Below are 229,955 nucleotides of genomic sequence, written 5' to 3' on the forward strand. Positions count from 1 at the left end.
CCACGGGGATCTGGATTATACCAATGTCAGTGTCCCAGAGGAACTAGTGGAGAACGATGCTTGAAAGTTTGTTCTGGAGCTGAATGTGAGTAATATACATTCCTTTTTTTCCTCTAGAGATTTTCTTTCAATTATTGTTTGTTTGTTTGTTGTATTCAGGTCCTCGCGATAAAGCAGCGAAACCTATAGGAACAACCAAACTTAAAGTGCAATGGCTCAAACCTAAAAGCATGAAGTCTGTAGATTATTATTTGCTGAAGGTGCGTAAAAGTGTTAAACAAATGAATAGTGTGAGAAAGAAAGATATAGAAGGAGAAAGAAAGAAAGAAAGAAAGAAAGAAAGAAAGGAAGGAAGGAAGGAAGGAAGGAAGGAAGGAAGAAACTGAGAAAGAAAGGAAGAAAAATCAATGACTTTTAAATGTCATGAGAAAATATCTTTCATGTTCAAGTATGGGCATACAGACAAACGAACATGGAAAATAAAAGTGCCAAAGGCGGTCACAACCAAGACTTTAACTGGTTTGAAGAAGTTCACAAACTACCGTGTTACTTTGACTGTGATGTTCTCAAATGGTGAAGAAACGATGGAAACTATGGCAAGGACAGGCGAAGATGGTAAGCGGGGTGCACATTTGTCATTCGTATTTTCATAATTGATTTTCTATTTAAGTATTCTTCTATATTAGATAGTGATGTGGGACAGATTTTTATTTTATTCGGCGAAGTTTATTTCACAAATTAATCCCGTCTTTTTTATACTTACCTCGTACATTGCGCAAGGAATAATTATTGAAGAAATTAAAAACTTGTTTGTTGTGCTGTGTGCAGTTATAAAGCAAGCGGGGATTGGCAGAACACAAGTGTTAGGAGAAGCACGACGCGTAGGAGAGTGCTTCTCGACACTTCTCGAGTGTTCTGTCAAGCTGCAAGTGCTTTAAAACTCCACACAACACATCAAGCAAGTTTTTTTAATACAAGTTATAATAACCTTTATTTTGGATAAGAATGATGCAACTGAAAGTGCGCGCGTGTGCTGTGTGCTCTCATAAAACATGCGCTCCCAATCAATCAGAAAGCGAGATTCACAATAAACATCACAAAGTTTAAAAAGCCGGCTTTTAAAGACTTACTTTTTTCAATCATTATTCAATTGATTAGTTTTCAAAGTTATATTTATTTATATGTATTTCATTTGATTAATAACTATTGATAATCATGGCAATATGTTTTATAGTTGTATTCTTAATACCATTTTAATATATGATTTATTAAAGCATTTTAAACTATTATTTGATATAAGATAGATTTTTAAAGCGCATTAGATCATATATGTATGGATTTTGCGCTATATAAACATCAAATTTATTATTATTGTTATTATTATTATTATTATTATTATTATTTTATAAAATCATTTTTTCAATAAATACAAATGAATATCAAGCAGATATTATAAGCAGGTAAAAGTAAAAATATTATTTTTCAAATTTATTTTCAATTATATTTAAACTTTTACTTGTACTTTTTGTCTTCAGTACCTGACGCAGCACCAATCGTCACGGACATCTCTCCAGGCAGATATGACACCATGAAGGTCACTTGGTCACCCATACCAGAAGATCATCGGAACGGTATCATCAGAGGCTATAAAATCTACTACAAAGAACTGCTGTACCCTAGAAACAAATGGGAAGTGCTTGCCGTTAACGGAAGTGATGCGACCAGTACGATGGTGACTGGACTAAAGTCATACACTGAGTACTGTGTTAAGATGTCTGCCTTTACCAGTAAAGGAGAGTATCCTGACTGGGGAAGGAAACAATGCAAGAACATCAAAAGTAAGAGAGAAAATGTTTAAAAGATTCATAAACCAAGGAAATCTTAAATCAATCTTCACCGATTGGCTCAGTTGGTTGAGCATCGGACTTTCGAGCGGGAGGTCGTGGTTCTAGTCCCGACCGGACCAACACTCAGGTTTTTAAAATAACTGAGGAGAAAGTGATGCCTTTGTAATAATACATCTGCAAATGGTTAAACTTTCAAGTGGATAGCTCGGATGACAAATTTAAATGGCGGTCCCGTCTCTCCAGTAACTAACCGATATCGGAGGGACGTAAGAGAACCTCTGAGTACGTGAAGAAACCCTGGAAGTGACCACCCTCAGTGCCTACACTTGAAACTCACCATCTCTCATGCTAGCTCTCATGCTAGTAAATTACATAAAAAGCAATCTGTCATTCACGACTCAGTGCCCTTGATTATATCCATTTCGAAAGGGCGCTATAGAAATCATAAATTGTTATCATAAATCCCACTCCCGCACTTGGTCAAACTTACTTGACTTAATTTTTTCTCGAAAGTGAGGTGAATAAAATATAGAGATAAACGATTGCATTTAAATTGGGCTCCTCGGAAACAATTGAATATATTTCCAGACTAAATTAATTATTTGACAAGCGAGAGGCAGTTCAAAGCAAGTAAAAACGACTGTTTCGTTGAACAGTGAGCTTACTGATGTAAAACTCCAAATACTTTTCAAATGTCTTCGTGATTGTTTTTGACAGCTCCTTCGCTTCCTATCAAAGTACAAGCAAGAGCCATGAGTATGACAGAAATACTTCTAAAGTTCGTGAAACCAGAGCTCTCTTTTCCATCCAATAAAGTGCAAGTGGATTATGGAAAACTGAAAGACGAGTTGAATATGAAGAAAGCCTGCTATGGTTCTTCTTGTGTGATCTCATAACTGTGTATAAACCTAAAAGAACTCTCCGCTCATCCAAGGAACTGCTTCTTGTTACTTGTCCGTATAATCTTAAATCTTATGGTTATCGTTGTTTTTCTGTGTCTGCTCCTGTTCTATGGAATTCACTACCGTCTCCTCTTAGAAACACTTCATGTCTAAAAACTTTTAAGAAAGACCTTAAGACTCATTTGTTTAAACTAGCTTTTGAATTATAATTTATATATATTTTACAGCGCTTAGAGCCGACTTGTATAGGCGCTATATAAATCATATTATATTATTATTATTATTATTAATAACCTTGAGCCAGACACCATGTACTACTTCAGGGTGATTGGATATGTGTACCAGAGAGGAGAAACGCCAACATTTACTAAGATAAAGACACCAAGAGATGAGGTACTGATGTACTGACTGCCTTTGTTACTGCAATTTTAATTAGACATTAAGAGGGAGAGAAAGGGAAATGATTTTTATCGCTTTGGACTTTGACACTGAAAAAACAAAAAAAAAAGTTATCTTATTCCCAAGAACACAGTTTTAAACTTTACAATATTCTACCGAAGACCCAGGCGAAATGGCAGTTTTGTAGGGGAAATTTGGGAATTAGTTCCATCGGTCTATGTATTCCTGCTACATGTTTTATGACCAAGCAGCAGTAAGGGGGACTCGCGAATCGCCGGCATTGCCAAAAATCACAAATCGAAAAACACCAGGGGGGGGTGGGGTTTTTGGAGCAGTGACGAGGCCCTACAGGGGGTCTTGCGCGATCGGGTGGCAGCGCGAAAAGTCCCTTACTGCTGCTCTGTTGGGTACTGCAAACGGAGGTTAAAATATTCCTTAGATATAGATGGACGCCATCAAGAGCATACGAAACAAAACTGTGCGTAAGCTAAGAACTCAGGTGTTGGATCGCCTGGACGCCGACTTTGCCTTCACAACATTTATGGAGGGAGATACAGATGAGACGATGAACGAAGAAAGAGCAGAAAGAATTATCGACATGATGCCCGAAGGTAACTACCGTTTGGAGTTGACGTTTATAAAGTATTTAGACGGCGAGTGGATAATAGAAAAGGGCCGTAATCCTATTCGGGCGTCAGGTAAGCAAAACCTGTTTGTCTTAAGTGAAAATACGCGCCCGGGAGCGTTAGTAGGCATTGACATGATGTTTTACGAGGTCGCTTACCCAGTTACTGTGGTCATTTACGGTGCGTACGAGATTAAGAAGCCCGACGTTAAGAAGCTCAAACCAATGCGACATCCAGGTAACTGTGTTGCGAAGTTAGTAAGAGAGTTCTTTGAGGACTCCACCCGTGGTAGTAAGTTAACTTTAAAGAGAAGGGAAGCCATCAGGAAATGGGAAAAAGACACACGTAAGGCCGGAGCCACCATAGACAACATCAAGAAGTTAGAGACTGCCTTAGAACGCCGCATACACGTAAAAGATATCACTGACGGGTTCATTTACCCAGGTACGCACAAATACGGAGGTAGAGGTGCCCCCATAATCATCTACCAACACAATGGACACGCTTGGCGAGAACTTAGGTTCCCCAAAAAGAAGGAAACTAAGGTCTATAAAGCTTCTCCGTTGATAGAATTAGTCCACGAAAACTCCGTTTGGTTGATGGATTCGGAAGGAAGTCAGTTTATGACGCAGGATGGTACTCTTTACCGCCCCGAAATTGAACACCAACGCATTCAAAGTGCCTGTGAAACCTTAGGGGAAGACTTCTCAGACGAGGTCCTTAGCTCTCGTAGTTTGGACTTCTTAGCCGCAAAGAAGAGGAACGGATGGAAGTCCACGCCTAAGGAATTCGCCGACATAGCCAAAGCCTGTGTAGAGCATGGTCATGGAGGTCTGTGGAACATGGAGTATGACGAAAACGAATACGTCTCCTTAGACATGAAACACTGTTACCCCGCAAGTTTTAAAGGATTGGGGGATTGTAAGGAGTATTATGACCGCTACGGACATCCAGACTCACAGTTCTTTCGTGTGTCCTTAGACGGCAGCTATGACGCCCCAGCTACGGGGTTTGTAAGATTAACCTCATGGAAGTTAGCAAAGGGCTTACATCCCATAATTTACGCGTGGTATGGGAAGCACCTGCAGGAGAAAGAATGGATACCGGTGCCGTTGTTAAAGTTCTTTGAAGAGCATAAACTTATGACATACACCGCCCACGAAGCCATATTGTGTCACTCCTCCTTCACAAAATGGTTACCTGAGCATAACCCCACCGCGCGGGTCGTCATAGGAAAGTTCACTCAGGGCGCAAAAGAAGGCGAAAAACATATGCAGCGACGCTTAATAACGGACGAAGGAGAGTTAAGCTTCCTCGTAAAGCGCGCACATGATGATGGATCGATGGTATCTGTGGAAAAGTGGAACTACTTCGTAGAAGGTCAAAAAGAACATAAGTGGAATGCACTGTGTTACTACCAAGATCACAGACCGCAATATTACCATTTACGCGCCAGTATGTTAGCATATGCGCACATTAACCTTCTTGCGATGCTGCTACGGTTCGACAAAGAGGACATACCACGTGTAGCCACGGATTCCCTGTACGTAAAGCCCGAAGTGTTAGAAAAGATGCAGGAGTTCTACACCGAAGACGAGTTAGCGGAAAGTGGTCAATGGCGCGTTAAAGACGAAGAGATAAAAGCCTGGAGAGAACGTGTGGAATATCATGGTGGACACACAAAAGGCGCCATTACCCCCACAGAAGAGCCATTACCGTTAGTTACGGACCCCATTTCCTACCAACGCTTCTCTTACCTTTACGGAACGGGTGGTAGTGGTAAGACCACCAGGGTTTTGGAACTCTTTCCAAAAATAAAGGTGTTAACTCCTACGCATCGTTTGGAAAGGGAATTAACGGAGATGGGTTACGACGCGCAAACCTACCACAGCTTCTTTCGCTGGAATGGCCAAAAGTGGGTACCGGAGGCAGTACACGACATACCTCCGGTGATACTTTGGGACGAGATTTGCACCGTTCCCTTGGAAATACTGCAGGAGTTCGTAGACTTCCTAAAAGGGAAATGCCAGGTGATATTTGCTGGGGATCCATGCCAACCTCCTCCAATAGCCGGAGAAATGCCCCACGAATGGTTAAAAGGAATGGTAGACCACTGTGAAGAAATCAACACCGACTACCGCAGTAAAGACCAAGTACGTAAATTAAAGGCGGAATTAAGGGGCCTTAGCGACGCGGAACAAAACAAGATACTACGTAAGCACATACGAGCGAAGAAATACGAGGACTTCCTTTACGCATGGCATCCAAAGGATTTGGTGCTAAGCAGCAAGCGCGCAGCACAGGCCCGCATACAGAAGGACCTGTTCGAAATACACCAGGAGCGCTTTCCTGGTCATTTGGTGCCTGTTTGCTACAAACCCCACGACACCCGCATGCAAAAAAGAGACGTCTGGGTACCTGGTACCGACATCCAACTGCAGAACGCGGTAACGCATGATAAAGCCTGGGTACCCATAGAAAAGGTGGAAAAAATAACCTCCCATCCAGACTGGCGCTTGGGCTATTGCATGACAGTCCACTGCGCGCAAGGGCTTACCATAAGAGAAACCTTATGGATCATAGACCAGCGGCTGTGTTGGAGCAACCTTATTTACACCGCCGTAAGCCGCGTAGAATATGCCAAACAGTTAAAGAGAGCCTGGGGTCCGCAATTGCGTTACGATAAGACGCCAGAGGACGTAGCCAAAGAGAACATTGCTAAGAAACTCCTTCGCTACAAGCGGCACGACGAAGAAAAAAATATGACGTTCGACCTATGCGTGGACGACGTCTATAAGAAAGGCGCCCGCTGCGCAAAGTGTAACATACCTCTACTATGGAGGTTTGACCCAAATGACGATCAGCAGTTCTCCGTGGATCGTACCAACAACAAACGCGGGCATTGCAGAGGCAACGTAAGACTGACATGCCTAGAGTGTAATCGGGCGCGTGGAGCTGCGCTACTCTGATTCTTTGGGGACTATGAGCAGCTCTTCCTTGACGAATCCACGACTTGGGCCATTTAGGTAATACAACACGGGTTGCCCTTCCTTGGTGACGGACTTTGAAATCTCATAGGTTTCCAAAGACCAGTTAGGATCCGTGGCTCTCTTGCTGCCACCTTCGAGTTCCCCCGGCTGATAGAGGTATCTGACCACTATGTCGCGGGGGAGCTTTTTTTCCTTCAGTCCGACCGCCCTTGAACTTCTGACGTAGGACTCGTGTTCCACGTGTTTCTTTTTTATGGCATCCTTGGGTTTTATTCCCGTAGCCCTGGCCGTCTCGTTGTTCAAAGCCGCGACGACCTGGGGGAGCCTCTGAGTCCATTCCCTGTTGCGTTTGGAGGGATCTTCCAGCTCTTTCCGATACTGGTATCCAAAGAGGCGCTCAGCCAGGGTCTTATTAAATCTTTCAACAATGCTCTGACCCCTGTGGTACTCAGCTTCGGCTCTCCTAATCTTAGTGCTGTGGTCTTTCAGGGTTTTGGTAACCACGCCCATGAACTCTGTCCCCGCATCCACTTGCAGCAGCTTAGGCCATTTCAAGACGCGCTTATAAATCCTACCTAGGGCTTCTGCGACTTCCCCAGAATCCTTGCTGGTTATGGGTTCGGCGTCCTTGTATCTGCTTGCGATATCAACTACGGTCAAAGCGTACCTATAGGTCTTTCTTTTCACCTTATCGTGCGGTAAGAAAAGCAAATCTGCCTGATGAACCTCGTTGGGGGCATTTACGGTAAAGCTGGGCCTGGGAATGTACTTAGGCACGGGAAGATAAACCTGCCAGAGGGTTTGTTTTCTTAGCCAGTTCTTAGCCGTTTCTTCTGATACCCTGGCCGCGGTCGCGAGTTTCTTAATAGCTGACGCTCCTTCCCAATAGCCTTCAGGCCCGTAGTAAATCCTTTTAAGTTTGTCCTCTACGCGGCCCATTATATGAATTCCAGGACGAGATTGATCTTGCGTCCGTTAAAATCCACCGTCTTTCCGTCCACTTTAATGGTGATGTTTATGCTTTCTACCAAATGAGACAAGTCATAGCTTAAAGAAATGGGAGTGTATTCTACCAGGTCAAATGGATTACCCTTAGGTAGGAATTTGGACATAAGAGAAGACTTTTCTCCATTGTTGTAACTATGGACCAAGTCGCAATAGACTTCGTAAGAGGATGCAACTTTCCATTTCACAGGTATGGCTGTGTTGGTAATCGTCTTGCCTGAGGCACATAATAAAGATCCCAATGGGTCAGACTTTCCAAAAGTCATTGAATAATTTGACATATTGTGTTTGAGGGTCATTTCGTGCGGCAATCCTGTGGTGAGAGTATAACCGTGTTTTGCTAATTCCTTGGCCAGTGTGATTGGTGTATAATGTCCATCGGGCAGCAATACGGCTTGATAGTTAGATCCTCCTGTATGCTCAGTGACTATGCCCCTAATCAGGTTATACCAAGAATTGTACAAAGAGCAACTTATGAGCCGAACCTTATGGGCTTTAATGGGGGGATTCAAGTAAGTGGTAAAGTCATTCTTGTCGCTTTCCAAAAAGACGATCATTATATTAGATACGCCAAAGCCACGCCTCCCGCCAGCCCTGCGACTCCTACAAAGACCAATTCATTGTCTTTTTGTTTCTTAGAAGGCTGGTAGTAATTCTTGAACTGAGGCTTTCTCATTCTAAAGTCGGGGTGCGCCTGCGCATAGAGCTTAAAGGCGTAGTCTGTGTTTTCGAAGTTCTTATCCGCCTGCATTTTGTCTTGGTAGTTCTTGTCCAACCAATCCCTGTAAGCTCGTCTTTTTTCATTCCAAGCTGCCACGCCTCGCTGATATTTCTCCAGCGCTAAGTCGTGCCTCTTCCTCTCAGCGTTAGATTCTGCGTTTCTATCACCGCTAACTAATTTATCCAGATATCTACCACCATAATTAGCCCCTGTAAATGCTAAAGCTGCAATAACTCCACCGGCGACTAAGCTAACCATTTATATATTACGCCGTAGGCAGGTACTTTTCCTTTCGTAGGTAATCCTTTAGCATGATAGCCCCGCCTACGGCAGCGGTCATCTTAGCAAAATTAGCGAAGCTCTTGCTTGGGTCTTCAGTAAAGCCTTCTTTTAGCACTTTCTTACCTACCCAACCAATACCCGCAACGATGGAAGTAATAATAGCTGCTTCTTCAACAGTTTTCAATAACGCGGTCGACATTATATTACAAAGCGAGAAGGTTATTCCATTACGGGTATTTTGCTTCTAGGCGGCTCCTGCACAGGTGCGTGATATGTTGGTGGTTTTACCTTTTTTGCTGCCCGCCATTGTAAGTAAAGGCTGCCTGCTGCTATAGCGACTCCTAACGCGCCAATGACGTAGCCGGGATTCCAAAAGGATTCCTCTTCTTCTACCTTTTCCTCCTTTTTTGCCTTGTTCTTTTTATTCATCTCTGCGAGCTTCTTTCCAGCGGCAACTCTGCCTGGAGATTTAGCCTTGGTAATCTTGGTATCTTCTACGGGTGGTTGTTCTTCGGTGCCACTCATCTTATATCTAAGGACTTGAAGGACTTGACAATGACTTAAGGACGACTTGACTAAGTACTTGACAACGACTTAAGGACGACTTGACTAAGTACTTGACAACGACTTAAGTAAGTACTTGAGGCGACTTGACTAAGTACTTAAGGACGACTTGACTAAGTACTTGAGGCGACTTGATCAGGTACCTCAGTAAGTGCTGCCTGGAAGACCTTTTCGACTTCTCTGTCCTTCTTGAAGTCCTTCCAAGATGTTCCGAAGGAACCTAGTACCTCCTTCAAGTCGACATGCTGAGCTACGTGCAAAGCCACAGAGGCGACTGCCATTAACTTACCGCACTTCAAAGACAACCACCCGCAGGTTATCTTAAGTTCTTGGGATATGACATAGTCCTCGCTTATGTCCTTCCGCAGTTGCTCCACGTCGTCTATAGGCAGCGCAAGTCCAAGCAATTTAGTTGCAAGTCGGATAGCGGAGTCTGCGACGGCGTCCGTGGTCTTACTTGCAAGGGCGGCCTCATACCTCTTATGGAACTTCTTGACTTCATCTTCTGACAACTTGTTAACTTGCTCATGGGTAAGTTCCTTACCTATCATTTCTTTACACTTCCCAGAAGACACAAGGATGTTGAGTTGTTCCTTGAGGTTACTTTCATCTAACTGCGTGGGGACTTCATCTAAGAGCTGCTCAATGTCCATATATGTTAATGGAATACGGAAACCTCAAAGAGAAGATCATCTTGGAATGTTGGTGCGTCTTTAAATGCCGCATGTATTCGTGTAACTGTTCCTTGGATATCTCACCGCCGTAGTCGCTTAAGATGGTTTCCAGGTCACTCCGGCTCGGAGTATAAAATACGACAAGTGAACCTATGTTTTCCCTAAAAGGCTTAGAGACGCTGGTAAGCTGCTGGGAAAGCAACCAAACGCTGATATTGTCATGCCTACCGCTGAAGGCGAGTTTAACGAGCTCGGAAGTGCGTCTTTTTACGTCGTCCCCGCAGGCAATGTCATCCAATATGAGGAGTGTCTGTGTATCTTTAGGGAATTGCTTGTGCCAAAACTTCAAATGGCTGGATAACTCATTAGGGTCTAAGATATCCACAAAGAAGTCGTCGTCTTTCACTCCTATGCCCGTCCAGGTGCGGTTATTCACGTATGTGGGGCATAATAACACTATGTAGTCGAAACGGTATCTAAAGGGTCCTAATAGCTGCTCCACGATGAATTGGGTCTTTCCGCAGCCGGTGGGTCCTACTATCAGAGCATTGCAGGGAATATGGTTCGGATCCATTATATATACGATGGACCCAGTGGAAGCAGTAAGAAGGATTGCCGCCGACGCAAAAGATAAAAGAGACACCATAGAAATGCAAAGGGAGGAGATCGATCGGCTGCGGGAGCGTGTGCAGGAATTGTACGATGAAATGTGCGGTCTGAAGCGCGCAGAACGGTTTGGTGCGCTTTTGACGATGGTCGGTTGGGCAAAAGAAAGCGTTAAGGACTTTATGCGATATCCGCTGTAGAGCTGTTTAAAAGACACTTCAGAATGTTAAGTGTATGGTTGTTAAATTGTTAAAGATATACTGCATGAGTCATTTAAAAGACACTTCAGAATGTTGAGTATAAGGTTGTTAAAGATATACTGCATGAGTCATTTAAAAGATGTCTTAGGATGTTGAGTATAAGGTTATCATATTGTTAAGGATATCTTATATGAGTCATTTAAAAGACACCTAAGAATGTTAAAGATAAGGTTATCATATTGTTAAGTATGTCTTGCATGTTACTTCTAAAAGACACCTAAGAATGTTGAGTGTATGGTTGTTAAATTGTTAAAGATGTCTGCGTGTGTCGTTTAAAAGATGTCTTAGAATGTTAAAGATATATACGCGTGCTGTTTAAAAGACACTTCAGAATGTTAAGTATGAGGTTGTTAAATTGTTAAAGATACTACTTTCCTTAAAGAAAGAAATATCCTTACTCTTGGGTATATTTTCTTAAAAAAAGATAATAGTCCTTAACAATTTAACAACCTTATCTTTAACATTCTGAAGTGTCTTTTAAATGACTCATGCAAGACATCCTTAACAATTTAACAACCTTATCTTTAACATTCTGAAGTGTCTTTTAAATGACTCATGCAAGACATCCTTAACAATTTAACAACCTTATCTTTAACATTCTGAAGTGTCTTTTAAACGCAGTAGACCTGTTTTAAAAGATGTCTTAGAATGTTAACAATAAAGTTAAAAATACGTTATATTGTGGTTAAGGTACACTTAAGTATAAATGAACTGTTCAATGTGTAAAAAGGTGTTCAGCACCAAGCAAAGACTACAATACCACGTTCGTCGTGGCGTTTGCACAAAGAAACCAATTAGTAAAGTTTGTAAGGATTGTGGTAAAGAATTCAGCACCGTTCAAAAGATGCGACAACATCAAGACAAACGCATTTGTGGGCTTTGTAAGGGCTGTAATAAGGAATTCCCTAACACCTCCGAGCACCTGAAAAGGGGCGTCTGTGAACAAAGCAGACAGTGTAGTTTCTGTAATAAGATACTTAGTAGTCGTCAACGTTTACAGACGCATCGGAAAACACATGAAGTCAACTATCGATTTCTCTTTGGGAGCTACGACTTAGAAGGCGTGGATTGCTACCAATGTGCGGATTTGATGTGTCGCTGCCCGCATAAAGAGGATTACTTAAGGAATCGCATAGATTACCATAAGAAGATAGTCCGTACTTTCCCCTCTTTTGAACGCGCCGAAGGCGTTCCGTGGACTAAAAGGGAGTATTGGAGGCAAGAGTGCGACCGCTGTGGTTGCATCAGAGAAGAGGAACATATCTTCAACTGCCTTAACAAATAAACGTCCTTAACAATATAACAACCTTATACTCAACATTCTGAGACCCTTTTAGAATGGGGTTTGCGCAAAGAGTCTCAAACCCCATTCTTATTTTTATTTATTATTATTAAGAAAAATAAGGACCCCTTTAAAGGTATATGCTAGCCTACTTTGTGGCAGGATTCCTAATCGCCCTTTCAATATATGGACTGTATTACGTGCGAACTACCAGCCGATTGCATTACGCCCACTCCTGCACCGCGTAAAAAATACACCTGCCTTCATTGCGGCAAGGTATTTCTTGAAGGATCCTTTGTGGGGCATTGGTGCTCCGCGGAGCAGCGGACTTTAGCAGACGTCCTTATGAATGCAGAGGACTCTCAGGCTCCCAATTAACCACGTCAAATACCCACCTGCCATCCTTTTTACCATGACTCATAACATGGGTAACATCCTGCCCTTCGATGGCGTACCTTATCCTATCGGGCGCCCAAAGGGTGTATGTTCTTTTTTTATTCTTTAAGACCAAACGCAGGCGGTCCAAGTCTTCAAAGACCACATAATTCTTTATCTCGTAAATCTCCCCCACCACCAAATCCCTCCAGTGCGTTTGTATGAACTTTAACTCGTTAAATTTATCCTTGTCCATATATTCTATGAAATATCTTTAAGTGTGTTGCCAAAGTCTCCGAGGTTTTAAAGACCTTACAACACCACCTGCAGGGAATTCGTAGGTGTTCAGCATACGCAGTGATCTCCCTGCAAATGACATCGTAGTCGCTGCTTATGAGCACCTTATAGCCGTTTTCTTCATACCTCTGTAAGAGCAGTTGCTGATCCTCAGATAACCTGCCATTGCCTTTTGGGGTCTTCAGCTCTATGCAGAATCCACAGTAATGCGTATGCGCGTTTAAAATCATCAAGTCGGGTTGACCGCGTTGATATCCTTTCTGCCAGCACTTTATACGTTTGCCGTCCGAATCCTGCAGTTCACCTAGACCAGGGGCTATGAGCATTTGGGGGTAAAACCTGCGGATGTAGTCCACTACCTTTTTATGCAGGTCAAACTCATTTTCTATTTTGAATACCAACTTGTTTGGACCGTCAAACCGCCTTTCATACTTACCTGTTTTCCTTAGCGCGGGTAGGACTTCTTCGAAGACCCAATCGCGAAACTTAACGGCTTGGGGTAACTTAGAGCTAAATATCAGTTCATACAAACCTGGCTCAGATATGAACACAGAATGTGGGTGCATAGAAGCGCCCTGTTTTAGGGCCCTTCCTAACTCACTCGACCTTTTCTGGTACTTTTCAGAAACGTGCTCCCTGATTGCGTTTCTCGTTTTTTCATATCCTAATGCAGCTGCCACCTCTTTTCCCTTAAAGTACAAAGTTTCGCCTTGCACTATGCATTGCAGTTTGGTGTCGTTGTTTTCGAATACGCGAAGCATTGTATATCTAAGGAATATTTTAACCTTAATTGTGCAACACTTTTAAGTTGGTTCATTTCCACGCTCAGTTGCGCGTCTGAGACGACGAAGATGTAGCAGTTTATCTTGTCGCTGTCGCCGGCACTGGTGTTCTTGGTGCGTTTGATCTCCAATGTTATGCCATCCTGCGTATTTACCAACCGCAGACCCTGGCCATGTAGGTCTTCGTCGTTAATGGTGCGCATGTCAATCCATAACGCATATTTGTCCTTAAAGAATTCCTCAGGGCTAATTTGGTCGCCAAACTTACGCTTTGCCTCTCTGTAGACGTCTGCGGGCTTTATCCCCTGCGAGTAGACCTTGTTTGGGACTCCGTTTATGTTTACCCCCACGTTAGTAATGTTGGGGTTGTGAAAGGCCTCGGAGTCGCGCTTACCGGCTTCGTAGGGTTTGGCAAACACCAACATCAGCCCCGTGAGACTTCTTCGGGGGAGGTTAATGCTTTGGTTGATAACCTCATCCGTCTTATCCAGGAAGCTAAATGTCTTATACATCACTACGTGGTCGTAAAGGAATGCCTTCCCGGCGCTGTATTCCATGCCAGCGCTACGTGCCAGATCTTCGCTGTACACGGTCTCGTACTGCAGTTCTAAGTTGGTGATAGAATAAGGATCAACAGCCCCGCTAATTGCGCTGTGCATTCCTCCTATGACGTTCGTAGTGTCCGCCAAGGTTACTTCAAACTGTAACTCGGATAACTGTCTGGGGTAATACACGCCATGGTTCGTAATTACTTCAAAGTCCAAAGGGATAACGTACTTGCTACCATAGGCGGTCTTTACCCTCGTTGCGTCTTCTACTGCGGTTGCTCCGCTGGAGTCCGTAGGCGCGGGGTTAGTATCGCTGCGAAGCTTACGAAGAATAACGCTTCCAATTCCCTGCTCTATCTTTTGTGCACGTTCAAAGGCTGTTAGCCACAGATCCTTATACGTGGTGTACAGGTCGTACCTATTTAAGTCTAAGAGGGATTCCCCGGCGAACTTGATTCTCATCTTAGAGACGAGGTTCCTACCCACGTTATTGACGGTATAGCGCTTGTCCTTGGTGCTTGGTTGTATTGCTAGGTCAAACCTTAACGCCAGGGTGCCAGGAACCAATACTAGGTTATCCGTTAGGCGGGGAACGCCCACATACAGCGTTTCTCCAGGCTTTGCGCTGGATGGCGTGAATGTGACCCGATGAAAGGTGCGTTCTGCTTTCAGTCCGCCAACCTGCTTAGGTAATACGTTGGGATTTAACTTTGAGCTTATCATATATAATGGAAGTAGAAGGAACGGATTTTGATCCCCTTACCGAAGAAGGTCAAGTTGATATTAATGACGAAGAATATGAAACCCTGCTTCCTGATGACAATGTAGACCCCCGAGGCCTTTTTGATAAATTGCTGAGCAAGTATGGCAGCAGGGCCCGCGATGCTATGCGTTCCTTAAGAGATAAATTCAAGTCTAAGAACCCCCACACGCCCATTCCAGAATACTTACAAATGGAATCCCTTGGCGTGCGGTCGGACTTAATAGCGGACCTCATCAAGGACCTAAGGGAGCGATACCCAAGCCTAAACCTGGCTCTTTTGGACTTCCAAATAGGAGACAAAGGGCAGGTTCAAGTTAGAGAATCGGGTAGGGAAAAATGGTATAACCTGTATCAAAGGAAGAATTCCCACCTGCTTAACAACCAGCTTCCAAAAGGAGTCACAAATGCGCTGGGAACGCCCAACTTGACGATGCTAAGCACTTTGACTCAAGAGGAAACAAAAGTTGCTCAAAGGGCCTTTATTAGAGGTATTTCGAACCCTGGCTACAAAGATGCCCTCAGATCCGCAATCAGACTGCAAGAGGAGCGCCAGGAAAAACTCAACCAATTAGAGACCGTCAAAGAGGAAAAAAGCAAACAACTTGAAGAACTTCCAAAAGATAGCGACGCGACTGGAGGCTTAATGAGATACTTAGAGAAAATAAGGGCTGAAAGGGAAGCACTTAAGAATGAAATACAGGAAAATAACATAACCATCGATGACCTTACGCGACAACTTGATGACGTAACCAAGGAAGAAGGCGGTCTTACTAGTCGCTTCGAAGCCGTCCAAGAGGAAAACCAAGCATTGCAGGAACGTATAAGAGAATTGGAAGACGAATTCATTAAACAAAATAAACTAACTACTAAGAGCCATGCCGACGAAATCGTAGACTTTAGGAATAGACTTTCTAAGGCGTTGGACGAAAAAAGCGACGCAAGGAATCAGCTAAGGGCTGCTTTGAATGAAGCGGCGGGAAAAGACACGGAACTACAGCGCTTAGGACAAGAATTAATGGAGTCTGTTGACAGAGAAAGGCAATTGATGGTGGACAAGGCAGTGGCGGAGGAACAAATACGGCAACTTCGACAGGCCGTCGAAGACTTGGAGTACGAAATAGATCGACAGCGAGTAATAATCGAAGATCAAACTCGCCCTGAAGAAGAAAGGGAGGCAGCCCAAAAGGAAGTAGAAACCCTTCAGGAAAGACTGGCGGAATTACAAACGCAAATAGAAGGTAAGGAAAAGGAGCTGGGGCTTACCACCAAGGAAAAGATAAAAAGAGCCCTTTTGAAATATGGCGTTCCGCTGGCGTTTGCGGTCGCTATTTCGAGCGTAGTAGGAGTCATCCTATCCACGCTTAAGGCTACGGGCGCGGGCGTAAAGAAATTAGGCAATGGGCTGACGGACTTGGGAAAAAAGATGGCAGCCGGTCTTCCTGGGCTGCTGGGTTCAGTTGTTTCCTTGGCGCTTAGGGCCGGCGGAGAACTGTTGAAGTTCGTGGGGAATAACATTTGGATCCTCGTAGTAGCTATTGGAGTGGTACTCCTGAAGAAGATGAAGGGTTAATCTTATCCTCGTGTATTACTGGTGGCTTATCGTCGTCGGGCGCCCGAGGCATCCTCGACTGGGGATAAGTAAAGATAGTATTCGCACCGCCTTGATAATGCGGAACTAGCGGCAGCACACTCATGGTGCTAATGGGCTTATGATTCCAAGTAGCATCCGTCGAAGGGTTAACAGTCGGGGCGGCATTTATTCGTATGCGGCCGGCATCGCTGGGGCGAACTTGAAGCTTTGCATATTGACAATTAGCTATCATATGGAAAGTTACCGGAGTCATGTCTTCCGTTTGCGGAGGAACGGGCTCCGACGAAAAATGAACTGGATGTCTGGTATTACTTTTTACCCTGTATGGCGGTAATGGGTGGTTATTCTCATCAACGATCCTAAAACCGGCATTGCATGAGTACCCCGCCGAAATACAAATAGTGCACATGATCAATCCCAGGCCTCCAACCTCCACCCACAATCCGGCGTCTTGCCACTTGTCGCCCACGTACTCCTTTTCCTCCAGGTAATGGAGAAACCAATCTTCCTTCGCGTGTGGATTCATATATTTCAGCAAATAAATTTGCTTCTAAAGGCTAAGCACCGTAAGAGTGCTAATGGTAGCGTGATTATAAGGTCGATCTCTTTGGTCATGTATGCTATTTATCGTTACTACGCCCGTGTCGTCTACTCTCATTTGCAGCTTTACCTTCCCATGGCAATCAGCAACCATGTGGAAAGTCCAAACCGATAGATTTTCGGCGCTGCCGGGGTTGGGCTCTACGGAGAAATGCGTAGGCTCCCTGTTGTTTGTCTTATTTCTCATAGGCTGCAGTACGCCATTCTCATCCAGGAACCTAAAGCCCACGTTGGCGTGGCTACTCGTGCCAATGCAAATACTACAAAGGATTAACTTCTTTCCCGAGTAGTTCAAATTCACGGACATCCCCGTGACATCAACCCAAGACGCCTGGGTGTATTTTTTCTCGCCTGTATAAGTCGTATAGACACAATCTACTCCAGCTACGTAGGGGTTGTTCATCGCCATATATAATAGCTCAGACCAATGCTTGCAGCTGCTAAGCCGGCCTTTAGTAGGTTATGGTCATATTCCTCGGTAACCTTCTTTACTGGTTTCTTTGGTGGCTTTTCTACATGCGCCTTCTTTGATGGTTTTTCTACGTGCTCCTTCTTTGGCTTCTCCACGAAATGGGGAATGTTCCTAAGAGTGTCAGAGTTCACGTCATTCACCCCAAACTTCATATCCTTAGTAGCTCGTTGAAGTTTGTTGTTGTAACCCACGACGGAATCGGCGTTGATGACCAAATTACTTGGCATTAACCAACAACCAGGACTCAAGGCATAATCCAGTCTAACCTTTGATTGCTGCACCGCAAGTTGATATCTTTGAACTGACTTAGAAATCTCATTCTCGATAACAGCACTTTCGAAGGGGACAAGGAATACTTGTTGCGTTTCCTGTGACGCACCACTGGCATCTACGATGGGGCTGCGAGTGCTAACCTGTGCTCCTAGAATGCAGTAAACAAAGGCTTCGATGCTTCGATTAATCCTTGCTAGGTTTTTCAGTCCAATGCCCTTTGCGGCAAAGAAAGGCGCCCAAGGATACTTTTCTTTGCTTTCTATGAAGTAAATCAAGTCACCTTTTGACGCTTTACCCCCTAAGTCGGAGAATTCCCATCTGCTAGGATACCCCATACCCGGAGTTTCTATGCTGGCGCCAACATACGAAGCATAGGTGTAAGTCTCTCCTAAACCATGGGCGGCACCCTCTTTGTTGCGAAAATCAGGGTTGGTAAGCTTAAACTCATTCCTTAATCGCTCCCATGCGACTTTGTCATATTTGTTATCCTTCGGCTTAAAGATAGTGTCACTAGGAAGCGGCGCTCCTAACTCAAACAATATCCTACGAATAGTAAAAGCAACATGAAATCGCAGGAAAGGAATATGGAACATGTCCGCGGCTATACCGCATCCTTTAGTAGCAGCCCAGACAGCAAAGTTTAACTGCTGCGGCCAATACCGCATGTTGGGACCTGATAACCATTCTCTGGATTCTTTCCCTGAGGTATGTTTCATGGCAGTTTCTCTAAAGATGTCTCTGACTTTTATTTTGAAAGTCGTAGGGCCCACGGGGATTTCTAAGGAGGTAACCATCTTAGCAAAGTCATTTGCGCCGCCTTTGTTATCGTAAAATGGGTAATCCTCCGTTGCCGGTAATAAATTCTCTGGAAAATTAGGCTGCCTTTCTTTATGCTCGGGTTTTGGGTTCTTTGGCTCCAAGTCCGCATTGCTGTACATCCTGGAGCCTTCATAGTAAATCCCATCGGGTCTTCTTTCAAACTTACTAGGGTCTGCATGCGGAAACATCTTCCTAAATGCTCTCCAGTTGGCATAATCCCGGTTGTCGTGATGTGGCTGCTCCTCTATGTTATTCCCAAAAGCGTCGTACATTAGTATATAATGGATGTTATACCTTCAGCACCGCAGTTGTACCCAGATGTTCCCAACGAATTAAACGCCGAGAACTTTCGTCTGAATAAAGCGAACTTAATACTGGCTTACTTGGAAGGGCAAGCGAAACACTACGAAGAGGTCAGGAAAAAGTACGCCAGAGCCCGAAGCATACTACATAAAATCGCGATAACTTCCGGCTCCATGTCCGTGGCGTTAACAGGCACTGGCGTTGCTACTTCGCTTACCGGGCCTGGAATAGTCGTTGGCGTTCCTTTGGCCAGCGTTGGAGCCGTCTGCGGCATTGTTTCCGCTGTTACGACAGGCATTATGAAGCAATTGTCCGGTAAGATATCCAAGCACGACACTCATATAGCCCTAGCAAGAGCAAAGGCTAACACCATCGCCGACTTGGTGTCTCAGGCTCTGCGGGACCGCCGCATAGACGACACGGAGTTTTCTTTGATCCTCGCGGAGGAAAAGAAATACGGGGAGCTAAAGTCGGGTAATAAAAAAACCATCGTGAAAGATCTTTCCGAGGAATCTCGCAAAAAGATCTACCAGGAGGCAAAAGAGGAGCTCCAAAGAAAACTCGCTCAGTAGACATCTGCTTTGAAAAGAACGTAGGGGGATTTCGACTGCACATTTCATCTTCTCGGAATCCATTCTAATAGGGGGTGGTTGGGGTCTATTTTGTAAAATATTTTGTAAATTACGTCGGGGTAATAAGGAATATCCTTATCCAGCCGACAGAATAACCACTCGGCCCTTTGCATATCTGGGACATGAGGAATACGCCTACCGGTAATTTCAGACAAAAGATAGGGAATAGCTTTGTAATATTTCCCTAGTTTTAATTTTTTCAATGTCTTTCGTAGACTTTGTGGGGTTGGCTCTTCTAAGTGGTCTATGATTTTCTGCCTTATTTCATCGTCTAAATATACCGGATGTAAACCTTGGATATGACTCATCCAGTCTCGGAAGTATCTTATTCTCTTATATGGGGTCTTCTTACGACCTCCATTGGCGTAATACTGCTCTCTGGTAGCATTTGGTACGGCATTACGAATATTCTTACCACACTCGTAACACTGTGCTGACGTGTCGTCTTCTATTTGCATTTTTTTACCACAACACCAAAAGGGTTCTGGCTTAGGTACGATAACTTTAGGTCTTAGACAAATCACACAGAAGTCATTGGTGAACTTCTTACATTCATGCATCGTATATCCGACAAATATTTTAACCTCCGTTTGCAGTACCCAACAGAGCAGCAGTAAGGGACTTTTCGCGCTGCCACCCGATCGCGCAAGACCCCCTGTAGGGCCTCGTCACTGCTCCAAAAACCCCACCCCCCCCCCTGGTGTTTTTCGATTTGTGATTTTTGGCAATGCCGGCGATTCGCGAGTCCCCCTTACTGCTGCTGACCATCATAATATAATGATACATAGTCACTTTATTCTTTGCGTGAGCTTTTTTCAAAAAGGGGCAATGAATCTATCAGGTCAAAGGTAGATTTTGAAAGCTGCGATGGCTATCAGTTGGAAGACTGAGAAATTTGGGAACTGAGCTTCGAAGACCGTTTAAGAACGATAAAAGGCAACGAGGCAAACAATAGTATGGGCACGCAGAGCATTGTGGTTGAATAGAATTCCTTAATCGTGTGGGAGAACAAATACATCGATAAAGTATTTGGGTTTTCTGTGTTGAGATTTGAAACAAGGCGCCGTTGAATTTCTGGTAAACCAGTAACTCGAAAGCAGATTAACTTAAACATATAACGCAAAGCAATTTGAATCTAACGTACTAGAGTCTTTTTTAATATATCAACACAGGAAACCCAGAGTTCATTATCGATTTATTTGTTCATGTACAGGCGGGCTTCCTGTGCTGTAACTAGATGTTACGAACCAATAAATTAATGATAATTCAGCTGACCAAAATTCATTAAAACTCTCAATGTATTCTTTTTATTCTTTTTCAGGTCCCCAAATTCAAGCGTCAAATGAAGTAAAGGAAGAAAAGACTTCGATTTATGCTTTTCTGTGTGTGCATGTGTGTAATCTTGCATGCTAGCGTCATCTTATTGGGAATTGAATAGAATTGTGCATGATAGAGTAGCTGTTTCGACGTTAGATGCGATATACATTATATACTTTGTAACTTCAGTATTTCGTTCGTCACAGGGTTCGAATTAAAACTTATATTCACCATTGCATGTATAAGAAATATAAAATAAAAGTATAAATGTCAAGGACTACAGCGAATGAATAAAACTAAATGAACCACAGGCAGCCCAATCTCTTGTTCTGTTGTGTGTAGTATTTGAATGTTAACAGTAATATTTCGTAGCGTGTAAAATTAGTACTTTTAATAACAAAAACGACTTTCCTCGATAGCTTGTTGTATGTTTTGATGTTTTGCTGATTTTGAAGCCAGTTTGGTGCGTTTTTACGAAGTTATAGTTTTTAACTAACTAGAACGATTTTACGTAACGGGGTTAAAAATGCTAATGAGACCATCTTTATTGAAATATACCTCATAACGAACGAGGTCAGAATTTCAACGAACAACAAACGACACAGCTTTTTCGTCCATGCCTTAATTTATTTCGATTTTGTTGATTTCTTTTTTTACCATTCTTATCGCTTTTTGAGCGTGAATGAACAAAAAAAATTAATTAAGCGGCACACACTGGATGAGATATAAGGATTTTTCTTCAGATGTTTTTGAACTTTTGCTCGGAGAGTATTCACCACATCCATCGTATCCATTGCCTTTTCGCACATCTTTTGGTGCACTTCTTGTGCGTCTGACGCTTTCCTCGTCTTACTCGTCTTGGTTGGTTGAGTGAGCTCTTGTTCAGATTGATCAGATTCTCGAGAGTCTGATGAGGACATAACTAAAAATTAACACTCAATCTTGTTTTTGACAGCATCTCTTCTTCTCTCTTTAGGCGTCTTCTAACTGGCGTACTAGTTCATCTATACCTTTGCTAAATATTCTCCTTTTCTATTGCCTTAGATTGAGGCTTTGTGTCAGGATCAGCTGTGGCCTGTCTGAACCGTTTTCTTGACTGTGCCCTTCATTCTTGTCATGAGCTGCTTCTCTCCGCTTTCCAAATATATATAGAGCTGACCAACTCGCTCGATAAGTCCTGTGTCCGCTATTCTGGATTTACACATTGAACCAACGCCTCTGTCCCAGTCCTTTCCCATACACTGCTGATAGCATTCAACTACAAATTCGCTCTGGTATTAACTCTTTGCAAAAAAAAAATGATGCGAATAGGATGAATTGCTTTATGTTCGTAACGCAAGAGTAATCGTTTTGTTTTTTTTAGTGAAAAAAATTCATAAAGCAGCATTTTTAACCCCGTTATGGGAAATCGTTCTAATAACATAATATTCAAATACTACAACACAACAGAACAAGAGATTGGGCTGCCTGTGAGTAGACGATCCTATTCGTGCAGCAGTTTTATAAATTCTGCGTCTTGATTAAACATAATCGGTAACATTCTGCCGAGGGGAAGCTACGTTAGTGCAATTAACCCCCAAATTGACCTAAATTGATATTTCCTGGCATTCGACAATGATATCTGTGATATGATCGTGAGTCATCAAACTTGAGAGAGCAGAATAATCTAAATTTATGAAACATAGGATATCAAACTCTTACTTATATTTGGCACACTTCACCTTTTCGGCGCTAGATTGGATTGTGTTACGGTCACCAAAAAGTTCGGACATCGTTCTCGGATTTCCATACAAATTGACTGACTTTAAAGAGAAAATTTAGGTTCTTTATTTTTCTATAGTAACAGCAGTAAGAACAGCTTCAATCAAACTAGAAAAATGATTATTTACTTGTATTTAGAGAACTAATTAAACACTACCAAGTAAATAGTTCATTTAGAATCAGTAAATTTGTACGGAAATTCGAGAACAATGTCCGAACTTTTTGGTGACCGTAACACAATCTAAAGCTATTTATACCCCGCGGGCTAGCGCCGAAAAGGTGAATTAGAAAAACTAAGTGAAATTCTTGTTTTATGGCTCAAGAAAGGGAAATAGAATGATCACCGAGTGTGTTCTTTAAATATTTGAAGTTTAAGAATTCTTCGATTTACAGAAATTACCAATGCATGCACTTAAGCATATTTTGTCATGTGAGATATTTTGATTGAGATAAGGGCCGTTATAAACAACATTGATCATTGACCATTTGCCAATTCTTCTCAGATGACCATTACCACATTTCATATTTCGAATATATGCTAAGCACGGAGCATTTGCTTCTTTGATCATTGATCATTTGCCAATTCTGCTCAGATGACCATTACCGCATTTCATACTTCAAATAATTTCTAAACGCGACTTACTAAGCACTGCTCAGATGACCATTACCACATTTCATATACTTCGAATATATGCTAAGCACGGAGCATTTGCTTCTTTGATCATTGATCATTTGCCAATTCTGCTCAGATGACCATAACCGCATTTCATACTTCAAATAATTTCTAAACGCGACTTACTAAGCACTGCTCAGATGACCATTACCACATTTCATATACTTCGAATATATGCTAAGCACGGAGCATTTGCTTCTTTGATCATTGATCATTTGCCAATTCTGCTCAGATGACCATAACCGCATTTCATACTTCAAATAATTTTTAAACGCGACTTACTAAGCACAGAGCATTTGCCTCTTCATACTACATTTAGAGCTGTTCTCTCCATTCGATCCGTATAGGTAAGTCCCCTTCGCCCCTTTTTACCTCTTCTATAATAGTGATAATTTCATAAGCATGATTAACTTATTCCTTTATTTTTCCTGATTTCTCGTCATATAGCTTTTTGGATATTCCTTCTCCGCTTAAAAAAAACTTCGTTTAATTCATTTATTGTGGTACTATTAGTTGCCGGCAGTTTTTAGACAATTTTCACATATGATTGTAAGAAGTGCATGTCAAGTTCGATATGAACTTCTACTTCACTCTACGTTTTCAGGATGAGTTCGGCTTGTTGAGACTTTCTTCTCACTAGCCATGGGCATTCTATCCTGCGAGCAGAGTCTCCTTATGGGCATTATAAGGGAAAAATGAAATTGCATCCACATATCGATGAAATATTCCTCATCACCAAGGGAAAGATAAATTATGACTACATGCCCTGAGCGTTCAAGAATAAGATTTCTCCAATTCGCCCGAGAGGAATTCAATTGGGAAAGGTTTTTTTGCCCAGAGGGTTCATAAGTCAGTATAAGATTTGGCCAATTCGTCTACCGCAGTTTGGGTAAGTTTAATTGTTTTGTCAAACTTCTATTATGTTCACAGCGGCTTAATTTCAATGGGTTGTGTGAGATAAAATTTCATGTCCAGAGGGTGCCATTTTGGTGTACGTTGCTCACTTATTTTTAGCTGGGCATGAGAATTGATTGCCTTTCCACCCCTGATTTACGGATTGATCAAAGCATTAAGAATGCACTAAATGACATGACGGCATTTTTCAATAAATTCGAATTTACAATCTAACTCTGCTCTCCTAAATTTAGTTACTCAAAGCAGGATATCCTTGAAAGCATTCAGCTATTTTTTGTATTTTTATAAGGTCATGAGCCTAGAAAGAAGATGACTAAATCTTCTGGTATTTCGTTCTTCTTATTGGTTTAGTCTTTCTACTTTTAACTGAATAAATTGGTTGTTGATATAATTATCCTGAAATTCGCACATGCCGTTAAAAGTATTTTAACAAGTGGCCCATTGCCCCAGGACCACGTTCAAATATTTCAATTCAAAAGAGCATTGCAAAAGGAAAAAAAAAGAAAAGAAGAAGAAGAAGAAAAAAGAAAAAAGAAAGAACAAAAAGAAAAAGAAATACAAGAAAGAAAGAAGGAAAAGTTGCTTTTCATGACCTGTTAAGCTTCAAAAGACTTATTTCACAGGGGAATTTCCTCTTTCTAGGGACTAGAAGATCTTCATGTCCAATCAATAGACATGAATCACAAGTGCATCGTTCGGACATTGGCTACAGTTGCTATTTTACTCTTGGTTGTGAAAGAGAGCAGAGAAAGTGACCTAGACCCCTCTGGGTAAGTTTCTTCATAGTATCTTTTGTACTGAAAGTGAAATGAAGAGAAACATAACGAAAAATATTTATATTAGCATTTAAAGAAGAAATGTCAGCAAAAATGTGCGAACAAACAAACCGGGACCAGTTAAACAAAATATAAGATAATAAAATTAAAAAGACTTACGCCAGTCGTCGGAAGAGAGCAATTTAAATCAGTTATTAAATTACTAAATACTATTGACCTCAGCTCAGCTCAGCCCATCACAATCACTCATTCCATGATTGTTTGTAACATATAAGCTTATCTTTTTTTCAATATATGCTTTATCTAGGCTTCATTTAGTGATGCTCCTGATTGGTTCCAGTATGACTTAAATTTGATTTCTTTGTATCCCCACAGTAAACATTCCTTATTAAAATGTCGTGGCAACGAATGTAAATAAATTTCGCTCATGAATATTTTCAGTTTGGGTAGGCCCTAACCTTAAAACTAGAACCACTGCTTGTATTTCGTTTGGAAAAATATATTCAAGGCAAATATATTTTCCAAGGAAAGGCCAAAAAATATGTTTAATTTGGAATTTGGGATCTTTGACGGGCAAAAGAAAAATCGATAACTTCAGTCTCTTACACATTAAAACGTTTAGATGAAACTTGGGTTACGGCGTTGGAAGCAAAGTTTCAATAGATCGTTGCACGGAGCCTGAAACTTGTCGTGAAACTTGGCTCGTAACAAAGTTGTACACAAGTTCTAGAAAATCCTAGATTTTCTCCTGAAACTATTATAAATATGACCAAAGCATATTTAGGCTGTAATGCTGATTAAATGAAACAAGTCTTGTCAGTAAGATGTAGCAGGCGACATTTCAAACCAGAAAAGAGGGACAGAAATTTCAAAAATATTATATTATCAATCTCATGTAATCTTACTTCCTAAAATTTATTATCTTATGATCAATTCACGAATAGAATATTTAAAAACATGATTCGGCCACTTTGCCATACTCCCGAGACATCGGCAGAGCTGAGGCGTCGTATGGATTTCGGACCTGACGGCAATTAATCCTTCTGCCCTTGGGTGTATAAATCAAGCAAGAAAAAGTTCTAGACCGAAGGCATCAGGGGAGAGACTAGCCGGGAACAACGAAACAAGCACCACGAAAAATATAAATTTAGTGACTTTTGAAAATTCGATAGCAATGTTGAATATTTTTGGAAGTTTATCTAACCTTTTGAAAATAACGATTTTAGGAAATAAAACCATATCACCTTTTTTCCTTTCACTTCTTATAGAGATAATGTGTGTTATGGAACTACAACAAGCTTTCAAGCAGACTGTGACTTCGGCTTGTGTGACGAAAACAGGTAAAATAGTGACGGACCTGTTTCTCTGTCAAATCATCAAGTTAATTTTGGCATTTACTTAAATAATAACCTTATGATACCTTAAGCTTCAATTTTTCATTATTTTATTATCGATACACATATACATAATTAACATTATTTTTTAACATTCCTCCCCCGCTTAACGCTAGCGGCAGCGGTGACAGTGATTCTGAATCATGGAGGGACGACACTGATACTTACTCCTGTTGTCCAGGATGGCTACAAAGTGGACGTCACTGCTCAATACGTAATGTGTTATTATGATGTTGAATAGGGGAGTAGGCAGGGGGATGAAATGGGGGGAAAGGGGGTCAATGGGGGCGGGGGGTCAAGGCAACAACATAGGGTGCCACATATCTAAAAGCTAAAATTAAGCCGGCACCTCTTAGAGTTTTTGAACGGAAATAAGACACCTGAAATAATACGATGGAACAGAATGGCAGTTGCTATTCAGGAAATTTATTTTCGGTTCGTTTCATCCCTGATGTATTACGTTATTGCTGGTGATCATGAATGGAGAGCATAAGAACAATAAGAAAAGCCCGTGGAAAAATTCGATTTGCTTGCTTTGACTTTGATAAATGACGGACAGAACTAGAGAAGAGGCCAAGATGATACATAACATTAATAATAATAATAATAATAATAATAATAATAATAATAATATTAATATTAATAATAATACAAAGCAAGAAGGATTCAAGACCAATTCAATAAACCAAGAAGAATTGAACACTTACGATATATCGGTTTTTGTGACAAGAGCAACGGCTTATTCTACCTATGACAAGGCAAAGATAACTGAGCTGGAGGGACTAAATGCAGCCAAATTTGTACCGCATCAATGAAGTCTATAGGAATATAGCATCAGTTGAAGAAAAATGTAAAGCAAGTAGAGAGTAATGGCAATAATTCATCATAATTGTATTGATTAATTAAGTGCAATAAAATAAACCTTAAATATTCTGTAAGACCAAATGAAAATTTATTATTTATGGATTTATTAACACGATTAAATTCAACTTAAAGACCAAGAAACCAGCAAAACATTGGTGTTTAATCCTGTATAAGTGCGCAGATTAAAGGTCGTTAAACCTAGATTTACATTGATTTAAGTGAATTTAAGAAACCTCACCAAACACTTAACTAAAGAGATTTAAATAGGACATTAAATCTCAGGAAAGTTAAATTTATTAAATTTAATTAAAAAATTAAAGTTAACTTTAATACCTCATTAAGTTTATTTTCATGTAGCTTTTTAAAGCTACCGATTGTACATTAAGAGCTGACTTCTGTCGCTTAGATCATAGCCAATCGGTACCTTTTGGGTAAATATTATTACTGAGTTTCCACGCTCAACTGCACAGGCCTCGGGTACCTTTAAGGGATCATTTTCAAAATTTCCGACGAGCATCCCTGCCCTTCCATTCTATATAGGAGTGGCCGGCACTGACACATCAAAATATAAAATATATTTGCAAACATATGCAAATAATTATGCATTATATACTTTAAACTGTAAATGTATCTTTCTTTTTGCCATTTATATATGTATATGTATGTATTTATAGGTGACCCTTGTCCAAGAGGAAGAAAAAATTGCACCGGTAACCGCAAATAATATAGCAACTATTTTGAAGCTTTACAAACAAACAAACAAGCAAACACTACTTAACCCAACCCAACCCAACCCAACCCAACCCAATCCAACCCCACCCCACCACACCCCACCCCACCCTACCCAACCCCATCCCACCCCACCCCACCCAACCCCACTCCACCCCACCCCACCCCACCCAACCCAACCCAATCCAACCCAATCCAATCCAATCCAACCCTACCCCACCCCACCCAACCCCACCCAACCCAACCCAACCCAATCCAATCCAATCCAACCCCACCCCACCCAACCCCACCCAACCCCACCCAACCCAACCCAACCCAACCCAACCCAATCCAATTCAATCCAACCTCACCCCACCCCACCCCACCCCACCCAACCCCACCCCACCCCACCCCACCCCACCCCACCCAACCCAACCCAACCCAACCCAACCCAATCCAATCCAATCCAACCCCACCCCACCCAACCCAACCCCACCCCACACAACCCCACCCCACACAACCCAACCCAACCCAACCCAACCCAACAAATAATATTCCTTAAAATATTCATTCATATTTCGAAAATGTCAATAAAATGCTAAAAATTCTAGTAACGATTTTGAACGATACGATTTTGAACGATACGACAATGCAAAAGGCTGACTTATTTGATTTTTATTGTTTCTAAAAATATCGCATGACTTTAGATTTTCCAAACATCTACGTTCCTAAGCCATCTGTGTCATACCGTAATGACTCTGCTGTGCCCAAGATGGAGATGGTTTGCAGTTTTGACTTTCCTGTGTGGAGGAACGTCTCATACCTGGTTGAATGGTATGGGAGATCAACTAAACCTGTCATGAAGGACATGTGGTGTGTTCCAGACCAGCCAGCAGATGCTCAGAATGATTGTACACGAAGGCAAAGTTCCATTGTACTTCCAGATCACTTTGCATTAGGCGACACGGTAAGTTGCAAGATATATGCCAAATCATATACAGTCACTGTATGTTGATAGACTCATTCAGCTTGGGTATAATGGTCTTCCCATTTCAGAGAACGCGCAATTCCCTAGAGTTTTTTTTACGTTGTGAGATGATACATTTTAATATGGATGTACATTTGATACGAAGAATCTTGTTCTCAAGAGATTGACACGTAGGCTGGAATAGAAAACCTCAAATTGTCTATTGGTGATGATATTAGAGGAATTCTGAAAGGAAGGAAGATAAGTAAGATCGAAAACGAATAAGCCTTGCGCGAAGAAAACGATGTAGTGCATTTTGGATTTTTTTTACTTAACGATTCTTTTAAAAAGGATAACATCTTGATCTCGAATAAAAATTAAACGATTGGAATTCTTTTACCGATTTTATTTCCATCTTTCAATTTTGTGTAGTCTTGGTTCCCTTTGCCTATTGGGAGCTCCGCTTTTACGCAATGTCTAAATTTATGTTAATAAAATTAAATAAACAGGTGTGGTGCAAAATTTTCATGAAGTTCTCTACAAAAAAGACAAATAAATGGACAGCAAAAGGAAAAGACAGTAATCATTATTACGTAGGAATCGAGGTAGGTTCCAGCCTGTAGTTTCTTTTGCTGTTGCTACTAGCGCTTTTGTTGTTGTTGTTTACTTGCGTCCTAATTTGTCTCCTTTTTAGATTAGATTTTCTGATTTTTTACTAAATTCATTTGGCCTAGAACTGTCTGTCTCTTTGATATTCGGACTTTTTGACTTGATAAGTAACATTAAGTGACAAAAATGTGCATTCATGATTTGATAGAATCTGTAAATGTTTCCAGGTTTCTCCACGTCACGTGATTGTCAAAGAATGCAACGTAGCAGAGAACATAACAGTTACCTTAAGACCAACTGTTCCTATTTTACCCACCATGAATGTCCCTGGATCTGACAGTGTAGTAGTGTCTGTGTTGATACCCCAAAAGTACAAAGCACAAAGAAGACAAGCGGCAGTTGACAAATGCCAAGTTGAACTGAAAACACAAGACATAACTCGTGGTAAAACAATCACAATTAGAGGAATCTGTGACAACCAACAAGACCAAAGACAAAGCTTTTCCTTTCGTTTCAAACCGCAAACCATTAGCAGCAATTGGAAAGATGTGGATAACTATCAACCGCCAGCCGTCAAGGTACAAAATAAAAGAGCTATTCCACACAAGAGCTTTAAAAATGCAACGTACACTTTTAGAACTTAGGTTTGCAAATGATCAAGAACACCAGGCACTGCGTTGATCTGTATTGTATAGCAATTCATCACTGATCCGATAATTTTACCATTTTCTATTAACGCCTTTACAAAACACTTAACACGCCTTTTGAAAGCGAACATCTCCGATTGTAAAATGTTAAAGTTTCTTCTCAATACAGATTGATCGGGTGCTTGAGGCCGAAAAACCGGGACATACACACTCGATGACTTACCGCTATTTAAAAAGCATTTTTAGAAGCTATTTCATTCCTTCCTTCCTTCCTTCCTTCCTTCCTTCCTTCCTTCCTTTCTTCCTTCATTCCTTCCTTCCTTCATTCCTTCATTCCTTCATTCCTTCATTCCTTCATTCCTTCATTCCTTCCTTCCTTCCTTCCTTCCTTCCTTCCTTCGTCCTTCCTTCATTCCTTCATTCCTTCATTCCTCATTCCTTCATTCCTTCATTCCTTCATTCCTTCATTCCTTCATTCCTTCATTCCTTCATTCCTTCATTCCTCGAAAAAGAGAGAGGAACTGCAGTCCTTACATTCTTCATTCCTTCATTCCTTCAATTCCTTCAATCCTTCATATCCTTCATTCCGTCATATCCTTCATTCCCTTCATTCTTCATTCCTTCAATTCACTTCATTCCTTCATTCCTTCATTCCTACATTCTTATCCGATCATTGTCCTTCATTCCTTCATGTCGTCTCTTCATTCCTTCATATTCCTTACATTCTTCATTCCTTCATATATTTCATTCTTCATTCCTATCATTCCTTCATTCCTTCATTCCTTCAATTCCTTCATTCCTTCATTCCTTCAATGTCCTTCATCTTCATTCCTTCATTTCCTTCATTCCTTCATTCCGCATTCCTTCATTCCTTCATTCCTTCATTCCTTCAGTCCTTCATTCCTTCATTCATTCACTCACTCACTCACTCACTCATTCACTCACTCACTCACTCACTCCCTCACTCACTCACTCACTCACTCACTCATCCACTTAAAAAAAGGGATTCATTTTTATGACACCTGAAACGACATTTATGTAGTATTAGAATTTTCAATTAATCTTCAAATTAACTCTTTGTGTTAGTGGACTTATTTTGATATCTTTTCTTGGATGTAACAAGTCTTTACTAATTTTATTACATTAAGTTTTTCTTCGCTTGCAGTATATAGTCTGGACTTCGCAGTGCAAGGATCTTCCTTCATCAGTTACTTGACACAATTTCTCAGGGTCTGGAAGGAGGGGTCCGGATCCCTAAATCCCGCGTCCCGCGAAAATAAAAAAATCAAAAACAATACTAGGCAAAATACCACATCCAGGACATTGAATTTGGCAATACCCGGGTCACGGCCGATGCCAATGTCTCGAATCCCGTAGATTGTTTTCTAGTTTCGCGGATCGCGGTATAGTATAATTACAGAAGGACAGATCTTTGTTTTCTCTATTGGTTTTGGTTGCTGATAATACCACTCAAGGCATTGAAAGCAGGTAGCTTCTTTGGAAACAAGGTAGCTTCTCTGGAAAAGGAACTCCCATGACACACCCCTTGATCAACCTCTGGTCCTTATTTAAAAAGAAACAAGTTATGATGATAACTTGGCAAAAGAAACCTTTCAAAAAATCGTTTTTGAAAGCTAGTTAAAATGAATTATGAAATTTGCCTTTACTTCATGGGAAAATCAAACTTTTTCCGATCAAGTTCAAAAATTTAAAATGCAAATGCAATGAACATTAATTACTAATATGAGTTTAAATAATAGAAAGAAACAAGAGATTTTTTGGTCATTTTTATTAAGAGCCTCGTTTCCATGCTAGAAGTCACGTGATCAAACTCTCCTCCTTAAAGTGCATGGAAAGTTTATAAATAGCTATTCATGCATTTTGACTTCATTTTATGGCAATACGTTGAAATACAATCGGAATAAAGGTGATTTTATGATGTAGCCTCGTTTCCATGCTGGGATACTACGGGACGTTTTTCAGCCCTCCCTAAAACAAATTTTCCACAAATTTTGTTCACGTTCCTTAAGGTCCCCTTTACACTTCTAGATTAGTGGCTTGCTTTCAGCACAAAATTCTGACAGGAGTACACATGCTCCTTGGCTAGCTAGCGTGAATACCATTCCAGACAATGAATACTCCATTTTACAGTTCCTTTCAGTGACCACGAATAATTAATAGTTCCAAGTCGAAGTTGGAGTTTCCGCGTATGATAAAAAGTACAGTTTTGCTATGCGCGAAAACCCCAGCCTTGACTTGGAACTATTATTTGTGGTCACTGAATGGAAACTGTAAAATGGAGTATTCCAGGACAAGCTCAATATGCGTTTCAGCAACGGTCCATTTTAAGGTGACTGCCTACTTTTGGAAATTGATTTAAGCTTTTTTTAAAACTTCGATTTTCCGAATTGAAATTTAATGCTGATTCCAAATCTGGAAAGAAAAATAGGGTGTCCCGAGCTCGTTTTCGAGATAATCAGCATTTAATGGAAGCCTACGCACGAGCTTTTGGAGTAAAAATTGCGCCACCGGAAGTGATTAGAAAAAAATTAAGATGAATAAGATAATAGTTATTTGCAGACTATATAATTGCATGAATGAAGGCTAGTCAATCATTCTACAATAATACATGGATATTTTCGACAAAAAAACAGAGAGATACATTGATTTGTCATATTTTGTAGTTTCGGTGCTTTTAAAAAATCTCATAAAGTCGAACAAAAATCCCTACAAAAATCTATTTTTTCACGTGTTCCTGATTTAAACTTTTCCTAAAATGTTGATATAACCTAGATTTTTAGGAGTTTTTTCGAATGAGCTATCAAAAAATATAGAGTCCCGTGCAAAATTTGAGGGTTTTGCCTTGTTGAAGCTCAAAACGCGTATGGTTCTTCAATAAAGTCTTGGAGATTTTTCAGCGGTTTTTGAGCGCGCGCTCATCGTGGGCTCAATTCGAACGTTCAAAAGTAGGCAGCCACCTTAATCTTCTATATTACTATATTGTATAAAACGCCCAGTATCAAAGATCTAAAACTACAAAGGGATAAGCTGCGGGATGAAGCACGTTTAACAAATTCAGCAGAATCATGGTGTTCCTACAGATCCGTCAGAAATAAGCTAAAATTAGAAATACGATCTGCTCGTAAGGCATTTATGGAAAAAGCATTATCCTCAAATAAACCACGTGACATTTGGAAAATCATTCATCGTATTCTAAAACAAAACCCCAAGCCTTTACAACTAAACTTGGAAAGCCTTAATGAATACTTCGTAACAACAGCTCGCAGAACTACTGGTTCCCGTGCCACGCCCACAGACGAACTTATGGACATGATAGATAGCCTGCCTGAAAGGGATAATAACCCTAAGCTCTTTAAACTTAGGCAGGTAACAATAAAGAAAGTTACTTGCATTATAAAAACACTCCGTGACGATTGTTCTACTGGAGATGACCAAATACCCATCAAGTATGCGAATATGGTAAGCGACTACATAGCTGTTCCCCTCACGAGCATTATAAATAAATGTATCCAGAATTCCTATTTTCCTAAAGAATGGAAAATTGCACGGCTATCACCAATTCCTAAAGGGGAAAATCCAGTATCCAATTACCAGCTGAGGCCTATTTCAATCCTACCAGCCCTATCAAAAGTCTTCGAAGAAGTGGTTGCCCTCCAGATGGTAGAGTACATCGAACAACATGATATACTAAACTACAAAGTAACCGTAAAGGTCAATCTACCGCCACGACGTTATCAAGAATAAAGAATGACATTATTAATGCAATGAAGAAACGTGAAATGAACTTAATGGTGTTGGCAGACTTTTCCAAGGCTTTCGATACAGTTTGCTTTAAATCAGTTATCCAAAAAATGCATAACTTAGATTTCTCCAAGAACTTCCTGAAGTGGGTTCTCAATTATTTGACAAATCGAACACAGTTTGTTCAAGTCGATGATGGAACGTCAACAAAAGTTACCATGGAATTTGGCATTCCGCAAGGTTCTATACTTGGCCCATGATATTCAATTTTTAGCGGAACTTCAGGATAACTTTGATCACCGAACAACTTGTTATCAATATGCAGATGATACCACTGTCTATAAACACTGTAAGTATAATGATCTACAACAATGTGAAGCAGAAATGAACGCTACCTTAAATCAACTTACAGAGTGGTCTAGTGATTCGAACCTAGCTCTTAATGCGGACAAGACGAAGTGCATGATCTTTTCAATCCAACAGTTGTCGAAAAGATACTCCATGGCTTCATACAAGACCAACCTTATGGTGAATAATAAACAGTTGGAACGTATACAAACAACAAAATTGCTTGGCTTGTACATTAATGAAAATCTAACTTGGAACGATGACATAAAATCTTTCAGTTAAAAGGGCAGCTGTTTATTTACTTGCTCGATATTTGTTTAAAGAAATGCAGCTGTTAGTCTTTTTAAATCAATATTAATTTTATTGAATATAGTTATACAACTGATCTGGCTATCAGTGAAGTGACCCCGTTGGTTCTCAACTCACAAATTTCTTTTTTTCATGTAGGTAAAGTCGAAAAGAGGACCTAGTCATTCAGCTTCAAGCTCTTTTAAGTATAATTTTACTTTCCTCCCGCAGAGAATTGTTATTAAAAAAGTTAACAAGTAAGTAAATTATAATATCATATCAATCATTTTCTATCTAACAATAAAAGAGAAATACAGATTTCATTAAAAGATTTGCATATGATCCATAGCACTGAATAAAGCTGTCAAAGTATACGTAAAGAGAAAAGGTATTTTTAACGACAAATTCAAGATTCATAGACTTTTGAGCCAATTGCATTTTAGAATAAAGCTTGGATGACCTTGTGCCTCGTACAAGTGAAAGAATTATCTCATGGAGAACGGTGTTGTTGGGGAAGTTGAGTTGGACTCGGCAAAACAACAAATTACCGATGGCTTCTTTTTTCAAGGTAATATTTTACATTTTTATTTATTATATTGTGAAGTTAACGTACTTTATTATGCACCATATAAAAGAATCATTTCAGTACTACGAAAAAAGTCCACAATAGTGTTCCTCATAATGATATTGTTCAATAACATTTACAAACTGAATTTGGATTTTGCTATATTCCTTCATTCCTTCGTTTCTTCGTTTGCTTGTTCGTTCGTTCGTTCGTTCTTTCGTTCGTTCCTCCCTTAGTTTTATTAATGAGATGGTTTAAAGATTGAAATCTTTCCTTAGGGTTAATGCATCCAAAGGGGTTTTTTTTCGATGTTATATCATGGTAGAAAGTTCATAGCGACCATGAAAAATAATTATGATTATGATATTCATAAAGATTTTATTATTTTGAAACTATGTCCAGGTTTTGATTGCTGCAGCAACAGTTCTTTTAGTTTTTTCTTCAAAAGTTGGAGGTTTTAATTGGACTGCCTGCGAAGCATGTGACTCCATGGCTTGTACCTGTGCAAGTGCATCCTTGATCAACGTCGTCGCAAGATGTCAGTTTCGTCGCGTGACAGACCTGAAGTTTATCATCATTTCTCCCAAAGATGTTGCTCGATTGTAAGGAGTTTCTTTTATGCTTCAATGCTTCGCTGTAGCGTTACCGAATACGTTTCTTATTATTGTGAAATATTATATTCATTATTCATTATTCTTATAATTCAGTGCAATAATGAATATTGTTGATTTTTCTTCATTTAAGAAATGTTTCTAGGAACAATATTCAGTTTATCCCCCAACACTCGTTCAAAAACTATTCAAATCTAATTTACCTGTGAGTATTGATAAGCCTTGTTTCTATTTCTTAATTCTCTCTTTATGGAGCTTCCATTTTGAGCTTACCTTATGAATATGCATCCATGTCTAAATGTTTTGATTTGAGATTTGCGTGAATGAGCACATATGCTATTGATTTTACCTATAGTCAGCACCTTAGGTGCTGCAGTGGCACGTGTGTTTATGTATGTGTTTTTCTTGTCACGAGCCTTTTTGAAGGCAATAGTATATTTTATCTTAGTAGATTTAAACTTGTATTTGCATTTATATTTAACTTTTATATCATATTGTAATTTGTATTTGTCAATGCTTCTGAAAAGCCCTGTAAAGGGATAAAGTAATAAAGTATGTATGTATGTATATCTGTACAGATCATTATCTTCTAACAACATTAACGCCATTAGTGAAAGGAGCATTTGCAGGACTTGCAAAACTACGGGAATTGTAAGTGACACTAATAATGCGTTGTTGATGGGGTACCTGATTGTCGGTTAACTAATTTCTTTAGTGGTGTCACAACCTTTTATAAATACTGCTTTTGTTTTGATCCACTGAATAATAACTTTCATTGTAACATTTTTTGAAACAGGAATCTCCAAGACAACATTATCAAACAGTGGGAAACAACGTTGATTCACCAAGAGCTACCAAATCTCGTCATGTTGAACATTGCACAAAATGTTTATTGGAAGCCAGATCAACAAATTCTGTCTCTACCAAACTTAACGATTATCGATTTATTATTAATGCACAAGCCAAAGGGTTATTACTGGCGGCTATTCAAATGCTATTTAGTTAGAAGAAATATCATAAAAACATTAGAAAATACATCTATCTTTGTGGAAACAATTTCACCGTCTATTAAAGAAAACATTCATCCAAATGTCCTATTATTAAGACCGAATGACTGTTGGCAGAATAAGCTCTTTTTCCGTGATGTCAGCTACTGGAATATCATCGATGAAAGTGGCTTTTATTTTCATTGCAGGAGGCTTGAACCTTATCGTGTAGCTATAGAATCAATCCCTAAACGTCATTTTTCTCATATAAAGGAACAAAACTCATGGTATTTCGTTAGAAATTTGGAAACATCGTATTGCTGGAACGCGATCGGACGAATTCATATCATGACTTTGGTAGAAGGGATTTTTGCTTTGGTTTTAAATCTGTTTGTTATTATGACAACTTTAAGAAGCAGAGTTCTGTGAGAGTCTGTACCGCATGTTCTTGTGGCTAATATTGCTGTAGGAGACCTTTTCATCAGCATTTATATGATCATTATTGCCTGGACAAGACAAATCATGGATGCTACTCAATACTCTGCTTTCACACAGTACTGCAAAGTCGTTGGTCTTTTCTTCCTTGTTGGACAAATTTCAAGCCCTTTAATGTCGTTCATAATGACATTAGAAAGGTACTTAGCTGTTGTATACTGCATGAGACCACACATCAGAATCACTAAGGGAATGTGTTGTATTGCCATGGTAATTGTCTGGGGTTTGTCAATTTCACTGGCGGTCAGTTTCATGATTTCCCCGAAATTCTCGAATAAAACAGACAGCATGTGCATCCCGTTACAAAACACTAACAATATAGATGTACTTAAATATGTTGGAGGTATTGGAGTCGTGCTGTATATCCTTGCAATGTCCTCATATGCTTATTTGTATTTGGATTTCCGAAAGACTAACCAGAAGACCGTACAACTACAAAGAGAAAACCGCGTAGCACGTAGGATTGCACTCATTATGTTCACTAATGTTCTATTTTTTATTCTTCCTTTAGTCTTAATTGTAATTGTCACAAGTCTTAGGGACAACATACCGTACGTCAATCGATATATCTTTTCCAAAACTTTCGGAATCATTTTTCTCGGGTTTAATTCTTGTTTAAATCCCATTTTATTCTCTTTTAGAAATGAATCATTTCGTACTGAGTTGAGAAGGAATTGTTTTGTCTGTCGAAAATCTAGATCTGTTGGTCCTCAACCTTAGCTCAATAGCACAAGACTGATCACATCCCGCATGTTACAGCCAAACTAAAAAGAACCATGAACCAAATTTGTCTGGAATATGCTAAACATCGTATTCCGACCAATCACATGCGACAGTTAATTAGGAATGATTTCATTCTCGCATGCGATTGGTCAAAACACGATACTTACCATGCATTCCAGACATCTTTTAGGTGTTCACGGTTTTCCTAGTATGACTGTAAAATAAAGGAAGTATTAGGATTTGGGTGATTTAAGTGAGAAGTCGTAGCTCAAGGCATAGAATACTTTTTTTGCTGATCCTGAGGTTATTGATTTAAGTAAATGCAATCATAAAGAAATTACCAGCAGTAAACTTATAGATATTTTTAGAAACGAGACATGTATTGCTTCAAAGTTGAAAATAATAATAAATAATAAAGAACCAAAACACAGCATGAGAAATATCATGACATGATTTCCTCATCAAGGTTCTTATTGTAAAGAAGGAATCAACGATAATTAATTCATAAATAGAGGAAAAAACCTTTTTGTGGCTCAGTGAACGCCAGAGAGTCTTGCAAAAGGACATCTGGATTGGATGGCCGAAAAGAGAGCATAGGAACAAGATGGGAATCGGAAAACAACAAGAAGATGTTTTTAATTAAATCAAGTTTGGGAAACCGAAATGTCAATGATAATGTAAAATCGCGGTAGATGCTGATTGACATTTCGGTAGATAGAAAGAAGCAGCGAAAGGATTTGCGACTATATTTCTAAGATTAGAATTAGTTATTTTTAAGTAGCGATTGGGAGGTGATTGTCCCAATCCTACTGAATATTAAATTACTGGGAACCCCACTTTGTAGCAGACAAATATCTGTTTATTTCGAATAACCTCCAAATCTTATTTCAATAGCTGCTAGAAAATTATGTAGTCTAGCGACTGTTAAGTTGCGAGACGTTTTCTTATAAGATAAATATTGTAAATTTATACTAGTTCAAATTTCTCCTAGGGGATTGGGAACTAGATTATTATTATGCTTACATTTAGCAACACCGCGGTCAAACGTCTGCGTATGCGTGAAGGTCTAGAATCAAAATGGCGGATAATCTTACATGTTTTTCTGGATGAGTAAACTGTTTTCTTCGATCTTTTCGGATTGCAGCCCTGTTGCATACGTTGTTTTGTGATTTTCTTCCCTTTTATGTCGTGGAAGATAAGTGAATTACACAAAATGTCCGCAGCAGAGGATATTCCTATTGATTTTTTGAAGGAAACCAGAAAATCCGAAGGAAAATGATCTTATATAAGATTGCCGAAGGTGAGTTGATGCTTTATTTTATAGGATTGATCGATCGTACTACAGTGCAGATATGTACCGCTGGGACATGATATACTATCTTAAGCCTTTATGTGCTAAGAAGCGTCAGTCAATGAAAATACTTGTCAAAAATTTTTAAATTGAAGTCAAATACATATGATTGTTTACTTGACTTTTTAAAGGCTGCAGAGCCAGCACTGAATCCATAGAAAGTATTCTTAATTAAGCACTCCACGAAGCAATAAATTTACAATTACAAACAAGAACTTTACTAAAACTGTAAAGATATCAAAACTTTATCAAACCTTTTCCATGGCAATGAGTGTAGGTATAACCTTAGAAATTCAGATGACTTCTCAATACCAAGATTTAACACTATAACACATGGGAAGCACAGTATAAGGCATATATAGGTCGTTTCATTTGGTCAAAGCTTGATAAATCGCTCAAAATGGCTGAATCAATTAATATATTAGAAATCAAGAAAGGAAGTTGGACTTGGCCATGACTATATCTCTGCTCAGGAGTGTAAAGACTGCTTTTTGTGTCTAAATTAATTCATGTCTCTACTTGTTCTATTGAATAATTCAATTTTTATGGGTAATGCAGTGTGCTGCAGTTTTCCATTCCAGTGAACTCAAATGTCCTGATAGTAGTTTCAGTGTCTGGATAGACGTGGGGCATCTGATTTGGCTGGGGTGCAAACCTGTGGTACACAGCTATTATTTTATTATCTACACATATAATTCATGTATAACATACCAGTTGTACTAGGGATATTGGAGGGGAGAGGGTAGAGTGGGGGGGGAGGGGGGTGGAATAGATGGTGTTGGGGTGGGAATGTAAATAGGAAATAACTAACAATTAACTATGGATTTTAAGGGTTTTTATTAGGGTTAGATAGGTGTCTCCAATGAGTTTCTTAATTGTAAGCTAGAAAGAAAGACACGTTAATAAAGTTATTATTATTATTATTATGTAATATCAATGTCGATGGATTTTGTATGGATATGATTATTTCTTAAAAAAAAGTTTATGTACACATGTAATATATCGTTTATATATTGCTTATAAATTGTTTTGCATTTATCAAAAATCCATCTAAATCTTGCAGGGTGGTCTTACCAACCAATGCTCCATAAATTAGTTGCCATGAAGATGACTGTCCATGAGAAGAATGTTATTTGCCTTGCCAATTAAACACACAGACACTTAGCCATTGATGATAATGATGGCTGCTATATTGGGTTCTTGACAAGTCTTTGCAAAAAGAATGACAGTGAAGACTGTGGGACAGCTGGATTTGTATTAATAAAATCCACATCAAAAGAATCATCAACAGTAATTCCTTGAAATGAATGATTAGACAGATGTATATCACTGCCTCAGATACAGAAAAGTGAATTGGGCGCCCACCAGTAACTTGATCATGTATGTTGTTGCCCTGTCCGATACAGGATGTGATTACCATTTGCCACAATATTGACATTGTTTGGTCAGGGATTGGTAAAACCATTCTGTTTGCTATATAACACTTTGAAAGAATGATATTGATGAAAGTGCATGCTGTTAAGCCATTCCTTCCATTAAGTGTGGACTGTGATATCTGCTTTTCAAATAACCAGAACTTTCCATATTGAGTTGAAATAGATAATACATGGGCATGATGAGTTCCTTGGCCAGATAGAGAGCCAGAAGAGTTTGCACTTGAATTTGAGCTTCTTGAAGGTTGAGGGACAGAAAATGTATTTAAAATTGTTTCAACATGGTTCTTCCAATCTGTGGATTCATAATAGTCAGGGCCATGACTGTTTATATCTGGAACTTTATCTGGACTGTTTCATTTTCCTCATTATTACTTATATTATTGATACTGTTAGATGTACTTGTAGGCAATGGAAGAGATGTGTTAAAAGAATTTGTCAGTTTATCCAATTTGTTCATGAGTGGCTGAGAGCAGTGAGGACAATGTTTCTTTAAAGTTTGCTCAAAACAGTCCCTATGATACATGTGCAAACACATTTTCTAGATATACCATTTATGACTATATTAGGTGTAGACATAGGCAAATAGCTGGAATAGTAGGTTGGATTTCTAAAAGAGAGGAGACCATGTGGGTGGCAAGAGACAGTTTGAGGCTGGTGTCTGGTAATCTAATGGTATAGATATTGTGAAAATCATCAAGTAAGAGCATCATAAAGGAATGTTTCTGTAAACAGACAAATAGAAAAAAAACTAGGACTGATAAAATTAATATAAGATTAATATATTTAAAAAAAAAAAAAAAAAAGAAAAAAAAAATTAAAATAAAATCTATTAAAATAATAGTAAAATTGAAATTGAACACTTCATTGTAAAAGGAATATTTTAGACATGAAAAAAATGTAAAGTAATATTTACTACCTGAAGTAAGCAATGATATGGAGAAAAACAACAGTTCTGTGTTCTTGAAGGTACCATCTTTCTTTGCTGGTTTCAGGTTTTATTATAGAATTTGGGATCATGTCAAATAGTCCAGGAGAATGTTCATCGACAAAGTCTTTCATCAAAGTAGGGTTGTACAGTGTGTAATCTTCTTCATCATTGTGGTGGTACAATGGAAGTTGAAATGCTTCCACAAGATTCTCAAAAGAATTTTCTTTTTAAAGAAAATTGAACACCAGTAAAAACCATAGTTAATAAAAAACAGTAGTGAAATCAGATCATTTCTGATGGCCATGCTTGTCATTTTTGAATGAGAGTACCCTGCTATGATGCATCATTTATAAGACATTGTAACAATTACCACCAGGGTACTCTGCTTCAAAAATGACAAGCATGGCCATCAGACTGCCTCCTTCATATAACAGCATTGGAATATTCTAAACAAAAAGAACACTTCACTACAAGGTCCTTACAAATATAGAATTTACTAATTTTTTGTTCCATCCACGTTTTTTAGTTTTATATTCCTGCTCCGAGCTTTCGGGTTACAAATCCATCGTCAGGGAAAACTGAATCAGTTAACTATTAACTACGACTTTTCTACACTTCGTACACCACATAGTTCCTGGTTTATTTTTTCCTTTCCCATGCTCATCAATTGCAGAAAAATTCTTTAAGGTATCGGGACTAAAGTTGTAGAATGCTGGTCGCAAGGAAAAGAGCAGCGATTGTCTTCCTTTTCTATCTCATTTTTGTGCCTTCGTCAGACTAGAATTTTCTGGAATTTGTCCAGCCCTTGCTAACTTCGAGTTTACCTTATTAAGGCTTTCTGTAGAACAGTTATCTTTATGGGACCGACTTTTTGGTGCTTTTTCACAACCGTAGCTACACACAAAGCTGACACTCGTAGTGATTACTACTATAACCACGAAAGAGGAAACTTTCATTGCGTTTTTCTCAAAATGTAAAACGAATAAAAAAGTGTAAACCGAGAATAGTTTGAGGATATGACAGAGAGTATATACGGAAAATATTGAGCTTAAATATCCAGGGAATTTCTTATAAATCGACTTTGAACTCATCCGTCCTACAATATACTAATGTTTACAAATAAAAATATGGCGCGCCTTAGCATGGTGCTACGCATGCGCAGACATTTGACCGCGGTGTTACATTTAGCTAGCCAATGGAAACGACTGTGGGAGATGCCAATCGAGCTTCTGCTTGACGTCATCTCCTCAATCTGACCAACACTTATTTAAGTGCATGAAGCACAGTGTTTAGTTAGTCTTAGTCTTAGTTCAGAGCTATAAGCAGAAGAAGCAGAAGAAGCCTAAACAAACATTGTACAAAAAAGCCGAATAAAACCTTAACAGAAGACAGACCGACTCGGGAGGAAATCTATGTGTCCGTAGGGAAGTATCACTCCCCACTTCTCTCTCGTGACATTATGTTTCCCCTCCCCCTTTTCCATGAGCGCTAGCTCTCATAAGTACTTTCTATACTGCGTATCTATAGTGATTAGCTCTCAGGAATATGTTCTATGAAGACAGTTAAGCTAAGAGGAAATTTATTCATGTGGTTTGACTTTTTATTTTGGAATTGAAATATTTGAATAAAAATGCAGATTATATACTCTAATGTGATGTAAACACACATCTACTCCTTCTGCCTATATAGATTTCCTTCTGGAGTTCTTGCTCACCATTAACTAGATATATAAAAATACATTAGACTTACATTAGGATTATAGTTTAAATAACTGGAGCACTCATATTGTAATGGAATTCACAATTAGCTGTTTGCCTCTCTGGCTGCAGGGTCTTTCATTGGTTGATCTTGTTATCACGATCGGGTCTCCGATATCAAGCTTTGGGGATTTGATTAATAAAGAAAGCGTTTGGAGGCCGGCTTATAGCCTAGATATGATTAAATGACTAGTACTTTTTTCTGTATGGAAAGGCGTCCCACTGCATAACTATGAAGACGGTAGTACCTAGATGGCTAATTAATCACTCATTTCTTCATTGACGGTAGGAACGTTGACGTAGAGTCGTTGGTCGTATTCCTTTAGATTTAGGTATTTCTGTTAAACAAGATAAATAAAACAGTTCCATAGAAATTTTATAATTACTGAAATTAATCCTATAAAACAATTTTTGTCAGAGTTCCAAGAGACAAACCATACGTACCTGATGATCTTTGGCTAATGCTCCTAAAAGCTCACATAACGTTGGAAAATCCGGACGATTGCAAGGATCTTTTGCCCAACACTGTAGCATCAGGGAATATCTGATAATAATCGATTTAAAACAGCCCAAGATTATCAAAAAGAATTTTCCAAGGGCAACTCGCTCTTAGGCCTCTTACATGTGATCCAAATATTTGAGCAGCATGTTATTAAATACGAAAGAGAAAATAAAAATATTTAAATATTTTTGATTGTACTTTTGCTGTTATATTACGTTATAATTACCACGCCAATCTCAGTCGCGTTTAGGCAGGAATACGTATTACGTTTTCTTGTGCTTAGTTTTACAATAAAAAAAGCAGATATGATTAATATTATTGCTAATTGACGTTATGCAACATATGCGTACATATCCTTTTACAGGAATGATAACCAAGGGAAACGATCTGAAGTGCACGGGAAAGCAGTACAGCCCAGAACAGACCCCTTGAATATGACATTATTTGAAGGACAACCCAAACTAATTTTAATCTTCTGAGAATTGAAAACCTATTGTTATGTCTTCCGATTTGAGCTACATTCCGACGTACTGCAAGGGGTCTAGAAGATTCTATAAACAAAACCGTGAACCCATTTTTGCACCTGTATGGTTCCAGTATAGACCCTTTTCGGGTTCCAAATTACCGCTGTGTTTCTTGATTACAGACTCATTTGCTCAGGCTAAGCCTCGAATCAGTGTCTAATTACTCGCAAATACCAACAGTAAAGTAAAGAATGCACAACTTAAACAATACGAACACTTTGAAACTCGACGGACCTTGCCTGGAACACCGGAATATTCTTTACAAAATCCAGGCTTAGCCTGATCAAATGAGTCTGTAATCAAGAAACACAGCGGTAATTTGGAACTCGAAAAGGGTCTATTGAACGTAGCAGCCAAGAAAGGTACTCACAGTTTGGTATAAACGTGTGGAGGCTTTGGTAGTCGTTTTCCACCTTTGACCATTTCTATGACTTCTATTCCAGCCATTCCAGAGTATGGCTGACCACCTGCAATGATCAAGGTCACATACATGCATGTCATTAATAGTCTTCTTTGTCAAAATTAAATCAAATCATTAGAGTTTTAATAATGAAATTAAAACCGTTTACCTAATGTAAATATTTCGTACAAAACTATTCCATAGCTCCAGCTAAAAAAGAAGAAAAATACTAAAAGTATCATTACGCTTCATTTTAACTTTAAATCAACAAAGACCAAAAAGACTGGTGTCTTTAGTATGCATAAGGTGCTGTTAGTTGACATTGAACTTATTGATCCTTATCCGCATTATAGATTATGTATTACATTGCTATGTGTTTTGTTGGAAAACGCTTTGGCACCCCACTCTTTTTCGGCCAATTTAGGCGTGCGAAACCAGTAACCTTCGCCATATGTTAGCGCATTCTAAATTATGCATTATATACAGTATACTGATATGTGTTTTGTGGGGAAATGTGTTTTGTGGAGAATGCTGTCGTCACCGTAGTCACTCTCAGTGTATCCTAAAGTACGGCATCTGATATAAATGATATATTTTAATAATCAATCGTTTTACTCACACATCGCTGTATGTTGTGTACTTTTGGTACAATAGAGATTCAAGAGCCATCCATTTTACAGGAAACAAGCCCTAAAAGTACAAGTAAAAAGACCAATATATATAGCACATACTTTTAATGTAATCTCCCACGATGTAAATGTTTCTTTTTTGTTTTCGTTTTCCTTTACACAATTCAATGTACATCGAAAGAAAACGTGGTCGTACGATTTTGTACCTATATATCGCTAAACGTTCCCTGGTGTACTACAGGACCTTGAACCTTTTTGAAATAGGTACCATAAACGAATGAAAATAAATAAACAAACAAACAAACGAACGAACGAACAGACGAACGAACGAACGAAAGAATGAATAAATGAATAAATTTCTCTTAATAAATAATAAAAATCTCTTTTCTTGCGGAAACATTGCGTGCGAAAATAGATGCCGTAAGGCAAACCATAACTGTAGCATTTTATCAGTACTCACGTTCGATCTTTTTGTATATATGTCGTCATCACTAAGTGCTCTTGCCATGCCAAAATCAGTAATTTTGCACCTCAGTCTGTCACCAATTAAAACGTTCCTTGCAGCAAGATCCCGATGGACAATCTACGAAACAATCAATAGCTAGACGTATCTCTCAAAGCATACAAAGGGGCTAAATGTATGAGGTTCATTGGACTAGCCACGCCAGGTTACCTTGTTCTCTGCTAGAAAAGCCATCCCTTTTGCTACGTCGAGGGCAAAACTAAAAAGATGCTGAGGATCTACTTTCTTAGGGTTCTTCAAGCCTTTATTTACGTAATAGGTGTCGTCTTCACCTCGACTTTTTCGCAGGTAACCCAGAAGGTCTCCATACGTAACCAGCTCGAGGAACACGAGGGGAGGTTCTGTGGTTTTTGAAAAAACAATTAGACAATAATCACCCTCAAACTAGAAGCTCAAACTAGTTTTGCCGGTCTAGTTTTCTTCTAAATCTATATTATCAACTATTTGTTCGGGTTGGATACTTACTGAACGTTTTGCCATTACAGGTGACTGTTCCCTTACTTAAGCAACCTTTGAGTCTTACGACATTTGGGTGTGGTTTTAAAGTCTTCATCACCTCAAGTTCGGATAATAAGTCTTGCTTGTCTGAGGGAGATGCCTTTTCTGTAGATGAGGAAAATGTATATTTTAATAGATCTTGTAGCTACGTTCTCTTCTCATTTTCGAATTGCAAAAATGAATTCGATTCCTAGTGAAGGATAGTTATGACCCCGTTGAGTTGTTGGAAAGACTAGCAGTCTCTTACTTAATTACCATGGGTGTCATTGCATTGATATTGATCATGCTTGACTTATTCATTTGCTCTCTTGTTCTTTCATTTATCCTTTCACTTTTTTCACTCCCGTTTCCTTGCTTAATTATGTGTTTGTATGCCTGCCTGCTGTCTGTCCGTGTGTTGATTAGTTGATAGATAGGTTGGTCGTTTGATGGTTCAATTGGTTGCGTATTTAGCTCGTTATTCTTTTATTGCATATATATCAGTAGAAAAAATTCAGAATAGTTTCTTTACCATTCAGTAATTTCACAGCAACTGCTTTTCCCTTAAGCGATCCCTTCCAAACCTGACCAAACGATCCAGCCCCAATTCTACGGAATAACTTTATATCCTTTGGGCACACTTCCCAATCGGTTTTCGGATTTTCCAAGTTTGAATACATGCATGTATATTCTCCTTCTCTATTGTCTTCGTTATTGTCATAGACAGGGCAGTCATGCCTTTGACTTTCTAATTGCCTTGTGAATAAATATTCTTTCTTGATCTTGCTGGGCTTGCGGTATGGATAACTAGATTCCAAAACGCCTTTGTTGTCACCTGACATTTTGTTTTCTGATGATACGATTCGCTTTAAGTTGTTCGGTGCCGTAAAGTCTGTGCACTCGGAACTGCTTTTTGACCATGACAAAACACTTTCTCTATTATAAGAATCCTTTCTGCGTTTTCCATTGCACGGGCCTTTGGCTCTTATTTTCTCTTCTAAGACGTCCGTCTTGCTGCTACCTACGAGACACAGGCTTTGTTTTCTTTTATTCATTTTACAAGAACTCCTAGTTCTCTTTGTCATTGGAAGACTTCGTGGTGGAAGTTCCGGAGCCTCTTCCCCATCGATGTGTTGGTATTGATGTACATTGCCTTCATCACCAAAAGAAATAACATCAACGTCTTTAGAAACCGTTGACTGTTTATTAGAACTATTCGACTGACAATGAGTCGACACAGAATGAGCTCCAGCATTATGCAATTGATGTCCAAATGTCTGCATGGGAAATACCCGAGTGCTTTTATGAAGAGTACAGGGAAACATTTTGAAGTGTTCTCTTTCGTTATCGATTTCCTCATTTAAAACAATGAAGTTGTTCGAGTCTTGGTCTTCCTAAACATAAAAGTTGAAAATTATATAAGAATCGATCTCTCCGTCTAAAACGTGCGCCGTGCTTTCCCATTTTGAAATTCTCTCTTGGAACAGTTTATTCACAAGAACGTTTCAACTCCCGGTTGCTACATCCATGAGGTACTGCTGTTTTACCTTAACTGAATCAATGACGACATCGTCTACTGACTCGTCATCTTTCCTGCAAAGGAAAAGGTCAACTTTCAGCTATTTTATATAAAATAACAAATCCCAAAGCCATGAATGCAAAGCCAGGCTATAGCGCTACAACAGACTTTACCTGGCCTTTCTTTCATAATATTTTCCTATAAAAAACAAAAGATATATTGAGAACAAGTACAAATTAACTTCTAAATATATAATAATTGGTAATATGATTAAATATTCTCAATAACATAATGCAGGGTACATTTGTTTAGGAAATGGGCGTAACAAAGTTAAGAACAAAAAATATATACAAACAATGCAAGCAGATCTTAAGATTTTACTTAAAAGATGTATAAAAGTTCCTCAGCATTAGCCCCGTACATCTTCTTGAAATGAATAAATATTCTATAATCTTCTTGAAATAAATAAATAAATATGATATTTGGCACAAACCTTTTGTTTTGGATTTGTTATAGACTAGCACGATGGCAAGACAAATTAAAAAGGCGAAGACAAAAGCAACAGCAGTTGAAATTATAATGTATATCATAAACTTTGGCAATATATAGTTCCTTGGGGGACTCCTACTGGGATCACGAGCACCACCTTGTACTGTGACTACTGTGGAATCTGCTGATGAAGCTGGTTGCACTTTAAGAAAAACGTAATAAGAAATGATGTCATTGTTGGTCAGAAAAGCCCTAGGATATAACAAAATTCTAACTAGGTAGATGACTTCCTAGTTCGAAATAATCATTGCAACTGGTCTTAATAATTTACAGTTGATTGTATGATGAAATCAGTTAAGAAGCTGGGCCAACTTTGAAACAACAGGAATCTTTTATCCAAAAATTGACGATTTAGCAACATCGACAACAACAAAGTTGACCGATATTTATTGTAACCATAATTAATATATCTGAGAAGCAGCAGGTGAATGAAGTTTGAGTGCACGAAACTTTAAAGTGAAGATTGTTCCTTTTTACTAAAGATGAACTATTTTTGAACCTTCTCAAGTCTGTGATATTGACGGGGATATTGACATGTTCTAATGGATCCATGCTCCTCTTGCAACACTTAACTCACCTGTGATAATATTTCGTACTTTCTCTGTGCGCGTGGATGTATCTACAACAGCAGTGGTTGGAGTGACGTCTGCTAAAACAGTTGCAGTATGATTTACTTTAAGCATACTCTGACCCCAGCGATTCCAAGCAGTGACTCCGAAATCATATGCCCCCACTCCCCACAGTTGTACAATGTGCTTTGTCGAAGAGGTATTTAGTGTTCTCCACAGTGAATGGTTTTTCCTGATCCATATTGTGTACTGTGTGATTGGATAACGCAGCACTTGCTGTTTTGGGGGTTGCCATAATAAATACAAAGAACCATTGGTAATGTTGTTTTGCAAAATAACTGGATTTAGAGGAAGTGCTGTTGATGGATTAAATTTCGTAATTTGCATTAGCTAACAAAGATAAATCGGTAAATAAATTAAATACATTTGTTAAAGTTAGTTTTTTAACTAAAGCAGGCTCCACGATGAGATGTGAAAGCATCTACAGCATAGTTAGTAGACTCAGGGCTGGTTAGGATACCCAGCAAACTTGAAACCGTACCATCACGTGATCTTGACCCAGCGCCTTGTCTCCCTCTACTATTTATAGTACACACTAATCTCAGGTAGCACGATTCAATTCGTTGGATCCTTCGAATTCCCTAGGAATTATACTTTTAGGGTTAATGCTTCTAAAATATGTAAAAAATAACTTACTGTAAACTACTAATGAGAAATAGTCCTTTAATGGAGAGCAACAAAGTCCAATAAAAATCTCAAACCCAAATTCTTTGTTATCTTGTAGTGTAACGTTATGCATAGTTATGATTGCTGCTCCATTGCTTGACAAGTTGCCTTCAAACTTAATTCTTCCTTTGGTAATCTAATTTATGCCATAAAGGAATAAATAGTAAAAATAGATACAAATTCATGAGTGAATTGTAGTTTACCCTCAAATAATGAAACAAGCAAAGTATTGAAGACTAAATTCTGAAATATCCTACAGAAACACTGATCAGACGACACAACACAACAGATAAACAAGAACAATATGGCGGACTCACTTGGACATAATGTTGAGATTCAGAAGGCATAGCTATAAGTAATTTGGTCTTTATATAACCAGGATCCTCCCACGTGCCAAAGAGAATCTCCATTGGTTTCCTGTTTAGTGACAGCTTATATCGCCACGTTAGACTTATGTCTGACCCCTCTCTTGCAAACATACGCTGATTTGGACTATCTATCCAAAGATTACCTACAATGGGAATAGTAATAAATGAAAGAAGAATTAAAAGAAGCTTAAATCCCTCAACTCATATCCATATCTTCCCATCCAATGATATCATAACATCCCGTCTGCGGAGCAAGAAGCGATCTACAAAGATCAACGGCGATATGATACCTTTTTAAAAAATTCCTTAAAATTCTTCTATCTGTACAGGGTGGTACGGCTATAGGCCCGCCAGTCCCCCCCCCCCCCCCCCCCCCATCCCCCTCCACCTTGCCGCGGTCCTGGTCTCTTTTCATTTTAACCAATCAAAAAGTGAAATACAAAGGTGAAAACAATCATCAAGTTGACTTTCTTTTTGACTGACAGGATTTCTCGATTTCTCTTTCGGCTGATTTAAAATACATTCAAAAGTTTTTAACCTTAAATAACAATATTGGTTCTTTCTTGATGTTGCAAGACACGATGAATACGATAAAGCAATAACCGAGAACAATGACTTTGGAGCTAAACAATACCCTGCAATACAAAAATCCCTAGCCCAGAACACAATACATCTTACAACACCAAGAAAAACCCACAATATTATGTACTGTGTTATTTATTCTGTCACGTGAACATTATAGTTAAATATATAACCTAATTGTTTAAATATATAGTTGAGAGGCGATTGGGAACAAGGAAATAAAGGAAAGTCCATGTCACTAATTCAGGTTCTAATTTAGTATACTGTTAGTACTATTAGTTAATACTATTGGAATGGGAAGATAGCAATATAGTTAATTAAAGAACACATTTAACATTTTATACGATCGCTGATACAAAAACAGATTTGAATAACACTAATTTGCCAGAAAACAATTTAAAGACAAAAGCAAAGTCATCCGCAGTATTTAATCAGCATCCCCTACAACGGTATTCGATCACATGAAAAACTTAAAATTTAGAGTAAATATAAAAGAATTCAGAATATCTAAACCTTACCTGCATAGTGGGTTTGAAACTGTAAAGATAAAAATATGATGAATTGAAAGATTGATGGCCAGCAAGGCGTTTTGGAATTCATGATTGCATCAGTAAATAGCTCAGTCTTACATAGTTCTAGGTAAAACTATTTCGATGATCCTGTGCTGTAATTTGTGATAAATGCAGAGTAACGATCCAATTATTACAGGATGAAATTGCTACATTAAATAACTAATATATGTTACTTATTTTATCCCCGGCACTCAAGATAGCATTGATTTCGAGTTCCTGAAACTGAAAAACATAGGCGTGGAAAAGTTCGAGTTCTTGGAAGCGTTGCCTTTCTTTGGAAATGCGAACGAAGTTCCTAGTACAATATTGTATATATATGGCTTACTCATCAACTAGGGAATGGGGTGGGGATGGGGGAGGCGTGGGAGGGGGGAGGGGGGAGGGGGGTTGGAGTTCAAGATAAGATGGTATCTTACTGCAAAGTAACTTACTAATCTACTTACCCCCCCCCCCCCCCACCCCCAGTGTTATGTTACGCTGATCATCAATGAAAAAGACTACTTTTATTTCATTCCCTATAATATCCATCCATCCATCCATCCATCATTCCACCCATCCATCCATCCATCCATCCATCCATCCTTCCATCCATCCATCCATCCATCCATCCATCTATCCATCTATCCATCCATCCATCCACCCACCCATCTATCCATCCATCCATTCATCCAAACACACACATTGAACGTCCTCCAGTCAAAGTTTATGATGCCTTGGCCTTGAAGTTCGTCTCTTGAAAATGATAAATAAATTGCGTTTGTCTGTTTATGATTCAGCGCTGAAACAAACGCACGAGACAAAATATCTTGCTCACTGGTAAAAACCAAACCTGTTGCCAAAATCAAAATCAGGAACTCATGCACACAGAATTAAGGATTTATGCCATAAACTCATAACTGTCCTGTTTCATTTTTCATTTTTTGATTTCTCATTTTTGATTTTCCAATTCCAATTTATTTCGTTTTTGCTTGATTTTTAAAAAAATTTACCTGGATTTTTCATTTTTTGTCGATCCAAAAACTAGGCCTCGTTTCAAGAATTTCGTGACACTGAGGTAACGCAATGCTATGCGGTTACGTTTGAATGTAAACATATCAGCAGGAATTCTAAGATAATAAGTAGGAGATTATAACTAGTAGGAGGTTTTTCATGATTCACAAGTTGTTCATGTTCATGAGATTTAAAACATTTCACAAACTAGTATCTTTTGCATTAATAATAATATGATCCCTTAGAGTTAAAGTCTGCCTGAATGCTTGCGATCGCACTGAAACATAACTTCTTTCGATCGAAATTTCTTGGAACTGTTTAGTGTCAGCAACACTTCGCTTGGCTGCATGGAGCACTTGATAATATTGAGCTACTATAAAAATCGTACACGATCTTATCATTTATCAAATTTAACAACAACGAACAAATATAAAAATAAATAGAGATTATCACGTGTATCTTTGTATCGTCTTTATTCACGAATTTCCATATGACGCAAACAAGCGAGAACGCAAGTCGGTTTATCCAAGAAAATGCTATTTACATGAGTTCTAGGAAAAGATTATTTACATGAGTTCTAGGAAAAGATGATTCTTCACGAGTTCTAGGAAAAGATTATTTACATGAGTTCTAGGAAAATATTATTTACATGAGTTCTAGGAAAAGATGATTCTTCACGAGTTCTAGGAAAATATTATTTACATGAGTTCTAGGAAAAGATTATTTACATGAGTTCTAGGAAAAGATGATTTACATGAGTTCTAGGAAAAGATGATTCTTCACGAGTTCTAGGAAAAGATTATTTACATGAGTTCTAGGAAAAGATTATTTACATGAGTTCTAGGAAAATATCATTAACATGAGTTCTAGGAAAATATTATTAACATGAGTTCTAGGAAAAGATTATTTACATGAGTTCTAGGAAAAGATGATTCTTCACGAGTTCTAGGAAAAGATGATTATTCATGAGTTCTAGGAACTGAAAAAGACACGTATCAGTTTACATCAAGTTCTAGGAAAAGTTATTTACATATCCATATCTAAGAACTTTCATAGAACTGAGTTTCTTCGAAATATCCTTTTAATCCTGTACTCATGTAGTGATAGTTATAGGTCGAAATTACTTTTCGATGAAAAAGGGATGTCGTCAGTGGTTCTGATTCTTCTCATTTTGGTCGGCAGTTCTTCAGGTATTGTATGGAATGCCGTTAAGCCTGGTTCACACGGTGTCATAATCATAATCATAATCGTAGTCGCAATCATAACGAACAGCGCGTGTGAACCGTAGCGTCATAATCATAAGCATAGTCATAAGCACGATCATAAGGAATGGAAACGTTCCGATTCTCTTACGATTACGATTATGATTATGACCTTATTTCATACGTGTGAACCGTACAAACTGAGTCATAATTATAAGCCGAGTGAGACATGAACGTATATACGGACAATTTGATCAGCGGATATACTGTGGAAAACCAACATTTTGAAAATTATTAAGCAATTCCGCTGTCCGGAGCACTCGCAGGCTGTTCGAAACTCACTACTCCGCATGTTTATTTTTCGTTCCTTATGATTACGATTATGATTATGACGCCGTGTGAACCAAGCCTTACTGCCAAAACGGATCGAAATTTTTTTAGGAGGGTTGAAATTTTTTTTGTTGGTTCAGATTAATTTTTACAGGGTGGAAATATAAAAATTAGGTGTTCAAATTTGTATATTTTAGGCTCAGTAATCGCTAGCGAGTTCCTTGTACCGTCTCACTAGCGAGATTTCTTTACGACAAAAATCTCGCTAGCGAGTTTTTTCACACTTTTAAAATTCTCGCTAGCGAGTTTTTTTTTTCACGCTTACTCTCCCTAGCAGCATGTATATGGTATAGGGTAGGTACTTTAGCCACCCCTAACCATTATTTACCATTTCAAGCCATCCTTTACCATAACTAGCCATCCTTTACCATCCTTTGCCATCATTTACCATCTCTAACCATCCCTTACCATCCCTTACCATCTCTAGCCATCCTAGGCCTAGCCATCATTTACTATCTCTAGTCATTCATTACCATCTTTTGCTATCCATTACCATCTTTTGTCATCCCTTGCCATCCCTTGCCACCCCTTGCCACCCCTTGCCACCTCTTGCCACCCCTTGCCACCCCTAGTAATTTATTTATATATTAACAATACTTATACAGAGGGCCCAGTTCTGCAAAGCTGGTTTGAATCGCTAGCCATCTTTATCCATCCCTAGCCATCCTTTACTATCCTTAGCCATTCTTTACCATCCTTTACCATGGCTAGGGATGGTTAGGGATGGTAAAGTATGGCTAGGGATGGCTAGGGATGGTAAAGGATGGCTAGGGATATATGGTAAGGGATGGTAAGGGATGGTAAAAGATGGCTAGAGATGGCGAAGGATGCCTAGGGATGGTAAAGGATTGCTAGAGGTGGTAAAGGATGGTAAAGGTTGGCTTGAGATAGTAAAGGATGGCTAGAGGTGGAAAAGGATGGTAACGGTTGGCTTGAGATGGTAAAGAATGGCTAGGGGTGGTTACAACACCTATCATATACCATGGACATGCCGGTGCATCCATGGTATTCAGCCATGGAGTATATACCGAAAACTCGCTAGCGAGAATTTTAAAAGTGTGAAAAAACTCGCTGGCGAGAATTTAAAATGTAAAAACTAGAGGTGGTAAAGGATTGTTGTCGTAAAGAAAACTCGCTAGCGAGAATATACAAAGAACTCGCTAGTACTATACTGAGCCTAAAATATTTAAAAAATTTCTAATTTATATATTTCCGCCCTGTAAAAATTAATCTGAACCAACAAAAAATTTCAAATCCTCTAAAAAAAATCGATCCCTTTTGGCAGCAACGGCATTCCATAGTATTGTATATTAATAACACTTTTTGTGCTGGGCCTGGGGCCCCCCAATTATTTCACAATTTTTTTTCTTAAGTAAACGTCGAGCTAAATTTCAAACACTATTATCTTAAAATTGATAGAGGCGACTCATGTTTCCGAAAAAAGTTCACATAGTTGGCATTTGTAAATGATGAAAACTCAAAACAAGACATGCGGAAAAGCACATACTTGAAAGAAACCATTCAAATGCTTCATATAATTTGCCTTTAGGCCCTGGCTAAATGAGGAAACAAGTTTCCAGAAACATGATTCCCGCGCGCATGTTCCCCGATGATTCCAAGTTTAGTCATATGCGAAACATTGCTGCGTCCAACAAATTTTGCTTAGAAGACGCAAAAAATATTTTTGCTGTGCGGCAGGAACATTCATGTTTCCAAGACGCATGGAAACATTGTTTCCCGATGTTTCCTGACAGTTTTGCCACCTTAAGAAACATTTAGGGAAACATGTTTCCTCGCTTAGCTAGGGCCTTAGAAATTCATATTTGAACCTTGTCAATTTCATTCTCGGCTTCTTTTATTAAATCAACTCAGACTTATTAAAGGTAACTGGTTCTTTTTATTTAATGTCAGCTGTGTGCTTCATATACATATGTTGAATTTCTATTTTTTGCTTGTACATACACTGACGTGATATTATTGAATAGCTGTATTCACATGCTCGATGCTGAAGGTCTTTTGCCCATAAATTAAAGAATTTTATTTATTAATTATGCTGTTTTGTAAATTTGATAAAAATTGATACGGTCATGTGGGGCGTGGCAAAACCAGCCCCCCCCCCCCCCCCCAATAATTTTACCCCTGCTACGGGCCTGATGACTGTAAAAAGTGGCTCGCTAAATGGCACGTCTCATCAGTCAAAATACGTAGAGAGAACACTGAGTTACCAAAAAGTCTTACATTTGTAGTTGGCATTTCGAACATGAATGCTTTATTAAGCCACTGGGATGACAGATAATTGATTTGAATCCGAAATCTTTGCAGTCCAAGATTTTTTTTATACTGTCTACACTATGCGAGGAAGCTCTTAGTTGAACACTGCATACGAGGGCTCTAATAGTCTATTCGTACGGCAGTCAATTTCGTTCTGTAGTTCTCAAGTATGTTAAAAAGAGTTGTTCGAATCTTAACTATCCTATCTTCGTTCAGAAATAGAAAGCGAATAGCTTTTATACACTTTAAACTTACGGCTATGAAATATGCTCGATGATCTAAATATAAACTCGATGATCACGATCGACTAGCAAGCTAAAACTGACAAATGATTTTATAAATACAAACCACATACGGTCTTGTATTTCGCTACCAAAAAGCGAGAAGAGTAACAACAGCATTTATATCGGCGTTTTGTCTGTATTTCTTCTCTAGAAAGACTGGGAAATCTCTGTTTTTTTCTTCGAGCTCCATTTGTACTGAAAATTTCAGCAAAATAATGCTCCCGTTTTGTTGTTTGTGATTGGTGCAAAATATCACGGCACCAGCGTTTTTCACAATCTGATCACGTGCATGTGTTTATTTTCACCATTCTTGTCACGTGCAACTTATTTCCCGACCGGGAAATAAGTTACTCACTTCCTGGTCGAGACACATTTAGATTTAACTAGTGTGACGTGGTCGTCTTTCAACCAATGAGAGTGTTCGTTATATTGGGAAAATTCGTAGCTATACTGAACAAGACTTTTTGTCCCCCAAGACTCAGTCGAGTCGGGTTTCCACCCATCTTGGACGCGCTGAGAGCGGCGGAGAAAGAACAAGCTGTACTTTTCCTGCTTCAAACACGCCCCCACTCTCAGCGCGTCCAAGAAGGGGGAAAAACCCCACTCGACTGAGGTTTGGGACAAAGAGGATCTGTTAACAGTTTATTGAACAATGGAACCGTCAGAACGTAAGATAGAAACAACAGGATTGAATCCATAAGTTTTTTTAAAGTCTTTTATAATGCGAAAGTGGTAATCTTAATAAGGTAATTCCCTTGTTTTGCACTGCGCATTTTTCTGCGCATGCAACTAAAAGCATGGAACTAACAAAGTTTTAGGCATTTTTCTTTCGGAAACTAAATTAGAAACATGTTTAAAACCAGTTTTCATTTTTTTCCTCTATTTTTTGAGTAGAGGAACTGCGATTTTTATCTGACTCGCCCCAGTCTCCACTCATAAAATTTCAGTTTTTGACTATTTTGAGATGTTTTTTCAAGATAAATCAAAAAACGAAAATGGTGACCCCCATTTTTTATTTCAGATTTTTGATAAATGCAATGCTCGTCATTATATATCAAAATATGAAGGAAAGATTATTGGATAGATTTTGAAATATTTTGATGGGAATAGAAGACGTTCGTAGAGGCGTACATACCTGCATTTTTCACTAATAGTCCAAGAATCATAGTTATCCAATAATTTTGATGGATTTGATAGTATAGATAATATAGTAAGCTTCGAGTTATAAGTACGTTTTGTTATATGAAAGTACTTTTAACGGTGAACAACGGTTCTTGATTACACTCCTTCCGGTTGCTACCGCATTTCACTATAAAACCCATAAATTGACATATTTGGAGAGCATCTAGCGAAAAAACAAGAATGGTGACCCCATCTTTTTATTGCAGTTTTTAAACGTCCATAACATAATTAATGTCCATGGAAAGTTTCAGGACAAAGTTATTGGCAAAATTTCTTTCAAGGGAATTACCTTTTAAGTCATTAAAAAAAAAGTCTAAAAAAAAAAAAGTCTAGAAAAAAAAAAGTCTAAAAAAAAAAGTTTAAAAAGTTTAAAAAGTCTAAAATTCATCGGATTGGATCGCGAACAATGATACAGCTTGAAAGGTATACTCAGCGCGGTCACGGCACGGCATTTCAGTTTTCAAATTATACGCTTTATAACGTATGCATTTTTGCCTTAGCAAACTCAATTCTAGCTTCATTTAAACTCGACGGATGCAAATCTACCAAATTTGCATTCATTAGATAAGTTATGCCTTTTGTCTGTACGTGATTACTTTGATTTGTATAAAGTTACGATTTAATTGGTTTTATTTCTTTTTTTATTTATTTTAACGTTCACTTTATTTTCATTTATTTATTTTTTATTCTATATTTTTGGCATGAGCATAAAAAAATAACAATTTAGTCATACAAGCACTAAACTAAGGCTCCGTCTACACTTATGCGTTTTGGTTTTTTTTGGCCTTTCGTCCACAATTTAAAACGATTGAAGACAAACACATTTGAAAACGTTATCAAAATTGGAGACATTTGCAAACAGTCACCTATCGTGTTAGTGTGGACAGCAAAAAAGGAGAATTTTGAACACGCTGACTTCATTTCCATTTCCACTTATTTCGTTTCCAGCCATTCAGGAGACCCGTTTCCTCCGCGTTCCGGAATCAATACTCTATGAGGACGAAGGAAAGAACATCACAATGGTTTGGGATTATCATGTGAAGGCCAGACCGCCATCAGGAACCAAAATCAAAGATTTCCTATTTGGCGAGTGGGCCTCTCCTGGATACGTCAAACTTAAGATCCTGTATTTGGATTCACACCACAAAATAAAAACAAGGCCAGGATATGACGAGAAAGTGTACTATAAGGGTAACATCTCTGAGTGTGCAAACTGTTCAGCTATTGTTACCATACGTCATCTCAAACCATGGGACTTCAAGAAATATGGAATGGATATTTTGGTTGGGTTGTACCGAAGTCCACTTATAAACGTCTTTGAACTGCGAGGTAAGAAAATTAGTTAACAAAATCAGTGTCCACAATGATAGGAAGGAATAGAAGCAAGAGGTTTTACAAAAAAAAAAAAAAAAAAAAAAGAGAAAACAACAACAACAACAACAACAAAAAAAACTGAATAAAATGGCATATCCCTAAACCTAGGTAGGCAGGTAGGCAGGTAGGCAGGTAGGCAGGTAGGCAGGTAGGCAGGTAGGCAGGTAGGTAGGTAAAAAAAAAAAAAAAAAAAAAAAAAAGGAAATGCTATTATACCACTCGATTGCAGAAACGTTGTAGTATACATTTATACATATATATATCTAATTTATTAAGTATATTTAATGATATGCAAAACAGAAAAATCGCTTTATTTATTGTTTGTTTCATTCATTGACTGTCAAAATATTTTTTTCTTGTCTATTAGATCGTACAGAACATAAATCAGTTGGTTTTAAGCGTTGAAAATGGTTATTTTGCATTATGCATCTCATTAGATATTTGTATAAATGTATAAATGTATACTACAATGCATTGTGAGCATTAATACTAGATATTTGGCTAACTTTTTGGTGCGAAATCTAACAGTTCAATTACTGCGTAAAAGGGCTTTGTTTCTATGGCGGCAAGCTCATTAAGTTTGTTAAGGGTAGAAAGTTCGGCAAATGATTAAAAAGTTTTCTTTAAGGCATAGGTTGCATCTTTTGTTGGAACTGTTGTATTGCGAGTGTGAAGATAGAATGCGCCAGGAAATAAAGTGTTCGATGTTATTGTCCTTAAGAGTCCAGATGTATTTACTAAGCTCCGTAGAGTTCCTATGTCTAGCGTGGCGAAGTGATGATATAATGAATCTTCGTAGGGTTATTAAAGAAAAGGTGCTCTTTCCAGTGCTGGTCTTGAATTTTTAATCTAACAAATTTCGATTTTCGGCCGCCATTTTGGCAAGGGGTGTATTAAATACATGTCCACATCGATCAGCCTTTGGATATACAATATAGCCATATTATATGTTCAGTTCAGTGATCGCAGTATACTGTTAATCAGACTGCAGCATAGAAAACTTATATAGTCTTGGAAACCCCTCGTATTTGTCTAGGCCATCATGGAACTTCTACTATATAATGTAATGTCTCGGTTTTGGTTATATTTCTACTGGTTCGGCATTGAGCAAAATCAGGGGGAACGCTGTCACTCAGTAACAAACTTTAGTAATGGGTCTGGGATTATGAAAAATATTGTGCTCTTTGGAGGGATCAGAGGATGATCATTCGACCTTACTAGGAGTCGATAAATAAATAATAACCGGTCCATTGTGTCCTTTTTTTTCAATTTTTCTAGCTCCGCCAAGAATAATTATGTTCACCCCGAACCTCGATGTGCAACAAGGCAATAAAACAGCCATTGGATGCAAGGCAAAGGGTATCCCTGCACCAATTGTAAAAATACGGAGAAACAATCAAACCCTCTGTAATGATACACTTTATTGTCATTACTTCATCGAAAACGTTGACACTGAAGACGCGGGAGAGTATGAGTGTATTGCTAAGCAAGGCGAAAGGTCAGACAACAGCTCCATGAAACTCATCGTTCTTCGCAAAGGTAATGAGAACATACAGGTGGAAATTACTAATTATATATAGAGAACTCCGAAAAGGAAGATAAGAAGTTAATAATAAATAAACGAAAGTAATACATAATTATATATCAGTATTAAGACTAAGAATGAATTATGAAAAAGGATAAAAATTACGCGTTTGCGCTCCTTCCTAAGGTCAAAGCAATCAGCATTTGAAAAGACATGCTAACGTTAGTAATGAAGCAAATGAAGAAAGCAGCAATAAAATGTGGCAGCGTTACGTTTTAAGATTAAAACGAAGAATAAAACGAGGATGTATTGGAAACGGAGCCAAAACCCGACCACCAACACTTATGTTAATCGAAGTATTATGATCATCCGGGTGGATGTAACAATTAATTTATCACAAGTTTTAGGATAAAGACATTCCAAAAATGTTTAAATCTTTCATTGTTAAGAATTTATGTACATTTACTAATTCATTCGTGGTAGTTTCAATAGTTCTTTTTACTTATACGGCGGCCATCTAGAATTCTATTGTTTAAAGTTTCAGATCATGGGATGCCGAGGCCGAGTAAATATTCGAAAAATTAAAGATAGCACAGCTGTCAATGTGTCTTTTTTATATAAATAAAAAAATAAATTAACTTTGTTTATAGAGGATAACACTTGACAGTAATTCAACTGATAAACTCGTGGTCCTCTTTTAACGTCTCTAGTTAATTAGGGACGGGACCGCCATTAACGTGATCATCCGAGCCACGTGAAGGTCTAACATTTGTAGATGTAATTACAAAGGCAGCACCTTCTCCTCAGTTATTTTAAGACCCTGAGTGTTGGTCCGGCCGAGGCTTGAACCACGACCTCCCGCACAGCAGACCGACGCTCTTACCAACTGAGCTAACCGGGTGGCGGTTACACCAAAGCGTAAAATCATTTGAAAAAGTATTGAACTTCGCCACTCTCTACGTTTGCTCCCTGGGCATCCCATAATCTAAGATTGCTGCTGTATCAGTAAAAAGGACTATTGGTCACAAACGTGACTTCACGGTTCACGCAAATTAGGAGATTGAGATGTTTTAGATTATTTTGAATTATATATACATTTTTTACTGTTTTCAGATGACTTGCAGTCTACGACAGAGATACCGATCACGTTAATGATGATCATTTTTGCAATAGCTTTTGTTGCTGCAGTATTGGCTGCTGTCTGTTATTGGAAGAGGAAAAATACATACAAGATTGTAAAAGTTGACGCATAACCTATCAAAATTTAGTGTTGAAGGATCGCAAGATCAGTTAGCTTATACCGGGACTGCACGATTAACCGTGCCCGTTAGTATAGGAAACGATAATCACAGTCCAATGAAGCAGCATTCCATTTCGGTTCACATAATCAATTTAGCTGTAAAAGATTCTTGATTTCAAATAGCTCTACAGTTGAGTCGGTAATGCATGCACATGCCTATCTTAATTGCAACCAGGAAAGTCTATCTTACCAAGTAATCTGAGAAAAAAATGAGTAGCCAATCAAATCGCGAATCTTGTTTTGGGAAAAGAATCAATCCTATGCATCTTTGCGCGTTCAATCCTTGATGTGCATGACCAAAATGGCGTACAAGGAAGTAGTATAGGGGATGGGGGTTCCAGCGCAACGACCACCAGAGGATTACCCGTCTAAAGTGTATTCCTCGATTCGTACCGCGATTACCCGCATCCCGTGTTTATGTAGTTAAATATGTTAGTCTATATATGGAGTGCGAAGATTGCAAGAGAATTTTTAAGAAAGAAGTGGACTTGAAGAAGCATTTAAAGATGAAGACGAAATGTATGAGCAGCTATGATTGTGGATGTGGTAAGAAGTTTGAGACTAAGGTTAAATTGTTTTGGCATTGTCAGGATTGTGAGTATGACTACGACGATCTGAAAAGGGTCTGGAATTAGGTATAAGATATCTCCTATTATATAGATGGAATCCCAAAGCAATTTCGAAACGGTGTCAATACCCGGTAACGGTGAGATTGATGTTAGACAGTTTTGGCGTCAGTCAGAAAGGAAGGTCAAGAGAACGCTTCGAAAAGGTATAGAAGAATTAGGAGCCCTGAAAGCGAGTATAATGGTAGAAGTAAGTTTATCAAAAGATGAGGCAACGACGACAGCAATGCTGCGATCAAAGTCGTTAGTGATATTAGAGTCCACGAATCTGGATAGGTCACTCAGCGAAGCCTTAGAAGCAATAATGGAATCGCTGTCTAACTACACGAAAGAAGGATCAGGTTGGACAGTGGAGGAGGTAGAAGGTATGGAGGTTAGCATGGCAAGGTACGTGCCAATACGAGGAGGAAGTTACGTGCCCCTGCCGGTGTGGGTAGAAAGGAAGAAGGCAATCGTTAACGTAAAGAATGACGACAACCGCTGCTTTATGTGGGCAATACGATCCGCACTGTATCAAGTAGATAAGGATCCATGTAGACCAAGCAAGTACCCAACAGATGATTTGGAGTGGGATGGCGTAGAGTTCCCAATGCAGCTGACAGACATACCGATATTCGAGCAGGAAAATGACCTAGCCATTAACGTTTACGGAGTCAGAGACCAAACGATAGTACCACTAGTGTTGTCAAAGAGTAAAAGAGAACGAATACACCTTTTCTATCACGGCGGACATTATTCGTGGGTTAAACATGTTAGCAGACTGTTTTACAGACACACCAAGCACAAAGGTAAGAAATACTTCTGCGACTGTTGTTTGTTATCCTTTACCAGCGTTAAAGCTCTAAAGGATCACGACGAAATATGTCGCGGAGTCGAAGAAGTGGCGCAACGGATCCAGATGCCCACAGATAAGAACCTAGCGTACTCAGACCATCAAAAGCAGATGCAGGTGCCTTACGTGATATATGCAGACTTTGAAGCGTTGATAACTAAGGAAGAGCAGAAAAGTGGTGCTACGAATAAGGTGGGATTACACGAGATCTGCTCCTTTGGTTACATAGTAGTCAGATCAGACGGTAAGGCCGACCCTCCTGTAATTTGCCGAGGTAAGAACGCAGCTAATGAGTTTCTAGAAGCATTGCGAGAAGAGGAGGAAGAGATAAGAGAACAATTAAGACGCCCAAAGAAGATGGTATTTACCAAAGAGAACCAGGAGGCTTTTACCAAGGCAAAGAAATGCCACATTTGCCAACATACGCTTCTCCAGTTTGGAAGACGAGCCAAGAAAGCGTGGGATGAAGATGGAAAGTATTTAGGAGAAGCTCATTTTAAATGCGGGAAGTATGCTAAGAAAGGTGAGAAGCCGGGAAAGCCCTCCACGCATTGCATTCACTGCCACAAAGCATTTGTTGAGGATTTCTATGTGGATAAGGTTAGAGATCACTGCCACATCACGGGTAAATACAGAGGAGCGGCTCATTGGAAATGCAACATAAACTTCAAAGTAGACCCAGAAATGGAAATACCCGTATTCTTTCACAATTTAAGGGGTTACGACTCCCATTTGCTACTACAAGGAACGGACGGCTCCGAAGTAAAGTGCATACCCAACAACAAAGAAAGGTACATGTCCGTAACCGTAGGCAAGCTGAAGTTCTTAGACTCGCAGCAGTTCATGGCGGACTCCTTAGCAAACTTGGTTAAATACAACACGGAGTTCCCCATTTCCAGTCAATACGGCGCGGAAAGGAAAGGAGTCTACCCATACGAATACATGGACTCCTGGGAGCGATTCGAAGAGCCCCTACCACCCAAAGAGAGATTCTACAGCACCCTAAACGAGTCTGGTATAAAGGACGAGGAGTACCAGCATGCGTTAGATGTGTGGGAAAAGTACTCCTGTGAGAATATGGGAGAATACCACGACATCTACCTACGTTCAGACGTAGTGCTGCTCGCAGATGTTTTCCAAAGCTTTCGAAAGATGGCAATGGAATACTACGGGTTGGATCCAGCGAACTTCTACACGGCTCCTGGGCTTAGTTGGAGTGCGCTTCTAAAGAAGACAAACGCGCAACTGGATATCCTAACGGAATACGACATGTACCGCTTTATGGAAGACGGTATCCGCGGCGGTGTTTGCGGACCCAGCAGACGATACGCAAAAGCGAACAATCCCACGGTGGAGTACGACCCGGAGAAGCCAACCACATACATCTTCTACTTAGACGCAAACAACCTCTACGGTTGGGCAATGTCACAGTACTTACCTGTACGCGACTTCGAATGGGACAACATAAAGCCCATAGAGTTTTACCTAAATGTAGGTAAAGAAGACGACAAAGGTTACGTGCTGGAGGTGGACCTGGAATACCCAGAGCACTTGCACGACGCACACAATGAGTTCCCATTAGCACCAGAAGCAATAGAAATACCATTTAAGCAGCTGAGTCCGCTGCAGAGGGAAATGTGTCCTGGCTACAAACCCTACAGGAAGCTAACGATGAACCTGATGGACAAGCGAAAGTACGTGGTGCATTACCGCAACCTGCAGTTCTATGTGCGCCACGGCTTACGCGTGAAGAAGATTCACCGCGTTTTGAAGTTCACGCAGGAACCATGGATGCGCTCCTACATTGACTTTAACACACAAAAGCGTACGCAGGCAAAGAATGACTTCGAAAAGAACCTGTTTAAACTAATGAACAATAGCGTATTTGGTAAGACAATGGAGAACATCCGCAAGCGCGTAAGCATAAAGATAGCCAGCACCAGAGAGGAAGCAGAAGCATACGTGTCACAGCCTGGATTCGTTAGATACGTAGAAATGTTAAACTTCTACGTGATTCACATGAAGAAAGCGAATCTATTCCTGAATAAACCCGTATACACGGGGTTTACAGTGTTAGACCTATCAAAGCTGCTCATGTATGAGTTTTACTACGACAAGCTAAAACCGAAATACGGTGATAAGTGCCGCCTCTTATGCACCGACACCGATTCCTTGATACTAGAGGTGCAGACGGAAGACATTTACGAAGACTGTGTTCCCGATATCGATGAATACGACACCAGCGATTACCCACGCGACCACTTTCTTTACTCCCCTAAAAACAAGAAAGTAATCGGGAAAATGAAGGATGAGATGAAAGGAAAACCCATCGTGGAATACGTGGGCCTGAAACCCAAGATGTACAGCGTGCTAAAGCTGGACGGTGTAGAAAAGAAAGCTAAAGGCATAAAAAAATACGTGGTTAAGAAGGACATAACTCACGATTCCTACTTAAAGGTCCTGCGTACGCGTAAGGAACAGCGACATAAAATGAACAGCCTGCGCAGCTACGGACATCAAATACACAACGTTACACAGGAGAAGGTGTCACTGTCTGCATTTGACGGTAAGAGGTGGATGTGTGATGATGGTATCCATACGATAGCATTCGGACATCACACGATAAGCAGTTCTTCTTTGACGAACCCACGCGTGGGACCATCATGAAGATAATACAAGATGGGCTGACCCTTCTTAGCTATCGCACTTCGGATCTGGTAAGTTTCCAAAGACCAATTGGGATCCGTAGCTCTTTTGGATCCTCCTTCTAATTCACCCGGCTCATAGAGATATCGAACCGTGACATTACCTAATTTCTTTTCATGGGGGAAGACCGCCCTCGAACTTCTGACGAAGGACTTGTGTTCCACGTGTTTCTTTTTTATGGCATCCCTGGGTTTTATTCCCGTAGCCCTGGCCGCCTCGTTGTTCAAAGCCGCGACGACCTGGGGAAGCGTCTGAGTCCATTCCCTGTTACGTTTGGAGGGATCTTCCAGCTCTTTCCAATACTGGTATCCAAAGAGACGCTCGGCCAGGGTCTTATTGAATCTTTCGACGATGCTCTGACCCCTGTGGTACTCTGCTTCGGCTCTTCTAATCTTAGTGTCGTGGTCTTTCAGGGTCTTAGTAACGACGCCCATGAACTCCGTCCCCGCATCCACTTGCAGCAGCTTAGGCCATTTCAAGACGCGCTTATAAATCCTACCTAGGGCTTCTGCGACTTCTCCAGAATCCTTGCTGGTTATGGGTTCGGCGTCCTTGTATCTGCTTGCGATATCAACTACGGTCAAAGCGTACCTATAGGTCTTTTTTCTCACCTTATCGTGCGGCAAGAAAAGCAAGTCCGCCTGATGAACCTCGTTGGGGGCATTTACGGTAAAGCTGGGCCTGGGAATGTACTTGGGCACGGGAAGATAAACCTGCCAGAGGGTTTGTTTTTTCAACCAGTTCTTAGCCGTTTCTTCTGATACCCTGGCCGCGGTCGCGAGTTTCTTGATAGCTGACGCTCCTTTCCAATAGCCTTCCGGCCCATAGTAAATCCTTTTGAGTTTGTCCTCTACGCGGCCCATTATATGAATTCCAAAACAAGATTGATCTTGCGTCCGTTAAAATCCACCGTCTTTCCGTCCACTTTAATGGTGATGTTTATGCTTTCTACCAAATTAGACAAGTCATAACTCAAAGAAATGGGAGTGTATTCTTCTGAGTCAAATGGATTACCTTTGGGTAGAAACTTAGACATAAGAGAAGACTTTTCTCCATTGTTGTAACTATTGACCAAGTCACAATAGATTTCGTAAGAGGATGCGACTTTCCATTTCACGGGTATGGCTGTGTCGGTAATTGTTTTGCCCGAGGCACATAATAATGACCCCAATGGGTCAGACTCTCCAAAAGTCATTGAATAATTTGACATATTATGTTTGAGGGTCATTTCGTGCGGCAATCCTGTGGTGAGAGTATAACCGTGTTTTGCTAATTCCTTGGCCAGTGTGATTGGTGTATAATGTCCATCGGGCAGCAATACGGCTTGATAGTTAGATCCTCCTGTATGCTCAGTGACTATGCCCCTAATCAGGTTATACCAAGAATTGTACAAAGAGCAACTTATGAGCCTAACCTTATGGGCTTTGATGGGAGGATTCAAATAAGTGGTAAAGTTATTCTTGTCGCTTTCCAAAAAGACGATCATTATATTCTAGGCGCCAAAGGCGCCACTAGAGGCTAAGCGCAGCTCAGAGCAGATACGCCAAAGCTACGCCCCCTGCCAGTCCTGCGACTCCTACAAAGACCAATTCGCTATCTTTTTGTTTCTTAGAAGGCTGATAGTAATTCTTAAACTGAGGCTTTCTCAACCCCGTTAATGCCGCGGGGTGTGCTTGCGCATAAAGTTTAAAGGCGTAGTCTGTATTTTCGAAGTTCTTATCCGCCTGCATTTTGTCTTGGTAGTTCTTGTCCAACCAATCCCTGTAAGCTTGTCTTTTTTCATTCCAAGCCGCCACGTCTCGCTGATATTTCTCCAGCGCTAAGTCGTGTCTCTTCCTCTCAGCGGTTAAATCTCCGCTTTTGTCGCCTCTGACTAATCTATCCAAATACTGACCACCATAATTAGCTCCAGTGAATGCTAAAGCTGCAATGACTCCACCTGCGATTAAACTAGCCATATATATTACACCGTAGGCAGGTACTTTTCCTTCCGTAGGTAATCCTTTACCATGATAGCCCCGCCTACGGCAGCGGTCATCTTAGCAAAATTAGCGAAGCTCTTGCTTGGGTCTTCAGTAAAGTCTTCTTTGAGCACTTTCTTACCTACCCAACCAATACCCGCAACGATGGAAGTAATAATAGCTGCTTCTTCAACAGTTTTCAACAACGCGGTTGACATTATATTACAAAGCGAGAAGGTTATTACTCCATTTCAGGGATCTTACTTTTTCTAACAGCTGGTTCCACAGGGTGATATGTTGGTGGTTCTACCTTTTTCGTAGCCCGCCATTGTAAGTAAAGGCTGCCTGCTGCCATAGCAACTCCTAACGCGCCAATGACGTACCCAGGATTAATAAAGGATTCCTCTTCCTCCACCTTTTCTTCTTTTTTGGCTTTGTTCTTCCTATTCATCTCCGCGAACTTCTTTCCCGCGGCAACTCTGCCTGGGGATTTAGCCTTGGTAATCTTGGTATCTTCTACGGGTGGTTGTTCTTCGGTGCCACTCATGTTATATTAAGGGACTTGAAGGACTTGACAAGTAACTTGATGACGACTTGCCGACGACTTACGGACGACTTAATAATGACTTGGTAATGACTTAACGGCGACTTGATAGGTACTTGAGAATGACTTAGGACGACTTGACTAAGTACTTGAGGACGACTTGACTAAGTACTTGAGGCGACTTGATCAGGTACCTCAGCAAGTGCTGCCTGAAAGACCTTTTCGACTTCTCTGTCCTTCTTGAAGTCCTTCCAAGACGTCGTAAGTTCCTTCAAGTCGACGTGCTGAGCTACGTGAAGTGCCGCGGAGGCGACTGCCATTAACTTACCGCACTTCAAAGACAACCACCCACAGGTTATCTTAAGTTCTTGGGCGATGACATAGTCGTCGCTAATGTCCTTCCGCAGTTGCTCCACGTCGTCTATGGGCAGCACAAGTCCAAGCAATTTAGTTGCAAGTCGGATAGCGGAGTCTGCTACGGCGTCCGTGGTCTTACTTGCAAGGGCAGCCTCGTACCTCTTATGGAACTTTTTAACTTCCTCCTCTGACAACTTATTTACCTGCTCATGGGTAAGTTCCTTACCTATCATTTCCTTGCACTTACCAGAAGACACAAGGATGTTAAGTTGTTCCTTGAGGTTACTTTCATCTAACTGCGTGGGGACTTCATCTAAGAGTTGCTCAATGTCCATATACATTAACGTCATAAGGAAACCTCAAAGAGAAGATCATCTTGGAATGTTGGTGCGTTTTTAAATGCCGCATGTATTCAAGCAACTGTTCCTTGCTTATCTCACCACCGTAGTCGCTTAAAATGGTTTCCAAATCAGACTTACTGGGCGTATAAAATACTACGAGAGAGCCTATGTTTTCCCTAAAAGGCTTAGAGACGCTGGTAAGCTGCTGCGAGAGCAACCAAACGCTGATATTGTCGTGTCTACCGCTGAAGGCGAGCTCAACGAGCTCGGAGGTGCGCTTTTTTACGTCGTCCCCGCAGGCAATGTCATCCAGTATGAGCAAGGTTTGCGTATCTTTAGGGAATTGTTTGTGCCAAAACTTAAGATGTCCAGATAACTCGTTAGGGTCTAAGATATCTACAAAGAAGTCGTCATCTTTCACTCCTATGCCTTCCCAGGTGCGGTTATTCACATAGGTGGGGCATAATAGCACGATATAGTCAAAGCGGTATCTAAAGGGTCCTAATAGCTGCTCCACGATGAACTGGGTCTTTCCGCAGCCGGTGGGTCCTACTATCAGAGCGTTACAAGGCATGTGATCTGGGTTCATATATAGATGGAGCCAGTGGAAGCAGTGCAAAGAATTGTCGCCGACGCAAAAGATAAGAGAGACACCATAGAAATGCAAAGGGAGGAGATAGACCGGTTAAAAGAGCGCGTGCAGGAGTTGTACGATGAAATGTGCGGTCTGAAGCGCGCGGAACGGTTTGGCGCGCTGATAACGATGGCAGGCTGGGCTAAAGAGTCCATTCAGGACTTCATTCGGTATCCCTTATAAGGCTTATTAAATTCTTATTATATATGGAGTGTGAGCGGTGTAACAAGAAGTTCAGCAGCAAGCAAATGTTAAAATACCACGTCGAAAAGAAGGTGTGTCACAAGGTACGCGAAAGAAGTTGTAAGGAGTGCAATCGGCTCTTTAGCAGCGCGCAGATGTTGGATTACCACGTGGATAACCGCGTTTGCCTAAAGAATGTCTGTGAGCGCTGCGAGGAGGACAAGAATGACGCCTGGCACCGACATCGATGCCGCGGTAATTACGACCTGCTGGGCGTAGCATGTGAGGAGCACGGCGACGTTGCCGCCAGATGTTGTCCAAAGGAAACCCAAAGGAAGTTAACGCGCCGGAAGAAGGAAATTGACCAGCGCTTTGCGGAGTTTGACTGCGTCGAAGGCGTAAGGTGGGAAGATAGGGAATATTGGGAGGCAACCTGCGAGCGCTGCGGCTGTCAAAGAAGTGACCAGCATATTTGGCAGTGCCTCTACGACGGTCAAGGTGGCTTTAAAGAGTACTTAGATCGCTTCGAGGCTTGGCATGCCGAAAACGTGGCTGTAAGGAAAGCCCGCAAGGATTAAGAAGGGGTCAAGATGGTAAAATAGGGTTCGTGCAAAGAGTCTCAAACCCTATCCTTATTTTTATTTATTATTATTAAGGGTACTTACGGGATAATAGTAAGGGGCAATAATAATAAATAAAAATAAGGACCCCTTTTAAAGGGCACTTGCAGAATTCAATAAGAATAAATAGAAATAAAGTCCCCTTTTAAAGATATATGCTAGCCTACGCAGCTGCCTTTCTGGGAGGCATTCTAATTACCCTTTCAATATATGGACTGTATTACGTGTGAACTACCTGCCGACTGCATTACCCCTCGTAAGCCACCGATACCCAAACCGCGTAAAAAATACACCTGCCTTCATTGCGACAGGGTATTCTCCGAAGGATCCTTTGTGGGGCATTGGTGCTCCGCGGATCCTAAAGCGCAGCGGACTTTAGCAGACGCGCTTAACTACAAAGAGGAGATGGAGTGACTCTTCTTTCAATGTCAAACTTCCATCGGCCATTTACCTTACCATAGCTGCGTAAGTGGGTGAATTCCTCGCCCTGAATTACGTACCGCACGCAATCCGGCGCCCAAAGGGAATATTCCTTGCCTTCTAAGTCTTTGAGGACTAACCGTAAACGGTCGATGTCTTCGAAGACGACGTAATTTTTTATTTCGTATGCTTTACCGCAAATCAGGTCACGCCAGTGTATTTGGTTGACGATCATTATATCTATGAAATATTTTTAAATGCGTTGCCCTTGTCTCCGTAGTCTTGAAGCGTTTGCAGCACCACCGACAGGGAATACGGATGCCTTCCGCGTAGTTGCTAAGGGCACGACAGATGACGTCATAATCGTTGCTAACCATGGTCAGGTAACCATTCGCGTCATACTGCGAAATTATCTTGCGTTGGTCTGCGGAGAGTATGCCATTTCCTTTCGGCGTCTTTAATTCGATGCAAAGCCCTTCATACCTTAAATGCGCGTTCAGTATTAAGAGGTCGGGTTGACCCCTTTGATAACCCTTCTGCCAGCATTTTATGCGTTTGCTGTCAGAATCCTGCAATTCCCCTAAGCCGGGTGCTATGAGCACCTGTGGGTAGAAGCGGCGTATGTAGTCCACGACTTTCTTATGCAGGTCAAACTCATTTTCCATTTTGAAGACTAACTTGTTAGGACTATCAAACCGCATATCATACTTACCCGTTTTCCTTAGCGTAGGCAGCACCTCTTCAAACATCCAGTCACGAAACTCCACGGCTTTGGGTAGCTTAGAGCTAAATATCAGTTCGTACAAACCAGGTTCGGAGATAAACACGGCATTTGGTTGTGAGGAACGATTCGTTCCCCCTTTTAGATCTTCCCACCTTTTCTGGTACTTTTCAGAAACGTGATCTCTAATCGCCTTCCTGGTGTTTTCATATTCTAACGCCAGCGCAACCTCCTTTGCTTTGAAATAAAGTTTATCGCCTTGCACTATGCATTGCAGTTTGGTTTCGTTGTTTTCGAATACGCGAAGCATATTATACGTAAGGGATATTTTTTTTTAATCAATAGGCAACGCTCTTTAGCTGATTCATTTCTACGCTCAGTTGCGCGTCAGACACGACGAAAACGTAGCAGTTTATTTTATCACCGTCGCCCGCGGAGGTATTCTTGGTGCGTTTAATCTCCAATGTTATGCCATCCTGCGTATTTACTAGACGTAAACCCTGACCATGCAGGTCTTCGTCATTAATGGTGCGCATGTCAATCCACAGCGCATACTTATCCTTAAAGAATTCCTCGGGAGATATCTGGTCGCCAAACTTGCGCATGGCCTCTCTGTACGCGTCTGCGGGTTTTATTCCCTGGGAGTAAACTTTGTTGGGAACGCCGTTTATGTTGACCCCCACATTAGTAATGTTGGGGTTGTGAAAGGCTTCGGAGTCGCGCTTACCGGCTTCGTAGGGTTTGGCAAACACCAACATCAACCCCGTGAGACTTCTTCGGGGGAGGTTAATGCTTTGGTTGATAACCTCATCCGTCTTATCCAGGAAGCTAAATGTCTTATACATCACTACGTGGTCGTAAAGGAATGCCTTCCCGGAGCTGTATTCCATGCCAGCGCTACGTGCCAGATCTTCGCTGTACACGGTCTCGTACTGCAGCTCTAAGTTGGTGATAGAATAAGGATCGACAGCCCCGCTAATCGCGCTGTCCATGCCTCCAATAACGTTTGTAGTGTCTGCTAAGGTTACTTCAAACTGTAACTCGGATAACTGCCTGGGGTAGTACGCGCCATGACTCGTAATCACTTCGAAATCCAAAGGGATAACGTACTTGCTACCATAGGCGGTCTTTACCCTTGTTGCATCTGCTACTGCGGTTGCTCCACTGGAGTCCGTAGGCGCTGGGTTGGTTTCACTGCGAAGCTTACGAAGAATAACGCTTCCAATTCCCTGCTCTATCTTTTGTGCACGGTCAAAGGCTGTTAGCCACAGATCCTTATACGTGGTGTACAAATCGTACCTATTCAAATCCAAGAGGGATTCCCCTGCGAACTTGATTCTCATCTTAGAAACGAGGTTCCTACCCACGTTATTGACGGTATAGCGCTTGTCCTTGGTGCTTGGTTGTATTGCTAGGTCAAACCTTAAAGCCAAGGTACCAGGAACCAATACTAGGTTATCCGTTAGGCGGGGTACGCCTACATACAGCGTCTCCCCCGGCTTTGCGCTAGAAGGCGTGAATGTGACCCGGTGAAAGGTGCGTTCTGCTTTCAGTCCGCCAACCTGCTTAGGTAATACGTTGGGGTTTAACTTTGAGCTTATCATATATAATGGAGGTAGAAGGAGCTGATTTTGATCCCACCACCGAAGAAGGTCAAGTAGACATTAACGACGAAGAATACGAGTCTTTGCTTCCCGATGACAACGTAGACTCCCGAGGTCTCTTCGATAAGCTAAGACGCAAATATGGTAGCAGGGCCCGCGATGCTTTGCGCTCTTTAAGAGATAAATTCAAGTCTAAGAATCCCCACGAACCCGTCCCGGAGTATCTACAAATGGAAGAGTTGGACGCAAGAACTGAAATATTAAGAGAAGTCATCGACAACGTAAAGCAGCGATATCCTAGCGCAAATCTGACTCTCTTAGAGTTCGGAGTAGGAGATAAAGGACAAATCCAAGTTCGATACGCAGGTAGAGAAAAATGGTACAACTTTTATCAAAGAAAGGACTCTACCTTACTTAACAGTGGCCTTTCGAAAGAAATAACGACAGCGTTGGGAAATCCTAACATAACGCTGTTGTCTACCTTGACTAAAAAGGAAACTACGAGGCTACAAGAAGAATACCTTAAAAGCGTCAAAATGCCAGGTGTTAAAGCAAGCCTTGAATCTATCAACGCATTACTTAATAAGCAACGAGAAAAACTTCAACAATTAGAAACCACTGAAAAGGAAAAGACCAAAGAACTCGAAGAACTTCCGCCAAATAGTGACGCAACTAAAGGCTTGGTGAGTTACTTGCAAAAGGTAAAAGCTGAAAAGGAAACACGTCAAAAGGAAATGCAGGAAAACCAGGCAACCATCAACGACCTTAGGCGACAACTCGACGAAGCAGCCAAGAAGGGGGGTGGTATCGATAGTCAATTCGAAGCCGTCCAGGAGGAAAACCAAGCATTACAGGGGCGCATAGAAGAATTGGAAGACGAATTCATGAAACAAGGTAGGCTAACTACTGAAAGTCATGCCGCCGAAATTGCAGACCTTAAAGCTAGGCTCTCGAAGCTGCTAGAAGAAAAAAGCGCCGCAAGGAATCAGCTAAAGATTGCTTTGAATGAATCGGCGGGGAAAGACACAGAACTACAGCGCTTAGGAAAAGAATTAATGGAGTCCGTTGACAGAGAAAGGCAAGTAATGGCGGACAAGGCAGTGGCGGATGAACAAATACGACAACTTCAACAGGCCGTCGAAGACTTGGAGGGGCAAATAGAGCGGCAGCAGGAAATAAGCGAGGACCAAAACCGCTCTGAAGAGGAAAGGGAAGCGGCTCGAAGGGAATTAGAAACCCTTAGGGAAAGGGTTGCGGAATTACAGGCGCAAAGGGAAGGCATAGAGCGGGAGCTGGGGCTTACCACCAAGGAAAAGGTAAAAAGAGCTCTGGTGAAGTATGGTATTCCGCTGGCATTTGCGGTTGCTATTAGCACCGTAGTAGGAGTTATCCTATCCGCGCTTAAGGCTACAGGCGCGGGCGTAAAGAAATTAGGCAATGGGCTGACGGACTTGGGAAAAAAGATGGCAGCCGGTCTTCCTGGGCTGCTGGGTTCGGTTGTTTCCTTGGCACTTAGGGCCGGCGGAGAACTGTTGAAGTTCGTGGGTAACAACATTTGGATCTTGGTCGTCGCTATTGGAGTGGTACTCCTGAAGAAGATGAAGGGTTAGCCTTCTCATCGGACGGTGTCCTGCTTTGAGGATAATGAAAGACGGTATTAGCACCGCCCTGGTAATTTGGAGCCAACGGCAACACACTCATGGTAGAAATGGGCTTATGACTCCAGGCTGCATTAGCGGGCCTGCGACCTATGCGATTTATCCCAAACTTGCCGTCATCAGAAGTGACTTGCAACTTAGCATATTTACAATTGGCTAGCATATGAAAAGTCACTGGCGTTAGGTCTTCAGAGGACCTTGTGTAGGGCTCCATCGAAAAATGGGTAACTTTCCTGGTGTTCGTTGAAGTTCGATAAGGAAGCAGGGGCTTATTATTCTCATCGATAAGCCTAAACCCCACATTCGCATGCGTATTTGCATTAATGCTAATAGTGCAAATGACCAATGCAGTGCCCCCAACCTCAACCCACAGTCCAACGTCATGCCAAGCGCCGTTGTCATATCCCTCTTCATCTAAGCGGTGGGTATAACGCGTTTCCCTCACGTATGGATTCATATATTACAGGGAACAAGTTCCCTTCTAGAGGCTCATTACCGTCAAAGTGCTGATGGTCATGTGGTTATAGACAGTATTCCTTTGATTTTCTATGCTATTTATGCAAACACTCCCGGTGTCATCTACTCTTATCTGCAGCTTTACCTTCCCGTGGCAATCAGCAACCATGTGGAAAGTCCAAACGGAAAGATTCTCAGAGCTATTCGTTGGCGGCTCTACTGAGAAATGCGTGGGCTCTCTGTTGTTCGTCTTCGCGCGCATGGGCTGTAATACTCCATTGTCGTCACAGAAACGAAATCCTACATTCGCACTGCTAACGGCCCCCAAAGAAATGCTGCATAATATCAACTTCTTTCCGGAGTAGTTCAAATCCACGGACATCCCCGTGACATCAACCCAAGATGCCTGGGTGTATTTTTTCTCGCCTGTGTAAGTCGTATAAACACAATCTACTCCAGCTACGTAGGGGTTGTTCATCGCCATATATAATAACTTAGACCAATGCTTGCAGCTGCTAGGCCGGCTTTTAATAAGTTATGGTCATATTCCTCAGGTATCGCAGGTAGGACCTTCTTTGATGGTTTCTTAACTGTGGGTAGCTTCGTTTCGTGTGACTTTTTTGGCTTCTCTACGAAGTGAGGAATGTTCCTAAGAGTGTCAAAGTTCACGTCATTCGCCCCAAACTTCATGTCTTTGGTTGCTCGTTGAAGTTTGTTGTTGTATCCTACTACAGAGCCAGTATTTATAGATAAATTACTAGGCATTAACCAACAACCCGGGGCTACTGCGTAGTCCAACCTCGCCTTAGAATTTTGTATAGCTAGTTGGTAACGCTGTACGCCCTTGCTAATGTCGCCCTCCAAGATTGAACTTTCGAATAAGATCAAGGCTTCGGCTCGCGTTTCTTCTGCGGCGCCCGTATTTCCGATTATGCTGGATCGGGTGTTTACCTGAGCTCCCAAATTGGAATACACATAAGCTTCTATGCTGCGATTCAAACGAGCAAGACCAGCTCTAGTTAGTCCTTTACCTTCTGGAGGTATGAAATTAAGATATTGCTTCGTTTGCTCGTCGTTGGTAATCTTAATAATCAGTGGATTGGCCCCTGCATACTTACCACCCTCGTCTTTGAACAGAGGTCCGTCTCTAACTTCCTTAGTGGTCTTAGCATTTGGTTCAAAGAAGGTGCTACTGTCGTGAGTTTCTTTGTGATACCCAGTGTTCCATCGTAGATTCAACGCATGAACTTCTTTATCGCTTAGCACATGTCCACCAATCCCCCAATAAGCCCAAATATGCCCCAAGCCATTGTTAGCACCGGTAGTGCATCTAAAGTCTTTTCCCACAACTCCAAACTCCTTACAAAGCCTGTCATAGGCTGGAACGTCGTATTTGTTATCTCTAGGATAAAACGCAGCATCTCCCGGCAGCGCAATAACACCCATTTCATGTAGTATTCTTCTAACCGTGAAGTGGAAGTGAAACATAAATATCGAATTCTTCATCAAGTTTGCGCTTACCCCACAACCGCTGGTGGTACACCAAACCGCAAAGTTCAGTTGCTGCGGCCAATAACGCATGTTAGGACCGCTTAACCATTCATGAGATTCCTTGGCGGTGGTATGAACAATGGGTACGTCTTTGAAGATATCCCGCACCTTTAACGGAAAGGAATGCTTGTTAAAAATCCGCATGTTCAACGTTAAATCCAAGCTTGGTTGTTCATCAAATGGAACCGCGGGTATCGGATAAGTACTGGTACCAAGCAATAATTCCTTTGACCAACCTTGCACGGGCTTATGTTCAACATATGTTGGCTTAGGCTTATGTTCAACATAACCAGAATTCTTCAGTTGATCGTCTATCTGATTAACCAGCGTAGGTTTCAAATCCTCATTACTGTACATCCTAGAGTCGTTATAGTAAATACCATCGGGCCTTCTTTCGAACTTACTAGGGTCTGCATGCGGAAACATCTTCCTAAATGCTCTCCAATTCCAGTAATCTCGATTATCGTGATGTGGCTGCTCCTCTACGTTATTTCCAAAAGCGTCGTACATTAGTATATATAATGGATGTTATACCATCAGCACCTCCACTCTATCCTGATTTACCTACAAAACCCAATGAATTGAATGCCGAGAACTTCCGCTTGAATAAGGCAAATCTAATCCTCGCTTACTTAGAGGGTCAAACGAAGCACTATGAGGAGGTCAGGAAAAAGTATGCTAGAGCCCGAAGCATATTACATAAAATCGCGATAACTTCCGGCTCCATGTCCGTGGCGTTAACAGGCACCGGTGTTGCTACCTCACTCACCGGACCTGGAATAGTCGTTGGCGTTCCCTTGGCTAGCGTCGGCGCCGTCTGCGGCATCGTTTCCGCTGTTACAACAGGCATTATGAAACAGTTTTCAAGCAAAATATCCAAGCATGACACGACAATAGCTCTGTCAAGGGCTAAAGTAAATACGATCACTGACCTTGTCTCAAAGGCTTTGCGTGACAGAAAGATAGACGACGTAGAATTCTCGCTTATTCTGACCGAAGAGGAAAAGTACGAGAAATTAAAGTCGGACATAAGGAATAAAAAAACAGTCGTAAAAGATCTTTCCGAGGAATCTCGCAAAAAGATCTATCAAGAAGCGAAAGAAGAGCTTCAAAGAAAGCTCGCTCATTGAACATCTGCTTCGAAAAGAGCGTGACGGGATTCTATTTACATATCGAACGTCAGTCTAGAAAATATGCAAATTAGAGTGTAAGACATAAATATAATAATTTTCACATACATAAGCGTCCAGATGTGTCTGGCGTTCGCTTGTGATCGTGGACTTTGGAGCTGGGGAGGCCTAAAGTCCCGAGTTCGAGCCTCGCTGTAGACGCATTTGGACCGGTTGCTGTGAGTGAAAAAAAAAGCCTCCCCCACTCACAGCAAGCGTGGGGGGAGGGGTGGAAAGTGCGATTCAACCCCGCGATGGGGGGTTTCGCGAGGAAAAGTTGGAAAAGTCAGGGGGTGTCTCGGGACGCTGTCCGGAGTTCGCCCTCTGGTGGGTCGTAAGAAAGATATATGTGTATGTACTAGAGGGCCTCTGGCGCGGGATGAAATAAGCCCCGTAAGCCCAAAATGCAAAAAACCCCACTGGGGATAGCTTGGCGTTCTGCGCGATGCATTCCCCAGTGGGGTTTCTGGCAAAATAAACGCCAGTTTTACATTTTTATTTTCTCGGAATCCATCCTAACAGGGGGTGGTTGGGGTCTATTTTGTAAAATATTTCGTAGATTACGTCAGGGTAATAAGGAATATCCTTATTCAACCGACAAAACATCCACTCAGCTCTTGTCATATCAGAAACCTCGGGAATAGACTTACCGGTAATTTCAGACAAAAGATAGGGAATAGCTTTGTAATATTTCCCTAGTTTTAATTTTTTCAATGTCTTCCGTAGCCTTTGCGGGGTTGGCTCTTCTAAATGGTCTATGATTTTCTTCTTTACTTCGTTGTCTAAATATACCGGTCGTAAACCTTGGATATGACTCATCCAGTCCCTAAAGTATTTTATTCTCTTATATGGCGTTTTCTTACGACCTCCATTGGCGTAATATTGCTCTTTGGTAGCATTTGGTACGGCATTACGAATATTCTTACCACACTCGTAACACTGTGCTGACGTGTCGTCTTCTATTTGCATTTTCTTACCACAACAAATATACTTATTTGGCTTAGTAGGTACAAACTTGGGTTTCAAGCACTTTACACAGAAATCATAAGCAAACTCTTTACAATCTTCGCCTCCATATATAGACTAACATATTTAACTACATAAACACGGGATGCGGGTAATCGCGGTACAAATCGAGGAATACACTTTAGACGGGTAATCCTCTGGTGGTCGTTGCGCTGGAACCCCCATCCCCTATACTACTCAAGGATAATGCAAGAAGAAAACATGTCATTTAGCCGAGATCGCATGACAAAAAAGTTTTCTGCGTTAGATAATATGTTATCCAGATTATCCAGGTTGAAGGAGCTGGCAAAAAACTTTCTCGATTTCTTGACTAGTAGAATTAACTACAAACCACATATCAAACTTTGCGTGGGATCTCTGTGTCTTTAGACGTTTTGGGCTTTTTTTTTGTCAAAGACCAGGTTTCTAGGCTAGATTCAAGATGGTGTACATTTTTTCGTATTTATTTGCAGAAATATTTGTAGTTTTGATTCATATTTTCGACATTTTAAAAGCTTTTAATAGCTGAAAATTCACCAAACGGTGAAGTAAGCCTGCCAAATATGGATATAGAGTTGATGGCCACGCGTGTGAATGACAATTTTATTTGGGAGAAACTTTGATATGATTGCTCTTGAGTCCTTGGTAATCTCCAGAATGCTTTAATGCTTAGTAAAGTTTAATATCTGGTATTCAGAGTGTCAAGAAATCGTTTATTTGAGAGAAAGTTGCATATACTTTATTCAAGATGGTCGTCACGAAACTCAAGTAAATTAAGCGTGCGATGGTTGATGGGATTGAGCCTTTTTTGATCACGGAAATCATGCTTTTCGCTCCTAGACAGATCACCTGGTAACCATGAGCATAGGAGAATCTGCACTTAGCTTTATTTGACAAAAGATAATCATAAATTCTAAAGAGCAATTAGCTTTGTCCTGGGGTTTTATTATAAATAGAAGACCGTCTTGCTTTAAATTGCCACCACGATGAAATTTCAACGTCTCCAATCTTTACTAATTAAACACATGTTAAAGTACTTTACAAAAGAAGAACATTAGCGTGTTTCATTTCTTATTAGCACTTTTGGCTCAAGAGATTACAAGTTTCAAGTTTATGCTAATCAGGAGGTTGATGACGTCATATTCTCAACTCACAGTCCTTCAACGTAGATTTCACTATATCTTTTAGAGTATTTGATGAACGTCATCCAAACTTTGCTGTATACTTGTATTCAAAATATAAAACATGAAAGTGCACAAACTGTGGTTGCTATGGCAACACACTGGTGTTCAGGCTACTAACAACGATTTTAATCTTTCAGCGATAGCTTCTTCATTTTTTAACTTGAGCAGTAAATTGTTTGGATAAATTTGTTTCTAATACCATAAAATATAGTCTAACCTAGCCTTATTCGATACCATCTCTCGTAAAGGTAGACATTTCAAAAACCTGAATTTTAGGTAGGAGTGGCGGCCTGGAACCCTGGCTGTTGTATTGGCAAATTTTATGAAACTGCTAGAGTACTATAAGGTTGGTTGATTTTGATTGAAATTGGGCTGAGGTAAAGCTTATCATAAACTTTGGTTACTAAAGGCATACGGGAATATGACGTCATCAAGAAAAATGGCTGCCATTTTTAAAACTTCTATATCTTTTGAAAAAACAAAACAAGATATTTGAAAAAGGAAAGTTAAATTTTACTTCTCTATTAAAGGTCTCAATCCAGGCAAAAAACAGAGCAAGTCAGAAATTTGATCGTGGCGGCACTTTAAACGTAGCTGATCCCGATAAACAATACTTGGGTAAAGCGCTGAGTAGACGCCAGGACTATTACTTAAGGAGCTGACCTGTCTCTAACGAGTCAGAAAGGACAAAGTGCTGAAATGAACTTGAATCAGTGCTTTCAGTTACTTCGAAATGAACTTAGTGATAGCAAATAAGATGACCAGTCAAGGGAAGACGATTATTAGCTCTTCCTTACATAAGTAGGGTCGGACAACTAGTAACCGCTAGTTTTATCAGTTTAAAATAACTACTTAAGCCTCGTTCACACTGGCGTTGTAAGCATCGCAATCGTAATCGTAGTCGCAATCGTAATCTTAAGAAGGTTACGTTCTAGTTTATCGTAAGCCTCGCTTCCTTCATCATCATGATCGTCACTAGTGTAATAAACGATTACGTTTTCTTGGTTCTCACTCGATAGCAAAGTGACTGTAATCCTAATCGTAGTCGTAAGGAAACAAACCCCTCTGATCTTAGCTTCCAATTACGACGCTGTTACCATGCAACTTACGACGGCGCTCAGGCTAGCTACGATTTTTGATTCAAAATGAGTTTTAACGCTGCTTACGATTGATATTACCATTATGAATTACGATTACGACTCTAGTGTGAACAAGGCTTTATAATATCATGGTTATGATCATCACTTGATCAGTCGCTTCCACATACTCTGTTAAGACACTAGCAATAAAAATATAGTAAACCGTTAGATTTCGTTTGCCACTCAGTTATATTGAGCCGCTTTGGGGAGGAATTAACATTAAAAAACAAAAACAAAATAAATTAGTTGTTCAAACATCATCTGGAGAAATGTACACAAGAATGCCATAATACCTTCTTAATGATTCAGAAACTACAATATACGTAGAATTCAGTTATAACTAATCCATAAAGCTACAGACTTTTCTTTTAAATATAGGATATTGTAGGTGAGGTCGATTATTATTAAGCATTAGAGGTTATAGATTACGGAGATTAGGATAGTTTGTTTGCGTGCTTTCGGAATAGTCAAACGCTCTCAGCCATTATTTACATTGCATCTAAAGACATTACAATTCTTTCTCTTCCATACTTGAGCCATTGACAATGTGAGGCTGAGAACTACAAGTCGGACAGAAATGCCGCGTCTTCTTAAGCACGATTAGTGATGTACCATTTTTCATACCAATGTACCTTAAGATCAGCACAGGATAGTTTTCTCATCCCTGGAAGGTTTTTTGGTTCGATTTTAGGAAGCCTAACTCTTGCTCCTTCGGTTAATCCAATACTATTTACTTTTGAATATACGTCGTGTTTCTTTTTGCGCTCTTGTCTTTCTTCTCTGCGCTTCTTTTCGTATATTGCTTTTGCTTTCTGTTGCATCCTTTTATCGAACTCTTCCCGTTTCCAAGCAGACATCTTGTCCCAAGCGATGATTCCACGGCTAGCGTGGTAAGGCGTTTTGTGCTGATATGTCGTTTGGTCATACTCAAGATGTGTCATCCAGTCTGGTCTCTGTGGATACCTTGTCGTTGAATCTCTTTTCACAGTGTTGCTATCATGATCGGGATAGTTATCATAGTACCACTCTGGCATGGGATAAGGCACTGGTCCTTTTGCTTTCGATGGATTATCAGTGAAGGTCAGCAAATTTTTCCTTCCACCAGCCTTTGCTAGACGAATATAATTGGAATCATTTGGATTTGCTGCTCCTCTGACTTGTGTACTACGGTTTTCTGTCCCGCTGGTGGTACTTTTTCGCCCCTGATTCAAGTCAGGGACTTGAGATAGAGGTTTAGCTACAGCACTCGGCTGACCTTGTCCTTTTGGAGGAACAAAATAGCAGAACCATGTATCTTCGCATTCTGGTCGATCTATAGGCTTATAACGGGGCTTCATTACTTGTCTTTACACTAATTAAAAGTAAGTCGATCGACGAATGTTCGATTATTCAGTGTATCCTTAGCTTTCCTTAATTACTGTTCAAGATTTCCAATGAAGTTGTATGATAATACATGATGGCAAAATTTATTTTTTCTAATTCTTTTGTAAACAGACTGTTTGCCGTAATCATAGCAACAAGTGAAGGTGTCAACGATTAACAAACGCAACCATTTAGGTCCATGCTGCTAAATCTTTGATAAGCCACATTTGCATAGCTACTACAACACCTTTGACAGGTGTCTAGCTTCTAGGATCTCTTAAGTCCCTGTGACACAAATAACTGTAGTCGGGATAGGAATAAATATTTCGATCCCTTAGATTTCGTTTTCCGTTAATATTTATGATATTTTAAAAAGCACTGAACTTGTACTAAAATGCTTATTTGATAATCGTGAAACACGCGTTACGATTCAAACTTTAAAATGTATATGTCCATCAAAATGATTTTTTCTAAAATTCTGCTCACGGCACATACGTAAAAACACTTACAATCGTTCAATAAAGGAATAAATATTTCGACATACAAAGTATTTTGTTTTCCTTTGAAGCTTAAACTTCTACTAAAATGCATGTTTTCTTGGCCTGAGAAGTCCGTTATGATTCAAACCTTCAAATCTACTGAGATTAAAATTTGTTTTCCTTCAAAGATGTATAGTAAATTAACAAACTTAAACTTTGATGACCACTTTAAATGGCGTTCCCTTCTCTCCACACTTTGTTATTACTAACTAATATCGGAGGGACATAAAAGAACCACTGAGGAAGTAAATAAAGAAATACTGGTGATGACCACCCTATGTCTGGCCTTTACTAATGATTTATTAACTGGTTTATTGTGGGATGGGTATGGGATTTTACGAGGTTGGCTGGAAATTGGTGCAATTTACATCGGAAGGGACCCTAAGTCCTATTATGTGGCACCAGCCTCTGCTGGCAAAATTTCAAATTGATAAATAGATAAATAAATAAGATAATGTTACGTCCTCGTTGTTTCAACGGTATTTCACAGAACTCTTACAAAATACAATTCTTTAACCATTAAATACTACCTGTCTAAATGTGTTTACTGCGTTTAGGTTGCATTTTATTAATTGATTTATTTTTAGTAGAATCAGTAACATATTTTGTGTTTATAGATGGTTATCATGTTTTGGGCACATCGAGTTGAGGTAGTCTTTAGGTGAAAGCATTGAAGTCCATTTTTTTTGCAACATTGCATTACCAACCAATATTAGAAGTTGGTTAGAATGATCTAGCATAAGACATGTAACTAGAACAACGGCCTTTCTTTACTCCAAAGAGCACATTTCTTCAAAGGATTCATTGGACTGCCTAATCTTGCACTTGAATGCGTTAGCAAACTCGCAAGAGTTAGTTAAGATACCAATCACTCTGTGAATAGTGCAGTTTTCGTATGACTGTGAAAAACTCAGTGACGTATGCATACCTTGCCGTGACCGTGGTGGTTTCGAGAGGTTTGATTGGTTGATTTATTTCTCGCGCAATGTGATTGGTCTGACAGTGCCGTGACCTTGGCGTGACCGTGTCTGCGCCAGTTTTATGTTGTGTTCCGGGTATTTGATTGGATGGAGAGTAAATTTTTGAGTAGCGTGATTGCTCTGGCGTATCACTTGCCGTGTCACGACTGTGTTCGTGTCGTGAGGTTTTCACAGTCATACGAAAACTGCTCTATGATGAGGATTAGGTAATGCACGTAAGAATTCAAATGTTCAGTAGAATTTTACTTGGCTCATAGATATAAGTAAAATTAGTTTTAGTTTACAATGCCTGTCTTACAGATATCGATTATGGAACCACTTGGTCTGAAAACAATTGAAATTCCACAAAGTACGGATCATGAAAAGTCTTATTTTTTATCCCTTTGTTTAAGGTTTATAAATCTTCCTCGTGAAGAACGCAATAATAAATTAGTAAGGAATTCTATCTAAAATACAAGCCTACTAGGGAACGTCTTTCTGGTCGGCTTTACTTTACCCTAGCTTGTAGCTAAACTTTTCGAATAAAGAGTGGTACTCCAGGGAGCTAATCTCCGAGCTATATTTCAGCCTCTTCTTACAAAAATAAACTTACCTCCAATTTTCCGTCGGATAAATAGATCTCAACTTCCATTTGGTGTAATAAAGGTTGTCGTGAAAACACCAGTTATGTCAATAAAACAAAACAAAACAAAACAAAAGAAAACAAAAACAGAAACACACACACAAAAAAAAACACAAAAAAAACACACACACACACACACAAATTAGTACTGATGAATCACGGGCTTTAATTAAGCGCACTATCAAATAACTCACTCTGTTTTCCTAATATACGTTGATTGAATTTGTGAAATACGGCTGAGTTCCTGGACTATAGATCCGGTTAGCCTCATTTCAGTGTCTAAATAGATTCGGCAAATACCAATGGAATAATTGAAAAAAATTGTAAGGGAAACGCGCGTCATAGCACAACATAACTTGACGTTTCGGCTATGTGGGCGATAGCATTCTTCAAGAACGGTGATGAATGTGAATAGGGAGCGGTGACCACGCAGAGAAAACAATGAAAGGGGGGCTGTGAGGCACTTGATTGAAGCGAAGCTGAATGCTTCTATTTTTCTCTATCAGCGGTATCGAGGTATGGCGAATAGAAGAAGATGATGAGGACGTGTAGAATGTTCAATCGGTCCTGGTGCAGATAGAACTAGGGTTGTAGGATTCTTCTCGTTTGAATTGGTATAATTATACATACGAAACTGGAAAGCCACGTCTTTAAGAGCTTTCGAACTTTTGAGCATATTTTACTTGTACACCCGCAACTACGACCTTAAAATCCACCAGAAGGTACATATAATAAAAACGGGACTTACATTGGAAAATATCTAAGACTCAAATGAGCTACAATGAGCTACAATAAGCTACAATGAGCTACAATGAGTTACAATGAATGAGCTACAATGAGCTCCGACAATGAGCTACAATAAGCTACAATGAACTACAATGAGCAACAATGAGCTACAATGAGCTACAATGAACTACAATGAGCTACAATGAGTTACAATGAGCTACAATGAACTACAATGAGCTACAATGAGCTACAATGAGTTACAATGAGCTACAATGAGATACAATGAGCTACAATGAGCTACAATAAGCTACAATGAGCTACAATGAGCTACAATGAGCTACAATGAGCTACAATGAGCTACAATGAGCTACAATGAGCAACAATGAGCTACAATGAGCTACAATGAGCTACAATGAGCTACAATGAGCTACAATGCAATGAGCTACAATGAGCTACAATGAGCTACAATGAGCTACAATGAGCTACAATGAGCTACAATGAGCTACAATGAGCTACAATGAGCAACAATGAGCTACAATGAGCTACAATAAGCTACAATGAGCTCCGTTTTCTGATACGCATTAACGAGTGCATAAAAACCGTACAAGCATTTTCCATTCTGTACTTTATTTTCCTCATAGATACTGAGATTTCAGTACTGAGATACTGTGATTTCAAAACTTCTAACAATAAAACTAATATAGTTGTTGGTCTACAGGCCGGGCGACCATATTGACTGATAAGCTTATTGACTGAAAACGAACAATTAAAAACTTGGACGCCACTGCACTAAAGGGGTTTAGTTAACTGACAATTTGAATAAAAAGATGCATACTATGGCTACTTTAGTGATAGAAATTACTCACCATCAGAGTCACTTTGAATTCTTATTCTTTTCCGCTGCTTTGGAGGGTTTTCGTAGAGCGGAGTAAGTGGTGGTGACTGATTTACAGCGTTTATTGTAACTGAAATTTGTCCTCCACAATTCCGGGTCACTTCCGGTGATTTTGCTCATTTGCATACTATATCACGGAACATCTCATGCTAATTAACCTCAAGGAATTACAGAATGAGGAACTATTCTTATTTTCCACTCTCGTTGGCAATAACGAGGAAGCGTCAAGAAAAAAATGTAGCACCGGAAAATAAGAGTAATACAACGATAGTTTAGTGTGCTTTAATCTTACCTCTTAGCTCTTGGTCGATCCAGCGATTTTCTTTGAGTGAATACTACGACAATGCCTTTAAGAAACGCCATAGTGTGTCTTCGCTAATGCCCTTCTGAAAAATGTGGCACCGGAAATTTGATGTACATTCACTACCTTAAATGAATCCTGCATTTGTTTCTTTCGGCTTTAAATGTGATATGTGATTTTTGAGAAGTCCAGAATCGCTCGAGAATTGCGTCAAATTTACAATCGTTCTTCATTCTTCGTCCGTCATATTGCATGAGTAGCCAGGTTCCTCGTTGGCTTGGAAACAACGCTCTTAGTCCCAGTTACTATTGAAGACGCACTTTTTTAAACCGAGCGAACCCCGTTTTGAGGTTTGGAATCAAGGAAGCAAACCGCGCGAGGCCTGGGACCAAAATTGTTCGCGGGACATCTTGAAAGTTGTTGTTGGCGCGGATAGTCATGGCATATTTAATGGCGGACGAAAAATGATGAAAACGTTTATACAAGCTCAAGGACTAAGGCGGTTCTGGACTTGTAAAACTATAATGCAACTATAAGGCGGTCATGACCTAGTTTTGCGTGCAATTGTACGCGATGATGAATTACGGCGAACTGAGAAGTTCATTCAGCTCGGCAGGAAGAATGTCGGCTATCTCGATGCGTGTTTCACCTTTAGTTTGAAGAAACTTGGTTAACAAAGAAACATCTCTTGTCCTCTTTTTCACAGTATTTGTATTACCTTGTTCTTGAATAAATGACTCTACTGAATTGTCGAGTGACATAAATCTGGAGCTTTCTGCAGCCATTTTCACTCAATCTTCGATCTTGTTTCTGATTGGACGAACGATAATATTTCACTAGTGAAAATACATCGTTCGTCCAATCAAAAATGTGAACGGTATTTTTTCACTAGTGAAAAACATCGTTCGCCTTTCTCATTGGCTAAATTCAGCACACGAACGAGAATTTACTAAACTAGATTTCCGTGTGTAAATCTAAGTATCTATGATATAGAGTAAAATTAGTAACGTTTTTCAGATCAAGTCTAATGTGTTTTGTGTTTGTGAGTGAGTTCAAGCTGGTGTAAGCTTGTCCAATGCAGATGGTGCTACATTGGACAATTCTATTTCTATTTCTATTCTATTTCTACATTGTCCTGAGGGAGGGAGGGAGGGAGGGAGGGAGGGATGGAGGGAGGGAGGGATGGAGGGAGGGGGGATGGAGGGAGGGAGGGATGGAGTGAGGGATGGTTGGAGGGAGGGACGGATGGAGGGAGGGAGGGATGGATTGAGGAATGGAGGGAGGGAGAGAGGGAGAGAGGAAGGCAGGGAGGAATGAATGGAGGGAGGGAGGGATGGACGGAGGGATGGACGGAGGGATGGACGGATGGATGGACGGATAGGTGGATAAATGGATGGATGGATGGACGAGTTGAAGTTCGGTGAAGTTTTCTTGAAGAGACGTATAAGATAAGGTGTTCATTCTAGAGCTTTCAGGTTTACTCCAGCTCAATGCAAGTGGAACTATCAGCACTGCTGACAATCTAGGCTATTTGTTCAATCGATCCATTTCATAGTGTTTTTTTTTTAACGTTTGCTGCGAGGCGTATGTTTACTAGTATTGTTTCCCTATTCTGAAGATTACAGCTGTAATTTAATTTTCAGTATTGTAATCTTCATCTTTGGAACTATCTGTAATTGATAAGAATCTGCTAAAGATGTAAATACATACTTGTCATTTTCTTCAACTTTTATTATACATGTATTTTAATAACTTTTCTTACACAATAATAATACAAGATTTAGAACCCCGGGACCAATGAAACAATCAATATAGTGCATTGGTATCATTATTATATCAAACCTTAATAATAAGCTTAAATGTTTACGCCAACACACTTCAATCGATCCCTATTCATTCAAACCCCAATAAAAAGATAACGTTAACATGCAAGCTTACACACACACATACAAAAAAATCTTGAGGCCATGTCTTGTCTTCAGTTAATCTGACGTCTGGATTTAAGAACCTGAAAAGAGGTTGAATCGATGAAATATCGATCTCTCCGAATTCAAAACTCAGTGATCGTACGTAGGTATACGAATACTGTACACTTTAATGACTGGAGCTGTATATAAGAAGAGTGGCTCACATACTTTTTGTCTTAATAAAGATAAACGTACAGGCAGTAACAAAGACAGTAAAGCATCATTACCTCATCTCTTGGTGTCTTTATCTCAGTAAATGTTGGCGTTTCTCCTCTCTGGTACACATATCCAATCACCCTGAAGTAGTACATGGTGTCTGGCTCAAGGTTATCAATCACACAAGAAGAACCATAGCAGGCTTTCTTCATATTCAACTCGTCTTTCAGTTTTCCGTAATCCACTTGTACTTTATTGGATGAAGGCCAGTGCTCTGGTTTCACGAACTTCAAAAGTACTTCTGTCATACTCATGGCTTTAGCTTGTACTTTGATAGGAAGAGAGGGAGCTGTAGAAAACAAAAATTAAACAATTAAAGACCGGCTTTAAAGAGAACAGCGAGAGAGTAAAATTCCATACCAAGAATGCCGTTCACTTGTACTTGTACTTATTAATAAATATGACATGCGTTTATTTGATTTATCCGTTTCTTTGTCAGACGAGTAATTTAGTTTCGTTAATACTTACCTAATTGAATTTTAATGCGTCAAATGGAAACAATTAGGTTTGACCATATGATTGGAGTTGAGGCTAACACGATTTTCCAAGTTTTATTCACTTTTAAGGACATTTTACTTACTCTTGACTATTTTGCATTGTTTTCGTTCCCAGTCACGATACTCTCCTTTACTGGTAAAGGCAGACATCTTAACACAGTACTCAGTGAATGATTTTAGTCCAGTCACCATCGTACTGAACACATCACCTCCGGTAACAACAAATACTTCCCATTTGTTTCTAGGGTGCAGCAGTTCTTTGTAGTATATTTTGTAACCTCTGATGATACCGTTCCGTTGATCTTCTGGTATGGATGACCACGTGACCTTCATGGTATCATATCTGACTGGAGAGATGTCAGTGACGACTGGTGCTGCGTCAGGTACTGAAGACAAAATGCGCAATAAATGAATATAATCAAATATTCAATCAAAATAGAACTTTTAAAAAGGAGTATCACGCTTGTGAAATTAGATTTTGGATTTAACCAGTTTTAAGGTTCTTTTCCTCCAAGAGTTCACAATGCGAATGGGGTACTACTTTTTAAAAGTCAGCTAAGATGTCTCTACTTTATTTCACATTTTGACGATTTAATTAAGCTTTTAAAAGTATCACCATACATTTTCTTGTAACATGACACCACAGAAACCTAACTTGAGCTACCTGTGTTTTTGTGAATGTGGCTAGTTTCATATCAAGCAGGAACCCTGTGATGTACAGGGCTTACGGGCGGTTATGACGTATTTCCAAGAAATGTGCACCCCGCTTACCATCTTCGCCTGTCCTTGCCATAGCTTCCATCGTTTTTTCACCATTTGAGAACATCACAGTCAAAGTAACACGGTAATTTGTGAACTTCTTCAAACCAGTTAAAGTCTTGGTTGTGACCGTCTTTGGCACTTTTATTTTCCATGTTCGTTTGTCTGTATAACCATACTGAAATAGAAAATACTTATACTTAAAGTCTGTGAAGATCATTTTCTTTACATAAGTATTAGATGGTTGAAATTTAAAACTTGCATTAGTTTTCAAGACAAAAAACCTTTCTTGGTTTAATTTGAAGATTACTTTCTAAGCTTTATTTTTCGAGGATTTTATTTTCAGCGTATAAATATGCTTCCGCTTAGCATCGTAACATTCACACAGAACATTCATGCAGAACAGCGTAATCTGAAGAAAATACGGTAGCTTGTTTTCCGTTCAATGAGGCCATCATTACAACGTTGATTGTGTGAATTAATTTTTTCAGTGGAGAAGCAGCGCGTGCTTTGTGATTTGCCAAAAGATTCTTCGACTTAAGTCAAGTGACTATGATTCCATTTTGATTAAAACATGCATTAAAGTCAGGATCAAGACGAAAAAAATTAATGTTAATTTATACAAGCTTTACGTGTCATCATACAGCGTCTTAGTTGTGGTTTAAGTTGATGCCGACATTTCGAAGCCGACTTGTGTCCAAACTCTAAAGTTTTTCTAACTTTCAATCATCTATGAGATAAAAAATGTGAAAGAAATAACAAAAGGCCAATTCCATTAAACTATAATAGACGTAATTTTGAATCCTCCTTACGACAAGAAAGTGTTTTACTTTGCCGAAACGGTGTAGCAGTGCCACCGAGAAATAAACTCTTTTGTTACAAAGCCTTTTCAGTTCAAAATTTTTAAATCAATGTTTTAAATATCAGCAGCATAGATCATCACTTTTAATAATATGGTGTCTCCTAAAAAGAACCGTTGTTTAGTTTTAAACTTTTAAACGAGTTATCTTTCCTTTCCTTTTCCTGAAGGTCCGAGCATAGATCTTCTCAATGCTTCCCCGGATAAAGCATTCTGCCGAACAGGCTGTGGGACTTGCTCTTCGGATGCTCTATTTGGATAGGCATTGCTTTTTTGCGTCGTTGTTTCTCTGGACTCTTTTTGGGGATTTTTAGCATTGCTTTTTGTTATTTGACAAGATGACTTCTGTATCAAATTGAGCTGATGAGCTCAATGAGCGAGTCTCACTGGTCATATCAAGTGATGTCACTCAAAATGTTCACCCTTATATGACTCAAGGGAGTACAATGCTGTCAATAATTTGCGTTTGACAGGTCTTTGTCTTTGGTCTAGCCAATCAGTGTTAGCGAAAAAAAGTGAATGATGCATATCCTAAAATGTATTCGTTAAATTATACTCTTTGAAAATCACTCAGATCAACTATAAGTAAATGTCGATAAGATCATTAGAAATTTGCCAGATGCACTAAATAAAAAATGTGGTTGGTATAAAATAACAATAAAAAGCATATTCTATTCAGCTTCATTTGATAGTATTCGTGCTACTTTTTGAGAAACTGAAAAGTGTCCTCTCTAAAACTAAGATTCTAGACATCATGTATTTGCAACTAAATCTGGAGACTTGTAAACAAAATGACGTCACAACTTGAGCTAAATTTTCTTGAACTTCTAGAGAAATACGTCGAAACAAATTTAACCATGATATTCTTATTAGTACAAATAAACATTTTCAGCATTAAACATATTTCGTGTCATATGCACCTTTAAATGACTTATATCGATCTTTATCCATTTATTCTCTTCAAAACTCTATATCCCTCTCTTTATTCTTCTCTTTTTTTCTTTTTCTCTCTCACAATGCTCTTTTGTTTAACACTTTAAACTTACCTTTAGCAAATAAAAATCGACAGACTGTAAGTCTTTAGGTTCGTTCCATTTCACTTCAAGTTTGGTTGTTCCTATGGGTTTCACTGTGAGACCACGAGGACCTGAATGCGAACAAGCATGCAAAATTGAATAGAAAATATTTAGGGGAAAATAAGAATTGTATAATTATACTTACATTCAGCTCCAGAACAAACTTTCAGGCACCGTTCTCCACCAGTTCCTCTGGGACACTGACATTGGTATAATCCAGATCCCCGTGGGTGGTAGGGGTGGGGTACACATTTGCCACCATTGAGGCATGGACATTGTACTATACGTACGGTCACATGTATTATATCAAACGCGCCACACTCGTCAGTCACTTGAAAGGTAAACTTTTTATTCTCATTGGATGGCACCTTCCATGTCAATAAACCAGATGCACTGAGTGTATATCCAGTAGCTGTAGAGCTGAGTACAGAGTATGTTAGGGGACGGTTATCAGGGTCTGTTGCTTTCAGTTGGATCACGAGTCTTTCTCCTTGTAAGGCAAAATACGTGGTCTTTGAAGGAAACCTGGGAACTTGATTGTCTGTGCAGTTACAAAGGAAAAAGTATGATGTCAGAGCCCGTGATGTAATAATAGGTAGAGGTTTCTATAATTCAAACATACTTTTTCTACTTGTCCACGTTTTATGGTCAACATCTGGTAAACACTGCTGGCACCAGTCACGTGGGTTGGGTTCATTGGCAGCAAAGCAATGTCCCTTTATTAAACAGGAATTGTTCTAAAATAAGAACACAAACAATTACATTAATTATTACATAAGCAATGGGAAACAATATTTATATCATAATCTTACTTGTATAAATCTCAGCAATTTTCGTTGCTCGCCACACGATGATACAAGGCTATTTCATTCCAAGTGAATTTGAATGGCGTTATTTTTAGAAATGTCTGAAATAGCATATTCAAAGTTTTTGGTACTTCAAAAAGATGATTCTTGTCTTGTTATTCAGGATGTGTATCACACGAAGAATGAATGTGTACCAAAATCACGGCTTTAAATTTCCAGAATAGTAGCTATAGATTACATAAGTATTTTTGATACACGAAGCATAATGGGATACTATTAGTCAATTTTAAGTTGTTATAAATTTTCTTGGTCTATGGTGAAAACTATCTATATTTTGGTCTAACTCTTCCCCACCGAGATACGTACCTTATATGATACACGAGGCATGCATGATGACCAACCCAAAAGGTGAGAACCGAAGATTCTCCTCTAGTCATTTCTTTTACAATTTGGTGTACCTCATTGTCAATTAACTACTTACCTTAACTTCACATCTCCCTGATTTGCTGCAGTTCATGCACTTTGAGTCGTAGGTCACATGTCGCAGTCGTTGAACATTTGTATTGAACCCATCATTAGAAACCGAGATCAAAAGTCCCCCAGCCGGGGTACCCTCGTGTTCGTAGTCACCAAGTCTAGTCGGAGGCTCAGGCAAGTTGCACTGTACACCAAACAGATCCGTCATTTTCCCTTGTGATGTGACAGGAATTCCACGAGGAGACCAGGTACCTTGATAAACCTAAGATAACGATCACACATACGTTTTACCTTCACTTTCAACCACTTGCAAAGGCTTTACAGACTGATACAAAAAACACCATTTGATGAAGCTAAAGCTCATTTCTTCAAAAGTGCACAAAACCACATGGTTCCTGGCCCCACCAGTATACGAGGTTCAATAGTATATCTATATATTTCTATGTTTGTATATGATTTTCAAGTATTACCTTTACTTCATGTATATGGCATGTTAGGTTCTCAGATTTGATAAAATTCTGGCCCAGGATAGTTGTCCTTCTACATGGTCGTTCTCGTATATCACAGAGTCCACCATCGTAAATTCTAAGCAAGCAGTCAAAAGAATCACAAATTTGACTGGATTAAAAAGAAGTTGACCGGCTCCAGCGATCTAGTCTGGGGATCGCCTTAAGCGTAGGGTAATATTAAATTTGTCTACGAAAGACTACTTTGAATGAAACCAAAGGGTAACTAAACGATTACCTAGTTAACAATATATATAAAGGAAAGGGCTCGTTCAAACAAAAAAATTCCTGAACCCATATTTAAAAAACATACTTTGCACCAAATTTGAATCCATTCAACTATATACTTGGAAATACTTTCAGAAAAGGGCTTGTGCAAAAATTGAATTGGTTTTAAACTTTTATACAGGAAATGGAATAAAGCTGAAAGCTAGAACAATGATCAAAAAGACAAAAAATCCTTATTCCATTATTTTCACATTTATACAGTTATACTGTGCACGTACGGTTTGCGATGCATTCTACTTACCCCAGCAACTCAGGAACTGCATTAACCTGCAAAGAACAGTCCAGTGCAGTATAGCCTTCGTCACATATACAGGTTCTGTTCTTACACTTGCCACGTCCACTACAGTCTGCAGGACACAAGTCTTTTACTACCTCTCTGGGAGGCATTAAGTCACCACTTGGTGTGTGAGTATAGAGTGAAAGGTTTTTTAATGTGGCATCTTCACATATGTACTTCATGGTGTCAAATGCCAACACTGCAAATGTCTTGTCTCCTGACAGCTAAGAGTGTCAAAATAGAAGCAAATACTTGAGTTATTTTTAATTTCACATATCTCGTAATAATGCACCCTTTCCTGTTTTAATAGATGTCACATTAATTATCCCTACCAACATTACCTTTAGGTCGTTGACACACTGTATCATGGCATTTTTCAAGTTGGTTTCCGAGATCTCCTTGCATGCCTTTCCTGCTTTTGTTTCTTCAATTTGTGTTTTACAGTACTCGGTTGCCTCATCTTCTGATATGACTTCTCTTGGTGATCTCTTGTTTCGTATGCGGTTTACAGCGAGTTGTACATGAGGATCATCCACATAGTAGCTACGTTCCACGTGATCAATGATGTCATCACTATACCAGTGACTGTCTACAGATCTTTTCATGCCAAACTGTGATTGGTCATTTATTTGAGTGTTAAGTACTTCTATCTGAGTATCGTCGATTCTTGTGAAAAGGTTTGCGTTGTCATCGCATCTTTCATCCTGTGTTGTTTCACCTTCGATGCCACAATAGCAGGATCTCCCTTGTTCAACTTGCTCTTCAAGTTCTTGTTCAGGGAGAACATCAAAAAAGCTCTTCCCTTCTTTAAGACTGTTAAAGCAATATAAACAAAATTGTTGCAATTGTGCTTGCCGATGTGTTATTAGTTCGATTTGTGTCATTGACTTACCGCCAGCTTGCTGCAAATTGTTTTTCATCATCATGAGGTTTACCATCACCTCCTTTGTTCCAATCGTCTTCCGGATCGTCATTAAAGTTACCACAAAGCCCCAAGACTTTTCCCTTGTCAATAGATGGTGCATTGATACGAACATCCAGTGACCTTCCAGAACGTTCCACTGAGACTCTGATACCCGAAGACAGAATTACCTTTACATATGAAAAGCCGAAAATGTTTTTAGTGAAATCAAATAAATAAACACCTAAGCCGGACAGAATAAGTTAGAAACTCGCGAATAAAAGATTTATATAATTTTGAAAAGTGTGAATTTTGTTAGAAGAGTTTTTTTTGGAAGCAAGAGATGCCCGCCTCCAACGCGGAATGTTTTCACACACAAAATGTTTTGAAACTTTTTTTTTTTTTAAGTTTCCAACTTTTAGCTTCTTTAACAAGCTCTTTTAAGGTATGGTAATTATTACTCGCTATTAATTATCGTTTAAGCTAGGGATTTCAGTGATATAAATGTACCTCCTGCTCCAATGATGAACCACTGATCTTCTTAGTGATTTTAATTCCTTTCGATAGACTTCCAGGACTTCGTTTGAAAGTCCTCAGTATTGTAGGAAATGAATCTTTCATTGTGTTACACATAGATATAACTATGACGTCTTTTCCCTCTCGTATTGCTGCACCGCATACACAGGTCATTTGACCAGCACATATCCAAAGACGAACATGAACCTGTTGATAAAGGAATAAGGATCTATTATCAATGATTGATAATTCATTGTTTAATCATAGAATTTATAAAGCAACAAAAATATTCCTCGATGATTTATTGTCACTAAAGTAAAGGCAGGTTTTAGTTAGAAACAGAAATCACGAATCATCCTCTCAGTACTAAAAACCATAAGAGAATTTGAAGTAAGAGAGCAAATCTCAGTGCCCTATAAAGTTTCTTGAAAATCTATTTTTAGCTCCGCTCGCAAGTCTGAGCTATTTTAGCATGCGATTCCTGATTGGTCAGATTGTAGTGACGTCATGGGTACACAAAAGATCGTCAGTAACAAGCATGCTTCATGCAGTTGACAAACTAAACTTTATTCAATTTTAGGCATAAAGGAAAAAAACTGGATCGCAAGTAAAATGCCCTTCAAGCAGGTAAAAAATCTCTTCTGTATTAGTTTGAATCCTCAAATTCTAAATTTGATTATATTTTTGTAATTGGCCGATGACTGTATTTCTAATGTCTCTATGGGGACTTTAGAATTTGGAAAGTTATGGTAAAATACCTGAACATTGAGGCGAAGAGAAAATTCAAGGTGCAAATAATATGGAAGAAATTTCTAGCTTTGATAGCCAAACATTTTAATTAATTCACCTTTTCTCAATAGACAATGTCTTTTGCATAAAGTGACTTGACTTATTTTAGCAAGATAGATATTATAAATAATTGTGAAAAATCATGATGTGCCTTCTGTAGCGGTGATAACACAAGGGAGGATCCAGAAGGGCGAGGGGGGGGGGGGGGGGCAAGGGGGGGCTCAAGCCCCTTCTTCAGCCGAAGAAAAACGATGCTTTTTTATACTGTTTTCCGTTGTGTTGACGGAAGAAACTCAATTAGCCCCCCCCCCCCCCCCTAAAATTTTGGCTGGATTCGCCCTTGTAACAGTAATTTTTCTTCAGTACATTTCGGTGCAAATAATTTGTTCTGATTCCTGCGTGAAACAAAATATACTCGTCTTGCTCCTCATTATCTTAATCACTTGAACTTAAACTTTATTTACTATCGGTCGGAAACGCTACGATAAATCGGATCTTTTTCGCTGTCTTCACTGTAGGTACTTCGCTATTCTTATCGCTATTTTCTAGAAGTTCAATTTACCTGCACTTTCTTGGCTTGGTTGCTGTACATGACGTAGTCACCCAACTCATTGTAGAAAAGAAATCTGACCAAATAACACCCAACATTCAATATATACCTATGTATTTTATCCTGATAAATTGTTAGAGTAAATTTTACCTCTTGTCAAATGTGAACAGATTTGGATCAGTTGTAGTACAACAAACCTCGGATTTTGTGTTATCCACCGTGATCTTCAAAACAAACGAAAATTTAAAATAATAAATGAAAAAATAAATGAATGAATGAATGAATAAATGGATGAATAAATGAATAAATGAAGGAATGAAGGAATGAAGGAATGAAAGAATGAAGGAATGAAGGAAGGAAGGAATGAAGGAATGAAGGAATGAAGGAATGAAGGAATGAAGGAATGAAGGAATGAAGGAATGAAGGAATGAAGGAATGAAGGAATGAAGGAATGAAGGAATGAAGGAATGAAGGAATGAAGGAATGAAGGAATGAAGGAATGAAGGAATGAAGGAATGAAGGAATGAAGGAATGAAGGAATGAAGGAATGAAGGAATGAAGGAATGAAGGAATGAATGAATGAATGAATGAATGAATAAATAAATAAATGAATAAATAAATAAATGAATATAAATAAATAGTTTATTCAAACCTATTGCAGTCTTAACAACTGAATTACAGGTTGAGTGCGCTAGACACTAATACAAATACGTATAATAATAATGATTTATCCAGGCTTAAATTTAATCGTTACGAGTTTGCCAAATCTATCAGTCCTAGTGGGGAGAAGAAGATGCTGACTACCAGATCTAAGCGAGTAATGGGCAGGTATATCTATCAATCTGCTGTTTATTAGGGGGTACAAGGGATGATCAGGCACAATGTTCGCAATGAAAGCAAGAGGACAAAGGTCTGCCCTAGTAAGTGCCACTTAATAACAACCACTAGGCCAGATTACAGACGGCGCCCTTCGCTGGGCATTTTCCAGGGCTGCAGAAAGGTACTGCGGTTTCCTTGGGCGGTTTTGAGTCATGTACGTATGAAGCGTGGCGGCAACGGATTCCAAGAATCTGATTGGTTACTACATTTATTATGTTTCACTTCTGAGAACTGAAATCGTTTGAATTACATAAACATGGAAAAGTGCATATAAGCGCATTCTTTGACCGCTGGGGGTCTTAGAGTCGTGTGTGATGCGTGACTATTACGGATTCCAAGAAACTGCCTAAAATTTAGTCATCATTTTATATTTCTGAGTAAATTGATTCTTCGAATTCGTTACACCTCTTCGATCAATGATTACCATAAGGTCACATAATGGTTTGCAGCATGAGGTTCTTGGAATCAAAGCAATTCCATAAAATAAAATCATTCAATATTACCTTACCAGAGAAGATTCAAGATGGCACCAAGTCAAAAACGCAAGTTTGAAGTATTAATGTACGAGTCAGAATACAGACAGATACAGGCTTGGGTTGATAAATATCAACACCTTGAGACTGGTGGTGATCTGTTTGGTTTATGGAAAGATGATCGCACTGCAGTGGTGCAGTTCGTACTTGGACCTGGAAAACATTGTAGACGAACTGAAGTATCTTTCTATCAAGATATAGACTATCTTGAGCGATTGGGAAACCTATTGACGAACAAGGAAGGTTTGTGTCATATTGGTGAATGGCACTCTCATCACAGAATCGGTTTAACGAGGCCAAGTAGAGGAGACGAGAATACAGTCTGGAACAACATGGATAGATATGGTATCCACCGATTTTTCCTGTTCATTACCACCATTGAAGGCTCTAATTTATGTAATAAAAGAAAAGCCAAAAGTTCGTTTCCTTATGATGTGAAGGTTCGTTGCTTCCTCTTTGAAGTTGATTCAGCAAGCGAGAAAACAAAAGCAGTTCTGGAAGGCAAAATCAATTTTATCTCAGATGAGGTTCGAGAGAGTCCTTTCCGACTAAAAACAGAGCTAGCGAACGTTTTTGAAATCGGAGCTGAAAGTAAAAACTCATTGGAAGATATGAAAACCTTTGAAATAAGAGGAAGAGAGTCAGAAGAAACAACGAGAAACAAGAACGAAAAAAAATCAAACAAAGAAACGAATACTAGCTGTACTGCCCCTCAAAGAACCAACGAGACAACATCTAATAAAGATGTACAAGAATACAAGAAGACATTTAGAAGTACATGTTATATCGTACTCTCATCAAATCAAATAACCACTGTACCTTGTGGGTATACATGGGGTCTAATCTTTTTTGTAGTGGGGGTGCCACGTAGTCAGTGCAGTTAGAGGAAGAACAAAGAGGAAACAGCAATCCAAAAAGAAAAAAAGAAAAGCAAGTGGCATAGACCTAATTCGTATTGGTGCAACTGTTTCTTATATTACTACAGATCACTGGTGGTCATTCCCAAGAATATCGTGTCTTTGTTTAAGGGCTACATGAGGACACACATATCAATTTTAGATACAACAGACTCAAACAAGGAATGAGGAAATGACACTTGATGTGAAATGGGTAAACATTGCGCCAAGACAAATTAGGTCTGTTTATCATTCAAGCACACCCTCAAAGTGATTAAAAAAAATTGAAATTACAATAGACCTAATTTGTCGTGTGCAATGGTGTCCATTACAGACCTGTAGTAAAATTGTGCTGTGTAATCCACACAAGTGAGGTATCAGCGCACTTGTGCTCTTGTGCTCCAAAAAAAAACAGATTTGTAGATTAAACCGGCCAAGGAACATTTTTAGTCATACTATATATATTATCAATGCTGACACTGTAAACTGTGATTTTATTTTGCCAAAAAGTTGTATTAAACCTTTATTAAATGGATCTTTGAGTTGAAAATTACCTAGACTGCAGCTGATATATAATTATATTTATATTCATTTTATTTGCAGAATTTTTGCAAAGCCGCTATATATAAACAATTGATTGCAAAAGTTTTACAAAAATAATAATACCTACTGAGATGCAAGATATTTAATAAGATGCAGAATGTAAAACATGATTAAATACAATTGCTTAACCACATTTTGTGGAAAATACTTTTAACTTGACTTCGTGCAATACTCTTGTCTTTGACACATTAGAAGATAAATGAGTTACTTTTGACGATTTGCATCTTATTAGATATTTCTCTAAATGTATACAACGACCATTCTGCTATCAAATGTATATAATAATATACACACCAATTCAACCCTCTAAAATTCTCATTCTCATTCTCATTCTCATTCTCATTCTCATTCTCATTCTCATTCTCATTCTCATTCTCATTCTCATTCTCATTCTCATTCTCATTCTCATTCTCATATAACTTTATTAATGATTATTTTGCAAATAACTAATCGGGAAAAATGCAAAGAAGTGATTATTTTTAGTTTTCACTTACTAATTTCCCCACTCTTTGATATTGTCTGAATTACTTCTTTCATTTTCCATATAGTTATGCATCAGTAACGCTTAAGAAGGTCTTAAGAACTGCAAATAAGCACATTCTTTGGTTTGTCAGGGCAAATTGCGTGACACGTGACCACTACAGTTTCCGAGAAATTGCAGATTTCTTAGAAAACGCTTTCTTTGAAGAAGGGGAGGCTTTCATTCATGCTAGAAGTTCAATTTTTGGAATCAGTGCCTTCCACAGAAAATTTTTTGATAGGAGATAGGCATCCTCTAGAAGTACGCTAGGCGAATTTCATTCAATTTCACCAGAGAAGATTCAAAATGGCACCAAGTCAAAAACGCAAGTTTGAAGTCTTAATGTACGAGTCAGAATACAGACAGATACAAGCTTGGGTTGATAAATATCAACACCTTGAGACTGGAGGAGATCTGTTTGGTTTATGGAAAGACGATCACACTCCAGTGGTGCAGCTCGTACTTGGACCTGGAAAACAATGTAGACGTACTGGAGTATCTTTCTACCAAGATATAGACTATCTTGAGCGATTGGGAAACGTATTGACGAACAAGGAAGGTTTGTGTCATATTGGAGAATGGCATTCGCATCACAAACTCGGTTTATTGAGGCCAAGTGGAGGAGACGAGAATACAGTCTGGACCAACATGAAGAGATATGGTATCCACCGATTTTTCCTGTTCATTGCTACCATTGGTTCATCATCTTATAATGTGAACACTGGTTGCTTCCTTTTTGAAATCAATCCAAATACAATGAGAAGAGAACCAGTTCTAAAAGGCGAAATTGAACTCATTGGGAATGAGCCTGAAGATTTAAGTCCTTTCCGAAAAAAACTAGAAGACTATCTTGCTAATGGAGCTGAGTCCCAAAACTCACCACAAGCACTCGAGAGATTCAAGTCAACGGGAAAACGATCGTCCGATAGTGATTTTGTACGAGATCACAAGAAGAAAAAAATGAAAGACTCAGAAAATGATGACTTTAGTACAAGAAAGATACCAATTGTTCAAGAAATGGAGGAGTCAAACAATGTCAACAATCAGGAAATCAAATCAGAAAATGTGATTAAGGACGCAGAGAAGTCCAAAGTAAGCCAAGAGATAGAAAGTCAGGAGAACAAACTTGGTAGCGCACAGAGCAAGAATGACAATCTGCAACATGAAGACCAGCAGGCTGACCTTACTGACGAGGATAACAAACCAGAAACCCCAAAGGATCAGCCTCAAACTCCAGTGTCATCCGAAGAGAAAAAAGCGGTATCAAGTTCTAGTGACATGCCGAACATAGAAGTAACCAAGGTACAGGAGAATAACGACGTCCAGGCTGAGAAAAAGAAAGTCTTGCATGGCAAAGAATCTAATGATGTGCAAACAACCGAAGAAAGCAGTTCAAAAGAAATCATACCAAACCATAAAATCATAACTGTTAAACCGATAAACGATAACAGCAACGCTAACCCACCCCAGAATGCCCAAGCTTTGGATCAAAATGAAGGCCCTGGAAAAGAATACACTCCTCCTTGTGGGCCACAACAACGTGCAAGTGAAATAGGCGCTGATGAATTTAAAGATGCTCAGGAAAACGACGAAAGAAAGCAGTCAAGTGCAAAATGTAGCGAAATTGAAGAAGCAAAACTTGAGGGTGAAATGATAAATTTGCTTGAAGATAAAGATTTAGATGAAGAAGATGAAAAGATGGCTTCTTGCAAATATATTTGCATTCCGAAAAAGAAAAAGAGTGGCAGACCAAAGAAAGAAAAGAAAGGAAAAAAGAAAGAAAAATATGAGATGGAAGATATGACAAAAAAAGAAAAGAAGGAGCAGAAAAGGGTAGAGAAGGAAAAGGAAAAGGAAAAGAAAGAAAAGGAAAAGCAAAAGAAAGAAAAGGAAAAGAAGGAAGAGGAAGAGAAGAAAAAACAAAAGGAAAAGAAAGGAAAGGAAAAGAAGAAAGAAAAGGAAAAGAAGAAGAAAGAAAAGAAAGAGAAAAAGAAAAAAATAATGACAAGAAAGTAATAAAGAAGACGGAAGAAAAGAAAGCACAAAAAGCTAATCAATAACATCACCAGCAAAAATTTTCACCTTCCTATAATTGAATAATTTTGAAAGATGGAACAAAAAACAATGCCCATCGTTTTCTCAAAAATAGCGATTTTATCAAAGTAAGTTGCGAATAATAATAAGATATTAGATTCTGTCAGGAACTTGAATTCTAGTAGATAGTTTGGCTGCGATACATATATCTAACGTAAACGTGATTAATAAAAGGCCCACACACACAATGCGGCGATACTCAGCGCTGACATTAATTGCAACAAGAAAATCGTGTTTCCACTGGTGTAAATGATGGACGTCACACACAACAGATGCAATTATCCCGTTACAAGCAATGTCTTTCACAGTTGTGTTCGGGCGTTAACTTATAGCATCTTTATATTTCAATCAACAGCTTTACGCAATACTCCAGTTTCGAGTTCTCTTTGCTCTGCCTTAGTCTCGGTTGTGCGTTATGATATTCAGCTATTCAATTGGCATTTTGATCAACTTGTATTGTTTCGTTTTTTTTATGTACGTTTACATTCCTTACTATACAATGGGCCATAATAAATGAAAAGAACATGTGTGCACAATCGAGGCTAAGACTGAGCAAAGGTTAACTCGAAATGGGAGCATTGGAAACAGTTTCTAAAGGTCGACGTCGTCCGGAGTGCAAGATTACCATCGCTCTCTATATATTGAAACTGCTATCAATATTTGTTTCCTGATCATTTTAGTTTGAATACAATAATTTTCACAACTGTAAAGCATCTTAAAAGCAATTCAATGTATATATAATCATTTGTGTGATGATGAATTACGAATAAATATATATTAAAAGAATTAAGTTGCTTTGTATTACCGATTACTGATGAACGACTACTGTTCATTGAAAATGGTTAATAACAATTGACTGTGCAAGGATCGATTTGCATGTCCAAAGCCATCTAGGCATGAATTCTGAGAAATCGAGTCATTTGTAAAATCTGCTGAAACGCATCTTAAGTTTTTTCTTGGAAATGGCTTCACGTGATGGATTTTCACTGACAAGAGATAAACAAAACAAAGCAGTTGCGAATTGAAACCACTGAATTGCTGAACTTTGCCAAACCTGTACTGACGGGCTCAAGAGACGAAGTAGAAAATGAGTTCACAACGAGAAAAGATTGCGAAATTTATGGAAAGTCCTGATAACAGCGAGACTATGGTGTTCGATCCTGCGACAGGTAAACTTATTGTACAAAATAGATTTACAGCGCAGAGTGAACAAAAAAGAATCGAGCAACATCTGTTGAACCCTGATGAAGAGAATCGAGTTATGGTGCATGATGAATATACAGGAAAGCTCAAAGTTGTTGAGAGAGCAGAATTTGAAAACTTTCGTAAACTTATTGTACAAAATAGATTTACAGCGCAGAGTGAACAAGAAAGAATCGAGCAACATCTGTTGAACCCTGATGAAGAGAATCGAGTTATGGTGCATGATGAATATACAGGAAAGATCAAAGTTGTTGAGAGAGCAGAATTTGAAAGAAATCAAAATCAACCCAGAGGTCGTCGACAAGTGATACTGGGTATGCACGACGAAGAAGGAGGAGGTTTCTTTCTGGTTCGTTAAAAGGCATCACAAGTGGTCACCAAGAACTAAACCGAGCCAAATATATGAAAATGTGACACTTACACAAAAGCATAATCACATCACTCCTGTCCTTATGGATTTACACTGGCTTCCTTTTGCTGAACGTATTAAGTTTAAAATAATTCTTCAATTAGAGATATTTCCAGTTTATCTTTATTCTAAACTCAAGATTCATTTATTTAAGTTAGCTTTTTCTTTATAATCATATTATCCATCTTATTTATTTATTCCTTTAACGTTATGTTACTAAGCGCTTAGAACAGACTTGTATAAGCGCTATATAAGCCATATATATTCTTGGTTAGTTTCACTTACGTCATCATGAATTTCAAAAGCGTAAATTCGCATTATAATGAAATAAAAGTTTCATATTCTTGTAAAGCGGTCCAAACTACATATACTGGCCAAATTTTAAGGCTGTAAAGCATTTCGTTGCGGAACTATAGGCGAGTAAACATGACGCAATTTTTGGTTGAAATGTATGGAGCCGCCATCTTGGTGTTCCAAGTAATAATAATAATAATAAACTTTATTTAACACAGAATCCATAAAGTTAAAACGTATTTACAATGGAGCTGTGTAAAATACACACACACACACACACACACACACACACACACACACACACACACACACACACACAAATAGATTAAAAATATGTAACTATATAAATATAAGAATAAATAAATATGATTATAAAATAAATTAAATAGTACGCACGCTGTGATTGGTTGATAGCCATGTTTGCATGAGGGTATGTAAACACAGTTGTGACGTCACAACTTTCTTGTTTTCCCGGTACAAGTTCAAAAGTTAAAAATTTACAGTTTCTTTCGAGGAAACAAAACGCCCCCCAAAAAGTATTTTGAAGACGAAGTTCCAAATTTTGACTTGGGTCAGGGCCACAGGCATAACCCTATGGTCTCATGCAGGTCTTTCTGATCGTAATATCATGACAATCTCTCGTTGGTCACCGCAAAGAGAATTCCCTCAGGAGCTACAACACACGTCCTCCGTCAGGACAGCTGCGGTTGTTCAGCGACGTGCTTTCACATGATTTAAATGCACCGCACGATAAAGACTACAAGCATTTCAAGGAAACAGTCAGCAGCTTCAAATTTTTCCAGCGATAGCTCTTCAGCTCCACAAAATATCTTCTCGAGGCAAGACGAAACAATCAACTTCGCTGCCATGTTTTCTCGCTGTCAAATTGAGCAAAACCACGTTTCTTTCAACCGAGAATTCCATTCACAGTGACACTTGTTATCCACTTTTGATCACTTTCGTAAAGATAATCAATTCTGAAATCTTTTATTAAGATTTCTATTCAATCTTTGGACATTTCTTTGTATTTGTTTTAAAGTTTTAGAATGATAAATGTTTAAAATAGCTAGCGATTCTTTCTCGCTTCACATTTGCCTCCTTGGCGTTTATTACACAAAATTTGATTGGCTAACGATCGAAGTTCGTGATGTATGGAGAATTTGTATTTTGATATGATAATCAAATTCAAATAAAGATTTATTTTCTTGCAAGTGGTAATGTTTTCCCTTAGTATTTATTTTATAAAAGCAATAGAAAACTTTTTCCTCTGTGTTTACATAGCCTGATAGCAACACTCGGGGGATTGGGAGAATTCTCGACAGTTATGCAAACCCTCGACTACGTCTCGGGTTTGTATAACTGTCTCGAATTCTCCCAACCTCCCCTCGTGTTGCTATCAGGCTATGTAAACACGGAAAAAGTTTTCTATTGCTTAAATATATATACACCTACCCGCAAGTAGGTACACCATCATGGCGGACGAAATTCTAAAGGCTTAAAATGATGGAATATTTAAATATGTTTGACTATTTTTCACTTACACATACTTTAAATAGATATTTTAAACGTGTCTAAGGGAAAATCTTTCAACTAAAGTAAATTATTTTAATATTTTCATCGCTATTTAGATAGACGTGACGGTATTGCGTGACACAAACTCAACCTTCATAACTCGGGAACCAAACATCGAAATGACTCGAGATTTTTTCTTGTGACTTATAAAACTGACTTCTAAAACATACTTGGAAAATGTCTTTAAACGATCTATAGTTTAGATTTTGATGTTACACGAAAATAAATAAATACATTTAAAATGATTTGGGTTGTTTTAATTTTAGCGACAAGCAACTGTTCAAATTGCTAACAGTTGACCGCGCAAGGATTAATTTACATGTTAAGAGGAAATGTGTTTCAATAATGAGCAATAATGGCAAAAAGCACCAAAAACTAGACTTTCGTATGAGTTTTGATCCAAATTTTTGTTTTGGGTTAACACACTAAACCTTTTTTAAACAGAAGATAATATAGGTAAGTTGTACTGCTTGGGAACGAGGTTATTCCGGGCGAAAGCCCTTGGAATTAAATTCGGAAAAATTAATTTCCGATCTCGCTGGGATTCGAACCCACGACCTTCGGAATTGTACTACCGATGCTCTACCAGCTGAGCTAGAGGTCAGACTGAGAGCAGGCCGGGGTGAAATAGATGTTAGGTCGCGGTAATTATGATGCAAAGATGAGAGTATGTGGACCGCGTGGCACTAATGAAATAGTAGAAGATTCGCCCGGAATAACCTCGTTCCCAAGCACTACAACTTACCTATATTATCTTCTACTATTTCATTAGTGCCACGCGGTCCACATACTCTCATCTTTTTTAAACAGTTAGAAACTGATGTACTATCATAAAATGCCTGTTTGAAGCGGTATTTTCAATTGTACAAAGATGTTTTGTTGCATTTGTGTTAGAATGTTGCTTTGTCAGGCCTTTTTTAGAAAATATATAGGAAATAAGCGAATGAAGGCCTAAACCTCATTTTCGAATAAAATTTTTGCTTTGGGTTAACACAATGATTCCACTTTCATCGGTCATCTCCGCTTCCAAACAAGTTAAACTTTCTGAATAACAAGATTTTAGCCTTGTACAACAGCCTTTCTTCAAGAAAATAATTTTTGGGGCTCACTGCTTAAATACGGAAAAGAATTCCCTCTTAAAGCTATTTAACGTGAATTCTCGGAAGTTTTTAAAATCTGCTGAATCGCATCTTGGGAATTTCTTAGAATTTTGTCACGTGACGAAGATGGAATTTCCAGTCAAGCGCTAAACAGATCGAAGTAATAGCGAGCTAAAACTGACTGAATTTCTAAACTTTGCCAAACCTGTACTGACGGGCTCAAGAGACGAAGTAGAAAATGAATTCACAACGAGAAAAGATTGCGAAATTTATGGAAAGTCCTGATAACAGCGAGACTATGGTGTTCGATCCTGCGACAGGCAAACTTATGGTACAAAATAAATCTACAGCGCAGAGAGAACAGGAAAGAGGAAATGATCGAAAGGTGATGCTGGACATGAACAAACCAGGAGCTGGAGGTTTCTTTTTGTTTGCTGTTTAGAAATTAATAATCAGATGGGAAAAAGCCGCGAAAATGGGACCAATTTTTAAAGAATAACCTGACACCGTCATTCACCGAATTTTGTGTGACTTCAAGACATGAAAGGATCTTAGCTGAACTATAAAGATTAATACATGTAGTTCAAAAATCAAAACTATTTCAGCAAAACAAGACTATTAACTTGTGCACCATAAATTAAGATTTTTTTTCACTTTTTTTAATTCACTATTTTACAGGAAAAATAGAATCCTTTTCATGTGTAATATACATATATATTATTTAATAGGTAAATTGCAAGTTGGTGAATAATTTTTTTCCTTTTGAGAAATAAAATGCTTTCATTGCATTATTTTGTGTAATGAAGATTTTTTAGCGTATTTCAGTCCCTCGTTAATGACATTCGACAGTCATTGGTGTAAGCTATAATTTTATGATTATATTACAACGTACGATTGTGGTTGAGGAGTCGTTATCAACATTTGCCTTAAAGGGAATTTTCCCTTTACATAACGAAAGTGGTGACTTGCAAAAAAGTTAGCAAGGCTTAGAAGTCAGTCAGTAATAAATTACTCGTCTTCCTTACATTCCAACATCAGTTCTACTGAAGTAATGGTGGAAAAGAAAGGAAAATGTCAAGTGACTTTGATTTTGACCCAGAAACGTGTAAATTAGAACCAAAGGTCTTACTGAGAGATGAGGGGGAAGTAAGAAACCGTGAAGAATATTATAAGGAAAGACTGTCTGAGTTCAATTTTGACCCAGGTCAATCAAGGATAATTCCAAAAACCTTAAGCAAGAGATCCATAACTCACGACACGGTGACAAGCGAACTCTCTTCTAAGCAAAGCGAGGAATTTGAGTTTGATGGAGCTTCAAGTCGACTCATAATGAAACCACAAAATCGAAACCTAAAGAAATATATGGAACATCCAAATAGCAGTGAGTCAATGGTGTTTGACCAAGTGACGGGAAAGTTGACAGTGCGACAGACGTCGAGTATGAGTACGCGAGAAGACGATCGAAGAGTCATGTTGGATATGAACAGACAAGGCCCTGGTGGTTTCTTCTTCTGCTGAGAGCATCGCAGATGACTGAACTGTTATTGAAAAAATATCTAGAAGTATATAAACTAAAAGGAAAAAATCAGAAATTAATTGTGTTGCAAACTATTAGCAAGCGTTGCATCCAGAATTTTCTTCGTAAAAAGAGAAGAAAATTCCGGAAGCAACGCACGCTACAAACAAAAATATAAACGTAGTATCGCAATTCACTAAATAGTTTCTTTTATCATATGACCCGTACGGCCCTGCTCGCGCGCTCTAATAAAACCATTGGAAAAAGTCACGTGATGGGGGCCGGACGGGTTGACGTAAGCGGGCCGGAAAAACCCGTCCGGCCCTGCTCAAAATCCGTCCGGCCCTCTTCGGATGTAACCATTAAATTTCATTTAAAAAGAAGCTAAGATGACTGACAATTTAAGCAAACACGACGAAAGCGAATTCTACTATCCAGACGAGATATCTGACACTGAACTGGCTCAGCAAGCGACATATTTTGAGTCAAATCTGCTCAATGACGGTGAAATACAGAAATACATCCGAGCACAACAGAAAACAAGTACAATCAACAAAACTAAGTATGACATGAACGTACTGAAGCGCTTTTTACAAGAATGTGGTGAAGAAAGAGAAATTGAGAATATCCCTCCGCCTCAACTTGACAGTCTTCTTTCCAACTTTTACATAAAGGTAAAAAAGAAAGACAATACTTTGTACGAACCTGATACAATGTCGTCCTTCTCAAGAAGTATCCAGCGATACCTCGACGATAAAAATACAAAAGTAAACATCTTAAAAGATGAAGAGTTTAAGCTTTCCAGACAAGCCTTGATGTCCAGACGACGAGAATTAAGAAAAGAGGGCAAAGGAAACAAGCCAAATGCTACTGCTCCTCTGACAAGCAAAGATATTGATGCTATTTTTTATGAAAACGAGTTTGGAGTCCATGATCCAGAGATCCTTTCCCGTACTATGTGGTTCTTGATTACTTTGCATTTTGGTCATAGAGCACGACACGAAGCGAGACAGCTGAAGTTTGGAGACGTACTTTTGAAGAAAGATGAAATAAATGGCGAAGAGTATGTAGAGAAAGTATGTAAGAAGAGTATGTAAGAAAGAGAAACTAAAACCAGACACGGCGATGAAAATGAACACCAGATAGCTTTCCGACCAAGAGCTTATGAGAGCGGCGACAAGAAATGTCCTGTGGCCTGCTATAAGCAGTTTGTTTACAAGCGTCCCGAAGAAGCCAAAAGTCCAGAAAGTCCGTTTTTTCTTGAAATAAATCATAGAAGGATGCCAAATGATCAAGTTTGGTTCCTAAACAGACCGATGGGAAAGAACAAGATTGGCGAATTCCTGTCTCAAGCAACAAAAGATTTGAAGTTCACGAAGTCAAAAGCCGGTAAAATTACCAACCATTCCGTACTACGTAAAACTGGTATCACAACACTCCTGGATGCTGGTGTTCCACACAACATTGTCGCTCAACTGAGTGGCCATAAGAGCCTTAATAGCCTCGACAGTTCTGCTGTTGCCTCTGAGAGCCAACAACGAAACATGTCGAAGATACTGAGTGGTGTTGAGAACGTCAAGCACGAAGCCAGCAGCAAGCAATCATGTCTCCCAGCGCAACCGACTACAAGTTCAACTGCCGCTGCAGGTTCTTTTTTTGGGGGAGCAAACATTGGAGTATTGAACATTCAGAATCTTGTTCTTTCAGGCCATGAAGAAAGCTCTAATTCGTGTCTGGTCAAACCCAAGAAACGTCGTTTTATGATCGAGTCAGATGAAGAAGACTAACTAAGTCTAAAAACGTTGAAATTTGTCCATGAAAATACTTAGAGTTGACATAGACATTCTTGAGTTCCCAAGCTGCTATTTTTTCCCGACTTTTGACCAAATAGCTATTTGCGAAGTGTATTAAAACAACTTAAAACTTTCAATGTATTAAAAACAATTTTACTTCTTGAAATGTGCCTCGTGTTTACAGTGACTGTTAAATGGCTTCCTTTCAATCAAATAAAAAGGAATTCTCCTATTGGTTCTCGTTTACGCGCGCTGTATTTATCAAGTTTAGCAAGATCTTTCAGCCTTTTTTTACGATAAAAATTGGGTCATCTGATAAAATGCTTATTGACTGAGTTGGGTCGGGCCGGACGGGAAAATATTTGGCTCTTGGTCATTTGTCCGGCCCTCCCACTCAGTCAATAAGTACATAATATTTTTGAGACGACAATATTTCAGGGTATTGTCGTTTCAAAATTAAGGTTTATGATTGGCTAACGCGCGACGAAAGGGAAAGCTTGAGCGCGCGCGAGTCAAATTTTTACGCTTGTTGCTTGCGCCATAGCGCGCGCTCTTAAGGAGAATCTCGCTTTTAATCAACGAAAATCGGTTGGTTTTTTTTTTCTTTTTTTGTGTGTTAAATTCTTTAGAATCGCGATACAAAACTAATTAATTAAGAAGCGACTCCATCCAATACCGAATGTATTTTCTCCCAACTAGCCGTCAATATTTCGTGGTATTGTCGTCTCAAAATCGTAACTAGTTTATAAAATTCGCCAGTAGTCGATGACATTGACTGACTGCAGTAAAATAGTAAAGTAATAGTAGTTGTTTTATTATAAATAGCATTAGTTTGGCAGGCACACTTAATGGAATAAAATAACTGATTTAACGATAGGGATTGTGTTATCCGGCTATACGGAATAAGACTGACAATCCTGAATAAAGCAACAAAATGTAATCATGAGTATTTTTTTATTTGGTCACTGTCTATCATGATATATTTATCAGTTAGACGACATAAAAGCGCGCGCCCATGGCGATATAGACGCACGAGAGAAAATATAAAGAACGATTAACAAGCGAAAGAGTGGCACGAGGCGAAGCCGAGTGACACTCCAGCTTGTTAAGAGTTCTTTATATTTTCTCAAGTGCGTCTATATCGCCATGGGCGAGCGCTTTTTTGTCGTCTAACTGATTTATAATATGACCAAAAATCTACCGTGCGACCCATGGGCAAATAGTTCATAGGCATTTCAGCCAATCAGAGCGCGCGTTATATCACCTATCTCGCTCGTGCGCGCGCTATTGACGCCATCGGGTTTGAAAATTTAGAGAAAAAAGGCGAGCGTCCGTTAAGATCAGCGTGCGCGAGCGTGCAGCCCATGGGGAAATAGTTCATTGGTTTTTGGCCAATCAGAGCGGGCGTAATAATCTAGTTATATTATAAATGATCATAGTAGACGTTTTCGATAAATGTTACAAAAACTCGAACTATTACATATATCTACTCATTTACGCATTTTCATTAGATAATGTTTTTGTTAAGTAACAAAAAATAAACGTCACATACATAAAATCACGAATTTGAATCGGTTGCAATAAATGTCATTTCACTTCTCATCATCTGATGAGTCCGTCTCTTGCTTGGCCTCCTCATCGAGCAAGCAGTCTTTGCATTTTTCATATGAAGAATCAGCATACCAACGTAGAATCGAACACTCTTCAAAATCATTTAGATCACCCTTTTCAAAATCTAAGTATGGTGCTTCACGGCGATTGGCCCAAATGTAGTATGGGTATTTAAAATCCTTCTCCAATGAGGCCAGGGCGCTGTCTTGTCCCTTACATAGTTCAACAAGAGCTATTTTCACGATCATATTACTGATTGGGATGATGTCTGATGAGAGTCCCACTTGAATGGTTGCCTCTAGTTCATTATCTTTCACATAGCATGGCGCCCCGTCTCGAGCCTGTCGCAATGATGATATTTCTTCAACATGAGTCCCTGTTCCACATACGCATATGAAGCACGGTGGGCCTTGCTTGGGTCGTACCACAATAACCTCTCCTCCAGCAGCTCGCATAGTGCATTTTCCATACAATGTCACTATCTTTAATTCAAGGGAAATCATGTTTATGGTACGACGGCTTTCTGATGTATCTGTTGCGGCAACTATCAAATCACATTCTTTCAATATTTCCATTCCTTTCTTTGGGTCATTGATATCACAGTTGTGAAGTTCGACCTTAGCGAATGGATTCTTGTCCAAGATGCGGTCACGTATGGCTTTGGTCTTCAATCTTCCAAGATCGCTTACTCCACAGGTATGGCGTACAATATTGTTTAGTTCAATGCGATCGTAGTCAACAAGAACAAAGTTGCCAACTCCAGCTTTGGCCAACTCGATTGCAACGTGAGATCCGCCGCTACCAAGTCCAACAATGGCTACCTTTCGACTCTCTAACAAACCAGACTCCAATAATCCTTTACTTCTTGAGTACAGCAGGTCTTTCGAGGGTTGAAGCAGTACTTTGGTTTCTTTAGGGAGGTCACTTGGCGTCTTTCTTCTATATGCCTTGATTTGATTGTCAGAGGTGATTAGTAACGCGATCTGAATGGAGCTACTCTCTTGTAGCTTCTTGAATGTCGCTTGAACGAGCTCAATCGTTTCCTCTTCCTTAGGAAAACGTTCTATCACCTCGTAGACAACTTGGTTGTCTTTTGTGTCTGGATTCTCTGAAGACGATGATGACACAGTGATATCTAAAACATCTCCATCATCGATTGATTTGATTGTAAAATATTTTTCCTCTTGGTTGTTGTCATTCTTCTCTTTTAATATTGCAATAAAATCCGATTGTGTCAAACGCAAAACTAGGTCTTCAGCTTGATGTAGAGCCATCGTTGGAAAGAATTCCTTCAAATGTGTGTGAGTGTAGTCTTTTTGAATCTACTCAAATAAAATGAAAAATATTTTCTTGGAAGGGGATTTTCCCACCATTCGGCTGTTGCTCGGATTGGCTCTTTTTGAGTCAATAAAGCTAGAATAATAGAATACGTCATATGTCTTAGAATATTCTAGAAGAAATTGTTTTTCAGCTAAATGCACGTAGGGCCACTTAACAATTCAAATATCAGAGTATTGTTTTCCTCATCGTTTGACCTGGTTTGGGTTTAAATTAGAAACACGGGGGAATCCCCGTCTACTGGATGCAAACCGCACAGCAGTCGTGGCATTTTCTGATTGGATATCATCCAATATCCAAATACTGCTAAGCTAAGGGAAATTTCCCAATACCATTCTCATATAAGGCTAAGATTTTGTAAGATTGCAAATACTGCTTCTTCGGCGATCTAACAGAAGAGAGCACTACAATCTATAAAGCAATCGTAAGCGCAAAAAAAGAGTCGTCGGTATATATACTATATATTTCGCCTTCGAAGACACAGTGGTGGAAAAGAAGCCTATATTCATAATTATGGGCAGTGTTGGATATGAAAATATGGATCAGGTTGACTTCGATCCGACACAGGCAAAATTCTTACGAAAATCTTGTGAAAATGGCAGTTCTGCTATTTCGTCTGAACAGCTTTACGAAGCCGGCGTAGAACTTGAATATGACCCAACACAGTCGAAGCTCGTTTCAAAGCATTCCATGGCCAGGTGCCAAAATGGTTTTACTTCAACGACCGAACAAGCTTACAAGAATGGCCAGGAGTTTGATTTCGATCCGGCCTCCGGTCGTCTTATACTAAAGAAAGAACAACAGGAAAGAGAAGGAAAGGAAATAGAACAACAGTTGAGAGACCATTCACAAGACAAACGCTTTTCGTTCGATAAGAAAAAGAAATGTTTAAAAGTAGAGAAAGAAACTGGTCAAACTAAAAGGGACAGACAAGTAAAGGTCGACATGAACAAAAGAGGAACTGGAGGATTTTTTTAATGTCAGTTTTCTGGACATTAATCGATGGCATGTAATTTTCAGTGAACGGACAATTAAGCTAGTATGAAATCGCACACCGTGCACGCACTAAAACCGTGAACATTAAATAGTACTAAATAGTACTATTTTATACAGAATCCTTTGTTTTCTATTTAATTATCACTATTTAGTGCTAAAAATTAGTATTTCTTTCACGGATTTAGTGTGAGCACTCTAGATACAGGGAAAACTACGTACACGGAGGAAAGAATATCCATCACCGAAAAATGCAAAGGGTAACGCGAACAAACGAATAATTTTGTGCATATGCTTGTCAAGATAATTAGAAAAGGATAGAAATTATATTTGCCATCATTGTCGGTAATCAGAAGACATCTAATAAGGAGATATACTGCATATAATGGAAAAAAGGACACGTCATAAAGTGCATTTATCATTGTAATACTAAGTAAATTTTAATAAAAACAATGAAATAGTAACTGCTCATGAGAATCTTGAATATTATTTAAAGAGAAGGGGCCCAGAATACATACATACACATTGCAATCTGTCGGCTTCACCAAGAGCGTGATTAAAATATCGCATTTTAAAACCCCAAGTACGAATTGCTCTTAGAGGCAGAATATTTCTTTCCAAGAATATATCACGCCATGCAGTCGAAGTGACTTTGAAGGGAAATTCCCCGATTTCTCAGAAACCGTTCAAGATCAGTTATTTGAATATATTAAAATACCTAATCATCGATGAAATATCTATGTTTGTCTATTACTAATATATTACTAATATCTTCAAATGTATAATCATAAATAAATATATAATTATCGATGAAATATCTATGTTTGTCTATTACTAATATATTACTAATATCTTCAAATGTATAATCATAAATAAATATATAATTATCGATGAAATATCTATGTTTGTCTATTACTAATATATTGCTGATATCTTCGCATGTGAAGATATTTTAGGTATCTTTAAGTGTGAAAGTTAACTACACCATTGGTCTGTGTAAATCAGTCTTCGAAAGCTGAAACTTGCTAAGGATAAGTCAAGACAAGAAAAATAAGTCAGAACGCATTCAGTCGAGAAAGTAGCTGGTGGACATTTTTAGTTTATCATTTCTATGGCAAAGCTAGCGACTTACAAATTTAAAACGTACAAAGATGAAAGACTGGGTTAAGTTCATGGCGAAGAAACTAAGAAAGACAAAATGGTGATAACACTTTCCATATCACAGGGCGAAATAGAATACTTTATAAAAACATTTATGCAGCGGTTTTTGAGTGCACAAAGGCTGAATAACCGTTTAAAATTTTATTTAGGAACCGTACACTTTTTGAACTTGAACACGGAAAAACCCTCAAATTTGGCATGGGACTATATTTCTATTTAGGCTTTTTTTAAAACAACAGGTGGAAAGCAATCTTTGGTCAAAGTATAAGCACATGTAATTATTAGAAATTATAGAAAGAGCGTTCTATGTGCTTTTGCTGTCGTCGTTTGAGCACGCTTTTCGGTTTATTACACGAACAAAATGCTGAATATTGAGCTTATGGGGATGGAATTATAGATCATTTATTAAAACAGTGTTTTTCCCCATCGTTTGACAGAAGCTTGTATTGGTTTGACGTGGTTTATTTAATTTAAGAAAAAACGGGGGAATCCTCGTCTACTGGATGCAAACCGCACGGCGGTCGAGGGCATTCTTTTCTTATTGGATAACATTCAATATCAAAATACTGCTAAGCTAAGGGAAATTATCCAAAGTCATTATATAAGGCTACGTTTTGAATAAGTAAGATTAGCACTGGATACTGCTTATTCACCAGCCAACGGAAGAGAGCACTAAAGTCTATAAAGCAATCGTAATCGTAAGCGCAAAAAAAGCGGTACATATAGTACTATTTGGTCTTCGAAGATACACAGAAAGCCTATAAACACTGACAATATGGGCAGTTGTGGAAAGGAAAATATGGATCGGTTTGACTTCGATCCCACTCAAGCAAAACTTTTAGAAAAATCTAGCGAAAATGGTATTTCTGCTAAGTCATCTGAACAGCTTTACAAAGCTGGCGTAGAACTTGAATATGACGCATCGAAACTCTTTCCAAACACATCAATGTACCGAGATGGTTTTACTTCAACTTCGGAACAAGCTTACAAGGAAGGCCAGGAGTTTGATTTCGATCCAGCCTCCGGCCCTCTCGTACCGAAGAAAGAACAACAGGAAAGAGAAGGGAAGGAAATAGAACAACAGTTGAGAGGCCATTCACAAGACAAACGCTTTTCGTTCGACAAGAAAAAGAAATGTTTAAAAGTAGAGAAAGAAACTGGTCAAACTAAAAGGGACAGACAAGTAAAGGTCGACATGAACAAAAGAGGAACTGGAGGATTTTTTTAATGTCAGTTTTCTGGACATTAACCGATGGCATGTAATTTTCAGTGAACGGACAATTAAGCTAGTATGAAATCGCACACCGTGCACGCACTAAAACCGTGAAAATTAAATAGTACTAAATAGTACTATTTCATACAGAATCCTTTGTTTTCTATTGTTTAATTATCACTATTTAGTGCTAAAAATTAGTATTTGAACCAACGAGGAACTGGAGGAATTTTTTAATGTCAGTATTTTCGTCATTGACCGATGGCATGTAATTTTCAATTAAATACGATTTAGCTTTTAAAACGTGCATCGTCAGTAAAACAAAGTAGTGACGCCGGTACGTCTAACGTAACGAAGGATTATTTAGGATATTTTAATAAAGATAATGCAATAGTAACTGAGAATCTTGTAGTGAATATTATTTAAAGAGAAGGGGGCCGAGGGCAGAATAAATACAATCCGTCGACCAGTGGTCACCAAGAGGCCAGAATTATAATAATAATAATAATAATAATATTTATTTATAAAGCGCAAATACAAATCTGTTCTAAGCGCTAGTAAACAAACGACAAAGACAACGACAAAATAAAATTATTTACAAAGAATATGCTAATTTGAAGAGATAAGTTTTAAGTTCAGTTTTGAATGAGGCAAGACTTGATGCATTTCGGAGAGATATTGGAAGTGAGTTCCAGAGTTCAGGAGCAGCCACAGAGAAGGAGCGATGACCATAAGATTTAAGATTATAAGAATGTGCTGATAGAAGAACTTGTGATGCAGAACGAAGATTACGGTTCGGTTTATACACTGAAATGAGTTCCCGGATATAGATAGGAGATTGGCCATGAAGAGCTTTAAAAGTAAGTAATAGGATTTTATATTTGATTCTAGATTCAATTGGTAGCCAATGCAGATTAACGAGGATAGGTGTAATGTGGTCATGTTTATGGGAAAGAGTGATTATTCTGGCAGCAGCATTCTGTACAGATTGTAGTTTATCTAAGAGTTTGTTTGGTAAGCCAAAGAGCAGAGAGTTACAGTTGTCGAGTTTGGAGGATATGAACGCGTGGACGAGAGTTTCAGTTGTTTTCAAAGAGATGTATTTTCTTATTTTAGCAATGTTTCTGAGATGATAAAAAGAAGACTTGCAAATATTATTCACATGACGAACCAAAGTAAGATGCGTATCAAATATGACACCAATGTTCCGAGCATGCATTGAGGGCATTATCACATCAGAACCAAATTGAAGAGAAGGAAGAGTTAACTGTGGGCTGTGCTTTGAAGAAAATAACAGGAATTCAGTTTTGCCTTTATTTAGTTTCAATTTATTTGTAGTCATCCAAGCATCAATATCAGATAGACAGTTTTCAATCAGATTCATGGAATCATTAAGGGACAAATCATCATTACAGGAGAAAGGAATATATAATTGAGTGTCATCAGCATAAAGGTGGAAAGACATTCTGTGTATTCGGAGGATATCAGCTACTGGAGAAGTATAAAGGAGATACAACAAAGGACCAAGTACAGAACCTTGAGGTACGCCACAATCAAGTTGAAGGGCTTCAGAAGAAAAATCATCAATGGAAACAAATTGAAAGCGATCAGTGAGGTAGGACTTAAACCATTGAAGAGCTATGCCAGAAATGCCAAATTTTGTATGGAGACGATCTAGAAGAATTTGATGATCAACTGTGTCAAATGCAGCAGATAGGTCCAAGAGTAGCATGGCAACACAAGAACGATTGTCAATTATCCGTGACTTTCTACTATCTGACTTTATCGGTATTATCTGCAAAGAATATGAAGCCTGTTTGTTTGACGACTAATATAAGCCTTTTTTACTTGTCCTGACATAATAGATATGAGATATCTTAACTATATTATTAAATATAAATTTTGGGCATTTTCTCACGTATATTGCACACAAAAGGAAATTTTTTTTTAAAACGCCTACGTAGAAATTGCTCTTAGAAACAGTTTTTAGAATATGTCAGATATATTATCCACCTTTCTTTCATGCAAATTACATCATAAACTGAACGGATGCATGGAAGGTGTTTGAATATTCATTACACTGAATTTCCAAGAATCACGCCATGCAGTCACGGGGACATTGAAGGGAAATACCCCGATTTCTTAGAAATCCGTTTAAGATCAAGGTACAAGGGAGTGAAACTTCAACAGAAAAGACAAGCAAAATGAGTTCTCAACGAGAAAAAATTGCGAATTTTATGGAAAATCCTGATAACAGCGAGGCTATGGTGTTCGATCCTACTACAGGCAAACTTATGGTACAAAATAAATCTACAGCGCAAAGAGAACAGGAAAGAGGAGCTGATCGAAAGGTGATGCTGGACATGAACAAACCAGGTGCTGGAGGTTTCTTCTTTATATCATTTTAACACTGATTGAAGCAAACAACGAAGAAATCACCCACTAGCCACAAAACTTATACAAGTATATGGTGTACACTATACTGATTAGCAGAGCAGAACTGAACTCCTTAGCATTTAAGCAAGATTCTGGACCCAAGTAACATGGCGGGAAAGGAAAGATCGGACGTTGTCATGCCAGAATTGGGAACTTTTAAAGGCTGACCCTAAGTAAATCACGTAGAATCGATCTTCAGTAGTATATTTAGCTTGAATTCAATACAGTTCAAATAAAACTTATTCAATAATCTTTGATGTTTGTCGTTCATTTTTTAATGCGTGCTCCAATCCATCACGTCATTAGGAGGGATTTTCCCTTTACAAAAAATGTGATGACTTGCAGAATTGTTATTTTGCTGACTTTCAAGGTGAGCTTTATTGACGCAGTTAAAGGACGTTTATCTTTTAAAGCAACCAATTTTCTTCATATTCCGCGCTTAATACTATCGAGAGGATTCATTCAAAATGGGCTGTTACCCGGAGAAAAATTTTGAGCAAAACATCAAGTTATGTTCGCAAGAAAATCTCGCTCAGAAATCAAGACAAGAGTTTGAAGACGAGTTGAGAGGAAAGACAAAAAGAGGTTTCGTCTTTGACCCATCAACAGGAAAGCTGGAGCTTGCAGTGGATAAAGCAAGACAAGAAAAAGTAGTGAGACCACAACTAGTCAAGAAAGTAGCTGTTTCAACAAAGAGTCGGGGAACTGGTGGACATTTTTAGTTTGTCATTTCTATGGCAAAGCTACTTAGGAATAATATACAGCTAATTTAAAATACACGAAGATGAAAGACTGGGTTAAATTTATTGCGAAGAAACTAAGAAAGGCAAGAACTGAGATGATAATACTTCTATATCACAGGACTATATTGAAGACTTTATAAAAAGACATTTAAGTACATACTTTTGATATAACTTATAACAAATTTTGTTGTGCATTTTTCATTATTTTTTTATTCGAAGAAATGTCAATGAACAGCTCATTGACAACAGCAAAATTCATTATTTCTTTATTGAAAAATTTACTTTGATTACCTCAGTTTGATGTTAATTAATAATTTATATTTTTATTCTAAATATAGTTTCAAATAGTTGTAATAATTTAGCATAAAATTAGTAAGCATGGCTGGCGTAGCAATGCGACTCACCAGTCGATTCCCGGAATTGGCGTCGTATGTGAGTAGAGTTGGTCGTTAGTCCTCTTCTGAGCTTTGAGGGTTTTTCTCCGGGTTCTCCGGTTTCCCTCTCTCCACAAAATTCGACTTCTAATTTATCTATTTTGTAGAAATGCAACTGTTAAATGATATTCATTTTAGTTCATTCTTTCCTTTATTAGCTGGCTGACCTCGGTTAATTTATGGTTGTTGTAGTATTATATTATATATTAATGCAAATTTGCTGTTACTTTTCAAATGTCGAATTTCAGTAATAGAATTACTTACCGGTGCCCTATAATCATGAAGAAATAAATGTATTCAGTACTCCATGGATTAATTATCATGAAGCATAGAATATATAATTTAATAATATTAATATATAATTACAATTAATATTAAAAGGGTGTGTATCATGAATTTGACTTCAGTAAATAAAGCAATTTTCTGTTTATTATGGATGTCTGGAAGTAATTGGTGACTTGAAGGGCCTGCTTTAATTATTGCCGGTCAAACAAATAAGCTCAATACGTTATGATATCATTTAATCTTACTTTAATCTCAATTGATTTTTATTGAATATTATAAAGTTTCTAGTTACAGATCTACTCATGAATAAATTCAATAATATAAGTCAATGATACATTTTCTACTATTTTCGACGATAAATTCCTTACAACGTTTCTATATATAGTGCTAGATCGCATATACGTGTGAGAGTTGTGTTTTTGGAGGCCAAATCAGTGAAATACTTGAGGTATTTAGTTCGCTAGTATAGTATTGTGACCACTGATTGTGAGGTATTCAGTTCATCCAAAAAAGGAAGTCTTCTCTAAATTGGTCTCGATAGGTTGGCAAACATTACATTTGTCATCTCTCTTGACTTCCATCGAGTACCAGCGCAGAATACTCGGTGTGTTAAACTTGTCAAAGCCATCTTCTGGGTATCCAGCATACTGTCCATCTCTTCGGTTTGCCCATATGTAATATGCATGCTTAAAATCCTTCTCCAATGAGGCCAGGGCGCTGTCTTGTCCCTTACATAGTTCAACAAGAGCTATTTTCACGATCATATTACTGATAGGGATGATGTCTGATGAGAGCCCCACTTGGATGGTTGCTTCTACTTCACTATCTGGCACATAGCTGGGGTTGGCTTCCCTGGCTTGGCGGAAAGAGGACACCTCTTCTTTGTCAGCTTCGACAAGAGCATTTCGATACACACAACTGAAGCACGGACCCTGGTTAGGACGCACTACCACCACCTCTCCTCCTGCAGCTCGTACTGCACATTTTCCATACAAAGCCGGAATGCTGAGCTCAAGGGAAAGTGAGTTGATGTTGAGTCGGCTACGGATGTTGTCTGTAGCTGCAACAATCAGGTTACATTCTTTAAAAATTTTCCTTCCTTTCTGTTGGTCATTGATGTCGCAGTTGTAAAGTTCGACCTTAGCGAATGGATTCTTGTCCAAGATGCGGTCACGTATGGCTTTGGTCTTCAATCTTCCAAGATCGCTTACTCCACAGGTATGGCGTACAATATTGTTTAGTTCAATGCGATCGTAGTCAACAAGAACAAAGTTGCCAACTCCAGCTTTGGCCAACTCGATTGCAACGTGAGATCCGCCGCTACCAAGTCCAACAATGGCTACCTTTCGACTCTCTAACAAACCAGACTCCAATAATCCTTTACTTCTTGAGTACAGCAGGTCTTTCGAGGGTTGAAGCAGTACTTTGGTTTCTTTAGGGAGGTCACTTGGCGTCTTTCTTCTATATGCCTTGATTTGGTTGTCAGAGGTGATTAGTAACGCGATCTGAATGGAGCTACTCTCTTGTAGCTTCTTGAATGTCGCTTGAACGAGCTCAATCGTTTCCTCTTCCTTAGGAAAACGTTCTATCACCTCGTAGACAACTTGGTTGTCTTTTGTGTCTGGATTCTCTGAAGACGATGATGACACAGTGATATCTAAAACATCTCCATCATCGATTGATTTGATTGTAAAATACTTTTCCTCTTGGTTGTTGTCATTCTTCTCTTTTAATATTGCAATAAAATCCGATTGTGTCAAACGCAAAACTAGGTCTTCAGCTTGATGTAGAGCCATCGTTGGAAAGAATTCCTTCAAATGTGTGTGAGTGTAGTCTTTTTGAATCTACTCAAATAAAATGAAAAATATTTTCTTGGAAGGGGGTTTTCCCACCATTCGGCTGATGCTCGGATTGGCTCTTTTTGAGGCAATAAGCTAGAATAATAGAATACGTCATATGTCTTAGAATATTCTAGAAGAAAATGTTTTTCAGCTGAATGCACGTAGGGGCACTTAAAAACAATTCAAATATCAGAGTATTGTTTTCCTCATCGTTTGACCTGGTTTGTTTAAATTTAGAAACACGGGGTAATCCCCGTCTACTGGATGTAAACCGCACAGCAGTCGTGGCATTTTCTGATTGGATATCATCCAATATCCAAATACTGCTAAGCTAAGGGAAATTTCCCAATACCATTCTCATATAAGGCTAAGATTTTGTAAGATTGCAAATACTGTTTATTCGGCGATCTAACAGAAGAGAGCACTACAATCTATAAAGCAATCGTAAGCGCAAAAAAAGAGTCGTCGGTATATATACTATATATTTCGCCTTCGAAGACACAGTGGTGGAGAAGAAGCCTATATTCATAATTATGGATACGGATCAAGTTGACTTCGATCCGACACAGGCAAAATTCTTACGAAAATCTTGTGAAAATGGTAGTTCTTCTATTTCATCTGAACAGCTTTACAAAGCCGGCGTAGAACTTGAATATGACCCAACACAGTCGAAGCTCGTTTCAAAGCATTCCATGGCCAGGTGCCAAAATGGTTTTACTTCAACGACCGAACAAGCTTACAAGAATGGCCAGGAGTTTGATTTCGATCCGGCCTCCGGTCGTCTTATACCAAAGAAAGAACATGTCGAGAAAATAGAACAACAGCTGAGAGACCATTCACAAGACAAACGCTTTTCGTACGATAAGAAAAAGAAATGTTTAAAAGTAGAGAAAGAAACTGGTCAAACTAAAAGGGACAGACAAGTAAAGGTCGACATGAACAAAAGAGGAACTGGAGGATTTTTTTAATGTCAGTTTTCTGGACATTAACCGATGGCATGTAATTTTCAGTGAACGGACAATTAAGCTAGTATAAAATCGCACACCGTTCTCGCACTAAAACCGTGTTAACATTAAATAGTACTAAATAGTACTATTTCATACAGAATCCTTTGTTTTCTATTGTTTAATTATCACTATTTAGTGCTAAAAATTAGTATTTCTTTCACGGATTTAGTGCGAGCACTCTAGTTACAGGGGAAATTACGTACACGGAGGAAAGAATATCCATCACCGAATAATGTAAAGGGTAACGCGAACAAACGAATTATTTTGTGCAAATGCTTGTCAAGATAATTAGAAAAGGACAGAAATTCTATTTGCCATCATTGTCGGTAATCAGAAGACATCTAATAAGGAGATATACTGCATATAATGGAAAAAAGGACACGTCATAAAGTGCATTTACCATTGTAATACTAAGTAAATTTTAATAAAAACAATGAAATAGTAACTGCTCATGAGAATCTTGAATATTATTTAAAGAGAAGGGGCCCAGAATACATACATACACATTGCAATCTGTCGGCTTCACCCGAAGAGCGTGATTAAAATATCACATTTTAAAACCCCAAGTACGAATTGCTCTTAGAAGCAGAATATTTCTTTCCAAGAATATATCACGTCATGCAATCGAAGTGACTTTGAAGGGAAATTCCCCGATTTCTCAGAAACCGTTCAAGATCAGTTATTTGAATATATTAAAATACCTAATCATCGATGAAATATCTATGTTTATCTATTACTAATATATTACTAATATCTTCAAATGTATAATCATAAATAAATATATAATTATCGATGAAATATCTATGTTTGTCTATTACTAATATATTGCTGATATCTTCGCATGTGAAGATATTTTAGGTATCTTTAAGTGTGAAAGTTAACTACACCATTGGTCTGTGTAAATCAGTCTTCGAAAGCTGAAACTTGCTAAGGATAAGTCAAGACAAGAAAAATAAGTCAGAACGCATTCAGTCGAGAAAGTAGCTGGTGGACATTTTTAGTTTGTCATTTCTATGGCAAAGCTAGCGACTTACAAATTTAAAATGTACAAAGATGAAGGACTGGGTTAAGTTCATGGCGAAGAAACTAAGAAAGACAAAATGGTGATAACACTTTCCATATCACAGGGCGAAATAGAATACTTTATAAAAACATTTATGCAGCAGTTTTTGAGTGCACAAAGGCTGAATAACCGTTTAAAATTTTATTTAGGAACCGTACACTTTTTGAACTTGAACACGGAAAAACCCTCAAATTTGGCATGGGACTATATTTCTATTTAGGCTTTTTTTAAAACAACAGGTGGAAAGTAATCTTTGGTCAAAGTATAAGCACATGTAATTATTAGAAATTATAGAAAGAGCGTTCTATGTGCTTTTGCTGTCGTCGTTTGAGCACGCTTTTCGGTTTATTACACGAACAAAATGCTGAATATTGAGCTTATGGGGATGGAATTATAGATCATTTATTAAAACAGTGTTTTTCCCCATCGTTTGACAGGAGCTTGTATTGGTTTGACGTGGTTTATTTAATTTAAGAAAAAACGGGGGAATCCCCGTCTACTGGATGCAAACCGCACGGCGGTCGAGGGCATTCTTTTCTTATTGGATAACATTCAATATCAAAATACTGCTAAGCTAAGGGAAATTATCCAAAGTCATTATATAAGGCTACGTTTTGAATAAGCAAGATTAGCACTGGATACTGCTTATTCACCAGCCAACGGAAGAGAGCACTAAAGTCTATAAAGCAATCGTAATCGTAAGCGCAAAAAAAGCGGTATATATAGTACTATTTGGTCTTCGAAGATACACAGAAAGCCTATAAACACTGACAATATGGGCAGTTGTGGAAATGAAAATATGGATCGGTTTGACTTCGATCCCACTGAAGCAAAACTTTTAGAAAAATCTAGCGAAAATGGTATTTCTGCTAAGTCATCTGAACAGCTTTACAAAGCTGGCGTAGAACTTGAATATAACGCATCGAAACTCGTTCCAAACACACCAAGGTACCGAGATGGTTTTATTTCAACGACGGAACAGGCTTACAAGAATGGCCAGGAGTTTGATTTCGATCCAGCCTCCGGCCCTCTCGTACCGAAGAAAGAACAACAGGAAAGAGAAGGGAAGGAAATAGAACAACAGTTGAGAGACCATTCACAAGACAAACGCTTTTCGTTTGATAAGAAAAAGAAATGTTTAAAAGTAGAGAAAGAAACTGGTCAAACGAAAAGGGACAGACAAGTAAAGGTCGACATGAACAAAAGAGGAACTGGAGGATTTTTTTAATGTCAGTTTTCTGGACATTAACCGATGGCATGTAATTTTCAGTGAACGGACAATTAAGCTAGTATAAAATCGCACACCGTGCACGCACTAAAACCGTGAACATTAAATAGTACTAAATAGTACTATTTCATACAGAATCCTTTGTTTTCTATTGTTTAATTATCACTATTTAGTGCTAAAAATTAGTATTTGAACCAACGAGGAACTGGAGGATTTTTTAATGTCAGTATTTTCGTCATTGACCGATGGCATGTAATTTTCAATTAAATACGATTTAGCTTTTAAAACGTGCATCGTCAGTAAAACAAAGTAGTGACGCCGGTACGCCTAAAGTAACGAAGGATTATTTAGGATATTTTAATAAAGATAATGCAATAGTAACTGAGAATCTTGTAGTGAATATTATTTAAAGAGAAGGGGGCCGAGAGCAGAATAAATACAATCCGTCGACGTCACCAGTGGTCACCAAGAGGCCAGAATTATCCGTGACTTTCTACTATCTGACTTTATCGGTATTATCTGCAAAGAATATGAAGCCTGTTTGTTTGACGACTAATATAAGCCTTTTTTACTTGTCCTGACATAATAGATATGAGATATCTTAACTATATTATTAAATATAAATTTTGGGCATTTTCTCACGTATATTGCACACAAAAAGATTTTTTTTTTAAAAACGCCTACGTAGAAATTGCTCTTAGAAACAGTTTTTAGAATATGTCAGATATATTATCCACCTTTCTTTCATGCAAATTACATCATAAACCGAACGGATGCATGGAAGGTGTTTGAATATTCATTACACTGAATTTCCAAGAATCACGCCATGCAGTCACGGGGACATTGAAGGGAAATACCCCGATTTCTTAGAAATCCGTTTAAGATCAAGGTACAAGGGAGTGAAACTTCAACAGAAAAGACAAGCAAAATGAGTTCTCAACGAGAAAAAATTGAAAAATTTATGGAAAGTCCTGGTAACAGCGAGACTATGGTGTTCGATCCTGCTACAGGCAAACTTATGGTACAAAATAAATCTACAGCGCAGAGAGAACAGGAAAGAGGAGCTGATCGAAAGGTGATGCTGGACATGAACAAACCAGGAGCTGGAGGTTTCTTTTTTATATCATTTTAACACCCATTGAAGCAAACAACGAAGAAATCACCCACTAGCCACAAAACATATACAAGTATATGGTTTACACTATACTGATTAGCAGAGCAGAACTGAACTCCTTAGCACTTAAGCAAGATTCTGGACCCAAGTAACATGGCGGGAAAGGAAAGATCGGACGTTGTCATGCCAGAATTGGGAACTTTTAAAGGCTGACCCTAAGTAAATCACGTAGAATCGATCTTCAGTAATATATTTAGCTTGAATTTAATACAGTTCAAATAAAACTTATTCAATCTTTGATGTCTGTCGTTCATTTTTTTAATGCGTGCTCCAATCCATCACGTCATTAGGAGGGATTTTCCCTTTACAAAAAATGTGATGACTTGCAGAATTGTTATTTTGCTGACTTTCAAGGTGAGCCTTTTACTGACGCAGTTAAAGGACGTTTATCTTTTAAAGCAACCAATTTTCTTCATATTCCGCGCTTAATACTATCGAGAGGATTCATTCAAAATGGGCTGTTACCCGGAGAAAAATTTTGAGCAAAACATCAAGTTATGTTCGCAAGAAAACCTAGCTCAGAAATCAAGACAAGGTTTGAAGACGAGTTGAGAGGAAAGACAAAAAGAGGTTTCGTCTTTGACCCATCAACAGGAAAGCTTGAACTTGCAGAGAATAAAGCAAGACAAGAAAAAGTAGTGAGACCACAAACAGTCAAGAAAGTAGCTGCTCCAACAAAGAGTCGGGGAACAGGTGGACATTTTTAGTTTGTCATTTCTATGGCAAAGCTACTTAGGAATAATATACAGCTAATTTAAAATACACGAAGATGAAAGACTGGGTTAAATTTATTGCGAAGAAACTAAGAAAGGCAAGAACTGAGATGATAATACTTCTATATCACAGGACTATATTGAAGACTTTATAAAAAGACATTTAAGTACATACTTTTGATATAACTTATAACAAATTTTGTTGTGCATTTTTCATTATTTTTATATTCGAATATTAAAAGGGTGTGTATCATGAATTTGACTTCAGTAAATAAAGCAATTTTCTGTTTATTATGGATGTCTGGAAATAATTGGTGACTTGAAGGGCCTGCTTTAATTATTGCCGGTCAAACAAATAAGCTCAATATGTTATAATATCATTTAATCTTACTTTAATCTCAATTGATTTTTATTGAATATTATAAGGTTTCTAGTTACAGATCTACTCATGAATAAATTCAATAATATAAGTCAATGATACATTTTCTACTATTTTCGACGATAAATTCCTTACCCCGTTTCTATATATAGTGCTAGATCGCATATACGTGTGAGAGTTGTGTTTTTGGAGGCCAAATCAGTGAAATACTTAAGCTATTTAGTTCGCTAGTATAGTATTGTGACCACTGATTGTGAGGTATTCAGTTCATCCAAAAAAGGAAGTCTTCTCTAAATTGGTCTCGATAGGTTGGCAAACATTACATTTGTCATCTCTCTTGACTTCCATCGAGTACCAGCGCAGAATACTCGGTGTGTTAAACTTATCAAAGCCATCTTCTGGGTATCCAGCATACTGTCCATCTCTTCGGTTTGCCCATATGTAATATGCATGCTTAAAATCCTTCTCCAATGAGGCCAGGGCGCTGTCTTGTCCCTTACATAGTTCAACAAGAGCTATTTTCACGATCATATTACTGATAGGGATGATGTCTGATGAGAGTCCCACTTGGATGGTTGCTTCTACTTCACTATCTGGCACATAGCTGGGGTTCGCTTCTCGGGCTTGGCGGAAGGAGGACACCTCTTCTTTGTCGGCTTCGACAAGAGCATTTCGGTACACACAACTGAAGCACGGACCCTGGTTAGGACGCACTACCACCACCTCTCCTCCTGCAGCTCGTACTGCACATTTTCCATACAAAACAGGAATGTTGAGCTCAAGAGAAAGTGAGTTGATGTTGAGTCGGCTACGGATGTTGTCTGTAGCTGCAACAATCAGGTTACATTCTTTAAAAATTTCCCTTCCTTTCTGTTGGTCATTGATGTCGCAGTTGTAAAGTTCGACCTTAGCGAATGGATTCTTGTCCAAGATGCGGTCACGTATGGCTTTGGTCTTCAATCTTCCAAGATCGCTTACTCCACAGGTATGGCGTACAATATTGTTTAGTTCAATGCGATCGTAGTCAACAAGAACAAAGTTGCCAACTCCAGCTTTGGCCAACTCGATTGCAACGTGAGATCCGCCGCTACCAAGTCCAACAATGGCTACCTTTCGACTCTCTAACAAACCAGACTCCAATAATCCTTTACTTCTTGAGTACAGCAGGTCTTTCGAGGGTTGAAGCAGTACTTTGGTTTCTTTAGGGAGGTCACTTGGCGTCTTTCTTCTATATGCCTTGATTTGGTTGTCAGAGGTGATTAGTAACGCGATCTGAATGGAGCTACTCTCTTGTAGCTTCTTGAATGTCGCTTGAACGAGCTCAGTTGTTTCCTTCTCTTCTTTCGGAAAAATTTCAATCAACTCGTAGGCGACCTGGTTTTTGGCTGCGTCTTGTCCTCCAGGAATGGCTTGCACCGTGACATGCAAAGCATCGCCATCATCAAGTGATTTGACAAAGAATTGCTTCGTATATTGATCTTCCATCTTTCTCAATGTTTCAATGAAGTCTGGTTGAATCAAACACACAACGAGATCATCTGGCTGATGCATCTTGAAGGTACTGAAATTTTTTAATGAATTCTTGGAAGAAATAAATGGCTTATAACTATTCCTTGAAATAAAAGATCACATGATTTCAAAGAAAACGAAAACTGCAAAAGTGCTTTTTCAGACACACAAAATAGGCTTTCTAAAACAGGATTATTTTTTTATTTTCATGATATCGTTTACAGTTATTCCAGTTTTATTAGGCTTTTACTATTAATGATACATACAAAAGACAGACTGTAACTATATAATCTTCGCAAATACATTATCTCTTTACATATTCAAGCGTGCTTCATTTCTTAGAAAAGTGTTTCAAAGCAAGGGATTTCCCCGAAATGTCCTCATGAATCCATAACGTGATCTCGGCTTCCAGGAAATCGAGTTGGCTCCTCTAGTAATAAAATATCTTTGTAAATAAGGGGGTTCCCAAAAATGTCATGTAAGGTTTAATACCACGGTTGGTTAGTCGTAGGCCGAAATATACAGGAGTTTTAAAAAAAGTTTAAAATACAGTCTGAAGCGTTTTTGGTTTAAAGACGATTTGGCATCTCTAACGAGCTTTGCTTAGCTTGACTATACATTTTTAAGATTCTATAACATTTTCCGTATTTTAGAAACAAATCGCTTACAATAAAATTGTGTAAAATCGTCACAGTAGTAGTATATGGTTCTTTCAGGACTGCTATTTATTTTCATCTTTGCTTGCAAGACTGGGAAATTGGACGGAAAAAATATTCGAACCGTCGACCCGCAATGCTGAAATGTCATTACCATGTTTCGAATACTATCATTATCCACTTGCAAATTAACGCTGTCTGTAATATCTATAACTAATTCACCAAGGATACCATTCAAAATTGCATGACCCAAATCTTTTGTATACCACTGATAATTGTAAATCGTCGCGGATACCTCTGGTAAGCTAGAAACGACTTTCGGCTCACTCATTGTTTCTGAACGTGTGCGAGAACAGACTTCATCTCTTCTGTGAACATTTTTTGAAGTGGACTGTGTTTCTTTCGCAGATCTATTGCCTTGGTCATCCGACAGAAAAAGGGTGTAAATCACGCCCATGCAACTTGATTTCTCAGCCTTTTTTACTTTGACTTTGTCCTGTCTGATAACATTTCCACCTTCATATTCCTTCCCATTCTCTATGGTTTCGAAAATGTCCTCTAGGAGACTAAAAGGACATATTCCAGCGATAACATGGATTTCTCCCGCTTTCCCGATACCTGAACCCTCTTTGAAAATATACGGGGAGAAACTAACCTCTTCTTTACAAATAATATTTGCAATCATAAGGAAGAAGCCACATGAACCTTTTGGAAAATTTCTCTCTATTGTCCTACAGTCTCCTTCACTGGGTCTATCAAGCTGCAGCTGATGATGCGAGTGCCATTCACCGATGTGCCCAAGCATGTAGTTTTCCGTTAAGAGGCTGCCTACTTTCTCAAGGTAGTCTAGATCTTGGTAGAAATGATAATCACCATGAGTACAGCCTCGACCAGGACCAAGAACAACATGAATAACAGCGTTGTCTCCTTCACCGGACCACAAGCCAAACAATTCACCTCCAGTTTCCTTATTGGGATACTGTAAGACCCATTTTTTCATGTTTTTTAAATCTTGCTTGAACATGTAGAGGACGAAATGTTTTCCTATCCTAGTCGACATTTCTTGGTAATTTGAAAGTGTGAAGCAGTAAATGAAGTGGTAAGGACTGACGAGAGTAGGAGGGACCAGAAAAAAATTTCCTTAACCCTTATCCTTCTTTACACATGCGTGACAAGAAGTTACAATTCCAAGAAAAATTCATATGGATCGCGACAATGGCACTCTTTATTCATAAGCTTTCACCAAAAATAAAACAGCTACAAATGATAATATTAACTTAATATTAACTAGGACACCATAAAGTGGTTGGATTTTTATAGTTTTCTTCTTCGACTAATTAAATCAAAAGATTGTCTTCATGTTCCTTTAATGCAAAATTGTTGTTCAACTCCATAGGTCAAAGGGTTTTGAGATTATAATCGATTTGAGCTATCCATACTCATCCAAATCATTGCAGGCTCTCCCCCCGCCCCTCTCATTTCCTCATCCCTAATCCCCCTCCCCTTCCCTTCCCTCATCCCCATCCACCCTCCCAAGAGCCGCTACGCAACAACAACAACGCGACCGCGCGATGCCAAAAAAATAATTGGCTGTAATATCACGACCAGTAATTATCATTTCCGAAAATCAAAGAATGCCAAAAAAAGCTGAACATTACGGCTCAGGAATGCTTATTTTGCAGCCTTTTTGGTTTCTTGGGTTGTTAATGAAGGACTGTTATATTCAGGTCAATGGAGTTATCGTGGCTAAAATTCACGAGTTTTACTGAGCAGAATTAAATAGAGCTTGAAAATGGATCTAAAAGCAAAATCCTGAAATTTCACAAAAATGTCTCAAAAATCTGAAGATAGCTCATAGTGAATGCGGTATGAGTACAAAGCAGTACACGAATGTTTGGCAAGTTTTATATTTGCAAGAATGCATGTTCAGTTTTAGAGAGGTTTTCAGTTCAGGTGTTCAGTATCGTGCCAACTGAGCAAATTCCTTATGTCGCGAATGCGACGGAGTACACCGACCATGTTTGCGTTCTGCACTACGTGATTATAGGTTTAGCATCGCCCTTGGCCATCATAAAATAATTTAGTCCTATTTTTGACAAAAAGGTCCAAAAAAAGGTAAAAAGTCCGAAAACTAATGGAAAGTTACATTTATCTCAATTTGTTTTTTTATTTTTTGCCAAAAATCAAAGTTTTTTGAAGTGGCACGATACTGGAACAAGTGGCACTAAACTTTATGTTAAGTTTCTATCGAAATACATTTTATTATAAATATATATATTATGATAAATTAATAATAAGATAAATACAATAATATATTATAATAAATTGACTTTAAGATTCAAAAGGTAAAGGTAAAGTACCTGTATTTAATAATAATAATAATAATAATAATAATAATAATAATAATGGAACTTATATAGCGCACATATCAAAATTCACTGCTATTTAACGTCGGTAGTTCCTTCAGTTGAAATTCAACTGCTATCAATGGAAGCCGACGGAGCGCACTTTACCCTCTCTCTCCATCAGTTCTCTGTTTCAAAAGATTATTCTAAGCTGAAGCTACACGGATTAGGAATGAGTAGAAACAGACGTGGACACCCTGAGGATCGAACCCCGAAGGCCGCGCACTAACCAACTGAGCAACGCCTGCTCCTAAACAAATTGTTTTTTAAAGTATAAGAACAACTAAATTTGCTTTGTTGTAGAAAAAAATCAGAATAGTGGTGGCTAGTGTACAGAAGATATAGACATTACAAACTGAAGTGGCACCGGTTACTGGATTGACAGAAAATGTTTGGGGAAACCCCTTTCTCTCGGAACGACTAGCTTCCTTCTTTTCCTAGAATCTCTAGTGCCTACTGCGTAGTAAGAACTCTATATCGATACACGTAACGCAATGTTGTTATTGTTGTTGTTGTGCCTTATACGTCTCGCGAAACGTCTCGCGCAAGAGTACCAATATATGGATTTGAATGACGTGTTTATAACAATAATAATAATAATGATAATAATAATAAATGTTTTTCAGTATTCCGGCTTCATAAGATAAAACATGCATATCTTATGTAACAAATTCAATGTAGCGCACTTACATAAGAATATATTTAAACTAATTATATACAATTTTTAAAATGTATATATGTGTACGAGGTGAATTCTATATATATTCTATATTATCATAGAACAAAGTTATACCTAAAAATAAGCCTATTAATAAAAGTGTTTTTAAAACGGTCAGTGTGTATACATGGACGCAGACTAGATGTATTACGTAAAGAATATCCTTGTTAATAAAAAAAAACTATTCAATGTGACTGGTTTAGGACGAGTCTGCTTAAGAAATCTTGTATTTCTTTTAAGAATTTATTCAAGTCGGGTGACTTACGGGTGTATCCTTTATCCAAATGAAAGAAATTTTTGTTTTTATCATTTACATATAATATCGAACAAGACTTTGGAAAGTCAAAACGAAAAGACAGTCTAATCTTACAACCTTGATAATCAAACTTCATATTCATGTCAGTGCTATTTTCTTCGAAAGTTATTTCAACTTTTCCAGCTAGATTATGTAAGCCAAGATAAATATTGCGGATTATGTCATCATTCTCTTTTTTGGAGTACCAATGGAAGTCACTGTTTGCTGGCATTTTCACTTGATATACTGTTGACATCCTGGCATCCCTTGAATCTACACGCTTGAGATCCATGCATTCTGTTATTCTGCATCCCATGTGAATCATTTGGAGAGAATTCTCTACTTCCTGTTTCAAATGTTGTTGATGTTGTATCATTGGGAAAGAAAATAGTTATTTCCTTTTCGTTTCCTTTCTCTTTTTCCTTTGTGACTTTTGCTTCTTTACCATCTTTTATAATTTGAAAAATTGGGGTCACCATTGCAAAAGGACATACTGCATCGACAACTTTGATTTCCCCCGCTTTTCCGATACGTGAACCCTCTTTGAAAATATACGGGGAGAAACTAACCTCTTCTTTACAAATAATATTTGCAATCATAAGGAAGAAGCCACATGAACCTTTTGGAAAATTTCTCTCTATTGTCCTACAGTCTCCTTCACTGGGTCTATCAAGCTGCAGCTGATGATGCGAGTGCCATTCACCGATGTGCCCAAGCATGTAGTTTTCCGTTAAGAGGCTGCCTACTTTCTCAAGGTAGTCTAGATCTTGGTAGAAATGATAATCACCATGAGTACAGCCTCGACCAGGACCAAGAACAACATGAATAACAGCGTTGTCTCCTTCACCGGACCACAAGCCAAACAAGTCGCCTCCAGTCTCCCGATTGGGATACTGTAGGACCCAATCCGTCATGTTTTTTACATCTTTCTCGAACATGTAGAGGACAAAATGATTCCCTCTACTAGTCGACATTTCGTGGTTGTTCAATGTGCAAGAAGACCAGACCAGACTTGATGTGCTTATTTCTTACCATTTATTACACTTGTGTGACAAGAATTTCCAAGAAAAGTTCATGAATAGCATGATATCTTTCTATTTGTGCTGACTTGCACATTCTTTTTATATGACATCATACATAAAAAATTTATAGTACGTCACAATGTTTCTTTTTCATAAGACCCGTTGCTTGTAAGCTCAATATTATGGATATTATGTAAACATTTCACAATAAACACTTTCTTATCTTTTTAGTAATAATTACAATTGCCGATTTGAAGAGAGGTTTTAGCCAAGATAAATACCTTATGTTATTTAAGTGATGCATACAATTTGCATCTTTAGAATTACAGGAAAGGACGATCTAGACAGTGTCCATAAATGTTTATAGTCTATATGAAGTCATTTGCATGGTGAACGAGCAAAAATCTCTTCGACTAGTCTAGTGGGGTCCTTCTCGTTTAACCTGGAAGGGGCAGCAAAAGAGTGGTTATTTCTAGTTTGGCGAGGGTATAATTCGGCATTTAATTGAGGAAAGTTGGGTGGAAAAGAAATCACGTAGCTTTTGTTATCGAATGTAAATAAAATCATGATATTATGCGTATCGTTGTCCCTTGAAATCTTCGGCTTTTCCTTTATGACTTCCTCTAGTTTGTTTGATATCTCAAGAAGATCTCTCTGACCTTTCTCCGTCAAATACCACTGATTTCGTTTGGTGCAAGTAGATACATCTTCTCTCTCATATTGCGAACGGAAAGACGTGTTTCTGGTTTGTGTCATTCCAGAAACAGCACTTGCTACGGGGTGCACTTTAATGGGCTGCTTATTTTGGTAACTTTGCTCTACATGAGATGCTTGCATTACGGTGGACTCCTTTGTAGTACCAAATGTGTGCCTAAAATCCGGCATTTTACTTTTCACTTTCGTTACTCCTGACTCAAGAAGATGTTGCAGATCGGCTACAACTCCTTTCTTTTCTTCTCTCAAGTTTTCTGCTTGAGTAGTTAAGTTACCTAGCTCTTCGGGCAACCTAAATGGGTTTTTCCCTCGCAAAATTTCTATTTTTCCATGAGTAATCTGTTCTTTGAATAAAAGAACGGGATGGAAGGTGGCTGGGCGTGAATGTTCCACTTGTACCTCCAGGAAAACAAATCTTGCATCTTGGAAACGTTCTAGTGTACGTTTTGCAAAGGACCAATATCCAATACTACTGAACATGAAACAAGCGTTTTCATTGTGTGGACTCTTAATGAAGAGATAATCTTCAGCAGGAACATCATCATTGCAAACAATGTGAACAACAGGATTCAGAGAGTTGGTCCAAAGGCCGAACAAGTAGCCTCCGGTTGGTTGCTTGTCGGTAGAAGACGGTTCTACAGACGCCCATCTCTCAATCATCTCTAAGTCCTCTTTGAAAATGTAGAGGATAAAACCATTGTTTCCTTGAGGACATTGCTCACACCGAGGGGAAGACATGGCTAATACTCAAACAAGTAGTCAAATGTGACACGAGTGATGAATGTCTGCGCATGCTCTGAATCCGTATGCAAATTAGTCAAAACATAAGTAAATTTGCCTTCAAACATGCCTGATAAATTGGACTTCAAAAAATGTCAAAACTTAGTGTCCATGCTTGAAACTTAAGGTTAATTCTTTCATATTGTGTTTGTTAATACAGTATCTCGGTCTGACAAAGTATACTCTCGAACTTTTTTGTATACTTGGAGAAAACAAACATTTATTTTCTCATAGATCACTCAAACTCTTCAAAATTCTTAGAAAACGTGCTGAAGTGCACGCATGCGCAAACGTTTTTCTCTAGTGTCCTCAAATGTAGGGTAATTGAATAGGAGAGTTGTGTGACAAGGGTTAAGGATGTCACGGAGGGTATTCTTGGAAATGGATTCCAATATACAATGTGCAACGTAGCACTTTTATTTCATTGTTATTGAGTTGATCAGAGATGTCGTCATTCTGAAGGCAATATATTATGCAAGGCTTGCATGAATGTACAAAACCAAGAAATATAGATATTATAGAAATTCGCTTTGTTTAGTGAAACTTTGATCTCTAGAGAAGTAAAATTATGAAATACAAACAATGACTATACCTTTCTAAAAAAAAAAGATTACATAGTTCAATTGCAATAAATGTACAATAACAACGTTTTTAGCTTTCTTACTAATTTTTTTGGTTTACGGTCATGATTACAGTACACTAGCTAGATCAAAAAAGTATATACTGAGAAATACCAAGTAACTAAAAATATCCCTGTGCAGCCATCTTGGTCATTACTGGATTCCTTTTCCCCGTTTCATGAGTGTTATTTTTATTAGACACAGTGAGTTTACCGGTCTGAATGTCAAAGACAAGTTCCTCTTGATTTGCTGTCGAGCCGCGTGACTCATAAGACAGTAGTCTACTCAATGAATCAAGATCTTCTTCATTTGATCTAATATCATCTTCTCTCTCATCATTTCTTCTAATGTACGCAACTTTCAAACTTCGTCCAGAATCTGGTGGGAACTGATTGTTTTCCATAGTTAATTGTTTGTTGATTTCTTCGTTGGTCTACTGAGTTGCGGCGTACTTAAGATCTTTGTAGAAGTATAATATTCTTGATATTTGCTTCCCTATATATATAGCGTTATATATGTGTCACTTTAGAATATATATATATATATATATATATATATATATATATATATATATATCAGGCAATAGATACGCCAATTCTTCTTTAAGTCCACTAGGATGCTTCTTTGAAAGTGATGTTCTAAAAAGAAGAAGAAAATAAAATGAGTTTAGCTCGATTAACGCGTCCAATCCCTAGAAGCACGATCACTTGAGGTTATACCTGAGTCTTGGATTCTTATTTCCCCTTTAATCAAATTACTTTCACTTTCATTTTTAACATGACTCATAATAATATTGAAAATAATATTGCTAATATTGAAAAACAATTCCCCCACATTCCGCGCTGAGAGAATGATATTACTTACAAGGCAGTCGACCAATAGTTCTGAATTTAAAAGACAATAAATCCAGTGAGATTCAAGATACCCAAGCAAGAGTTGCCTTCTCGGAACAATAAACGCATGCGCAAAAACAAGGCTTAGGATACTGATGTAAGTTGCATACCTAGAGCATCATGCCTTGGTCAGAAACACAGAGGAAAAGACTAGCCATGGAGAAAGAAATCCTGGAATCTTACTTTAAAGATAAAGTAAGCTGGAATAACCCAACAAGTGACACGAGTGTCGAAGTCAAGATGACTACAAGCAATGATCATCATTATACATTAAGGACATATCTTCCAGGTGACTACCCCAACTCATGTCCTGAACTGACCGTTGCTTCACCACAAACACTTAAACGATATGATGGAAGTTTATTGAACGGTTCTGCATCTTCAATGGATCATACATACGGAACAAAAAATGGGCTCGTGAAAATATGCCACTTTCTTCCACAAAAATGGACGGCTGAGTTTACGCTGTACCAAGTGTTCATGAAAGGTCTGCTGTGGTTAGAGGCGTATGAATCACACCTGAGGACAGGCAAGTCCCTTGCTACTTATCTTAGAGAAATGTAAATTTAGATAGTACAAACTGTAAGATTATTTACATTATAAGATCACATGTGGACACAGTGGTTTGATCAATAAATGCCAAATATCTCAGGTATAATATTGTAAACATTTAGTAAGGTTCGATAAGCCATTGTGAATGCTTTTTAGACAGCCTACCATGCATGTGCTGCGGTACAACCACAGTTAATAATACAAAATACACTATGCTTGTATTTGATGTAAGTAATGCAAGAACTCTATGACAGCATGTAGCTTTTAAGGTTGTGAGACTTTCAAAATGTAAATAAATTCTGGGCTGATTATTCTCATTTTGTTTTTTTGGTATTTCTGGAATCTCAGCTCTATTATGATCCATTGTGACATATTTACTAGCTTCTTCGTCTCGCTTTCTCGCACTCAAGACAAAAGCTCTTCTTCGGAGTAACGCCATATTTATAGAGAAAATTTATTTATTATATTGAGATCCTATTTATGACCCGAATAATACACTCTATCATAATATATTTTTCAAGAATTATATATAAATATAGGATAATTCCCGTCTTTGGTCAATTCAAAAAGCATTCGTGTTTTCCGCGAATCAAAGATCTGTTATACAGCGGTTCGAAATACTAAACCGAAACAGATCAAGGTATTTTCATAGTTTAGATAATTTTCGGGGAACCCCCCTTTTTCTTAGAAAACTAGCCTCCTTCATTTCCTAGAATTAAAGGTGCAACTGCGTAGTAAAAGCTTGACACTAGATATACGAGTCACACATTAACCTTAACAAACATTTAACATTTCGGGGAAACCATTTTTTTCTTGGAACAAATAGCTTCCTATTTTTCCTAGAAATAAACATCTCTTTTGCGATTGCGCAATAAAAGCCATACATCGATATAAATAAACCTCTTAAGGAGGGTGTGGGTAGTTTTGGTCTGGCACACCTAGCCGCAATGAAACGGCTACAACTTCGTCTTGAATAACTCGATCTGCAAGCGCTTTTCACACAATGTCAGGAAAGGATTAAAATTTTCAAAAATGATAAATTAGTTTAAAGCGGCCTTTTCGTTATGACGTAATGGCGACATCGTAGAAATCGTTTACCGCTTATTTTCTCGAAAACTAAACTTTTTTGATATGAAGCTAAATGACCCCATTTGTTGTCAAAAGCGATAGAAAATATCGATAAAAGCTTCATTCAAAATATCGTCGAACGATTTTTTTCTAAATGAAGTCACTGAAAGAAGTATCTTTTACAAATATTCTCCTTTAATTTCATATGCATTGAAGGGTTTTAAGGCAGTCAAATAAAAATAAGTACGCTCACAACTATATTCGCTAACGGCTGCTTGTTGATTATTCACGCTTGTCTTCCGTGTTGTTCCTTGTCGCGATCTGTTACGGCTGGCTGCACCGCTCACGCTATGCTGAGCTCTTATTTTTATTTGACTGCCTTAAAACCTTATTATTATAATATCATAAACTCGATCGAGCGAAGTTTTAATATTACTAATCAACAGTTGTATTTACTATAAGTGCCTGACTTCTTAAGAAAATAATCAATGTAGATGTACGTAACACACAGCCCGCCTTTGAAACTGAAAACAGAGAAAGCGTTTTCAAATAGATCTTCTTCCAATTGTACTCTATACTTGACTCAGTTGACTCTATCGCGAAGTCGTAGTCGAAGTCGTCTTTCGTATTAACAGAAGTTCAGACAATTAATTCATCACATAATTCGCTTCCAAACTCAACAAAATAGCAAAGAACTAGGTGTTAAAAGGAAAATAAAAAGGACGAATACTCAACTTACTAGATAACTTGAGTATTTAAAATATTAAATCGATCGAAATACTTGGAATCCTTTGAGAATGTCAACAAGCATCAGGAGGGCACAGGAAGACCAATCTTCGAAAAGTGCAACAAATATCCACGAGTTCGCCAAAGGGCGGTTTGATCTTGGAACAAAGAGCTTTTTTTCTTTTCCTAGAAGTAAACACTACATCGATACATGTCACGCAATAGCAAACTTCTTAAATGTTATAACCTAGACCGGAAAAATAATGATATCAATATCTTTATTCTCTCAAACGTTTTGCATTTTGGGATTATAAACAATCTTGTAAAAATGGGGGAATCCCCGCTTTTCGTAGAACTCATCTTTGGTTTCCAAGAATTAGAGTTCGCATTTACGCTTGCGCAGCTGTCATGGTTTCTATAGGGATCAAAGTGTCTTCATGCTGTGGTCGTTTGGTTCCGCGTCGACTCTTCTTTGACAATTTTACGCCATACTATCGAGCAATGAATTCAATACATGTAATTCCATGTTCACGAAGCCGAACTACGAACATCCAAGATCGAAGTACAGATTTCACATTAACTATATTTGAAGAAGATTTCATTCGTATTGCAAATCTAGTTAGCAAGATACCGCATGCGGAAACTGGAGGAAACCTTTTTGGCTTGTGGACAAATCAAGGCAATGCCGTCGTTCTTGTTGCTACAGGACCTGGTAAAAACTGTAAGCGAAGCTGTGCATCTTTCTACCAAGACATACCGTACATGCAGCAAGTCGGTAATTTGGTTACTAGGAAGTATTCGCTGTGCCACATAGGCGAATGGCACTCTCATCACCAAATGGAACTCTATGAGCCAAGCTATGGGGATTGTAATACTGTACAACGAAACTATCCAACAGGATCTCAGGGATTTATTCTCGTGATTGCAAATATCCTTCAAAATAGCGCAGTGAAACTTTCACCTTTCAAATTTACCGACGAGCGGTCTTCTTTTAAAAGGGGAGAAATCGAAGTTTTAAGAGCAGAAAATCCATTCATGAAGGTTACACAGATAATTAGCGCTATCGAGAGTGGTAAAGAGAAAATTATATTACAGCAAGAATCGTCAGGAATAGTGACAAATGAATATACATGTCTTCCTGATGAAGAACAGAATTACAAAGACAAACATTTAAAAAGAAATCATCCTTCTAGTCCTCCTAACACTCGATCGTGCCCTTCAAGCAAGAAGGTAATCAGATCATCGCCACATGAAGCACAAATAAACCATCACATGAAGAAGCCTACAGACCAAGTGGACATAAAAGGTTTCGCGAAACATCCTTATCCTCCTGCACATCCAAAGAACTCGTCCAAGCGGTCCCTAAGGAGGGCTAGTGGGATTTCCGGTCAATCACCATCACAAGGTACTTTCAATACAGAAAAGCTACAACAAACTACCCCTCGCATAGCAGTGCCAAGTCACATTGCTGGTGTTTTAGTGTCAGGAAAACAAAACCTAAGTTATCCTGCAATAAATTCAACAACAAATCTACAAGAAAGATTCCAGGTACAAACTGATTATGAAGACATATCACGTCACAACAGCACCATTCAATGGTACGAAGCAAGACCAGAAACCTTAATAAAAACTCTGGATTTTGTAAGATCCTTGGCTGATGACCAGAACACAGTTAATATAACGAGGAATAAGACATCGCTGGACATAAGCATAACATTTATGCATCATCACCATGATTGGGCAATCGACTTCCCCCTTAAATTTCCAAGGGGATCAGTAAAGCTAAAAAAGAAGTTTGGGCTTGATTACGATTCTTATCCCGTAGAAGGACAAGGAAATATTGATAGTTTTAAGACTAAAGTAAACTCAACACTTCAAAAGGAATGCTCAAAATGTAAGGCTAGTCACGAAAGTACTCTTGCAAGAAATTTAACAGCAAATCGTCATAAAAGATCCCAGGTGCAAACATCGCGTCACAACCGCATGATTCAATGGTACGAAACAAGTCCAGACACTTTAAGAAGAACCATGGATATTGTAAGTTCCTTGGCTGACGACCAGAACACAGTTTGCATATCCAGGAATGCGACTACGCTGGACATGACCTTAACATTTACACATCATAACTATGAATGGTCAATTGACTTTCCCCCTGACTTTCCAAGGGGATCTGTGAAGCTGAAGAAGTTTAGCTCTTTTGGTCTGGATACTTATCACGTAGAAGGGAGAGGGAACATTGATAGATTCAAGGCTGAACTGAAATCCATATTGCAAGGCCAGCGTTGTAATAATTATAGCACCAAGCGCTATCATAGCAATGGATACTACTAAAATAGCAGAAGATCGTAGCGAAAGTATATTTGTTGTAGTTTGAAGCTATAGAAGAAGTTTGGCTGGGATAGCGCCTACTCTAGTCTTACTCCATAAAAGGGTTAGGGGACATTGATAGTTTCAAAAATGCCCCCATAATTGTAACTGATTGAGAAAATAAGAAACACTATTGCTTACTAGGTGATCTGAAACCAAATTCATAGAAAATTCCATGAGTACTTTAAATATTATTTTAACTGACTTTCCCCCTGACTTTTAATGGGGATCGTGAAGCTAAAGAAGAATTGTGGGCCTTTTTATGATATTTATGCCATAGAAGGGAGAGGGGATATTGATGTTTTCAAAGCTGAACTGCAATCTATATCAGTGCCGGCGCGATGCACTAAAATAGTATACTACTAATAGTAGCGGTAGAAGATTGTAGCGAACTGAGAAGGATAAATGTATTTGGCTTTCTACTTAGTATTCTTTCTTTTTTTTTTTTTTTTTTTTTTTTTTTTTTTTTCTTATTTACTAGCAACAACAAATATCACTTTTATCTCAACCAAACCGAAAATACATCTTTTGCCGAAGATATAGCTTAAAAGGTTTGGGTGGCATACCTACTTTACTTTGTAGAAGGGCTGGCCGGTAAGCAAAAACGACTTAAGTACGAAGTAAGTGGTCTTTTAACAAGTAAAAAGTTGATTAGTTTATGGTGGTACCTAGTTGGCCTAAAAAAGAATAGCTATAAGGAATGTCAGTTTTTGGCTTTTTATCGATTTGCAGTTACAAATATATTTTAATCATATCCTTTCGAAGTAAATAAAAGAACTAAGTGACTCGATGTAAAATATGGAATAACATATATATGAAAACTATTCATAAAACCGTATACTAAAATTTAGACCGAATAAACTAAAGTTATTACCAGTCTAGTGAATGATTTTTGCTCCAAGTATCAGTAAAAAGAAATAAAACAATGAAAGGAGCAGTCGTGTTGAAAGTACAACCGTTATCAGACTTATTAGTTAGCCAGGTCAAAACAAAAGCCATGACTGTACAAGTAGAAAGTGAACTGTAGTGCGTTTTTCATAGGTTTGTTTTACTGAACTTCCGAGAAAAGAAAGAAACCTGTTTAACGAGTTTGACTCAGTCGTGGGCTGTCAATCAAAATATTCAGTTTTGGGAATTTCCCAGAAACAATCAGCCAATGTTTTCTTTTACCTTTAAAAGCACAACAGTTCGTGCCGATGGATTTACTGTAATCTGAAATTATCTTCACTATCTTAATACGCTGTTGGCATATTTTAAGAGTAGTAACTTACATTTTAATCAATTCTAGGAAAGAAAAGTTGACAGCTAGACTTTGATCGACAGCAAGCCTCGGTGAAAAATGGTGACCATCACAATTCATCGCGGAGAGCTACTACAGATCAAGAGAATAATAACAAAATACAAGAAAACGAAGTATCTCAAGGGCAGTTTATATGGACTCTATACCGAATCACACCAACCAGTTGTACTAATAGTATGTGGAGGAGATAACAAGAAGAAAATAGACGAATATCTATGGGAAAACCATAAACTATTGCCACTCGGAGAATGGATCGTATCAAATTCCAAGAAAGGTAATCTTATTCTTTTTCACAAAATATTTCCAGAATAACTTGGGAATAAGGATGATAATTAAGAATAATGACTGCATGTATTGAATGGTAAGCGCTATGTGAGTTTTTGAAGGGGTATTATCTGTATATTTTCGGTGGTGTGCAATCGAAGATTCTGGCTTTCTCTTTCGGCTCCTTTTCCGTAGTCAAACATGATATATTTGTATTTGTGCTTTTAGCTCCAGAAGGTTCAAAGGAAACGGTGATTGTGGAATTTGACAACCAGGGGGAATTTGCCAGTGCACAGTTCAAAGGCAAAGTAGCCACTTTGGGTGAGTAATTACTGATTTTTGGTACAGCTTATTAGTTTTATTATTACACAAACAGTGAATATGCATTCATGTCACGCCTTTTCATGTATGTCACGCCTGAAGGCTGAATTGGAACAAGGTATCTCGACAATGAACCTACATTTTAAACAACTTTTTAGGACCTCCAGACAATAGTGCCCAAATTTTGCAGCAATGAAAAGGGGATACATATTGATAGTCTCGTTTATATTCTTGCTTCGTAGTTTTGCATCAAAAATGATAGATAAACCGTATCATACATCATGTTTTCGAAGTTGTCTTACTATTACCTTTTCTACTCTTAGATATTCTTGAAGGTCAAAGTGCTTTCCGGGACTACAATGGCCTCGCAAAGTACTTTCAAGATAAAACAGGAGTAGAAAGTTCGCCAATAAAAGTAGAAGAAAAACGAGAAGAAATCAGTCCATCTAAAAATCAACTACCTGCTTCACAGTCAAGATCTAATAAGGATCATATTATCAACGTAGAGAGCCACAGTAATGATGTATCGTGCTATACCCGCACATCTCAGTGGTACAACACTGATCGAGATAACTTCCAGAATATCTTTGAGTTTGTGCGTCGTCGTTTTGCAGATGGAGGAACGGTCGAGATGTGTAGAAACACTTCAACAGAAGACATGACATTCAAGTTCAACCATTGCCAGCACCTTTGGGCTATTGAATTCCCAGCAGAATTTCCTCGTGGCGTCGTAACACTGAAAAAGTTAAGCGATAGCGCAAATTCGAAAAGGGCTGTATCATCGCAGCAAACCAGAGCAGAATTATCAAACATGAAGAATAGATTAAGAGAGGAATTTATTAACATGTGTAAGTGTCCTGAGTGTTCAAATTCAAATCAAGAAAGTTGGGTGTAATAAAAAAAAGAGAAAAGACTTTAGCTAGCCTGAATTAAAGAACCAGTGAAATAAATATCAATTCCCTCAGATATTGAGTTACAATAAACCTAAGCAAGGCAGAGCTCTACAATAAGGTATTTCATTCAAAACTACATAATTAAATACGAGAAAGTGGAATCTCAATTAAGTAAAACTCTTAATTGCTTACGTTGCATAAATAAAAATATTACTGAAAAAGGGTGTCTTGCAATTCATTTTTGTTGTGTTTTTCTTTAAACATGCTAACGTAGTACTTTCACTTTCGTTGGCGCATGACCTTATCAAGCACAGATTCCTGGAAGAAGGAAGGAATGACGGAAGAAAGACCGGTTTGTCTAGTTTGTCTGTCAATCAAAATCGAACTCATTTCCAAGAATTCTGCAAACTCTTCAGTCAAATCTAAGCATACGAGACGATTTCATAACAACGAGAAGGACTGAAGAGAAACGATTTACCATTAATTCGGGGCGTAGCCGTGGTTTATCGTATCCATTTTAAAGGTTTTAGTTAATTTAACGACGTTAATGAAGTTTAAAAACAAGAATGGCACCCATCATCACAGTACACCGAGGTGAGCTTCTCCAGATCAAGAGGATGATCGAGAATGGGGATCTAAGAGGAGATATGTATGGTCTACGAACCGAATCTCGACAACCAGTCATACAGTTTGTGTGTGGCGAAAATAATAAAAGCAACAATACAACAAAAAGAGAGTCAACGTGCCAGGATATGCTAAAGAATAGACATGGACTGCTGAAACTTGGAGAGTGGGTTGTTTCCAGGAGAAGTAAGTTTCGTATCAATGCGCGCTGAGCTACAAAAAGTGATAATTATAAAAATGATATCAAAATATATTTTTACCTTTGTCAATAATCAGCTTGTCATGAACCTACATCTCGCCTTATTATAGTTTTCTATTGTTGTGGTCGTAGTCGTGAAAGCTATGTTGCTGTTGTTGTTATTGATGTTTTTGTTGTTGTAAATAGATTGTGATCAGTCGCTATTTAATTTATTTTGGTTCTGTTTATATTCGGTTCATGATTATTTCTTTTTGTGGAGGTTTGATAATAGTACAAATAAAAATAAATTAAATTATCTATGTGAGTATAATGTGCGCAGCGTAAATATATTGTGTGTTGATTGCCCTATTTCACTATGACGTCACATCAAAACAATCTATTGTTTAAACGCAAAGGATCATGGTCGTCTGAGGGGGTTAAATCAACGCAAATTCACCGAAAATCGTTCTAAAACCCGTATCACTCCACGAAGAGAAGTACAATAGCCAGCAACCTCTCAGAATATTTTTTACTACATATTAACACATATTATATCTGAAAACCAGGCCATTTTAGATTAAACTGTTTCGCTAGGAGCAAATTTTGTTGAATTTTCTATTGGATTTGGCGATTCTATCCCCCACATGAACAAGCAGTGACGTCATAGTGAAATAGGGCAATTGTCTTCTTTGTCTTGCACGTTGGTACTAAATTTATAAAAATCAACATTTAATAAACTGATTTTTTTATCCCTCATGATGATTTTGAAGTTGCCACTAACTTTTTAATTTTTTTGTTTTATACTTATAAATTATCAAATTATCATAATTTGAGTGTAAAAGCACTTATTGCTGTCGTTGTGACAATAGTTTAAAGCTCATCATGACAAAAGAAGACCATCGTGTGTTAAGACAATCGGTTCCAAACTCTGACAGAAAGGAATTGTATCACAAAACGTTTTCAATCTGTGTAATGTTATAAAAGGTATGTTGTTGTTTTAGTTAGGTAACATTAGTAGTAACACAGTCATATTTCATTTATTGATCACAGATGTCTCTCGTAAGGATGTTGTTTTGTTATTTAATAAAGAAGGGGAGCTAATCTCTGCAGAAGACCGTGGACAAGAGTGCACCATTGGTAAATATCATAATGCACTTCATGCGAGCATTAAAAATTTTAAAAGGTCGCGCTTTCTCAAAAGTACTCGGCCTATTTTTTCAACTGAAGAAATGACGGACATTGATCAAATCCTATAAGTATTGAGTTGGCCGTAGAGCATGCCGGGATCAAGTCATGTTCCATGATAACCGTTTGCAGTAATGCATGAGTTAACATGTATTGCTGGTTTGCAATCATTCCCAAGAGAATAAGATAACAAAAGACAGGTCAGCTATGTTGGATGATATATCATATACACCTAATTGAAAAAACGTTGTCGGGTTCAAAAAAAGGTTATATAATCAAAGCTAAGACCGAAGGTGAGCATGGGAAGACAAACAATTATGCTAATTAGATGCGTATTGCAGTTTTCCCTTCCTGTGCACATTTTATGCATCATGGCTTAGGCATGTTGTTAATCTAGGTCGACCGACTTTGCTCTACTTTGTCTTTTTAAATGTAATACACATTTCAGAGTACCCAAAATCCTTTTCGGTCTTAGCTTCGATGATATAACCTTCTCGAACCCGACTACGTTTTTTCAATTAGGTGTATACCATATAATGATATATAATATGTGATTATACGACACACTCAATTTCCCGTTTATTACGACCATTTTTTGAATACAATTACAGAGCGATAATACACGGTCTGTGAGCCGGTTTTGAAAAATTCTTTTTTGCTGATAACAGCTAGAAGTAAAAATTTTCTCCAATATCTTTGTGCGGCTAACGTCAGTGGTTTGAGCTCGTGACTTTCAAGTTTACCTGTTTATAATAACAATGGTTGTTTTTCATACTTTCTTAGTTTTTTCGTGTCGTACAATAAACAATTCATTACACTGCTATAGTTACTCGTGAAACTATATTTTTTCTCGCCCTTGCGGGGCTCGAAAAAATACGGTCGCTCTCACTCGTAAAATTATCCGGCTGTAATACACAACTAGCATTGTAATAACCTCTATATGTAGCATATATCATATATACCATAACCACATAACAAAAGAGACTAATGACAAATCTTTTGTTGAACCCATCCAACATTGCGGCTGTGAAAACCACCAATAAGTAAATTTACTAACAAAAGCTAGTTTGAGATTTTTAAACTCCTTTCAAACAACAACGCATTTGGTTATGTGAAGGAAGAGAAAAACTCGAATAAAGGGAGACTTAACTCTACTCATTTACAGAGCTACGCGCACACTGTATTACCTCGTATTCGCATACTTCTATGCACGCAGGCTTTTGTACGTTAAATTGACAAATGCTAATGCAAAGCTGGCTCGTTTCACCAAATAAAGCGTGTAAAAGCTTGTTTGGCAGCACAAAACTCGTGCATAGAAGTATGTGAATACATTAATTGAGGTCATAATTTTGAGCGTTGCACTTTAATGGAACCCGAGGCGATAAAGAAGATATGCAAGTGCATTATCACTGATACCGCACCTCATTGATTCCTGAATTTCTACTTTCTTTGCTATAAGAAATTTTAGATTAATTCACTTTTATTTGTGATCTTGGCAGATATTCTGAAAGGGCAGAGTGCATTTCGATTATATGAACCATTGACGAAGGTTCTACCTGATCTGTCAGTTCCGATACCTACAGAGGAATATGACAAAGAAAACGAGAACAAAGAAGCTGAAGTGACAAAGGAGCAATGGTACTCTCAACCTGATGGAGTCAAGCTGTTGCAGGGAATTTACACAACCTTTCCACAAAATGGCCTCATGATCCTAAACATGAGTCGAGACAAAGCCACGGAGGATATAAGTCTTTCTCTTGATGTAGATAGCATGCCTATCGCAGTGTATTTTCCAGCCTTCTTTCCTTATGAATATTCAAAACTGCGTGTTGATGGTGAGAACGACTGGTCAGAGGTGGAACTCCAATATGAGGAAGGGATGCAGCCTGAGGAAGCTGCACATCGGCTATGTGATCGTTTGCTTAACTTGGTCAATGAGCAAATCGAGAAAAAGCAACAGCAAAAACGTAGCAATAAAAACCGCGACAGAAGATCTAACAAACAAAACCAAAAGGAAAAAGAAATAAGGATGTCCAAAAAGAGTCAACCAAACTCAGCACAAGAAAAACATCAATCAACGGGTTATGCCCAACTTAACCAAGATGAGGCATCCACAGGACAAAAACAACCCCAATTAAAGGATGATACTAAACCTGACCAAGATGAGACATCCACGGGACAAACACCACCCCCATCAATAGGTGATGCTCAACCTAACCAAGATGAGACATCCATAGGAAAAACACCACCCCCATCAATGGGTGATCAACCTAACCAAGATGAGACATCCACAGGAAAAACACCACCCCCATCAATAGGTGATGCTCAACCTAACCAAGATGAGACATCCACAGGAAAAACACCACCCCCATCAATGGGTGATCAACCTAACCAAGATGAGACATCCACAGGACAAACACCACCCCCATCAATGGGTAATACTCAACCTAACCAAGATGAGACATCCAAAGGAAAAACACCACCCCCATCAATGGGTGATCAACCTAACCAAGATGAGACATCCACAGGAAAAACACCACCCCCATCAATGGGTGATCAACCTAACCAAGATGAGACATCCACAGGAAAAACACCACCCCCATCAATCGGTGATCAACCTAACCAAGATGAGACATCCATAGGAAAAACACCACCCCCATCAATGGGTGATGCTCAACCTGACCAAGATGAGACATCCACAGGACAAACACCACCCCCATCAATGGGTAATACTCAACCTGACCAAGATGAGACATCCACAGGACAAACACCACCCCCATCAATGGGTAATACTCAACCTAACCAAGATGAGACATCCACAGGACAAACACCACCCCCATCAATGGGTGATGCTCAACCTAACCAAGATGAGACATCCACAGGACAAAAACAACCACTTTGCATTGGTGATACTCAATCTAACCAAGATGCGCCATCCACAGGACACGTTTCAACACCCATTATAAACGAAGATGTAGTAATCGAACAAAATCCAGAAGAAAAAATGGATATTTGTAAGCCCAGTGTGGAAAACCTGCAGGAAACTGGTGAAGAAAACATGGAAGTAGATGGAGAGGATCACCAAGGATTTGTCACAACAACGCTTTAGAAGAAACTTTATGAGATCTTTAAAATTAATGGTAATTCAAATTGTAATGCCTTCAAAAACATTTTGTGTCTATTAGAAAACAATTTTATAGATGAAAATATGCATTAGTGTAGTAAAATAGATTTACTTCGATCTGGGTTTACGGGATTTAAAATTCATAAAAATCGTTCCAGTAGTCTTTATTGTAATCACTTAGGGGCATGTCAGTTTTACAAACTTTGATGTACATCGTTATCATCATTATAAGTCGCTGAGGACAATATATCCTATTAATCACTTTTAATACAGATATTCAGGCTTTCAATCATTTAGTGCCTAGTCAAAATAAAAGTTGATTTTTCGATATACCTATATATCATTGGAAGTGAGAAAATGTTTAAGGATTCATATCATTATGGCATTCCTCAAAAATAAACTCTATCAATTTTACACCCTAACGTACATGACTATAATAAAACATGTATCTGACAGTAGTTATACTACGTAACTCCGAATATCATTTATTCTATTACTAAATCTAAAATCACTACTACATAGTTTACCTTAGTTTGCCTATATTTATCATCTATGAAAAGCTTTTGCTGAATAAAATATTATCCTTTGTTGATTTTAAAAAGCATTAAAAATGTCAAGGATTTTATCATTAGCCTGCATGTAACCACGACATAATAATCAGTTATTATAAAATATCGACGGAAAATGTTAGAGATTTAGTTTCTTTTCGTTTTACAGTAGCAATAAGACAGGACATACGTTATGCAATGACCGAGATTAAACAGTAAATCGAGGAAACCCATATTTCCAAGAACAACTAGCTTCCTTCTATAAAAAAGACCATCTCAGGTACGACTGCGTAGTAAAAACTTGACAACACATTGATACAAGTACCAAAGTGAAGCTAGCGTCGGATTGGCAGCGTCGGATTGATATTCATTGAGATTCAGAATCATTTCCGGGGGAGGTCAAACAGGTCATTCTACTAAAATCCTCTTTTTCCCCTAACGGTGGCAAAATCACAAACGAATTCCGATTAAACTTTCTTCTCTGATTTCTATTCATGATATTCTACGCTCTTAGTAGAATACACTGCCTATTCTCGACGAATTTACGGATTTTGATCTCAGCCTCGGATTGGACTCGTATTACAAGTCACGTTCAAAACATTCAACTGACAACAACAGACTGACGATTTAATTTTTATCAAACATTCAATTTATTCACTTCTAACCTTCATATAGTGAACTCGATTTTACTTTTAACCTTCGTATCGGAATCTACATTTCATGATACTGATTTTGCTCTCAGCCTCGGATTGGACTCGTATTACATCTCAGCCTCGGATTGGGATCGTATTACATCTCAGCCTCGGATTGGGATCGTATTACATCTCAGCCTCGGATTGGGATCGTATTACATCTCAGCCTCGGATTGGGATCGTATTACATCTCAGCCTCGGATTGGGATCGTATTACATCTCAGCCTCGGATTGGGATCGTATTACATCTCAGCCTCGGATTGGGATCGTATTACATCTCAGCCTCGATGTAATACGAGTCCAATCCGAGGCTGAGATGTAAATATCATGAAATGTAGATTCCGATACGAAGGTTAAAAGTAAAATCGAGTTCACTATATGAAGGTTAGAAGTGAATAAATTGAATGTTTGATAAAAATTAAATCGTCAGTCTGTTGTTGTCAGTTGAATGTTTTGAACGTGACTTGTAATACGAGTCCAATCCGAGGCTGAGATCAAAATCCGTAAATTCGTCGAGAATAGGCAGTGTATTCTACTAAGAGCATAGAATATCACGAATAGAAATCAGAGAAGAAAGTTTAATCGGAATTCGTTTGTGATTTTGGCACCGTTAGAGGATTTTAGAAGAATGACCTGTTTGACCTCCCCCGGAAATGATTCTGAATCTCAATGAATATCAATCCGACGCTGCCAATCCGACGCTAGCTTCACTTTGGTGATACAAGTCCCGCATTAACCTTAACAAACAAAAACGAATTTCAGGGAACCTCCTTTTTCTTAGAAGAGCTAGCTTTCTTCTTTTCCTAGCTAAACACCTTTGGTACGACTGCGTAAAAACACTACATCGATGCACGTTACTTAATTTTAATGTAAAGCTCTAAAATTTCGGGGAAACCCCTTTTTCTTGGAACAAATAGCTTCCTTCTTTTCCTAGAATTAAACACTACATCGATACATGTAACGCAATAGCAAACTTCTTAAATTCAGTCAGGCGGCAAGAGGTGCTCAACCTAGACCGGAAAAAATAATGATATCAATATCTTTATTCTCTCAAACGTTTTGTATATTGAAATTATAAACAATATTGTGAAAATGGGGGAATTCCCGCTTTTCGTAGAACTCATCTTTCGTTCCAAGAATTAAAGTTCGCATTTACGCCTGCGCAGCTGTGATGGTTTCTATTGGGATCAAAGTGTCTTCATGCTCTGGTCGTTTGGCTCCGCGTCGCATATTCTTTAACAATTTTACGCCATACTATCCATCAATGAATTCAATAATTCCATGTTCACGAAGCCGAACTACGAACATCCAAGATCGAAGTCCAGATTTCACATTAACTATATTTGAAGAAGATTTCATTCGTATTCAAAATCTAGTTAGCAAGATACCGAATGCAGAAACTGGAGGAAACCTCTTTGGCTTATGGACGAATCAAGGCAATGCCGTCGTTCGTGTTGCTACAGGACCTGGTAAGAACTGTAAACGAAGCTGTGCATTGTTCAAGCAAGACATACCGTACATGAAGCGAGTCGGTAATTTGGTTACTAGGGAGTATGGATTGTGCCACATAGGAGAATGGCACTCGCATCACCAAATGCAACTCTATGAGCCAAGCTTTGGGGATTGTAATACTGTACAACGAAACTATCCAACAGGATCTCAGGGATTTATTCTTGTGATTGCAAATATCCTTCACAATAGCACAGTAAAACTTTCACCTTTCAAATTCACCGACGAGCAGTCGTCTTGTAAAAGGGGAGAAATCGAAGTTTTAAGAGCAGAAAATCCATTCATGAAGGTTACACAGATAACTAGCGCTATAAAGAATGGTAAAGAGGAGAGGATATCGTTGCAAGAATCGTCAGGAATAGTGACAAATGAATATACATGTCTTCCTGATGAAGAACAGAATTACAAAGACAAACATTTAAAACAAAATTATCCTTTTTCTAGTCCTCCCAATACTCGATCACTTTTGCCAAATAAAATGATAGACAGATCATCACAACATGAAACACAAATAGGCCATCGCATGAAGAAGGCTGCAGACCAAGTGGATGTAAAGCGTTCTGCAAAAAATCCTCAACCTTCTTCACCTCCAAAGAATCCGTCCGAGCGGTCCCTACAGACAACTAGTGGTATTTTGGGTGTGTCATCATCACAAATCACTTTGCCATTCGGAGCAGAAAAGCTAACGGAAACTACCCCGTGCATAAATTCAACAGCAAATTCACAAGACAGATCCCAGGTACAAACTGATAAAGACATGTCGCGTTATAACCGCACAACTCAATGGTACGAAATAAAACCAGAAACCTTAAGAAAAACCTTGGATTTTGTGAGATCCTTGGCTGATGACCAGAACACAGTTATCATATCGAGGCATAAGTCAACATTGGACACGACCATGACATTTACACATCATAACAATGAATGGTCAATTGACTTTCCCCATGACTTTCCAAGGGGATCTGTGAAGCTAAAGAAGAAGTTTAGGTCTTTTGGTCTGGATACTTATCACGTAGAAGGGAGAGGAAACATTGATAGATTCAAGGCTGAACTGAAATCCATATTGCAAGGCCAGTGTGCGCGATGTAAGAATTATAATACCAGGTACAATCATAGCAACAGATACTACTAAAATAGTAGCGTTAAAAGATTGTAGCGAACTGAGAAGGATAACTGTATTTAGCTTTCTACTTAGGACTATTTCAATTTTTTTTTTTTTTTTTTTGCACTTACAAATACCTTTTATCTAGACAAAAAAGATTAATACATCTAATCGTATATAAAGCTTAAAAGCTTTGGGTCGCATACCACCTAAAGGGCTAGTAAGCGAAAACGCCTTAATAAGCACAAGCAGTCTAATTTTTACCAGTAAAAAGTTTATGGTGGAACCTTGGGCTGAAAAAAGAAAAGCTATATAAGGAAGGATTGTCTATTTTTTGTTCTTTTTGCTTTTTTTGTTTGTTTGTTTTCTTTTGTTTGTTTGTTTTTGTTTTGTTTTTGTTTTTTTTGTTTTTTGTGTTGTTTTTTTGTGGGTTTTTTGTGTTTTTTTGTTTTGTTTTGTTTTGTTTTTTTGTTTGTTTTTCTTTTGTTTTTTTGTTGTTTTTTTTGTTTTTGTTTTTTTTGCTTTTTTGTTTTTTTTTTTTTTGCTTTTTATTGTATAGGTTGCTATCAATAGACGTCACTTCCGGTAATAGCTCTTTTTTGATGGCTTGTAGAATCCTGGAGGTTGTTTTGATCTCTTGTTTTCTGGTTTGATGTCGTGAAAATAGTCAAATACAATAGTTTGAGGACTTATTTTGATATGTTTTGACTTAGAATCCGCTAGCTGCCCCCCAGTCAACCGCTTGTTTGCCCCCGAGTCAACTCAAAAAAAGTCACGTGATTGATAGTAAGCAATTGCAGTTACAAATATCTTTTAATCATATACTTGCCATGTAAATATAGTGTAGTATAATGGATTACTGTCCATCTGTATAAAAGTGTTTAGGTTTAATGACTTTTGCGAGTGTTGTGTGTTATCACACAACAGGCCATTCAGTATGCTTTAAAATTTATCAATACTTACAATAGTCATGTCTTAGCAGCAGTAAGGGGGATCCGCGATCGATGCCAAAGATATACGGGTTTTACCCGGGAAATTACGAACGCGGGTACAGCAGATTTACGGGATTTCCCGCGAAAAGTCCCTTACTGCTGCTGTAACTCAAACGGAGGTAAAAATATCTTATAAATATACGATGCACGAATGTAAGAAGTTCGTTAACGACTTTTGCATAATTTGTCTAAGACCTAAAGTTATCGTACCTAAGCCAGAACCCTTTTGGTGTTGTGGTAAGAAAATGCAAATAGAAGATGACACGTCAGCACAGTGTTACGAGTGTGGTAAGAATATTCGTAATGCCGTACCAAATGCTACCAAAGAGCAATATTACGCCAATGGAGGTCGTACGAAGACCCCATACAAAAGAATAAAATACTTCCGAGACTGGATGAGTCATATCCAAGGTTTACATCCGGTATATTTAGACACGCAGAAAATCATAGACCATTTAGAAGAGCCAACCCCACAAAGTCTACGAAAGACATTGAAAAAATTAAAGCTAGGGAAATATTACAAAGCTATTCCCTATCTTTTGTCTGAAATTACCGGTAGGCGTATTCCTGATGTCCCAGATATGCAAAGGGCCGAGTGGTTATTCTGTCGGCTGGATAAGGATATTCCTTATTACCCCGACGTAATTTACGAAATATTCCAGCAAATAGACCCCAACCACCCCCTATTAGAATGGATTCCGAGAAGATGAAATGTGCAGTCGAAATCCCCATGCGATGTCTACTGAGCGAGTTTTCTTTGGAGCTCCTCTTTTGCCTCCTGGTAGATCTTTTTGCGAGATTCCTCGGAAAGATCTTTCACGATGGTTTTTTTATTACCCGACTTTAATTCGCCATATTTCTTTTCCTCCGCGAGGATCAAAGAAAACTCCGTGTCGTCTATGCGGCGGTCCCGCAGAGCTTGGGAGACTAAGTCGGCGATGGTGTTGGCCTTTGCTCTTGCTAGGGCTATGTGTGTGTCGTGCTTGGATATCTTACCGGACAATTGCTTTATAATGCCTGTCGTAACAGCGGAAACGATGCCGCAGACGGCTCCAACGCTGGCCAAAGGAACGCCAACGACTATTCCAGGTCCGGTAAGCGAAGTAGCAACGCCAGTGCCTGTTAACGCCACGGACATGGAGCCGGAAGTTATCGCGATTTTATGTAGTATGCTTCGCGCTCTAGCATACTTTTTCCTGACCTCTTCGTAGTGTTTCGCTTGCCCTTCCAAGTAAGCCAGGATTAAGTTCGCTTTGTTGAGCCTAAAGTTTTCAGCGTTTAATTCGTTAGGACCTGTATCCTTAGTGGTAGCGTGATAATTGGGAACATCTGGGTACAACTGAGGTGCTGAAGGTATAACATCCATTATATACTAATGTACGACGCTTTTGGGGATGATATTGAGGAGCAGCCACATCACGACAACCGGGATTATGCCAACTGGAGAGCCTTTAGGAAGATGTTTCCGCATGCAGACCCTAGTAAGTTCGAAAGAAGACCCGATGGGATTTACTATAACGGCGAAAGAATGTACAGCAATACGGACTTGGAGCCGCATGAGGAGAGGAAAAAGGCACAGCATTTGCCAATAACGAAGGAGGCACCCGTGCATAAAGCGCCCAATTTTCCTAGAAACTTATTGTTAACCACGGAAGATTACCCATTTTACGATGCTGAAGGTGGTGTAAACGACTTTGAAACGATGGTAACGTTCCTGAAGATTTCAGTGGGTAGGCAATCATTTGATGTAGTAGTAAGGAATATCTATGGGGATACGATGTTAAAGCATACGTCGGGTAAAGAGGCCAGGGAATGGTTAGCAGGACCCAATATGCGATATTGGCCGCAGCAGTTAAACTTTGCTGTCTGGGCCGCCACTAAAGGTTGTGGCGTTGCCGCGGATATGTTTCACGTTCCGATCATGCGGTTTCACGTTGCCTTTACGGTAAGGAGGTTGTTGAAGGAGCTTAACGTACCTTTACCGGGAGATAAGGCATTTAATCCAATGAATAATCGATATAACGCCGCAGCCCTAGAAAGGTTAGTTAATGAGTTCAAACCACAGCAAAGAGACTTTCGTTACAAAGAGGGTAAGACGCATGGCCTTGGCATCGTTTACGTTTGGGGTGCCAACGGTGAGAAGCCGGCTGATTATGGGCATCAGGAATACCCAAGTAATGAGTTAGAGTTCGGTGATATGGGTGGTGATAAGAGCAATAATTCATTAATTACCAGAATCCAATCGAACTACCTCGGCACTTGGGATCCATTCGTGTTGATGAAAGGAAAAGGTTTAAGGAACCTAGCCAGGATTAACCGCAGCATTGAAGCATTTGTGTACTGCATCTTAGGAGCGCAGGTAAATACCCGCAGCCCCATCGTTGGATCCCAAGGTGCTTCGCGGGAAACGCAAGAAGAATTCCTAACTTTATTTGAGTCAGCAATAATAGAGAATGAGATCTCTAAGTCGGTGCAGAGATATCAATTAGCGGTGCAGCAGTCTAAAGTGCGACTGGATTACGCTTTGTCGCCTGGTTGTTGGTTAATGCCGAGTAATTTGGTCATCAACGCCCATTCCGTTGTGGGTTATAACAACAAGCTGCAGCGAGCTACTAAGGATATGAAGTTTGGGGTGAATGACGTGAACTCTGACACTCTTAGGAACATTCCTCACTTCGTAGAGAAGCCAAAAAAGTCACACGAAGCGAAGCTACCCGTAGTTAAGAAACCATCAAAGAAGGCCCATGTTATGCCTACGATACCCGAGGAATACGACCATAACTTACTAAAAGCCGGCTTAGCAGCCGCGGGTGTTGGTCTGAGCTATTATATATGGCGATGAACAACCCCTACGTAGCTGGAGTAGATTGTGTTTATACGACTTACACAGGCGAGAAAAAATACAACCAGGCGGCTTGGGTTGATGTCACGGGCATGTCTGTAGACCTAAACTACTCAGGGAAGAAGTTAATCCTTTGTAGTATTTGTATTGGTGCACATAGTCACGCTAACGTAGGATTTCGTTTCTGCGATGACAATGGTGTGGTACCCCCCATGCGCACGAAGACGAACAACAGGGAGCCTACGCATTTCTCCGTGGAGCCCAACCCCAGCAGCGAGGAAAATCTATCGGTTTGGACTTTACACATGGTTGCCGATTGCCACGGGAAGGTAAAGCTGCAAATGCGTGTAGATGATACGGGAAAGGTTACGGTAAATGGTATAGAAAATCAAAGAGACACTATCTACAATCATAAGACCATTAGCACTCTTACGGTAATGAGTCTATAGAAGGGAATTTATTCCCTGAAATATATGAATCCACACGCAAAGGAAGATTGGTTTCTTCATTATTTGGAGGAAAAGGAATACTTACAACAGCAATGGTATGACACGGGATTGTGGGTGAAGGTCGGGGGCCTGGGATTAATTATGTGTACTATTAGCATTAACACGGGGTATTCATGCAATGCTGGGTTTAGGGTCGTTGATGAGAATGACCATCCATTACCGCCTTACAGGAAAAAAGATAACAATAGGAACCCAGTCCATTTCTCGTCGGAGCCCCCTCCAAAAAGCGGAGAGGACTTAACGCCAGTAACTTTTCATATGATAGCCAATTGTCAATATGCGAAGCTTCAGGTCCTTCCCAATGACGTTGCCTACCTTCGAATAAATGTTGTGGGAACTCCTGCTATAGATGCGGCCTGGAGTCATAAGCCCATTAGCACCATGAGCGTGCTGCCGCTAGTTCCGCATTATCAAGGCGGTGCGAATACTATCTTTACTTATCCCCAGTCGAGGACGCCTCGGGCGCCCGACGACGATAAGCCACCAGTAATACACAAGGATAAAATTAACCCTTCATCTTCTTCAGGAGTACCACTCCAATAGCTACTACGAGGATCCAAATGTTATTCCCCACGAACTTCAACAGTTCTCCGCCGGCCCTAAGCGCCAGGCCAAGAACGCTACCCAGCAGCCCAGGAAGACCGGCTGCCATCTTTTTTCCCAAGTCCGTTAGTCCACTGCCTAATTTCTTTACGCCCGCGCCTGTAGCCTTAAGCGTGGATAGGATAACTCCTACTACGCTCGAAATAGCGATCGCAAATGCCAGCGGCACGCCATATTTCAAAAGGGCTCTTCTTATCTTTTCCTTGGTGGTAAGCCCTAATTCTTTCTCCAGCTTCTCCTTTTCCGCCCGCAACTCCGCAAGGCGCACCTCTAGATTTTCTATTTCCTTTTGAGCTGCCTCCTTTTCTTCCTCAGGGCGTTCTTGATCTTCGATTACCCCCCGCTGTCGTTCTATTTCATACTCTAAGTCTTTGATGGCTTGATCTTTCTGTTGAATTTGATCTGTTTTTGCATTGATTTCAGACATTAACATTCGCCTTTCTACCAAGGAGTCAGTCATTTCAGCCCGCAGGTTTTCGCTTTTTACGTCCAACGCCTGCAGGGTGAGATCAAGATCCTTTTGTAATTTATTCCTTTCACGTCGAATTTCATTCCTTTGATCTACCAGCTCCCTTATTTCTTGATTTTTAAATTCGACTTCCCTCCTATGCGCGTCGGCAAGCCGCTGGTTTTGCTTCATGTATTCCTCCTCCCTTTCTTCCAACGTTTCCCGCAGTGCTTCCACTGAGGCGCCAGAGCTTTGGGCTTCTCCTAAGTCCTCCCGTGCTTTGTCTAATTCGCGCAGGGCCTGATCCACTTGATTTCCTATTTCTTTTATTCTTTCATCTTGATGGGCGGACTTCTTTTCAGCATCGGCAAGTAGCTGACCTTGCTTTGCATATTCTACATCTTTTTCTCTTAACTCCCTTTGCAGATCCGCGGCACGTTTTTCCGCGTTGGTCCTTTCGGTTAAGTTGTGCAGCCTTTCTAACAGGCTTCTAGTAGCACGCTGAAAGCCTCTTAATCTCAAGACGTCACCCCTAACGTTGCCCTCCTCATCAAAGAGGGGTTGCGGTTTTGTCCAGCGGTCTTTGTCGGGAAATCTTAAGTCTTGGACGCTTATGAGGACTTTGTTTCCCTTTTCCGTAAGCTTTACGTCGTCAGCATCAAAGTTGTCGTAGCGCTGCGTTAGCTCTTGCATTGCCCACTCTACGGTTTCCCGCGCGGCTGCTTCGTCTGTGTTTTGAAGTTCCAAGTACTCGGGGACGGGGCTGCCGCGGTTCCTTGATTGCCACATGCGATTCAAGGCTGCCTTGAAGCTTTTCCACCTATTGCCATACTTGCTTATCAAGGCCATGTCGTAAAGCAAAGGCTTTGCCCCCGCGTTTTTAGTCCATTCATTAAATTCTTCGTCGTTAATATCGACTTGGCCTTCTTCGGTAAGGGGGTCAAAATCCGTTCCTTCTACTTCCATTATATATGATAAGCTCAAAGTTAAATCCCAACGTATTACCTAAGCAGGTTGGCGGGCTGAAAGCGGAACGCACCTTTCACCGGGTCACATTCACACCTTCTAGCGCAAAGCCGGGGGAGACGCTGTACGTAGGCGTGCCCCGCCTAACGGATAACCTAGTCTTAGTTCCTGGCACCTTGGCGCTAAGGTTTGACCTAGCGGTGCAGTCAAGCCCCACAGATGAAAGGATTATCGTTAACAACGTGGGTCGCAACATTGTTTCTAAGATGCGCGTAAAGTTCGCCGGGGAATCCTTGCTGGACTTAAATAGGTACGATCTGTATACCACGTACAAAGACTTATGGTTGACGGCCTTTGACCGCGCGCAAAGGATAGAACAAGGAATTGGCAGTGTCATTCTACGTAAGGTCCGCACACCTACGAAAACGCAACCTACTGACGGCAGCGGAGAAACCGCAGTGGCAGACGCAAAGCGAATAAAGACCGCCTATGGTAGCAAGTATGTCATACCATTAGACTTTGAAGTGATTACGAATCACGGTGTCTATTACCCAAGACAGTTATCCGAACTGCAGTTTGAAGTAACTTTAGCAGATGCTAATAACATCATTGGTGGGCTAAGCAGTGCACTTACCACGACAACCCCATACTCTATCACTAATCTAGAATTACAGTACGAAACGGTGTACAGCGAAGAGCTGGCCCGTAGCGCTGGCATGGAATACAGCTCCGGCAAGGCATTCCTTTACGACCACGTAGTGATGTATAAGACGTTCAGCTTCTTGGATAAGACGGATGAGGTTATCAACCAAAGCATTAACCTCCCCCGAAGAAGTCTCACGGGGTTGATGCTGGTGTTTGCCAAACCCTACGAAGCCGGTAAGCGCGACTCCGAGGCCTTTCACAACCCCAACATTACTAACGTGGGGGTCAACATAAACGGCGTTCCAAACAAGGTCTACTCCCAGGGGATAAAGCCCGCAGACGTGTACAGAGAGGCCATGCGCAAGTTTGGTGACCAAATTAGCCCCGAGGAATTCTTTAATGATAAGTATGCGCTGTGGATTGACATGCGCACCATTAACGACGAAGACCTACATGGTCAAGGTTTACGTCTAGTAAATACGCAGGACGGCATAACATTGGAGATCAAACGCACCAAGAATGCCTCCGCGGGCGACGGTGATAAAATAAACTGCTACGTCTTCGTCGTGTCTGACGCGCAACTGAGCGTAGAAATGAACCAATTGAAAAGCGTTGCCTACTAGGACGGCTGAGGAATGAAGTCGTCAATGTTAAAATATTTCTTGAATATACAATGCTTCGCGTATTTCAAAGCAACGAAACCAAACTGCAATGCATAGTGCAAGGCGATAAATTATACTTCAGGGGAAAGGAGGTGGCGGCTGCGTTGGGATATTCTAATGCTAGAGATGCTTTAATTACTCACGTTTCAGATAAGTACAAGGAAAGGCTGTCTGTGTTGAAAGGGGTCGTGAATCACGACACTTATACTATCCACCCACATTCCGTGTTTATTTCCGAGCCTGGCTTGTATCAGTTGATATTCAGCTCCAAACTACCCAAAGCTGTGGAGTTTCAGGATTGGGTTTTCGAGGAAGTCCTACCCGCGTTGAGAAAGACGGGTAAATATGCGATGGACAAACGGTTCGACGGCCCAAACAAGTTAGTTTTTAAGATAGAAAATGAAGCTGACCTGCATGCAAAGGTAGTCGATTACATGCGTAGGTTTTACCCTGAATTCATCATAGCACCAGGCCTTGGCGAGCTGCAGGATTCTGACAGCAAGCGCATAACATGCTGGCGAAAAGGCTACCAAGCCGGTCAACCCGACCTTTTGATCCTTAACGCCCACAAGAAATACCGCGGGTTGTGTATTGAGTTGAAAACCCCAAAAGGAAACGGCGTCTTATCCGCAAAGCAATCCAAAAAAATTGCGCAGCTTGATGTAAATGGTTACCTAACTATGGTTAGCAACGATTACGACGTCATCTGTCGTGCCCTCATGGATTATGCGGACGGCATTCGTATTCCCTGTAAGGGCTGCGTAAAGCGGTTTAAGTCCTACGCCACTTTGAAAACGCACCTAAAGATATTCCATAGGTATAATGAAGCTCAGCTTGACTCATTGGCGTGATCTCGTCCACGGCAAAGCATACGAAATAAAAAATTACGTCGTCTTCGAAGACATCGACCGTTTACGGTTAGTCCTCAAAGACTTAGAAGGTAAGGAATATTCCCTTTGGGCGCCGGATTGCGTGCGGTACGTAATTCAGGGCGAGGAATTCACCCACTTACGCAGCTATGGTAAGGTAAATGGCCGATGGAAGTTTGACATTGAAAGAACAGTCACTCCATCTCCTCTTTGTAGTTAAGCGCCCGCTGCGCTTTAGGATCCGCGGAGCACCAATGCCCCACAAAGGATTCTTCGGAGAATACCCTGTCGCAATGAAGGCAGGTGTATTTTTTACGCGGCGGCTTACGAGGGGTAATGCAGTCGGCAGGTAGTTCGCAAGTAATACAGTCCATATATTGAAAGGGTAATTAGAATGCCTCCCAGAAAGGCGGCTGCGCTAGCATATACCTTTAAAAGGGGTCCTTATTTTCATTATGCAAGCGCCCTTAAAAAGGGTCTTTATTTTTATTTATTATTATTAAATATCCTTAATTCATTATTATCGAATATTCTTAATAATAATAAATAAAAATAAGAATGGGATTTGAGACTCTTTGCACAAACCCTACTTTACTATCTTAGGTCCTTTCTAACTTCTACGGGCTTTCCTTGCCGCCTCATTGCCGGCATGCCAGGCCTCAAAGCGATCTAAGTACTCCTTAAAGCCGCCTTGACCGTCGTAGAGGCACTGCCAAATATGCTGGTCACTTCTTTGACAGCCGCAGCGCTCACAAGTTGCCTCCCAATATTCTCTATCCTCCCACCTTACGCCTTCGACGCAGTCAAACTCCGCAAAGCGCTGGTCAATTTCCTTCTTCCGGCGCGTTAACTTCCTTTGGGTTTCCTTTGGGCAACATCGTGCAGCAACGTCGCCGTGCTCCTCGCAAGCCACGCTCAGCAGGTCGTAATTGCCGCGGCACCGATGTCGATGCCATTCGTCGTTCTTGTCCTCCTCGCAGCGCTCACATACGTTCTTTAGGCAAACGCGGTTATCCACGTGGTAATCCAACATTTGCGCGCTGCTAAAGAGTCGATTACACTCCTTACAACGCCTTTCGCGTGCCTTCTTAGCGCATACCTTCTTTTCCAGGTGGTATTTTAACATTTGCTTGCTGCTGAACTCCTTGTTACACCGCTCACACTCCATATATAATAAGGATTTAATAACCACTATAAGGGATACCGCATGAAGTCCTCAACGGCCAGAAACTATTTCAAAAGTGTCTCAGAATGTCGACGTTTAGGTTAAATCTTTGTTAAGGATACCTGGAAACTATTCCAAAGAGTGTCTCAGAATGTTAACAATAAGGTTAAATCTTTGTTAAGGATGCCTGGAAAGCCCGTAATGGTTAGTAGGCGGCTTAAAATAGTAAAGTAGGGTTTGCGCAAAGAGGTTCAAATCCCATTCTTATTTTTATTTATTATTATTAAGAATAATTAAGGATATTTAATAATAATAAATAAAAATAAAGACCCCTTTTAAGGGCGCTTGCGGGATTCAAAATAGTAAAGCTAAGACACTTTTGAAATAGTTTCCAGGCATCCTTAACAAAGATTTAACCTTATTGTCAACATTCTAAGACACTCTTTGAAATAGTTTCCAGGCATCCTTAACAAAGATTTAACCTTATTGTCAACATTCTAAGACACTCTTTGAAATAGTTTCCAGGCATCCTTAACAAAGATTTAACCTTATTGTTAACATTCTACAGGGGATATCGCATGAAGTCCTGCACGCTTTCTTTTGCCCAGCCCGCCATCGTCAAGAGCGCACCAAACCTTTCTGCGCGCTTCAGACCGCACATTTCATCGTACAATTCCTGCACGCGCTCTTTTAACCGGTCTATCTCCTCCCTTTGCATTTCTATGGTGTCTCTTTTATCTTTTGTGTCGGCGACAATTCTTCTTACTGCGTCCACTGGGTCCATCGTATATATAATGGATCCGAACCATATTCCCTGCAATGCTCTGATAGTAGGACCCACCGGCTGCGGAAAGACCCAGTTCGTCGTGGAGCAGCTATTAGGACCCTTTAGATACCGCTTCGACTACATCGTGCTATTATGCCCCACCTACGTGAATAACCGCACCTGGACGGGCATAGGAGTGAAAGACGACGACTTCTTTGTAGATATCTTAGATCCTAACGAGTTATCCGGCCATCTTAAGTTTTGGCATCAACAATTCCCTAAAGATACGCAAACCCTCCTTATACTGGATGACATTGCCTGTGGGGACGACGTAAAAAGACGCACGTCCGAGCTCGTTAAGCTCGCCTTCAGCGGTAGACACGACAATATCAGCGTTTGGTTGCTTTCCCAGCAGCTTACCAGTGTCTCTAAGCCCTTCAGGGAAAACATAGGCTCTCTCGTAGTATTTTATACTCCGAGCCGGAGTGACCTGGAAACCATCTTAAGCGACTACGGCGGTGAGATAAGCAAGGAACAGTTACACGAATACATGCGGCATTTAAAAACGCACCAACATTCCAAGATGATCTTCTCTTTGAGGTTTCCGTATTCCATTAACATATATGGACATTGAGCAGCTCTTAGATGAAGTCCCCGCGCAGTTAGACGAAAGTAACCTCAAGGAACAACTCAACATCCTTGTGTCATCTGGGAAGTGTAAAGAAATGATAGGCAAGGAACTTACCCATGAGCAAGTTAATAAGTTGTCAGAAGAGGAGGTTAAGAAGTTCCATAAGAGGTACGAGGCCGCCCTTGCAAGTAAGACCACGGACGCCGTAGCAGACTCCGCTATCCGACTTGCGACTAAATTGCTTGGACTTGCACTGCCCATAGACGACGTGGAGCAACTACAGAAGGACATAAGAGATGACTATGTCATATCCCAAGAACTTAAGATAACCTGCGGGTGGTTGTCTTTGAAGTGCGGTAAGTTAATGGCAGTCGCCTCTGCGGCACTTCACGTAGCTCAGCATGTCGACTTGAAGGAGGTACTAGGTTCCTTTGGAACATCTTGGAAGGACTTCAAGAAGGATAGAGAAGTCGAAAAGGTCTTCCAGGCGGCACTTGCTGAGGTACCTGATCAAGTCGCCTCAAGTACCTAGTTAAGTAATATTTCAAATCCGACAATGAGGACAGGACGGGATTTCAAGTCCGCGCAATTAGTTCCAGTCCGAGGCGAAGCCTCGGACTGGAACTAATTGCAAGGACTTTGAAATCCCGTCCAGTCCGATTTGGAGGATTTGAAATGACTTCTCATACTCATTAATTATTCGGGAGGGATGTTGTTTTTATCTTGTATTTATTTCATTGTATATGATCTTCGCTCCATTCACCTAGTTGTAATAATGACAATCTTTTGTTTTGTAATGGTTTTATTTTGCTTTCATCCTTTGGGATTTCTTAAGATAAATGCTATCTGAATTACTTATGCAAATAGCAGTTATTTTTCTCTGAATGTATTCATTTCAACATGGCTTCTCGTCAAAGAGACAGCGATGAAGAAGCGGAGCTTCTACCTTTAAAACGCTTTCGAAAAGTGAAAAGTCAAGCCCAAGAAGAAGAACTTTTGCAAAAAGCTGTGCCAATTTCAACCCGTTACAAGAATAACTGGGCTGTAAATATTTTTGAAGAATGGAGGCAAAGTAGAGAAAACAAAGTGGCAAGTTTGGAGTCTACCTCCATGGATGTCTCGCTAGAGAGCATTCAAAATTTGGATATTGAGGCATGGGAAACTATGACAGTTCCATCCCTAAACTTCTGGCTTGGCAAATTTGTTGAAGAAGCAGCAAACAAGAAAGGTTCGCCATATCCTGCTCGTACGCTTTATCAGCTTATCGCTAGCCTTAAACGCCACCTAGAGTCGAAAAACCGAAACGACGTCAATATGCTTGACAAGTCTAACATGTGGTGAGTTAATTAGAAACTTTCTGTTTATTTGCTTTACTTTGCACATGAATAAAACCTTATATTATTCTAACTGAACGTTTTTCTTTTAGTTTTTCTGGACTGAGAAAAATTCTGGATGCAGAGATGAAAAGTGTCCACGCCGAAGGGGTTACTAATAGAAAGGAAGAAAAAGAGGTGATTACAGAAGAAGAGGAAGAGACGATGTGGAGGAAAGGAGTACTAGGCCAGTCAACAGCTAAGATTTTGCTTAATACAGTGTACTTTTATAATGGTAAACTATTTGGCATGCGTTCTCAAGAACATAGGCAATTAAGGATTAGCGATATCGAAATAGAAGGCGATAATACCATAATTTATCGTGAAAATTCTTCCAAAACATTTCATGGTGGCATAGCAGATTTGAAAAAGAAAGCGAGAGTGATTAAACATGTTTGCCACGAAAAGGGCAATGAGAGCCACGAGCGTTGCTTGGTTAAGATTTATAATCGGTATTTTGACCTCGTAAACAATCTTCGTGTTAAAGCAAAAGGTTTCTATTTTCAGCCATATAAGGACGGAAAATTTGCGTACAAAAACTGTGTTGTAGGAATTCATACTCTCAATGAAATTCTTCCTAGTTTGTGCTTGGCAATTGGCAGTAAAAGGAAAACTAGCCATAGTCTTCGCGTTACATGTGTTAGCAAACTGTTTAATGCAAGTGTTGACGAAAAGCTTATAAGAAGCAGAAGTGGTCACGTTAGTGATGCTCTTTTGGCATATGAAAAAAGTAGCAAGGAGCAGGAGCAAAAAGTTTCTAACATTTTGAACCCACCAGCTCAGCCAAAACAGGTTTCATCTGAGTCAAAGAATGAAATTAAGGGAAGTGAAATTAAGAATGATATAGAAATGCCTGTATTTGATATCAATGAATTAAAATCTATATTTAATGATATCACTGGTTATGAGCACGAAGCTCAGTTAAATGAAAATACATGTTCTAATTTTTGGAGCTTTTCTTCTGACGGGCCTATCAATATATCTGGCAACTGTAATGTTACAATCAACCAGTTCAAAATCTAGCTTGCGCTTGAATGAATGCTAAAACTTATATTTATACTTATAGAAAGTGCTAAGTTTACGATAGCAAATTGTTTTGAAATTTCATTAATATCTAAGTAAGTTGTTAAACGAAGTGTTGAGTATATTTGCAACTATTATTGATTATAGTTTATTGGTAATAACTTCTGAAATAAATGCTTGATGAATTAAATTTTCTGTTTTCATCTTTCTATATATTGACTTGATTCAATGCTTGGACTGAATTAATTTTGTTCCAGTCCTTGGACTGAATTAATTTTGATCCAGTTGTTGGTCGACTGAATTAATTTCTTTTGTTCCAATTCATCAGCCCCACCTCTTCCCTGCTGATATCAAAACCCTCCCCGGCTTTAAGACACTTGACCTAGTTTCAAGATACATCATGTGACCAGGTACGAGGTAATCGATTGGCTAGTTACCTCATGAATAATTAATGAGTATGAGAAGTCGTTGTCAAGTCGCCTCAAGTACTTAGTCAAGTCGTTGTCAAGTCGCCTCAAGTACTTAGTCAAGTCGTTGTCAAGTCACCTCAAGTACTTAGTCAAGTCGTTGTCAAGTCATTGCCAAGTCATTGTCAAGTCGTCATCAAGTTACTTGTCAAGTCCTTCAAGTCCCTTAATATAAGATGAGTGGCACCGAAGAACAACCACCCGTAGAAGATACCAAGATTACCAAGGCTAAATCTCCAGGTAGAGTCGCTGCCGGAAAGAAGCTCGCGGAGATGAATAAAAAGAACAAAGCCAAAAAAGAAGAAAAGGTGGAGGAAAAAGAAGAGGAATCCTTTATTAATCCGGGATACGTCATTGGCGCGTTAGGAGTTGCCATAGCAGCAGGCAGCCTCTACTTACAATGGTGGGCTACGAAGCCAAAAGTAGAACCCCCAACATATCACACACCCGTGCACACACCTGTGGAACCGCCTGTTAGAAAAAGTAAGATCCCTGAAATGGAGTAATAACCTTCTCGCTCTGTAATATAATGTCGACCGCGTTGTTGAAAACTGTTGAAGAAGCAGCTATTATTACTTCCATCGTTGCGGGTATTGGTTGGGTAGGTAAGAAAGTGCTCAAAGAAGACTTTACTGAAGACCCAAGTAAGAGCTTCGCTAATTTTGCTAAGATGACCGCTGCCGTAGGCGGGGCTATCATGGCAAAGGATTACCTACGGAAGGAAAAGTACCTGCCTAACATATAAATGGCTAGCGTAGTCGTAGGCGGAGTTATTGCAGCCTTAGCATTCACTGGAGCTAATTATGGTGGTCAGTATTTGGATAGATTAGTTAGAGGCGACAAAAGCGGAGATTTAGCCGCCGAAAGGAAGAGGTATGATTTAGCGCTGGAGAAATATCAGCGGGACGTGGCAGCTTGGAATGAAAAAAGACAAGCTTACAGGGATTGGTTGGACAAGAACTACCAAGACAAAATGCAGGCGGATAAGAACTTCGAAAATACAGACTACGCCTTCAAACTTTATGCGCAAGCGCATCCCACAGTGGCGTTAAAGAAGCCTGACTTTAAGAATTACTACCAGCCTTCTAAGAAACAAAAAGACAATGAATTGGTCTTTGTAGGAATCGCAGGGCTGGCGGGAGGCGTAGCTTTGGCGTATTTAGTCTAAGCTGCGCTTAGCCTCTAGTGGCGCCTTTGGCGCCTAGAATATAATGATCGTCTTTTTGGAAAGCGATAAAAATAACTTTACCACTTATTTAAATCCCCCCATTAAAGCCCATAAGGTTCGGCTCATAAGTTGCTCTTTGTACAATTCTTGGTATAACCTGATTAGGGGCATAGTCACTGAGCATACAGGAGGATCTAACTATCAAGCCGTATTGCTGCCCGATGGACATTATACGCCAATCACACTGGCCAAGGAATTAGCAAAACACGGTTATACTCTCACCACAGGATTGCCGCACGAAATGACCCTCAAACATAATATGTCAAATTATTCAATGACTTTTGGAAAGTCTGACCCATTGGGATCTTTATTATGTGCCTCGGGCAAGACAATTACCAACACAGCCATACCTGTGAAATGGAAAGTCGCATCCTCTTACGAAGTCTATTGCGATTTAGTCCATAGTTACAACAATGGAGAAAAGTCTTCTCTTATGTCTAAGTTCCTGCCCAAAGGTAATCCATTCGATCTGGTAGAATACACTCCCATTTCTTTGAGCTATGACTTGTCTAATTTGGTAGAAAGCATAAACATCACCATTAAGGTGGACGGAAAGACGGTGGATTTTAACGGACGCAAGATCAATCTCGTCCTGGAATTCATATAATGGGCCGCGTAGAGGACAAACTTAAAAGGATTTACTATGGGCCGGAAGGCTATTGGAGAGGAGCGTCGGCCATCAAGAAACTCGCGACCGCGGCCAGGGTATCAGATGAAACGGCTAAGAACTGGTTAAAAAAACAAACCCTCTGGCAGGTTTATCTTCCCGTGCCTAAGTACATTCCCAGGCCCAGCTTTACCGTAAATACCCCCAATGAAGTTCATCAGGCGGATTTGCTTTTCTTGCCGCACGACAAGGTAAGAAGAAAGACCTATAGATACGCTTTGACCGTAGTTGATATCGCAAGCAGATATAAGGACGCCGAACCCATAACCAGCAAGGATTCTGGGGAAGTCGCAGAAGCCCTAGGTAGGATTTATAAGCGCGCCTTGAAATGGCCCAAGCTGCTGCAAGTGGATGCGGGGACAGAGTTCATGGGCGTGGTTACCAAGACCCTGAAAGACCACAGCACTAAAATTAGGAGAGCTGAAGCTGAGTACCACAGGGGTCAGAGCATCGTCGAAAGATTCAATAAGACTCTGGCCGAGCGTCTCTTTGGGTACCAGTATTGGAAAGAGCTGGAAGATCCCTCCAAACGCAACAGGGAATGGACTCAGAGGCTCCCCCAGGTCATCGCGGCTTTGAACAACGAGGCGGCCAGGGCTACGGGAATGAAACCCAGGGATGCCATAAAAAAGAAACACGTGGAACACAAGCCCTACGTCAGAAGTTCGAGGGCGGTCGGACTGAAGGAAAAAAAGCTACCCCGCAACATAGTGGTCAGATACCTCTATCAGCCGGGGGAACTCGAAGGTGGCAGTAAGAGAGCCACGGATCCTAACTGGTCCCTGGAAACGTATGAGATTTCGAAGTCCGTCACCAAGGAAGGGCAACCCGTGTTGTATTACCTAAATGGCCCAAGTCGTGGATTTGTCAAGGAAGAGCTGCTCATAGTCCCCAAAGACTCAGAGTAGCGCAGCTCCACGCGCCCGATTGCACTCTAGGCACGTCAGTCTTACGTTGCCTCTGCAATGCCCGCGTTTATTATTTATGCGATCCACGGAGAACTGCTGATCGTCATTTGGGTCAAACCTCCATAGTAGAGGTATGTTGCATTTGGCACACCGTGCCCCTTTCTTATAGACGTCGTCCACGCATAGGTCGAACACCATGCCTTTTCCTTCGTCGTGCCGCTTGTAGCGAAGGAGTTTCTTAGCAATGTTCTCCTTTGCTATATCTTCTGGCGTTTTATCGTAACGCAATTGCGGACCCCAAGCCCTCCGCAACTGTTTGGCATGCTCCACACGGCTCACAGCGGTATATATCAAATTACTCCAACATAACCGCTGGTCTATGATCCATAAGGTTCCTTTTATGGTAAGCCCTTGCGCGCTGTGGACTGTCATACAATATCCCAAACGCCAATCTGGATGGGAGGTTATTTTTTCAACCTTTCCCATAGGCACCCAGACTTTATCATGAGTTACCGCGTTTCGCAGTTGGACGTCGGTGCCCGGCACCCACACGTCTCTCTTCTGCATGCGGGTATCGTGGGGCTTGTAGCAGACGGGCACCAAATGGCCAGGGAATCTTTCGCGGTGTACGCTTAACAAATCTTTCTGTATTCGCGATTGTGCTGCGCGCTTGCTGCTTAGCACCAAATCCTTTGGATGCCATGCGTAAAGGAAGTCCTCGTATTTCTTTGCTCGTACACGTTTGCGAAGTATCTTGTTTTGTTCGGCATCGCTGCGGCCACGAAGTTCCGCCTTTAGGTTTCTTACTTGATCCTTACTGCGGTAGTCGGTGTTAATTTCTTCTGCATAGTCGACCATTTCTTTCAACCATTCGTGGGGCATCTCTCCGCAAATAGGCGGTGGCTGGCAGGGGTCGCCGGCGAATATCACTTGACATTTCCCGCGTAGGAAGTCTACGAACTCCTGCAGGATTTCTAATGGCACGGTGCATATCTCATCCCATAGTATTACCGGCGGTATGTCGTGGATTGCTTCCGGCACCCACTTTTGGCCATTCCAGCGGAAGAAGCTGTGGTACGTCTGCGCATCGTAACCCATCTCCGTTAATTCTCGCTCCAGACGATGCGTTGGTGTTAACACCTTTATCTTTGGAAATAGTTTCAAGACACGCGTAGTTTTACCACTGCCACCGGTTCCGTAGAGGTAAGAGAAGCGTTTGTAAGATATTGGATTGGCAACCGACGGTAAAGGCTCCACAGTGGGCGTTATTGAACCATGTGTGTGTTCCCCGTGGTATTCTACGCGTTCTCTCCAGGCCTTTATTTCTTCGTCTTTGACGCGCCATTGACCGCTCTCTGCAAGTTCGTCCTCTGTATAGAATTCCTGCATCTTTTCTAACACTTCTGGCTTTACATACAAAGAATCCGTGGCTACGCGTGGGATATCCTCTTTGTCAAACCGCAACAGCATTGACAATAGATTAATGTGCGCATATGCTAACATGCTGGCCCGAAGATGGTAATATTGCGGGCGATGATCTTGGTAATAACACAGCGCATTCCATTGCCGTTCCCCTTGGCCTTCTATGAAATAATTCCACTTCTCTACGGACACCATGGTTCCTTGCTCATGCGCGCGTTTTATTAAGAAGCTCAACTCACCGTCGTCTGTTATCAAACGCCGTTGCATGTGTTTTTCTCCTTCCTTAGCGCCCTGTGTGAACTTTCCTATGACAACCCGCGCTGTGGGGTTGTGCTCTGGGAGCCATTGTGTGAAGGCGCTATGGCAAAGTATGGCTTCATGCGCTGTGTATGTGAGGAGTTTACGCTCTTCGAGAAACTTCAGCAGGGGCACAGGGATCCATTCTTTCTCCTGTAGATGTTTCCCGTACCACGCGTAAATTATTGGATGTAAGTCTTCTGCTAACTCCCATGTGGTTAGTCTGACGAATCCTGTTGCTGGTGCGTCGTATTTACAGTCTAACGCGACACGAAAGAATTGTGAGTCGGGATGCCCGTATCTATCGTAATACTCCTTACAATCCCCAAGGCCTTTAAAACTGGCAGGGTAGCAATGTTTCATATCCAGGGATACGTATTGATCTTCGTCGTACTCCATGTTCCACAGACCTCCATGGCCGTGTTCTACACAGGCTTTGGCTATGTCTCCGAATTCTTTTGGGGTGGGTTTCCAGCCGTTTCTTTTCTTTGCGGCCAGGAAGTCCAAACTGCGGGAGCTAAGGACCTCATCTGAAAAGTCCTCACCAAGGGTTTCGCAGGCGCTTTGGATGCGCTGGTGTTCGCTCTCGGGCCGGTAAAGAGTGCCGTCTTGCGTCATGAATTGATTTCCTTCCGAATCCATTAGCCATATGGAATTCTCGTGGATCAAATCTATAAGTGGTGACCCCTTGTAGACCTTTGTCTCCTTCTTTCTTGGAAACCTAAGTTCTCTCCATGCGTGCGCGTTGTGTTGATAGATAACAATAGGCGCTCCCCGGCCTCCATACTTTTTCGTCCCTTCGTAAATGAAACCGTCGGTGATGTCCTTCACGCGTATGCGGCGTTCTAAGGCAGTTTCTAACTTTTTGATGTTTTCGATGGAGCCTCCAGTTTTACGAGTAGAATGCTCCCATTTCCTGATGGCTTCTCTTCTTTTTGGCGTAAGCTTACCACCCCGAGAGGAATCCTCGAAAAACTCCCTAACCAGCTTCCCGACACAGTTACCAGGATGTCGCATTGGTCGCAACTTCTTAACATCCGGCTTCTTAATCTCGTATGCACCGTAAATGACCACGGTAACCGGGTAAGCGACCTCGTAGAAGAGCATGTCTATTCCCTCAAGTGCTCCCGGTCGTGTGTGCTTATTCAAAACGAACAGGTTCTGCTTACCAGACGCTCTGATAGGATTACGACCCTTTTCTATTATCCACTCACCGTCTAAGTACTTTACGAATGTCAACTCCAAACGGTAGTCACCGGCCGGCATTCTGTTGATTATCTTTTCAGCCATTTTGTAATTCATGGTTTTGTCTGTCTTTCCCTCCATAAATGTAGCGAAGACAAAGTCAGCGTCTGAGTTATCCATCACCTGATTTCCGAGCCTGCGCACAGTTTTGTTTTGAATGTCGTTGATGGTGGCCATGTATATCTAAGGAATATTTTAACCTCCGTTTGCGGTACAGCAGCAGTAAGGACACACCGCGGGAAATCCCGTAAATCTGCTGTACCCGTCTTCGTAAATCCGCGAGTTAAACCCGTATATCTTTGACATTGACCGCGAGTCCCCCTTACTGCTGCTTGTCTTTATAATTTTAATCCTGTAGTGGCATGTCAGTGTTAAAACCTTGATACATATCGTTACCATTATAAATCGCTGTGGACAATGTAACTAATAACACAGATATTCATGCTGTCAACCATTTAGTTCCTAGTCAAAATAAATGTGTTTTATTATTATTATTATTATTATTATTATTATTATTATTATTATTATTTTCATAGAAATATATTTCACTGGAAGTGAGAAAAAGGTTCATCATGAACATGTGTCTGACACAGTTATACTACGTAACTCCGAATATCATTTTATTTATTCTATAATCTAAAATCACTACTACATAGTTTACCTTAGTTTGCCTATATTTATCATCTATGAAAAGCTTTTGCTGAATAAAATATTATCCTATGTTGACTTTAAAAAGCATTAAAAACTTCAAGGATTTTATCATTAGCCTGTAACCACGACATAATAATCAGTTATTCTAAAATATTGACGGAAAATGTTAGAGATTTAGTCTATTAACGTTTTAAATTAGCAATAAAACACGACACACGTTATGCAATGACGGAGATTAACCCCCCCTATGCAGTCCCAGCTGCAAATGCAAACGTTTAAGAACACTCAATCTCCACTTTCGGGAATGATGGTCGATCTTCGATAAAATTATAAATAATTGATTTGGGATTTGATTTCAGCGCTAAAGACAATGTAAATAATTCACCTACCTACATTCTACAAGATATCTGACTCTCTAATACTACATCTTCAAGTGTTATACTGATTTATTGATGATCTTTTTCTTTTCTCTCACTAACTCTGCTGCTTTGTAGATCATTCTCATAAACTCATCAACATTAAATGCATAATTAGTAAATTTTGGGTGGGCTCCCATGGTTGGGTGATGGCCCTGCAAAACGAATAATATATGTCAGTTATTGAAACTTTGCGACCCCCATAGCAACGGTAACTACAACACCACGACGAGAGGCAGTCCTCCTCTGGTAAAAGAGGTTCATTTTTATGCTGAAATCGTTCTGAACGAGTATAAGACGCGCATTCAAACTAGGCAACAGTCTCCTTCACAATTCCCTGCGCCGTCTTGAAAGGTAGCCGAGCCTTTGCATCGAAGCGAGACGAACGATGAGTTTGCAATGATAGAGACATGTGGATAATTGTCCAAGGTGTTAAAAACAGGTCTCTATCATTGCAAGCTCACCATTCGTCTCTAAATGTGTTTTGATGATGTTCATAATGATGATGTTGAGAATAACGATGATAATGATGATGATGATGATGATAGCTTTATCCATCATACCTCATCTTCCTGAAATAGTTTATCCTTGTTTTCCCATGTCATATACGTCATTCCCCTGAAAACAAAAATACAAATAAGTTCCTGCATGACCAAAACTGAACTACTGAAGGTACTGAAATCATTTACCTAATGATCTGATAAAATAATTACAGGTTGTTTGCATTATCTACCTTAGGTTTGCTAGATCTCTATAGCATTCTGGGTCTTCTGTATTATAGCTGCAACAATAAAGAAGAAAATCACGGGTAATTACTATTTACCCGGGGGGGGGGGGGGAGAAATATCCGGTTGAAAAAAATGGGATGTTTGATTCTGATCGGAAAGTTCAGTAAAACTCGGTGTTCCGATTGAGGTAATCCACTCAGTTTTACCGCTCTTTTCGATTCTTCCGGTAGACGCGTGTACCAATTGTCGGAAGTTAAATTTTCCCGCTTTTTTTATCACTAGTAAACGAATTTTCATCCGGATGGATTGGTTTAAAAGCACAACTCAACTTCAGTTTGGAATGCACATTTACTTTCCATGCAACAGGTAGTAAATTTAAAGGTGGAAGAATGCAAAAAGAGTATGTTTGGTCGATCCAGAAATATTTCTAACTTATCAAGCGAAAAGTGATTGGAATCATTCCAAGAGGTGGGAAAAACTAAGATATATTCTAGTCATTTTCATTAAACTTTACCCAAAACTCTTTTCACACGACATTTCAGTTACATTTCTTTGTACTTGGGTTAGAAAGAGAAATAGCACCACTCTCTTCCCTTTGGGATTGATTTAAAGTGCCTATGACCCCTAACTCAATGTTTTCAGCATTGATTCTACATGAAATAGTAAAGTATTTTCATATGATTTGAGTGATGCATCTTGAAGATATCAAGGTTTATACTTCCATTATGTTAATGCGTGTGATGTCATAGGAGGCATTATTGAATATACGAAAATTTACTGTGGTAGTAAAATATTATGTATAAAACATAATTATCTTACTCAGGGTTTATAGAAAGGTTTTGTATTTGCTTTCTCATAGTAATCAGTGTTTTGATTTTAAATGATGACAAATAAACCCAAATGCCTACTATGACATCACACTCATTAGCATATTGAAAGTATAGACCCAAACTCAAATCATATAAAAATATTTTACTATTTAACTTTTAACTTCATGTAGAATCAATGCTGAAAACATTGAGTTAGGGGTCATAGGCACTTTAAATGCCAGTCTTCAGTCTGATAACTTACAGTTCAAATACAACAGCCCAGTCAGGAAGAAAAAGCATGTGAGTGAGACCAGAACCATGAATACCAATGAAGATATCTGTGTTGTGGGTAATCTAGAGAAAATGACAACAATCTCTGTTACAAGTCTTTTTTTATTTATTATAGTAATATATGGATAATATATGGATGTGCATAACTGCAAACAAGTACATTTGAGAATACGTTTGCCACCATGTATTTGTCTTGATGTATATGTTTTCATAATGTTTTATTAAATAATCAATTTTACTTACTTTTAACTGTTCTAGAAATGGCATCTTACTGTAAAAACATAAAAAATAATAATGAATAAAATGATAAAATGAAAAAAATATTATTATGAAATACCATTTTATGCATTGTTGTGAGTTACTGTGCTACGCGCCAAAACATAACACTTCCACATTTTTTCAAAATCTTTTTCACTTTTTTTTTCAAAACCTTTATCAGGCATGATAAAGTTATCGATTTGACGATGAATATTACGGGTAGTATCAGGTCTGATGATGGTGACATGAGGACACCGAAACGTTGTCTTATTACAATATGTTACTACCCGTAATATTCATAGTCAAATTTTATCATGACATTTAACAATATCTCTGAGACACGAGTCTTCGACCGGCGAGGTAAATATTCCTAGATATTCACTGAGCCTGAAGCGAATAATTGTTTTGGTATTTTCAACACAAGTGAAATTTAATAAATAACGGAGAGAGAGTTTTGTTTTGTTTTGATTTTGGAATTTCATCTCTGCAAGCGGCACACATCGACAAACGAGCGTGCGCGTGCGCGTGTTATATTCACCTGTAGGTGAATATAACATCATAACACGTAAATTGTGACCAATCGGCGCGCCGGATTTATTATATTAACTTGTGTAAAAATACTAAAAACAATTTAGCGCGAGCACTGATTGGTTAATCAGCTAGCGTGAGAATGCATCCAAAACTCAATGGATTGCACGCTGACATGATTGAGATGCACTAGCTATGTAATGAAGATCAAGTTTTGTTAGAAATCCATAAGCGTAGCACGTTTAATTTGCACTGGCACTCGTTACTTACTGATTGAAGTCAACCATCTTTACTTTAAAAACAGGTACGCTCTCCATGGCTCTAAAAAGCTGAATATAGACAGAAAAATGAAGACTCAATAGAAAACGTGTGTATGTGTTGTATGCAGTTATAAAGCAAGCGGGGGTTGGCAGAATACGAGAGGAGAAGCATGACTCTTGGGTTCCAGTGGTTACCCAGAGGTTACCTTGGTACCCTGGGTTCCAGAGGTTCTTTTACGCTTCTTTTGACGAAAGAGCGTGCAAACGCCGGAGCGAGAATAAATAACCTCTGGACCCCAGGGTAGACTCTTAGTGGAGTGCTTCCAATGCTAGTTCTGCCAAACCTCAAGTACTTTATAACTTAAGTTTTACACAGCACAGCAAGCAAGTTTTCTTATTTGCTTTTAATTGTAAACTATTAGAGTAGCCTTTATTTTGGACATGAGATGACGGTATGAAAAGTGCACATGTGTGCTGTATACTCTCACAATGCACGTACTTCCAACCAATCAGAACCAATCAATAAATTGAGAAAAAATCATCAAATTTAATTCGATTCAGTTCAGTCTTTTCAGTGGTTATGTAATTAAGTAACACATATACCCAAGCCTTAAATGAATATTTTGCTTGATAGCCTTAATAAGGCACAGGAGTCGAAAGGCTTGACTAGCCCATGGTTGCATATATTGTTTTACAGTGTATAGTTTCAGGCAGAAAATAATTGAGCATTCACCGAGGCAGTTTATTACCATGAAGGTCTAGCCCTGCTACTCTAAGTTCAAGTCTATATTCTCAAATACGTTATAATAATTGACCAACCATCATACCTCATCTGCATTGAGAATTCTCCTATATTTTGTGTTTCTTATCAAAAGAGTAATTCTGATTTCCTCTTCCTGTATGATTATTAAAATGACATATAAGAGTATGACTTCCTTAGGAATGACAATTTATTATATACTTAGCATAGTACGCTCGCGCTGATTGGTCAAAAAACTGTGCTTTATTAGTGAACGTAGCACAGTGCTGACGCCATCCGCGTTCGCGAAGTGCTGCCAGATCCTGCGACAATCTTTCTTTTTGCGTAAATAAATTAAATATCGAAAAAAATTAGTATCTGTATAATAAAACAAATCTATTAACTATGAATAAATAAACAGCTTTTTCCGTGCTCCATTCAGTAATAAAGCACTTAAAAAGACTAAAGAAGTGTAAGAACCACTTGCCTACGGCTCGCGCTTCTCCTTACACTTCCTTCGTGCTTACGCCACTTCCTGCGTGCTTTACTACTGACGAATGGAGCATGGAAAAAGCTGTTTTATTCGTTAAATACAGTAGCACTTGGAGTAGTGAACTTTAACTAAAATATCTATTTGTATACAGTTATTATAATACCTCAATATGTTTTACATCAAGTCGATGCATAACATGATGGGAAAATGCTTTAAATAATCCACTTGCCATGCAGCCAGGTACCTATTGAAACGAAGGAAAGGGATTGAAAAATTTATTTTTTATTTTAAATTTTAAAAGTTACTATTTTTCATTATTATTCGACTTAATTTTGATCTTTATAAAACCTGAAGGGCAAAGTATAGAATCTGTATAAAAGCTACTACAGCTGTAAGTGGAAATAAAGATTTAGAGAATCAGTCAAGATGTATGCTGTACACTAAGGTCTTTTTATTCCCTCATTGATTGATAGTAATTAATTGTGTCTAAAACAATATTATAAAGTTGAAGAAAAGAAAGGACATTTCCAAACTCAATATTTTTTAAATATTTTTATTACATGGCTAATATATATTTTACAAACATCCATCACTCCCCAAAAAGGGGTGACTTTCATGGGTGTCAAGAATCAAACCTACGACCCCAGGGATATTGAACTACACTGTAGGAATAAACAGCAATGTAGCAGGTACATGTCACCCAAATATTATGACTTTAGATACAGTGATTAACATAAAAAGTGGGGAAAAAACAATGTATGTATAAGTATAAAAGAATGTAAGTCCAAAAAAGAATATTTTCATACCAATGGCATATTGAAGTATAAACCAAACACCTTTCTTGGTAAGATAGAGAATACTGCATCTTTGAAGCAAACCTTATGAAACACACAATATACAATCATTATACACTCTCAAAACATAAATAACCCTGTCCCATTAATTTGTTTTATCATATTGTCAAATTATCAAAACTGAACTCACCCTTTTTCCGTCAAACTTGTCAAGTCTTATGATTGGATGACGAGTGAATGCTTTCCAAGTATCAGAAAAGAAATCGTGGTAAGGTAGTGAACTCTAATAAATTAAAATCATTAAGATCAAAATTTAATTTAGCAATTTATTAAGTTTTTCACTATAGTGTTTATTTTTCATTAAGGATATATAGTCTTTAATCAATAATTAAATAATAATATAGTGTTTATTTGCATGCACAGACAGCTATTACAAGCAGCCAAAAATTTATATTTACCCCTATTGTACTGCAAAACACAACAAATCACAACCATGAAGATGGAGTTTGTAATTTTGACTAAATCTTTAAACTCAAGTAAATCTCTAAAACTTTAATGCAAAATGTAAATATATATTTTGTACCCAAATGATAAATAAAGTAGTTAACAACATTCATGTTATAGCAGATCTACAATCACTAGTAGCCTCCTCTGCAGGCGTCTTTCGTCTCTTTTTTGTTGAATTGGGTTTCCTGTGTTGCGAATTGGGATTCACAGGAAGCCCAATACTCAAAACGAGAAGAGACAAGAGAGATGTATGCGGAGGAGGCTAAATCACTTGCTTACAGCTTGTAAATCTGATACAACACTGCCACTCATACTGTATATATTACTTACAGTATCCCACATAACAATATTAATATCTGTAGAGAAACTGCCATTCACATGCTGTGAAGCAAACATGTTGATAAAATCACAAAAATGGTGGTACATACTGACACCTGGAAGAAAGAAATAAACAAAGTATTCTTAGATGACAGTGTTTCAGTTATTTACTTATGTCAATAATTTTTGATAATTAATAAATTACTTATGCATTATGCACACACCTGCATCTAGTTTGATTAGAAGAGTTGGTTTCTCAATAACGATGTCACACTTGTCATCTTCAATAGGTTTGAATGGAAGTGATGTATAGTGTTCTAGTTCTGCATACCTTTAATGCAATTATAACAAACTTATATTAGAAAACTGTAATATATACTCATTTTAATAAAGTCAAAGTCACTAGAAAGTTCAGACCACCAAGGATGGGGAATATTTCATATCAAATGAGTAAAGCTTTTGATACAAAGTGCAGCTTGAGGATGCTCAGAGTAGAACCATCCTTGCTGGTGTCAGAGGGGTCTGTGTCTGTTTGTTGGTTTTTGTTGTTGTTTTTTTTTTTTTTGTTTTTTTTTTTGTTTTGTTTTGTTTTCAAGTGATTAACTTGCTATCACAGTTCAGGACTGAGGTCTGTAAGAACACTAAATACTTTTTTTTTTCATATCAAGAGAGAACTCTTTTCATTTTCAAGCAGTGACCGCCAAAAACTATTTTCTTGAAGAAAGGCTGTGTTGTACAAGGCTAAAATCTTGTTATTCAGAAAGTTTAACTTGTTTGGAAGTGGAGATGACCAATGAAAGTGGAATCAAAGTGTTAACCCAAAGCAAAAAATTTAATTTTATTCGAAAATGAAATTTAGACTGTCATTTGCTTAATTCCCACATATTTTCTATAAAAAAGCCTGACAAAGCAACCTTCTAACACAAATGCAACAAAACATCTTTGTACAATTGAAAATACCGCTTCAAACAGGCATTTTATCATAGTACATCAGTTTCTAACTGTTTAAAAAAGGTTTTGAGTGTTAACCCAAAACGAAAATTGGGATCAAAACTAAAGTCTATAGTTTTGGCGCTTTTTGCCATTATTGCTCATTATTGAAAAAAATTTCCTCTTAATCAAATAGTACAGAGGTTGCAGAGCAAAGCTGAATAGGAATTGTTGGCTTTCAAATAACTAAAACCACATCGAAGAGGTTTGTGATTATTACCATGATTATTACCATGATTGCAGAGCACTTTTGTGTGCATTTTGACTATGGTGAAGTTTCTTGTTGAATTCACAGTGTCCACCAACTTCACCCTGTTTGAGGACATCTTCACGGAATCTAAAAACAGAGAAAATCAATATTTGAAGCCTAGATTAAGTGTACTTATATTCATCTTACACAAAAAAACATGCATTCATTTACCTATCATTGGTATCTTTAGGCTTCAGTCTCCTAAAATCTATGTACAGGTTTGTAGCACGGCAGAAACACAGGTTTTTGGAGCAACTCAGTGATGAGTCACTCTGGAAGAAAAAAATATTAACAATTTTATAGTTTAATAGGTATTGAGTAATAAACTTTAAAATACTGTTAATAAATTATCTTTTTCAATCAGCTCAAAAGCCTCATTATGACTCATACCACCTGGAATGATAAGCTCTTCCTACTTCACCTTATATAACCTGATCAGTATCAGACCTTCCGGAGAAAGGGAGGGGAAGGAGAGCCTGATACTCAGGTTACACCTGATAAGAATCCCTTATAAGAATCCCTACACATCCATGTGATAAAGAAAGACCCAACGACAAAGTTGATCATAAGGATTTTCACATGCTCACTCACTGCATGAACTGTTAACGTTTTAATTATACAGTTTCTCATTAATCCCATATAGGTGACTGTCCAATTATTTTCTTAATTGGACAGGTCTTGTCGATATGGGATTAATTAGGCAGCTATATAATTAATAGGTAATGGGATTTCAAGCTCCCCAATCAAGGAATAATTAGACTCGAAAAATTCCTCTGACTGCCAAATAGGACTCGGCCTACAGCCTCATCCAATTTTGTCAGTCCTCGGAATTTTCCTCATCCAATTATTTCTTAATTGGACAGCATGGAGTCCTATTACATATACTAATTCAAAAAAATCAGATTTTGTATTTTTCTCAGTAAAATATTTTCAACCATTTACTTACCGGTTCTTTAGGGATACAGAGATTATACATTTGGTTCTTGATGTTCTTAACATAGCCAAAGTCACCTTGCTCTAAGAACAGGTTCTTTTGATCTTCTATGGTCTGGGCCCTGTTTAACAAGCAATTATAATTACAGTATATGAAGTGTTCCTATTTTTCATTTAGGCTCAATGGCTATATTTACTATGTATGACACAGAGTGAAGTGCAAAGGATTTCTTCTTAATCACTACTGCCTTTGCCATTATATTTCAAATACGATTTTTTTTAATAATATAAGGTCTTCAAAAATTTTACTTCAAAATTAATTTTTAAAAATTGAAAATTCTAGACTACAACAGCTACTTTGCAGCACCCCCTACCCCCAATCACACATGCTGTAAAATTCTGGTTTAAAATGCCCTGTTTATAATCCCCTCCTTTCCCCCGAGGAGTATGCCTACTACTCTGCTTAATGCTCCCAAACCCATTCACACAAAATTACGTCATTATAAATATACTGACATGGTTATAAGCCCCCTTCACCCTCTTCTCCCCCCCCCCCCCCCCCCCCTCGCCCCCTTCCCCACCTCCCCCTCAAAAATCCCTTGCTAATGAATATAACTGAGGCCAGGGATTATGACCAGAATTTCACAATGGTAACCAAAGAATCATTAAATAAATGAATGTACAGTATTGCCACATACCATACTGGATGATGTGTTGTACAAGTTGGATTGCTATATCTATCTTCCTCTTTACAGTCATCCTCATAACCCCAGCAAGGTTTTCTCTTAGAATCTAATTTCTGCAAATGAAAAAAAATATATATATATATAGCAAATACACAGACACATTCTAAAGCAATTCATGTACTCTTTGGTTTGAGAATTTTGCAACCAGTTTTCATATTGTACTACTGGATCAGGCAGTATAATGCCAAAACAAGCACTACCCACTAGGCCAGCAGATAAACTTTATCCAGAAGGCATGATTCAGTTACACAAAGCTCTGAAGGTGCAGACACACAGTGCAGCATTGCATGCAACATTGCATGCAACATTGTAAGCAACAAATTTGATCAAAAGAGAGACAAACTTCAAAATGAAGTCACACAACTTCACTTGTGTCAGCCTGCTATGCTAAGATATTTGGCAGGAGTTATAAATTTGGTGCAAGTTAACTGGCTGAAATTTCAAACTATTGCAAGCAATGCTGAAGCCATGTTCACACAATGAAATTTGTTGTGTGCAATGTTGAAATACTAGAGCACCATTCAACTTCAGATTTGCAACATTGCATGCAACAAATTTCATTGTTATAGACATGCTGCAACAGTCCTTTTGCATGCAATATTGCTTGCAATGTTGCACCTGGTGTGCACACCTTAAGTTATCCACAGTGCTGGAATTTATCCTATGGATAAATAAATTCACTGTACAGGTATGTAGCACTTTTATATTCTGGATAGTGCTTATCCTGAGAATATGGTAACTTATTTGGGCTTTGTACAACTGGCTTGGGGAAAATATACTTTTGATTTTTTCAACCAAGGATATATAATATGTGACTAATATGTTAACTTACAGCACAGGATTCTTTATCATAGCAGAATTCACCAGCATTCTGAAATCCTGATACCCCATAACTTTCATTTTTATATCTTAGATGATATGGTAGATGTTCTGGTGGGAAGTTGAGGTCTTCATGATCCGAAGTAGATTCATTTATCCAGAAACAAAAGATGGTAATGACTAATAACTTTGAGGTACATGAAGATGCCTGTATTAATGCCATGGATGATAATTAGAATGCTGAAAAATATAAAAATAAGAACAACACTAGATTAGACTTCACAAAGAATGAAAAATAAAATAAATCAATTAACTTGGTTTATAGAGGATGACACTTGACATTAATTCAACTGATAAACTTATGATCCACTTGTTGATTAAGGGAGGGGAACGCCATTAAAATTGTCATCCAAAGCAACATGAAGATCTAGACATTTGCAGATGTAATTACAAATGCAACACCACCTTTTTCTCAGTTATTTTAAGACCCAAAGTTTTGATCCAGCTGAGGCTTGAACAACAACCTCCCACACAACAGACTGGCACTATTTCCAACTGAACTAGCTGGGTGGCATTTCATTTAAAGTGTAAATACACTGGAAGGCAAGGATGGATTATCATCAGAGGTGGACTTGTCATCCCAAGATATCAATACAAAAAAACAACCTCATTATCGTAGATTCTCGAAACAGGAAAGGATAATTCATACAATTTGTTTTTAATATTGACAATAAATAACCTAGTCAAGGTCCAGCACTTGCATTTGGGCTCCCTGTGCCTTAAGGTGTTCTTATATGTCATCCTAATTTTATATGTAGATATTACAGTTATCCTCCCTGTGTTATTGAAAATTTAGTGGCTAAAGTTTTGGTATTCCTTCTCCTTCCAACCCTGCTGGAAGTACAGTATCAAGGCACAACCACCATCTACGTACCGCCACAATCAACACTATATGTATGTACCCTTCCCTCCATACTAATAAGTTGAGTCTTTAGATACAAATGCTGAATGCCCTGTTGTATGGGCATACAACTATACTGTGTTACCAATATGAAAAACTCTTTAAGAAGCTTAGAAGCTTAAAGTTATGAAACTAATAAGCCCACTTTGTAATAATTATTGTCCTTGCAAATAAAAACTTAAGGTCAGTAAATACTAAGTTATGAATGTAAACAACCGCATGTATATCCATGCAAAACCAAGTAATCTTGTACACGAACAAATAATCTTAACAAACTAAGTAATCTTAAACAAATATAAATGTTTAAACGTTAGGAATTTCGAGGGATTTTGTATTAAGCTTAAGCTAAATTTCAATTAAAGTTTTGAAACTTTTTATGATTCAATTGTAAAAGTAAACGTAAAATAAGTAGTGATTGTAAACAGGAAGCTTTCTATAAATTGAATGTGTAGTGTGGTTTGGAATTATTTCACAAAAAGCAATTAATTTCTTAAATAAAAGCAACTATGATATAAGTAGAAGTTTTACCATTCTCTCAATGAACTTCAATGTTTGGCAGCCATGTTGAATAAAATGTAATGTGCGCAAAGCTTCATGGACTTTATTATACTATTTGGAGGGGAGGGGTGGTGAAGTAATAATTTAGGAGATAATTGAGCCTTTGAGTTGGAACCGACAGACCGATAGACCGAAAAAGGAAACTCCTTCGACACCGGTAAGCTAAAGAAATTTTCCAGAAAACCTTGAGTTTTCGAAATCTATTCATAAAAAATAAACAAGGATAAATTAAATCTTTTATTCGTCAGTTTTTACAAACTTTTTGACCCGTGACCAAGGATCTTTCTCATGGTTTTAAGTCAGACAACAACAAAAATGATGACTTCATCACAATCTAGCATCTTTACGTTGCTAAATTATTTGTTTTCTTAACTATTTGTTTTCAGTTTTATGTCCTTGATTTAAGAAAGTGTGACGCTTGCTTGCTTTCTGTAACGGTTGCAAGTTCCAACTCAATGTGGATATTTGTTTGATTTTGTAGGACGACGTTGCCATTATAAGGAGATACGTCTACTCTAACCCCATCTTTGCATTTGATCAAGCTTAGAAAGGCACGCCTGAAGTTTGGAAGTCTCCATCCATAAAGAATAGGGTTGAAGAGAGAAGAACACAAGATCAATAGAAAATGGGCATCTCTTAAAATGTGGTAAGTTGTACAATTTCGCATACAATAAGAACAAAAATTCAAGGCATAAATGGCAGCCATCGATGGCAGGAAACAAGTTAAGAAAATTACAAGCATCGCAAGGTAAGTTTTAGTTAGCTTTTTTTCCCATAACGTTGTGCGACATTTTGCGCGCGCGCCTGTATTTTGCGCGCGAATCATTTCTAGATCAAAGACTTGTTTGCGTAGCTTCCTAATGATTCCTAGATATGCTAACATTAAGATTATAACAGTGAGTAGTATAGAAGTATTTGCAAATATGAAGGAATATCGAACAAATCCATAGTTCAAGTACAACCAAGAGGCTGTGATGGAGATCAGCCAGATCCCTATGGACACAACCCCAGCTACTTTGGTTGTCACGTGACTCTTGTACCAGTTGGATGACGTCAGTGCTACGTATCTGTCGAGTGTGAGGCCAGCAAGACTCAGTAGTGACGCCTTGCAGAAGATGTAATAACACATGTGTGTGACTCGTTCAAGGTAACGCGCAGTGATGTCATGCTGTGATTCTTTGTAGTGGAAAGTGATGGACAACGAGTCTGTGACTGCACCCACGATCAGGTCAGCGGTCGACAGATTGAGAATCAAGAGAGTAAAAGGTGATTTCATTTCCTTATTTGGATCCCTGAATATTGCCAGACAAACTAATAGGTTTCCTGATACGGTCACGATTGAGAGGATGATTGACGTTACCATGGATACGTATGACAGGAAAGTGGGCGGCCACTCGTCACTGCAAATCGTTGAGTCATTCATTTCGGAAATTAAGATATTCTGCAAAATAGTAGTATCAATATATATATCAGTCGTCAAGTGCAGCACAAAAGCATTGTCAGCCATTAAAAATTTTATTTTGCTTTTTCGATAAAGCAGATGACAAAAACGCGTTATTGAAGCCAATTATAGTTGATGGTCTTGCCGTATCCATAGTGATATTGGCCTACAACGGTACTAGCACTGCTGAAAAACGTCAGCAAAAATTAATTTTAGATTAAAAAGTTGATTTCAATTAGTTTATCTTAAGACGTTTGGCACTAATTGATACTGTTTTTTCCGCTGTTGGTGGGGTGCGCTTACTGTCTAATAGCGATAGCCTTTTGATTGCAGGCAGGTGAATAAAACCACAGAAGACTTAGTGGATGTAAACTAGTTGGGAAATAAAAGACTATGAGTCCATGTAAGTGCTTTTTATCATAAAACAAAGCTGAAACTTTATTTAATGTGTTATTAGAAGTGCTTTTAAAGTTGCTTTGATTTTGGAGTACGGAATTCATCAGTGACGAATTCGAGCTTTTAAAGTAAAATATTGAAAATCCTTATAAATATATAAAACGTTTTTGTTTGAAGAAATCGCCTCTTAATTTGTCGAAGAATTTAGAAATCATTTTTTTCTTTCTTTTGATAATCAAACCGAATGGGATTCAAGTACAAAACACTTACCTGGGTTTCAGATGTCTTTAAGATTATCGAGTATATTCCCTCTTCAATAGATTTTTTTTCTGTTTCGATCTAGACTAAACAAATCATCCTGCCTTTCAAAGCTCCATATCACTCTTGTCAGATGTCCACTAGTACTCATCCAACAGAGCTGGACCACAGCTGTCCATTGAACGGCAAAGCAGTATATTTTTGTGGAAGATGAACCACTGTCGTTGATAATGACTTTGAAGAAGAAGATCATACGACACATTTGCAAAAGAACAACGAGTGCTATTGGCTGTGATCCCTAGTGTTTGCTCAAAGATCCCAAATTATTGAGACTTGATAGAGCTTTTCCGCCTGACGTTGCCAATCATTGCCAAAGTAAGTAAACTTTAATTATTCTTCACCTACTATTTTTTTTTTATCTTAATGTTTTATCTTTAAGAAAGAAGTTTCTTATTGTCGTCATCCGATCCTTTTGTTCTCAATTCTTTACTGAAACCAATTCCATAATCCATGGGGCAAAAAAAATGAAAACAAACACAGAATTCGGGTTTTTTTTAATTAACACGAGTAAGAAAAATTCAATTTCAATTTTTTGAGAAATCATCCGAAGCAAGGCTTTTTGAACAAATAATGAAAATTTTCTCTTCCTCGTCAATTTTTTTCGCTTATCGATTAACTCTCTTTTGTATCGATTTACTTTTATGTAATGAAAATTTTTGAGCATTGATACCTGTCGCTTTTAACAGACTTTCTTCTATGTGTGAGCAGTTATAACTTTGCTCGGGAGCATGTGAATTTTAAAATTGCAAATTTATCGAATTGTTAGGATTAATGATGAAGTGCGTTGCGTGTATTTAACAAAATTCGCGTTACGTTTTATCAATAGCCGTGCCAGGTCCTAAGCTAGAACAACCAACATAGATCCAAAGATAATGAATTTCCCCTGCATTAGATATAGAGAAGTTATGAATACATACAGCTATTTTGAAAAAGGTTGGTGAAGATTTTAATGCATGTTGAAATGTAACAAAAATGTATTTCATTCATGTAACTAATGCCATCACACAAAAAATATGCCTGAGAAACCTGGAAACAAAGTTTGGGACAATTTGTTTTGTGACCTTTTGCTGATCTTTCTCTCCCATAATGCAATACGGCCTTGGTATGCAATATTCAACAACACATTGTAGTGGCTGCATTTGGCGTACTAACTTGGGGTAGCCTTTCTAAGCTTGTTACTGTAGCTTTCTATCTAAGGATTATATATTACAAAAAGTATATCAATTTAAACGGGGTATCATATGAACGGCTTATAAGACAGATAGTTTAAGGATGGAATGCGCCAACATGGCCAGCGGCATATAGCTTGATGACAACATCAAGTGCGCACGATCTGTCGGCTGGGTAGTGAAATGACGATCATTCGATATAATGATACTGAAAACAGTTGACTTGTGTATTTATGGTTCCACTATATATCCTAGATATTAGTCGATGTCAACCATTTATTAGAGTATTTTGCTTAATGTTGCATGTAAATGCGCGCAAGATCATTCATCGGTAAATAAATACATCTTGTGCGCACACTACATCAATCATGCCACTAACGTTTTCTTGATTCGATGTTGACCACTGGCTCCAATATATGTATATATCTGATAAAAAATTTGTTTAGATACAACATATAGCCTAGCAACCAGACATTTATTAAGAAATTAAGACGGAATAAGACGGAAATAGCATTTTAAGTCCAGTATGTTTTTTAATAAACTAGCTAAGGTCAATACGATGCTTCCTCATGGTTAAAGATAAATATAGTGATAGTTGTTGCTTTTTGTCACCAAATTCCTAGAACGCCATACTTTTTTCCTTCGTGTTTTTGTTTGTTGTTGTTGTTTTGTTTAGTTTTCTTTTCTTTGTTTTTTTTTTTTTTTGTTTGTTTGTTTGTTTGTTGTTTTTTTTTTTGTTGTTGTTGTTGTTGTTGTTTTTGTTTTTGTTTTTGTTTTGTTTTGTTTTATTTTGTTTTTGTTTTTGGTTTTTTTTTTGTTTTTTTTTTGTTTTTTTTATTATTATTATTATTATTATTATTTGGTCAAATTCTTTGAATATGCCTTCAAATGCACTTAAAAAAAGGCTTTTTTCACGATAGTAGCACTTAATAGCCAGTGGTTAACAAACCTGTGGCCCTCATTCCGTGATCGAATTGGAATTTAGGAGTTGATTTTTGCGGAGGGAGGAAAACAGGAGAACCCGGAAAACCCTCGAAGCACAGGAGAGAACCAACAAACAACTCTACCCATACAGTCAATTCAAAAAACGTTGTCGTCGACCGGCTCAAGCCTACGCGACTGGACCGAAAGAAACATGGGTAAAATTCACTGAAGCGGTTAAATATTCGTTCTGAATTAATTGTTCCCGCTAGTAGTAAAGATAATAATAGCGAGAAACGATCCATCAAATGCATGTCTTTGGGTTTAGGGAAAGAAAAATAAAGTAGTTATGATTCAGTTCACAATTTCGAAAATATGAAGGCATTAAAAAAACGTCTCCTTCAACTCTTCCCGCACGCCTACGAAGGTTCGTGCTGTAAACCAGGCATAACTAGTCAGATAAAATTATGGAGTCAACTCGGCTTCAATGATTACTACCCAGAGTTCCTTTCGGTCCAGTCGCGTAGGCTTGAGTTGGTCGACGACAACGTTTTTTGAATTGACTGTATACAACACCGAACCCGTTGGGACTCGAACTCGCATTGATGAGAGGCGAGCTCTCACACCGCTACGTCGACCGTGCTTCCCAAATCAATATATCACTGAGAGATGAGTTTTTATTGACTTTTGTATTTGAATGCAATAGAATTCGGACCCTAAAGCCGTGATTATGAAAAGTATCTGTCCATTTTTTCCTAGTGTTTTTCTATTATCTATTCTTTCTCTCTTAATCTCTCTGTTTTTCTTTTCCTTTTTCCGTTTCTTTATTCCTTTCTTTTTTCGTATCGCCTAAATAAAGATTGCATTATGCAGATTAAAGAGGATTTCCACCATGTTTTGTTAAAAATGTCTCATACAGTTCAAAACAAACTAAAACTACAATCACACAAACTGCGGCCCTTTTGGTCGTCCGTCCTTTCAAGTCCTAATCTCCTTCTTTAATGGATAGCCCTTGGCTATGATCGATGTTGAAATAACTGAAGTCGATCCTTAATTATAGCGATAGGTTACTTAAAATAGGCGTTGGTGTACCGTACAGCGAACGAACAGAACAGATTCCTAGTAACAGCGAGAACTGAACTGGCTAACCATTTGGCAAAGTCGCCATCAAGTTTCTTCGGAGGTATACGTCCTGGGTTAAATTAGTTTATCAGCCTATAGTACGCTACACCATACATGGTATATTGACACAGCCGGTCTGTCTGTGAGATACAAGCTTTAAAATAAATAGCAAGCAAAATGAACCGAATTCTGATTGGCCCATCATTGAGGATGAGAAGATGCAAGGCCTAGAGAATAAGATAGATATTAAATTATCATCAAGAAACAAAGTTCTAAAATATCGAATCGAAGTCAATTCAACAAGTCCTCTTGACTTAAGTCGTTGCACGGTACGTCTAATAAGAACTGATCTACTTTCACCGTGCCGCAGGTAAGTCGATTAGAGTTATGGCGATGGGAACGGATGGGTTAATTGATAGTAAACTATAATAGCGGGGAATACATACATGAATTCGTCTCTAAACCGAGAAATATCACAAATAGACTACGGCAGTAGTATTGCCAGCAAATATGTTATGTTCTAGCTTCCTCTTAGAAAGCAGAGACGCCTGTTGGCCATTAGTACTCATGCTTGATCCAGATTGGCCACATAAACCGAGAAAGCGCGTTATTGATAAAACTAATCCCTCTTCAAAACTTCTTGCCACCTTTACATGACTCGCAGAGCACACGGCATATATTGTATATTAATCCGCTAGATATATAGGTCGGCTTTCTTGTCTTTATAGTACTCTATTTTCTTTTCGCTCCCATTTCTTACATTATTGACAGTGAGAACATTCGAACGGATTTTTCTTCCTCTTTTTTTTTTTTTTCTTTAGGTTATTATTTCTTGAACTTTCTACTGTTTAGTTCAAACTCGAAGTGTTCACAGTTCGAATGCCCTCACTATAAATAAAAACAGAGAATAAAAAATTAATAACGTCTGCTTGAAGAATGCGATTAAAAGTGAATCAATATGACCGTAAACCCAAGTGGTACTTTACCATGATAAATGTAGTAAACGAAAAACATAAGTTGATTTTGGCGAATGATTTTGGAACTACAGGTAAAAAAGAATTGAAATTAATAATTATCTAGGCTAAGAGGACAGTAAAACTGACTAATTAAATATTTCAATATCAAGAAAAAAACATTTTAGGGAATATTTTGACTAGTCTGGACAAAAGAAAGAAACATTAAACAAATTCTCGTAATTTGGCTCTCTCTCTCTCTCTCTCTCTCTCTCTCTCTCTCTCTCTCTTTTGAATATACGTGGATAGCTTGTGAAACCTAATGAAAAACCATTGTCATCACTAGTGTTTGAAATATTTTCATCACTAGCCTAGTGCTGAAATATTTCTAAATCTACATATTTGTCGTGGGTGTCTCAAAAGGGCAAGAAGAATTTCTCAATTACTTCCCACCCATTTGCTTTATTTTTTTACCTCTCTCCCCTCCATTACTTATAATTCTTGTACTTCTATAGACTACTTCTACTTAACATGTCTCGAACATGCGACCCTTTGCGTGATAGCCTAGTGATTCACCAACTATACCAACGAGGAATTTGCTGACAAAGTTGGGTTAGATCTATATTTTATTAAGTTTTTTCCCATACAGCTGCCCTAGGTATATTAAGTAAAAAAAATAAAAATAAAGAAACTTCTTTTCCTGCATAATAAATTATTAATTCATTAGAGCAGTAATTCCAAAAACTCGTGGGCTTCGTGTTTTATTAGGGTTTCCAAACACTCAAAAACAATAAAAGCACTCGGCCTACGCGGCCTCGTAGTCTAGAAGCTAAACCCAGAATTTTTCAAGTTGGCTGCACCCCATGGGTGGCCAAGGTTTCTTGGTATCATTTTAAAGCTTGAAGCCTGTAGATTACGAATCTGCTTGTCGCCACTTGAAAAAAGTGTCCAAACAGCTTGGCGACCTGGCCTAAAGTACATACTTTCTATTTCACAATATTTTCGTTATTCTTCATTTTCTTGACGTTTTTCACGTTTCACACACAAATTTTCGGTAAAAAATGCTTTGATGTGTTTATTATATGCTAAGCTAATGCACACATATGAAAAAACGAGGAAATTTTCAGGAAATGTGGAATTATTAGTATTTTTGGGCCATTAATCACGATTTTAGATTCATTGAGTGGCAAAAGTTTTTTTTAAATAATTTTAAACGTCGCTAAACATGCATTTGTTTTATGAAGACCTTAGTTTGACCTTATCTGATTAGTTTTCAGAGAGAAATGACAAATATTTTAAATATTAGCTATAGAAAAGACAATTTCCGTACTATTCGTCAAACCGGAAGTTGATAGCTAAACTACTTCCGGTTTACGTTTTTCAAGATTTCTTAAATAAAATCGGAAAATAACTCATCGCAGACTCTGGTAGTCTTTTATTTAAAACAAATTAACACTCTTATAGATGTTTACTACTTGTGTGTACTCTTTTCAAGTAGTAAATAGGTAAGAATAGAACATATTTATGGAAGGAGAAGTACTAAATGTCTGTGTATAAAGAGGAGCTGAGATTTATAAATTTATGCTTGAAATCAATGTAAATCATTATATATATCTTTAAAATAATGCAAAATTAAAGAAACAAATGAAAAATAAAATCTCAAGTGCTGCAGATGTTGTTTTGATTGGTCTTCCTGTGTCTAAATGAGCCTGCAGTCCAGTAGTTCCTAATCCAATATGGCGTACTTCACGTGTTGAGATCTCTTCAAATCCTGTAAGTATATATACTTTAGTAGCTCATACAGTTTATCAGTGAGTTATTTAACACTAACACAAGGTCTATCTTATATAAAGTGATTTCAAAACTTGACTTTCAGTGAAACTCTTCGCATAATCTTGGTATATTAATCTTCGTATGAGCAGAACGACTTGAGTGAAAAATCTCCGTTTAATTATCGTAAATGAAGGGCTAATAATTGGTAAGTATTCTCATGCAGGTGTACTGAGGCTTGTTTCAAGAATCAAGGAATCACAGAACACTAATAATAGCTTTCTTCTAAGGTCGGCTTTGAAGAAAACTACTATTGGAACATCATTTAGGAACAGATTTTTTTCAAATCAAAGATGTAAACACTTGTTGAGATATCTGCAAGTCCTGTAAGTATATAAACTCTAGTATAGGAACTCATTTATTTCATCAACGTTTCATTTAACACTAACACAAGGTTTATGTTATAATATAGAGCGACTTCAAGTTAATTAGTAATAGGTATTCTCAGGTGTGCTGATATTTTTTCTCCCATTTTCTTATTGAAAGTATATTTGTATAGAATTATTTAAAATTAGTGAAAAGTGTTCAATAAATTGAGTTGATGATCAAGAAATCACAAAACACACTATAACTAAATCTTTCTGTTTAAGGTTGGTTTTAAACAATACTGGAACATCTAATCAGGAAAGCTTCGTCACATGGCATTTTCTCTTGCTACTAGCTCTTCAGATTCAGTGACCAGTTGCCTTTGCCATAAAGCGGGGTTCAAGTCGCAAGGTCCTCTAACTGACTTCACTTCTCTCAGTTGGAAAACTTTTGAAAATGCCTGTGACATCCGAAAAGATGAAATTTCAAAATCTATGGAGGGGAAATGGAAGACAGGTCCATTTGGAGGCTACCATCGACTCTGTTACAAGAGCTATACGTCCAAAAATCACCTTGAACGAGTAACCTCTAAACGAAGGAAACTTGAAAAGGATATTCCCTTGATAAAGACCATAAAAACCAAAGAAGACATACCTCAAACACGATCTTCTCTGCAATCTACTGACATTAAGAGTTGTTGGATATGTCAGAAAGAAAAGACGGATGCAAAAGACCGACGAAGAAAAGAAAAGTTGACAAATTGTGAGACTCAACAAGCTGGAGAAACGCTTCTTCGAGCAGCAAAGGTCCGATCTGACCAAAGAATCGTTGTAGCGTTAACTGATCAAGATGCTGTCGCTATAGAATTATGCTATCATAAGTCATGTTATCGTGGCTATACCAACCTCAAGCAATCGGATGTCAAAGAAACTGACCAGGAAGGAGAATTTGAATGTCAGTACGATGCAGCTTTCAAGCAATTGAAATCTGATGTCATTGAACCTAAACTCTTTGAACAGTTTGAAGTTTTACGTATGAGTGAACTTAGGGAAAGGTATATTGGAAAACTCCAGCTGCAGGGAATAACTAACAGCTTCTATCGATCAGAAAAGCTTAAAGCAAGAATTCAAAAAGCGTTTCCTGGTAGAGTGAGTTTCTGGCACCCTCGATATCGTTCTAAGAGTGAACTTGTATATTGTAACGACGTACCAAAAGGTCAGATTGTGGAGTCTGCTGTTGATGTTGATAACGAACAAGATATGAATGTTAAAAGAGATGGTATAACGGATGATAATTATATGTATTATGCTGCAAAGAATATTCGAGCCAGCCTTTTGGGCCACGATGCAACCATGCCATGGCCACCATATGCCATTGACGTAAGCGGTAATCGCATATCGTTGCCAGATTCTGTGTGCAACTTCCTGACCTGGATTCTAACTGATGACAATTGCCAACCACAATGTGATATAGATGAAGTTGAACTGAAGCACAATTCTGTTCAGCGATTAGTCCAGTCTTTTGGCCAGGATCTTCTTTATGCTGTTTCTAAAGGAAGGCAGAAAACACCTAAGCATGTTGCCTTATCTCTCACTGTCAAAAACCTAACGGGAAGTAAAGAGGTGATAACATTGCTCAACCGCTTTGGTCATGCGATATCCTATGATCAAGTGCTCCAAATTGAAACACGACTAGCTGAAGAGCAACTGAACACAGAAGTAAATGGTGTAATACTACCCAAGATCATCCAGCCCAACGTGTTTAGTACTTTCTGCTGGGACAATATCGACATTTTAGAAGAAACACTGTCAGGTCAAGGTACAACACATTGTACAAATGGAATCATCATACAGCGACAGGTGGCTGGTTGTGACCCACCTCCTGCAAGAGTACGAGAGGCACGAGGTCCGCGCAAACGTACATTTCAAGCTGTTTCCAACCAGGTAAGATTTTATTCAATAAACTATCAAATACAAATCATGGTTAGTATTGGACATCATTCGTATCTGCAGTTATGTAAATTGCTATGCCTTTTTAGGTCCAAGAGTACAATGCTGGAAGACGTAGTGGACCGGAGCAATACACACTAGATATTGATCTAAAAGGAAACACTGATGGCCATCACAGTGCTACCATGAAGGATTTTGCTTGGTTTCTATCCCGTGTTCTGAATAACCACGAAGATCGTTTACAGCCTTCAGTTCCAGCATGGCGTGGATTTAATGCAGTGGCACGCATGAACGAAATCCCACCGAAGAGTGTAGTTGGCTACTGTCAGCTCATTGATGCATCGCCCACAGATCTATCAACAGTATATACCTTACTCAAGAAATCCGTCGAAATGGCGGCACAACTTGGACTTCACGATACTGTCGTCGTTGTAGACCAAGCCATATATGCGAAAGCTTTAGAAGTTATATGGAAGCAGAAAGAAGAGTTCCGGAGCGTTGTGTTACGCATGGGAAGTTTTCATATCATTTGCACGTTCCTCGCTGTATTGGGAAAGCGATTTGGAGAGAGTGGCCTGCAGGATCTGCTGATCGAGTCTAGATTGGTAGGCAGTGGCTCTGTGAATGGAGTTCTCCAAGGAAAACATTATAATAGGGCACTGCGAACACATAAGGTAGGTGCTTAGTTTTTTCTGGCTGCTTGTTCTCTCTTTGTATATTCACTCGTTACAATTCTTGTTTTCAGATTGTTATGGAAGCTTTGTTGCGTCTGAATTGGCAATCGTTTGTTGACACTATGAAAGATGACCAAGAAGTAAAGTCATTCAAGCAAACTGTGACCACAGCTACGATGAGCGTCCAAAGAGAATTATCAAGCTCCACGATCCAGAGGTGAAAAAACAAATTTAGTAGTTCCACAACCCATGTTTTAATAATAGCATTTATTGTATTACATTGTATTATATCGTAGGCTGTACGAGACAACGGACCTTGAGAAGCTCCACGCAAAGTTTAAAGATTTCAACAAATCACCAGCTACTACCAAAATGGCCAAATACTGGTTTTCATACATCGAAATGGTCAGTCTTCTCTTACGCTTTATCCGCTCAATAAGAGAGGGTGATTGGAAATTGTATCTCACCTGCATCCGTGATATGATACCGTGGATGTTTGCATATGACCGGGTCAACTATTCTCGATATCTATCCGTTTACCTCCTGGATATGCAGTCATTAGAAGAAAATCATCCAGCGGTTCTGAGCGCGTTTCAAGATGGCGAGTTTGTCGTCCAAAGAAGCAGTGGAAGCCCATTCAGTCAAGTACCTGTGGACCAGACGATCGAACAGACTGTCAATCGAGACACAAAGACCAAGGGCGGCATCATAGGATTCAGTGTCAATAAGGGTGCTGTACAACGATGGCTCCTTACATCCCACGAACGCGCAGCCATCACCCAAGCTTGCCGAGAGATGGCAGGACTACAACAAACTGATGGAGATGCTGCAAAGAAGGAGATGGGTAAGAGCAGAATGACAGCCGACGAGAAAGACGTTCAGAAAGTACTGGCGACCATCAACAACTGGGTGAACCCATTCGAACCAACAGATGAAGTAGAGCTGTATCACCTGGCATCTGGATCAACAGCGACTACACAGATTGAGAATGACCTGCTAACTGCACATCAACAAGGCGAAGAAGCCATGGAATCCTTCTTTAGGACGAGGTTGCAGACTAATGAAGTACCTTTCCATAGTCCACTAAAGAAGTTGAAGCTTGCCAACTTTTCTTCGTCAAAGTTATCTAAAGTAAAGATCGCTGGCAAGGACACCATGATCAAAGCAGACAGAGATCTTTTTGCTCGGCTTCTGGTAATCGCCCAGAGAAGATCCATGGATCTTTCTGATGTTTTTCAATACTCTATTGGTCCTCTGCCCTGGTCCCTTGCTTCCGCTGATGGCTCACTTGCCAAAACTGGCAAGTCAAAGCTGCTTGAAATTCTGATTAAGGACATTCAGCCAGTTGAAGACGTCCCACCGACCTCGGCAATGATTATTGACGGGATGGCTATTCTTCAGTCTCTGAAACCCATTCCTGACACATTTGAAGAGCTTGCTCTTAAAGTGTTCCATCTTGCTGTCCCTCATACAAGTCTAGCAAGACGAGTAGATTTTGTAACGGACAGATATCCCGAAGTCTCTATAAAAAACCCCGAAAGAGAAAAGCGAGCAAATGAAGGCGTGGTTAAAATTAAGATCTCAGGAAGTGGTCAGAAATGTCCAAAGCAATGGAGAAAATATCTGAGCAGCGGCGAGAACAAAATCGAATTGGTGCAATTCATCTTGAAGTAATGGTCTCAAGACAGGTACAAGCGTTTGATTGGCAACCGCCACCTATTCTTTGCTGTTGAGCTGAAGTGCTTCCGCCTTTCTGTAGCTGATGATAAAGTTTTGTGTGAGGAAATCCCAACATTATGCAGCAACCACGAAGAAGCTGACACGAAGCTGCTTCTACATGCCAAGCATGCTGCAGACAGTGGAGAAAACACCGTCATAATCAAGTCGCAAGATACAGATGTGGCAATCCTTGCTTGTCATTTCAGTAACCAAATCCCTGCACGCCTTCTACTTATGAAAAAAGAGAAGACCAGAGTGGTATATCTCGATGTCTCTGCCATATCAGAAGAAGCTGGCCCTTTGCTTTGCAATGCTCTACCTGGTTTACACGCATTTACTGGCTGTGACTCCGTTAGCTCTTTCTCAGGCAAAGGAAAGAAGGCGCCACTTAAGCAATGCAGAATCAATGAAGCAGACTGTCAAACCATGTCAATGCTTGGGAGATCGTTTGAAACCGATGATGCTCTTTTTTCTCACTGTGAAAGATTTGTTTGTCACATGTATGGTTACCCAGAACTTTGCAGAGTTAATAGTTGTCGTTACCAAATGTTTGCAAGCAAACAATCACAGTCACATTGTCTACCACCTTGTCAAGATGCGTTGAAGCACCATACGATGCGGGCAAACTACCAAGCTGCTGTTTGGCGACAGGCATTAGTTGCAAATCCCAATGTCCCATCACCTGAGAACCACGGATGGATCATTCAAGAAGAAAGCCTCGCATTAAAGTGGATGTCACTCCCTCCTGCACCAGCAGCACTTCTTGATTCGATAATGTGTGGATGCACTGGAAAATGTTCAACTGGCCACTGTACTTGTCAGAGAAATGGCATATCGTGCACAGATGCATGCATGTGTGCTGATCAATGTGAGAATCCCCACAATGCATGGGAAAATCCTGATGAGGATGATGAAGAAGACAACAGCGGCCAAGATGATGATGATGACGACTAACGTTTGTCAATTAAGATGATTTAAAATCAATCATCGTTGAAACAAAACTTTTATTTTTCTCTAATTGAATTGATTCTTACCTATTTACTACTTGAAAAGAGTACACACAAGTAGTAAACATCTATAAGAGTGTTAATTTGTTTTAAATAAAAGACTACCAGAGTCTGCAATGAGTTATTTTCCGATTTTATTTAAGAAATCTTGAAAAACGTAAACCGGAAGTAGTTTAGCTATCAACTTCCGGTTTGACGAATAGTACGGAAATTGTCTTTTCTATAGCTAATATTAAAAATATTTGTCATTTCTCTCTGAAAACTAATCAGATAAGGTCAAACTAAGGTCTTCATAAGAAAAATGCATGTTTAGCGACGTTTAAAATTATTCAAAAAAAACTTTTGCCACTCAATGAATCTAAAATCGTGATTAATGGCCCAAAAATACTAATAATTCCACATTTCCTGAAAATTTCCTCGTTTTTTCATATGTGTGCATTAGCTTAGCATATAATAAACACATCAAAGCAGTTTTTACCGAAAATTTGTGTGTGAAACGTGAAAAACGTCAAGAAAATGAAGAATAACGAAAATATTGTGAAATAGAAAGTATGTACTTTAGGCCAGGTCGCCAAGCTGTTTGGACACTTTTTTCAAGTGGCGACAAGCAGATTCGTAATCTACAGGCTTCAAGCTTTAAAATGATACCAAGAAACCTTGGCCACCCATGGGGTGCAGCCAACTTGAAAAATAAGCCTCTTTTCAGACTTAGCTTCTAGACTATCGTGCTTTAAAATGTTTTCCCGTGTTTGGAAACCCTAATGAAACACTAGCACTCGTTTTTGAAATATCACTTCTCTTTTTTTTCTCTTTCTCTCCGCACGAATTATCGTCAGAGCTGGTTATGAGGTCAGATCATCCCAAATCTTACAAGACTTGAACTGGTCTGACCTTGAAACCAGAAGGCAGCGACAAAAATCAGTTCTTACGTACAAAATTACCAAGGGTGATGCTCCGATAGACTTGCAGGGTCTTTTTACCACCGGACAGGAATGGTTGCATGGTATGAGTTGCTTAGTTTATATCTTTTCAAGTTTTCTAGTTTTTACTTTTCGTTTTCGAGGTCCATAACTGAGTTAGATAACATAGAGATTAAGTTACCCTCTTTTAGTAAAAATAAAGATTATATTTTTAAAAATGTTGTCCCCCTTCCTGCAATCGGCAGACATGACGACGTTTTCATCTTTTCCCTAAATTTATTTATTATTTATTTCTCTACTAAGTAGATATGATTTTAATTGTATTTCACTGAAAGTCTGAACTGAACGGCGTAAACGAGATGCTTAATTAAATCTCTATTAGTGTTAAATAAAGAAATTTATTATATAATTACCAATGAAATATCAATTTTTCTCTATTTCGAAAAATTGATATCTTCACAGGTGAAAATAACATGTTATTTTCACGTGTGAAGATAACACCATTGCGATGGCTATTCAAAAATACACGGAAAGAATTGCCTGAAAAAGCCAAAACATACTTTCATTGATAATTATTTAATAAACAGAATATTACATGGGCGCTTGGAGATACGAAATTTATCTTCTCGTGTTGAAAATCTCTCACTCGTTCGCTGCGCTCACTTGTGATATAATTGTGATATAATTGCTTATATATATTTGTTCATGTGGCAGCTGTGTTTGTGCCATAGTATAAAAAATGAGGACAAGATGTTTCCAAAGGAGACTGCTAATCACGTGATAATTGACAAAATAACAAAAGAGATGGCTAGTGTATCTATTGTTATCTCGTCCAAAAAGCTGAATGTTTAAACTTCACCTTATACGAGAACTTAAATAGAAATAAGAGTATACAATTCTAACGTTCGACTTTCCCAATCTTAATTCCCAACCTTGGATAAAAGTACCTGAAATAGTATTTCATGGTTGACGGAAAAGGTTTATCTATTAGGCTTTATCCCCGGGCTTTATCAACGGGTTTATTTCGGCATGACACATTTTCATTCGCCCATAGAAAGGCCTAAAAACATGGCAATTTCCTTGATGATCAAAACAATAGAATAAAGAATTCTTAATGCAGCGTTCTTGTTGATGTTATATAAAATGATAAATAGAATAATAACCTTATATTTTGTTTGACTTACCGTTGAATAATAGGATATCCGCGAGATAAGAGCAGATTTTTTATCCCACTTATGTTAAATTAGCCTGGCAAGAACTGAAATCTGAATGGTATACACTCAGTTTGTATAATGTTTAATCGATTAGAGAACCATTAATTAAGGGGACCATAGTAATCCTGTCATTTAACAAACAATCTATAGTCTGTAGAGTGTGTTAACCACAACACTTGGTTTGAACATACCTGTTAAACGTTCATTGGGTATTTTTTTGTTGTCACACGCTTCTTTGAAACTAAATTTTTTCTCCATTTCGTGATTCTATCAACACAGCAAAGTAATTCAAAAATTGGTCATTTCAGAGAAAGAGCTTCTTTGTGGTTCAGATGATATTCTTTCTGTTTGTTATGATACTCGAAAAAAAGCCATTCTAGTCGGTGATTTTCTAAAGAGTCTCGACATGAATTGTGAACTTGATGATTTATGGTCTCGATATGTTAATTATCGACATCATTCGACATTCATTGTTCTCTTTCATCATAGGTGAACCACGATAGCAGTTGTTTGTCTGTAGTTGTATGTGTGTTTACACGGTTTTGTTGTTGCTGTCAGTGCTGTTCAATTTTTGTTTCGTTGTTTTTTGTTGTAGTTGTGGTCCTTTGTTTGTTTTTGTTTGTTTTGTTTTGCTGTTATTGTTGCTTTGTTTGTCTTGTTTGAAATTTGAAATGTGCAGTGATAATTCTCAACACACACCCCCCCCCCCCCCCCCCCCCCCCAAAGTCATGCAATACGTACCCCCTAGGCAAGGCTTTGTAGTTTCTTCCAAAAATTGTGCATCCCCCCATTTTTCTGATAAAAATTTGCCCATTCCGCCTTTTTCCTACCAAAATTTTCCCGATCCCCTCTCAATTTCACCTGCCCCCCCATCCTCCCCCTCTGCCATACATTATGAACGCAGCCTTATAGCTACTTGGTCATTGATTAGGAATAGGTAATTCAGCTTCATTGTACTTTATTCATGCGCACATTAATCACAGTAAACATGAAAAGTACTCTTTTGGTTTTAATCAACAAAACTGATAATCTGCTCTTATAATATTTCGTTTAAAATTTGGTGGTGGGCTTCGTGAGAAAGTCATTAGCGACAACAATATGATAATTGGTCAGCAAACAGCTTCTACGTGGTTCAAAAACAGCTCGAGCTAGGGGATCTCCAACTTTGAAGATAATTTAGAGAGATCCTTTCGTAAGTTTTTCCAACTTATCATTCTAATTTTCAAAATTTGGATAAATATATTCATGGTATGCGATTAAAATTCAAACTTCTTCGTGTATTTCTAATCAAAAATATATCTCTGAGAATATTAGATTAAAAATCAATCAAGAGGATGGTTAAATTTAGATATTTCATCGCTAGATATCGAAGTTTTCTTCATTCTTTGAAGCCCTAGAAAATACCAAAACTGAGGCATCTATCTCTTTATCGATAGTGTCGTATCGAGCAAAAGAATTAGATCTCGATTAAAAACGAAACACTAAGCTAACAATGAAAAAAAAATGAAACAAAGTTTTTAGGCTTTAGAGCAGGAAAAATGCACGAAAAGACATCCAATAAAAACTAAAGATTAGAAAGGAAAGTCTTAATAAAAACTTAATATGCACGAGCCATAAAGCACTTGGAGTTATAAAGAGCGCGCCAAATTTGGCGCATGCGCATATTTTCTCGCTAATCGCAATTTTATTATTATTATTATTATTATTATTATTATTATTATTATTATTATTATTATTATTATTACTGCAGAACAAACACTAGACGTTCGTTAAATAAGCCGTGAATAGTTTTTAATCGCAAGTGAGGGATTCATTTTACGGTTTAATGATTTAGTAAAGGGATATGCAGCTGATTCTAGCTCACATGATCAACAAAAACATCAACAAATAAGAGTTTCTGATTGACTGATTCAGTTCTAACAACCAACATATTGTTGTCGCCATTAAACTACTGATATGAATAATTGCTTTAATAAATTTCGGTTTAAATTTCAGTGAATTGAGTTGAACGCACTGAAACATCAGCCTCACTTCAGCTCAGAGACTTATAAGGAATATAAGGAAATCCTTGAAATTTTTAAATCCATAAAAAACCGTCAGTGTTTTATTGAGATGCCGCTGATAACGGCAAAGTGATCGATCAATTCCAGTTGAAAACGCAATGCTCGCAAGGAAAACGCAAGTGTACTTTGTTAATTCACCGCTGCAATGGTAGTGGTATCTCTTATGAAGAAAAACTAAAACTTAGGACCAAAGTAGTGACCTTATCTAGCCACAAAATGTGAATAGAAAACCAGGGAAAACCTCATAATCACCGCTCGAGCAGTGATTATCGTCTCGGAAATCCGGCCTTTTCTTTTAATGAAAGTTGCAGATCTGAGTGTACGACTATTTTGCTATATTCAGTTTTAATTACTGAGTAACGAGTATCTTCTCTCGATTGTTTTCAGTTACTAAAGGAAAGAAGAGGGAGCACTCAAAAAGTCTCCAGAATGTCAACGACCTTGATATGCTTTCTTGTCTTCCTATCACTGATAGTAGAACCAGTGGACCTTGCCGACGTTGATGGTAAGCCAACATTCATTATTTAGATAAAATCTATATAAAAAAGAACAAAAATTAATTATTCACATTTATTTTGGACAGCTATCACTACTGTACTAGTGTAGAGAGCTTTCACTCACTTAACAAGGCAGACATATTGGTGTGCCAATTCCCCGCGGATAGAAAATGTTTTGTTTTGGCCGCTGTGATGTCAAGCTAGTGAAAACGCTCTATATAACTAGCTAATCAAGACCCTTTTCGAGTTCCAATTTACCGCTGTATTTCTTGATTACAGACTCATTTACTCAGGCTTAGCCTCGATTTTGCGTAGAGTATTTACGTGTCTCAGTCAAGGTCCGTCGAATTTCAAAGTGTTTGTATTGTTGGAGTTGTGCATTCTTTACTTTACCGTTGGTATTTGTGAATATTTAGACACTGATGCGAGGCTAAGCCTGAGTAAAAGAGTCTGTAATCAAGGAACACAGCGGTAATTTGGAACTCGAAAATGGTCTATTACCCTGTCTAACCACGTGGTGATCGTAATTTGCCTGCCCCCTTACGGTGCTAATCGAAAAGCCGTGGGCACCTAGAAAGATTTCAAGAGTGTTTCTTAACCAATCAGAAGCGTTATTGTTATCTTTCCGTTATGTTGTGGTTAGAAAGTCAATTTTGATTGGCCAAAGAACAGTAGAACATTCCTGGAATATTTCTAGGTACCCTTGGATTTTCGATTTGCACTGTAAAAAAGACAGTGTTTCAGTGTGAAAAAGGTTAAACCAGGCTTGCACAATGCTAAAAGAAAAATCAATAGTTCTCAATTTACCTTTACTTAAACCTTTTTCCTATTAGGCCAAATATCCTGAAACTTGTTCAACAAGCTTATCGTATGTTGCTCTTTCTTGTGATGGGGTGTTGTTTTCTGTAACGTTTAATGAATTGGTTTTTCCAACTTGGACCCAGTCCCTGCTCATAGGAACAAGGAGTCTCATATAACATTTATATTTGAATCGTTTCTGTCCTGTCCAATCAAAAGCAAGACATTAATTAAAGAAATTGACAGCGGCTTCTCTCAACCAATGAAAACGCAAGACAATATCTCATCTCTGTTTTCATTTCTAGGTAATTGGAGTTCTTGGAGCCCGTGTTCAAAAACCTGTGACACGGGAACAGTGCAAAGATCTTTTACGTGTAAAGGCAGCAGTTGTAAAAACAAAACCGAAACCAAGGCGTGCATGAAAAGACCCTGTAAAGGTCGGTTTCATGATCTTTAATAAAATAATAGCATTAATAGACCAAATTCAAAACTCGCACCGATGTGAGGCTTAAGATGTGAACAAAGGGACCTGGCGTGACTCAAAGTAATTTGGCGTGATTCAAAAGTCACGAATCACGCCAGATTCCTTTGTTCGCAACTTAAGCCTCACATCGGTGCGAGTTTTGAATTTGGTCTATAGACCTTTCCCGAATACACTTGACTGATCATGAAACAAAAGTTTCAAGTCCGCGAAGATGAAGTTGATGAATAGAAGAATCAAGTCAAGTCTCGTCTTCAAACCATAGTTTCGTGGTCATCCAAGTAAATTCGGGAAAGGGGCTAGAGACCCTGATCAGTGTTTTGTCTTACACTCAAGCGCTGACTGTACAATAGAGCTTTTAAGTGTGAAGTAAATCATATGGAAAAACGCTTTCTGTGTCCAAAACGAAAAGCAGTTTTATAAAGATTTTTCTTTTTTCTTCATGACAAGATTTGCTGTCACATTTTTAAAGGTTTCAGGTGGAGGTTAAATAATTGATAACTTTTTTTGCTTTGGTATGACGGTTTTTGTGTGAAGTTGTATCGAAAATACGTAACAAGCTCTATAAACGAAGAATGTTCAATACGTATACTTTATTGTAAGCTCGTATGATGCCGCAAGGTACAGCAAAATCACGTGATCATCTTAACCTACCAATCACTGCTTACATTTTTAACAGTGAACGAAAATGTGTTATTCACAGTATTTACAATGGGGTTTTATTTTTGTTGTTGTTGTTGTTTTGTTTTTGTTTTTTGTTTTTTTGTTTGTTTGGGTTTTTTTTGTTTTTGTTTTTTGTTTTTGTTTTTTTTTTGGTTTTTTTTTGTTGTTTGTTTTTGTTTGTTTTTTTTTTTTGGTTTTTGTTTGTTTTTTTTTTTTGGTTTTTGTTGTTGTTGTTGTTGTTGTTGTTTTTCTTTTTTTTTCTTTTTTTTCGTACGTTATTTCATGTAAAAATACAAAAAATACATGTTTAAACAGTTTTATATAAAAGAAGTAAAATTTAATCAATTTAAATTTAATTAATAAATTTAATAAGAGATTATTATTTTTGAAATGGATATTTAGCTTTGATTACAATCACATGCAGCTATTTATCTCTCCTCAGACACAGACACGTGTCCACCACAAATGCAAGTTGTGCATTGGCCACGAACTCCTGGTGGTGTAAGGGCTATCCTGCCTTGCCCAGAGGGGGCAACAGGTACGTTGGCTTATGATCAGATATCTTAGGCTGTGTTAACAAGGTACCGGATGAATTTCCAACCGGTGAAAAAGTTGTACGTTTAGGGGTTCCATTCGTAAGGTACTCTGCTATCCGAACAATGTTTCGTACGCCTAGCCGTACAAATTTGGATCCGGTTCTGTGTAAACAGAACGTTTTCTTTATGCTGATTTAAGAAACGGTTCCGTGTAAACGTTATGTACAGGTTAAATATGTGACCGGTTAAAATTCGTCCGGTACCGTGTAAACGCAGCCTGAGAAAAATCCCTAACCAATTTTTTGCAAATATTGATCCATTTATTTCGCTATTCATCCCTGTGCTACTAGATATTGGTTTTCTTTTCTTTTCCTTTTTTTTTTTTTTTTTTTTTTTTTTTTTTCAACGCTATAGGAAATGTTACAAGATACTGTGCAATAAATTCCAATTCCAACTATAAGAAAACAAGACCTGTTTGGGGAGAAACGGATTCTTCAGACTGTCAATACAACACGAGTGAATACATCATCACCAAGGTAAAAAAAAATGAACAACCAATTGTTTCATTCGTAACAATCAAACGCAACACAAACGTCGAAAAAATACCTTCATAAGGCATGCACTTTCTGAAAGCATTAGTGAAGCATCTCGGAACTAAAGTATGTGTCTTTTTTTTGTTTTTGTTGTTGTTGTTGCTATTATTGTTGTTGTTGTTGTTGTCGTTGTTGTTGTTGTCGTAAAGACCGCCGGCTCCCTGTGTCAAAGTCTAACACGTCAGCGCGTGCCCTATTAAACATTTAGCAATTGAATTCCAAGATCGATGAAATAAAAAGATGCATGAAGATGAAGAACCTCGATAGTTCCTGCAGGAATACAACCAACGTTCTTATTGATAACCTTCATAAACAATCCAGGAAAGAGATGAAGAGCCAAGACCTCATAACGGCTGTCTATGCTATCGATGTCATCGCTGCTATGGGCAAACATAAAAACTTTATGGACAAGAAAAACGGTGAAAAGATTGTTAGCACGACTAGCAACTTGCTTGAACCAAGAAACTCTAAATCTTGGCAGCAATTACGAGAGGTATACTTTATTAGCTTGGTCGCGTTTCAAAGAGCGTGTTAAGAATTTAACTGTATGTACCAGTTTCTTGCAATGTGGGAACCAGACTTTTGGCATGACGATAGAACAAGCTATCACTTGATACAAAACATTTTAGTTTGCCTCTGAGACAGGAGACAATAGACAATAAAACAGGAGTAGGCTTTGAAAAGTGCACCTCTGGGATGAGCTGGGATGGTCTCTGTTGCCGTTTATTATAAAACAGTCATGCGTTCTGGGAACCATTTGCCATGATGATAGTACAAACCAGTTGATAGGGACAAGTCTAGTTTACCACTCAGACACGTTACATTAATATTAGAATACTCCGCCGAGCTCCTTAATATAATCAGGGACCATTTTCCATTTTCTATCACCTTCAAATCGGTTATAATATGAGTCCAGTACTGAACCCACTTTTTACAATCGTGTGTATATAGAGATTAGCTTGATATCGTTTTTATTCATGAGTTTCCATATGATGAGTTCAATGAAAACTGGTGCCATCTTTTTTTTTTTTTTTTTTTTTTTTTTTTGCAGGGCAAGAATGCACATATTCCAAAAACATTGGTGAGGGCTATGGACATCTTTGGACGCATCATAGCAAACACATCGCTCACGAATACCACTATTATAATCGGTAGAAATCTAGCAATAGAAGCAAAGAAGATCGAACCCAACACTGAGGTAGGTGGGGGGGAACTCACTCTTAGCAACGCGTCTTCAAACCTTGAAAATATTTCTTAATCTTGAACGTCGAGTGCATCGACTAAAACAACCACTGGTGTACACACGCAGAGTCAAACAAGCCATCCATATTAGACTCCATCCCAACAACATCAATAGGGATAGCGGAATTGAGATTCCTGAATCGCGGATACCAAACATTCGATAGAACTCCGTTCACGCCCACCACCCGCAGCCAATCACAGCCCCGGCGCGATCCTCAAGGGCGCCATATTGACGGTATATATAAGAAGACCTCCTTCCAGTCTACACCATCGCCTGACGAAGACTAGCAGTAGCAGTCGAAACGACGCGGTCCTCCCAACTACCACAATTGTGAGACAAATAAATAAGTAGAATCTTTGAATTTAAAATATTTCTTCTTCTTCTTCTTCTTCTTCTTCTTTATAGTTTCCTTTAGATGGCGTCAACTTTACTTACAATGAGTCTTCCATATCACTACCTGCCGAGATCTTCGACACTAGCGAGCAAAGCATAGTAGTTAACATCATCTATCTGACGCTGGGAGACATTTTACAGCTGCCGCTTAATTATACAGATCTCAACAGAAAGAGAATGAATGCAGTGAACGTTAGCACTACTACAATATCAAGTACCGTTACCCCGAGGAAGGAAATCAAGACATCCGGTGTCAAAATCATTTTGAAGAATAAAAGATCGTTCCCAGAGGTAACTAGATCTATTACTAATACATATTCATCAATTATGTTAAGTTCTTTTAGATTTTACTTTAATTTTCTGTGGGGTTTTCTAATTCTGTGGTTACCTCATCATTAGTGTCATATACTTCAACTACAGGAATCCCTTACGAGCTTTTTGTTTGAGCTAATTGGTCCTAATTACCTAAATCAATAACATATTTAACACCACTTCAGTTTTTCGTACGTTCGTTATTTATTCAATAAAACTTGAAAAGAAAGAAAGAAAATTCGCGAAGCATTCTGGTAATTAACCTGTCATGACCTATAGGCACCCTGCGCTCCGGCAGGGATTATAGAAATAACCGACTTTATTTTGTCTTCTTTAGTTAAACGATTCATCGTCTCGCATCTGTGTGTCCTGGAACCCTGAAAGTAGTTATGGCGCATGGTCAGACTATGGTTGTCAGCTGGTCCCTGGTGAATCAGACTCTGAGAAGACAACATGTGTCTGTAGTCATCTTACTTTATTTGCCACGTTCATGGATCCTCATCAGATACCGGTAACTAATCTGTGCTAAGGGTTCATAGATTTGTTTATGGCTATGCTCAAAATGCTACTTGCTAAACATTGCTCCTTACCCTAGCCTGCTGTGCAGACGTTTTTAGTGTCGGCTCGTTCCTTTCCCTCCCCACAAACGTCTGCTCAAACTAGCCTTAACTATCCTTACCTAGGTTCTATTATAAAATCTCATATGCATATTTCTTGATAGAGATATTTTACTTGGCCCGTGAAAGAATAGTCAACGTAATACACAGTCGTAGACACTAATTCCATTGTTTGTTTGTTTGTTGTTGTTGTTGTTGTTTTTTGTTTTTGTTTTTGTTTGTTTGTTTGTTTGTTTGTTTGTTTGTTTGTTTGTTTTTACTTTATCTCTTAGCAACCAATTATACAATTTTGTTTCACGGGCGCCAAGTAAAATCGCTCTAATACAACCATATGCACTCGTACAGTCAATACATTTAATAACCCTGTACTGCATTAATATATGTTTAAACGTCGGGACACAATATATAAGCGACAAGAGACAACAACTCCCTTGACGTGACATGACTTTTTTCCAATGAATTCTCGTGAATTCTTTCTGCGACAGAATTTTACCTTTAGCAGTCAACCACTATGCCACCCATGCCACACAGTTCATTTATTCACTATCATCATTATGAGATTTCCCACTGACATCAGTCACATATATGACTGGCCTAACGGTCATTTTAGTGTCGTGTTATTTTCTAGCTATCAAGTAATGACAGATTCATCTTGGAATTCATCTCGACTATCGGATGTGCTATATCTCTGTTCTCCATCGCTTTAACCATGGCTGTTATACTCCCGAACTGGAGAAGGCTCAAGTCGCCAAGAATTGAAGTGTTGGTGAACATCTGCGCGTCCATTGGGATCGTGTGCTTCTTGGTGCTAGTTGAGCACCCGGCGAGACAAAATAAGGTAATATCTATCTCAACTTTGTGTGTAACATTTCTTGCTTTATACTGACGACTTATTGATATCCAGTGGCTTATTTACGAACCTGTGGCTTTCGTTCCATGTAAATTGAAATAGCTCTCACATCTAATGCGTAAGGTGATTCTTGGCAGGATCAATAGATTGTTTCAAATCACATACCAACAAATGTTTGGACATTGATTAGCATGCTTCTATGTTATTCGCAATTTACTCACCATGAAGCTAAGTGTTACTAAACAAAGCTTTATGAAAATAAAAATCAAAGTTCGTGAGCGCTGATGATTGATGTTGACAGGTGATTGATGTTTACTTAGGTGATGTGCAAAGCGATGGCTGTTCTTCTACACTACTTCTTATTAACGGCCTTTGCTTGGATGTTTTGTGAGGGGATCTTGCTGCACATGGTGCTGATAAAAGTGGATATGACTGGTGCTACACGTTACAGCAAGAAACATTTGTATTTAATAGGATGGGGTAAGAGAAAGTGAGAAAGTGCATTCATAAATCGATATAATTTTTTAACCACTTACTCATCCATCCATCCATCCTTCCATCCATCAATCTTTCCATCTATCCATCCTTCCTTCCATCCATCCATCCATCCATCCATCCATCCATCCATCCATCCATCCATCCATCCATCCATCCATCCATCCATCCATCCATCATATCTTCATTTTATGGTTTACCACAGGGTTCCCACTGCTGATCGTCCTCATCTCGCTATGGGCAACTGAATTGAAAGGTTATGGCGACTCTCCTTATGTCTGCTGGCTATCTGTCAAGAATGGTGTGACCTGGGCGTTTGTTGCTCCTGCTCTTGTGGTAATCGGGGTAAGATTCCAGCTATTGACCCTTTTTCAATTTCATCATTCGTTTTCTACATAGCGGCTTGTTTTTGTTTAATTTTAATAAAATAAATTTGTCAATTGTGATGTATGCAATAATAAAGCCCTTAGGGATACGCTTCACAATTATCTAAGCTTCATAAATATTTATAAAAGAATTCGAATAAAACTACGCGCGCCATCTGTGATTGGTCGAAACTCTATGAAAAAAACATGTTTATATTTAAGGAAAGAAAATATGCTTAGCTCAAACGTTTTGTTTATTTTATAAAAGCAGCACTCTGGGAGCTGCTCCAGTTGTCATTAAAAACACACCGCTCCTTCTCGTTTTTCACTATGCCACTAACTGTGAGGTTGGACTTGTTTCATAAACAGGCAAATCTGATGGTGTTGATGAAAATCATTGCTCGTCTGAAAAACTTGCAGAAAATACGAAACAATTCACTGAGAAAACAGGTCGCGACTGGTACCCGGGCCATCGCGGCCACTATGCCCTTGCTAGGAGTCACGTGGTTATTTGGCATGCTTACCTTCCATACCAACCTGACGGTTTTCAAATACTTATTTACTATTTGTAATTCGCTGCAAGGAGTTTTTATCTTCATATTTCATTGTCTTTTAGATCGACAGGTAAGCTTTTATGGCAGCCATGTCAGAAGGCATAACAATTAGAGTGTTTTCCCCTGGGAAACCAAAATGGCGGCTTTCTAGTTTTTTCCTTTAGTAAGACTAAAACTAAAACTTTTTTTTCGTTTTTGGTTCGACGTTTCGGGGGCTCAAACAAAATGGCGGTTTATTTAATTTGGGCCTCCCCCTTCGACACGCTACGCCCCTGGAAGATGAATTCTTAGTCGTGTATAACAGATTACACCAGATTCTCCTGTCTCTTGTCATGGCTGGTATCACGTGATGGTGCTAGGTCTCTATTGGCTGTGTTTTGTTTTAAAAGTTTAGAAACTTAATATTACTGTACAGACAATTGAAAGGGAAGGTCAAGATGACAAAATAGAACGAAGAAATAAAAAGACAGTTTGCTCAATAGTTATGCAAGTGACAAGTTTCTATTTATAACTAAATAGAGCGAACCACCTCCCTATATCACTAGCGCTCTTCATAATGGGCAATTCTACTTGCAAGGGCGTAAGAAATGTTTTCCCGTTTCAGACCAAGTGTCATTCCCTAGAGTACCAATTCTTTGTATAACGGTTGCTCATAAGAAGATACATCAAAAAGGATAAAACCCATAAAAAATACTATTTCCAAGGTGTCTGAAATGCGACTGAAAAATTACGCCAAACTGGATTTAGTCTATTCACTATTTGTAGGTCGCAAAGGTACTGGTAACTATCAGTTTTCCTTTTAATTCACTTCATATTTTTATTGTAGGTTCGAAAGGTTTTCAAGTCCTCTCTTCGGCGGTCAAAGCGTCGCACGGGGCCTCAGCCTCCCGTGATTCAAATGAAGCCATACAAACCATACATTATCAATACTCCTCAAGGTAAGCAAGGAGCAAGACTTGCGATGAAATACCGCTGTGCTCTTCGACTACTGACTCATACGTCAGCACATCAAGTAAATCTCGTGCATTGGTGAAATTGTAAAATGACGTAATGATGTTTTATTCTGATTATTATTCACAGAACCGAACCGTCACAAGGAAAGACGAAAAGCTTGTATTAATAACGTTGGCATTTTTTGATAATTAGTTTTTCATTTATAAAAAAAAGCGAATATTTTTGACGATAAATATAGACTCAGCAAAACGACTGACTCATCTATTAATATAGAACTACCTTGTTATTTATTGATGGCTTTTAAGACTCCAACAATTTATATGACATTTACTAGAAAGAAAAAGCCACTGCTAAGCTATAAAACTGTGAGTTGGTATTCAGCGTAAAAAGCGCGCGAACTATTGACGCGCGTGCATTCGAAATGACGTCAGTGAGATTGCTTTATAATATCGATAGAGCAACTATCATAAATGTACAACCTGCCCTCAAGCTATCACGTAAAGAGAAAGATATATTTTCGTAATAGCTAGAACTATCAAAATTAAGGATTCATAAAACTTGATTGTTGCTTTTATCACAGCATTTTCCTCTAGAAGGCAAAGAGAGGCCTGGTAAAAACGCTTTCTTTGTGTAAGCACGTCTCGGAGTATTTATTTATATCATGTTAAGTGGATTGAATTAAACCATGAATTAACATTTGAAAGTTTGGTGTTTGTCTCACGGATATTTGAAAACTGAACTAGCTGGTAGCTAAAATCAAAAATTAATAAATAAATTGGATAAATTAGCTTTGCCACGAGTGACTCTTCCTTCTTCCGATGAAAATTTTCAATTGGAATTAAGAATTCGATTTTTGCCGGAGAAAACCGGGGAAAACCGGGGAATTCCGGGGAAAAACACTCGAAGGAGAGAACCTACAGGCTACTCTATACCCACATACGGCATCAAGGCCGGAGGAAACTAGTTTAAAATAGGCTCCGTTTGATATCCAGAACAACCCTAAAGCTATACAAGAACACGTCCTCTAAATCAAAAGAGCTAAAAGGTATGTAATATGAGCTATTAGTACGAAATATGATTATAGGTACCCTAGGTAACTAGCAGATGGCTAGATGTATAAAAATAACGGGCGGTAAGTGGCAATATACTATCAACACATTACTACAAGTGCTGCTAACGACAATTGAATATAGAATATAATATACAAGTAGGAGGTAATAACTGGGGCTATTATTGGAAACCAAAAAAATAGACCACTTTACCTAGCCTTGAGAGTAATGTTTTCCCTTTTCCGGCAAAGTAGTATAGGGAATGGGGGTTCCAGCGCAATCTCAACACGGGCAAGACCCGTGTCAAAAATCCACCTACGGACAATCCCCACTCCAAGTGTGATTGGGGGCAACAGCGCAAATATGTTAGTCTATATATGGAGTGCGAAGAATGTAAAGAGTTTGTTTATGATTTCTGTGTAAAGTGCTTGAAACCCAAGTTTGTACCTACTAAACCAAATAAGTATATTTGTTGTGGTAAGAAAATGCAAATAGAAGACGACACGTCAGCACAGTGTTACGAGTGCGGTAAGAATATTCGTAATGCCGTGCCTTGTGCTACCAAAGAGCAATATTATTCCAACGGAGGTCGTAAGAAGACGCCATATAAGAGAATAAAATACTTCCGAGACTGGATGAGTCACATTCAAGGTCATCGGCCGGTATATTTAGACGACGAAGTAATGGAAAGAATTATAGACCACTTAGAAGAGCCAACCCCGCAAAGCTTAAGGAAGACATTGAAAAAATTAAAACTAGGGAAATATTACAAAGCTATTCCCTATCTTTTGTCTGAAATTACCGGTAACTCTATTCCTGAGGTTTCTGATATGAGCAGAGCCGAGTGGATGTTTTGTCGGTTGGATAAGGATATTCCTTATTACCCTGACGTAATCTACGAAATATTTTACAAAATAGACTCCAACCACCCACTGTTAGGATGGATTCCAAGAAGATAGTGGATCTTATGGCATAAGATGAGTAATTAGCATAAATCTTATGGCATAAGATTACGCGTAATTTCCAGACTGTCGTTCGATATGTAAACGAAATCCCGTCACGCTCTTTTCAAAACTGATGTCTAAGCAAGCTTTCTTTGAAGCTCTTCTTTTGCCTCCTGGTAGATCTTTTTGCGAGATTCCTCGGAAAGATCTTTTACGACTGTTTTTTTATTCCTCATGTCCGACTTTAATTTCTCGTACTTTTCCTCTTCGGCTAAGATAAGCGAGAATTCTACGTCGTCTATCTTTCTGTCACGCAAAGCCTTTGAGACAAGGTCAGTGATCGTATTTACTTTAGCCCTTGACAGAGCTATTGTCGTGTCGTGTTTTGATATTTTGCTTGACAACTGTTTCATAATGCCTGTCGTAACAGCGGAAACAATGCCGCAGACGGCTCCAACGCTGGCCAAAGGAACGCCAACGACTATTCCAGGCCCGGTAAGTGAGGTGGCAACGCCGGTGCCTGTTAACGCCACGGACATGGAGCCGGAAGTTATCGCGATTTTATGTAATATGCTTCGGGCTCTAGCATACTTTTTTCGGACTTTTTCGTAGTGTTTTGCCTGCCCTTCCAAGTAAGCTAAGATTAAGTTCGCTTTATTCAGACGAAAGTTTTCGGCGTTTAGTTCGTTAGGTGTAGTATAGGGAACATCTGGGTACAACTTAGGTGCTGATGGTATAACATCCATTATATATACTAATGTACGACGCTTTTGGGAATGATATTGAGGAGCAGCCACATCACGACAACCGGGATTACTGGAACTGGAGGGCCTTTAGGAAGATGTTTCCGCATGCAGACCCTAGTAAGTTCGAAAGGAGACCCGATGGGATTTACTATAACGGCTCTAGGATGTACAGCAACGAGGATTTGAAACCTACGCTGGTCGATCAGATAGACAATCAACTGAAGAATTCTGGTTATGTTAAACCCACACCAACACATCCAAAACCCGTGCAAGGTTGGTCAAAGGAATTATTGCTGGGTACCAGTACTTATCCGATACCCGCAGTTTCATTTGATAAACACCCAAGCTTGGACCTAACGCTGAACATGCGGATCTCTAACAAGCATTCCTTTCCGTTAAAGGTGCGAGATATCTTCAAAAACGTACCCATTGTTCATACCACCGCTAAGGAATCTCATGAATGGTTAAGTGGTCCTAACATGCGTTATTGGCCGCAGCAACTAAACTTTGCAGTTTGGTGTGCCACTAGCGGCTGTGGGGTAAGCGCAAACTTGATGAAGAATTCAATATTTATGTTTCATTTTTACTTCACGGTTAGGAGAATACTACATGAGATGGGCGTTACTGCATTACCGGGAGATGCTGCGTTTTATCCTAGAGATAACAAATACGACGTTCCAGCCTATAACAGGCTTTGTAAGGAGTTCGGTGTTGTAGGGAAGGATTTCCGATGCACTGCCGGCGCTAACAATGGTCTGGGACATATTTGGGCTTATTGGGGGATTGGTGGACACGAGCTAAGTGATAAGGAAGTTCATGCGCTGCAGTTGCGATGGGACACGGGATATCACAAAGAAACTCATGACAGTAGCACCTTCTTTGAACCAAACGCTAAGACCACTAAGGAAGTCAGAGACGGACCTCTGTTCAAAGACGAGGGTGGTAAGTATGCAGGGGCTAATCCACTGATTATCAAAATTACCAACGACGAGCAAACAAAGCAATATCTTAATTTCATACCCCCAGAAGGTAAAGGACTAACCAAAGCCGGCCTTGCCCGTTTGAACCGCAGCATAGAAGCTTACGTGTATTCCATCCTTGGAGCTCAGGTAAATACCCGATCAAGCATAGTGGGGAATACCGGCGCCGCAGAAGAAACGCGAGCCGAAGCCTTGATCTTATTTGAAAGTTCAATCTTGGAGGGCGACATTAGCAAGGGCGTACAGCGTTACCAACTAGCTATACAAAATTCTAAGGCCCGACTGGACTATGCAGTAGCCCCGGGTTGTTGGTTAATGCCTAGTAATTTATCTATAAATACTGGTTCTGTAGTAGGATACAACAACAAACTTCAACGAGCTACTAAGGATATGAAGTTTGGGGTGAACGACGTGAACTCTGACACTCTTAGGAACATCCCCCATTTCGTGGAGAAGTCAAAAAAGTCGCATGAAACGAAGCTACCCGTAGTTAAGAAACCATCAAAGAAGGCTCTACCTGCGATACCTGAGGAATATGACCATAACTTACTAAAAGCCGGCGTAGCAGCTGCAAGCATTGGTCTGAGTTATTATATATGGCGATGAACAACCCCTACGTAGCTGGAGTAGATTGTGTTTATACGACTTACACAGGCGAGAAAAAATACACCCAAGCATCTTGGGTTGATGTCACGGGGATGTCCGTGGATTTGAACTACTCCGGAAAGAAGTTGATATTATGCAGCATTTCTTTGGGGGCCGTTAGCAGTGCGAATATAGGATTTCGTTTCTGTGACGACAATGGAGTATTACAGCCCATGCGCGCGAAGACGAACAACAGGGAGCCTACGCATTTCTCAGTAGAGCCGCCAACGAATAGTTCTGAGAATCTTTCCGTTTGGACTTTCCACATGGTTGCTGATTGCCACGGGAAGGTAAAGCTGCAGATAAGAGTAGATGACACCGGGAGTGTTTGCATAAATAGCATAGAAAATCAAAGGAATACTGTTTATAACCACATGACCATCAGCACTTTGACGGTAATGAGCCTCTAGAAGGGAACTTGTTCCCTGTAATATATGAATCCATACGTGAGGGAAACGCGTTATACCCACCGCTTAGATGAAGAGGGATATGACAACGGCGCTTGGCATGACGTCGGACTGTGGGTTGAGGTTGGGGGCACTGCATTGGTCATTTGCACTATTAGCATTAATGCAAATACGCATGCGAATGTGGGGTTTAGGCTTGTCGATGAGAATAATAAGCCCCTGCTTCCTTATCGAACTTCAACGAACACCAGGAAAGTTACCCATTTTTCGATGGAGCCCTACACTGGATCCACTGAAGACCTAACGCCAGTGACTTTTCATATGCTAGCCAATTGTAAATATACTAAGTTGCAAGTCACTTCTGATGACGGCAAGTTTGGGATAAATCGCATAGGTCGCAGGCCCGCTAATGCAGCCTGGAGTCATAAGCCCATTTCTACCATGAGTGTGTTGCCGCTGGTTCCAAATTACCAGGGCGGTGCTAATACCGTCTTTCATTATCCTCAAAGCAGGACACCGTCCGATGAGAAGATTAAGCCTTCATCTTCTTCAGGAGGACCACCCCAATAGCTACGACTAATATCCAAATGTTATTCCCTACAAACTTTAACAGTTCTCCGCCGGCCCTAAGTGCCAAGGAAACAACCGAACCCAGCAGCCCAGGCAAGCCGGCTGCCATCTTTTTTCCCAAGTCCGTCAGCCCATTGCCTAATTTCTTTACGCCCGCGCCTGTAGCCTTAAGCGCGCTAAGGATAACTCCTACTACGGTGCTAATAGCGACCGCAAATGCCAGTGGAACGCCATACTTCAAAAGGGCTCTTTTTACCTTTTCCTTGGTAGTAAGCCCCAGCTCCTTTTCCAGGTTTTCCTTTTGCGCCTGTAATTCCGCGACTCTTTCCTGAAGGGTTTCTACTTCCCTTTGAGCTGCTTCCCTTTCCTCTTCAGTACGAGTTAGGTCCGCAATTATTTCCTGCTTTTCGGATATGTTTTTTTTCAGGTCTTCGATGGCCTGAGTTTTTTGCTGGAGTTGCTCTTCTTTAATATTGATTTCAGCAACTAACTGCCGCCGCTCCACCAAAGAACCCTCCAGGGCGGTTTGTAATTTCCTAGCCTCCTCCTGACTCATGTTTAGGTCCTGCAGAGCAAGGCGAAGAGCCTGTCGAGCTGTATCCCTTTCATCTAAAGCCTTTTCGGCCTCTCGTTTAATTTGCAGTATGCTTTCGTCTTTAGTTTGACCCAGCCGCAACAATTGTTTTTTATAGCTTGACTCCCTTTCCTTTAGCGTTTTTTCTAACGCCGCCGTTGGGGCATGTGATTTCTTAGCCTCCTCCAACTCCCTTTCTGCTTTATACCGATCACGTAAAGCCTGATCTAAGTGTTTCGTCATTTCTTCCATTCTTACGTTTTGTTGACTAAACTTCTTCTCAGCATTAGCAAGTAGTCGACTTTGCTTTTCGTACGCCGCCTCTTTTTCTTCCAGCGCCCTTTGCAGTTCGATAGCGCGCCTTTCTAGCGCAACCTTTTCATTCAGGGTTTGCAACCTTTCTAACATGCTCCTAGTAGCACGCTGAAAGCCTCTTAATCTCAAGACGTCGCCCCTAACGTTGCCCTCCTCATCAAAGAGGTTTTGCGGTTTTGTCCAGCGGTCTTTGTCGGGAAATCTTAAGTCTTGGACGCTTATGAGGACTTTGTTTCCCTTTTCCGTGAGCTTTACGTCGTCAGCATCGAAGTTGTCGTAGCGCAGCTCTAGCTCTTGCGTTGCCCACTCTACGGTTTCCCGCGCGGCTGCTTCCGGCTCGCCCATGTTTTGAAGCTCTATGTGCTCACGCGGAAACGTGTACTCGCGTGCTTTGAGATATCTTAGGGCCCTCGTAGCCCTATCCCTTAGGGAATCGTCGACTTGTTGGTTGGGAAGCAGCGGTTCTTCGTCACCGTCGTTAATGTCAGCCTGACCTTCCTCAGTGGTGGGGTCGAAATCTGGATCCGTTCCTTCTGCTTCCATTATATATGATAAGCTCAAAGTTAAACCCCAACGTATTACCTAAGCAGGTTGGCGGACTGAAAGCAGAACGCACCTTTCACCGGGTTACATTCACGCCTTCTAGCGCAAAGCCAGGGGAAACGCTGTACGTAGGCGTACCCCGCCTAACGGATAACCTAGTGTTGGTTCCTGGCACCCTGGCTTTAAGGTTCGACCTAGCGGTGCAGCCAAGCACCAAGGACAAGCGCTATACCGTCAATAATGTGGGTAGGAACCTCGTCTCTAAGATGAGAATCAAGTTCGCAGGGGAATCCCTCTTGGATTTGAATAGGTACGATTTGTACGCCACGTATAAGGACCTGTGGCTAACAGCCTTTAACCGTGCACAAAAGATAGAGCAGGGAATTGGAAGCGTTATTCTTCGTAAGCTTCGCAGCGATACTAACCCCGCGCCTACGGACTCCAGTGGAGCAACCGCAGTAGCAGACGCGACGAGGGTAAAGACCGCCTATGGTAGTAAGTACGTTATCCCTTTGGATTTCGAAGTAATTACGAACCATGGCGTGTACTACCCCAGGCAGTTATCCGAGTTGCAGTTTGAAGTAACCCTGGCGGACACTACGAACGTCATAGGAGGAATGGACAGCGCAATCAGCGGAGCTGTGGATCCCTATTCTATCGCCAACTTAGAGCTGCAGTACGAGACCGTGTACAGCGAAGAGCTGGCCCGTAGCGCTGGCATGGAATATAGCGCCGGGAAGGCATTCCTTTACGACCACGTAGTGATGTATAAGACGTTCAGCTTCCTGGATAAGACGGATGAGGTTATCAACCAAAGCATTAACCTCCCCCGAAGAAGTCTCACGGGGTTGATGTTGGTGTTTGCCAAACCCTACGAGGCCGGTAAGCGCGACTCCGAGGCCTTTCATAACCCCAACATTACTAACGTCGGCGTGAATATCAACGGCGTTCCAAACAAGGTCTACTCCCAGGGAATAAAACCCGTAGACGTGTACAGGGAGGCAAAGCGCAAGTTTGGCGACCAAATTAGCCCTGAGGAATTCTTTAATGATAAGTACGCGCTGTGGATCGACATGCGCACAACGAACGACGAAGACCTACATGGTCAGGGTTTACGTCTAGTAAACACCCAGGATGGTATAACATTGGAGATCAAGCGCACCAAGAATACCTCCGCGGGCGACGGCGATAAGATAAACTGCTACGTCTTTGTCGTGTCTGACGCGCAACTGAGTGTAGAAATGAATCAGCTAAAAAGCGTTGCGTATTGATTCGCGTTCCTTGAGCCAAGCGAAAGGATAAAAAATATTCCTTACGTATATAATGCTTCGCGTATTCGAAAACAACGAAACCAAACTGCAATGCATAGTGCAAGGCGATAAACTTTACTTCAAAGCGAAGGAGGTGGCGGCGGCGTTGGGCTACGTAAATTCCAGAAAAGCGGCGTCTGATCACGTATCAGAGGAAAACAGGGTAACTTTGAAGTCTTTAAAGGGTGTAACTCAGCGTGACACCCTTAACGCACAACCCAATGCCGTGTATTTGACGGAGGAAGGTCTTTACGAATTGATATTCGGATCTGAAAAGGCCGAAGCAAAAAAGTTCAGGAAATGGGTGTTGGGTGACGTTCTACCCACGCTAAGGAAGACAGGTAAATACGATATGGAGAAGCGATTCAATGGTTCAAATCCAATGGCATTTAAGATAGAAACTGAGGCAGACATACACGATAGAACCGTACACAGGGTGCGTAGGTTCTACTCGCACGTAATCATAGTTCCAGGTCTTGGAGAACTGCAGGACACCGCAAGTAAGCGCATTAAAAGCTGGCGGAAAGGCTACCAGGCAGGTCAACCTGATCTGCTGATCCTTAACAACCATAATAAATACAATGGATTATGCATAGAATTGAAGACACCCAAAGGCACCGGCGTATTGTCCGAGAAACAAAAGGTAATGTTGGAACGATATGAAGAAAATGGATATTTAACCATCGTAAGCAATGATTATGATCTACTTTGCAGGGAAATAGACGAATATGTTGCCGGTATTCGCATTCCTTGCCCTTGGTGCATTAAGGCATTCAAAGGTCAAGACACTTTAAGCACGCACCTTAAAATATTTCATAGGTATAATGATTCTTGAACAAACACACTGGCGAGATCTGTCGCAAGGCGTTTCATATCGAATAAAAAACTACGTCGCATTCGAAGACATCGACCGTTTGAGGTTGGTCTTAGAACGCGACGGTCAGGAATACAGCCTTTGGGCGCCTGACTGTGTGAGATACATACTGCAGGGTGAAGAATATACACACCTACGCAGTCATGGTAAGGTAAACGGCCGATGGAAGTTTGACATCGAACGTCGAGCGGAGGATAATCCGTTGTGCGACTAATCCTCTTCATGGGCGGATAAGTAGTCATCTGCTGTGTCTGCCCTCATTTTTTCCGCCATTTCATACGCTGATAAGGTAATAGTCACACCTCCTAGGAACGCTGCGATGTAAGGTAACATTATACCTTAAGTAGATTCCACTCTTTTCTTACCAACAGATAATGATCTAAGGGCTTAGGGCCATCGTAAAGGCAGCACCAAATATGTTGGCCGCTACGTATACAGCCACATCGGTCGCAGATGCCGTCCCAGTGTTCTCGGTTCTCCCATCTTACGCCTTCATAGTCGTCAAAGCATACGAAGTCTTCGTCGATCTCCTTCTTACGTCGCGTGAGCACCCGGCCGGTTTCAAGGGGGCAACATCGCTCTGCTAAATCGCCGTGGGTCTCGCAGACCACATCTGTGAGGTCATAGCGACGGCAGCGGTACTTATGCCAGTTTTCTTCGAAGAGGGGTTCATCGCATCGGCGGCAATGACCTTTAAGGCAGACTCTATGCTCGCGGTGATATCGTAGGGCCTGTACTGTGGACAGTTCCTTACCGCAGCCACCGCAAACAGTGCTGATGGTCTTCTGACAGACTTTCTTGGAAAGATGGTATTGCAGTCGCTGCTTGCTACTAAAAGCTCTATCACATTGCACGCACTTCATTATATATACCTTATTTTTTATTGTTAAATTGTTAAACCCTGTAAGGGGGTTTTAGGATAGGATCTACCTTTTATTGTTATTTTGTTAAGCCCCCATTAAAAGATGAGGCATCATTCTTTCTCATCGTTGAAACCAGCAAAAAGATAATCATGTTAACCATTCTTCGATTACGATGATTTAACAAAATAACAATAAAAAATAGGTCCTTGCTTGAGACCTCTTTGCAGTATTTGGCGAAATAACGATAAAAAATAGGTCCTTACTTGAGACCTCTTTGCAGCATTTAACAAAATAACAATAAAAAAGAAAGACCTATGCTAATTCCTCTTGCTGGGGCTTAGTAAGATCTTCTTTGCGACCTCTTACTCTTCTCGAACGTCGTCTAAAGTCCTTTGTGCTTTAGTATCCGCGGGACACCAATGTCCAACGAAGTCTTCTTCAGAGAATACCTTATTACAGTGACAGCAGCTGTATTTCTTACGAGGCGTCGGAGGGGTAACGATGATGCAGTCAGCAGGTAGTTCGCACGTAATGCAGTCCATATATCTATGGGGGATATCGAATGAAGTCCTTAATGGACTCCTTAGCCCAGCCCGCCATTGTCAAAAGCGCGCCAAACCGTTCTGCACGCTTCAGACCGCACATTTCATCGTACAATTCCTGTACGCGCTCTTTTAACCGGTCTATCTCTTCCCTTTGCATTTCTATGGTGTCTCTTTTATCTTTTGCGTCGGCGGTAATCCTTCTTACTGCGTCCACTGGGTCCATTGTATATATAATGGATCCGAATCATATTCCCTGCAATGCTCTGATAGTAGGACCCACCGGCTGCGGAAAGACCCAGTTCATCGTGGAGCAGCTATTAGGATCCTTTAGATACCGCTTCGACTACATAGTGCTATTGTGCCCCACCTACGTGAATAACCACACCTGGGAAGGCATAGGAGTGAAAGATGACGACTTCTTCGTAGATATCTTAGACCCTAACGAGTTATCCAGCCATTTGAAGTTCTGGCACAAGCAATTCCCTAAAGATACACAGACTTTACTCATATTGGATGACATTGCCTGTGGGGACGACGTAAAAAAGCGCACCTCCGAATTAGTGAAGCTCGCTTTCAGCGGCAGACATGACAACATTAGCGTTTGGTTGCTTTCCCAGCAGCTTACCAGTGTCTCTAAACCCTTTAGGGAAAACATAGGTTCACTTATCGTATTTTATACTCCGAGCCGGAGTGACCTGGAAACCATCTTAAGCGACTACGGCGGTGAGATATCCAAGGAACAGCTGCACGAATACATGCGGCATTTAAAAACGCACCAACATTCCAAAATGATCTTCTCTTTGAGGTTTCCGTATGACGTTAACATATATGGACATTGAGCAGCTCATAGATGAAGTCCCCACACAGTTAGATGAAAGTAACCTCAAGGAACAACTTAACATCCTTGTGTCATCTGGGAAGTGCAAAGAAATGATAGGCAAGGAACTTACCCATGAGCAGGTTAATAAGCTGTCGGAAGAGGAAGTCAAAAAGTTCCATAAGAGGTACGAGGCTGCCCTCGCAAGTAAGACCACAGACGCCGTCGCAGACTCCGCTATCCGACTTGCAACTAAATTGCTTGGACTTGCACTGCCTATAGACGACGTGGAGCAACTGCGGAAGGACATAAGAGATGACTATGTCATATCCCAAGAACTTAAGATAACCTGCGGCTGGTTGTCTTTGAAGTGCGGTAAGTTAATGGCAGTCGCCTCTGCGGCTTTGCACGTAGCTCAGCACGTCGACTTGAAGGAGGGTACTAGGTTCCTTCGGAACATCTTGGAAGGACTTCAAGAAGGATAGAGAAGTCGAAAAGGTCTTCCAGGCAGCACTTACTGAGGTACCTGATCAAGTCGCCTCAAGTACCTAGTTAAGTCATTCGTAAGTACTTAGTCAAGTCACCTCAAGTACTTAGTCAAGTCGTTGTCAAGTCATTGTCAAGTCGTTGTCAAGTCGTTGTCAAGTCCTTCAAGTCCTTAGATATAAGATGAGTGGCACCGAAGAACAACCACCCGTAGAAGATACCAAGATTACCAAGGTTAAATCTCCAGGCAGAGTCGCTGCCGGTAAGAAGCTCGCGGAGATGAATAAAAAGAACAAAGCCAAAAAAGAAGAAAAGGCGGAAGAAAAAGAAGAGGAATCCTTCATTAATCCTGGGTACGTCATTGGCGCGTTAGGAGTTGCTATAGCAGCAGGCAGCCTCTACTTACAATGGCGGGCAACGAAGCCAAAGTAAAGTGGGAGGCCGTGCATGTGCTGCCAACATATCACACACCTGTGGAACCGGCTGTTAGAAAAAGTAAGATCCCTGAAATGGAGTAGATTTATCACCCGCGGCGACCTAGATTTTCCTTCTCGCTTTGTAATATAATGTCGACCGCGTTGTTGAAAACTGTTGAAGAGGCAGCTATCATTACTTCTATTGTTGCGGGTATTGGTTGGGTAGGTAAGAAAGTGCTCAAAGAAGACTTTACTGAAGACCCAAGCAAGAGCTTCGCTAATTTTGCTAAGATGACCGCTGCCGTTGGCGGGGCTATCATGCTAAAGGATTACCTACGAAAGGAAAAGTACCTGCCTACGACGTAAGCTTTGCTTGCGTCTAATATAAATGGTTAGCTTAGTCGCAGGTGGAGTCATTGCAGCTTTAGCATTTACAGGGGCTAATTATGGTGGTCAATATTTAGATAGATTAGTTAGAGGCGACAAAAGTGGTGCCGCCGAAAGAAAGAGACACGACTTAGCGCTGGAGAAATATCAAAGGGACGTTGCAGCTTGGAATGAAAAAGACAAGCTTACAGGGATTGGTTGGACAAGAACTACCAAGACAAAATGCAGGCAGACAAGAACTTCGAAAACACAGACTACGCCTTCAAACTTTATGCGCAGGCGCATCCCGACTTTAGAATGAGAAAGCCTCAGTTCAAGAATTACTACCAGCCTTCTAAGAAACAAAAAGACAATGAATTGGTCTTTGTAGGAGTCGCAGGGCTGGCGGGAGGCGTGGCCTTGGCGTATCTAATATAATGATCGTCTTTTTGGAAAGCGACAAGAATAACTTTACTACTTATTTGAATCCTCCCATCCGCGCGGAAAGGGTTAGGCTGGTTAGTTGTTCTTTGTACAATTCTTGGTATAATTTGATTAATGGCTTTGTCATCGGAACTTCCGGCACCAAACCAAAAATACCAGATTCCCATTACAACCCCTATAACACTGGCTAAGGAGCTAGCAAAGCATGGATATACTCTTACCACAGGATTGCCCCATGAAATGAAGTTCAAGAAAAATAATGGGAGCGCCAATCTAAAGGACAGTTCATTGGTAGAAACTCCTGGGCCTTACTAGTACCACGATAAATAGCAGCAGTACATATGATGTGAAATGGAAAGTCGCATCCTCTTATGAAGTCTATTGCGACTTGGTTCATAGTTACAACAATGGAGAAAAGTCTTCTCTTATGTCCAAGTTTCTGCCCAAAGGTAATCCATTTGACCCAGTAGAATACACTCCCATTTCTTTAAGCTATGACTTGTCTAATTTGGTAGAAAGCATAAACATCACCATTAAAGTGGACGGAAAGACGGTGGATTTTAACGGACGCAAGATCAATCTTGTTTTGGAATTCATATAATGGGTCGAACAGAGGACAAACTCAAGAGGATTTACTATGGGCCGGAAGGCTATTGGAGAGGAGCGTCAGCTATCAAGAAACTCGCGACCGCGGCCAGGGTATCAGACGAAACGGCTAAGAAGTGGTTGAAAAAACAAACCCTCTGGCAGGTTTATCTTCCCGCGCCTAAGTACATTCCCAGGCCCAGCTTCACCGTAAATGTCCCCAACGAGGTTCATCAGGCAGATTTGCTTTTCTTACCGCACGATAAGGTGAGAAAGAAGACCTATAGGTACGCTTTGACCGTAGTCGATATCGCAAGCAGATACAAGGACGCCGAACCTATAACCAGCAAGGATTCTGGGGAAGTCGCAGAAGCCCTAGGTAGGGTTTATAAGCGCGTCTTGAAATGGCCTAAGCTGCTGCAAGTGGATGCGGGGACGGAGTTCATGGGCGTGGTTACTAAGACCCTGAAAGACCACGACACTAAGATTAGAAGAGCTAAAGCAGAGTACCACAGGGGTCAGAGCATCGTCGAAAGATTCAATAAGACCTTGGCCGAGCGTCTCTTTGGGTACCAGTATTGGAAAGAGCTGGAAGATCCCTCCAAACGCAACAGGGAATGGACTCAGAGGCTCCCCCAGGTCATCGTGGCTTTGAACAACGAGGCGGCCAGGGCTACGGGAATAAAACCCAAGGATGCCATTAAAAAAGAAACACGTGGAACACAAGTCCTACGTCAGAAGTTCGAGGGCGGTCTTCCCCCATGAAAAGAAATTAGGTAATGTCACGGTTCGATATCTCTATGAGCCGGGTGAATTAGAAGGAGGATCCAAAAGAGCTACGGATCCTAATTGGTCTTTGGAAACTTACCAGATCCGAAGTGCGATAGCTAAGAAGGGTCAGCCCATCTTGTATTATCTTCATGATGGTCCCACGCGTGGGTTCGTCAAAGAAGAACTGCTTATCGTGTGATGTCCGAATGCTATCGTATGCACTCCGTCATCACACATCCATCGCTTACCGTCAAATGCAGACAGTGACACCTTCTCCTGCGTGACGTTATGTATCTGATGACCATAGCTGCGCAGGCTGTTCATCTTATGCCGCTGTTCCTTGCGTGTTCGTAATACGTTGAGGTAGGACTCGTGCGTAATGTCCTTCTTAACCCACATACTTTTTTACGCCTTTAGCTTTCTTTTCTACGCCGTCTAACTTTAGCACGCTGTACATCTTTGGTTTCAGACCCACGTACTCTACTATGGGTTTTCCTAACATTTCGTCTTTCATCTTCCAATTACCTTCTTATTCTTCGCAGAGTAAAGGAAGTGCTCCTTCGGGTAACCGCTGGTGTCGTACTCGTCTATGTCGGGGAGGCAGTCTTTGTAAACGTCTTCCGTTTGCACTTCTAGAATTAGGGAGTCGGTGTCTGTGTACAGGAGGCGACAGCGGTCTCCGTACTTTGGCTTAAGCTTATCGTAGTAGAACTCGTACATAAGCAGCTTCGATAGATCCAGCACCGTAAAGCCTGTGTAAACGGGCTTGTTTAGTAAGAGGTTTGCCCTTTTCATGTGAATCACGTAGAAGTTCAGCATTTCTACGTATCTAACGAAGCCTGGCTGTGACACGTATGCTTCTGCTTCCTCTTTGGTGCCGACTATTTTTACGCTTACGCGCTTGCGGATGTTCTCCATTGTCTTTCCGAACACGCTGTTGTTCATCAGTTTGAAGAGATTTTTCTCGAAGTCATTTTTCGCTGCGGTACGCTTTTGCGTGTTAAAGTCAATGTAGGGGCGCATCCAGGGTTCCTGCGTGAATTTTAGGACTCTGTGGATCTTCTCTACGCGCATTCGTGTCGCACGTAGAACTGCAGGTTGCGGTAATGTACCACATACTTCTTCTTATCCATCAGGTTCATAGTTAGTTTCCTGTACGGTTTGTAACCAGGGCACATTTGCTTTTGCAGCGGACTTAGCTGCTTAAATGGTATCTCTATCGCTTCTGGTGCTAAGGGGAACTCATTGTGTTCGTCGTGCAGGCGCTCTGGGTACTCCAGATCCACTTCTAAAACGTAACCCTTGTCTTCCTCCTTTCCTACCTGCATGTAGAAGTCTATCGGCTTCACTGGATCCCATTCGAAGTCTCTCACAGGTAGGTACTGTGACATTGCCCAACCATAAAGGTTATTAGCATCCAGGTAGTAAATGTATGTGGTTGGTTTTCTCTGGGTCGTGCTCTCCTAAGGGGTTTTTGCTCGGGCGTAATCGTCGGCTGGGTCCGCATTACGCCGCCACGAATACCGTCTTCCATAAACCGATACATGTCGTACTCCGTTGATATCCAACTGCGCATTTGTACTTCTTTACCAAGCACTCCAGCTGAGCCCAGGAGCCGTGTAGAAAATGAGCGGGATCCAATCCGTAATATTCCATAGCCATCTTTCTGAAGCTTTGGAAAAACATCTGCGGCAGCATCACTACGTCAGACTTAGGTGAGATGTCGTGGATCAGTCACCCATGTTCTCACAGGAGTACTTTTCCCACACGTCAACTCACGCTGGTACTCCTCATCCTTTATCCAACCTCGTTTAGGGTGCGTAAAGCGGATCTTTGGGTGGTAGGGGGTTCTTTGATCGAGCCACGTCCTGTATTCGTATGGTAGATCTCCTTTCCTTTCGCGCGCC

At 39.3% G+C, this 229,955-nt stretch overlaps 24 protein-coding genes across 28 annotated transcripts; 14 read left to right on the forward strand and 10 right to left on the reverse strand.

The window, feature by feature from the left end:
* Nucleotides 1–407: 407 nt before the first annotated feature.
* LOC148905554 (MAM and fibronectin type III domain-containing protein 1-like) lies at nucleotides 408–2,743 on the forward strand. Its single transcript, XM_089040581.1, has 3 exons — nucleotides 408–615; nucleotides 1,536–1,838; nucleotides 2,565–2,743. The coding sequence occupies exons 1-3, from the start codon at nucleotides 408–410 to the stop codon at nucleotides 2,741–2,743; spliced, it is 690 nt and encodes a 229-aa protein (XP_088896707.1).
* A 20,584-nt stretch (nucleotides 2,744–23,327) lies between these two features.
* Nucleotides 23,328–35,197, forward strand: LOC148905555 (uncharacterized). 4 transcript variants are annotated; one of them, XM_089040496.1, is made up of 10 exons: nucleotides 23,329–23,711; nucleotides 24,922–25,049; nucleotides 26,324–26,395; nucleotides 26,566–26,663; nucleotides 27,988–28,023; nucleotides 28,729–28,988; nucleotides 29,498–29,593; nucleotides 29,825–30,175; nucleotides 34,802–34,899; nucleotides 35,086–35,197. In XM_089040496.1, the coding sequence occupies exons 2-10, from the start codon at nucleotides 24,955–24,957 to the stop codon at nucleotides 35,099–35,101; spliced, it is 1,122 nt and encodes a 373-aa protein (XP_088896622.1). In that variant the 5' UTR covers nucleotides 23,329–23,711; nucleotides 24,922–24,954; the 3' UTR covers nucleotides 35,102–35,197. The 4 variants fall into 4 exon arrangements, with proteins under 4 accessions (XP_088896625.1, XP_088896622.1, XP_088896624.1 ...); XM_089040497.1 differs by lacking the exon at nucleotides 23,329–23,711 and adding an exon at nucleotides 24,178–24,253; XM_089040499.1 differs by lacking the exon at nucleotides 29,498–29,593 and having other exon boundaries at nucleotides 23,328–23,711.
* LOC116301197 (uncharacterized) lies at nucleotides 35,138–36,825 on the forward strand. Its single transcript, XM_089040502.1, has 5 exons — nucleotides 35,138–35,210; nucleotides 35,610–35,809; nucleotides 35,952–36,023; nucleotides 36,397–36,469; nucleotides 36,615–36,825. Exons 1-5 carry the CDS (start codon nucleotides 35,193–35,195, stop codon nucleotides 36,822–36,824), a joined length of 573 nt encoding a protein of 190 aa, XP_088896628.1. The 5' UTR covers nucleotides 35,138–35,192; the 3' UTR covers nucleotide 36,825.
* Nucleotides 36,826–37,296: 471 nt separating this feature from the next.
* On the forward strand, nucleotides 37,297–38,427 carry LOC148905556 (relaxin receptor 2-like). Its single transcript, XM_089040501.1, has one exon. The coding sequence runs from the start codon at nucleotides 37,297–37,299 to the stop codon at nucleotides 38,017–38,019; it is 723 nt and encodes a 240-aa protein (XP_088896627.1). The 3' UTR covers nucleotides 38,020–38,427.
* Nucleotides 38,428–42,249: 3,822 nt separating this feature from the next.
* Nucleotides 42,250–51,635, reverse strand: LOC116294221 (uncharacterized). The gene is made up of 16 exons (XM_089040495.1): nucleotides 51,381–51,635; nucleotides 50,230–50,423; nucleotides 49,883–50,048; nucleotides 49,195–49,542; nucleotides 48,562–48,759; nucleotides 48,242–48,266; nucleotides 48,097–48,142; nucleotides 47,082–47,943; nucleotides 46,538–46,675; nucleotides 46,223–46,413; nucleotides 46,010–46,132; nucleotides 45,540–45,610; nucleotides 45,090–45,130; nucleotides 44,891–44,987; nucleotides 43,939–44,038; nucleotides 42,250–43,832 (listed from the first exon to the last, which is right to left on the reverse strand). The coding sequence occupies exons 1-16, from the start codon at nucleotides 51,460–51,462 to the stop codon at nucleotides 43,755–43,757; spliced, it is 2,760 nt and encodes a 919-aa protein (XP_088896621.1). The 5' UTR covers nucleotides 51,463–51,635; the 3' UTR covers nucleotides 42,250–43,754.
* Nucleotides 51,636–53,454: 1,819 nt separating this feature from the next.
* LOC148905557 (uncharacterized) lies at nucleotides 53,455–62,178 on the forward strand. Its single transcript, XM_089040500.1, has 4 exons — nucleotides 53,455–53,614; nucleotides 58,702–59,082; nucleotides 60,406–60,666; nucleotides 61,766–62,178. Exons 1-4 carry the CDS (start codon nucleotides 53,566–53,568, stop codon nucleotides 61,903–61,905), a joined length of 831 nt encoding a protein of 276 aa, XP_088896626.1. The 5' UTR covers nucleotides 53,455–53,565; the 3' UTR covers nucleotides 61,906–62,178.
* Nucleotides 62,179–88,961: 26,783 nt separating this feature from the next.
* Nucleotides 88,962–89,978, reverse strand: LOC148905558 (uncharacterized). The gene is made up of 3 exons (XM_089039787.1): nucleotides 89,852–89,978; nucleotides 89,283–89,560; nucleotides 88,962–89,096 (listed from the first exon to the last, which is right to left on the reverse strand). The coding sequence occupies exons 1-3, from the start codon at nucleotides 89,958–89,960 to the stop codon at nucleotides 89,067–89,069; spliced, it is 417 nt and encodes a 138-aa protein (XP_088895913.1). The 5' UTR covers nucleotides 89,961–89,978; the 3' UTR covers nucleotides 88,962–89,066.
* A 514-nt stretch (nucleotides 89,979–90,492) lies between these two features.
* On the reverse strand, nucleotides 90,493–98,605 carry LOC148905559 (von Willebrand factor D and EGF domain-containing protein-like). Its single transcript, XM_089040582.1, has 13 exons — nucleotides 98,531–98,605; nucleotides 97,723–97,796; nucleotides 97,585–97,648; nucleotides 96,228–96,440; nucleotides 95,709–95,908; nucleotides 95,158–95,629; nucleotides 94,781–95,040; nucleotides 94,216–94,330; nucleotides 93,750–94,007; nucleotides 93,085–93,199; nucleotides 92,608–93,003; nucleotides 92,433–92,533; nucleotides 90,493–90,705 (listed from the first exon to the last, which is right to left on the reverse strand). Exons 1-13 carry the CDS (start codon nucleotides 98,603–98,605, stop codon nucleotides 90,493–90,495), a joined length of 2,556 nt encoding a protein of 851 aa, XP_088896708.1.
* A 186-nt stretch (nucleotides 98,606–98,791) lies between these two features.
* Nucleotides 98,792–103,883, forward strand: LOC116301248 (uncharacterized). Its single transcript, XM_089040583.1, has 2 exons — nucleotides 98,792–99,865; nucleotides 101,274–103,883. Exons 1-2 carry the CDS (start codon nucleotides 98,975–98,977, stop codon nucleotides 103,017–103,019), a joined length of 2,637 nt encoding a protein of 878 aa, XP_088896709.1. The 5' UTR covers nucleotides 98,792–98,974; the 3' UTR covers nucleotides 103,020–103,883.
* Nucleotides 103,884–109,580: 5,697 nt separating this feature from the next.
* On the forward strand, nucleotides 109,581–110,288 carry LOC148905560 (uncharacterized protein KIAA1958-like). Its single transcript, XM_089040584.1, has one exon. The coding sequence runs from the start codon at nucleotides 109,581–109,583 to the stop codon at nucleotides 110,286–110,288; it is 708 nt and encodes a 235-aa protein (XP_088896710.1).
* Nucleotides 110,289–111,921: 1,633 nt separating this feature from the next.
* On the reverse strand, nucleotides 111,922–113,963 carry LOC148905561 (uncharacterized). The gene has a single exon (XM_089039867.1). The coding sequence runs from the start codon at nucleotides 113,867–113,869 to the stop codon at nucleotides 112,577–112,579; it is 1,293 nt and encodes a 430-aa protein (XP_088895993.1). The 5' UTR covers nucleotides 113,870–113,963; the 3' UTR covers nucleotides 111,922–112,576.
* Nucleotides 113,964–115,901: 1,938 nt separating this feature from the next.
* Nucleotides 115,902–119,991, forward strand: LOC148905562 (uncharacterized). Its single transcript, XM_089040349.1, has 2 exons — nucleotides 115,902–118,160; nucleotides 118,417–119,991. The coding sequence occupies exon 1, from the start codon at nucleotides 116,863–116,865 to the stop codon at nucleotides 117,313–117,315; it is 453 nt and encodes a 150-aa protein (XP_088896475.1). The 5' UTR covers nucleotides 115,902–116,862; the 3' UTR covers nucleotides 117,316–118,160; nucleotides 118,417–119,991.
* A 1,436-nt stretch (nucleotides 119,992–121,427) lies between these two features.
* LOC116301202 (uncharacterized) lies at nucleotides 121,428–123,061 on the reverse strand. The gene has a single exon (XM_031710227.2). The coding sequence runs from the start codon at nucleotides 122,992–122,994 to the stop codon at nucleotides 121,699–121,701; it is 1,296 nt and encodes a 431-aa protein (XP_031566087.2). The 5' UTR covers nucleotides 122,995–123,061; the 3' UTR covers nucleotides 121,428–121,698.
* Nucleotides 123,062–128,615: 5,554 nt separating this feature from the next.
* Nucleotides 128,616–130,185, reverse strand: LOC148905563 (uncharacterized). The gene has a single exon (XM_089040134.1). The coding sequence runs from the start codon at nucleotides 130,152–130,154 to the stop codon at nucleotides 128,871–128,873; it is 1,284 nt and encodes a 427-aa protein (XP_088896260.1). The 5' UTR covers nucleotides 130,155–130,185; the 3' UTR covers nucleotides 128,616–128,870.
* Nucleotides 130,186–130,314: 129 nt separating this feature from the next.
* LOC148905564 (uncharacterized) lies at nucleotides 130,315–131,909 on the reverse strand. The gene has a single exon (XM_089040348.1). It carries the CDS (start codon nucleotides 131,826–131,828, stop codon nucleotides 130,743–130,745), a length of 1,086 nt encoding a protein of 361 aa, XP_088896474.1. The 5' UTR covers nucleotides 131,829–131,909; the 3' UTR covers nucleotides 130,315–130,742.
* A 1,825-nt stretch (nucleotides 131,910–133,734) lies between these two features.
* Nucleotides 133,735–136,785, reverse strand: LOC116301207 (uncharacterized). The gene is made up of 3 exons (XM_089040585.1): nucleotides 135,595–136,785; nucleotides 135,546–135,548; nucleotides 133,735–135,213 (listed from the first exon to the last, which is right to left on the reverse strand). The coding sequence occupies exons 1-3, from the start codon at nucleotides 136,658–136,660 to the stop codon at nucleotides 134,402–134,404; spliced, it is 1,881 nt and encodes a 626-aa protein (XP_088896711.1). The 5' UTR covers nucleotides 136,661–136,785; the 3' UTR covers nucleotides 133,735–134,401.
* A 1,361-nt stretch (nucleotides 136,786–138,146) lies between these two features.
* On the forward strand, nucleotides 138,147–139,084 carry LOC116301208 (uncharacterized). The gene has a single exon (XM_031710232.2). The coding sequence runs from the start codon at nucleotides 138,336–138,338 to the stop codon at nucleotides 138,777–138,779; it is 444 nt and encodes a 147-aa protein (XP_031566092.2). The 5' UTR covers nucleotides 138,147–138,335; the 3' UTR covers nucleotides 138,780–139,084.
* A 1,853-nt stretch (nucleotides 139,085–140,937) lies between these two features.
* LOC148905565 (uncharacterized) lies at nucleotides 140,938–143,392 on the forward strand. Its single transcript, XM_089040347.1, has one exon. The coding sequence runs from the start codon at nucleotides 140,970–140,972 to the stop codon at nucleotides 142,890–142,892; it is 1,923 nt and encodes a 640-aa protein (XP_088896473.1). The 5' UTR covers nucleotides 140,938–140,969; the 3' UTR covers nucleotides 142,893–143,392.
* Nucleotides 143,393–144,155: 763 nt separating this feature from the next.
* On the forward strand, nucleotides 144,156–145,927 carry LOC116301205 (uncharacterized). The gene is made up of 3 exons (XM_031710230.2): nucleotides 144,156–144,502; nucleotides 144,721–144,813; nucleotides 145,137–145,927. Exons 1-3 carry the CDS (start codon nucleotides 144,268–144,270, stop codon nucleotides 145,706–145,708), a joined length of 900 nt encoding a protein of 299 aa, XP_031566090.2. The 5' UTR covers nucleotides 144,156–144,267; the 3' UTR covers nucleotides 145,709–145,927.
* A 158-nt stretch (nucleotides 145,928–146,085) lies between these two features.
* LOC116301201 (uncharacterized) lies at nucleotides 146,086–151,239 on the forward strand. The gene is made up of 3 exons (XM_089040421.1): nucleotides 146,086–146,516; nucleotides 147,559–147,645; nucleotides 149,193–151,239. Exons 1-3 carry the CDS (start codon nucleotides 146,273–146,275, stop codon nucleotides 150,800–150,802), a joined length of 1,941 nt encoding a protein of 646 aa, XP_088896547.1. The 5' UTR covers nucleotides 146,086–146,272; the 3' UTR covers nucleotides 150,803–151,239.
* A 15,072-nt stretch (nucleotides 151,240–166,311) lies between these two features.
* Nucleotides 166,312–168,356, forward strand: LOC148905566 (zinc finger MYM-type protein 2-like). The gene is made up of 2 exons (XM_089040443.1): nucleotides 166,312–167,103; nucleotides 167,193–168,356. Exons 1-2 carry the CDS (start codon nucleotides 166,667–166,669, stop codon nucleotides 168,160–168,162), a joined length of 1,407 nt encoding a protein of 468 aa, XP_088896569.1. The 5' UTR covers nucleotides 166,312–166,666; the 3' UTR covers nucleotides 168,163–168,356.
* A 6,570-nt stretch (nucleotides 168,357–174,926) lies between these two features.
* Nucleotides 174,927–202,422, reverse strand: LOC116301199 (EGF domain-specific O-linked N-acetylglucosamine transferase). 2 transcript variants are annotated; one of them, XM_031710220.2, is made up of 18 exons: nucleotides 202,355–202,422; nucleotides 184,940–185,166; nucleotides 184,060–184,160; nucleotides 183,375–183,483; nucleotides 182,600–182,700; nucleotides 182,411–182,515; nucleotides 181,413–181,519; nucleotides 181,201–181,304; nucleotides 180,554–180,646; nucleotides 180,376–180,447; nucleotides 179,733–179,813; nucleotides 179,165–179,233; nucleotides 178,348–178,406; nucleotides 177,535–177,562; nucleotides 177,263–177,354; nucleotides 176,197–176,244; nucleotides 176,027–176,081; nucleotides 174,927–175,618 (listed from the first exon to the last, which is right to left on the reverse strand). In XM_031710220.2, exons 2-18 carry the CDS (start codon nucleotides 185,147–185,149, stop codon nucleotides 175,484–175,486), a joined length of 1,569 nt encoding a protein of 522 aa, XP_031566080.2. In that variant the 5' UTR covers nucleotides 185,150–185,166; nucleotides 202,355–202,422; the 3' UTR covers nucleotides 174,927–175,483. The 2 variants fall into 2 exon arrangements, with proteins under 2 accessions (XP_031566080.2, XP_088896489.1); XM_089040363.1 differs by lacking the exon at nucleotides 202,355–202,422 and adding an exon at nucleotides 186,416–186,627 and having other exon boundaries at nucleotides 174,928–175,618.
* Nucleotides 186,695–188,669, reverse strand: LOC116301204 (melanocortin receptor 5-like). The gene is made up of 2 exons (XM_031710229.2): nucleotides 188,553–188,669; nucleotides 186,695–187,886 (listed from the first exon to the last, which is right to left on the reverse strand). Exon 2 carries the CDS (start codon nucleotides 187,866–187,868, stop codon nucleotides 186,834–186,836), a length of 1,035 nt encoding a protein of 344 aa, XP_031566089.2. The 5' UTR covers nucleotides 187,869–187,886; nucleotides 188,553–188,669; the 3' UTR covers nucleotides 186,695–186,833.
* Nucleotides 191,898–214,501, forward strand: LOC116301192 (adhesion G protein-coupled receptor D1). The gene is made up of 15 exons (XM_089040362.1): nucleotides 191,898–192,182; nucleotides 204,835–204,952; nucleotides 206,048–206,179; nucleotides 207,329–207,424; nucleotides 207,837–207,958; nucleotides 208,239–208,508; nucleotides 209,067–209,213; nucleotides 209,664–209,942; nucleotides 210,301–210,474; nucleotides 211,209–211,418; nucleotides 211,751–211,910; nucleotides 212,131–212,270; nucleotides 212,660–212,914; nucleotides 213,671–213,782; nucleotides 213,925–214,501. The coding sequence occupies exons 2-15, from the start codon at nucleotides 204,877–204,879 to the stop codon at nucleotides 213,981–213,983; spliced, it is 2,232 nt and encodes a 743-aa protein (XP_088896488.1). The 5' UTR covers nucleotides 191,898–192,182; nucleotides 204,835–204,876; the 3' UTR covers nucleotides 213,984–214,501.
* The last annotated feature ends 15,454 nt before the right edge of the window (nucleotides 214,502–229,955 follow it).

Source organism: Actinia tenebrosa, unplaced genomic scaffold (genome assembly GCF_029948245.1).
Source record: "Actinia tenebrosa isolate PJP-AT-01 unplaced genomic scaffold, QUT_ActTen_1.0 PGA_scaffold7__59_contigs__length_16204524, whole genome shotgun sequence".
Classification (NCBI taxonomy): Eukaryota; Metazoa; Cnidaria; class Anthozoa; order Actiniaria; family Actiniidae; genus Actinia; species Actinia tenebrosa.

Bases quoted from the DNA above. Each gene is read 5' to 3' on its own strand.
- LOC148905566 (XM_089040443.1), top strand. From the start codon at position 166,667: ATGGCTTCTCGTCAAAGAGACAGCGATGAAGAAGCGGAGCTTCTACCT. The intron at 167,104-167,192 runs GTGAGTTAATTA...TTTTTCTTTTAG, and splicing joins CTTGACAAGTCTAACATGTG to TTTTTCTGGACTGAGAAAAA.
- LOC116301199 (XM_031710220.2), bottom strand. From the start codon at position 185,149: ATGGCATTAATACAGGCATCTTCATGTACCTCAAAGTTATTAGTCATT. The intron at 180,448-180,553 runs GTGAGTTCAGTT...GTGTTTCATAAG, and splicing joins ACAAGTTTGACGGAAAAAGG to GTTTGCTTCAAAGATGCAGT. The intron at 179,234-179,732 runs GTATTATAATAA...ATAATCATACAG, and splicing joins TTGATGTAAAACATATTGAG to GAAGAGGAAATCAGAATTAC.
- LOC148905561 (XM_089039867.1), bottom strand. From the start codon at position 113,869: ATGGCTCTACATCAAGCTGAAGACCTAGTTTTGCGTTTGACACAATCG.
- LOC116294221 (XM_089040495.1), bottom strand. From the start codon at position 51,462: ATGAATTCCAAAACGCCTTGCTGGCCATCAATCTTTCAATTCATCATA. The intron at 48,267-48,561 runs GTTTGTGCCAAA...TGTTTTTTATAG, and splicing joins TAACAAATCCAAAACAAAAG to GAAAATATTATGAAAGAAAG. The intron at 44,039-44,890 runs GTGAGTACCTTT...GATTATTATCAG, and splicing joins CCACACGTTTATACCAAACT to ATATTCCCTGATGCTACAGT.
- LOC148905563 (XM_089040134.1), bottom strand. From the start codon at position 130,154: ATGCATCAGCCAGATGATCTCGTTGTGTGTTTGATTCAACCAGACTTC.
- LOC148905558 (XM_089039787.1), bottom strand. From the start codon at position 89,960: ATGGTGACTGGACTAAAATCATTCACTGAGTACTGTGTTAAGATGTCT. The intron at 89,561-89,851 runs GTAAGTAAAATG...TGTTTTCTACAG, and splicing joins ACAATGCAAAATAGTCAAGA to CTCCCTCTCTTCCTATCAAA. The intron at 89,097-89,282 runs GTAATGATGCTT...ACCTCTTTTCAG, and splicing joins TAAAGACACCAAGAGATGAG to GTTCTTAAATCCAGACGTCA.
- LOC116301207 (XM_089040585.1), bottom strand. From the start codon at position 136,660: ATGTCTTCCCCTCGGTGTGAGCAATGTCCTCAAGGAAACAATGGTTTT.
- LOC116301248 (XM_089040583.1), top strand. From the start codon at position 98,975: ATGGCACCAAGTCAAAAACGCAAGTTTGAAGTATTAATGTACGAGTCA. The intron at 99,866-101,273 runs TAGAGGAAGAAC...GAAGTACGCTAG, and splicing joins TGCCACGTAGTCAGTGCAGT to GCGAATTTCATTCAATTTCA.
- LOC148905562 (XM_089040349.1), top strand. From the start codon at position 116,863: ATGGGCAGTTGTGGAAAGGAAAATATGGATCGGTTTGACTTCGATCCC.
- LOC148905555 (XM_089040496.1), top strand. From the start codon at position 24,955: ATGAATCACAAGTGCATCGTTCGGACATTGGCTACAGTTGCTATTTTA. The intron at 28,024-28,728 runs GTAACCGCAAAT...GCATGACTTTAG, and splicing joins AGGAAGAAAAAATTGCACCG to ATTTTCCAAACATCTACGTT. The intron at 28,989-29,497 runs GTAAGTTGCAAG...TTAAATAAACAG, and splicing joins ACTTTGCATTAGGCGACACG to GTGTGGTGCAAAATTTTCAT.
- LOC148905564 (XM_089040348.1), bottom strand. From the start codon at position 131,828: ATGTCGACTAGGATAGGAAAACATTTCGTCCTCTACATGTTCAAGCAA.
- LOC116301204 (XM_031710229.2), bottom strand. From the start codon at position 187,868: ATGAATGACTCAACGATTTGCAGTGACGAGTGGCCGCCCACTTTCCTG.
- LOC116301208 (XM_031710232.2), top strand. From the start codon at position 138,336: ATGCCTTGGTCAGAAACACAGAGGAAAAGACTAGCCATGGAGAAAGAA.
- LOC148905559 (XM_089040582.1), bottom strand. From the start codon at position 98,605: ATGACTCAAAACCGCCCAAGGAAACCGCAGTACCTTTCTGCAGCCCTG. The intron at 94,331-94,780 runs GTAAGTAGAATG...CTGCTTGCTTAG, and splicing joins GCAGTTCCTGAGTTGCTGGG to AATTTACGATGGTGGACTCT. The intron at 92,534-92,607 runs GTAAGTATAATT...GTTCGCATTCAG, and splicing joins AGTTTGTTCTGGAGCTGAAT to GTCCTCGTGGTCTCACAGTG.
- LOC148905560 (XM_089040584.1), top strand. From the start codon at position 109,581: ATGACTGACAATTTAAGCAAACACGACGAAAGCGAATTCTACTATCCA.
- LOC148905556 (XM_089040501.1), top strand. From the start codon at position 37,297: ATGATCATTATTGCCTGGACAAGACAAATCATGGATGCTACTCAATAC.
- LOC148905557 (XM_089040500.1), top strand. From the start codon at position 53,566: ATGTCGTCAGTGGTTCTGATTCTTCTCATTTTGGTCGGCAGTTCTTCA. The intron at 53,615-58,701 runs GTATTGTATGGA...TTTCGTTTCCAG, and splicing joins TTTGGTCGGCAGTTCTTCAG to CCATTCAGGAGACCCGTTTC. The intron at 59,083-60,405 runs GTAAGAAAATTA...CAATTTTTCTAG, and splicing joins AAACGTCTTTGAACTGCGAG to CTCCGCCAAGAATAATTATG.
- LOC116301201 (XM_089040421.1), top strand. From the start codon at position 146,273: ATGGCACCCATCATCACAGTACACCGAGGTGAGCTTCTCCAGATCAAG. The intron at 146,517-147,558 runs GTAAGTTTCGTA...TATTGATCACAG, and splicing joins GTGGGTTGTTTCCAGGAGAA to ATGTCTCTCGTAAGGATGTT. The intron at 147,646-149,192 runs GTAAATATCATA...TGATCTTGGCAG, and splicing joins TGGACAAGAGTGCACCATTG to ATATTCTGAAAGGGCAGAGT.
- LOC116301192 (XM_089040362.1), top strand. From the start codon at position 204,877: ATGTCAACGACCTTGATATGCTTTCTTGTCTTCCTATCACTGATAGTA. The intron at 211,911-212,130 runs GTAAGAGAAAGT...GGTTTACCACAG, and splicing joins TTTGTATTTAATAGGATGGG to GGTTCCCACTGCTGATCGTC. The intron at 212,915-213,670 runs GTAAGCTTTTAT...TTTTTATTGTAG, and splicing joins ATTGTCTTTTAGATCGACAG to GTTCGAAAGGTTTTCAAGTC.
- LOC116301205 (XM_031710230.2), top strand. From the start codon at position 144,268: ATGGTGACCATCACAATTCATCGCGGAGAGCTACTACAGATCAAGAGA. The intron at 144,503-144,720 runs GTAATCTTATTC...TTGTGCTTTTAG, and splicing joins CGTATCAAATTCCAAGAAAG to CTCCAGAAGGTTCAAAGGAA. The intron at 144,814-145,136 runs GTGAGTAATTAC...TTCTACTCTTAG, and splicing joins AGGCAAAGTAGCCACTTTGG to ATATTCTTGAAGGTCAAAGT.
- LOC116301202 (XM_031710227.2), bottom strand. From the start codon at position 122,994: ATGGCTCTACATCAAGCTGAAGACCTAGTTTTGCGTTTGACACAATCG.
- LOC148905565 (XM_089040347.1), top strand. From the start codon at position 140,970: ATGGTTTCTATAGGGATCAAAGTGTCTTCATGCTGTGGTCGTTTGGTT.
- LOC116301197 (XM_089040502.1), top strand. The intron at 35,810-35,951 runs GTAAGGAGTTTC...TCTTCATTTAAG, and splicing joins CCCAAAGATGTTGCTCGATT to AAATGTTTCTAGGAACAATA. The intron at 36,470-36,614 runs GTAAGTGACACT...TTTTTGAAACAG, and splicing joins CTTGCAAAACTACGGGAATT to GAATCTCCAAGACAACATTA.
- LOC148905554 (XM_089040581.1), top strand. From the start codon at position 408: ATGACTTTTAAATGTCATGAGAAAATATCTTTCATGTTCAAGTATGGG. The intron at 616-1,535 runs GTAAGCGGGGTG...TTTTGTCTTCAG, and splicing joins GGCAAGGACAGGCGAAGATG to TACCTGACGCAGCACCAATC. The intron at 1,839-2,564 runs GTAAGAGAGAAA...TGTTTTTGACAG, and splicing joins ACAATGCAAGAACATCAAAA to CTCCTTCGCTTCCTATCAAA.